We start from the raw sequence: 265880 nt of genomic DNA, 5'->3' as shown, positions 1-265880 counted from the left end.
TCCCATGTTCATAGCATTTAAATTATTTTTTTTTCTTGAAAGTAGAAAATAGATTTTTTTTTCTTCACTTTTTAAATAGTTCAGTATTATTAACGGTTTCAAGAGGGCTTTTGTTTAGATTTGCACAGATAATGGAGCACCTTTTTAAGATGACTAGATGGGGAAAGATAACTTCATAGTTAAATGTTTTAACCATGATGGCTAATGGAAATTTTAAAGAGCAACTGGACAAAGTTCGGAGTCTTGTGCCTTTTTTCGATTTGCAGATATTCCTGTTTTGTCAGCATGGTTATTTTATTGGATTCTTAAGAGTAGACTTCCTACAATGCTTCAATCACAAATCAACATTTTAGCTCTAATTATATTGGCTTTTTAATGTGTGCAATCATTTTAACACATCTAAGTTGAAAAGAAACAAAAGTATGTTGTCTGCTAAGGAGGGTAATAGAGGATTTAGTCTCATAAGGAACTTTATATTGGACTATTTAAATAAAATGTATAAAACTTTATTCCCCCAACTGTTGGTGGTAAGTGGCAAAATTTGAGGTCTCATCCACCTTATTCCTGCATTGCAATCGCAAGCTGCTTTTTCAACAACAGTCATTCCCCTGATTTTTTACAGATCATGATTTTACAAGAACACATTTATGGTCATAGCTTATTCTTAAGGGGATGAGGCTGTTCTGAAGTGCAGTTTCTAGAACAGAGCAAAGAACATACTAAATGTGATGTAACAGACCTTTGTTATAGATGTCTTTCTATTTTTTGCTGTAGTTAAGAGGGTAGAGTAAACTTCTGAGGTCTTAGGTTGTTTTTTTTCCCTTTTGTAAAAGTAATCCTATAATCTGTCTACACTCAGCAGCAATTGTCACCATAAAACACTACCAGAATACAATTCTGTAATTCCAGTGCAGGAGTTAAAAATGAGACCTTGTCTACTAGAGCTTTCTCTCTCTCCCCCTTCCATTTGAAAATTTTTTAATTTTTTTTTTAATTATAGAATGCAATAATGTTCAGGACCTAGAACAGTAGGTTTAGGGAAATGCACACTGGATGTCTAATGGTCTCTCTTACATGGCTCTACAGTCTTTCTCTAAAGGTTTAATTCACACTGTAATGGTTACAAAAGATGGGGAAACTAGCACATTGTTACATATCTGTCTGGGATTCATAAACCTAGTTCTCATTATTTTGAGTAGGTGAGAAATATGCAGAAACCAGGCCTTTTGTTTCTGGCAGATCAGGTTGCTAATATTTGCACCTTTTTTTCCTTAAGCAGTTAACATAAGGCAGTTGGTTTGGTGGGGTGTTTTTTGTTTTTGTGGTTTTTTTTTTTGCAACTCCGTTGGATTGAACATTGAGGAACAAAAGGAACTTTTTTAAACCGGAAGGAACTACCTTGGATTAGCTAGACGTGCAGCCATCCAATGTTACTTGCTCCAGTATGCAATAGGGTACCAATAAAACACGGAGAGGGGGAATATCCTTTTTTGCTGTTCTGAGCTACTATTGTCAACTGCTGTTGTACATATACTGTTATGTGTAAGGGGGTAAATATATTTATTATGTTTGTAAAATTCATTCTGTACAATTGCAGATCAAGGTTGCTCTTCTGTGATATACAGGATATTATGTTTCGAAGGCCATGCTTGGAATACAATTAGAGAACTTAGTATTTTGATGTACTAAGACCTATTTTAAGTTTAATATTTTGCCTTTGCAAAAACTTTAATTAAAGATGTTATTTAAAAAATAAATTTGCCCTTTTTATTTACTATTGATTTGAGCTGCAGTACTTTGAAAGTACTTTCATATCTTGTAATGAAATATTTCAAGGTAAGGAAAGCATATCATTATTTCCTGCCTAGTTGAGTAAAAAATGAATTTGCTGCATAGTGTCTTCTAATTTAACATGGTTCACAATTTTAACAAAAAAAATGCTTTTTTTTCCTTTTAGGTCTGGAGGTTGAAATTTAGCACAAACCCAAATTTAAATCAATCCCTTAAGCAAAGAAAACATGATCCAGATCTCCAGTCTGAAATCCTTAGTCTGCAAAATGGATCTTCAAGACTATAAGAAACTTGGCAAACATGAGTCCACTGTTTCACTTCATTAATGAAGCCCCTATTTCCACCCTAGTCGGTCCATAACTATTATCGCTTTGTATTTTGTGATCTAATAACCTTGATAGAATTTTCAAGTCTCTTTATAAGATCAATCATTGGCTTTAATCAGCAAACTGTTTTTAGTTGTTAAACAATTCAAAGGTCTTCATAAAGAAACGGGGAGATGCACACTGATGTTTAATGGGTGCTCTTACATGGCTCTACAATTTCTCTCTCAAGGTTTAATTCAGACTTTAATTTTAATAGTTACAAAAGATGAAGAAACTAGCACATTGAGGTTGGGGCGGGTCACAGTGAACCAAGTGACTGTTTATGACCCTCTCAGTGTGACTGTGACAAACAAACAGTACAATAGGATGTGATGACTCAAGCTTTGTTTATCTGTTATATTTGAAGCATTTTGCCTCTTTAGTGTGGTGTGGCATTAAGTGGAGTTCATTTTATGCTGCAATGAAGTTAAAACTTGAGTGTTTCCAGCTATCTTTCAGCAGTATTTGTATTGTCATTTTGTTTCTAGGCAATTTTATTAATCTTCCCCTGTCCAGTTTGTTCCCTAGTGATAATGTAGGGGACTGTATCAGTTGCTGTGCTTTGAGGTTGTAGGAGATGATGTTTAGTTGTCAAGTTCACTCCATGACCAAGCGTAACCAGATACATAGAGGAAGCAGCAGAAAGAAAGTCAAAGAAACCATCTTGCCCAGATGTTTTCTTGCTGCAGGCTCCAAATTAGAGAAAAACCCTTGTTTTAGCCAAAGCTGTAAGTATACCGCTACTACTTAGAAAAAACATCTGTTGCTGTCTCTAACTTTGTCTCTGGTTTATACTTCTTGCACTTTCGCACAGTGTTAATATGGCTGTAATAAGCTGAAAGGCCTGGGATTCTGAGATGGGGAGGGGAGGAAAGTGAAATCCAAATGGTCAGGATTGCTAGAGCTGCAGCGAGGGCTTACACCAAGACTAAAGCCCCTGACTTCACAAGGGCCAACTTCAATTAATTTAGATTAGTGGGGGAGGCACGGAGGGCCCAAAAGGTAGAGGATATGGGAATCCATGAGGGATGGTCGTACCTTTAATAGGACGGTCCTCCAAGCTCAGTTTGTCAGTCCATGAGAGAGAGAAGGGTGGTAAGAGTGCACCGAAACCCCCATGGCTCAGCAAAGGCATTCAAGAATCCCTGAGGGCCAAAAGGGAGGTGTATACTTGGTGGGAGAGAGGGGCCATCACCAAGGAGGAATACTCCTCCTTGTCCCATGAGTGTAGGACCACCATTAGGAAGCTCAAGGTAGGGGTGGAGCTCAGGCTAGTGACCAGGATTAAGGATAACAAAGTCCTTCAAATACATTGGGAGTAAGAAGAGGTCACTGGGCAATGTAGGGCCCCTCTTAGACTCAAGTGGTAATCTTGTGGCTACACCAGATGAGAGCCAAAATTTTTAACAAGTTCTTTGCCTCTGTTTTCTTGGACAGAGACCAGGACAGCTCTCCCACCACAGGTAGGGGCAATCTTGGGGATAGCACTGCCAGGCCTGGGGTCTGTGCAGAAGTAATTGGGGATCTTCTGGAAGGGCTGGATGTTTTTAAATTTGCAGGCCCTGATACCCTCCACCCATGGGTGTTTAGAGAGCTGCTGGGGGTCATTGCTGTGCCCTTGGCCCGGCTGTACAAGTGATTGTGGTCCATGGGTCAGCTGCCTGGAGATTAGAAACTAGCTAATGTCACCATCTATAAGAAAGGGAGAAAGGAGGACCCAGGAAACTATAGGCCCATAAGCTTCACGTCAGTCTTGGGGAAAATCCTTGAAAAAATTATCAAGGAGCATATCTGTGAGGGGCCAGCAGGGGAGATCATGCCCAGGGGAAATCAACATGGGTTCATCAAAGGCAGGTCCTGCCAGACCAACCTGATGGCTATTTATGACCAGGTAACTAAATCCCTGGATGATGGTGTCGCCGTGGACGTAATCCTTCTGGACTTTAAGAAGGTCTTTGACACGGTCTCTCACCCCATTCTCATTAATAAATTGAGCGACTGTGGCATTGATGCCCACACAGTTGGATGGGTCAAAATTGGCTGATGGGGTGCACCCAGAGTGGTGGTGGACAGGTTGTACTCGACCTGGCAGGATGTGAACAGTGGGGTCCCCCAGGGCTCGGTCTTGGGGCCTACATTGTTCAACATCTTCATCAGTGACTTGGACGAGGGGGTGGAAAACACATTGTCCAAGTTTGCCAATGACACCAAGATATGGGGAGAGGTAGGCATGCTCAAAGGGAGAGAGAGGCTGCAACTAGATTTGGACAGACTACAGAAGTGGGCGGATGGTAATAGGATGGGTGTCAATGTAGATAAATGCAGGGTGCTGCACCTGGGGAGAAGAAATCCACAGCATACATACAGGCTGGGGAGCTCCCCCTTGTGAGCACAGAGGTGGAAAGGGATCTTGGAGTCATTGACTGCAAGGTAAACATGAGCCGCCAATGCCAGACAGCAGCCAGCAAAGCCAACCGCACCTTGTCGTGCATCCAAAGTTGCATCTCAAGCTGGTCCAGAGAAGTGATACTCCCCCTCTACACAACATTGGAATACTGCGTCCAGTTCTGGGCACCACACTTTAAGAAGGATGTGGCCTGCCTTGAGAGGGTTCAGAGGAGGGCCACCTGCTTGGTTGGAGGCCACAGGGCAGGCCCTATGAGGAGATGCTGAAGGACCTGAACCTGTTCAGCATCAGCAAGCGGAGGTTGAGGGGGGATTTGGTGGCTGCCTATGAACTCATTAGGGGAGATCAGCAGCAATAGGAAGGGTCCTATTCCCTCCAGCAGCACCTGGGGTAATAAGGAACAATGGCCAGAAGCTGCTGGAGAATAGGTTCATGTTAGAGATTGGGAGACACTATTTTATTGTCAGGGTAGCTAGGATCTGGAACCAACTTCCTAGGGAAGTGGTTCTTGCTCCTACCTGAGTAATTCAAAAAGAGGTTGGATAAACATCTGTCTGGGGTCATGTGATCCAAGCACGTGCTCTGACCAGTGTCAGGGGATTAGACTAGATGATCTAGTCAGGTCTCTTCTGACTCCTAACTACTATGAAACTGCACAGTTTTGGTCCATGAAAAATTGAGGCTTTGTTTTTTGCCCTGAGTGGGTGCACAAGTTTTCTAGGAAACTCAGCTTGGTTTCTTAAAGGATGTGGATTTTCTTATCACCCACTCAGCTCTATTCTTCATATCCTCAAAGAAGAAAAGTTAGGCTTTGCAGTATTATTATTATTTTAATTGTGAGCCGTTCCCTGGCACATGTTCTCTATGTACTGCACCAGGCAGAGCTTGCTGTCAGCCTTTATAATAGCATTAATTCTAGAATGCTATAATGACTGGTGTATCTGTATGGATAGATGGAGCTTTTTATGTAGTCTTCCATCAATATTTCAGTTTTATACAGGCAACCCCCACTTAATGCAGTTTCAGTAGTGCTATTTCATTATAGCGCTATTTAGAATTGATACCCAATTCCACTGAGCACTCAGCCAGTTTCGCTATAGCACTTGGTGGAATCGGGGATTCAGCAGGCAGGTGGGCAGGGAGAAGTGGCGGCAGTGAGTGGGCAGACAGGCATGAGGGCCCAGGGCGGGACAGCAGAAGCATGGGCCCAGTCTGATGCATGGTGCCAGAGCGAGCAGGGGGTGTAGAGACAAGCAGCTGCAAAAAGGGGATGGAGTGTGGGACCCAAGCCAGGGCCAGGGCCAGCAGGAGCATGGGCCTGTGCCGGTGTGTGGGGCCTGTGCCGGGGCTGGTGGAAGCCTGCACCCACAGCAGGGCAGCAGGAGCACCGGTGCCCAGGCTGGAACGGGCAGGCGGGTGGGGAGCAGCAGTGATAATAGAGGCAAATAGCATGAGGCCTGCACCAGTGCCTGGGGCCAGGGCTGGCAGGGGTCTGTGCCCAGAGTGGGGTGGCAGAAGCGCAGGGCTTGCATTGGTGGCCAGCAGTAGAGGCTGGTGTCCAGAGCAGGGCGGCAGTAGTGCCAGTGTCTGGGCTGACAAGTGGGGCTGGAGGGGCCAGTGGGCAGGCAAGGGGGTGGGGAGAGGAGGCAGCAGTGAGAAGCAGCGTGGGGGGGCTGGGCATGGGCATGGGACCTGGCCCAGGGCCAGGGCCGGTGGGGGCCCAGAGCAGGGCAGCAGGAGCACAGCCTTGGGCTGGGATGTGGAGCTGGAGCGCTGGCAGGTGGGTGGGGGAGTGGGGAGAGGCAGTGGCAGGGCAGGCAGTAACCATTTAATCTCTATTTACATTAATTTCTATGGGGAAATGGGTTTCACTTAGCACTCGGTTTTTCTGGAACCAGTTAACAGCGCTAAGTGGGGGTTGCCTGTATTCAAGGATATAATGCTATGGAAGGCATTATCAATTGGATGAGAAATGTCACTATAGCCTCCATCACTGAGGGTAAAAAGACCTCCACATAACAGTAGCTGTGTTAGCTCTGTTCCTCAGTACCATGGGAATTTAAGTTGATAGGATCCACTCTTCTACTTTAATACTTTCATAACCTAATCCTTGCTTGTGCTGTTAACCAGGTGCTGCTACTTTTCATTCCTGGTGGAATGTCCTCAAGAATATTGTAATCCTTTTTAAGATTAACTGTGGCCCCAGAAATACATTAGTGGCATTAGTAAACCTAGGGTATAAATTAAAAATAAATAATTACCTTGAGGATGGGACTGAGAGAACATGTGAAGAAAATGAAGAATACACAGATAGTGTAGCTGGATTTTTTTAGGGGCCCAACTGAAACACTGGCCTGAAAACATTTTAAGCATAAATAGGAGAGAACACTAGGACTTCTGAGGCTGTACAGTCAGCAAGTGCGCTCTTTCCCAGAATCTTCTCCATCCCTTTACATCAGCATTTTCCAAAACCTTGTGGTGGTTTACAACTTCACTGTAGTGAAAGTACATGTTCTCACGTGCTGCCCTGCTTCAACTGCCAGTTTCCTTTCATAGTTTGTAGGGTTGGAAGGGACCTGAGCAGATCAACGAGTCTGACCCCCTGCCATGGCAGGAAAGAGTAGTGGGGTCAAACAACCCCAGCAAGGTGTTCATCTAGCATGCTCTTAAAGACCCCCAGGGTAGGAGCCTGCACCACTTCTCTTGGAAGTTGGTTCCAGATCCTCGCTGTCCTGACGGTGAAGTAGCGCCTCCTGATGTCTGGCCTAAATCTACCCTCTGCCAGCTTGTGACCGTTATTCCTGGTCACTCCTGGTGGTGCTTGGGGGAACAGGGACTTCCCAGTGCCTGCTGGTCCCCTCTGACTACTTCATTAGTGGCAACAGCAGTTATAGTGGGGTACCACAGCTTGCTGCTGTGATTTGCAGCCCTTCTCCGCCACCACACCAGGAACCTTTAGTTCCACCCTCAAGGGAATATACCCCATAGTTGCTAGGCTTGGGGGGTTTCCCTCAAGTTCTTGACGCATTCAACTGAGTATGCTGACCAGAATAAACCCATGCAATGAATCTTAGGGAAGAGAGAGACTTGGGGGGAGGGGGAATGCTGTTATCCTCAGTAATCAAGCTTTTTTGAAATGCTATCAGAGAGCTTTCAGACCTTATCTGCTTCACACCTCCCACCACCCTAGCGTAGTCTGAGACGGTGTCAGAAATGATTCACAAGCCGCCTCTAGATAAGTCAGAGTGCTTTTTAGCTTTCCTCAAAAGCATTGGGTGTTGGCTGCAGCCAAGGCTGGGAATTTTGATTGGAGTATGTCAGTGTTCCTGCTGGGACTTAAAGCCAGAGGCTCCTGCCTGGAAAGCCTGGTCCTCTGCTCAGGGTCAGGCCGATTGCCATGTCTGGGGTTGGTATTTTACCCCATGGTTAGATTTGGTACAGACTGGGGGGGGAGTTTGCCTTTCTCTGTGGCAGGAGGCATGGCCCTCTTCCTAAGATCTCTTGAGCATATATTAACTTTTTACAGAAGTAGGATGTTGGCTGCCATGGTCCCCCTGTTTTATTTATGGCAGGTTAGGGTGTTAGGGCTGAACAAATCTTCACCATCTGTTTTGCTGAAAGCTGGCAGGCTTCCTGGCCTCAGCAGGGGCTACCATCCCTGCAGTTTTCACTCCCCCTGTGCCTTCACACTTACAAGTGACACTAGTCTTGCTTTCAAGAATTTGAGGTGCAGTTTCCCAGAAACCCTGCACCTGTCTCCTTGAAACTTGGCAGGCTTCATGGCCTCAGAATGGGCTGCCATCTCTACAAGTTTCATCAAAATTGGGCAAGAAATGTCAAAGTTATAGGTAGTTTTGTGCTTCTCTGTTATAGCCTATGGGCAAAATGTCAAAACAGTGGAAGTTTTGACAAAACTTGAAATGAAACACTGTCCTGTCAAAATGTTGAAACAGAACAGTGCTGTTTTGCACAGCCCTAGGTGTTATGTCTTGCGTTGTGAGGTTGATGGTAGTTTTACTAAGAATGTTAGGTTATAGATTTTTCTAGGATGTTTTGGATAGGGATGATCCTGACTCAGGACAACTTCTGGAGATCTGTTCCCGCCCGCCTTCTCTCTGATTTTATGCATTATAAAACAGCTCCTGTGATGCTATTGTTTAGCAAAGGAAGTCCAAAACTCGACCTACAGTTATAGGTCAGTAGTCTTACCTGCTGCCTTGGTTGGAAATGTCAGGATACCCAGTGCAGGAATACACTACATGTAATTTTGTAATGATCAGTAGCTTTCCTTGCCAGATATTTTTAATTTCTGGCTATCAATCTTTTATTGATATTTATGAATACCAGTATCTTGTTTGCCCAAGAAAGCTCTGACATCAGTGGTTTGTGGTGTGCTTATAGATTTTTTTTTTTTCCCTCATGCTGCTGATCTGTTAAATTAAAAATAATGCATAAAAAACAAACACTGAAAATAGATGCATCTCTGACTAGCTTTCACCCAGCTAATTACAGCTAACCAGTAGCATTTTAGCTGCAGCAATAGAGGTCTCAGAATAGGATAAATACACCCTAAGAGACTACAGTGTTTCACTGACAGCACATCACTAATGGGTTTAATTGGGTAGAAATCAGCAGGATGATAAAGCAGTCAATCGGTTCATTTCTACAGCTTCCTCTAGGCAGCAGCAACACACAAAGAATCTAGAGTATTCACAGACTGCACTCAGAAAATCAGGAGCAAAGTTGTACAACAGAAACACTAAAGCTCAAGGTTGTTTGGGATTTAAGAGCACTTAAAAAAAAATCTAATTTGCTACTTGACAGCAAAGGTAGAACTAACTAAATCAGACAGTGAGGGAAATGCATAGTGGTTGTGTGTCTTGTTAATGTAGCCAGAATTGCATTATTGTTTTTACTCATTGCCCCTCTGTTCTGAAGGGTAGCATATTCATAGAATCATAGAAAATTAGAGTTGGAAGGGAACTCAGGAGCTCATCTAGTCCAACCCCCTGCTCAAAGCAGGACCAGCCTCATCTAGACCATCCCAGCCAAAGCTTTGTCTAGCCAGGTATTGAAAACCTCCAAGGATGGAGATTCTGCCCCCTCTCTGGGTAACCTGTTCCTGTGCTTTACTACCCTCCTAGTGAGAAACTACTTCCTAATATCTAGCCTAAACTTCCCTTGCTGTCATTTGAGACAGTTACTCCATATTCTGTCATCTGCCACCACTGAGAACTGTCCAGCTCTATCCTTTTTCAAACCCACCTTCAGGTAGTTGAAAGCAACTAGTAAGTCCCCTCTGTCTACTCTTCTCCAAACTAAATAAGCCCATTTCCCTCAGCATCTCCCCATAATCCATGTGCTCCATGCCCCTCACCATTTTTGTCACCCTCTGCTGGACTCTCTCCAATTTGTCCACATCCTTTGCAGTGGGGGCCAAAAACTGAACACAGTACTCCAGGTGTGGCTTCACCAGTGCTGAATAGAGGGGAATAATCGCTTGCCTTGACCTACTGGCAACGCACCTCCCAGTGCAACCCAGTATGCTGTTAGCCTTCTTGGCAACAAGGGCACGCTGCTGACTCATATTCAGCTTATTGTCCACTGTAACCCCCAGGTCCTTTTTTGCAGATCTGCTGCTTAGCCAGCTAGCCCCACACCTGTAGCAGTGCATGGGATTCTTCTGTCCTAAGTGCAGGAGTTTTGCACTTGTCCTTGTTGAACCTCATGAGATTTCTTTTGGCCCAATCCTCCAAGTTGTCAAGGTCACTTTGAATCCTAACCCTACCCTCCAGCCTATCTACTACTCCCCCCAGCTTGGTGTCATCTGCAAACTTTCTGAGGGTGCACTGTCTCCCATATTCCAGGTTATTGATGAAGACATTGAACAGAACTGGCACCAGGACCAACCCCTGAGGCACTCCACTTGATACCAGGCCCTTTTCTTCACAGCTGCTATTTAGCCACTCAGCCCCCAGCCTGTATTTGTGCATGGGATTGTTCCATCCTAAGCGCAGGACTTTGCATTTGTCCTTGTTGAACCTCCTGAGACATATTTTGGCCCAATCCTCCAATTTGTCTAGGTTACTTTGAATCCTAGCTCTATCCTCCAGCATATCTACTATTTCTCCAAGCATGGTGTCATCTGCAAACTTGCTGAGGGTGCACTGTATCCCACTGTCCTGTGGGGCACTTCACTTGATACCTGCTGCCAACCAGACATCGTGCCACTGATATCTTTTAAACCCAATGCTCCACTAAGTTTTCTATCCACCTTACAGTCCATCCATCCAGCCTGTCCTTCCTTAGCTTGCTTGCAAGGACATTGTGGGAGACGGTATCAAAACCCATGCTAAAATCAAGGTACATCACATCCACTCGTCTCCCTGTGTCCACAGAGCCAGTCACCTCATCATAGAAGGCAATCAGGTTGGTCAGGCATGATATGCCCTCGGTGAATCCATGCTGACTGTTCCTAATCACCTTCTTCCCCTCTAATTGCTTAGAAATATATACCTTGAGAATCTGCTCCATTTCCAGGGACTGAGATGAGTCTTACTGGTCTGTAGTTCCCTGGATCCTCCTCTTTTCTGTTTCTTTTAAATATGGGCACAATGTTTGCCCTTCTCCAATCATCCAGGACTTCTGATCACCATGAGTTTTCAAAGACAATCACCAGTGGCTCTGTATTCACATCATCCAACTCCTGCAGCACCCTCGGATGTATCCCATCTGGCCCCAGGGACTTGTACACGTCCAGCTTTTCTAAGTATATCCTAGCCTGTTCTTTCACCACTGTTGGCTGCTCACCTCCTCCCCAAACTGTGCTGCCCAGTGCAGTAGTCTGGGAGCTGACCTTGACCTTGCCTGTGAACACTGAGGCACTGAAATGGGCATTGAACATTTCAGCCTTTTCTGCATCCTCTGTCAAAAGGTTGCCTCCTCCATATGGTAAGGTACCCACAGTTTCCTTAATCCTCCTCTTGCTACCAACATATTTGTAGAAACCCTCCTTGGTACCTTTCACATCCCCTGCTCGCTGCAACTCCAATTGTGCTTTGGCCTTCCTGACTTCATCCCTGCATGCCTGAGCAATGCTCTTATACTCCTGTCTAGTTATTTGTCCAAGTTTCCACTTTTATAAGCTGCTTTTTTGTGATTTAGTTTACTGAAGAGTTCCCTGCTAAGCCAAGCTGGTCTTCTGCCATATTTGCTAGTCTTCCTGTGTATCAGGATGGTTTCCTCCTGCACTCGCAAGTAAGACTTCTTTTAAAGTACAGCCAGTTCTCCTGGACTCCTCTCCCTCTCAGTCTGGCTTCCCAGGGGATCCTGCCCATAAGTTTCCTGAGTGAGTCAAAGTCTGCTTGTCTGAAGTCCAGAGTCCTTACTCTGCTGCTCTCCATCCATTCTTTCCTCAGGATCTTGAACTCAATCATCCAGTGGTTGCTGCTACGCAAGTTGCCATGCACTACTATATTCTCTACCAATCCTTCCTTGTTTGTGAGCAGCAGGTCAAGGAGAGCACGGCCCCTAGATGACCGCTCCAGCATTTGCACCAGGAAGTTGTCCCCAACATCCTCCAAAAACGTCCTTGATTGCCTGCGCACTGCTGTATTGCCTTCCTAGCAGATGTCAGGGTGATTGAAGTCCCCCATGAGAACCAGGGCTTGTGATTAGGAAACTTCTGCTAGCTGTTTGAAGAAAGCCTCATCCACCACTACCTCCTGGTCTGGTGGTCTACAGCAGACCTCTGCTACAATGTGTCACCCTTGTTGCTCTCCCCTCTAACCTTAACCCAGAGACTTTTGACAGGCCTATTTCCAGTTTCATACTGAAGCTCTGAGCAATCACATGGCTCTTTTTACATGAAGTGCAACTCCTCCTCTTCTCCCCTGCCTGTCCTTCCTGAACAGTTTGTACCCACCCATGCCAGTGCTCCAGTCATGTGAGCTCCCACCAAGTCTCTGTTATTCCAATCATCTCCTAGTTCTGCAACTATGCAAGGACTTCCAATTCTTCCTTCTTGTTTCCCAGGCTTTATGCATTTGTGTACAGGCACTTCCATCGCTTTCCCAAGACAAGCCTGGGTTGCAGTTCCTTCCCTGGTTGCTCAACCAGCATTCACTTTTTTCAGTCTCTGTTATCTGCTAAGTTTCTACCTGCTTTGTCCCTAAGTTGGTGTGAATTGGATGCCTCAACTTTTAAAATTCAGCCCCCCACTCCCATTTAGGTGTTTAAATATGGGGTTTCAATGTAACCTAATGTTAAACATTTCTTTTTTTAATTGGCTGAAGCAGTAGTAGTCCACCTTGTGGTCCCATGGGCCAGATGAGAGATGTGGTGCCTGTCTGCAAGCTGGACTGAACCCTGCATGCGGGATCAGGTTTGGACCTGCGCCACCTCCACCTGTTGGGACTGAGCCTTGTACTGCCCCCATCTGGCTCTGTGAACCAGGATTGGGTCCTGAACTGTTCCCACACAGACCTGTGTGCTAGTATTAGGCTCTGCGTACCTGATCTAGTCCCACAGGTTGGATGACATGGTGCTGGGGGTCATAGCTTGCCCATAGGCTGGGGGTTGAACACCCCTGGGCTAAAGTACTCTAGAGATGACTAAAATCCCTGGACACTAGACCTGCAAAGGGGACACAAAAGCTGTAGAATGGAGCATTGCAGCCTAAAACTTTTGATGCCTAACCAAGGATTTTGATGTCTTGGATGCAGAACCTTCAACAGAGGGACCTACCCTCCCTCCACAATGTATGCTATGGCTCAGCTAATGAAGAATAGCTCTTCTACAAGAGAAGTGGGCCAAGTTCTTTGAAAGAAAAGGGCACAGGCACCTCTTTTAGGAATGGGGTGCCAGACTATATATACCCAGAGTACACAGAAGGGCACCTGAGCCCCAAGAAGAGACAGGTTTTTTAGACACGACCTAGCCTTATGCATTTCCTATTGGCTAGTTCTAGGCTTTGCACTTTGAGTGCACTGGCTTCAGGCAAGTCTCTAGCTAAGTATGCTGGTCATTTTGCTGCTTGTTTTGAAACACCTTACTCCGCCCATGTATTATGTGTGTCCTCTGGCCCCTCACTCAAGGTTCTGGGACCTACCCCAAGGCCCTGGAACATTAGGCCTACATTTTAAGTTCCTAGGACTAGAGCTACAAAGTAGCTTAAGTATCACAATGCTCTGGGTTGCAATGCCTAGCTTGCATGTCTATATTCTAGGGTGGAATCTGCAACCTTGAGGAGGCCCTTAAGTTTCCTGTATGAAGTATGTGGAAAGATGGGGATTACAGAATGAGATTCAAAAGTTGATAGTGAGTGGGAAGCCACTTAAGGCAACACTAGAGAGAGCGGCGTACCTTGTTCTGGGATGCAGAGGCATATATTTGGACTGGGACTCAGTCTGGACCATTGTGGAGTTGGTGTTTCATCCACCCCCTTAAAAATGGAGCAGGGAGTCATTCTTTGTTTTTTATGCAGCAGGTTAACAACTAGGCTACTCCCCCAAGAACAGGTAAAATGGGGGAAAATAGTGTCCTCCTCAGCCTTAGGGAATTCAAACCCCTCTCCTTTGGTACTGCCAGGCCCTTCTTGCTGCAGCTGTCTAGACCACATGCCTGAGCTGCCCTGCAGCTCCTCTGCCCTGCCACTGTCCCACTGGCATGGCCCAGAGGTGGTGCTGATGGCAGCTACAAGAGCCCGGCAGCAGTGAGGGGGAGGGGTCGCTTTTCCTTCTATGCTGAGCAGCAGTTTCTGCCCGGCTGCTGTTGCTGCTACCAGTGCCGCTGCTCAGCATGGTGCAGGAGGTCCCAAGAATGCATAGCATGTGAAGGATTTCCATCCCAGCCTCATCCATGTCTCTTTTACCTGGTTTTTTTCCTTTGTCATTGTTGTCTTACCTGTCTATCACTCTGGTTACTAAGCAACCAGCTCTGCCTACCTAACCTGGACTGGTTGAGAGGGGCAGGGGCTTAGAGAGCTGTCACCCTCTGAGTTGACTGGTGATGCTTTTTAAATTGGTTGGTTAGCCTTAAACAACACCTGCCCTGATTGGACCTGGAGGGTGTGGTCAGAAAAAGTTTATTTCAGAGCCCCCTTCTTCCTGGAGGAGAGAGAGCCATTTTGGGGAATGTGGGTAACTGACCAGGCAGAGATGGGGATCTGTCTGGAAGCTCACTGACACACCATGAACTGCCTGCCTCCAGAGGAAAACTTACTCACAAATATCATCCAGAGGCTGATTAACTCACCTGAAACCTACCTAGATATATAGCTTGCTGTGATATAGATGCATGCTTAATGGCCACTTAGCCATAGTTTGCTCTAAGGTTGTTCTTTGATTCTTCTCTAACCTGTACCATTCCCCAATCCTTCCCTCTTTAACCAACAATGTTCTTTACTGTACATAGTGTGGTGGACTGGCTGGGAGAAGGATTGGGTTATGCCTTGGTGTAGCCCCTTGGTCCAGCTGACAAAGGGAGGCTACTTTTTGTGCTTCAGGCTAAAGAAAGCACCCCAAGTTTTTGCAGCGGGTTAAGCACCCTCAAGGTCTACAAACCCTATATAACCCAGGAGGCACAGAGCCAAAGACAGACCAGATTCCCTGGATGGTGGTGACAGTACCTCTGGGAAAGGGGGTTGGCTGGACCTGAGCAGTGCAGAAGCACACCCTACTGGCCCGCCAGGATTGTGCTGGTCTGCTCCAACTGGGGCAAGTCTGGGGCAGGCCAAGATAGGGCTGGGGCTGCTCACTGTTGGTGGTGATGGGGAGGAGCCGCAACATGTGCAGACTCTGGGCTACTGGTGGGATAGGGGTGGGGTGCTGATCAGCCCACAGCAGCTCCCCAGAACTGCCTATGTGGCCCACAGGCCTGCCCCTGATTTAAACTGCCAGATAAAATTGCAAATTCATGTCATATGTGTCAGCTCAATGTAGACAGTTCCATAGTCAGATGCTTGGATTTGTTCTGAAATGTTCCTTTCAGAAGTGACTAATAAATGGAATGGAATAACATGTTTCAACCTGAAAATAGATTTCTTCACTAAAATAGAAACAGGTAAGTACTTTTCAAAATACATGTTTATTCAATTTTTCTGTCATGCCAAAACATCAGCTTTACCTTGGGTGATTCCTTATTTTGTGTGATGGTTTTTCTTCTGCATATAACTCCTTCACATGTATTGTACAGCAAGCCTAGACATCTCATGTGGGGTTGCTTATTCTACTCAACAGGGCATCTAAGAGTTGGGTGTTGTAATGCTGAACCCACATCACTTTTGCAGAAATACTCTGGCCTGTTGTGCACATCAGCCTAGATGACTGCAATGGCCTTAAGCATATTTGAAAACAGATACTTAGCCTAATCAGTCTTCCATTTGCATTAGTCCTAGATACTTTCCAGTAATGCTATCTAACATCCTGAAATACAATACATTAGTACTTCTGAAAAATGTCATAAAATGACAGTCTTGGTAAAAGCAGAACAAGGTAAGCAGCAATGCAAACCTAAGTTCCTTATAAGGGGGAGAGTTGGGTATCTAGGAGTAGGATTCATGATAGTCAGCACATTGAGTGGAGCAGTGTCCAGCCCAACTAGTGGCAGAGGCACATATGCCTGAACTTTGTCTCTCTGCTGGACATGGGCACAGGTTTGGGACTATGACTGACTTCCAGTCTCATGCAGTCACCCAACTCATGCCTTCAGGGAGTCACCTGTTTTCCCTTCATTCACAGAAAATTAGCCCATTTTTCTTTTGGTGGGGGAGATGATGGTGCTGCCAGCCTTTTGCTTAAGAGCGTAGGGGTTAAAGCTGTGGTGGCACAGTAAGGGGTGCTACTACACAGAGCCACCTTCCTCACTGTGTCAGGCCCAAAAACCTCACTTCGGGAGTCTCCCATAGGGTGTCTACTGCCAGCTGTCCGACTTCCTGGAGAACATCTGCAAGCTTGGGGTAACAATGCCACCACCCAGGCACTGGTCTCTGTAAGAGCTCTGCGCAGCCCAGGGCACACAGAACCTGCAAGCCTTGGGGGTGTTTTGCCTAATGATAATATTTCAGGGTGCCTTTTTCAGCATGAAGCATCCCAAGATACCCTCAGGTATGACCAAGGGAACAGAAACAGACAAGCTCTGCTGGCCAGGCCAGAAGCAAAAAGGCTTGCCTCTCCCCTCCACAGTGAAACCAGCCAGACACACTGTAACCGGATACCTTTATTGATTGGGGGAGGGGGAGGGAGGGTAGAACAAGGGAGTAAGAAGAGTTTGAGCAAACATAACCACTCAGAGTCTTACTCGGTCTTGGACGTCATAGTCCTTTTAAAACACATCTGCCTAGACATAAATCTTAGCTCCTGGCTAATTTCCAAGTTTTTACTTATGGGAATTCATACAGGTGGCAGTCTGGAAGTACTTCACTTGTGGCTTTTCCAGAGGAAGAAGAGTGCTCTCCCCTCCTACTAATTTGGCCAGGTCACCTGATTGACCAGCCTGTACCAAGAAGAAAACCAGGAGATAAAAGGGTGGTTTGGCCCAAGTGAGGAGCAGAGAAAGGGGGGTTTCTTCACAAAAGCACTTCCCAGGAAGGATGAGACCTGGCTTCTAGGTCCTCCTCAGCCTGAGGAGATTCAAGTCACCCCTGTCTCAGGGAAGTGCTGTCCTCACCAGCACTTGGAACAGGCTCCCTGCATTGAGAGCATGCTCCACCCCTCCTCTTGAAACTGTTGGGCCACTGTGCAGCACATGCATTTATTCAATGACAATGCAAACTTAATTAGCACAGCCACCAGTGTAAGGGACTGAAACCCTGTTCTGGAAGTGCTTAGGTGAGCACCGTTGTATTCTGGGAGAAGGCCCTTTAAGATGATGAGACTCTCTTTTCTGACTCTGTCCTCCCTGCCTATATAAGGGGTAAGCAGAGGAAGGCAAAACAGTGGTAACTGGGCAGCTCAGAAAGTAAGAGCTCCCGCACCCACCTGTGTTGCTCCCAGGTGAGCCTGCAGGGAGGGTGAGTGCTGGTGGAGGATGAAATGTGAAGGCTGAAGACCAAGAGACTTCAGGCATGGACAGAGGTATGGAAGTGCTCCAGGGGATGGAGCATAGATTCATAGATTCATAGATGCTAGGGTCGGAAGGGACCTCAATAGATCATCGAGTCCGACCCCCTGCATAAGCAGGAAAGAGTGCTGGGCCTACATTACCCCAGCTAGATACACATCCAACCTTCTCTTGAATACCCCCAGGGTAGGGGAGAGCACCACCTCCCTTGGGAGCCCGTTCCAGAGCTTGGCCACTCGAACTGTGAAGAAGTTCCTCCTAATATCTAATCTAAATCTGCTCTCCTCCAGCTTGTGGCCATTATTTCTTGTAACCCCCGGGGGCGCCTTGGTGAATAAATACTCACCAATTCCCTTCTGTGCCCCCCTGACGAACTTATAGGCAGCCACCAGGTCGCCTCTCAACCTTCTCTTGCGGAGGCTGAAAAGGTCCAGTTTCTCTAATCTCTCCTCATAGGGCTTGGCCTGCAGGCCCTTAACCATACGAGTGGCCCTTCTCTGGACCCTCTCCAGGTTATCCGCATCTTTCTTGAAGTGCGGCGCCCAGAATTGCACGCAGTACTCCAGCTGCGGTCTGACCAGCGCCCGATAGAGGGGAAGTATCACCTCCTTGGACTTATTTGTCATGCATCTGCTGATGCACGATAAAGTGCCATTGGCTTTTCTGATGGTTTCGTCACACTGCCGACTCATGTTCATCTTGGAGTCTACTAGGACTCCAAGATCCCTTTCCACTTCCGTGCCACCCAGCAGGTCATTTCCTAGGCTGTAGGTGTGCTGGACATTTTTCCTCCCTAGATGCAGCACTTTGCATTTCTCCTTGTTGAACTGCATTCTGTTGTTTTCTGCCCACTTGTCTAACCTGTCCAGGTCTGCTTGCAGCTGTTCCCTGCCCTCCGGCGTGTCCACTTCGCCCCATAGCTTAGCGTCATCTGCAAACTTGGACAGAGTACATTTCACCCCCTCGTCCAAGTCGCTGATGAAGACATTAAAGAGTATCGGTCCAAGCACCGAGCCCTGCGGGACCCCACTGCCCACACTCTTCCAGGTCGAAACCGACCCATCCACCACGACTCTCTGGGTGCGACCCTCCAGCCAATTCTCCACCCACCGGACTGTGCAGTCATCCAAGTCACAGCCCCTTAACTTGTTCACCAGTATGGGGTGGGATACCGTGTCAAAGGCCTTCCTGAAGTCCAAGTATACGACATCCACCCCTCCTCCTGCGTCGAGGCGTTTTGTGACCTGGTCATAAAAAGAGACTAGATTGGTCAGGCACGATCTACCTGCCACGAACCCGTGCTGGTTTCCCCTCAGCATAATTTGTCCTGCCGGGCTCTCACAGATGTGAGCCTTGATGATTTTCTCAAAGATTTTGCCAAGGATGGAGGTGAGACTGACTGGCCTATAGTTACCCGGGTCCTCCTTCCTCCCCTTCTTGAAAATGGGAACCACATTGGCCCTTTTCCAGTCCTCCGGGACTTGACCCGTGCGCCACGAGCGTTCAAATATTCCCGCCAGTGGCTCTGCAATGATGTCGGCCAGTGCCTTCAGTACCCTCGGATGGAGCTCATCCGGGCCTGCCGACTTAAAGGCATCCAGTTCCTCCAAGTGACCCTGCACCACCTCAGGGTCCACGCATGGAAGTCTGGTGCCTTGCTGCTGCCTCCCTACACTCCCAGGAACCTGTGAACAGTGTGTGGTCTACTGGTTAATGCAGTGTTTAGGGCCCTGATCCTGCGTGGAATAGGATATGCCCAGATTCTTCTATCTCCTCCAATGGGTGTTGCAGGTACCTATGTTGTATGCTGTGGGACACTAGTTACAGATACTGTTGACATGGTGGAAAACTGGTTGGGCGTTTGAACCAGAAGAATGGGCTGCGAGGGCAGCCGTAAGCTAAACAGAGAGGAGTACATACTTCCTGATCTGTCATAGTAGTACCACCTATTACACTATGACTCTCTCCCTCCCAGGGGAATACCCTTCTCATTCAGCTAGAGTCAGACTTCTTGCTTGTTCTTTCTTGGTCAGTAGCTCCTGAATTTCTTCTATCCAGTGGAGCATACCTTCAGTCCAGCCTAGCTCATGGCCTTCCTTCAGGAATTGGAAGGTGTGCATTTGGGATGAGGAGGATCTAGAATGTATTCAAGTTCCCCTACTTTGTGGGGGATCCTACTAACTATTAGACTATAATGCAAAAGGAGGGCGCCAAATGTCTTCATGAAGGGTTTAAGTACCTACATGTTCAGCCAATATGGTGGCAATTATGAACATATCCAGGGACCCAAGTAAGTTTTTGTCTGTAAGATTAAGCACCTGTGTCCTCTCCAGCCCCTAAGCAATTAGACAAGGTTTTTTGTACACTCAGACTTAAGTCCCTTAAAACCAAATCCAAAATGGGACTTATGTGCCTAAACCAGCCCTTTGGCACAAAACACTGCAGACAGGGTGCTTATGCCCCTACTCCTTTACCCAAAAGCATAGTGGGTGGAATACTTACCCTTGTTGAACACAGGTTCAATTCCCTCTTCTAAGGGGACATAAGGCAAACCTCATAGATTTAATAGATCTTTAGGGTCAGAAGGGACCTTGTAGATAATCAAGTCCGACCCACTGCTGTAGGCAGGAAAGAGCGCTGGGGTTAAATAACCCCAGCTAGGTGCCTGTCTAATCTCTTCTTGAACACCTCCAAGGTAGGAGAAAGCACCACCTTGCTTGGAAGCTCATTCCATATTTTGGCAACCCTCACCGTAAAGAATTTCTTCCTGATAGCCAATCTAAATCTACTCTCCTTTCATTTGTGGCCATTATTTCTAGTAACCCGAGGGGTGCCCTGGTAGACACAGTATCCCCTATTCCCTACTGACTCCCCTCTGATAAGTTTGTAGATGGCCACAAGACCACCTCTCAGCCTTCTCTTGCGGAGGCTGAAGAGATTCAGGTCCCTCAGTCTGTCTTCATAGGATCTTACCTGCAGGCTCTCAACCATACGAGTAGTTCTCTGAACCCTCTCAAGGTTATCCACATCCCCCTTGAAGTGCGGCAGCCAAAACTGGATGCAGTACTCCAACTGCAGCTTGACCAGTGCCGCATAAAGGGGAAGTATCACCTCCCTAGAGACCTGCTCGTGATGGACCTACTGATGTATGAAGGAGTGCGGTTAGCCTTACTTATTACCTTGTCACATTGGCAACTCACATTCATTTTTGCATAGACTAAGACTCCTGGAGCTCTTAACCCCTGGACTGCCCATGTGTTAACACCTGAAGCTAGTTTTAAGTACACTTTAGGCAGCTTACAGTTATGGCACTCCAAAGCAGATTTATCTCTGATCTGTGTTACCCAGCTCATGTTCCATTAATGTTTGGTCACTCCTAACAGATAAGCCATCCACATTGTAGTCCTCCAGCATCCCTTCCCCAAGTTTCCTGTTTTATGTGGACAAACTTTCCACCCCCAGAACTGTTCTTCCCAGAGTGCAGTTCTGGCACAAAGCCAGCTCCCCATTTCACCCCTGGGATTGTGACCTTCCCATCCCCAAGGTTGCAACCCATAGCAAACATTCTGCAGAGCACATGCCAACTAGCCAGGATGCAGGCATGGATGTTACCAGGTTTGCCTGCTACTTTGGGGTGTGCTCATTTATTAGGGCTAGGGTCTTGGTAATTCTATTAATGTGCTGCTTGTGTTACTTGTGTTTCTAGAAGGAGCTGTATCTCTCCCTTCTGTAAGCCCTCAGCCCCAGTGGAGCTATCTTGCAGGACTCAGTTTCAGTGGGGCTGGGTTTCTCCAGTCCCCAAATCAGTCATACACACAAACACACACACATTAACGTGACCTGCCTGACCTGACTGGGTTGATCATCATGGACAGGCTGACATATGCCAAGAATCAGTTCATCAGAGCAACAATAACTGCAGTCAGACACAAGCACACAGTTAAACAGAATACCTCTGAATCGGGCTGGGTGTCCAGATGACACACTCATGGGCCAGCATTCAGTTCATTAGGGCACATCTGAGCCAAACTGGGTCAATCAGCCTGTACAAGCTGATCCCCTTATGTGTTTCAAACTCAGCCTGTCCCAACCTTTTAGCCTCTTGATGAGCAGACCCCACAGTATTTTTGGGCTTCTCAGGGATCTTTAGCGTAGGTAAAAGAAGCGTTGCTGCAGAGCAAGTGGGAAAGGAGAAGTAGAGAAGGAAAAATATACCCAGTTACCACCAGTTTGACTTTAAAAGTTATTTATTGCTAAGTAGATGAAATATACAACAGCACTAGCAGTAATAGACATGCAAAGGAAAAACAAACACAAACAGTCACAGTATACCCTGGTTTCACTAAGTATTTGGGGAAACTTAGCTCAAGCTTAATTAATACAGTTCAGCTTGAGAAATCTATGCTTAGAGAGAAAAGAGAGAGAGAGAGCTGAGATCTCACCAGTCCAAGGCACTCGGGTTGCAAAGCTGACAGGTTAGAGTTCTCAGCACGATCCTTGAAGGGAGACAATCTGCCTCTGTCAGCCTCTCGAGAAGAAAGCAGGTGGTGTCAGCACACACTCTGCTGCTTCTTTTACAGATTTTTATATCCTCAGTTCAGCTACTTTCAAGCATTCTCAATAGTGTAAATCAAATTGTCTTTTCTATTGGCAAGGAGTTATCCGGTTGGAATATCTCAGGAAACTGATTGATACTCAGGAAACATACTTAGGAGCCAGCTTGACATTCCTATGGATAGCAGATATACTGATGGGATATGTCCTGGTTTCTTCAGAAATAATAGATAGTTTGCAGCATCAGGGTTTTGGATTTTTACTTGTTGTGAACAAGCCTCAGCTTAGCATGACTTTTCCAGATCTTACTATAGTCTTTTAACAGACTTAAGGCAATTATTGGAGTGTTCATAACCTGTTGTGGAGAGGACTTCCACCAGGCATCCCGGAAAAAATATGACAGCGCTTGTGGTCAGGGCTCCAACGGGCTGGACGTTGTGATGAATCCTTTACCATTGTTCAAATGTTGCCCATACCCCCTCTGACTCAGTCTATTGCCTCAGCATTCCCTAACCCGGCAACCAAGTTTTAGCCAATTAAGTTTAAATAGGCCTCCCATAGTGGGACCGGGGAATGTACGGCCCGAGATGCCCAATAAACTTACTTTTGCTTAGAGGTGTGGGGGGGGGAGGGGGGGGGGGGGAGTCCTTTGTAAATCCAGATTAGAACTGGTCTGATAACTGCTGAGCTGGGTGTGTTGGTTGATTAACATTTGGAGCACAGCTTCCCCATCATGCAGTGCTCCCCTGCTCCTCTGATCCCAGAATTCATTGCAGTCTCTGCTTCAGGCTTTCTGTTCTCCATCTCGCATGTAAATGAATGGTCATCTGGTTCCATCTCGGATACAAATGAGACCTAGGGCAGTTGTTTCACTCTTGTCACCCTTATCTGGAAGTTTTAGGTGCGTCTCTCACTTCATCTTAACATCTTAATCAGTTTCTGTTTAGGTGGGGGGGTGGGATTCTTTGTGAATCAGACAGTCTGTGTCCTGTGTCAGGGTTCCCCAAGAACATGGAGCTGAGTGATAACATGGATGGGTACACGAGTGGAGTCTAGTGGGTGGGTGGAGGGAACAAGGTAGGGGGCTGGCTCGGTCCCCATGAGCTGGGGCTTCCTTCCCAGGTCAGGGGCAGTGCTGCTCTGCCCCCAAATGCCTTTCCTTACTGCTCCCAGCTACCCCAAGAAGCATGACCAGCACCCCCTCACACCCCAGTCCTAAATCCCAATTTATTAAAACTTGAGACCTTCTTTAATTTACTTCCTCTATTTTTAACTGATTTTCTTCTTCTGCTTCTGTTTATTTTATCTTTCAGTGGTTGGCTTCCTTCACTTCACTTCCCTTCCCCCACAACTATTACTTTTCTACCTCCCATTTCATTACCAGGGATCCAGGTTTTCCATTTCCCATGGAAAAACAGAGAAAACTGTGGATTTTACCTTTTACCGGAGGCAAACATGGATTTTTCATTTTACTGGAGAAAGCTGTGGGTTTTGAAGTTTTGCAATGAGCCCTTTTCAGGCTGGGAGAGTTCCAGCCTGCAAGGGGCTTGGAGGGAGCAGGAGGAGGACAGTCAGGAAGGGGGCACCAACAGGGCTGAAGGGCTGTGGAGGGGGAAGTGAAGGGCACTAGGGGGAGTAAGAGGAACCAGCAGGGCTGCTGGGGACCTTTCATTTTAATCACGGATTTGGGGGGTTTTAATGAGACAATTTCCAATTTTTTATCAGAGAATTCATGATTTTTTTTTACCAGGGAAAACCAGGATCCCTGTTCATTACCCACCTTCCACCCATTAACTCTCCACTTTCCACCTTCATATTTCTACCCCCTTTCCCCCATCCTGTCTCTCACATACCCCCACCTAGATCAGGAATAGAAGCCCATCCCGGCTCACTAGCCCTGTAGTGGCAACTCACAACTGTAGCTCCAAGTCAGGTCCCTGCTCACCAGCTCCCTAGTGCTTTGGACCTATATTCTCAGCTACTGTAAATTTGCTTAAAGCCTGTTCAGCTGTGGGGGCATCAGCTGAGAATCTAGCTCTGTGGGTTGATCCCCTTTGTTGCAGTCACTCTGTTCCACTGCTCCAATCTGCTGAGTGAAACAAAAACCCAAACCAGGAAGACTTGGGGAGATGTAACCCAAAACTATCTACTGCTCTGCAACAGTTAAGGCAAAGAAATGACCAGCACTCATATGGATACCCCTTATTGTGTATGGCTACACCAGGGGTGGGCAAAATATGGCCCATGGGCCAGATCTGGCCTGCAGGCCATTTTATTCAGCCCACAGGATGCTGAAAAAATTTAGAAAAATAGTATTTATCTGCCCTGGCTGTCTGTCAAAGATGACAAGGCATCAAGGGCAGTAGGACCCAGGGGGAACCAGCAGAAGGACCTGTGAGCCACAGCAAGGCTGGCCCGGCTCTGTGCCTAGTAGAGGTTTCTGGCCTGGGACCCTGGGGCTGTTTCTGCCTCCCTATCCCAGGAGAGGAAATTCAGATAAGAAAGGAGAGGGGAGGCAGGGGAGGACCATGGGCAATTTCCCCAGTCCTCAGGGCTGGGCCAAGCTGGCTTCTGCGGTCCTGGCACTGTAGCCAGGAACCACGTGGTACCAGAGCGGCAGATGGGGTGAGAGGAAAAGGAGCAGGCAGAAAAGCAGGGAGATGGCAGGGGAGCAGCAGCAAGCAGGCAGGAGCTTGGGGCCCATGCCAGTGTCCATGTGGGGCTAGCAGGTGCTCAAAGGAGCCAGATTGGGCTGCACCAGCAGGGAGAGGGGGGACCCAGCCTGGGTCCAGAGAGCCCCTGCTTGCCTGCACTCCCTGATCCTGCTGTCCTGCTCTGGGGCCTGCCACCGCTGGCCCTGGCACAGCGGCATGGGCCCTGTGCTCTCACTTGCATGCCCACTTGCTACTGCTCCCTTGCTGGCTGCTGCTGCCACTTTTCTGCCTGCCGCTGTTCCTCTTTCCCCCTGCTCCAGCCCCATGTGTTTTCTGGCTGCAGTACCGGGCCACAGGACTCAGCAGGAGCCATCCTGGCCCCCGTGATTTTTGCTGTGCCAGGCCAGCCAGTGTTTGCTGTTGTTGCCTGCCTGAAGCTTGTGGGCTGGGCAGCACAGAGGTGGCAGTGGCAAACACTGCCTGGTGCAGGAAGTGAGGGGGCTGCTTTCCTCCACACCAAGCAGCTGCTGCGGCACAGTCCTGATGGGTGAGCCCAGAGCCAGTGGGGCCCAGGCTGCCAGTGGGGGCAGGTTACAAGCTGGTGCTGAGCATGGGGAAAGTGGCCCCTCCCCTGCCCCACGGCCAGTGCCCCGCGCTGCAGCTGCTTGCAGCCCATGTGGGGCTGCCTGTGCCTGCTCAGGACAGCCCCACGTGGGCTGCGAGTGGCCGCAGCAGGGAGCGCCAGCTATGGGTTGGGGGAGGGACCGTTTTTTCCCCCTGTGCTCAGCTCCAGCTCATTCCTTGCTCAGGATCCTCCCCTGCCCTTCCTCCTCTGCTTACCTGAGTTTCTAGCACCGATGCAGCCACATGGTCCCAGGCCAGAAGTCCCTGCTGGGGGGGCAGGGCTGGGTGGGCTCTGCTGTTGTAGGAGGCCACCGGGACTTACCCTGGGTCCTACTGCCCTTGGTTCCTGTCACTTCTGACAGGAACCAAGGACAGATAAATATGAATTTTCTAAATTTTTTTAGGGATCCCGTGGGCTGTATAGAATGGCCTCGCGGGCTGGATTTGGCCCACAGGCTGTATTTTTCCCACCCCTGTTCTAGTCCCAACATGGCAACCAGGGGGGTGGGGTACCTCTCAAGGGGCGGGGCTACCCATGCAGCCCTTGACAGTTTGCCAAAATTCAGTAAGCAGCCCTCAGCCTAAAATAGTTGCCTGCCCCTGGTCTGTACATAAATATTAATGTGACACAAGAAATTCTGGCGCAGTTCATGCTGGAGTTTATTGCTCCTGGGTACAGTGTTTACGTGTGTGTCTGGGACCGCAGCACATTGAGCTGGGGCAGCACAGTCCTGGCTGGCAGGGAGCCTGGAGGGTCGGCCTGCCAATCCAGGGCTGCTGCTGCCCAGCTCAACATTCTGGCTGGTACAAGGGTGCTACAGTATGGGGCTGCTGGGTAGGCCCATACTATAGCACCCTTGTGCCCCAGCCAGCCCAGTCACTGTCTACATGTGTGTTATGACAGACTAAATAACTCTGCCTCAGAATAGTACTTGTTTTGGGCAGTACTATCCTATGGTGGAATTCATTAGCTTACTTCAGCCTAATAGCACTGCTAGTATAGACCCGTGACACTTTACTGCTGAGCCAATTAGACAACTCTGCAGTATGTGTCTCATGTAGATGCACCCATTGTTAAACACTGCTTACCAATCTAAGAACCTTCGCTTTTTCTTTTCTTTCTTTTTTTTTAAACAACTTGGATTATTCCATTAAATACACCTTCAGATGGTATCAATGTAATAAAGATTATTGCTCCTTGGGGTCAGAGAAAGTGTAAGCTTTCCCTCATGTCACGCTCAAGCTGGACTCTGCCAGCTTTGTCCAGCAACAGATGCCGTCAGCACTCTCCTCACAATCTGGAAAGCCCCTATCTGGCTTACCACATCGCCCTGGCCATGTGCTGGGGAAACCCCGTCCCCTGTGGAAAAACCCCACGCATATCTTGGTGCGAAAATGTGACCAATCGGGGACTTGAAATTGGGGTTGTCATCTGGCCTATAAAAGTCAGGGTGGAGTTTCTACCCAGGGGGGTGTTACCTCTCAGTTCCATGTTCTTGGGGAACCCTGACACAGGATGCAGACCGTCTGACTCACAAAGAATCGCCATCCCCCCCGCCACCTAAACAGAAACTGATTAAGATGCAGTGAGAGACTCACCTAAAACCCTCCAGATAAGGATGACAAAAGTGCAACAACTGCCCTAGGTCTCATTTGCATCTGAGATGGGAACAGATGACCATTAATTTACATGAGAGATGGAGAACAGAAAGCCTGAAGCAGAGACTGCAGTGAATTCTGGGATCAGCGAAGCAGGGAAGCACTGCATGATGGGGAAGCTGTGCTCCAAATGCTAATCAACCCTCACGCCCAGCTCAGCATTTATCAGACCAGTTCTAATCTGGATTTACAAAGGACTTTTCCTTCCCCCTCCCCGCCCACCCCCCCCCCCCAAGCAAAAGTAAGTTTATTGGGCATCTCAGGCCGTACATTCCCCGGTCCCACTATGGGAGGCCTATGTAAACTTGATTGGCTACAACTCGGTTGCCGGGTTAGGGAATGCTGAGGCAATAGACCGAGTCAGAGGGGGTATGGGCAACATCTGAACAATGGTACAGGGTTCATCACAGCGTCCAGCCCGTTGGAGCCCTGACCACAAGCGTTGTCATACTTTTCCCGAGATGCCTGGTGGAAGTCCTCTCCACAACAGGTTATGAACGCTCCAATAATTGCCTTAAGTCTGTTAAAAGACTGGAAAAGTAAGATCTGGAAAAGTCATGCAAAGCTGAGGTTTGTTCACAGCAAGTAAAAATCCAAAAACCCTGATGCTGCAATCTATTGTTTCTGAAGACACCAAGAGAGATCCCATCAAGTATATAATGTCAAGCTGGCTCCCAAGTAGATGTTTCCTGAGTATCAATCAAGTTCCTGAGATGTTCCACCCAGATAACCCCTTGTCAATAGAAAAGACAATTTGATTTACAATATTGAGAATGCTTAAAAGAAACTGAATGGGGGTTATAAAAATCTGTAAAAGAAGCAGCAGTGTGTGTACTGACACCACCCGCTTTCTTCTGGAGAGGCTGCAGGAGGAAGATCATCTCCCTTCAAGGATCCTGCTGAGAACTTTGACCTGTCAGCTTTGCAACCCGAGTGCCTTGGACTGGTGAGATCCCAGCTCCCTCTCTCTTTTCTCTTCTCTCTCTCTAAGCATAGATTTCTGAACTTGAACTGTATTAGTTAAGCTTGAGCTAAGTTTCCCCAAATACTTAGTGAAACCAGGGTATACTGTGACTGTTTGTGTTTGTTTTTCCTTTGCATGTCTATCACTACTAGTGTCAATATATATTTCATCTACTTAGCAATAAATAACTTTTATAGTCAAACTGGTGGTAACTGGGTATATTTTGCCTTCTTTACTTCTCTTTCCCCACTTGCTCTGCAGCAACACCCCTCTTACCTACGCTAAAGATCCCTGTGAAGCCTAGAAATACTGTGGGGTCTGCTCATCAAGAGACTAAAAGCTTGGGACGTGCTGAGTTTGAAACACATAAGGGGATCAGCTTGTACAGGCTGATTGACCCAGTTTGGCTCAGACGTGCCTTAATGAACTGAATGCTGGCCCATGACCGGATTCAGAGGTTTTCTGTTTAACTGTGTGCTTGTGTCTGACTGCGGTTATTGTTGCTCTGATGAACTGATTCTTGGCATATGAGGGTGTCAGCCTGTCCATGCTGATCAACCTGGCCAGGTCAGGCGTGTGTGTTTGTGTGTATGACTGATTTGGGGACTGGAGGAACCCAACCCCACTGAACTGAGTCCTGCAAGATAGCTCCATTGGGGGGTGAGGGCTTGCAGAAGGGAGAGATACAGCTCCGTACAGAAACACAAGTAACACAAGCAGCACATTGATAGAATTACCAAGACCCTAGCCCTAATAAATGAGCACACCCCAAAGTAGCGGGCAAATCTGGTAACAGTGGAGAAGGAGAGAAGCCAGAGCATCCACCGCTCAGTGGATAGGCCTGGCCAGCTGCCCACGGCTTCTCCTGCCTCTGGAACCATAGGCAATTTTTTGTGCACCCGTCCGTATTGGTTTGTTCATTGTTCTGTTCTCGATCTGGGATCCATCGTTCTGTTCCAAGTATAACCGCCTGCGCAGCCACATCAACACCGGTGGTGCGTAAGTAAGAGATCAAATAAAAAATGTTCTGGAACTGTTACGAGTCCACCTCTCCCTCTCGCAAACTAACATCAGGGGATAGGCACAACCTGGCTCGCGCCCCGCTCACCTCAGTGAATTACATTCAGGATGGGAGGATGCTTCATGAAGGATCTCAGCTGCTTACATCTGGCCTGTAGTTTTGCTGATTTAAACAGAGGCTACTTTTCAGCTACTTCATGAAGAAGTTCAGGAAACAGCTTTACATGGATGCCAGGCTCACCCCATGTCAGTTTTTGTAGTTCTCTGTCATCACTGAGCAATTTCTTTGTGGTGAGAGATATTAGAAAATTGGCTCTGAAGAGCAAAGGTTTTTCTCCCAAACCAGGCTTCCCCCAGTGAGGCTCACGGTCCCTCCCTATCTCCAAATCAGAATCTGAAAGAGTTTTAACACACTGACAAGTAAGGTTTTCAGGTTGGGTGTTTTTTTAGACACTCAGTGGAAAGACTTTTTTTGGACCCTCCAATGATGCATCTCCTGGTCTGTTTTCCAAGTCCAGCACTTTGTCCCTCAGGGTCTGCAGCAACTTGCTGTAAGAACCTGTCTGCCTGGCCATTTCTATAGCCTGATCCTCACAGGCAGAAACTTTGTCCTCCATTCCCTGAATCCATTTCACCATGGTGTCCAATAGAGCTGGAACATTCATTACAAATACCTGCATCTTAGCCATTGTAATTTTAATACTTGATATCCTTTTAGCTATATCCTACATCAGACAAGCTAAGACCTCTGTCTTCCTCTAAGATCTTACCTCAAAAGCCTCCATTTTGGAAGACAAGAGGCTCCTGGATCTTCATTTTTTTATGGCCCCCTGACAATGAATGGGATTGAGAGGTTTTTTTTCCTCAGGCACAGAGAAGGATCTAAAGTATAATTTTACAGGGGGTTGAAGAATTTTAACTAAGGGTGCAGACAGAAGTGACAATTTTAGCCAGATCTGGCCACAGAAAGCAGTCTATAGCTGTGACCAAACACAAGTGCATGGCTTAAAAATGGCTGATTAGGTGAAAATCTGACCTCTTATTGCATGAGGTATCAGATAAAGATGTTTCAAAATGTAGCATCTTCTGTAACTTGTGGTTCAGAGCTCCCAGCCTGTTGCTGTTTTCAGACTGGGAGAGAGGAAAGGGAGCAGGGGGAGCTCAGTTTGTGGATTTTTCAGCTCCCTAGAGGATGAGTTGGGTATATTCGAGCCGCCCTGAGGTGAAAGCAGGCTCCAATTCAGTCACCTCACCCGTCAGCACCAGCTGGGGAGCCTCAAGAATGAGCTCTCTCTGTTGCTTTCCCTTCTGCCCTCATTCTGAAAAAAGTGAGCACTGGCAGAGAGCCCTGCAGGCTGCCAGCCCCAGCTAGATTTCCCCCCTGTCCTGGAACCAACAGTGAACTTTTGTTTGGTCTGAGGTAACAAATGTAACTCAAAATGCTTTGCAGAAAATGATCTGCGTTACAGCTGGGAGCTGCACTTCTGTCTGCACCCTAAAAGTGGCAGCAAATGTTGCAAAATAGTAGGAGCCTGTAGACTTAGATCTGCTTCAGCCCACAGTGTCCTCTGGCTCTCTCACGTATGGATTCTTTATCTCATTCTATTTGCAGCATTTCTCTGGTTCTAATTTTCCAGTCTAACAAGGCAATTACTTAAACAGATTGCCAAAAACTCCAATTTCTGGAAGATGCCAGAATTAAAAACACTGGGATATTTTTTTTTTCAGAATCCTTCTAGTCTCCATATGTTTTATAACATAAAACACACAATCTACTTGCTTTTGGATGCTGAGAAAACTAGTAGAGCCTTTAGCAAAGCTAATGCAGCTGTCAGCAAGGGTACTAGAGCTGCTACTGTATCATCCAGACACATCGTCCAAAATGCACGCAAAGCAGTTTTGGGTGTCCATATTGCTTCCACACTCCTTTCTCTATTGTAGATTCCCTATCTCCTTCTCTGTTTGTTACTCCTGGTATTACAAACCATGATACTTGTGGCATGAGATTAGACTTACTTTACCCTAGCAGAAGACTTTGCTATTGCATCAGAGATTCATAGACTGTAAGGGACCTCAGAAGATCATCAGGTCCAGCCCCTACACCAAGCAGGAAAGACAACTGGAGGGTCATGTGACGCTAGCAAGGTGACTGTCTAGTCTCCTCTTGAAGATTTCCAGGATAGGTTATTGCACCACCTCTAGAGGGAGCTTATTCCACAGTCTGGATACCCTGTCAAGAAATTTTTCCTAATGTTGAGCCTAAATCAGTCTTCCAGGGGTTTGTGGCCATTACTCCCAGTTTTCCCTTTGTGCCCTGGTGAACAGTTGCTGGACACCCAGCCTGATTCAGAGGTATTCTGTTCACCGGTGTGCTTGTATCTGAATGCATTTTATTGTTACCTTAATGAACTGATTCCTGGCATATGAGGGTGTCAGCCTTTACATGCTGATCAACCTGGCCGGGTCAGGTGTGTCATGTTAATCTGTGTGTGCGTACATGTATTTGATTGATTTGGTAGCTGGAGAAACCCAGCCCCATTGAAACGGAGTCCTACAAGATAGCTCCATTGGGGTGAGGACTTGCAGAAGGGAGAGACACAGCTTCATATGGAAACACAAGTAACACAAGCAGCACATTAACAGAATTACAAAGACCCTAGAAATGTATCCCTAATAAATGAGCACACTCCAAAGCAATGGGAAAATTTGGTAACAGTACTCCCGTAGTGTAGCCGTAAGCTGCTATCAGGTCCCCTCTCAGCTTTCTTTTCTTCAGGCTGAAGAGTCCCAGATCCCCCAGCCTTTTCTTGTATGGCTTGCTGTGTAAGACTCTGATCATAGGGGTGGCTTTTTTTGGACTCTCTCAAGCTTGTCCACATCCTTGTTAAAGTGTGGTGCCCAGAACTGGACACAATACTCCAGCTGTGGTCTCATGAGTGCTGAGTAGAGTGGAAGAATCATCTCCTTGGTTTTGCTGGAGATGCATCGATGGATGCATGCCAGAGTATTATTTGCCCTACTGGCTGCAGCATTGCACTGCCGGCTCATATTCATACTGTGTTCTATTATTACCCCCAGGTCCCTTTCATTTGTGGTGCTAGTCAGTTTGGTGCTGCCAAGCCTGTAGGTGTGTTGGGGATTGCTCATCCTGAGGTGGAGCACTTTACATTTCTCAGTGTTGAACTTTATCAGGTTTGAATCCACCCAACTTGCTAGCCTGTGTAGGTCCGCCTGTATCTGTAGCCTATCTTCAAGCGTGACCACGCTTCCCCATAACTTAGTGACGTCCGCGAACTTGGCCAGTGAGCCCCGCACCCCTAAACAGAAACAGCTGTGCTGCTTCTAACACCTAATATTTAGCAAAAGCTTAATCCCTCCAACCCTCAAATTTAATCAGTTTTTCACTACAGTAGCATAGGAACATAAAGAGTTTATTTTTCTCTTTCTGGGGCATGCCTCATCCCTCAAGTATGACGTTTAATAGCCCTTACTTTGATTACGGTTTGCCTAGTAAGTGGATTCATGTCCTCCTGTAGGGAGTCTGGCTTTGAGCTGATTGCTTTCCAAATTAGGATGAAAAACAGAGAGCAATTTGGGATGTCCCACTCCAACTAACTTCCTGGAGACCTTGGCAGTGGACTTGCAACGAGTTGTGTGTGCATGTCCCATTTGCTGACTGTAATGAATACAAAAGATCCACTGCTGCTGACAGTAATTTAACGCAACACAGGAGTCCAGAAGAGCATCTACACAATTCAGGTAGTTGTGGTAAATATTAGGATTCACTGGGGTATCACGGTAAAAGCTGTGGCCATGGGAACTTTCTTTCATCTGCCTGTGTACCTGCCACATCCATCCCACTTTTCCACATAACTTTCTCTGTTTTGGTGGCATAAAGCTAGTCCAAAGGCAGGTGTCATCTTAACAAATTCTCCCACCAAGGTTCATGCCACATAAGCCTGTGAAGTTCCAAATTTCATCTGGGGGCAGTTCAAAGACAGTGTATCTGATTTCTAAAGCCCTAAACTATTTGTCTTGTCTACTTGAGAACTGCCTCTTGCCTGATGGAACTACCACAGAAATATGATGAGAGCAGATGCCTGAGGGGACTGGCAGCATAACCCTCTCAGCAGCTCTGTTACCTGGAGTTTGTTCCCCTTATTGGCGAAATACAGCCTCCATTTGTTCACCTTCAGGGTACAAGCCATGGTTTCAGTCCAGGACTTTTCACTGGAAGGCGTAGATTTATGTGAGGCTGACTGGAGGAAAGGGGGACCAAAATATTCCTGACTTCTAGGATTCAATATAAATACTAGACTAATCGGAACTGAGGAGCTATGTAAAGATTCTGCGAAGAGCTCTATCAGTTTGCGTCACTAAATAAAACTACTTAACTGTCTTCTGTTCCAGGTCATGATAATGGCCCTTCAGAGGCTGAGTCCTGCTCCACGAAGTCTACATTGGAATGCAGTATGATGCCCCATGTTTTTAAAGTCATCACTTGACAGGGAAGGGAAAGAGGTACTTAGCAGCTTCTAAGTCAAACTAGGCTCTCCTCTCAAAGTTCAATCTAACTGCAAGCCAACAGCCACTTGATTCCTGAAAGACTTGAGAGTAAAGGAAGGCTGGAAAAACAGAGTTTAGATTATGCAGCTGTTCCTCAACAGATCATAAGAATTACCCCAAACACACAATGAGGAAAGAGGCTTCATTTTAATACTAAAAACGGCACACAGCAGACTGGACTCTCTTTTACCATCTCCAAAAAAATACACATGGCCTTTTTGGAGGAGAAAGGAAGGCATTTTGTATCCAGTCTGGGGACTGCAGGTAGGGGGGTTGTGAGTGTGCGCGCACATGCGTGTATATGTGTATGCATTAAAACCTGACCATATTACATGAAACTCCATCTACTACTGGCCCGTGCAACTTTGGATTTGTCTCTATAGCCTCTGGCCATGCCACAGAGTGCTGCTGTGAAAACATGCCCTGCCCACTTGATCCTGCTCCTATGCAGCAACTGCTGAACAGCCATTGTTAGAGCGGTGCTGGGTATGTGCCAATAAACACACCTGAGGCTGAAGGCAGCACTGTGGGCACCCCACACACATGGCACTTGATGCATGGGGAATGGGAGCGAGTGTGCAGGCTATGTTTTCATAGAGGCAATGCAGGTACACTTTTTCAGGCTTTAGAATTTTATACAAAGTTTTTAAACTTTATTTTCACTATATTTGACCTTTTGAATGCCAAGGTCAATTCAGGGGATAGAGAAGTCTCTAGCTGTCCTTTTAGTGGGAAGTAAAGCTAACAGCATTTTAATTCAGTTTGGGGCAAATGTTTTTAGTCTGCTGCTGTCTCCTCAGAGAAACTATCTGATGGTGCAAGGGCAAAATGTGCTTCTAATAAGAATCAAGATAAAATTTTAAACTGATCTCCTTTCTAAATCCAAAAACACAAAGGGGGATGGGGACTAGGGAAGCAGGTCCAAAGGATCAGCACAAGGAATCATGGATCAGTATAATGCAGGGGTGGGCAAAATGCGGCCCGCCAGGCCATGCTACCCAGCCTGCAGGGCCCTAAAAATTTAGAAAATTAATATTTATCTGCTGGCTGTCTATCATGTGGCCCTTGATGGCTTGCCAAAACTCAGTAAGTGGCCCTCTGCCCAAAATAATTGCCCATGCCTGGTATAACGTATATCAAGGCTGTGTCATTTCTGTTGTAGAATCTATTAATATTTGTTCTCTTCCTTCCAACAAGTGCTTAAGGACATGGAGAGAAGTGACAATTGAAATGTTTCATAAATGTTTGAAACATTTCAAAGGGCATTTGTGGGCATGTTCATGACCTATGAAACATCCCAAAATCAGCTCAAGTGCTCCAAAAAAGTACCTGTTGAAATAAGGTTTTACTTGTTACATCTACAAGGGGACAGAGCTGGGCTGGGACTAGAACCAGAGTACAGTTTACTCTTGCCCCCACCAAACATCTGCTGATTCCCAGGGCTGCTGGTGGAGTTGTGACCTCCCTCCCCCTTCCCTCTGAGGGGAGAGGTAAGGTTTGTAGGATTTGGGGCTGGAGAATTAGGAACTTGGTAGCAGGGAGCACCTGCCCTTTGCCTTAGTTCCCTCCCATCAACAAACAAAACCTCCTTGCATCATCTTACCGGTCTCAGACTTTAAAAAAATTAAACGCTTGGATCTGGCTTGTTCAGTTGTCATCCTTTGTTGACCAGAGACATCAATACCCTCTTCCATGAGGACCATTACACTGTGTCTCACTCTTTTTTCCCCACTGTCAGAAGAATTCAGTAGGATTCTATTTTTCTTAAGTCTCCAGACAAGTTACCTGGGTTGGCAAATACATTTTTCCTGCCCATTTTAGTTAAAATTTGAGGAAGCCTGGCATGCTTGCACTAAGACTCATTGGAAGGCACTTTTTCCACTATTCAGGCTACCCAAAGGGCAGGGAGAGCAGAGACATAAATGAGCAAGCTTCACTTTCTTAAAGGGGCCTCTCACAGGATGCAATGGTGCTTGCCCAAGCACCTCTGGAGTAGGGTTTCAGCCCTTTCTCCCAGGTGTGCATACACATTTTGCATTGCCATTAGATAAAATGCATAAACAGCACTGGGCTGCAACCCAGGACTCCTTCCCCTTCCTTGTGCCTCACGCGGTTATGGAATAAGACTGTTGCTTACTTTCCTTTTGGCCCCACAACTCTTTCTGCAGTGGTGTAGCTTCTCTAAGAGGAGAGGTGGAGAGTACCCTCAGTGTAGTGAGCCTATTGCCTGGTGGTGACAGCACTTTCTTGGGAGGGGAGAGATGTGATTTGAATCTCCTCAGGCTGCGGAGGGCCTACAAGCCAGGTCTTCCACTTCCTTTAACCACTAGGTTCTTAAGCAAAGCACCATGGACAGCACCATAATCACCCCCTGCACCAAAAGAAAAAAGTGATCCAGTGACTGGAAACAAAGGGAATCTTGGTACTATTCTGGTGGAAATAATTCCGGAAACTCCTATTCTGCCAATTCTTCTTTAGCTGCTGTAGCAAGGAGGCAGGGCAGGGCAGGGCAGCAGGACGAGGACCTGGGCTACTTTGTGTGCTCTGGCTGTGAGCCACCTTTTCACCTCACTAGTTCCTGAAATCTCTGCCTATATTACTGTTTATCTGACAGTGCTGCCCAGAGGGTAGAAGCAGGATCAGGGCTCCATTGCCCTAGGCACTGTGCAAACACAAGAGCTTGACCTGAATAGACAAAGGATGTAGAAAACATTATTGGGTTCTGCCCTTCTAAGAGCCTAATTTAGGGGGTTTAACTCTGAAAGCTAAACATGGACATTTTAACTTTCAACAATGAATTAAGCCATTGCTGATGATCACTTCAGTGGAGGTGTTAATCTCATCTCCTCAACAATTTGCCCTCTCAGGTGCCATAAACTCTAGCTGTTCTCCTAACTCAGCTGCCAGAATACCCAGCTGCACACAGGAGCAGAGAAGCTGAGAGTCTCCCCTCACCCAGAGAATGTTTTTACCTGTATATCTCCAACTGTGTTGGACAAGAAGACTGGACACCATTTGGGTTGGAAAGATACATCGATCTAAAGAGGCACCAGGATGTGGAGAATAAGTTTAACTGCCAGCCAGGATGTTGGAAATTGGGGGAGATTTGCTGGTGAGCCATGGAAGGGACAATGGAGTCCAGTCAAGTGGGCTAATCAATCAATCACCTGACTCAGCGCAACTAGCTGAAATAATTACAGTACCAGGAAAGGGAGGTCATGCAGGATAGGGACAGGAGGGTTTATTCAACCCCACACATTTTTCTGATAGGGAAAAACAGAGATTCTTGAAGATCTTATTAGAAAAGATCAATTAGCCCCATGTCACCATGCATGCTATCTTTTACAAACAAAACATTTTATTAGGGAAAAATGCTCTTTTTGTAACAAAAAATAAGCATAAACATAACTATTACAGCAAAGTAGTACAGTGTATGGGAAATATTACAACTCATTATGACTATTTTTAAATAGCAGTTACAAAATTAGAGCATACACTAGACCAATTAGGAGAGGAGGGGAGGAAAAAAAATCTACAACTACTGAGTTTTTACAACAGCCAACACTTTTTGGCAATAGTTATTTAAAAACCATAGTACTGGCATCTCTGTATAACTTTCAAATATATTTTGACAAGTTACACACAATTTATGTAAGGAATGTAAAGCAGAAATACCCAACTTTGCACACTCAATAAGTGTCACAGAACCACTTATACTGGACAAATTATATGGGACAAGATGAGAGAGAACATTCAGGTATCTTTATATATATATATAAAAAGATTTATATAAATCTTATACATCTAGTAGGAAAGAAGTGAGAACCAAAAATGAATCCCATGGTATGGAAATGTATGCTCCATCAATAAGTTCAAAGTATATTAAGCAACAGGACCATGGGCATAAGGCCCACTAACACGTTGCAAATGGATTTCTCCAAAGAAATTATATTTTCCTGAAGAACAAGTTATGTATCATGTATAGAACAGGTGCCAGTTTGAAGTATGCAAACTTTATTGTTATATTTTAAAAACAAAATGTTGACCCTCCCTTTCCTTTCTTATTGAAGATCAGCATGATTTGAATTACTTAATTTTTATATTCATATAAAAGAGACTTTAAAAATCCTTTCATGGTATAAAATGTGGTATTTTTCTTTGGACTTGATTGTCATCTTCTCTACTGAGTTAATAAATAAAGGCATGCTTAACAAAGTCTGGCTGAGGCCCAGCTCCATCCTATTTTGTGATATTTTGTGCTGCAAAGAAGGTAGATAGCTGCCTTAACAGGAGAGCTGGTGATTTCCCCTGACTGAGAGGAACTTCTAGGGGCGCTTAGCCAGCTTTGTGTGTGCTGCTCCACATGGTGTTCCTAGTCCACATGGCAGTTCCTAGCCCCCCAACATCTAACAGTGTTTCTTAAGCAACAGGCTACCTAACTCCCATTCTCACTGAGGCACCAGGCCTTGCAACAAAGCCAAATGCCAGCTGTGTTACCAAATACCAACTATGTAAGCACTAGACCAAATGAATTATAACATCTGAGGTTCATTCACCTGGACCTCTACCAATGTCATTTATGCTATCATTTGCTTACAGTGCCCCTCTGCTGTCTACTTTGGACAGACAGGGTGATCCCTAGTGTAAAAATGAATGAACACCAATCTCACATCAGCACCAGAAAGACACAAAGGCCCGTGGTAGAACACTTTAACTGGCCTTTAACATCCTATTCCTGACCTCAGGGTTGATGTTCCTAGACAACAAAAAATTAAGACACACTTGAACATGAAATTGCAGAACAAGAAATAATCTGGATTGTGTTAAGTGTGGTTTAAACAGGGACTATGGATTCTTATTCCATGATCTGGATTGCTTTTTGTGACCCCTTTGTCTCTATGGGTTTATTGCTTTCATCTGCTTCTCCCATCACTGCTCCCCTTCTCCCTTCTCCTCTCCCTCCTCTTCCCTGTCTTTTGCATTCAAATCATTCTTTCCATTTTATACACAGCTCTGTGCAAGCCCTTTCACACCATTTGATTAAATGAGCTCAGCACCTAAGGCTGGCAACAATTGCCTTCTGCCTGACTCTAGACAAACATGGCTAATTACCTCTCTGTTCCTAGTCTGGTCAGCATGTGCTGTGTTCAGCAAGCTGCAGAGGCAGTTGCCCTACGGGACTTTTCTAACCCATTCAATGTAAAGCAGCTTTTAGGCTAACTTCAGCTAGAATGAGCTGCAGGACTGAGGATTAAGGAAGACTGTCCTTAAAGTATTTCAGGAATGTTAGTTTCCAAGCCTGATTGAAACCAACAGGTATAATAGTGAATAAGAATGAGGAAGAGAAAGAAGGAGTAAGACAAATTGATCCCCACCGTTGATTTTCATAGCATTTTATCAATGAGTCTAGGTTGCCATGTAGCACAGACATCTTTTCTTACAGGAGAACACACCACAAAGCCCATGAATCATGTTATGGTGCCTGCTTATCCATACAACCAAGATGTATGACCAGGATTATGGAATGTAACAAACTGCTGGCTGAGTGTGAGTAAGAAGAATATACATGCACAGTATAGTACTGTATATTTACCAAGTGACTGTACTCCTTGAAATTTAAACATCTGGCTCTAAGGCCTTCCCTTCATCTAGCTGAGTTACCTTGCTATGGCATAGCTCTTGTAAAGAATCCATAGAACAGTGGAGGCCAACCTTTTGGGCATGTGTGCCATAGATTAAGCCCCGTACCTTCCCCGAGTGCCTGCCTGGTCTACTGCTCTGCTCCCTGCTCTGTGCTCCCTGCCTGATTTGCTGCTTTGCTTTTTGCTCCCCTGACCTATCTGCTGCTGTATTGCCTCTCCCCTCCCTTATCTGCCATGCATGAACGACACATGCCCCTGGAGGCTGGGGGGACATGGGGACTGCCTGCAGGAGGTGGCAGTGGGGGCTGGTACCAGCAGCATGTGGGAAGCTGGCTTCAGCCGCATGCTGCTCTGGATGGGACGGGCCTGGGCACCAGCGAGCAGAAGGGGCGCCCGGCACAGGTAGGGGGAAAATGCAGCTGAGCCCCTGCTGCTCCTGCTGGGCTCATCCTGTCCCGAGCAGCACACAGCTTCGCCACCACCTCTCCTCCCTGGTGCTGACTAGGCTGGAGCTGTGGCCCAGCTGCTGCTTCCCCTCCCCAGTGCCAGTGCAGCCTGAGCGATACAGCACGGCTCAGCACGTGGAAAGCCTGCCCAGCAGCCGCTTTCCTGGGCTTACCTGCAGGGCAGGGCCCTTTCCAGTCCCGTGCAGCAAAGCAGAACCCGGCCCAGCCACTGTCCCCTCACCGCGCCACAGGCTCTGGCCCAGCGCCCTGCTCCTCGCAAGCTGCAAATGTGGCCTGAGCCAGGGGCGGGCGAGGCCGGCTGAGGCAGGCTGAGGTCGGGGTTGGCTGCCTCGCAACCAGAACCCAAGGAAGCAGCCTGAGGTGCTGCAGCCGGCAACTCGGGCCGCCAGAGGCTTTTAGAGAGGCAGCCGCCATTACGTGGGTTTTGAAGGGGCTCTGTGGGCCAGAGGGAAGTGCTTGATGGGCTGGATCTGGCCTGCAGGCCATATTTTGCCCACCCCGGTCTAGTTCCATTCTCTTTGGAGAACCACCCTTCAGGTAGTTGAATACTTATTTGATTTCCCATTCAGCCTTCTTTTCTACAGACTAAATAAGCCCAGTTCCCTCTCCTCCTAAGTCATGTTCCCCAGCCCTCTAACCATTTTTGTTGCTCTCTACTGGACTCTCCAATTTGTCCACATCCTTTATGTAGTGGGGGGCCCAAAATGGGACACAGTACTCCAGATGTATGGTCTCACCAGTGCCGAATAGAGGTGAATAATCACTTTCCTCAATCTGCTGGCAGTGCTCCTATTAATGCAGCCCAGTATGCTGTTAGCCTTCTTCACAAGGGCACACTGTTGGCTCATATTCCACTTAATTTTCACAGTACCTCCAGGCCTTTTTCTGCAGAGCTGCTGCTAAGCCAGTCAGTCCCCAGTCTGTACAAGCATGCGCTTGTTCCATTCTAAGTGCAGGACTTTGTACTTGTCCTTATTGAACTTCTTGAGTTTTCTTTTTGTCCCTTCCTCCAATTTATCTAGGTGTCTCTGAATCTTAGCCCTACCCTCCAGCATATCCCCTAAGCTTGGTGTCATCCACAAACTTTCTGAGGGTGTATTCCATCCCATCTTCCAGTTGATGAAGATATAAAACAAAACTGGCCCCAGGACCAACCCCTGGGGCACTCCACTTGACATCAAGCCATTGATTGCCACCCTTGAAGCCTAATGATCCAGCCAGCTTTCTATCTTAGAGTCTATTCATGCAAAACTGTATTTCCTTAGCTTGGTTGTAAGACTATTGTGGGAAACCATATCAAAAGCCTTACTGAAGTCAAGGCGTATCATGCCCAATGCTCTCCCTGCATTTACAGGGCCAGTCATCATCTCAACATAGAAGGCAATCAGATTGGTTAGGTATGACTTGCCTTTGATGAATCCATGCCAACTGTTCCTAATCGCCTTCTCATCCAAGTGCTTAGAAATGGATTCTTTGAGGATCTGCTCCACGAAGCTGACTGGTCTGTATTTCCCTGGATCCTCCTTTCTTAAAGATGGATGCTATATTTGCCATTTTCCAACTGTCCAGGACTTCTGATCTCCATGAGTTTTCAAAGATGATGGTCAGCAGCACTTACAGATGTGTCAGTGCCCCATATCCCTTGTGACATAAAGGGATGAGGTAGCAGAGAAATAGGAGACAATATTGGTTGTTCTCCAAACTACAAACACAGGGCAGGATTGCTCCCTTTCCAAAATAAAAAGGAGAGAGCAGGGGTGAGCAGCTGTGCCAGGGGAACTCCCTTCACCTCAGTCTTTAATGTGAATTTCACCTTGCAGTTGCTGGCTTCAGTGTTCCAGTGTTTCCACGTCTTCCATGTCTCTGTGTCCCAGTACATCCAGTTTCCCCTTATCTACCTGTTACACAGAGTTTCAGCCCGACTCCTTCAGTGCCCCACTGCTTCAATCCCCAATCATCAATACTGTATCACAGAATAAAACCCCCAATACTATTTCAGCCCTCATCAGGACAACTGTTGGAGTCTTTTTGCAGAAGAAAAGCTACTGACCGTCTACCATGCCTGCTGCCTGGCTGGCTGCTGGGATACACAAAAAAACAAAGAAGATGTCACGCTGGGTCAGACTACAGGTCTAGGTGGCCCAGTCCCTTTCCTTTTGCAGCTTCCAGCATTTAGAGGTCTAGAAAATCTTAATATGGAAGTTGCAGCTCTATTATTTTGCTTTATACCCACTGACAAACCTATCCCATGTGAATCTGTCTAAGCCTCATTTGACCCTAGCTAAATTATCAGCCGCTGCAACATCTTGTGGCAGTGAGTTCCATCTCATCACTCTACCATCATTCTTTGGCAGTCTCCATGAGGGTCACTTCCTCAGGGTGGTGAGGCTGGGAGCTCCAGTGCTCAGTTACTCTGTCCTTTCCTCCAGTATAATATGCCTCATTTTGCCACCACTTCTGTCTCACACAGGCACGCCCCAAGAGTCATCTCCTCCTGGGGCTCCCCGATCTGGGCAAAGTGAGAAATGAATATTCTGCTACTATCCCATACTTGCTAGTCCTGGCAAATGCTGGTGCCCTGAAGAACACCTAGAACAAGGACAGCAGCAGAGCAAACAAGAAGGCAATAAGTAACTCCCCTGAGTTACTTATTGGGGGAGTCATTTCAGTCAGTTAAAAGTAAGTTGAGAGAGGGACAGAGGAAGAAAAGGGATGAAGTTGTGTGTCATTCTTTCTGCACCATTCCCCACTAAGGAGAACCAATCACTAACATCCAGCAAGCGGTAGGGGAGCATATAAGAACAGCGATTACTTGTTTCCTGTGAGAAATTTCACACACAGGTCTACACAAAATGTGACATCTATGTATGTCTTTTTTTTACTGCTATATGCTCTGTGGCACAAAGGTGCAAAAATAAAAAAGAAGCCTGCCTCCTCTTTCTCCCTTTGCTCATCCACTTAAAAGTCACTTTGTAATTTTTTTAAGGAAGATTTTTGAAGGGCAGGGCTGCCATCACCCTCCTGGGCCTCCAGCCCTGCTACCTCTGGGCTCACTGTGTCAGCCAGTACTAGTGGCTACACGTTGTCCAGCAGACCTGGGACAACAAGCAGTGGCTGGATGGCTTCTGTATGACCTGGGCCATCTCCTGGGACCAGCTCTAGCAGCTCTGGCCCCACCTGGAGCAGGACACTGGCATATGCCTGGGCCCTCCCCACTGACACCCGGCTGGCCCTCAAGCTTGAGAACAAAGAGAAGGAGCAGCCTGGTCCTGGTGATGGTGACCCACATCCTGGTCACCTGCCTGCCCCACAGAGACCACCCGTATTACAGCTGCAGGCCATGCTGGACCACCACAGCACAGTCACCCATATGAGATGCCCATGCATTTCAGAACTTCAGTCTGGTGGGACTGGTGGAAAGTGGGCGCTTCACACCAGAGGTGCTGGATCTGCAGCTGGGTGCTCATCAGGGACCCTGACTACCCACTCTTACCCTGGCTGATACACCTATATACTGGCCACCTGGACCCCCACTAGGCCCATTTTAACTGTTGCCTGGACCAGACCCATGCCCTTGTCGAGTGTGCCTTCGGTCACCTCAAGGGTCACTGGCACACCCTCACCACCTACCTCAAGGTTACCAAGAAGGAGCAACTTGGTCTCAAGTTGCAGCAAGGGAAGTTTAGGTTAGCTATTAGGAAGAATTTTCTTAGTAGGAGGGTAGTAAAACACTGGCACAAGTTACCCAGAGAGGTAGTGGACTCTTCATTCTTGGAGGTTTTTAATATCTGGCTAGACAAAGCCTTGTCTGGGATGATCTACTTGGGGATTGTCCTGCTTTGAGCAGGGGGTTGCACTAGATCATAGAATCATAGAAATAGGGTCGGAAGTGACCTTGTACATCTTCAAGTCTGACCCCTGGCCTGGGCGGGAGAAAAGACTGGAACGGGCTCCCAAGGGAGGTGGTGCTCTCCCCTACCCTGGGGGTATTCAAGAGAAGGTTGGATGTGTATCTAGCTGGGGTAATGTAGGCCCAGCACTCTTTCCTGCTTATGCAGGGGGTCGGACTCGATGATCTATTGAGGTCCCTTCCGACCCTAGCATCTATGAATCTATGAATCAAATGAGTCCAGCCAGGTAGTCATCAAGCCTCTTCTTAAAGACCCCCAGGGTAGGAGCCAGCACCACTTCCCTTGGAAGTTGTTTCCAGCTCCTAGCCGCCCTAACTGTGAAGTAGTTCTTGCAGATGTCTAATCTAAACCTACTGTCTAATAATTTGTGTCCATTGTTCCTTGTCATGCTAGGGGGCACTAGGGGAAACAGTGTCTCCCCTAAACCCTTCTGGTCCCCCCTAGTGAGTTTATAGACAGTCACCAGGTCTCCCCTCAGCCTTCTCTTGTGAAAGCTGAACAGGTTTAGGTCCCACAGTCTTTCAATGTAGGGTCTGCCCTGTAGTCCCCAGATCATGCAGGTGGCCCTCCTCTGGGCCCTTTCAATGTTGTCCACATCCCTCCTGAAATGGGGCGCACAGAACTGGACACAGTACTCCAGCTGTGGCCTGACTAGCGTCGCATAGAGGGGGAGGATCATCTCCCTGGCTGTACTTGAGATGCACCTGTGGATGCACAACAAGGTGTGGTTAGCCCTGCCAACCATGACCTCACATTGTCGGCCCATGTTCATCTTGGAGTCAATAATGACTCCAAGATCCCTCTCTGCCTCTGTGCTCTCAAGAAGGGAGTTTCCCATTTTATAAGTGTGCTGCTGGTTTCTACTGCCTAAGTGCAGCACCCTGCACTTGTCAGTATTGAAACACATCCTGTTTATGTTAGCCCACTCCTGTAACCTATCCAGATCTTGTTGCAATCTTTCCCTCCCTACTAGTGTGCTCACCTCACCCCAAATAGATGACCTCCTGAGGTCCCTTCCAACCCTAATTTTCTATGATTCTAAGCTGGCTACACTTGCCAGCCTCCTGTATATTGGACACCTGCTCAGCGTGGGCAAGCCCCCCACTGGGAAGGCCATCCTGGAGATATGCAGGTCCCTCCAGGACATGCTGAGCCACACCGTGTTCCATGTACATGAACCCCTGGAGGTGGAGGGTTCCACAGTGTATCAGGGCCCTAGATGGGACCCACATCCTGGTCACCTGCCTGCCCCACAGAGACCACCCGTATTACAGCTGCAGGCCATGCTGGACCACCACAGCACAGTCACCCATATGAGATGCCCATACGTTTCAGAACTTCAGTCTGGTGGGACTGGTGGAAAGTGGGCGCTTCACACCAGAGGTGCTGGATCTGCAGCTGGGTGCTCATCAGGGACCCTGACTACCCACTCTTACCCTGGCTGATACACCTATATACTGGCCACCTGGACCCCCACTAGGCCCATTTTAACTGTCGAGTGCGCCTTCGGTCACCTCAAGGGTCACTGGCACACCCTCACCACCTACCTCAAGGTTACCAAGAACAACCTCCCCTGGGTCACTATTGCAGTCTGTATGCTGCATAACATTTGCTAGGCCATGGGGGAGCTGTTCTGTGAGGCCTGGGTGGAGAAGGCGCAGTGGGCAGATGACACCTGGTGGTGGGAGCACCACCTGCAGCAGTGACCTGCAGCAGCAGTGGTCCCCTTCCCCAGCTGAAGCACCAGGAGGCGCACACCCACCAGTAGGGGACAGGGCACTGGGTGCACGAAGTTCTAGCTGTCCAGCTCTTCCTTCACTTCCCACTCTATCCCCCCTGTCCCGTGGGTACAGAACCCCTACCCAGTACCACTCTCATTGCAGACACATATCCAAACAAGTCTTTATTCCGTTCGCATCACACACCCGGTACCATTCGCCCTCGCCCTCCCTCAACACAGAGCCCTCTTCCCCTTCCCTCGCCAAAAGAGTTCCTCCACCATCCCCCCACCCCAGCAATAAAAAACCCTCTTGCCAGTGAAAACTATTTACAAAGTGGTTTTTTGGTGTCCTGGAGTAGGAGAAGGGGGCGTGGGGGGGGGGGGGCGGCTCAGGGGGGAAGAGCCTGGGGACAGGTGCCCAGCACCCTGGCCTCTGGCTTTTCCTTTGTGGGTGTGCACGCCACAGAGTGTGCAAGGGGCAAATCCCATGGTGATGGCAGCCACTGGTCCCCTGGCATAGCCAACTCTCCCTCTGCCAGGCCCTGTCCGTGGCCAGCAAGGCTGTCATGTGGTCCTGTCCCTGATGCTGGCTGCTCTAGCTCTGTGCCTGCATGGAGCCAGAGTGAGCAGCAGGCCAGGGGAGTTGGGTGGGGGCAGACACAGGGCGGGAGGCAGTGGAGGATCTACTCCCAGACCCAGGTGGGGGCCTGCTGAAGGGTGCTAGATGGCTGTCAGGGGGCTTTTGGGGTTAGGGATAGGGGCCGGACAGCAGTGGGCATGAATGAGAGTGCCAGGCCCAAGATGGTATCCAGCACCTGACAGTCATCATCTATGGCCTGCACTGCCCGGCAGCCCAGGATGGTATTCTTTCACAGGACCTGGATCCACTTTCACTCCAGGGCCAGGAACTCAGCCTGGTCCCACGCCTCCTCCTGGGGAACAACCTCTGCCCGTCACCTCTCCTAGCAGGCCACGTCCTCTGCCTATCAGGCCTGGACATTCTCCTTCTGCTCCTCTACCACTGCCACCAGCTGCTGGAGGAAGAGGATCTGGTCCTGTGTGCACCTCTGGCACAGCTGACGCATCTGGACGGCCCCAGTGGTGGGCAGCACTGACCCTGAGCCAGCATCTCCACTGGCCACTGAGGCCTCTCCCCTGCATCCAGATGCTGGACCTTCAGAGTCATGAGACAGAAACCTTTTGTGAGTTTGCAACATTTCAGAGATAAGATGCTCTGCACCAAAAGCCATGCACTGCCTGGCCTCAGATAGGGGGTCGGCCATGCACGGCTGCTCAGAGACGATGGTAAGTTGGGCTGGGCAGGCCTGGGCCTAGGCAGCCACCAGCCAACCCCCCTGTTCCCATGTGCTCCCCTAGAGCTGGCAGGCCACTGGGTATCGGGTGCTGGCTGCAAGCAGCCTGCCTCCCCTGCCCCGGTTCCCAGGCTGGGACAGGCCAGGCTCCTGGCAATACCTGCTGCCATGGGTCCAGATCCCACTCCCTCTCCTCCCCCTGCAAGCCAACCACTGTGCTGCGCTGTCACATAGCCCATGGTACCCAGGCTGGGGGAGGCCTGGGGTTCCCAGACAACTGGGATGAGGAGCTGGCCATGCCCCCACTCCTCTCTAGGGGCCTGTCTGGGGAAGTGCCCCAGGGCCAGCTCCCCACCATGCTGCCACTGTGCCCCAAGCGTGCCCCTGCTGCATATGGCCTGGGCAGTGCATGATGATCTGTTTGAGTGGGCCAAGGGAGGCCTGATCCACTACACCCTGCTACTGCTGATCCTCATGGTGCCTTGGGTGCACCTGCACTCCTGGTTTGGGACCCTGAGCTATGATGGCACAGGGGCAAGCCCAGGCTGCCCCACAACCTCTGCCACTGCCTGGAGGGCTACCTGTGTCAGCGCTACACATCTCTGCCCCTCACTCCTGAGAAAAACTTGCCCCCAGCATTGATGAGTTCCTCGGGGTGTGATACATCTGTGCTTGCCCAACTGTGGGGGGCACGGGTTGCTCAATACATTTTTTTACTGTCCCACCTCTTTGTGTCCTGTAGGGGGGAACCAGGGGCCAGGTGTAGGTAGGCCAGGCAGGGAAGTGGGGGATGGGGCAGAAGCAGGGGCTGGATTTGGGGGCAGGAGCTTGGGTAGGGACAGCCCTCCCCCAGTGCAGGGCTTACCACTTGTCTGGGGCTGGCATGGCTGGTGGCTCAGTGTGGACCCCCCAGCTGGTGAAGGCGTGCAGCTGTGCCTGGTGTCCCTGGCCCATGGGGCACAGTGTGTAGGCACCTGGCTGGGGGACTCCCACCCCCTAGGGAGGAGTCGGTGCTGCTGGTGGCCAGCAGCATCATGGCTGGCCATTCCTCATGGCTGGCTCTGAGGCTGCACAACTGGTGAAGCAGGCGCTGGCCAGGGCTCCCCAAGCTGCTGGTGGAGGCTGCAGCTGGGGAGCAGGGCAGGATGAGGTGCTGGAGGCTCAAGGGGCCCTTCTCTAGTGACATGTCACGAGAGGTGTCAGGGTGGAGTGGGGGCTTGGGCAGGCTTCCTGTGCTGGTATCAACCGCACAGTTGTGGCCTGGGTCCTGAGGCATCAAAATATTGGTCAGCTGCCGCATAAAGAACATGGTTTGGCAGGCATGGCTGGACCAACAGTTGTGGTTTGTCATGGTAACCTGTTTTGCCTGCAAAGCCTTGACCTTTATGCAGCACTCCTGTGCTAGCTGGTGATGACCTTGCTCCCACATCCCTCCCAACAGGGCCTCAGAAATCTGGGCGTTGGAGCACCTGTCCCACTCAAATGGGAGCAGCACCTCTGCCTCACCCCAGAATGCCATGAGGTAGCTAGTCTCCACCTGGCTCCAGTTGGGGCCCTGGGTGGAGGGCACAGGCATGTGCATGCATGTGATCCCTGGTCTGGACAGGAAGGATGAAGCCTTGCTGGGCCCTGGGCCATCTTTCTGGGCCCCTGCAGGGTTGTCCCAGTGTTGCCGGAGCAGGGCAGCTGCCAGCAGTGCTCAGCACAGGGGCACACTGTGGGACAGTCAACTGCACAGCAGGGGCTATGCCCCACAGCACCTGCAGGTGCAGGGCAGGCTGCTGGAGGCATACTGCAGGCAGGTGGTGCTGGCCCTGCTGCCAGAAAGCAGCCCTACAGGGCTGACAGGGCTGGTAAGGTGACAGCAGCCTGAAGCACCCTTCAGCACACAGGTGGCCCTAATTGTACTACCCTGTCAGCTGCAAGGCAGGTAGCAGTGCTGGGGTGTTGGCAGGCAGGCATAGCAGGGCTGTGGCCTGCCTAGGGGGACACACAGGGCCTGCAGTGCCCGCAGGCTGCATGTGCTGTGTGCCCCAGGGCACAAAATGTCTCCATGCTTTTACTGCCTTCAGGCAAGGGATGACATACAGGCAGCCCAGCCCTGAAGCTGGAGAAGCTCCTAGGCTGCAGCTCTGGGGTTGGCCTCAGGGCAACTCCCTAGTAGCTGGGCAGACCTGGGAGAAAATTTGCTCCCGGGTCACATCTACACGTGTGTTACTGTGCAACAACTAACTGTGATTAAATTTACTTAGATTATTAAGCATATACAGATAACCAGACAGAGGCCAAAAATAGGGCCAATAAAGAATTGTGGGGGCAAATGCTTAATTTTAGACTGTACTAGAATTTTGAGTTTTTCCAGCTACTAAAGCAAATTATTTAAGCCAGGGATCAGAACCCATCAGGTTTGGACAGATTTAGTCTCCAGAAGAAAGTGAAGCAAATTTCCCTTTAAACCCACCATCCAAAAATCAGACTTACTTGAAAATGAGTGACATATTGATCAACATGTGTTGAGCTTACCCTCCTGCTAGCTGACACCATCCCAGACATAGTGGGGCTCACAGAAACGTGGTGGGACCCAATGCACAACTGGGTGGTGAATATCAAGGGCTATAGGCTGTACAGGAGGGACAGGACAGGGAGGAAAGGTGGGGATGTGACGCTCTACATTAAGGAGGAATACACATCCTCATCAAGTAGCCCAGGGTCAGAGGAGGGGCACTCTGAAGTGCTTTGGGTTAGAATACAAGGCAGTCGAGGGGAAAGAGACTTAACGGTGGGGGTCTACTACAGACCACCCAACCAAGGGGAAGAGCTAGACTGGGAATTAGGTAGTTAGGTCAAAAGACATAGTCATCATTCCAGACATCTGCTGAGAAGAGCAGTCAGCCAGGTCTGACCACTCAGGTTCCTAGCCAAAATGCAGGCCCTCCATCTAACCCGGGAGGTACGCAGCCCCACCAGGGGAGACGCCCTGTTGGACCTGGTGCTGGCCACAGGCAACGACCTGGTGAGGGGGCTGCGGGTGCTTGACCACTTGTGTGACAGCGATCATCGCCTGCCGGAATTCACCATTCAGCGCAAGGTGGCAAAGGCCTGTAGCAAGGTAGCAGGCCTAAATTTCAGGAGGGTGGACTTCAATGAGCTAGGGAGAATATTCGGGGAGTCACTGAGGTCCTGAAGGGGAGGGGAGTTGGGTGTCCAAGAAGAGTGGTCACTCCTTAAGGAGACGATCCTCCAAGCCTAAAGGGAGGGAATCCCAACACGGATCAAAAGGGGCAGGAGGGCGCAAAAGCCCCTATGTATCACCAAAAGCCCCTATGTATCACCAAAAGCATCTGGGAATGTACACCCAATGGAAGGGAGGGGCCATCACCAGGGAGGACTATACTGCAGAAGCTCAGGGCTGCAGGGGGGTGGTCAGGAAAGCCAAAGCAGAGATGGAACTGGGACTAGCTTCCCAGAGCAAGGACAACAAGAAGTCCTTCTTTAAATACATAGGGGGGAAAAAGAATGTACCAGGTAATGTGGGGCCCCTGCAAGACCTGCTAGAAAATCTGGTCATCACACCAGATGGCAAAGCTAACCTATTTAACAACTTCTTTGTCTCCATCTTCCTCAGCAGGGACTGGATCAGCCTCCCCACTGGGCCTCCCTCAGGCCCCAGGGGAGGCGCACCTAGGCCAAGGGTCAGTGAGGATCTAGTCAGGGAACTTCTGATATTTAAATCAGCTGGTCCGGACGATCTCCACCCCAGAGTGCTGAAGGAATTAGCTGAGGTCATTGTGGGACCCCTGGCATGGCTTTACGAACACTCGTGGTGCTCTGGTGTGGTGCCAGAGGACTGGAAGAGTGCCAACGTGGTTCCCATCTTCAAAAAAGGGAGGAAGGAGGACCCAGGAAACTATAGGCCAGTTAGTCTTACCTCAATCCTGGGTAAGCTTTTTGAGAGAATTATCCTGGCACATGTCCACAAGGGGCCAATGGGGGAGCTTATGCTTAGAGGCAACCAACACGGGTTCATCAGAGGCAGGTCCTGTCAGACCAACCTGGTGGCCTTCTATGACCAGGTCACCAAATCCTTAAATGCAGGGGTAGCAGTGGATGTAGTCTTTCTGGACTTTAGAAAGGCCTTCGACACTGTCTCTCACCCCATTCTCATTAAGAAACTGGGGGACTGTGGTGTTGACACCCACACAGTCAAATGGGTCGTCAACTGGGTGGAGGGCTGCACCCTGAGAGTGGTGGTGGATGGGTCAATTTCGACCTGGAGGGATATGGGCAGTGGGGTCCCCCAGGGCTCAGTCCTCAGGCCCGCACTGCTCAACATCTTCATCAGTGATGTGGACAAGGGGGTAAAAAGCATCCTGTTCAAATTTGCTGATGACATTAAGATGTGGGGGGATGTGGGCATGCTAGATGGGAGGAAGAGGCTGCAATTGGACCTAGGGAGGTTACAGGGGTGGGTGGATGAGAACAGGATGGGATTCAACACTGACAACTGCAAGGTGATGCACCTGGGGAAGAAGAACCAGCACCATACCTACAGGCTGGGGATCTCCCTTCTCACCAGTGCAGAGGCAGAAAAGGATCTTGGAGTTATTACTGATGCCAATATGAACATGGGCCAGCAGTGTGGGGATGCAGTCAGGTAGGCCAACCATACCTTGTCATGCATCCACAGATGCATCTCAAGCAGGTCCAAGGAGGTGATCCTCCCCCTCTATGTGACACTGGTCAGGCCGCAGTTGGAGTACTGCATCTAGTTCTGGGCGCCGCACTTCAAGAGGAATGTGGACAACATGGAGAGGGTCCAGAGGAGGGCCACTCGCATGATCGGGGGCAGCAGGGCAGGCCCTACGAGGAGAGGCTATGGGACCTGAACCTGTTCAGCCTCCACAAGAGAAGGCTGAGGGGGGATCTAGTGGCCTGTTACAAACTAGTCAGATGGGACCAGCAGGCACTGGGGAAGTCCCTGTTCCCCCGAGCACTACCAGGAGTAACTAGAAATAACGGTCACAAGCTGGCAGAGTGTAGATTCAGACTAGACATCAGGAAGCGCTACTTCACTGTCAGGCCGGCTAGGATCTGGAACCAGCTTCCAAGCAAAGTGGTGCTGGCTCCTACCCTGGGGGGTCTTTAAGAGGAGGCTAGATGTACACCTTGCTGGGGTCGTTTGACCCCAGTACTCTTTCCTGCCATGGCAGGGTGTCGGACTTGATGATCTGCTCAGGTCCCTTCTGACCCTACAAAATATGAAACACATTAGGATAAAGGAAAAGCTCAAATACCTGCTACCAGTTGACATACATATGATGATGACAACAACTTTACTGTTTTGCAGGGGGTTTCTTAGATGTTTTGGGGTTTTTTTGCACTACTGCAGCAACCTGAGTGATGGAAAAACCAACTCAGTTCTATTCTGCCTCCTATATCTTGAACATAACTATGAACTAAGTTCCAATTATACTGTGTCAATTACAGGTGCTGATGGTAGAAGCAGATAGAACCCGTTTGCCTTTTGGGTCCCAAAAGGAGTTCAGGAAGCTGGCAGTTAGAGAAATCAACCTTCTGACATGCCTGTCTGATCCCAGACATGCCAGTTTGATCTGGACTTTGAGAAATTCACAACATAATTTGTGCTTTTCTATCAGAACTCCACTATAATTATACATTTATAAAACCTACCCAAAGTTTCTGCTGAGTCTTCCTTTCCACTTATTTTATATAACCCAGGGGTAGAGGCACCCCTAGGAGTGTGCGGGGCCCAGGGCATATCAGCCCGTGAGGGGCCCGGGGCAGGCGGGTGGTGAGTGGCTTGAGCCTGCAGCACTCAGCGGCAGAACCGGCTATGCTCAGCAGCGGTGGTGCATGGTGGCCATGTTTGGGCCTGTACAGCACTGTCCACGGGGCCCCCCAGAGCACACGGCCTGAGGCAGTTGCCCTGATTTATGTCAGCTAGGGATGGCCCTGTCCAGGGGTATCAACATCATTTGGTCCTGTGGGCTGGATGAGTGGTGCAGGGCTGGATGAATGGTCCATGGCCAGACTGGACCCACAGAACCATCCACCCCTCCAGTGCATGCTGGATCCAGCATATGCGGTGCTATCTCTAGTCAGTCCAGGACTGTACATGGTGCTCATACAAGGCCAGTCCAGGATGCATGCTGTATGCAGTGCTTGATCTGACCAGTGCATACAGTTCCTGGCCCAGAACAGCTGTGGAGGGTGGGGGTGCTGCAAGCAATGCAGAACCTGGACTGGCTGGAAGAGACGCCACATGCATGCATGTGACCTGGACCATCTGGGGCAGGCAGCAGGTGTGGCACCTGTCCAAGAATGGCACATGCCAGGCATTGCACTTTGGGTCAGTCTGGTGTGCACTGCATACAGCATGAGTCAACTCTGGACAACAAGAAGCACCCGGGTCCAGACAATGGGGTTCTCCAGACGGGATCTTTGATGTCCCCTGCATTATAAATGGAGTTTTCACATTAGCTTCTAATTTCATCACCATAATTTGGACTTTGTTTTATGCTGACAGTGGTTTAAGACTGGAGATTCAGGTGAATGACACACTCAAAGGAAAAACCAAAATCATTTCTGAGGTACCTCAAAAACCACCATGGCTAGGAAAGAACTGCCTCTTATTAATGTTTTTATCTTGGTTATGAATATAGCCTCACTGCAGGTGTGATGTTCCAGATGTTATAATTCAGTAAGCTTCCAGTCTTCCATAACAATTTGATCTGGCATTGCCATTGCCAAATGGTAGTCACCCTGTGGGTTGTGGATGTTTGTAAGAACTTGAGCTGTTCCTCGGCTGCCTCTCTGGCCATAAAAACCACTGCTGTTTTTGGCGGAAACTGTCTGACCCCTGTAGATTTGAGCCTGATGCTCACATATGCCAAACTTGCTAAGTAGGATAAAGACATCCCTTTGGAAAGCCTTGGTGAAAATAGCATAGAGGAAAGGGTTGGCACAAGAATTCAGTGGGTAGAAGAGCACCAGCAGGATCTTAGAATTGCTAACTGTTATCAAGGGTTTGTTCATAATGGCAGATAAAGCATAGAATGAGATAGGTGCCATGCACAGGAAGTCAGTGAAAATCAACACTGCCATCCTTTTGGCAATTTTTGTGTCTTTGTCTCCTGACTTGTAGTGAGGGTTTCGCACAGTTATATAGATTTTGATGTAGCATACACAGATGATGATAAAAGCAATAATGTTCAACATCAAAACAAAGACAACATAGGCTTCAGCCAATGGTGTTCCAATATCCATAGGTAGGCAGATGCTGACTTTAGTGTAGCTGCTGACTCCAACCACTGGCAAGAGAGCAAGAAGAAAGCATGAGAGCCAACCACCCAGCATGACAACCAATGCATACCGGAGACGAATTTTCCTATCTGGACGCATGGCAAAAGTGATGGCATACCAGCGCTCCAGGGTGATTACAGTCAGGGTATACACCGAAAGCTCACTGGCAAAGACAGTGAAAAAGCCAGCTGTATTGCATCCAGGCCCTGTCTGCCACTCTATGGCATGGTTGTAGTACTCTGACCGACTGTAGAGATCCACAGAAGCAATCAAAAGAAGATACAGTCCCATGCAGAAATCTGCAAAGGCCAGGTTGCACATCAAAAAACGTGGGACAGTCAACTTGTAATGGCTGGTGAGAAGGATGAACAGGACAAAAATATTACCCAGGATGGCAAGGAGGTTCACAAACCAAACCACAGTCCTTAGAAATGTATACCCCATTATGTCTTCACAGGGATTAAACTCATCAGGCTCTGGGGTACATAGTATTTCTTCACTGCCCCCACAAACAGTATAGTCATAGTGGCTGTCAAATGCCTGGGCATTTTCCTCTTGAGGGTTCTTGATTTCTTGGCCAAATCCAACATCTCCATCCCCCTGCTCTTCAAAAAAGACATAGTAGTGGGAATTGCCATAAAAATCCCTGAATTTGGAGTTTTTGTCATACACTGCTTCAGTGTGCTCTCCTTCTGCATAGTCTTGGTAAAAAGGACCATTAAAGGCACTGACAGATCTTCTTTTACGGACATTATAACTGCTGGTCTGGTTACACATCAGGTATTCTGGAACTCTGAAAAGGAACAGGGGTGAAATCACTACTGGAATCTGCGGTTTAGCTTTAATACAGCTGGCAACATGGGAACAGTTGTGAATAACTTAATCTGGCTTTAAATATGTACAGACCAGAATTCTGTCAGATACATTTTAAACAATAAAAGATACAGAACATGTTTTTTTTTCTTTTTCTTTTTAATCCAAGTAGACAGATATACAACACTGCAATCTTCTGCATTTGAGTTCTTGTTGCTTTTATATAGTTTACCATAAAAATAGATTATTCTTTTTACTCACAAATACCAAGGGCTCAGATTTCTATTACTTCCCATGAGAATCTTCACCGCAAAATCCTCTGATCAGGAGGATTTTACTGCTATATAGGCTGATTTTTTTTCCTTTCCTATTTTCAACCAATTATTTTTAGTGTAACTGTTTTTCACACTGTTAATACTTCCTCTTGCTTCTTTGGGTTTACATTCTTCAAGTATTCACAGATGCATCATATCTGTTGTTTATACCTTCTTAATTAATGCAGACAATGTTGCTTTTTCTTTTTACCCATGAATCAGCCCCTTGATCATTTTGGTGCTCTTCTCTGTACTTCCTCTATTTGGTCTAATGCTTCCTAGAAATACAGTGTCTAAAGCTGGCCTTGTTTTCTGGTCTGACCAGGAACACAATTCAACCTAGCTTCATGACAGTACCACTGTGTTGGTAGCCCCAAATAACATAAGCAGATTTAGGCTAGAATAGCACATTGAAAATTTGGTTTTAAGTTGCCAATCACCGTCACCTGGTTAGTGTTTCAGGTTGTCCTTCACCAGATGTGTTTCCCGCATTTCACAACAGTGAATCTCACTTGGTTCCTTTCTGGCTATATCTGTAGTCTATCTAGGCTACAGTGATTTAATTTTCTGTCCTCAAAGTTGTTTGAAACTCTTCCCTGATCTAATATAATTTGTGAGTCTCACCAAATATACTATCAATCCCATCTCTTATATACTACAGTGAGAACCGCTCTAGAAATATTATGAAAAAATTGATATGATTTTTGTTTCATTTATCAGAGATTGGCTCTGAACACCTTAAATCTATGCATTTGGATCCAAAGTTGAACTCTTCAATAACAGCTTATTACTAATTATAATAAAGATAAAAAAGTATTTGTAACAAGAGAATAATAGCCCTACTAGATCAGATCAGTGATTCCTTTCTTCCAACATCTCTTCAACAATACCCAGATGTTTTAGACTATCAGAGGAGGCAACAAATCCTGCCGAAAGCAATTATGTAATAACCTGTCCACAAGGAAGCATCCTTTTTCCCCTTTGTTAGAAGATGGCTGAGGCTTTGTACCCCTTCCAAAACTTCTGGTTTTCCTTTTTCTATATCCTTTTCTTTTATTCTTCCTGGATGCTGGTCTCTAAGAGATCTTGTAGCAATTAATTTTGTATTCATCAAATGAAAAAAAAAATATTTTGATCAGTTTTAAATCTATAAACAATCAGTTTTACTGAGTGTATTATTATATACATTTAAAAAATGGCCTTGAAACCCTTTAACTAAATTATATGACAATAACATATTAGGCAATCTTCCTTTAATCATTTAATTTTAAAGTTTTAATATAAATTGTTAAAAATCACCCTTTCGTTTTCTTCCAGTTCTTGAAAGCACAGCAGTGGCTTGGGTAGGACAAGTAAGCTCGCATTAGTTGAGAAAATGTTTTCACGAGGGGTAGTTTCTTTAAGGTCCATGTATATTTTGCCATGAGTTCTTTAAGGTTTTCCAATCCTTTTGTTGGAAGAGCAGCAATATCTGTCTGGGAGACGTCACTAGTAAAAGGGGAAAAAAACCCTTCAAGTGAAGTGACTGCAGTGAGACATTTCAGATCTTGAAAATGTTTTAGGAGTTACACAGAAATCCACAGCAAAAATAAAATGTGAGGGAGCTGGGGAGGGCAGTTGGCATGTATTCATTTCCAATGTACCATTTAGAGAACACTCAGTACTCATTATCACAAGAACACTTTGGCCACAGAAAGGATGAGAGAAAGTGCAGCAAATCTGCTAGAGAAATTGCTGTCAGCATCTGCTTTTGTTACTTATTTTATTTTAGGATTGCACAAACAAACTCAATACAACCTGTTTGAAAGTAAAAATCTTAATTTACTCCTTAGTTTAGAAACCTGAAACACTAGCTTTGACCAAGAGATTCAGTATGGCTTTTTTTTGAAGTTACCAAAACAAAAAAATGGTTTTCAATTTCAAGCATACTTCTTAGAAATCACAGAATCATAAAAAAAATTAGGGTTGGAATGGACTTCCAGAGCTCCTCTAGTCCAAAGTTCCTGCTCAAAGCAGGACCATCCCCAACTAGATCATCCCAGCCAAGGCTTTGTCTTGATACTGTAGATGGTGTTGAGATCACAATAGGAACAGGAAGAAATCTACTATACTCCCAGTAGGAGATGGAACAAAAGCAACAACTAACCCTTGAAGCTGAAATTGAAAATAAAGTTTTAAAAGACTTCATCATGCTATAAGAATTTGCCTTTTTGGAAGCAGCTGTGAGCATCTGCTCACCTAATTCATAGGCCCTAATCCTCCAAAGATTGAAGCATATACATAACTTCATGCAGCTGAGCAGTCTTAGGCTCTGGCAGGATTTCTCATGCACAGAGTATTAAGCACACACTGAAGTCTCTCAGGACAGCTATAACCTGAACTGAAGTGGGAGATGACTTGCTCCCCGCAGCTTTTAGTACACCTGTACAACTCAGGATTCCCAAACTGGCTACTTTACTTTCTCTTAACACAAACCAGCGCTTACAAAGAAATACTAAACTCTTTTTACAAAGGTCTTTAAGACCCCTAGTTTTAAACTCTCAGATGGCAGGTTGATAAAAAGTAAATTTAAACACACTTTCAGGTGAACTATTCCTTCTACTTAGCAAGCTGCTTTTTCTCAGGTTTTCAGTAGTTTGTCTTAAGCCATGTTTTAAGAAAAAACCACTGTCATAAAACTACAGCAATGTTCTTAACAACCTCGAAATCAGCTTGTATTACATATGTATTATATTGAGAAAGCTGGCAGTTATACATATTGCTATTGTGTCTTCAAATGTCAAGAGTTGTAGTAATAAAGAGCATGACTGTATGTAAATAAGAGTGTTTTCTGTCCATGGAGTCCGCTTGATTTGCCGGGACTGATGCAGTGCAAAGCATACTAAAATGCTTCTTTTTCCTTTGCCCCAAAACCCCCATGTCCTGAGTTCCCACAGCAAGTTGGTGTAACTGTGCCAGCAGTGTAAATGAAAAAGTATACAAGCACGGGTCAGCGCTGCTCCATTTCTATCTGACAATAACTCTCACACATGTCTCCCCTTTGGGACAAAAAGAGGGACTTTTTATGAGCCTCCTTACTGGCTAAACAGTGGTGCATTTTGAGCAGAAAGTAAAGGAACTGCACTCTTGGCCTAGCCCTGCTCCTCCACGCAAATTTAGAACTTTCCAGAAAGGCGTCACTGGTTCACAAAGACCGGAAGCGCCCTGCGAGCAGTAAAGTAACTGAAATAGCGGAGGCAATCAGGGCAGCACGCCCAGGCACTGCCTTTGTTGCGGGGAGAGTGGGGATTGCAAGAATCGCTGCAGCACTGTGGTAGCCAGCACTGCCTTGGGCATCACGCGGCTACCTCAGGCACAGAGCTGCACTGCTCCCCTCTATGTAAGGGAAAACAGCCCGCACGAATCTTCATTTCCTTCTACTCATTACAGCCCATTTAGCTCCCAAGAAGCAGGGAGGAAGGATAATGTACCTGAAGAATTTGAGACACAGTTTAGTTTAAGATTTCCAGGTATTATCAACAAACATCCTTGGGCATTTATACACATACTTTTCTGTCCCACAATACAATGGGCATCTGCCGCTTCTGAGCAGACTTGAACTAAGTCGAGTCTGCTCCACATGCGAGCTGAGGCAAATTGCGCCGCACCGCGTGCAGTTGTATAAGCAACAAAATGCACATCAGCATGGAGAAAATGGCAGTGACGCGCTTTTGAACTAAATCACGCCCCCCCACTCCCCCGCCCCAAACACTGCACTTCTGTCATGTTTCAGAGTGCTGTAACTTTACAGTGCTATAAAAAGTGCTCTAAATTACAGCACTGTAAAATGTGCATGGGGCATTTCTATACATAGCCAAGAGTCCAGGCCTAAGGAGATTACCTCAGCTGTTACCCTGAAATGGCAGTAAGAGAATAACACTGCATAGATGTGCAGACTGAGCTCTGGTGACAGACTATTGTGTTGTTGTAATGTTTCTGGGTTGCGTGTGTTCATTTAGTAATAATGTTGCATGCCTGAGCTTCCCTGCCTAGCTTGTACATGGGGGAAGAAGGGTTAGCAGGGCACTTGCTCAGAGTGAGAGCTGCCTACAGATTGGCACAGATGAGACAAGATGCACCTCTGGCAACAAGAGAATTGAATAACCTTGTTGAAAAGCCTCGCCGATGTTTACCAAGCCTAGGTGGGCTTGGTAAAAATCCTTTGGAGGTGGCACCCATGAGCCATCAAGGGTGGCAAAGAACAAGGAAGGTGTCAAACAATGGAAGGAGCAGCCTGAAAAATGGTGTTGGTGGAGAGCTGGAGAGTCTGGAACAACTAAGCTTGTTTTGGGGTGCTTGGGGCTGCATGTGTAGCAAGAAACCATTTTTTTGCCTGCCCCCCCTCCAATGTGAAGCCCCTCCATATGGCAAAAGCCCCGTTTACAATATTTGCCCCCTTTTGGGGATGCTTTCTCTTTTCTACCTTTTCTTCTTTCCTCCCTCTTCTTCTTTTATTATTATTATTTTTACAGAATATAAGGTGTACTTGTGATAAAAAATATAGTTTGTAGATGCTTTTATGGGTATAAAATAGTATTCTGCATTAGTATGCCGCCCTCACTCCCCCATTGTATTTGGTCTATTTGTTGTATGTGACATGGCATTTCACCCTTTTATGTTTTATATTCTATGCTTTTTAACTTTGTAACAAATGTACTTTAAGTTTAAAAGTAAGGTGTACCATGTAACAATGTTAGCAAGGGCAGGAATCAAACCAGGGCTTCTCTGTATTGAGCAGGTCCCTGAATGAATCTTGACTGACTGTGCACCACAGTAGCTAGTCAGGATAACAAGTTAACGAGAGGCAATTAACACCTAGGAAACCACAGACTAACCAGAGGGAAGGATAAATACAGAGCCAGGAACCCTCTGAAACTTCACTGTTAAAGGTACAGAACCCCCGGTTTGAACCAATCAACACCAAAAACTGACTCTTGGGACTGAATACTGCCCCCCCCCCCATCAACCGGCCCCAGAGCCCTATGCATCACTGCAGTGAATTAATCAAACTTTATCAACGGACTCCCAAGACTGCATGTACCTGTGGACGTGATCCGTGGGGTTAACAGCTGCCATCCAGCAACCACCAAAGGGGATGTCCCACAAAGTCAATGACCGCTGGATTGGGTAAGCCCAAAAACTGGGGAATCACCAAAGTCTTCTAGAGAGGGATAAAAGGCAGCGAAGAATGACCCCCCAATGGCACCCTCTTCGACCTGACCAGCACCCTGCCTGCCCAGTCAGAAGAACCAGCTGGTGACCCCCTTCTGAAGTAACAGTGCACTAAAAGAAGCCTTGACTGGCCATCGACGGCAAACTCCAGCGCTTGAGGATAGGTATATCTTGACACCAGTGCTTAGTGTTCATAGCTAGCTACTGTGAGTGTGCGTGTGCGCGCGCGTGAATGTATGTGTGTTTCAGGGGATCAGTCCCAAGGTTTATGATCTGACTTTTGCATCCATCTAATAAACTAGAATTTTATGATGATCCTGCGAGTTGGTCCTTTGTAGCCAACACATGGACTAACAAGAGAGTAGCTGAGCTAACTACAGTCAGGTTTGTGTGGGCTGGATTTGAAGGACTGCTTTGGGAAGAGTGAGAATGTGTTGTTGTCTTTACCCCAGTAAATGCCTTAAAAAAGAGTAGTTGTCTGCTTTGCTGCTTGGGATGCTGGGTACACAGTTCTGTCTTTAAAGAGGTGAGGTCCCTTTCTTGGGAAATGAACTGAAAGGTAGCTTCCTGAGGCATAGCTATAATTAGGGAGGGGCAGGGGCAGAACAGCTTGGGGTCAGAGCTGGCTTGGGCTTCCCCTCATTCTAGAAGCAACATGTGGGCTGGCTTCAAAAGTGAAATTATGCTAGTTTGAAAGGTAAATACTTTGAAGAGCTAATCAAGACACTGCCCCTTATTGCAGTGGAAGGGAGGCAGTCATATACCTAATTCAAGGTGATTTTTAAAGAGTGTGTTCTGTCTGATTATTCTCTTAGTGTAGGTGACCAGGTAGTACCAGCATCTAAAACTGTCTTCTTTCATTTGCATCTCATTCGGAACCTTTGTCCACCAACTACATAATTACCTGCTAATAGTGCTGTATAAATTTGTATCCAGACTGGATTATTGTAGTTCACTGATGATTAGAGAACACACAAGCTCTAGGCCCTCCATCATCTCCATCGGGCCTGTGCTCCAGATGCTCTCTTGGTTTCCAGACAGTTTCAGGTGCCAGTTTAAAGCACGGTCTCTTCAAAGTATTAATTGTTGTGGAGATCTGAATTTGGCACATACTTGTAGAGATGAATAGGTAAATCCATGCTCACTCCATTTAAGAAATACTGCAGAAGTTAACTTCTGGAAAGACAAGGTTCTTTGGGTAAATCCAAAGAACCCTGTCTATGTCCTTAGACCAACATGGCTACAACCAACACTTCTGGAAAGACTTCACTCAACCCTGATATTTCCTTTTGTCCATACTCACCTCCTCCTCTTCAAAAATGTGAAATAAATCAACTGAACAGACACAAACGTAAGAAAACAAAAAAACACCATGTTCCCAAGTCAAAGTTTTGAAGACTCCATGAAGTCCACTAAGGAATTTGTAATGCTACTGTTTTTATGTGCAAGGTACTCAAATATTCTCGTGACAGAGGCCGCATCTACACAAGATGCTGACTATGCAGTCATTACTGGGGCCAGAGTGAATAAATCTCTCAGATGTATTGCACTCCCACCTCAAAGAGAGACTGTTACCTCCCTTCTCTGATATGATTGCTATTTCCCCTCCTACAGTATTCCAGCTTGCCAGGTTTCATCATTCCATTGGGTATTTGGTACCAAATTATTTTTCCCCTGTCTATGTTAGTAGCATTTTATCAAAATCACATTTTGATCTTTCCCCTTGTTTATATTCTCTCTAAGCACCTTTTCATTATTTCTGTCAAAGAAACATCTTTGATTTCAGATGCCGATGGCAAAAAGGTTAACATAACATATTTTGTCATCATAGTTCCGTATTCAGCCCTCCCCCAGCTTAAATGTAAAATACATGTGCAGTCATTCTTGCATGAAACCTGAGCAGAAGTAAGAAACACGCAAAGTCTGCTCGCAGTCATAATTGGCAGTCCTGTAATTATTCAAGCCTGGTGTGTTGTGATTGGCTACCTGAAAACCTTTAATTTTGGAAAGATTTCCACCTTCGGTGGAGACCTCCACGCACACCCAGGAGACATAGTCAGCAATCTGGCCAGTCGCTGACCCCTCCCCACCTGCGGCGAAAATTTTCAGGTGTATACGATTTTGTCAACTCGTCCGTCCTAACCAAGAGCTCACGAATGTCTTTGAACCGAAGTTACCTGTATGCTTTGCTGAAAATCTGCACCAAGCAGTTTATGATCTGTGCAACAGAAAAGCATCTGCAAGCTGAACTGAATTTTTTTTTCTTACTGTGTAACCACGACTTCCTTCCTACGCTACAATCTCCTGTAGTGTAAATAAAAATAAACTTTCTGTATAACCAAAACGCATTTAAACTCCTTGACTCCTCTCACTTTTCCACCTGTACGACCACCGTATCGTACCCACATCCAGCCGGTCGTGCCCACCCAGGCTCGCAGGTCAAGGGTGCACCGGTCCTCGGATGTGACATGGCATCACAAACAGGATACAGGAGAGGCGAAATGGAGTCAGAGTTGATCCGCCACTGCCCGTAGCGTGCAGGAGACTGCGATTGTGCAAGCTCAGACGATCTGTGGGCACACATCGCTTACCACCAAGCAGTTGGTCTCGCTAACTCAGTAATCACCGGCTATATGTCTCTTGCCGGAGAAACAGGAGGCAGGGAGTGGGCCATTCAGTTAACTCCCAGCTCGTTCGGATGCATTATGAGCTGGAAAGGAGTCACCTTCCGGCCCAGAGATGAGGTCGGGAACTTGTCTCTGGCGCGAGTGAAACCTGACCGCGCGGTGAACCCGACACCTGCCCAAGAGTTTGCTCGCTGCATCTGGCATGTATGGGAAGGGGGAGAGGACACCCTGCCCGATAAGTTTAACTGTCCAAATTTGTCACCTGATTCACGCGCACACGAACTGTTAACGCAACTCCGTGAAACCTTGGAATTAGAGGGTCGTACGGTGACAAAGTGGGCTGGTTCCAAATGGGACAAGGGGAAAATGATTAATGTCTTGTTCCGTACCGTGTCTATTTTGTTGCGTGAAGTTGCAAACTTTGATTCACAACTAAGTACAGCCAGTAAAAATGCTGAGGAACTGGTGATAAAAGGCAGCACTTCACCACCGCCCAAAGATGGCGCCAAGCAAAAGCAGAAGTCACAACCAGAAAATGGTGCTGAACAAAAGGGGAAGCCAACGCCTGAAAATGGCGTTGACAGTAAACAGCCACGCTCTGAAATTGGTGCCGAGCCAAAGAGGAAGCTGTACCCAAAGCCTGGAGGAACTGACGGCGAACCACGAGACGTCAACGAATAAAGCCACACCTACCTCTGGGCAGGGCTATCCTCCTGTCACTGCCTCACCGATGAAGAGCGATCTGACGTCACCAGATGTGATCACGCCTACCCCTTGGCCAGGTCATCCTCCTACTCTGCCTACCCTAGCAACCGCACCGCCCCCTCTGTATCCAGAGGAACCTGATGGTACATGGTTAATTAAAAGCACAAGTAAAGCTGATGAAAGAGAACTAGTAACTTCAGCTCTCCCTGTCAGCGTAGTCAAGTATACCGCAACAGGGGGTGGATAGCCCCAGGCCACAATAACAGTCCGCACCAGAACTCGAGCAGAAATGAGTGATCTTTGCAAGGAAACGAGGATCCAACCCGACAAAACCCCCATTGTTTGGATGGGCCGCCTTGTAATAGAAGCAACAAACGAACTCATTGATGCAGAGGAAGCTATTCACCTCGTTCAAAACACAGCCTGGAGTAGAGGAATAGTTACAGATCCACAAGCCATAACAGCAAATGACCACTGGCCACTAGCGTTGCCAGCTTTGGTAGTGAACGCAATTATGAGAAAAACGCATGTCTGGCATGATGGTGGTTCCAAACAACCTAATGCTGTCCATTTGATCCATGCCGTGATTGGAGCGTCCTATGCCCAATAAAATCCAGTTATGAATCCTTTGAACTTAACAATATTACAGCAAGCTACAGTGTGGCCCCACCATTACCTAGAAAACCCAAGCCAAGTTGTTCGCCCTGGACAATATCCGAACATGTATTGGGTCATCAAAGATGTTGACGGCCCTACAGGACCCCCGCACCTTTTAGCGCATCACAATTGGTTATCTAGGCACACTAAGCAAAAAGTTATATGAATTATATAATATTCTTGATACTGCTGTTTTTGTTATCTTTTGTAGGTAAACACCATGAGACCCATTGCGACCCTCATCATATGCTGTGTCGTGTATTCCGTCTCATGTATGCTTCAACACAACTCATTTTTAACGCTGTTGGCTGTTTCTACCACCGAATGCCATAACTTTGAAGAAACTGAAACTCAACGATAGACTACCGACTCTGTTTCCCGAAACTCACAGCAGCGACAGACACTGGCATTATCACCCATCTTGGATGACCATCTTTTAGTTTTAATATATCTCACTATCTTAATCTTTCTTGCTGTAATCTTCTTTCAGCAGATCTCTCAGGGTTACCTTTTACTATTAGTACTTTTGCGTTTATCCCCATGCTTAAATGGCCGTATGTGTGTTGGACCACGTTGTCCTGCCGATACCATTAACTGTTCTACCCCCATAATAACAATTCTCAAGGTGCTCAACATTACCCTAACTAATAGCTCCCTTTCCCAAATTGCAGATTGTATCTATGTTTTTCAAGTTAATTGGACTGCTGGCCGAAACCATTTTCTAACAGAGCCGAAAATGCAACACAATATATGCATGTTATGTAGTATTCTTCACGCATTATGGCCTCAATGTCCTACCTGTGACCCGCTAAATCCCAAAGAAAAAAACCGTCCTAACTGTCATAAGACTAACAGTTCGACCCCAGTTTGGCTTATAACACCAAGTTACCTTAAATATGCTCAACGCCGTAACAGTGAATGTAAGTAAGTGCTTTAAACCTAAACCTTGCCCGTTTCCCGTCCCACAGCCAGGAGTCCTTTATACAGACCTAGCCCTCCCTTGTCTTTGAAGTGACTTCAAAAACTCCAACAACTTTACTAAAACGCCCATTATAGAAAACTTACCCCATGCCAAATGGACACTTACCCTCTGATTGGGTTTGGTTTAATCTCAAAACCAATGCTACCAGCATATACCCCATTCTTACTCCTAGTGAAACTTTAACCCCAGTAACCTCCTTATGAAGCCTAAAAGAACTCCAAGTAGGTCGGAAGAAAACCACCACCGCTATTCATACAAAGTCCAGTCTTTCTTGTACAAAGCGAGCCTCCCTCACACACGAACAAGTCGATTATGCCTGGACTCTAATAGATTCTTGGGACAAAGTAGGCATCTATTTTCCCTGGACGTATGGATCAAAAATGAATACGTTCAAAATTGTCCTTTTAACTGAAACTGTTGCTAACCTCACCAACCTAGTTACCGAAAGGTTCCGAAATATTGACGAGTCATTCAAAAAAGTTTAAGCAGCAGTATATTACAATTGATTAGGCTTAGATTACCTTTTACTTGAGCACGGAGGCTTATGTGCTATGTTTAAAAATGACTCACATTGTTGCCTTGAATTTACTCCCCAGGATGGAGGTAATTTGACCCAAGTTTTAAATAGTCTTGAAACACTTTCTGCCCAACTTCAAGAAATGACCACAAATAAAGAAAGCTGGTTAAACAATCTATTCAATTGGTTTGGCTTTGACATCTCTAAATGGTTTTTTCCCATATTTATACCTATTTTAAGTGTTTTTATTTTTATAATAATAATATTATATATCTTTTTTGCCTTTTTAGTGTAATCAAAAAACGCATAACCATGCTTTCTGCTTTTGTATATACATGCTTGCCAATTGTTTATAAACTTGACGAGAAGGACGACCAATTCTAAACAATGTTACCAAAGTTGCCATCGGCAAGGGGGCATGTCAAAGAAAAATCTTTGATTTCAGATGCCGATGGCAAAAAGGTCAAAAGGTTAACATAACATATTTTGTCATCATAGTTCCGTATTCAGCCCTCCCCCAGCTTAAATGTAAAATACATGTGCAGTCATTCTTGCATGAAACCCGAGCAGAAGTAAGAAACACGCAAAGTCTGCTCACAGTCATAATTGGCAGTCCTGTAATTATTCAAGCCTGGTGTGTTGTGATTGGCTACCTGAAAACCTTTAGTTTTGGAAAGATTTCCGCCTTCGGTGGAGACCTCCACACACACCCAGGAGACATAGTCAGCGATCTGGCCAGTCCCTCCCCACCTGCAGCGAAAATTTTCAGGTGTATATGATTTTGTCGACTCATCCGTTCTCACCAAGAGCTCATGAACATCTTTGAACCAAAGTTACCTGTACGCTTTGCTGAAAATCTGCACCAAGCAGTTTATGATCTGTGCAACAGAAAAGCATCTGCAAGCTGAACTGAATTTTTTTTTCTTACTGTGTAACCACGACTTCCTTCCTATGCTACAATCTCCTGTAGTGTAAGTAAAAATAAACTTTCTGTATAACCAAAACGCATTTAAACTCCCTGACTCCTCTCGCTTTTCCACCTGTATGACCACCGTATCGTACCCGCGTCCAGCCGGTCGTGCCGACCCAGGCTTGCAGGTCAAGGGTGCAGTGGTCCTCGGACGCGACAATTTCTAATGACCAAAGTGAAATAAATTAAAGTAGACAGGAAGTACAGCTTGATGCAAGGAAAATGGTATGTGCTTCACATTACCTTGCAATAAGAATATAATTTTGCACAGATAGTATCATTAAGAAATTCTATCAGCTTCAGCACTAAATTCTCATGTCATTTTTCCAAGCAACTTCAAATACAAGAAACATAATCTCATTGGGATTAGTGACTGGCCTGAATAAACCAGCTGACGTAATGTTAAAAGGACACTTAGAGTCTTATTAAGGACTTAAGTAAGACTGAGTTTCCTTAGTAGGAATCTCAGGTTTCATTAATTGAAAATAGTAAGTATCTATCCCTTAGAATTGCAAAGAAAAAGTCCTAAATTTGACCCAAGGCAAGAATGTCTGCCTGAACCTACAGTCATCCTGAAACAGTAACTGAGGCATGAACTTCTGTATTACTTTCTTTGGAGTATTAATTTTGAAGACTAAAGGTGACAAATTAAATGTGAAAGTTAACTTTCACTACTCATCCTGCTAGCAGAAACACACAGATAGTGTAGCCATCCCATAATCTCAAAGTACCTCCCTGTCCTGTACACCCAAAGTTCTATGAGATATGTACCCATCTGAAAATGATTCTAGTATCCTCCCTGGCAACTTCTGTGAAAGTGTTATATACTGTCAATATAGAATCATAGAGAATTAGGGTTGGAAGTGACCTCCTAGTTCAAGTTAAATCATAGTCCCCTAGCATCCCAGGATGCTTTGCAGTCCTGGGCTGTGCTGTGCTGACTGCTCAAGCAGAGCAGGGTTGCCCCACCCCTCTGCTGTCTGGCCAAAGCAATGAAGGCTGGGTCCATAGGCGGAGGGAGAAAAAAATTAGGAGGGGGAAGGGGGCTGAGTGTGTGTATGCATGTGTGCATGCGCCTGCTCCCAGGCAGGAAAGTCTGCAGGTGAAGGGGCAGGGGAGGGAGTGGGGCTGGGATTGGGAGGGATTGGAGTGGATCTGGGCCCAGGATTGGGGCTGGGGCTGGCTGCACCTGTGTGGCCGCCCCTTCCCCTGTGCCTGGGGTCATTGTGTGGTGCTGGTGCCCCCCCATGCCAATGAATCCACCGCTCCTTAGCCCCACACCAGCCCCAGCCCTGGCCCCAGCTGCCTCCCCGCGCTGGTCCTGGCCCCACACTGCCTGGGGGGGAGGGGGTAGAGCAGGGCCAGCCTCAGCTGCGCCACCAGGCCAGAGTGGACAGACCTCCTGGGACCCCTGCACCTGCCCCACCCAAAGTCATTGTTTTGCTGCTGCTGCTGGCCCTGCACAGCTGAGGCAGGGCATGGGGAGGGGGCAGCTCCCACCACTGCGTGCACCCTGGGAAGCATAGGGGGCATGTATGCCCCTGGAACTGCATGGGGCAGGGCAGGCTTTTTTTTTTTTTTTTTTTTTTCTGTTTTTTTGCACCGGTCCTGGAAGCACTGCAATACCAGGTCAATGCATGGGTTGCCACTGCAGGCTGGAGCTGCACTGGGCTGCTTCTGGTGGGTCGTGGGACAATCAGAGCTAGACAGCTCCTCCAGAGGCCTGGTGCTGGTGAGCCAAAGGGGGGCATGTGGTCCCTCCGATCTTTGAATGGGGCAAGGATGGGCTGCAGCTGTGAGCTGGGTTCTGTTCCCTGTCCCTGCGCCTGGCTGCCGCCGCTTTGAAAGTGGTGAGGCATGGTGCCATGTGCCTAGCTGCCTGACCCACTCAGCAGCAGGACTTATATGGCACCATGCCGTGCCGCTTTCAAAGCAGCAGCAGCAAGGTGCAAAGGCCGGAAGCACAGCTCAGCTCACAGCTGCAGCCCATCCTTGCCCTGTGCAAAAATCAGGGGGGCACATGCCCCCTCCTTTGGCTCCTCAGTGCTACGCCTCTGGAGGAGATGCTGGGCTCCGATTTCCTCACAACCCGGCCTGGCTGGGGATCCGTTCATGATGAATGGGGCCCTGGACAGGCCAGGCTATGGGGCAATCCCCACAGTGCAGCAGGGAGCAGGGAAGAGGCAGGGGTGAATGATTCGCCCTTGCCCCTACCCCACTCCTTCCTGCACTGTAGGGGTCTCACTCTGCCTCCTTCCCCCAAGCCCAGGCAGTCATAAAGAAAGCAGACTAAAAGAAATTTACCTGCCTGCTAAGCCAGCTGCAATCCTGGCTGTGCAGGGTATCTGAGTGTGCGTGCCCCTTCCCCCTTGCAGCAGCAGCTTCTGGCCAGGCTGCCCTCTGACCATATCTTCTGCCCTGCATTTGGGGGGATGAGCCCTGTTAGCCCCCACTTCTACCACTTATGGCTGACTGACAAAGGGGTGGGGGAGGGAAACCTAGCTGGGGATGCAGCCCAGTCTGTCTGACTTGACCCACAAAACCCCAGCCTGGGTCTGGGGCGAGGGGTGGGGACTGCCACCCTTCCAGCAGAGAGCAGGAGGTATGGCCACACCTCAGCTGGGATGAGCAGGATGAACCAGGGAAGCGGTGTTTAATTCATCTTCTCCTCTCCCACCAGCACAGGACCCCAGCCAAGGTCTGCCTGGCTTTCCCCCCTTGCTCACCACTCAAGCAGCAGGGGGTATAGCCAGATACTGGCCTGGGCAGTGCCTCAGGTGAAAGTGGGGAGACAGGGGGATTAAACCCCCCTGCCTCCCCTCTCCCACCAGCATGAGACCCCAGCTGGGGTCTGTCTAGCTTTTCCCCCCTGCTCGTTGTTCAAGCGGTGGAGGGCATGTCCAGCTGGTGGCCTGGGCAGCACAGGCTGGCATCTCGACATGCCCCCTGCCACTTGAACGGAGAGCAGGGGGAAAAGCCAGGCAAACCCCAGCTGGTGTCCCATGACAGTGGGGGAAGGGAGGCGGGGGGGTGTTAATCCCCCTCCTTCCCCTGCTCTTCACCTGAGACACTGCCCAGGCTGCTATCTGGACACCTCCCACCGCTCCACTGCTTAGGGGTGCTTTTCCCTTCACCCTCCAGGCACACCCCAACTGAGGTCCCTGCAGGCCAGGGTAGATATTCCACAGCCTCTCCAGGTAGGCTGCTTTACTGCCCTCCTAACAAGAAAATTTTTCTTAATATGTAACTTAAGCTTCCCTTGCTGGTACTTCAAACCATTAAACCATTGCTCCTTCTGCTGTCATTAGTTATCACTGACAACAGTCCAGCTCCATCCTCTTTGGAACCACCCTTCAGATAGTTGAAGGCTGCTACTAAATCCCCCCTCGCTCTTCTCTTCTCAAAACTAAATAAGACCAGTTCCCTCAGTCTCTCCTCAGAAGTCATGTGCCCCCAAACCATTTTTGTTGCCTTCCACTGGACTCTCTCCAATTTGTCCACATCCTTTCTGTAGTGGGGGCCCCAAAACTGAACATGATACTCCAGATATCGCCTCACCAGTGCTGAATAGAAAGGAATAATCACTTCCCTGGATCTGCTGGCAACTCTCCTACTAATGCAGTCCAGTATGTGGTTAACCTTGGCAACAAGGGCACACTGTTGTCTCATATTCAACTTATTGTCCAATGTAACCCTCAGGTCCTTTTCTGGAGAGTTGTTGCTTAGCCAGTCAGTTCCCAGACTGTTCTGTCTTGAGTGGCTTGCACTTGTCCCTATATTGATATTTACAACATATTAGCATACTAAAAATGGAAACATTAAGTAAATTAGGAGCTACTAGTCATGTGCAAATTAGCAAGTAATTAGCAAACTGTAACAAATAAGTAGCAAGTAATTATCAAACTGAGCCTTTTATACTCATGTTCATATATACTTAAAAGCCTTCTGGCTTTTGATATATTTGAAGCTGCTGTAACATTCCCAGCCTGCCACACAAAGCTCTCTCCTCCTTCCTTTTGTCAGCATTCAGCCTGAACTATGGATCATTTTGCTACTCAGCAAAAGATCTTTGCTGCAATGTTTTTTGAATTTTGTGGCTGCTGGAGCCTCTGTCTCCATCACTTGGGCTTTCAAATATCCCTACCCAGTTTTCTCTTTGGTTATTTTTGCAACCATCTAAACAAAGTGCTTTCTGGAGTCAGGTGGACAGATCCTAAAAATAGGCAGGAGACAGAGTTTTTACTGAAATCCAGATCTGAGTTTTGCTAAAAATGAGAGGGTGTCTGGATCTCTAGTTTGTTCTGTTCTCAACTTGGCATTGGTATACTTCATGGCAATAATGAAGTCACACCTGCAGGCTGGTAAAATGCTGCATGCTGCAGGTCTCTAAAGCATGCTGGTGAAATGGACATTCTGCATTGTTGCTTCTCATTTTGTTTTAAAAGTTATACACTTAGAAGATTATTTGACTGCATTCAGTCTAAATGCTGTAAGTTAGAATCCCGTATAGGATTTTCTCCATTCTTCAGGATAGAAAAGGAAACATTTAAAAAAGGACAAGAAAAAACTTCTTTGGACTACATGCAAGGAAACAGCAACTTTAATTCTGACTGTCACAGTCCAAGGGCCATGTATATTTTTCATAGAAATAGTACAGAAAATACTATGTCTTTCACAACTGTAGAGAAAACATTGACCATTTTTAAAGAAACAAAACTAATACAAACATCTGTACTCCCTGGACGCTATAGAAAATAGTATCCAACAAAAAACCCAGAATTCAATGCTTGGGGAACCTCAAAAACTTAGGGGTTTGGGTATATGCAAGAATCCCAAGATCTGAAAGCTGACCTAAATCTTATGTAAATGTAAGCCTGCAGAATTGGTATAGGAAGAAAACAAATTCTTTTGAGTTTTCTGGCATCTATACATTAGTTGAATACTGTGACAGGGGGCAGTCCCAGGGCCAGTCACAATGTCAGCCCACCCACCTATCTAGGACAGTCTGCCCACCTGCCTCACCCACCATGCCTTTGTTGTAACACAGAAGTTGCTTCTAGGCAAGAGGCTGCCCATTTAATGTCCCAATGCTAAAGGCATAATACATGGCTCTGACCTTCCTTTTACTGTGTTCCATGCCTTGCAGATGGCATCCAAAGATCACTTCCAACTCCCCTGGCCCCATTGCTGGGCTGTGCTTGGCCACTGGCTCAAACTTGGCCTCAGGCATCCTCATACATACCTTGGCCTGGCCTCTGGCCCAACTCGGCCTCAGGTGTCCTTAGAGGTGTCTAGGCCACATGCCACCTCACTGGGGGCTCTACTCTGCCCCCTCACTGGGACTTCTTGCCTCTCATTAGGCCCAAAGCCCCTCACACTGTATCTCTGCTCTGGGGTCACTACTCTGCCCCCTCACTGGGACTTCTGGGCCTTGCGCCCCTTGGGCCTCACGTGTCTGTCAGTGTGCCTGGACCCAACTCTTGGCCTGCAACCCACTCAGGCCCCAGGCATCTGCTGACATACCTAGACTTCACTCAGCCTCCCATTAGGCCTCACTCTCATTCAGGCCTCCACTAGGCTTCACTTGTTCGGGCATTGGGCCTCAGGCCCTCCTGGCTCCTGTGTTGTTACCCAAGCCTCACCTTCTCAGGCTTGGGCCCTCCTGGCCCCTGTGCTGTTGCCCAGTCCTGGTGCTTTTCTTGCAGGGTGTGCTTCCCTAGCCTTTCCCCTCCACAGGGTCACCCACAAGGCAGCAGGGGCTGAGGCTTTCTGGTGCCCCATACTCGCCTTTCACTAAGGAGGCAAGGGTGTAGCATTTCCTGGAGACTGCCCTGCCACAGGCAGCCTCACCACACCATCCTCCCCAGCAAGGTGTAGTTTTAGGTCATTCCCCAAGACTAATGCAGGCCTATCTGCCCTGGTCTTATACCTACTTCACTGGGCTCCTGGATGTTCTTCCTTCTGGGCTGCTCATTCATAGGCACTCTGTTACAGCCTCCCCCATCACATCACATAACTCTCACTCATTGGCCCCATCTCTCTGAGACCCCTTATAGGATTCCTCCTACCACATACTGTGGTTCAGTTTCCATCATTCCAGCATGCTGGCTGGCTGACTGCCTGTCCTTTCTTGGCAGTGATGTCCCCCCACATCGAGGAGACCTTCAGCCTCTTTTAGGCTTTGGCCCACCACTAGGCCAGTCAGGGTGCCAGTAGCTCTCTGCAACCCTGGCCTGCCCCTCGTGGTGGTCTTATTTGTCCCCTTGCATTGACCAGTTGAGATTCCATGGCCTCAGTCTAGCAGCAGATGACTTTCCTATTCAGCAGGGCCCCACCTTACAGCAGTTCTCTTACACTGGGCTTGCCTGGTGCCCCATCAATGTTATATCAAGTAGCCCTTCACTCCACTGTTCTCCTCTGAGCCCTGAGTCACCCCCAGTTTTAATCAGGGGCTTATCTAGGCCCTCAGTAAGCTCACAAGCTCTAAGCCTCTTCCTAGGCTGGCCTGTGCCTTCTCTAGGTCTAGGCATTGGCAAGGCGTCGGGGGTGCACGCAGGTGTACGTGCATTCCATGAGCATTGCGGTGCACCTCCTACTAAAAGGTGCTGCCGACACTGTTGGCAGTGCCTGTGGGCAGTCACTGCTCACCCCCGCGACCCTCCAACATCACTGGAAGCATCTGTGGGCAGTCAGCGATTGCCGCTGGCCACTGCTAACTCTGCCAGCAGTGTCTGCGGGTGGTTGCTGACCCCTGGTTGGCACTTGTTATCCTCCCCCCCTGCCACCAACAGTGTTGGTGCTGTCTGTAGGAGCTCCCCGCTTACTGTCGTTGCCAGCACAGCCGTGCCCTCCCCAGCCACTGGGGGCATGTGTTGTTCATGGGCCTAGGTGCACATGGACTCTCCTCAATCCCAGGCCTACAGCCACTTCCTTGGGGCTTGGGACCCCATTGGGTCCCTAGGAACCTCCTCCTTCCCCATAGTTCCTTCCTTTGACCTCCTGAAAGTTCCTGGGAATGGCAGATCTCCAGCTGGCTGATGTTACCTTGGCAGCATCCTTGCAGCAACTGCCAGCTCTGCTCCACAGGGCCTGCTCTTATACTGAGGCTGTTCCACCCTGATCCAATCAGGTTGCTTCTTACCTGTCATGAGACCACCTGATTGGCTCTGCTGTCACCCGCGGGCTGCCTCACAGCCTGCTCAAACCCTTGAAGTGGCAAGCACCCAGAAGTGCTCTGCCATATACCACCTCCCTTAAAATCCTTCTAAGGGGGGCATCTCTCTGCCACTCCCTCCTGCAGGCTTTTTTGTAGCCTGCACTAGCCCTTCAAATGGCAAGCACCCAAAGGTGCTCTGCCACACATATCTCCAAAGATGATATAATGATAAATGGGTAACAAAGTGGGGAGAAAAATGCACTCACACTTTCCAACGTCTCTTAGATTTTGACCCCAAGAAGCAATAGTTTTCTACTATCAAATAAAACTTTCAGACAATATAATGTAATTTTGTTGGGCACTCAGAGACCTAGAATAATAATGAAAGGAATTATGTAACAATAAGTTTATTTTTTATAGACTTATAACAAAGTAAAAAGATTCTCCCTTACCAAACACCATGAACAAGAAAAAATGGGAATATCAGAAGGCAAAAAAGTCAGAGTAAATATAATAGAAAATTAGATTTTTATAAAGTACCAAACATTGTGACTATAACCATGAAAACCAAGATCAAACTTACAAAGCCTCTGGTTTAATAAGCAAGATTAGCCCTTTGTTCTTTATTCCTTAGCCTTTACATCTGCTTTAAGTTAGACTTTGTTTCCCACAGTGACCCTGAGTACACAAGATTTTTACACATGATGAAGCTTAGATAATGTGAAAACATTTTTGTATGCTTAAAACACGGCTGGGATCCACAGATTGCTTTTAATGAAATAAAGAAACATACTCAAGTCAAAATAATTTACATTACTGAAAATGTTATGATTTTCCACAATGCTGCTTTCATTGTAGTACTCAGACTAGTACATTTAGTACTAAGGACTAAGGAATCAGCATAAAACAAAACAGATTTTGTAAGGACTTCATCAGTGCTGTATGTCCTTACAAGTGACAATGTCCTAGAAGTGGTACCTCTAGATCACATAAAAGGGCAAGATATGCGGTGGAAAATTGAATGAATAATGCTTGCCTTTGTAGATAAACAAAGGTCTTCCATCTCCACGGTTGTCAGTCTTTCACCAGGAGTAAATCCATGACAAACACAGACTGGAACTTTATTCTGAAGGCTTAATATGACAGGGCATATCATAGAGGGCAGCAGTGAGTTTGTCCTTAGTTATTACTGGTTCAGTCTTCTTTTTCTAATATTTTAGAAGATGACTACAACTGTGCTGCAGAACATGGTCAGCTGGTAGTGCTTAGGATTTCATGTGGGCTGAGGGAAGATGGAAAGCATTTCTATGATGGTGATTTGGGGAAACCATCTATGTAAAGTTTAGGAATTCTGATACATTTCACTAACTCTGGGTATAACACTATTCTTCTCTGTAGAAGCCTAGGGTCTGAATGAAGTTTCCCCATGAAATGAAACAGAGATAAGAGAGGTTAGTAAATCCCTTTGAAAACACAGAGGCTGGATGGATCAGGAAGACAAAAGGAGCTGGGACAGGAGAAAAGAACACTGAGACAGGCTTTTGGAGGGAGAAGAGACTCTGACTGCAGGATCAGCCAAACTGAACAAAGTCATAGACTGCATAGTTGGGAGAAGAAGCCATGAGCTATGGGAGCAGAGGGGTGGCAAGGGGGAGCCTGGACACCTAAAGGACTTTGGTTAAAACTCAAAGAATCCTCAAGAGTGGAAATGAACCGGATGCAGGGAACGAGCATGTAGGTAACAAGATCTGCGTTAAACTAAGATCTGTATAGCTGTTGTGCTGTCTAAAAGAAAAGAGTACTATTATAGAAATCCCTTTTACAAAACCTCTGTCTTTATGGAAAAACTGTAAGCCACAGCACCTATGAAACTGAAGCAGCTGAAGAGTCTGGAGGAGCTGGTACTTGTCTCAGCCACAGGGAACAAGTGTTTGGGCCCTGGAGTCTTAGCTCCTAGAAGGAAGTTCTATAAAGAGAATCTGTACCCCAAGAGTATGCCTAGAAATCCAGGCCACTATGAACCTTAATTTGTTTTTTGTTTTACTCTGCTGAAACTTATACTCTTCCTCTAGAATCCAGACAGCTGTTCTGGCTGATACAGTTAGGAAATTAAGCCCAATGAGCCTTTGAATCTTAGCCAAGATCTCATTATAGGGTAAAGAAGAGTGTGCTGTCATTCTACTGCTGAAGTGTTCCTGTACAAAAGAGCTGCCCCCTCACTGTACTGCCTGCTTAGTTTTGAAGAGGAATCAGTCACAAGGGAGCTCAGAACAGTGGCATTTCTGTTTCCTTCACCCAGAGAAGCATAGTCTCAACTTTGCTTATATCTGAAAAAAACTTGTGACTTAACATTAAAAATGTAGGTGAATGCCATCTTAAAATAAATATACCAGGGAAAATACTGAATTCCTACCTTTCATTTATTTTATTCCATCTGTTAAAAATAAGAAAAGTAGCAGGCATTTCGACCATGCCTTTTTCTAGGAATCTCATGGTGTTTTATACATGCTAATTATCCCCATTTAATAAAAGGGAAACTGAGTCATTGCCTTGGAGACTTGCAGGGCTAAGAAAAGCCTTAAGCTTCCTGCCTGAGCTTTCAAGCAAGTTGTCTGACATCAAAACTGTGCAAAGAAAAATTTTGTTAATTACAGTGGATAATCCCTTAGGGCCAAATCAAAGTAGTGCATGAGTGGAAATATTCACTTTATGGCTACTCCAGACAACAGGGAGAAACTCATAATAGGAGGATTTTGTTCTAAATTATTGTTGAAAATAAATCTTTCATAAAAAAAAAAAACTCGTAATGAAGCACACTGAGATACTATTCCTAATGGTCTAAGAGTAACAGAAGTCCCTGAAGTTACAGACGAATTGAAACTTGACAGCGCACACTACTATCCTCAGAATGTGTTAGTCTGTGCAACACCAGTAACTCTAGGGATCACAACAAAATAAATTACTGTCACTTTTTAAGCCAAGGAGCTGGTCATGAATAAACAGCTTTTGTTTATCATCATAAATTTATCTCATGGAGTGATCAAATTCATAATAATTGATTAGGGTTCTTCTGCAAAGCAGTTCCTTTCTGTGTAATGCCTGTTGGAATCACATCTGTCTCCAGTTAGGAATTTTATTGTTGTGAACTAAGGACACACAGAGTTTCTAACGGAGATGAATAGCTGGCTGATTCAACTGAAATTCAAAGTGCATGCCAGAAATAAAGAACTAAATACTAAAAGTAGTAGTATGTATTCTTTAAACTGCTACATACTCTGGCTTTTTTCTGTTTAGGTTCTATCTTACTCATTGAACTGATGGCCACAAGCAAGAAACTCTCGGATACAGAATTTAGGCTTGATTTGAAACTGCATAGGTCAACACTTTTACAGTTAAGCAGGCAGGGACTCTTGCTTCTATGCAATCTGATTTGGTGAGTACTAAATCACGGCACAATAACAATGTCGCCATAATGACATATGTAGACGTACCCACAGGGGGTAAATCCACACATGCACTTTATTGCAGAGCTGACTAATTAGCTCCACAGCAAAGTGTCTCTGTCTACATGTATACCTGTATTAGGGCACAGTACAAAGGGTGATCAAAAAGTTCTAAGACTTAGCTTTTATTTTAAAGAATAGTGTACAAACAACATTTTTATGAGCTGTCCCCTTCAAAGTAATCTCCCCCAGATGATATGCACTTGGAACAATGTTCCTGCCACTTTCGGAAGCAATGCTGGAAGTCTCCAGCCGTGAGTTTTTTGAGTTCTGCTTTCACATTCTTATGGATGGTTGGAATGTCATCAAATCCCCTTGTTTTCAGCTTCATTTTGATTTTTGGGAACAGAAAAAAATCACATGGCGCAAGGTCAGGTGAGTATGGAGGGTGTGGTATCATAGGAATGTTTTTTTCAGCCAAAAATTCTTGAATGGAAACAGCAGTGTGTGAAGGAGTGTTGTCATGGTGCAGAAGCCATCGACCATTTTCACACAGCTTCTTCTATCTTTATACCTCAATCGAATCAAAACCTCTTTATAAAAGGCCTGATTGATTGTTTGACCACTCGGCACAAATTCCTGATGAACAATACCCTGAACATCAAGTCTTAGAACTTTTTGATTAAACCACGTAAATTAATTAACTCTGCTGTAGGATAGTACTATCCAGGACAACTACTATCCTACAGCAGAGTACTTATGTGTGCCAAAGTGTACATGTAGATGGTGACTGGGGCTGGCTGGGTGCTACAGTGTGGGGCTGCCAGCCGGCTAGTTCTACACTGTAGCACCCTCGTGCCTCAGCCAGCCCCTACGCAGCATGCTAAGCCAGGGCAGAGCAGCCCTCGGTTGACAGACTAACCCCTCGGCCCCCTGCCAGACAGGGGCTGCTCCATCCTGGCTCAACGTGCTGCGGTCCTGGGCACACATTTAAACACTGTGCCCAGGAGAAATAAACTAACTGCACATGTAGATGCAACCAGGGTGCCTTGCAGAACAGAGCATGAAGCTGACAACTTAATTTAGAGTGAGCAGCATAGCAACACTTCATAGCCTCACCATTGCAACTTAGCTGCTCTGCATTGACGAAGGAATTTCAGAATCTTCTGCAGGTGTATCAGAAGCTACAGGACTGTCTCACTTGCTGTGTTATTCCACACTTCAGTGTGACCCCACACTTCCCAACACCTCCATTTTCCACATGATGGAATTCATCCTTTACATTAAAGATTGGTTAGACTGGCTTTTGAGTCTATCAATCCCTTTCCAAAAAGCCAAGCTATTTTTTTTTGGGGGGGGGGGGGGCACTGGGGGAAGGGGAAAGAGAAAGAACGAGGTTTGTTCCCTTTTTCATATATACAAACCTATACAGGCATTTCTCAAACATTTTTTTTTTTTTACTTTAAAAGGAGAAATATCAAACATTCTCTTCCCTAATTTTAGTGATTTTTATGAAGGACCAAAAAAATAGCTGAATGGAGACCAAATTAAATAGAAGATAACAAAAATAATCAGGAAAAAAATAATTTTTAGCCATTTAACTAAAATGTCTTTCCATCCCAATTTTCATGTCCTTGCTACTTCTGCTATAACCCCACTCACACATAGTCTTTAGGAATAAAGAGGAGAAAGAATCTGAACTTCTACTATAAAATGCAAACCTTCTCTAAAACTTCTTTCAGGCCTCCTTTAACCATTAAAAGCTGCAAAACCCCATTTTTTAAATAAAGCACATATTTTCCCGTTAATAAGTCATCTTTAATTAGTCAAAGGAATCTTTGAACAGTTGGCTCAAAACCCAAGAAGCAAAAGACTGAGAATCCAGTATTGCCAACCCCACCATGTCAAAAATCATGAGACAAACTCTTAAAAATCGAGAAATTTGGAATCTAAATCATGAGATGCTATTTTTCAAGTGTGTGTGTATGTGGGCAGGGGGTGTTATTTGTGAAGGTGTGGGGGGCTGTAGGTGTGTGTGTGTGGGTTGGAGCCTGGGGTTGGGAGGGGGAGAGGGCACACTCCCTGGCTGGATGTGGGGCACTGTGAGTCAGGAGTGAGGGGCAGCAGCAGGGCTGGGGGAGCTGTGGCTTGGGAGTGAGGGGCAGACACACACACACACACACACACACACACACACACACACAGATAAACAGCCACCCATAGCTCTGTTGCATGACTTGCCTTGGCCCTGAGGCCCTATTCACCCCAGCCACTGCCCCACTTCCTAGGGGACTTCAATCTGCCTTGTGATTTTTTCATGAGAGCTGGCATTACTGAGAATCAACCCCGATCCCAAGTCTCTTGAGCACACATTTATCTTAGGTTACAAAGCTCCACAGCAAAACCCTTTTCACTGATATTAGTGTGCAAGTCAGCCATTACTCCTTCCCTTATTTTTTACTGATAATCTGTAGGAGGTCTAATCAATAGAGAGGCCTAATCATAATTATTTTTTAAAACTGTTCCTCCTTTTTTTCCTACTCACAGCAGGGTTGGTCCACTATGCACGCCCAAAAATGCATCTTCGTCAATAACTTTCAGGTATTTGTTCTTATGCAGGTAGCTGCAAGAAGAAAAACAACATGTACAGTTATCCAGTAACACAATCCATATTACACAAAGAGGAAAGAGGATACACGAAGAGGAAAGGGGAATAAGAGCATCTTTCTGAACAAGAACAAGACAAGGTACTACGGGAATACCAAGTTCACATGTGGGCCATGTTCAAAATAAATTTGAACAACAGTCAACAGCTACCTGAGTGAACTGAGTTTGGTGGTTCTCAGTTTAACTGACAGTAGCACAGGTGTTCACAACACAAAAACTATCTCTTCTTGTAGAAACCTTCTTGGCAATCTCAGTAGATGCACCCAGAATTTAATGACATTTATAATGATACTGAGCACCCACTCTAACCCTCAGAGATAGATCCTCCAGAGCAGAGTGGAAGAAGTGCTGGCAAGCACATTCTCTGGGTAGAGGATGTCAGGTAGAGGATGTCAGTATCTAAGAATGGCACCTGTCTCGAACATTTAAAAACTCGGTTTTAAATTAGACTCTTTGTCACTGTCTACTTTATGTAAACTGCATATATATGTATATATATAGAATATATAATTTGAATACACACACACATATACATACAAATACATTCATGCTATGTCATACATCTACACTAGTGTGTGTGTGTGTGTGTGTATAAGTAAAGGCAGGGTATGTGTGTACATACATATACATGCTCTGTCACCTGTTTATATAAATAGTCCCTCTTCAGAACAGAACTACATATTTTCATTGATGTTTTTATTCATACACTTTTATTCATACACTAGCCAATTGCCTGTCATGAATGGCAATTGGCTAGTGCAGGGAGCAGGGCGGGGGGAGGGGTTGAAGCCAACCCTGCTGGCCTTGCCCTGCCCTTCTGTCCACTCTGTCATCACCACTTCCAGGGAGCGGGGGGGGGGGGAAGGGGAGGAGGGGAGGCCAGCATGCTTCTTCATGTTCTGATTGGTTGTTTGTCAGCCAATCAGAGCATAAATAAAGTGTTATGGACAGACAGACAGACACTCGTAGGCTTTTATAATATGAGAATAGTTTAATATTACTTGGTCCTAATTCACAATTAAAGCTATCGTATGTTTCTTCAGTTAAGGTCAGGGAAAGTAAAATGCAAGAGAGAAAAAAGTAAAGGACTGACTTCTGAAAACCACCCACCTCATTTTATTTGGAGAGAGAGTGAGAAAGAAGGCCAATCAGGCCATAGGAAGCTACCATGTGGGGAAAGATGTGACAAACTTCATCTGTCCTATTTTTGTGAGTTAATAATAGGGAAATGTTAACCTCAGCAAGCTCTTCAGTTCAGCGCCCAAGTTACATGTCAAAAGCAGCTTTGCCGTTTGCATGTTCATTTTAAAGCACAGTTATTTTACTTATCATAAGGCCAATTAACAACCCTCAGCAAACAAGAACAAAATCCAAAAAGCTGTCTATATGTGTGCTCAGAGGTGGGGGGGGGAAGGAGGGGGCACATTTTAATTAGAGTAGTTCTTGGATAGCCACTCTAATTAAAATGGCTCACTGTCACATGTATTAAGTCGTTCCCCACCCCCACATACTTCAAAATGGCTGCGGGGGCACTTTAACTAAAGCTCATTCCACAAGGTTTAGTCAAAGCAATGCTGTGGCCATTTTGAAACACAGGGGGAGGCAGGGCTTCATACACATGACACTGAGGCAATGCTGGAGCGGTCTAATTAGAATGTGAATAAGTATGTCTATAGCCATCCAACAAGACTTGCCATTCTGAACATCTTTCAGAAAAAAAAAAGAGACAAAACCTCAGCTCCTCTTAAATACACATACACACCATATACCCCTAAGCAAGTACCTGGCTGTGGTGGGGAGGGAACAGTTTAGATACCCCTAATACAGGGGCTGGCAAATACTTTGGGCAGAGGGCTGCTTACTGAGTTTTGGCAAGCCATCGAGGGCTGCATGATAGGCAGCCCAGGGCAGATAAATATTAATTTTCTAAATTTTTTAGAGGCTCCGCGGACCAGATAGAATGGCCTGGCAGGCTGCATCTGGCTCCCACGCTGTATTTTGCGCACCCCTGGCCTACTATCACATCTGGGGAGGCAAATGACATTTGTGGACATAAATCAGGAGCTCCAGGAAACTGCCTCCTGTCCTTGGTTTGGACACCAGAATACGTTCCAGCTGTCCTAAATTCTTTATTGCCAAAACAGGCTTCCCAAATTTAGGTTAATTAACATGCCTACTGGAAGATAATGTGTAAGGAACGAGAGGGAGGGGAGAAGGGGAAATGAATTTAGAGAAGATAAGAAAAAAGCCATTACTATGTCAACAATAAAATTAAGATCACAAAAGCAATGAGGAAACTCTCTCCTTGCTGTGACAGCCCCAGTGGCAGGGCTGGGCTGGTGCTTATCTGCTCAAGCACCAGCCCAGCCCTGCAAAGGTGCATATGAAAAATTAACCTTTGTTAGAACCTGAACAGAAATTTCCTAAGGTGCTCTCCTCTAGAGAACCTTCAGCTAACAGCTGATTTATCAGGGATTAATTTTTTTCTTGATTGGCCATTTTAAAAGTGCTCTGCAGCCATGAACATGTGTAGTGCTTTCAGGGGCCAGATTGTGCAAAAAATATAACTTATGTAAGTGCCCTGTGCTTCTTTGGCCTACAAAACACAAGCGCACAGTAAGCCCTAGAACATTTCCTACATTATTATTCAGGAGGTCTCAAGCTTGACTACACAGGGACATTCTGGAGTGGCTTCATCAACATATTTCCAGGTTTGGAGCAAGTGCATGGGAAGGGATGGGAAAGATATAATGGAAGAGGTATCCCAGCTGAGGCAGGCTGCTGCCTCATAGTAGATGTGCCCTAAATGTCTTCAGCCACTTCTTCACTCTTTGCTGTTTCCCTCTTCCTTTTCTCCCGGCAAATCTAATATCAAGTATCTGTGATACTTAAAAACCTAACTGTTTGCTTCTCATTTTGGTTGACTAGACAATGCAGGGGAAGCTTACACTACTGCTGATTGTGCTATACCTGTCCATGAATAAAGAAAAGAACCTGATAACTCCACTAGCACAAAACTCATTAAAAAAGCAGGAAGGGTATAAGAAAGAATCACGTCACACAATAACACAGAGCTCTCTTATTAAAAAAATTACCCCTGGGAATTCCTTCCCAGAAGGTTTTAGGATAAAGTTAATGCCATAATTGCATTTCAATATTTTCCTCTGAAAGATCCTTTATGGCAAAACTATTGTTGACATCTAAGTAAAAATGTAACCAGGAGAGGTTTCATGACCTTTCTAGTGAGAATACTTCACTGGATAAGTATGTTTTCTTTTGATGGTATCACAGATTCTTTTTTACCTTCTGATTTTAAATTAAGTCTACAGAGCATATTAAAATAGGAAAAATAGAATGCGTCCCCGTTGTCTACAAATAAAATATAGATATTGAATTATTATTGGTTTAAAACTTCCTATATATCATGCTTTCAACAAAGAGAAAACAATCATCACAGTGATCCAGAACCTTGATGCAAGCTCAGGAGGGAGTGCAAGAAGTAGCTTTTGCATTTCCCAGATTCAGGGCTGGTTTGTTCCAAGCTGGTTCCCTATCATAACTTATAGCCACATTAAGGCTACATGGCATCTGTATATAGCCTTAAAGGCCAATCTGGCAGGCAGGGCTCTGTGGATTATAGGGAAGCCTTAATAATTCCCTCTTTGCTGTAGACACTTCCTATATTAGTAACTGGAACAGAGATGGTACAGAACCTGCTATGTAAGTTTTATTGGAGACTCCTCTATAGCAAAGTGATCCTTTCATGGCTGATCATGTAATTTGCTGCCAGAACCTGACGTCCATGTGGTCCAGTGCAGCTATACTGTTATCCATAATCTCAGCTAATATGTGAATAGGCTACATAATGGAACCACAGAAATAAATTCTTGAAAAAAATGACCAGAGAATGAAATGTGATATTGGTCAGTATTTACATCTGCAATGTAAGTTTGAAAGCAGGCAAAAATACTGCTACAGACCACCACTCCAAGAGGGAAAGCTAGACTTGGGATTCTTGAGGCAGTTCTCAGAGGCTGTACAGTCTAGAGGTGTGGTTGTCATGGGGGACCTAAACTACCCTGACATCTGCTGGGAGGAGAAGTCAGCCAAATCCAACCATTCACGTAGGTTCTTAACCTGTGTGCAGGACCTTCAACTAATGCAGGAGGTATATGGTCCCATTAGGGAGAATGTCTTACTGGACTTGGTGTTGGCTATGGGAGAGGACCTGGTAGGGGAGCTGCAGATTCGTGGTCACCCTGGGGACAGTGACCACCAATCAACTGAATTCACCATATGGCATAGGGTGGGGAAGATAACCAGTAGGGTGGAAGTGCTTGACTTTAGGAAGGCTAACTTCAGTGTGTTTAGGAGAATAGTCAACGACGCACTGCAGGATAAGAGTATTGGTGAGATGGGAGTCCAGGAAGGGTGGTTGTTTCTAAAGGAAGCGACCCTTTGGGCTCAGAGGAAGACTATCCCAGTACAAGGGAAAAGGGGGAAAGGAGACAAAAAACTTCCTTGGCTAAACAGGGAAATCCAGGGGAGCCTAAGGGCAAAAAAGAAGGCATATAAGCGGTGGAAGCAGGGGGAAGCTACCAAAGAAGAGTATACCTACTTGGCCTGCACTTTCAGGGAGGCAGTTAGAAAAGCCAAAGCAACTACAGAGCTGAGGCTGGCAACACAAATTAAAGACAAGAAAAAGTCTTTTTTTAGGTATGTAGGGAGTAAAAGGAAGGTACAGGACAGCATAGGACCCCTACTGAACAAGAAGGAGCAATTAGTGACAGATGGGGGGACAAGGCTGAGCTGTTCAATGAGTTTTTTGCCTCGGTGTTCCTGAACAGGGCTCAAGATAAGTCTCCTAATGGGGTCTTAGATGGGCATCAGAGGGACACAAGCCTGCCAACTGTTGATGACGCTGACTTGGTGCAGAGTCACTTGGATGGACTGGATGTTCAAGTCAGCAGGCCCAGATGAGCTGCATCTGAGTGTATTGAAGGAACTGGCTGGTGTTATAGCAGAACCACAGGCACAGCTGTTGGAGTGCTTGTGGTGCTTGCGTCAGTCCCGGAGGACTGGAAAAGGGCCAATGTGGTCCCTATTTTCAAGAAGGAGAGGAAGGAGGATCCAAGTAATTATAGGCCAGTCAGCCTCACCACCATCCTTGGAAAGGAATTTGAAAAGACTATGAAGGATAATATTTGTGGGAGTCCAGCAGGAAAAATAATGCAGCAGGGAAACCAGCATGGATTCATAGCAGGCAGATCATGCCTGACCAATCTGGTTTCGTTTTATGACAGGGTCACAAAATGCTTAGACGCAGGAGTAGAGGTAGATGTCTTTTTCTTGGATTTTGGCAAGGCCTTCGATACGGTGTCTCATCCCATTCTCATACATAAATTAAAAGGCTGTGACATAGATGTTTACACGGTCTGGTGGGTGGCAAATTGGCTTAGTGGTCACACCCAGAGAGTGGCAATAAACAGGTCGGTATCAACCTGGAAGGATGTGGGTAGTGAGGTCCCGCAGGGTTCAGTCCTTGGACCTGTACTCTTCAGTATCTTCATCAGTGACTTGGATGTGGGTGTGAAATGTACTCTGTCCAAGTTTGCAGCCAGTACTAAATTGTGGGACTATATTGTGCACACTCTGGAGGGTAGGGAATGGTTAAAGGCAGACTTAGACAGGTGTAGAGTGCTGCACCTAGGGTGCAAAAATATCCATCACACCTACTGGCTGGGAAGTGACTCTCAGCAGCACAAAAGGAGAAAGGGATCTTGGAGTCATAGCAGACTCCAAGATGAACATGAGTCATCAGTGTGACAAAATCATTAACAAAGCTAACTGCACTTTATCATGCATCAGCAGATGCATGACAAATAGATCCAAGGAGGTGATACTTCCCCTCTATGCAGCATTGGTCAGACCACAGTTGGAGTACTACATCCAGTTCTGGGTGCCATGCTTCAAGAATGATGTTGATAGACTTGAGAGGGTCCAGAGGAGGGCCACTGTTATGGTTAGGGGCTTACAGGACAAGCCCTATGAGAGACTGAGGGACCTGAACCTCTTCAGCCTCTGCAAGAGAAGACTAAGAGGTGATCTTGTGGCTGCCTACAAATTAATTAGGGGGATGCAGCAAGGGATCGGAGATGCTCTGTTTACCAGGGCACTTCTTGGGGTAACAAGGAACAATGGTCACAAACTGACAGAGAGCAGATTTAGGCTAGGTATCAGGGAAAACTTCTTCATCGTAAAGGTGGCCAAAATTTGGAATGGGCTTCCAAGGGAGGTGGTGTTCTCCCCTACCTTGGGTGTCTTTAAGAGAAGACTGGATAGGCATCTGGCTGGGGTCATCTGACCCCAGCACTCTTTCCTGCCTAGACAGGGGGTTGGACTCGATGATCTGTTCAGGTCCCTTCTGACCCTAGCATCTATGAATCTATGAGTAGCTTTAAAAGGGTTGGATAGATCAGGAGATTGATACTAAAAAAAGGAGAAATATACCTGTAGACAAATCCGGTCCAGGTAATAACTGAACATCAGTTGCTCTCAAACAAACGTAGTGACTTAATCTGAAATGTCTTGGTATTTTTACTGGATGACTATTACTAGTTTATATGACAATAGGATCCAATGTTCCCAGTTAGGTTTGGTACCACATGCTCCACTCTGTAGATAGCCTGATATGGTAACCTTCCCCAAAGAGCATATGATTTAGTTCAGGGGAAAGCAATTATTTTGGCTGGAAGCCTGCTTCACCATTACACTAAGATGTGGGGAGAAGTGGGCATGCAGAAGGGAGGGACAGGCTGCAATTGGATCTGGACAGGTTATGGGGGTGGGCAGATGAGAATAAGATGGGATTCAATACTGACAAGTACAGGGTACAGCACCTAGGGAGAAAGAACCAGCAGCATACCTACAGGCTAAGGAACTGCCTTCTCATCAGCACAGAGGCTGAAAAGGATCTTGGAGTCATTATAGGCTCCAAGATGAATATGGACTGCCGATGTGGGGACGCAGTTAGGAAGGCTAACTGCACCTTGTTATGCACCCACAAATGCACCACAAGCAGGTCCAAGGAGGTGATCCTCCCCTTCTATATGACATTGGTCAGTTGGAGTGCTGCATCCAGTTCTGGGTGCCGCACTTCAGGAGAGATGTGGACAACATCGAGAGGGTCCAGTCACATGATCCGGGGACAGCAGGGCAGACCCTACGAGGAGAGGCTACGAGACCTGAACCTGTTTAGCTTCCACAAGAGAAGGCTGAGAGGGGATCTGGTGGCTGTCTATAAACTGGCCAAGGGAGACCAGCAGGCAATGGGAGAGTCCGTGTTCCCCCAAGAACTATTGGGAGTAATAAGGAATAACAGCCATAAGTTGACTGAGAGTAGATTCAGGCTAGACATCAGGAGGCACTACTTCACAGTCAAGGTGGCTAGGACCTGGAACCAACTTCCAAGGGAAGTGGTGCTTGCTCTTACCCTGGGGGTCTTTAAAAGGAGGCTAGATAGCCACCTACCCGGGGTTGCTCCAGCTTTCTTTCCTGCCCATGGCAGGGGGTTGGACTTGATGATCTGCTCAGGTCGCTTCCGGCCCTACCAAATATGAAACTATGAGGTTTGGTGAGCTTTGGAGGGCTGCATCAGTAGCCTTGGCTTTTGACAGTTGCCCTGCCCCCTGGTTGCAATCTTGGGATGGAAGTCCTGCCCCAAACCCCTGACCTCTGCCACCAGATGTCCCTCCCCTTGCTCCCTGGAAATACTCCTTTTGGAGGGGAGAGTTGCCATCTTTGAACCAGAAAAAAAACCAAACCATACACTAAAAATCAAGCACCCACTATAACATATTTTAATTTTATCACAAAAAGTATTTTTGTCATACTTTGTGTTTGTGTACTGTATATACGTGATTGCACAATAACTCAAAAATAAAATCTTAGTCTTGTATATTGTGTGTGGGGTGTGTGTGTGTGTTTGGTGGGCTGTGGTGTCAGAGTATGGGTGTGTGGCATTTGTGGGGTGTGAGGGACGGTAGGGGGTGTGGGGACCCCCCCCCACTTCCCCATGGCATGCAGCCCCCACAGGTCATGGCAGCAGCAGCAGCAGCAGGCAGAGGCGCTCAGGGTGCTCATACCCAGCACAGGTGCTGCCACCTGGAGATGCATGGCTCTGCCCAGCACTGCACATGGGGGTGAGGAGCCCAGCCCAGCCAGGTCGATTCTATTGCCAGAACTCCCTGCTATGCATGTACAACCCTCACACTCATGTACCACAGGAGGGAAGCTCCATGTACTGGAGCTGTCTGCCTTTGCTGTTCCCTGCTGCACAGGTCCCGGGACTCTGTCAGAAGTGGAGGAGAGCCCCAGCCTCTGCTTCCCCATGGAGTCCTGCGACCTGTGTGGCAGGGAACAGCAAAAGCAGCCAGCTCCAGGGCCACACAAGTACAGGAGTTGTATGTACATGGTGGGGAGCCCCAGTGACAGAGGCAGCCTGTTTGGGTGTGCAGCACTGGCTGGAGCCACGTGCTGCTGGGCACTTGTGCCTGCATCAGGCACGAGCACACCAAGAGCCCTGGCCTGCTGCTGCCACTGCCTGCAGGGGCTGCACACCATGAGGAGAGTATGTGGGGGTTCCCCACACCCCCTAACCCTCCCTCACATCCACACCCTGTCCTCCTGAGCGCCACACTCTGGCCACACCCCTGAGTGCGGGCTTTGCGCTGCCACCAGCCCCAGCCTCATGCTCTGCATTCCCACCAAGCCATAGCTCCCCTGCTGCCCCTGCCCGTTCCCTACCTACTGCCCAGAGTGAGTGGGATACCAGGAAATCAGGCAGGTCCCCTGGTGGCTGCAGCAGTGGTAGCAGCAGCCTTGCTTGGAAGCTGCGTGCTGGCTGGACCAGGCCCTTCTGCCCATGAAGGTGGGAGTGAGGCACAATAGAGTATGTTGGCACAGGAGTACGGTGTAGAGTGGGCACTTTGCTCCCACCCTTGTGGTCAGAAGGGCTGTGTGGGGTACAATTGGTTGGTCGGTGCTGCAAGCCAGATGGAAGTGCCTGCTGGGCTGGATCCGGCCCATGGGCCATATTTTGCCCACCCCTGATTTAGTTTGAAGCAACAAAAAAGTGATTGTAACAGCAGGAAAGCAAGTGAAAGGGAATGCAGGTAACAATTTTGAAATGATATATATCCATGAGTTAATGTCAAACCTTGATTATTTTAAGTAATTTAATTATAATTTTAATATAAATATGGGACAAAAGCAATAGCAGGAGGACATGAATAGGAGCAAGAAAAAGGAAGGAAAAATGAAGGAGAAAGAAAAGGATGGAGAGGCCCATGGAAAGCAGGGAGGAGTGAAGTTCACAGCAGAAGGATAGCCCAAAACAAACAGAGAGTCAGCAGAGAGGGACAAAATAAGTTCATGGTAAATGTGGCTTGCAGAATGTAGTCTGATGACATCACTGGGAAGGGGACTGCATATCCTCTGTGGCATGGCACATAACTGAGCTTGCAAGGGAACATCCTTTGCTCTGCCCATGCTGCACAGAATATGCGAATAAAAACAGAACCAGAGCTTTCATGGCTGTCAATATCCACAATCCACAAGTGCTAAAATACTCATTGTAACCAATGTATTTCTGTTAAGGAAGTTCCCTGCCATTTACCAAGTGCCCTGCAGCTCCCTGAACTTCTACAGCAAATGACTGAGCAACAGGATTTGTGGTACTGTCATTAAATGCTCAATTAACTGTCTTAAAACCTTCATAACATTTTGCTTAAGTAGCTATGTGACCATTTACCTGGTCAAGATCCATGCTGGCTTTGGCAGTAGAAGGAACCTTTAAGCAAGAGGCAGAGATTTCGCTTTCTGTAGTCCATTATCATAATTTGAACTGCAGTGTATCTAACTAGTTTACAAAGAAGGCATATGGGCCTGACTCAAGAACACCCAAGTCAATGAAGGCAAAATACCTACCCAAAGACATACATGTTTTTTCTCATGGTTTAGGACCAACCATATCTCCTATTAAAAGGCCTCCATCATATTTCCAAATATTTAGCTGTGCACCCCTCACTCCTCCTCTACCATGCTGGGTAAAGGATTATTTTGCCTGACACTGTTCATGTGAGCTTTGACTCCCTTTCCAACTTTCCCTTTATTAAAAGTGACCGTTAGCTGCACCTGTTCTGCTAATTTCTGCAAAGTATTGCCTTTTTTGCTTGAACATTTACTTCTGGGGGAAAGATGGTTTAAATGTTTGTTCAAGTGCCTAAATATATCTGAAACGTGCCTTTGCAAAGCTGGCTGAATGATTCAAATGCAGCGTGTACAGTCCCAAAATCCAATTACAACAACAAACACCAAAGGTCTGTTTTCTTTGGTGTGAAGTCACAGGGATCAGCTGTATTGCCGGGCTAAGCTTAGAGCCAAGATAAACAGTAGTGTGATGAAAACAAAATGATTACCTCATGACTGCTTGCTAACCAGCGCATCTCCCACTTTGCTGGCCTTTTCCTTCCTTCCTTCCTCTAACCTTCAACTCATGGACTAGAGTCCAACTGGCACTCCCTAAATGATTAGCTCATGGCCAACAGGCTCCTACCTGGTTGCTCTTCCCCACCATCATGCCTACCATCCCATCTGTTGCTCCCTCCTTCAGCTTCTACTTTCTGCTCTAGCCCCTAGAGAGAGAGGGGTGGGAAAAGGAGGGTGGCACAGCCTGTGGGACCTGGGAAACCCATTTGGGGGTGGGGGGAAGGTCCAGGGGCCTGCAACCCACATGCAGCCCCCAGCCACTCAGAAGTTGGACAACCCTGGACTACAGGATACATGAAAAATGCCACAAATAGATAAAGATTTCAGGCCTTGATCCACAGTCTGTTCAAGTTGCTTTGTACTGACATCAGTGGGCTTTAGCTCAGCCCTTCAGAGCACAAGGATGAGGTCACAGCACTAGATGCTTGTTCACAGAAGGTGAGAGGCTGTATTCATAACAACTAGATCATTAAATTTGAACTTCATAGCCCCATTCTTTCTATTTTCCCCTCAGACCAGCCAAAAAACTTCACCCCATCTGATCAAAAACAGATTTAGCCAGAGTGATCCTGGCATTGGTGCCTGTCAGGATGAATAACAGTAACTCAGCCCACCCTTCTAGACTTCATTAGAAGACAGTGCATTAGTTGCATGCAAGTTTTCCATCAATAACTGTAGTCATAGATTCAGTTTAACATCATAGCTGGACAATGGACAGTGGAAAGCTACTGGAGTTGTTACTCGGAAAAATATTTTTGATATCTAAAACGGGGTCCCTTTGAATACACAGTATGAAATGAAGGTCAAAATTTGCTACCAAAGGCTAGGTGTGCAATGGTCCACATTAAAAAATTAAGGAGGGAGAGATTCATGCAAAATGGCTCATGCAAGTTTACACCACACAAGCACACTCAAAACCCTCACATGCAGTCTCCTCAGCAGAGATGGCAAGGACAGAGCAGGCCAGATATTTGACATGGTTCCTTCGGTAGATTTGTAAGGAAATACAGAGGGAATTTTGATCTCCTGCTACCTGACCTGTACCTGCTCTGTGGCCACATAAACCTTAACGGCCAGTGTGGCAGCCAGGCCTCTGTGGATTATAGTTTTTGTCACTGATGCCTTTTAATAGTACTAAATTTACTGAAGAACAGTTAAAAATAAAAGTTGTTACTTTCACAGTCATTTAGGACTTGCATATACAGTAGTAATGAACTACTGTGCAGTCAGCATCTCATGTAGACATGGCCACTATCTGATAAGGTCAGGGAAGCTGGATCTTTCTGTTAAACTGCTGTAGAGAAAAACGATGTTATATATGGCATACTTAGACTTCAGAGTGAACACTTCATTGATGTTACATCTAAGGCATGTCTATGCTGTTTCTCTGATGCTCTCAGAAGGATGCTCCTGAGCAGACCCTCCCCAACCATTTATGTGTGCTAACCCAGAAATGTGAGTGTGAAGTCACTTGGGATGGGGGGGGAGCTTCTGCAGCTGCTTTTTAGACCTGAGTCTCGAGTATGCTTGAGAACACCCAGGGGGCATCCCCTGAAGTAGTTTTAGCTTTGCAATTCAGTTTTTAAGGATACTGGTACTTTACGGGGATTATACGAAAGTAACCCTGTTGGCTGAAGACAGTAGTTCAGAAGCAAGGGCTCCATGCAGTTGTACCACAGAGTTGTCTTCAGGTTATATCCTGTCCTTTAGTTTATAATATAGTAAAGTTAACTTGTTCCTTTAAACTGACTACAGTTTCTCTATTGAACCCACAGATGATGCATGAACAACTGAAAGCTTGCTTCTTGAAGACAAATGTAAACAACATGGACAGCAGTACTAATACTCATATACTCCATACAGTAGTATGGGAGCCTCCACAAAAAACATGGCAATGAAACAAAGAACAAACCAAACCAAAAAAAGCAAACCAAATGAAGGTTTTGTATGTGCTCTTAATCAGCGGAAAGATAAGTGTTGTAGCTCACAGACTGCACAGATTCAATCAAGACCACTATGTCAGGATTCAGTTCACCACATTTCACTTCTTGAGATTTCTCTGGACAGACACATTATCTGGCGTGCCAACAAGGGAGACAGTACCATAGGCTAATGACAGCCAGTGTGACTCTGACTCAATATAATCCTGTCTACCTAAACTCTCATACTATCTGAGGTATTTACATGCCATATCATCATAAAAATCTTCCCATTTCATGAGAGATGCAAGTGAACCAGTATGAATAAAACAAGACCCATTCCTTAAATCTTCCATAAAATCATAAACTTTTTGGAGATTCAGAAAGTTAGGATTTATTTGACAAAAAGGATGCTGATTTTTTGCACTTCCCAGTTTAGAGCAAGATATGGCTTGAAAATGTTGAGCTAGTATGAGGAATTCTATTATAGAAAATACTGTAACTTGGGCAGAAAAGGAATTACTGGAAATAATCATATGCATCCTAATTTATCTTTCTAATTATCCCAATCTCCCAGTAAAGAAATTTCTGTACTCGTGAGATTTCTAACCAGACTTCTCAGTCAAACCTCGGTTCATAGGAACCTTGGCATGCACTGTTAAAGTGAACAGAACCTCCAAAATCTTTTTAGATTTGCCTACTACTAGAGTAATTCAGGTAAATAATTCAGGTAAATAGAAAAGGTATGGGATGGGGAAATTGGGTACCTGAATATTAAGGAATTGTGCTAATGGGGGAGGGAGCAGTAATTAGACATGAAAAGTGGAAAATGTGGGGATGACCATTTTATTGCATTTTTTGGACCCATCTTTAATTTATATAAGAGAAGACTGCTGCTTCTTTACTGATTTCAATGGCCTACTCCAATCTCTTCCTTCTGGGTAAGCAGTTTGCTTCAATGATTACAAAGCATTCTAGGCTGCTAGCATTACTCTTGTGAAAATAAAGTGTGCTTTCACTGAAACAACTTAATTGTCTTAGAATCTTCTAAAAAAAGCCAAATGATTTGCTTTACTTATATAATGTTGTCATTCATGTCTCTGAGCCAGCAGCTAATCAGAATTTACCCTACATTTACCTAGCTTAACCTTACTTTTAAGTTTTCTATCAAATTATATCTTTGCATGCTACAAAGACTCTGTAAAGCATGCATTGTTTTTATTGGCTAGAACCATCAACCTTTCTCCACTCCTCAAAAATAACTAAAATAAAAAAACTATGCTAGATCTGTAATTTCTGTGTTTGAGAGCAATGGAGAAGCATGAAGTGCTCAGAAGAGTTTATTTTTCTGAAAGGAGAGGGAGGGTGTGATCTTGTACAGTCATTTTACAGCCCTCAAGTGAAATATCTCTTTTCCTAGCTTATTCCCATAAGTCTCTCTTTCTTGGAGAAAATAGTTTCAGACAAAAATAAACAACTAACCAAAGTAAAAAAAAATGCAAAATCAACACTTTATTTAGATTGTCTTAAGTAAATGCTCATTTCCATTCTTCTTCTTTTTTACTGTATTTACCTGAATATAGGATAAGGTCTGTCCCCCCAGTCAGCATGGGGGAAAAAGCATACAAGGGAACCTCAGCAAATACATTGTCTACCATTAAATTACTGCCAAAAACACCGTGTGCTCCATAATAGAAACCAACTATTATGTTGATTAAATGCAGCCAACACTGAGCACGACTGGGACACATGGCCTGTATTGGAAAAATATACTCATGGGAAACTTTTGTTTTAAATTATTTTTAAGGACAATTTTTCATGTCCCAGGTGAAATTGACCAGATCAGGTCCAAATTCCTTTGAATCATGCCATACCCATACGTGGCCCTGATACCAGCAAATATCTTCCACCCCAGCCTGGGGCTTCAAATACTTACAAATCCTTTGGCAGGCATCCTATGTGCAGACCCAAGCCTGGACGCTTGGGATTCAGATGCCCCCGAGTTTTGCTTGCCCTCAGCCATATGGCTGCAGGAGAAAGCTAGGGAGAAGTTTCCCAGGAACCTACCTTTTTTTTTTTTAAAAAGGAATTTTTTTGTCCCCCAAGTCATATCAGCCAAATCACTTCCAAATTTGTGTGAGTCATTCAAGAACCATATGTGGCCCTGCTACCAGCAAGCATCCTCCACCCCCCACTTGGGGCTTCAGATACTTCCAAATCCTTTGGTGGGCATCCTATGTGCAGGCTCAAGCCCAGGAGCTTGGGGTTCAGATGCCTCCAAGTTTTGCTTGCCCTCATCTGTATGGCTGCAGAAGCAAGCTAGGGAGAAGTCTTCCATTTCCATAAATGGGTCAGGGTATAGCCCAGATCTTCCCACCGGAAGTGAATGTGGGAGGCTAACTATGCATTACCTTGGTCAAGGTACTACTCCTTGCCATGTTTGTGGTTTTCCCCTGCCAGTAGAAAAACCACCTTGGTGGTCATGTTATTTCCCCTGCCAGGAACCTGCCTCAAGGATAGACTAATCCAGTCCACCTAAGTACAGTGTCCACTGTACTTAGTCTCTTCAGCACCAACTCTTTTCCAAGTAATGGTGAGCCACTACATTCAATATGTTTTGATTTCCTCTTCATTCCCACACTTGCGCTGTGTCTTTTCCATTTCCAGTGATTCCTGTTTTTTCATTAGGCTTAAATGTCTGGCAAACACCACCATATGGAGCCCCAAGCAGTTCACCCAGAATCTCTCTGTTATCACCTCTCTCCACGTGTTGAATATGATTAGTGTAGCCCCAATCTCCAGTGGAGCTGGACAAGATCGCCCTGCACCTCATCTGCATATACATTTTTGGAGGACCCCATAACTCTTGACAAGAACACCTTGTTCCAGTCATGAGTGAGGGGCTAATTAGCAAATGGCTCCTTTGCGGGGGGATCTGGAGTCCACACACATACTGAGCAGTGCTGAACTGTGGGGTCACATGGCCGTTTGCACTGCTGGCCCAGCCCAATGAACTATATGGTAAATCATGAGCCTTTTGGCTTTGGACTAATATCATGCAGAATTTACATTATATAGATATAAGTAAGGACAAAAGTGCTGCTTAAAAGTGTGCTTATGGAGTATCTGTGTTAAAACTTGCAGCAGTTTCAAAAAATGGTCCAACGCATCAATTCTGGATGAACTAAATGATATGCAAATTACTATGGACTTGTTTATTTCCAAGTCAGTGTTTTCAAATTTACCCCCCACTTCCATGTGTGCAGGGACAGCAGGGTCTGATAAGAGGTGAGGGGAGGCAGGGCGTTGGAAGGAGCTGCAGGGGAAGAAGTTGTGGGGGCGGAGGACAAGGGGACTACCTGATTACTCCAGTTTTATTTTCCCTGCTCTAGCAGTAAGAGGGGGACACATTCAAGGTAAACTTCCAATAACTAGATTTTATACCTGGAAAATTATAACAAATTTATAAATTTCCCATATACAGCATCTAATTATTGGGGGCTCATTTTATATTTGAGTAAATGTGCATGTCATTATTGCTATTCTTTTGCTGTGCCAGATGTAGACTAAAGGCTGTGAACACAAAAGGCTATGAATTCAAAGAACTTCCACTTCACCCTTGTGTCAAATTTAAAGCCACTGAAATACTTAACTGTGGAGATAACCCAAATAATGACAATCAGACAACTGACCCTTTGTGTTTTATTAAAGCTTATTTTCTCCTTGAAGGTGCTTAGATACTTAAAGCCTTATAAATGTGCTGTCAGCATATATAGCTAATACTGTATTTACTTGATTCCAAGATGAGCCCCTCTGCTACACACACACACATTTAACATGGTGGGGAGGGGGGGAGGCCCTGATCTTCGAATTGAGTATGAGGCAGTAAAGGGTCAGGCAGCTGCTGTGTCTCCAACAATGGCTCCAACTCCAGGTCAGGGGCAGAGATGCAGAAGCTGCTTGCTCCCCACTGTTCCTCCTTGCCTTGGGAATCTGCCCTTCCTGCAGTCTCAGGTTTTTGCCTCCCCTTCCCTCCATCCCCCCCGCCCCACCCAAAGCCTCGCTCCTGCAACTTACCTTGTTCCAGTGCCAGTAGGCTCTTTCCCCACTTCAGCCTAGATGCCATCCCACTGCAGCACACAGTATGCCCCCAGCCCAGCCCTGTAGCAGCAGTGGGTGCCTCTGTGCCACTATTATGGGGTTGGGCTGAGGCCAAACTTCATGTCCCAGGCTGCAGTGGGTATGAAGCCTGTTGGCACTGGAGCAAAGATATGGGGTGGAGGGTAAGGAGCAGGTGGGGAATAGAGACTTTGGGATGGAGGGGAGATGAAAGGATAGGGGGTAAGGACCTGAGGTTGCAGGAAGGCAGAAGTGGTGTGTGTGGGAGGTAAGGAGATCTGAGACTAAGGAGGGACAGGTGGCAAACTGCCTGCTCCCCCCACTGTCTCCACAACACCTGCCCCCTACTGCCTGCCACACCAACTACCCTACTGTGTGTCCCCCAATGCATCCCCCACTGCCTGTCTGTCCACTGCTGGCCATGTTACTGCTCCCTCACCACCTCTCCCCTCACTGCCTGCAGTAGCTGGGGGGACATATTTAAGACGATCCTCCAATAATTAATTATATACATGGAAAATGATAACACATTCATATATTTTCCATGTATAGAATGTAATTACTGAGGGAATGATCTTAAATTCAGGGTCTCCTTGGATTTGGGTAAATGTGGTACCTCATAGCATTCAGGAAACTGAAAACAAAAGGACACGCTAAGGATTATCATACTTCAACCTGCTCTGATTTCTTGCTGCAGAATCTTACCTTGTTTGTTAGTAAAAAAAGGCTATAAATACACCTATGTGGGCCAAGCATCATAATAACGTATTAACAACTGGGTTTTCACTGTAGTCATCTATAATATTATGCTGCCTGTTCTATGCTTTCCTCATCACCCTTACTAGGAATACAATTCAAAACAACCACAGATATTATTAGGCTCTTGTTTCTAGTGTATATTTAAACTCTCCCCTCTCCTTTAATGAAATAAAGAATTTTGGGAAGCTAAAAATACTTCATCTTCTGTCAGAGCATTGAATGTTTGCTTCCTGCAGAGGTCAGAAGACACACACACACACACACACACACACACACACACACACGAGATCAGACAACCAGCTTACACTAGCTGAGAATAAAGTTAGTTTTTCAAGAAAACAATAGAATGTTTATATTACTACCTTTGCATACATATATATTCTAGTGAACCTGGCTAGGCAAGGAACTAATGAGCTAGTCAAATTTGATTCAACTGGGGAGTAAACACACTTTTTGTTATGGGTTGGATGTTCAGTGGCTTTTGTAGAATGAGTTGTTGGTCTCAGTTCAGCTGCTGCAGTGGAGGGGAAGGGGCAGGTGGGGAATAGAGACTTTGGGATGGAGGGGAGATGAAAGGAAAGGGGGGTGAGGACTTGAGGTTGCAGGAAGGCAGAAGTGGTGTGTGGGGGAGGTAAGGGGACCTGAGACTAAGGAGGGACAGGTGGCAAGCTCTCCAGTTCTCCAAAAATGCAACTGCTACTGACACAGAGTTCCAAACTGAACTCCCCCTTAGGTAGGTAAATAGTACACAGCTAAAGTTAGTTATATTGGCTGCCTATACATATGCTTGGGGATTTGGGTGGGGCATCTTAATCAGAGCAGTTCCCAAACGGCCACTCTAATTGAAATGGCTCATCATCCCATGTATTAAGCCCCCACACATTTATAGATAGCTGCAGGATGCCTTTTTAAAGCTCATTTGACGAGGTTTAGATAAAGCACCCCCATGGCCATTTTAAAATGTGTGAGGGCTTAATACACATGATGGTGAGATGACAGTGGAGCGTTCTAATTGGAACATGAATGAGTGCATTTATAGGCAGCTATTAAGTGGCATTTCAGGCAACTACAAGGGAGAAGGTTCTGGCTTCTGGCTCCTGCTCTTGCGAGCAAATCCTCTCTCCTTTTGTCTTCCCAACAGCTACATATGACCATATCCCTAAGCAAATGGTGCTAACAGGGTACACCTACATGATGTCTTTACTGCGCAATTACTAATGAACTGTGCAATAAATGTCTCAGTTCTACACGTGCAGTCTTATTAAGGCACACAAAAGTAATACACTCCACAGCAGGGTAGTACTTGTAAATACTTGTAATACTTGTAAACAGGAGTTGTAAATAGGATTTTTTTCATGTGCAGCAGTGCACATGTGTACACTACCCCAGCTGAATGGGGCATGAGGGTGCTTCAGTATGGGGGCTGTCTGCTGGCTAGGCCTGCACTGAAGCGCTCGCATGCCCCAGCCAGACCTTCCACAGCACGCTGAGCCTGGTTGGAACAGCTCTGGACTGGGAGGCTGAACCCTGGGCCCTCAGACAGCCAGGGCTGCTGCAACCCGGCTCAATGTGTTGCAGTCCAGGTGCATGTGTAAACCACATGCTTGAGAGTTTCCCAGGAGCAATAAACTCTGGAGCGATAAGCTCTGCAGTTTATTGCTGTGCATTAATGGCATGTGCAGATGCATCCACAGAGAAGGAAAATGAACTGAAATCAAACTTTTCTCCAGTAAGGACCATGTAGTGTCCTGTAGACGGAAAAAGTGATGGTTTTGGTCCCAGTACTTGTAAACCACTAAATCCACTGATGCTTCAATTTAAACTACATGTGTTAGGATGACACATCTATTATAAAAAGCAAACAGACTATATGATTACTGCTACAGGGACACTTCCTATAACATTTGCAGCTGCAGAAGGCAGATGGAAGGCAGGCAGAGTTGATCAGCTTTCTTTCCTAGTCCTGTTAGGTTTTATTTTGTTTTAGTTTTTTCTTTGTTTGTTTTTTCAATGTTTTGAACAAATTAATTACAGAAAATAAAAAGATTCTTCAGAATTTTTCATTGTAGCCTCTAAGGTACAGCTGCTCTCTCCAGTCCCTGCTGAATTCCTGTCTCTTGGCTTATCCAGGTTTGTACCCTATGTCATATATGATGACAGATATTTTGACTTTGATAGAGTTGCAGGTAAATGAACCTTGGATGTTAATAATCTGTATTATTTGGTACAGCCATAAAATCATAGAAAATTTGGTTTGGAAGGGACCTCAGGAGGTCAGCTAGTCCAACCTCCTGCTCAAAGCAGGACCATTTATATCAATCATCCCAGTCGAGGCTTTGTCTACCTGGGTCTTAAAAACCTCTAAGGATGGAGATTCCACAACCTCGCTGGGTAGCCTGCTCCAGCTTTAGTACCCCCCTGGTGAGAAAGTATCTCCTAATAACTAATCTCAACTTCCCTTTCTGCAACTTGAGATGATTGCTCCTTGTTCTGTTATCTGCAACGACTGATAACAGTCTAAATCTATCCTCTTTGGAACCATCCTTCAGTTAAATCCCTCCTCAGTCTTACCTTCTCCAGACTAAATAAGCCCACTTCCTTCAGCCTCTCCTTATAAGTCATGTGTCCCAGCCCATGTGTTATGTGTTGGAGGGCACAAAACTGGACACAGAACCACAGGACTAACCAGTACCAGATAGAGGGGAAGAATCAGTCCTCAATCTGCTAGCAACACTTCTGCTAGTGGCCCAGGATGCAGTTAGCCTTCTTGACAACAAGGGCACACTGTTGGCACATATTCAGTTTACTGTCCAGTGTAACCCCCAGGTCCTTTTCTGCAGAGATGCCAGTAAGTCCCCAGCCTGTATCTGTGCATGGGATTGTTCCATCCTAAGTACAGGACTTCACACTTCTCCTTATTGAATCTCATGAGATTTATTCTGGTTCAATCCTCCAGTGTGTCTAGGTCTCTCTGAATCCTAGCCCTACCCTTCAGTGTATCTACTACTCCCCGCCCCTTTGGTTTCATCTGCAAACTTGCTGAGGTTGCACTCCATCATATCTTCCAGACTGCTGATGAAGATATTGAACAAAACCAACCCAAGGACCAACCCCTTGGACACTCAACCTGACACTAGCTGCCCGCTAGACATCATACCATTGATTACTATACTTTGAGCTTGATGAGCCAACCAGTTTTCTATCCACCTTACAGTCCTTTCATTCAGCTTGTACTTCCTTAGCTTGCCTGCAAGAATGTTGAGTCAGACCACATCAAAAGCCTTGCTAAAGTCAAGATATATAACATGCACTGCTCTCCCTGCATCCACAGGGCCAGTCATCTCATTGACAAAGGCAATCAGTTTGGTCAGATATGACTTGCCCTTGGTGACTACACATGGACTTTTCCTAATCACCTTCTTCTCCTCTAAGTGCTTAGAAATGGATTCTTTGAGGACCTGTTCAATGATTTTTTCCAGGGACTGAGGCAAGGCTGTCTGGTCTGTAGCTCCCTGGATTCTCCTTCTTCCAGCAGCAATCAATCATCCAGGACCTCTTCCAGTTACCACAAGTTTTCAAATGGCCAGCAGCTCTGCAATCACATCAGCCACCTCCCTCAGCACCCTCAGGTGCACTGTACCTCGCCCCATGTACCTATCCAACCTTTCTAAACAGTCCCTAACCTGTTCTTCACCACTATCAGCTGCTCACCTCCTCCCCAAACTGTGTTGCCAGGTGCAATAGTCTGTGAGCTGTCCTTGCCTGTGAAGATTAAGTTAAAAAAAGCATTGAGTACTTCAGCCTTTTCTTCATCATCTGCCACTAGGTTGTCTTTCACATTCAGTAAGGGACTCACACATTCCTTGACATTCCTCTTGTTGCTAACATACGTGTAAAAACTCTTTTTGTTACCCTTCATGTTCCTTGCTAGCTGCAACTCCAATTGCGCTTTGGCCTTTTTGATTTCATCCCTATATCCCCAAGCAATACTCATACTTTTCCCTATTTGTTTGTCTAACTTTGCACTTCTTGTAAACCTCCTTTTTGTGTTCTAGTGCACTGGAGAGTTCCTTGCTAAGCCAAGCTGATCTTCTGCCATACATGTGATGATCATATATTTCACATAAACCATCACCTGCTTACAACACCCCTCTGTTGCCTATACTGAACAGAGAGGGTGATCCCTAGCATACAAATTAATGAACACTGATCTGACACCAGCTCTAGAAAGACATAAAGGCCTATGGCAGAACACTTTAATGTCCCTGGACATTTTATTGCTGACCTCAGGGTAACTGTTCTTAGGCTGCAAAACTTTGAAAACCAATTTGAATGAGAACTTGTGGAACAGGGAACTATCCACAGACTGGATTGTGCCAAGTATTGTTTAATCGGGGACTGTGGGTTCATATCCAATTACCTGGATTGGCTTTTGTGATGCTTTTGTTCCTATGGGTTTATTGCTTGCTTGTTTGCCCCTACCACATCATGCCACACTCCCTCTCCCATCCCTCCCTCCCAGCGTTTTGTATTCAAATCACTCTCTCCATGTTATACACTGCTCTGTTCATATCTTTTCACAGAATCTGATGAAATGAGCTTGGGCTCACGAAAGCATATCCTACATATGTGAATGATTTAGTAGTTAGTTTATAACAGACATGGGCAAAATACAGTCCGCAGGCCAGATCCAGCCCCTTCCACAGCGAGTCCCTTGGTCCTGCCTGACCCGGGCACTGTCTGGCCATGGCGTGTCCTGCCACACCCTGGGCATGCAATGGGGCTGGAGCGGTTCTGCAGCTGTACTGCCTTTCTAGACAGCCCAGGTGGTGGCAGTTCCTTCTGGCTGCTGCCACTGCTGGCCCCAGTTGCATGGTACTGATGGGGACCCACACACTCCGCTCCAACCCTGTGTGCCCCGCACCTGCTCTAGGTTCACCTGCTCAGGCTCAGCAGCAGCAGCAGCATGAGACAGAAGCTGCTGCTCAGTGCAGGGGAAAAGCAGCCCCTCCCTCTCGCTGTTGCTTCCTGGTGTAGTTACTCGGAGCCTGTGCCAAGCTGCCCTGCATCTATGCAGTGTCACCACAGCCTCTGGGCTGCCCTGTGGGGCAGCAGTGGCACCACAGAGCAGACGCAAGGCAGCCTGGTGCTGCATGGGCTCTAGGAAGCTACACCAGGAAGCACCAGCAGTGGTGAGGGGGAAGGGCTGATTTCCCTCCCATGATGAGCAACAGCTTCAGTCTCGTGCTGCCAATGCTGAGCCTGGGCAGATGAACCCAGAGCAGGTGCTGGGTGTGCAGGATTGCGGCTGTGCAGCACAGGTCCCCATTGGTACCACGGGGCTGGGGCCGTGGCAACAGCAGCCAGAAGGAGCCACCCCTGCCCGGGCTGCCTAGAAAGACAGTCCAACTGTGGAGCCACTCCAGCCCCACTGCATCTCCAGGGGGCAGCAGGACATGCCATGGGCACATCTGGGCTGTGCACATGCATTCCAGCTGATCTGCCCCAATGGGGATGAGTCTGAAGCAGGCATGGGGTGCACTGGGGCTGTGCACTGTTGGCAGTGGCATGGCTCTGGGGTGTTGCAGGGCAGGGGCTGAATGGCTCAGGGGGGGCATGTGCAGGGGGCTCCCATGCACACCCCACCATACCTGCAAACTCCACAACCACACCCTCCCCCACACAGTCACACACCCCACAAACAATACACCCACCCACATCCTCCCCCATATACACACCCGCATGCCTCTGGAGAAAGCCCTGTGCACTGCTATACTCACACTCCCCACCACACACACATGCACCCACACACCCCCAAGCACACCCCACACCCCACCACACACACCCCCAACCACTCTCCCCCTCCACACACACCCACAGTGCCCCACAAACCGCATACCCACCCACCCACAAACACACCTCCCCACAAACCCCTCATACCCACCCACATCTCATACCATCACATCACATACTTCCACAACCCACATAAACATACACACACACACACAAACCTACAAACCCCACAAACCCCATAACCACCCACCTTTACTCCTCTACCCCTCCACACCCCACCACAATATACAAGAGTAAGACTTCATTTTGAACTATTATGGAATCACCTCTATATATACAACAAAAAACACACAAATCAGGACAAAAATATATTTTAAAATAAAATTAAAATATGCTATTGTCAACGTTTGACTTCTAGTATATAGGGGGTTTTTTTCCATTTCCAAGATGGTAAACCCCCTTCCCAAAAGGAGTACTTCTGGGGGTAAGGGGAGAGACTTCCAGTGGCAAAGGTCAGGGGGCAGGACTTCCAGCCCCAAGATGGTGACCAGGGGGCAGGGCACCTGTCAAGGGGCAAGGCTACCCTTGCAGCCCTCAACAGCTCACCAAAACTAGTTAAGCGGTTCTTGAGCCAAAATAATTGCCTGCCCTGTTCTATAAGGTGCAAATTTACCCTGCCTTGTTCCTGACTTCAGATTAACATACCCAACTACTTCTCTTTATCCAGTTTGATATCCCTGGCACAGTTTTGTGCTTCACATATTGTAATCTCCTGTTTTTATTCTTACAGGCTTCTGTCATATCCCACAGTCAAAAAGACAAAAATTGAAGATATGCTGAGGATTTTATGCTCCCTTCATGTGGCTAAATTGATGAATGATTCATAGAATGTACTTACACAGCATCCAGCTTTGTTCCATTAAAAGCATGGGCTTGGACCCTAGTGAAGCCATTATTGTAGAGTTTTCTGCAAAGAAAGAAATTAAATTAGTCTGTAATAAACAGATTCTTGAAGACCTATGTTTTATCTTTTCAAGGGCAGCAGCATATACCTGGATGGAGTAATTTTAATCTTGGTCTATAATGAATACCCAGCAGCATCACCGACTACTGAATGCAGGGCAGTACTTGGAACATGTGCTAGATTTTGCCTTCCCTCCAAAAGACAAAGTAACTATGAATGCTCTAAGGGAGCAGCAGCTGGGCTACAGCACATAATTCACCCACCCTCCTGAGCCAGTGCAGCAAGTCTCCTGACATTTCCTTTTTGAACAAAGGAAAAAAATTGTGCAAAGATCAAAGGATTAAGCTAGACTGAAGGATAGCTTTCTTAAAAAATAAGAAAAAGAAAAGAAAAGATCTGACTGAATTTGCAAAATCTTGATCAGTGCTCTGGTCCCCAGCTAGGAACAGCCCCAAAGCATTACAACACCCCATTGCTTTCCTATCTTTAGGTGTTGTTCTCTGTGGCTCAGACTGGGTCTGTACCATTTAAATTATGCATTTGAGAATAACATAATCATGTTATTCTCAAATGCAGTTCACCCTGGACTGCCATTATTATCTTGCGAAGTAGCTATATCCACAATTACCGCAAAAGGTGGTAGCACTTAGTTCTACCTGTGCTGCAACATTTCAGAAGTACTCATAACAATCTCTTTCCTCTGTGGTTCCTTCCTGTATCATTTCCTAATGTTATTTCTGCCAAACTTCAGTCTGGTCATTTCTGCTATTACAATTATTATTGAAAGAGTTATTTTAGAGGAAGACCCAAGCCACTGTCACTAGGAAAGGAAATATGTAAACCAGGCTATGGATAATGCATGACCACAATGTCTCTCTTAAGAAAACTGCTATGGATGAGGAAGACAAGGTTATTTGGGTGAATCTGATATCTTGTATTAGACCAACTTAAACAGTTGGAAATTGTTTTCTTAGCAAGCTTTCAGGTTTAATACCCTCTGAAAGGGCTAAGGAAGCATCTGCAGTTGATGTGTGCTCTTTCCGGAACTGTTATTTCATAAGTTATAGTGATTAGATAGTGATTAGCTAGGTAAGCACAGGCAATCTGACTGTCACATGACTTAAAAAGGAAAGACTTACAGTGTAAGGGATTCATTGCACAGCCCATGGAAAGCATTTGCAGGCACTGAAGTCAGAAAAGGATTATCTGCAATTTCACTGGAAAAGGAGACAAAAGACTTAACATCACCATAAAACAGCTGTACAGCAGAACAGACCTAGTTTATGTCTTCCATTGTTCAGCAGTTCACTGATAAACAGCACAATAAAATGCAAAAGATGGGTACCTGCAAAATATGGGTATCTTGCATAAAATGCAAGATATATGGGTACCTGAATATTTTTTTGGCCCTTGGAATGTAATCAAGTGCCTTCAGAAAGTATATGTGAGCCAGAAAGTATATGTACCCTTAATACTTCTACTGCTGATTGTTTTTATAAAATAGTTAGGACTTATATTGTTGGCAAAAGTGTGCCTACCCTGTGTGATTCTACTGGATAATAGCACAGCCATATACTTACTTTCATAAGCCAAGGCATTAGCAAATAGCTAAATAAAATAAATCATCATAATCTTAACAAATTTATTGCAAGTTAACTTAAAGCTGAGATTCTATTATTTTATAAACACTATCATAACAAGAGATAAAACTCACAAACAGATTTTAGCCTTCTTGAGATATCTACATTTCACATAGTGCAAAGGAAAAGATTAACTGTTAATCCTGAATTACAGAGTCCTAGCAAGTGAAAAGAACATATTTTGGGTCATCTAGTCCAAAGATTCAACTTGGCCAAATGGTTGTCCCGCAGTCCATCACTTTCCCAAATCCTTTGCACTGGTCATCTCCACAGCTTCTACACAGAGTTGTCTCAGAGCTTCTCATATCACAGACCTAAGCACTATAATGCTAGAAAGATCACAGAGAATGAGGGAAGGGAAACAAATCCACTACCTCTGAGTTTAAAGATAGGAGGAAATAGGTGGTGTCAGTTTCAGGAGGACTAAGAAAGCAAGCTGTTCCATTCATGTCCTCCCGTTCCTCCTGTTGGGTTCTACCTAACAAATGATTCTGCCAACACTGTTCTTTTTAATTAGTAAGTGAGGTGTGATGCAATAAGGATATCTTTTCTGACCACCTTGAGAGCTCCAAAGACTAAGAAACTCTAGCCCTTGGCCCCTTCTGGGGCAGGTTCAGTTTCATTACCCCTTATTGCATGCATACATGCTAACATTTAACTCTGCAACCACACTGATTCTAAACTTTTTCTACTGCTAATAATTTTTTCTCAAATATCATGTTGGGGTGATATATTCTGCTACTACTTCCACTCCCTAAAGTAATTTCAGCTACGTTTCTTTTCAGAAAGTTTGTGTAAATTAGTTTAGCTGCTTTTGAGTTATTTCAGCATGGATCTAAAATATTTTCCCTCTCTAGAGAGGTCTCAATCAGAAAATTTCCTTACCTGCTTTAAAATAGCTATGAAAAACATAAAAAAAAAAAGCTCATTTATAAGCCTTACCAAAATCTAAAATTCAAGGCAACTTTTTGGAGGAAAAAAGATTTTCAGCCCTTTAAAGTTATAGACATTTAAAACTATGAATGAGAAAAATATGCACTAACATGTTCTGTTCTTCTTTCAAGTGTTAGTGAAGTAAAATTATAATCTAGAAAATCATTAAGCAAAAGTGGCATCTTTTTACTAAACACATTCCATCCTCCTAATTCTGTCTTTACTTGAGAATAAATTGCATCGAATATCAATTGTGTCTTCTACGATAACTTTTATACTGAGTTAGCTAATTGGGTCAACTCCCTAGAAAAGATAAATTCTTGGGTGTATTCTCTCTGAATCTGACTATTAACTAAGTAAGTACTTGCTGTATTTTAAACTCCTGTTAAGCTTTCAAGGCTGGTATAGGCACAGAAGGAGATGGATGCAAGCATATCTTTTTCATCATCCACAAAACTGATAAACTTCAAGTGCAGATTATTTTCTTTATACTTGGGAAACCAAAAAGATATCCCTAATTAAGTATGCAGGGCCATTATATACATAAACTTATTTTTATGTAAAAAAATGGCAAATTTTAACTGAAACCACTGGCAAAGAACAAACTGAAAACATATTATTGTCACTTTTAAAGACACCTTTCAGCATAGATCTGCACTTTCAATTACGGTATTTCGGAAAGTTTTGTTTACCTAACAGTACTTCATCTTAGTGACTTGACTAATCCCTCAGGAGTATTAAGAGGTCTGTTAAGAACAGCTGGTATCCTTAGCAGTTGAGGACTGCTGCTACCAGTGGGCATGAAACCAAACTCTTCAACAAGGAATTTACAAGCTCAACTACCTTTCCTAGTTTTCCAGGTTTGCTTCTTGCACTCCTTTCTTCTACTTCCCCCCTTAAATTCAAACATAAATTGTGCAGAGCAACTTGTTTGGATAAAATAAACCTTCCCCTACATGAAAATCTTCACTGAGACTCTGAGCTAAGCCTAAACTGGATTTTTTCTTTTAAGAAAAAGGTTTGAAGGTGTTATGTTAACATTTCCCCTCCATGTTTTCTCTTGCCTTTTTCTTTTTTAGAGATCTGGAAGCAGAAGAGCAGAGATAGCCAGCTAAGAGAGAGAGACTCTTGCCAGATTTCCAAGAGACTTCACTTTGCCAGTTACTTGATACCTCCCTCTAAAAGGGAGATGATCCACTGTGGGATTGTTTGGTATGTAAGTGTAGTGCTGTTTTAACCAACTTTTCAGTGCAGATACTTACAGTAAAAAGTTTACATCAGATGAACAGATTTTGGTGAGGTCAGGAAATACTCTGAGTCCAGTGTTGAAAATCCCACTAACACAGGGGATCAAAAAGAAAAAAATAAGAGAGAAAAATCAACTTTAGCTATGCAATAAACATGGAATGGACAGAGCTTTCAGCAGAGCAGGGTGGCTCTTTCAAGCTCTCCACTGTTAAATGGAAAAACTAAACACACATAGAAACAAGTTATCTGTGGTATCTTGAGGTTTTTGAAGTGGAATCAAGCTTTTATTACACACAGAATGCTGTATACATCTATTTACAGTAAAGAGGTAACAATTTTTACTCTTGCCCCTGCAAGGGTCTTGTGGCTGGCCTGTTCCTGTTTTACTATCTGGTAGTTCCTGCTGGCCTCCTGGAATAACCACACTTCCAGGATACTGTGTGTCCAGAGGGACTTAATCTATATTGCATCTTCCTTTTTTATTAAATCCTAACTAGACTAATAACATTAAGAAAACAGCAATTACAAACTCAAACTAACATGTTTCAATCCATTTCTTTGGCTGTTTCAGAAATCTTCTATATCATAGGCCTTCTTTCTCTATGTCCTTGTATGTATTTGAAAAGTCACTCTCTGGGTCAGGTTCTAGGTCAACTTATAAACAGGTTTCAACTGGTGCCTCTGGGTGCCTATATACATGATCCAATGCAGTCTAATTAGAATGCACAGGGGTAGACTCAAGTAATTGAGTCTGCTCTGTGCACTAGCATTGCCACAGCATGACATGTATAAGCTCTAATGGTTTTAAAAATGGCCTCTTGGACGCTTTAACTAAATGAGCTTTAGTTAAAACAGCCTGTGGCCATTTTTAAACACATGGGGGCTTAATACATATGATGTTGCAGCGTTTTAATAAGAATGGCTCTTCGGGAAGCACTTTAATTAAAACGTCCCTCCGCCCCTGAGCATGTTTACAGGCACCCACTGTTTTTATTTCATTCATATCATCCTCATTGTCAGGAATATTAAACAGATGTTTGTGATTCCTTCTTAAGATTTGGCCTTCATCTGTTATTACAGAATATGATGGAGGTGACTACTCTTTGATTACTTTAGCTTTAACTGGAAATTGTCCATCTTGCCAAATTTGCACTGAATCATTATTTTTTTAACTGTGAAAGTGGTCTTGCCCCTTTGTTGTAATTCTGCATCTGATTTTACTTTCCCAGTCTTTTCTTTAGTGTCACAAACTCATTTGTCACCCTTTGTTTTTGCCCCATCTCTGGTACTTGAGTTTTTGTATGCCTGTTGTAGAGAAATTATGCTGGTGACTTTCCACATTGCAGTGATGTAGCTCTGCAGTTAAGCAGTTTTAAGTACGAATCTTCTCCTTCCTCCTTTGCTTTTTTAAATATGTTCTTCACCTGCATAGTCAAGCATATTCATGCAATACTCTCTTCCCTGCAACGATCTTGCTTGGCCTCTTCAAATTATATATATCATTTGCCCTTCTTTAAAAAATTCCTGTTCAGCTCACCCACAAGTTCCTCATCCATACTGTATCCTGGAATGCCACACTTCCTGGACACTCCACATGTCCAGAAGGGCTTACTTTATGTCACTTTATCCAAACCTGGGGCTGGGAGAACACTATACAAATCAGCATGGGATTCTAGAGATATAAACTGCAAAGATTTTCTTTTGAGGCAAAGCACCCAAACTTGCTTCCACCAGAGTCAACAGAAGTTTTGCATGATTCAGCTCCAACACTGTGGCATGAATCACTGGATCAGAAAAGCAAGGAGAATTTAAGTGAATTAGAGTCCACAAGAGGTGGTGAACTTTGAGCAGTATGAGAGAGTTACACAGGTCTGCAGAGGAAGATATCCTGTGAGTTGAGATAGGAAGACAAGGTAGGGGAGGAAAAGTTCTTAAAGCAGAGAGTAGGCTCTTCCAAGCCTTTGGGATAGTGTGACAGAGAAGTGACACATAGAAGGGACAGAGAGTGACTGTATATGTTCTGGAATTAAGAGGATGGGCCATGTTTGGAATATACAGAAAGGAGAAAGAGGTGGAGAGATGTGTTTTGGGAGAACAGAGTGCCCAATTCTCTGAGATGAACTGCTGCAATGGACTGATACAAGGAAGAAAGGAGAAAAGCAGCTTTTCTTTGCATTTTGGTTTTGGTGGAGGGAACCTCCAGGGAAAGGTACTGGAGTCTGGCTGGCAGGAGCCCTTTAACCCTGCCCCAACATGTCTCCATGCCCAAGTTTGCAAGGGGATTTAGTGTAGAGGCATTCCAGTGTAGAGGCTCTTTGACAGACTAGGGCTCCCCTTGTGGAGATCCAACACCATTAAGGCATTCGTATGCCACGGTGAATCAAGTACTAAGCTCTGCATTCCAAAGACACAGGGCATGCTGAAGTGAAAACTAAAGCCTGAGAGAGTCCTTGAGAGAGCAATGTCACAGGAGCACTGGGGTGCCCTGTTCCTAGAAGTGGAGAAGTGGAGCTGCCAAGCTCCAGAGGCAGCTCAGGTGCCGGTTGCTGTGGCAACCGGGCAGGCCATGTGACCGGAAGGGGGCAGGGCCGGGCCTTTATAAACAGCCCAGGCCCATGCCTAGGGGGCAGTTCCCTTCTGGCAGCTACAGGAGCAGGAGCTCTGTGGGAGAGCAGAGCTGATGGTTGCAGCATGACCACCTGAGTGGCTACGGCATAGTTAGAGAGCCAAGGAAGCGTAGGCCGTATGTTATAAGCCAGAAGGCTTCTTGTTTGTTATGTTGCAGCTGTTTGGCTTATGGTTTAGTTATTGTTATACCGGAGGACCGGGTGAGGCTATAGGGGCGTGAGGAGGCCTCACGGGATCTCCCCAGCTGCGTGGGGGTTCCCGGTGCCCTGTGTGGGCAAACGAGTGGTGCCTGGGACGGCACAGCTGGTTGGTGCCGAGGCGGCACAGCGGGTAGCTCTGCGTGGGCAATAGTGAGAGGCCCAAGCACAGCAGAGGACCCCGCCCAAGGGTCCTAGCACCAGAATGAAGCCTGTAGGGACTCGTGTTGGGCTCCAGGTGTGGGAGCCACACGGGTAAAAGCCTAGAGTAGGTGCTGTAAAGGTGACTAGCCCGGTGAGGGCGAGTCAGTCGCTATAGAGAGCCTGGAGAAGATGCTGAGAAGCCGTGGGAGCGGGCATGTGTGGAAGAGAGGCCCCAGGCGGGGCACGTGTAATAAGAAGCAACCCCAAGAGGGGTGTAGATTATTGACAGTTGCCCCAAGAGGGATGCGGGTCTAGAAGGCGTTCCGGAGGGTTTCCAGGATAACAGGAACCCCGAGAAACTGAAGAGGCCAGATAAGGCTCCGGCCGCCTGAGCCTATCTGGATACTTATTATTGACAGGACCCAGAGGGGCCAGGTAAGGCTTAGGTCGCCTGAGCCTAAGTGGATAAGTAGTATTGACAGGAACCTGGAGGGGCCAGGCAAGGCTTAGGCCGCTGACCCTAGTGAGGTAAAAGACCCAGACGGTGGTCCAGGGGGCCAGGTATGGCTACGGCCACCTGAGTCCCAACCAGGGATAGGATTTGGATAATTATTATTGACAGGAACCCAAAGGGGCCAGGAAAGGCTTAGGCCGACGACCCCGGTGGGAAGAACACCCTTAGTGAGCCCGATTGGGCTAATCAGTAGTAAGGGGCGCTGGTTGCGTGACAAGCCCAAGGGCACCGGAGAGGGGCGCTGGTTGCAAGACACGCCTAGGGGCGCCAGGTAGGGCGCAGAAGGTTAAGGACCGGATAACGTCCAGGAAGAGCTGAGAGGCTTGGGGCATGCTGAAGGGGAGGTAGGAGGCACGCATTGCCCCTAAGGCAGGGGTGCATTGAGGCACCCCAATCGGAATGGGGAATAATATTAGCGTGGTGTCCAGGGCGATAAGAGGCAGCCTCCCAGATTGAACCTTATAACATCAAAGACGTGGCGGGTGAGTAGAGGGTGCTGGATTGTCTGATTCACATGGCAGGGGGCACTACTGAGATCACGGCTGCTCCTAGGTCCCACTCCGTGACAAGCAAACCTGGCAAAGAGAGCCTTACATACAGAGACTGAACTCTTCTGTTTATGTTCATACAATTTAATGTGTCTTCTTTAAGCTAAACACAAATGTTTGGAGCCAGTTTCCATGCAACAATTTATTTTTTTAAATTTTTGGCTGGTTTGGGATATTTCACCACCTTGTATCAGACACGTTCATTATTTAAGATAATTTGAAGCCCAGGCCCTTATTCTTACCCTGGCAAAATACTGAATGGTTTCAAACCTTCCCAACTAAAGTAACTGTCATTTGACTATCCCTAGGTGACATCCCTAATAAGCAATTCATCTTGTTTTATCTTCTGTATGCTCTCTTTCTATCTTCTCTAATCTTTCTCACTCACGTTCTCAGAGTATGAGCTGTTCAGGGCTCTCTATACGTATGAAGCCCAACTGGACTATTAAGGGGACTTCTGCATTGCAAATTTTAAAAAAAGTGGTTTTACTATCCAGAATAGCCAGAGGAAACTATTGTTAAATCATACAAACTTCTTTCATCTGTTGTGGGAAAAATATATCCTCTGTTGCTTCTATTTCTTGAACCATGTAAACGGCTCCAGGCAATAAAATAAAATTCTATACAGCTAAATGCAAAGGGCTACACTTATGGAGGAGAAATCAACTACACAAATCCACAATGCAATACAGCAGAAAAGAATTTGTGTTTTATAGTGAATCACAGACTGAACAGAAGTCAACAATGGGATGCTGTTGCAAAAGAGGCAAATATTTTGGAATGTATTTCCAGCTGGGCTGTAAGACGTAAGTAGTACTTACTCTACAGTGCTGGTGAAACTTCAGCTGAACTACCTCTCCAGTTCTGGATAGTGTGCTTTAAGCAAGATGTAGACAAATTAGATAGAATCCAAAAGAAAGCAACACGAATAAGAGGCTTAAAAAAAACAATAAGCCCAATTTTTTCAATCTTTTGCCATAGCACTACTTAACCTAGAAAAGTGTAGATTGAGTGGGGGACACGAAAATAGTTTTCTGTATTGCAGAAAAAGAATAAGGTATAAAAACAGTGAACAATTGTTCTTCATGATCACCTGGGGGGCAGGGACAAGAAGAAATAAGACTATTTTGCAGCTGAGCAGTTTTAAGTTGAATCTGAGGGAAGCTCTGCTAACTATTAGGGTCATGAAACACTGGACTATGTTATCTAAATCTTTCACTGGAGATTTTTAAGAACAGATTAAATGAACATCTGTCTAGGATGCTATACTTCATCATACCTCAGAGCAGGGGGTTGGACTACATGAATTCTTAAAGTAGCTTTCTGCTTTACATTTCCAAGTAGAGACACATAATATTCTGCTATTCATTATTGCTAAAATTGTTTAAAATATTACTTTGAAAGGACAGAAACCAGATGTCTAGCTCTCCCTCAGTTTTGCAGAAATATTTTCTCTTACTACTGGTCTCCTTCAGAATGAAAGCATTACTCTAAAAGTGACTTGCAATAGAAATAAAGTTGTGCTTGTGTCCAAGTTTATGGTTCCCTAACATATAAAACAAACCTGGAAATTCATTTTCTCCTCTTTCCTGCATTTCAATCCTCCACTCAGAATTGTAAAGTCTGTTTTCTTCTTTTCTTTTCCGCATTAAAAACTTAAATTCTGGTTACCCTTATGTCTTAGAAGATGCCATGGATAAAGGAAGACTTCTAAAGACCCATTATTGTAATGGAACTTACAAGAAACTGTAAGAGTCTAACAATGAAATGGTCTAAGGCCATTCTTAAAAACTGTATGTAAATTCATATACTTAATGGATAAAATTATATTGTATTTTTCTCCCTAATCTTTCCAGTAGATTTATTAAGACCCCATTTTAATCATGTGCATAATATCTCCCGTAGAATTTCATCTGGTAATACCTGCGTCAAGTTTAATAATTTGTGAGTTTAGATTTAACATCCTTGAAACTTCTAAAAGTATACAACAAACAAGAAAAGCAAATGCAATAGTAGAAAAATAAAAATTAAAAAAGGGCATACTAATGTTTGTAAAGCCTCCTTCATGGCACCTTTTAAACTCTTCTACAAATGCTCCCCTCCCAGAATTTAATTGACTAGAAGTCTATAGGAGGTCCTGAATATTAAGTACAGACATTTACCCCTTTTAGCAAGAGCAGGTCAAGCTTATTGATGTAATTACTGTAGTGAAAAACAAACATAGGACATGGAAAAACTTCATGAAATTTTGTGCTAGAGATCACCCTATCCAGTCTCTTATATGAGGGCTTGGACTTCTGGGGTGAAGGGACTCACAGTCCTAGTCTAATTCTAGCCTGACCCACCCCCACTGCTCCAAAGGTGGGTCCTGAGAAGCTGGAACATCCAGGCTAAAACAGATTGCTTCCCTTGTCTTGCCTAGCCCTAGCTTAGCTAGTTATCTATTAAAATAATATGGGGGGGGGGCGGAAATTCCATCCAGTTCTGAAAGGGGGAAAACCCCCACCACATTGTAGTAGTGCACCATCAAGATAGATAATCTGTAGGCATTAAGTGTCAAATACTTACAGGTATTTTAAAAGTGGGAGGTTCTTAAAGGCATCTGGATCTATGTAACTTAGGTTCCTAACATTTCGAATTTCACTGTTAAAGAAATGGAAACAAATTAGCACACTGGCCGTTAATAATTTTTGTTCTTTTTGCTACATTTAACATTTAAAACAGCTGAACATTAATGTAAACTTTCAGAGAAACTAATCCTGCACTGAGCTTTTGCACTGGACTCCATCCCAGTAACATAACAAACTGACATCACACAGTGGAGGTGAGAGTGCTTTCTGCACACTCCTCTATTCCAGCATCACCATCTGGATAGATCTGATGTTGGACACTGAAAAGTTTTTAAGTAATGAAGAGGAAACAAAGATCTTTGGCTTATGTGTCCTCATACAATGTCAAGTTCTCTTTCTAAAATCAAAGCTATGGCATGAGTTTAAGGTTGGATGCAAATAACATTCAGAATCAAAGGTAATGTGGGAGGAGGTCTGTCTCAGAGGACTGGATAATAATTTTTAGTTCTGAAGAAGTTTAGCTCTAAAGAAAAAAAGAGGAACATCAAGATTAAAAATGTGGTTTTATTTTATGAGAGGCCACTGCAGGGGACTGTGAGTACCACAGACATAGTTAATGCTGGCAGTTAAATCCATACCTTCTCCTTTACAGGTAATAAGTACAATGATGTAAGTTAATATATACACAATTTGAAACACCTAGGAACTAATAAATATGTAGGAGGGGGCACCTCGAGTGGGGCCAGATTAGAATCATGGAAACCGGAGTTCTAGTTTTGGTTCTGGCAGTAACATTCTGAAACTTCCTACAAAATTCCCTCAGTTTGCTCTCAGTTTACTTACAGGAAGTAAGTAAACTCAGTTTACTTACAGGAAAATGCAAATAAATACTACTGCCAAGAACAAATTAGCACTTACGGGCACTGACAGATGTGGAAAACAAACAAACAGTGCTTTATCAGAAGGGAAAATGCACTAGTTTGACCCAGCTCCTCAGCATCTGTATAGATAGTGTGGTTAAGAGGGGCTTTTTGGCACTTTTATTTAATAGCTGATTTGATCAGTTATTAGAAAAAATCAGTTATTAGATAAAAGTGCCAAAAAGCCCTGGTGAAGTGCCCGATGTATACGGACATTGGGTGAGCCAGGTCAAACTAACCTGATGCCTCTTTCGGGCATGTGCTGTGCTCAGCACGGGAGCATTCCCAGCTGAAAGTAAAGAGCTATTTTTTTTTCACGTCCATAAGCAGTCTGTATGTTTACATATTCAAAGCACTTTAAAACAATTGGCCTCACAGGACCCTCTGCAGTTACTACCTATCTTGCAAAGACGATGCAAGGTTTAGTTAGGTCAAATCAGGGCTGCTGGAGATCATCTGGTCCAAGACTATCCTTAAACCTGAAGTTCACTGATTCACTAGCCTAGTTATTTTAATGCTATAAGACTAGGGACAATGCCTAAAGTGAAACTGGGTTAAAAGTAAGTAATGATATTGTGATGCATTATATGAAGCAATAGTACTACTATTCCCTGATACTACACACCAAAATGGTTCTTGGATACTCTCTCAATTTATCCCTACTTCTTTCAGTCAAGGGCATATTTTTCCTGTTGCTTATAATTCACAATAAGAATTCTTAGGTCTTGTTCAATATTAATCCTCCATCTTGTTTAGCCAACAAGCAACCCCCTGTGCAGTTACTCCATACATCATAATGATTATGCAAAGAATGCTCATGTAGAAATGTGTTTCCAAGGGATGCTTACCTGGTTTGCTTTCCATCACTCTAGCTACATGCCCCACCCGCTACAGCAGTTGGAATTTCACTGTTCTTACTATACCTGTTTCTTCAGAGACTCCTTCAATTCCCTATTAGATTTTATTCAACAGAAGTTCTCTCAGAATAAAGTAACAGACACTTCTGCTTGTACCCATGCCTTTAATTTCCTTTCTTATCATATTGTGATTGGTAATTAATACTCCCAGTTATTTAAGCTATCTTGCTGACATTTACAATTATTAACTGCAAGGTCTTCTTGGTAACATACAGGGTATGTCTATATGTGCACATTTACTAAGCAGTAACTGAAATTACTGCATGATATGGGTGCCTGTCTACATGTGCACAGTAAATATGGTGACTTACACCCACTTAAGCATAAATTTGATACCTGCATTATGCAGGTATCAAATTTATGCCTGATTAGTTACTGCTTAGTAATGAACATGTAGACAGACATCTTAGTGTGCAATAACACTATGTGTGGACTAACTTTAGTCCCAAGTCAGTTCACGCACAGCATTAATGCGCTTTAATGCCTGTGCGTGTAGACACCAGCCTGTTTCCACTTACTGCGCAGTGCATAACTGTGCAGTAAATTTAAGCCAGGCTGCCTGTAGGGCTTCTTGCAGAGCCACAGAGCTGCACGGAGCCTGGTGCCTCCCTCCACGGCTGTAGGGGCAGCAAACTAAAACTCATAGATTTCATAGATATTAGGGCTGGAAGGCACCTCGGAAGATCATCAAGTCCAGCCCCCCAACTGAAGGGCAGGAAGTCAGCTGGGGTCATAGGATCCCAGCAAGATAAGCATACAATTTACTCTTGAAGGTGTTCAATGTAGGTGCTTGAACTAACTCCGATGGCAGGCTGTTCCAGACCTTGGGGGCCTGGACAATAAAGAAATTCTTCCTTATGTCCAGCATGAAATGGTCTTGCAGTAGTTTATGACTGTTCAACCTTGTCATCCCTTGGGGCGCTCTGGTGAACAAGTGTTCCTCCAGATACTGGTGGTCACTCCTTATAAACTTATAGGTGGCCATTAGATCACCCCTGAGCCTGCGCTTTTCCAGGCTAAAGAGCCCCATAGCTCTCAGCCTGTCACCGTAAGGTCAACTCCTCAAAGGAGTTTTAGTTTGCTGCGCCCCAAGTCATTCAAGATGCGTTACACGGCTGAATTTCCTACAGCAGCTGGAATTAATGTGCAATACATTGCCAAGGCATGCAAACACTGACACCATTAAAGCGGTCCAAAAGCATTTAGCCTGCTTTAATGTGTTGTGCGCACATGCCCCTTGTTTCATCTTGGCCTTAGAAGCCAAGTCATGATAGGCTATCATAACTTTTCTTAAAATTTAAAATATGTACATGTTCTGATTATATTCCAATCCTTTCTCTAATGGCTGACAAATTGGAAATATATGATCCATAGTAGAGCCTAGTTTTCCAGAATTCACTCTGACAGTGTCCTACTTATTTTCTCTGTGTAAGAAGTAAGTATAGATAAATGTATTACAGGTAGACTTTTATATAATGTAACAAGGAGAAAGTCACTACAGTAATGCTAACATTCCTTTTGATCTCCCTTTTTTCTTCAAAATTGGGTATATGACAGGGGTCAGCAACCCCTGGCAAGCAAGCCAGAGCATGGCATGTGAGGCCATTTTACTTGGCATGCCACAGCTGGCTTCAGCTCTGAGCAGCTGCCACCAGCCACAGAGCCCAGACTGCTGGCAGCAGGGGGCTGGGAGGCTGCAAGCCCTGCTGCAAGCAGCCTGGTCTTCATGGCTGGCAGCAGCTGAGAACCCAGGTTGACTGCAGCCAGGAAACTGCAAGCAGCTTCACCACGCTCTGGAGCCCTGGCACTGGCTCCGTGGCGGCAGTGGGTACATGCTCGCCTCTAGGCGCACAGTGGGTCATGGCCCAGGGCTCCCCAACCCCAGCCCCACCCCCACTGTCTGCCTGGAGGTGTGTGTGAATCCACACTGCCACAAAACCTGGACAAGGGCTGTGGAGCCCAGTGCAGCTATTTGCAGTTTGCCAACTGCCTGCTCCAGCTTCCCAGCAACAAGGATCAGGCCCCTCACGGTTCCCTTGTTGTCTGCCAGTGGCTCTTCAGGTCGAGGCATAGCTCAGGGTTTGGGTGTTTATGTCACTGCAGCCAAAAATGCTGCCAACCCCTGGTACATGATCATTTTCTAATCCTTTGGATTTCTTTTTTCAAACCTTAAAACCCAACAAAATTTGTTCATGTGAATCTTTAGGCTTGAAAAAATGCAGTTTTGGGACATTGTCTTTTGGTAACTCTGCAGGGTCTCCATACTGCTGCTGCTAGTATAATATCTCATAATACACAATCAGCTACTTTACCTGTACTGCAGCTCAAGTACATATACTGCACATCCAATTCTCATTTGATTTAAATGGAAGCACCACAGAAAATAAATATGCAGAATGTGCTTATGAGATTAACAGCATTGAAGTGTAAGAGAAATTTCATCCTATGTGGGAAATCTTTTGTCAGTCCATAAGTAAGGCAGTGATTCTCAACCAGGATGCAATGAGATCCTTTGAAGGGAAGTATAAGGAGATAAGCTAGGTGTGAGAAGATAAGTTGATAAGCACAGACTGCCTGCCTGGCCATTCCCCTGATCCACTGCCCAGCAATTCTGCAAGGAAGTAAGCACCATAATAAATAATTTAGTTAATGAAACCAGGGTGCCAACTCTATTGACAGAAGTTAGTGAGGTGTGCCTTTACTCTAAAAGAGTAGAGAACCACTGGAGTGTGGACTTCAATGTAGCATCATTAATGGCTCCATTATGAGTGCAAAACACATGCAAAGAATATGCATGCCCTAACTGGTATCTTCACTGGCAGTCCTGGGGGTGCTTTCTACTCCACAGCTCATAGAGTCATTGGGAAAATACAGAGTGGAAAGGCTAGGGAAAGCAGATCAGACATTACATAGATACATGGGCCAAACATTTAGGATAAGGACAGACATTAAACATAAACTAGTTTAAGTGATCAGAAACTGGTTTAAACCTGTAACAAAACAGATGTTCAGTGCACAAAAGCCAGTTTTAAAATGGCTGAAACCAGTTTGAGATAAACCTGGTCGAATGTAGTATCAGACTTAACTGATTTAGGTCAAACCAGTTTATACAATGTCTGTCCCAGACCCTTGGCTGGTTTAAGATAAACCAGACTCCCCAGCATCCCAGCATGCTCTCTGGGCTGGGTGGGGCTCTCTGCCCTACAGCAGGACTGGCCCCTCCCCTCTGCTCCCTGGCCAGAGTTCCGGTAGAGACTTGCAGGCACAAATCATCTGCCTGGCTTCTCCCTGCTAAGCAGGGATTATTCCCTCCACCCCTCTGCCTTATGCAGACACCTCAGCATTAGCTAGCATACCACGTGCTGGTTACAGCCCATGCTGTGGGAGATGACAAAGGCAGACAGGCTTTTTGGAGGTAATCAACAGGTAGCTTAATGTCCTTCCCTGGAAAAGCTGTTTAAGAAGACCTTGAAGTAATGGAGAGAGGCTTGGTTTTCTTAATGGTTTAATAAACACCGAGTATGGGGTGACAAACATTCTCTGCTGGGCTGCTCAGGAAGGGGGAGGGGGAAACATCAGAGTGTCTTGCCAAGGCCTGGCCATGACCTCTCAGCTCAGCCCTGTTGAAGGGAAGGGAGGGCTGCTCTAGTGCTCCCTGGCTTTTAGCCTGAGCCACTGCAGGTATGTGCCTGAATTTTTTTCAGTCCAGAGGGGAAGTCTGTACTGTTACAAACTGGTTCAGCCTCGCTAGGTTAGATTAACCTGAAAAGATTGAATTAATTCAGGCTCAGGCTTTTTGAATGTCTGTCCCTAGCCTTAGTCCCCCTGGTGGTTACTACAGAATTGAAATGGTTCTGCTTCTATTCCCTTTACTTGTGGAACCTTTTCAAATCCCAGCTGACAGGCTGAGATTTATGTGCTTAAATAGGTCATGTATAGGTTATTAATAACTATGCTGCTAAAATTGGCGTTTCCTATTCAAATATTCTCTGTGCCCTCTAACAGTACTGGTTTTGTGAGAAACATTTCCATTCTTTTAAACACTGCCATTCTCCTTCCTTCCTCTTATTCCTTTTGTTAACTATGTAGCATAGCCATTGGTGGGATTCATTTTCTAAACATTAGATGAATATACCATATGTAAAATCCATATCCAAGATGCTAGGAAAATCATCCCTACGTGCTAGCAGCTGGATCCTTTGAGTAATGTATTTTCTAGTATTGCCTATAATTAAAATACTCAACCCCAGAGCTTCTTGGCTACATGTGTTCTTGTTGTGGACCAAAAATACTTTAGAAATGAAGGGTAGCCACAGATGCACAGTCCTCAGTTTGGAAAATGATTATGAGTTAAGTGCCCCATGGGTCCAATTTCTGGCCTGTTGCTATTCATAACATTTTGTATAAATCATTTGGATGAGGGTATTGAAAACAAGATGGCCAAGGTTACTAATGATTCTAAAATCTGAGGCAAAGGATAATGCAGGAACAGTCAGCTAGATTTTGATCAGTTAGGTAATTAGGCTAAAGGAGGGCAAATGCAGCTCAACAAAGACAAGTGAAAAATCAATTAGTCTGGGAACAAAATATCTAAATTGTCAGATAGGGCAGATTCTGAAAACAACGATCAAGAGAGAGGCTGGGAGAGCTTTGGGGAGAAAATCAGAGCATGCAATGCATTAAATAAGGGAAGAAGTATAGAAATACTGAGGCTACGTTGATTCAGTGCAAGGCAGCCTTGTGCAAAAATAGCCCAAGCTAGCCTCACAATTGTTAGCTCTGAAGTATAGTGATGTTAATATCGCAGTGGTCCTAAGCTTCTAGCCCATGGATAGCATCACACAAACATAACTGTACTGATTTTGGTTTCAGTACATGCAGAATTAACTTGGGGTATCTGTAAAGCACTGCCTTATACAAAACAGATGTAGCTTGAATGCTCTTGCTGGATTGGTGAGTAGTTACCAAGGTTAAAATTAAGATAAAAAGTGTATTTCTAGTGTATAATGTAATTACATATGTAGTTCAGAAGTGTCTAGGTCAGTGATTCCCAAACTTTTCCTTAGCGTGACCCCATTTATGACCCCATTTCCTTAACATGATAAGCGTGGCCCGTCACTCCCAAACCACAGCCCCCCACAACCTCAGGTGCCCCTCACTCCCCACCCACAGCCCCCACCCCCTCCAGGTATTCCAGGGCCAGAGCCCACAGCCCCCTGCTCCCCTCCTGCAGCAGTGCCCAAGCCCTGGTTGCCACCCATGAGAGGTGGCAGCTGCTATGGCTGGAACAGCATGCAGAGCCAGGCTCCCCCTCCCCACTCCACCCCATCCCTCCCTTGCAGGCAGCACCGCTGGAGTGGAGCCTGTGGTGGGGGAAGGATGTGGGCTTCCTGCTGCAGGCTTGGGGCTCCCCACCCTGCTGCCCTCTCCCAGTGGGCAGGACCAGGTGTGGGAGGGAGGGAGCGCCATGTTGCCATGGCTGTCAAGCTGAGGTGTCTCTTGCACACCCGGCAGCAGAGTGGGCACAAATCTGTGCCACTGCTGTGCCTCACCATGGTGGCCACGGTGGTGCAGCACTCCCTCCCATAATGGGTTCTACCTGCTGGGCCGCAGAGGCGGCTCCTGCCCCAAGTTGGTCCAGCCTGGCTGCAGCACCGGGCACAGAAATCTCATGGGGCACATTTATTGCAATCCCATCCTCTGATGGTGCAACCCTATTTGGGGAGTTTGGGAAGCACTGGTCTAGGGCCTCAAAGGAGATCAAGGTCCCCATAAACAAGGCACCATACACATTATAGATAGAGATACTGCCTGTTCTAAAGGAGCTTATACTCTTTGTGGACCAGGTGGACAAAAGGTGGCGAAGTAAAAGCAGTGTAGAAAGTCAGTGATTTACCCGAAGTCATGCAGCAGATTCAAGAGGAAACCTGAATTTCCTAATTCTCAATTGAGTCAGATGGACTGCTATACTTTTTCATGTAACTGAGAGAGACACAAATACAGATCCACCTAGAAACTGTGTATTGTTATACCGCTATAATCCGGGTCACAAAGAACTTTATTTGATTTAAAGGAAATCTGTACCTCTACCAAATAGTACCTGTGAAACACATTTAAGTATTTCTGATCTCATCATTTACAGGGCAACAGGACACACTCTGACCCACATCTTACATTAGCCTGGTAATCAGTGAACTCTCCTGGGTGGTGGGAGCTGTATGTCTGAACTTCCTCAGCCTGATAATCGTATGTAATATATCCATATGTCTTTTTTCCCAGATGAGTACTCTGATTGTTACATTACTATACAATCAATGGGTACTAGCACCAATATCACAAGCCATGTTTTTAAACTAAATAATTGTGACTGTTGTGCTGCGTTCTAAATTCAAAGCTGGCAGTGTGTGTTAATCCTCTGAGCACACACACAAAATTAGGTCCTTTGATGGGACTTAAACACAGAGATGTTCAGCTTAGCTAAGATAATACCAGTTCTCAACATACAAGGTAACAGAGCTTCAGATCCCCAACTGACAATTTTCCTGACAAAACCTTAAACACTTCTGGACTCCCAGACCCCCAAGGGATTAAGCGTGGCTTTTAGATGTCAGTGCATAAATTCTGTGTAGGTTCCACTCCAGGAGCCTAGGTGCATATTTTTAGATCTGAACATGAACTAGATGCTTCTTAAAACCTGAACTGACACAGCTAGACACTCAGGTAATTAAAGAAGCAACATATTTTCTTCCTGACCCATTTGTCTCCTGAGTGTGGGATACATAACTCCCACAGCTTGAGCCAAAACATAACCTTCACCTCCTTTTAGTATTTTAGTGACTCTGAGGACCATGGCAGAGAAGGAGGAAAGGCAGATCACAAGCACCCAGCATGGACTTACTAAGAACAAATCAGGTCAAACAAATGCATTCTCCTTCTTTGAAAAAGTAATTATTTGGGTGGATGAAAGGAATGCTGTGGATATAGATATCTGAATTTCAGCAAGGCTTTTTGACAATGTCACACATGATCTTCTCATAAATAAATTGAATAAATGTGAGATAGATGGAACTACTGTAAGGTAGATAGACAACTGGCTCAATAGTTGCAAACAAAAGGTAATTTTGAATGGATCCATGTCAGGATTGCAGGAGATTTCAAATGGAGTTCCACAAGGGTCTGTCCTGAGCCCAGTATTATTCAATGTGTTTATTAATGATTTGGGTGCTAGCACAGAAAACCTTCTGAGCAAGTCTGCAGATCACACCTTGGAAAGAATAATCAAAAATACAAAATGGGTAACCCCTGGTTTGATAGAAGCACTACAGAAAAGGATCTGGGAGACTTGGTAGATCACAGACATAATATGAGAATGTGGTTTTGGGATGCATCAATAAAAGTATTAGGTAAATGCCTATTTTCTTCAAACTCTCTAGGAGGCATGAGTTAGGCCACATTTAGAGTACTGGGCTTCACACTTTAAAAAAGAAGTAGAGAAGTTAAACAGGATTCAGAGGTGGGCAAAAGTAATTTTTTTTTCCCTTTTCTGCTACTCCGTGTGTCAGGATTTTTTATGCCTTCCTCAGAAACACTGGTTGTTGGCTGCAGCCAAGGCTGGGAATTTTGACTAGGGTGTGCCAATGCTCCTGCCGGGACAAAACCCAAAGGTCCCTGGATAAAGGGTCTGGCCCCTCCACTTATCCCACAGCCAGATTGGTACGGACTGTGGGAATTTTTGCCCTCCTCTGTAGTGGGGGGTATGACCCTCTTCCTGGGATCTCTTGAACATATTTTAACAACCTTAGCAGCAGCAGGATGTTGGCCACCATGGTCCCACTGCTTTACTTGTAGCAGATTAAGGTGTTATGCCTTATGTTGTATCTTGGTTGCCTGTAGTTTTACTAGGAGGTTAGACCATGTATAGGATGGTTTGGATAAGGATGATCCTGCCTAAGGCAGGGGCTGGCAGCCCTTCTGTATGATGGTATGATATACAGCATGGCAGTTTGGATATCATTCAGTAAAAGAACATAAGAATTACTATAATAGGTTAGACTAAAGGCCCATTTAGTCTCATATCCTGCCTTCAACTACAGAAATTATGGATGCTTTAAAACAGGCAGGGCTGTCCCTGGGGGCGGGGAAGGGGGCAAATCAAGGTGACTGCCCAGGGCCCTGTACTTTGGGGGGCCCCACAGAGCCAGGTGGAGCAGCAGCAGTGCGGAACTGGGTGGAGAGGCGGCTCTGCGTCTAGCCACTTGCTACCCCTCTCCCAATGGTGGTGGCAGCTTCTTCAGGTCCAGGCCCGTGGGATCAGAGCAGGGTGGGGCCCCCCATATGCAGATTTGTCCCGGGCCCTGCACCCTGCTTGGGTCGCCTCTGAAAACAGGGCTGGTGGCCCATGGGCCACATACAGCCTCTGGGAGGTTAAGCTGTGGCCCCTAGTCCCAGTGCTGCTTCCTGCATTGCTTTCCTGCTGCTGCCACTGGAGTGTGTGTATGGTCTCCCTCCCTCCCTCATCCTCCTTCCACTGCTTGCGCCCCACTCCTGTGGGGAAGGAGACTGTGGCCTGATGTTTGGGAGCTCAGGAGGACCCTGTATGGTTTGGGGGTGCCAGTGGAGTACAGCGGGGTCACCCACCATGCAGCACAGCACAAGGGGCCCCCAGGGCACTGCAGAGTGCTGCGTGTAGTACAGTGTGCAGCCCATGCAGCATGCATCCTAGGAGGTGTGTGGCCTGTGTGCCATGTGGCTGGGGAGGCTGCTGCCCCCACTGCTCAAAAGTTGGATAGCCATGCTTTAAAGAAAGAGAAAGAAACAGGGCTTGTATAGAGGAATCTGTCCCCTGTCATGCCCTTCCAGTCCTCAGGCTTATGAACCTACTGGTGAGGCATTAGGGATGTCCTGAGCCTGAGGTTACATCCTTGATTGTTGCCCGGATGGACCTGCCCAACACGTTTATATAATTTATTTTTAAACCCAGTTATACTGTTGCTGTCCGCAACACCCTGGAGAAATAAGTTCTACAAGATAATCACCATATTCCCCTCTTCAATAATCTCTTTTCCAAGCTGAAGATTCATAGTCTTTTCAGTTTCTCTTTATGTGGAAGCCACTTCACATGTTTGAACAGCATTGTGGTTTTGTAATTTGACTGCATCCTTTGTGAAACACGGGCCATAAACAAACATTCAAAACACCAGAGGAGGAATTATTTCAAGTTAAGTGGTTTTCTCTAAATGACCTAGTTTAGACTGGGAGTGAACAGTATACATCTTTGCTCTTGTGGGGTGGGCCTGGGAAAGGGTACACAGGCAGCCTGTGCTGGTTGAGGCCCACAGGTGTGGGGCCACTTCTGCATACTTCCCATTGTGCCCTGCAGGCTTCTTGGGTTGTTGGAGACTGCTGAGCACAGCCAAGCATCCAAGCCATCCCTGACTGGCTGCTGGGCACAAGCAACTATGCTCCCAACCCCCACTCCCTCACCACAGATCCTCTCATGTGCCATATCCAGAGGCTTCCAGAACAGCCCCAGAGTGTGTCCTCTCTTAATTGCATGTGCCTCTTATTTCAGCCTGCCCTTACCCTGCTGGGGCACCCCACTGCCTGCATCCAAGCAGGGAGACCCAAGAGCTGCAGCATGTCCTGCTTTTCACCCTGCACAACTCTGGCTGGAGTTTGTGGGACAACACTCACACCCATCTGAACATGATCTGGCAGCTGGTCACAATAGAACATGGCTTCTTGCCCCTGAGCCAGCAGCCAGTTGTCCCATGCAGGGTCAGCTACTGCAGCCTGCACCTGACAGCTGTCCTGGACTGAGACACCAAATTCTAAGTGGCTGATAAGGATGAAGCCACCCAGGATGCCATGGATGCTGTGGTGCTCTGACATCATCTTCAGACTGTTGATTGTCAGTTCTGGGCCTGCACTACCAGTAGCTACTGATGGGAGTGGATTGTCCTGGACACCTAGAATGACAACCAGTGGGTCCAGACTTTCTGCATGTGCTGGACACTATCGCCCAGGTGGCCCCCACATCTTGCACCAGGACATCAGCATGGACATCAGCATGTGGCTGCCTCTAACTCCAGAGAAGTGGGTGGTCATCTCCATCATGAAGCTGGCCATCCCAAACAGTCTCTATTATGCTGTCAACAAGTTCACTGTGGGCAAGTTCATGGCTGGAGAGGTCATCCAGGAGGTATGCCTAGTCATCTAAAAAATCCTAGCCAACTCCTCCAGGCAGCAGAGCATTGTTGTTTGATGCAAGAGTCTTCACCAGAACTTGGGGGAGAGCTGGGCACAGGTGCCGTGGGGGTGCTGCAGCAGCAGCTGCTGCACTAGTAGTCAGGAGACTGGGAGGCACTTTGTGCATCAAGAAGCTGGGCAGTGAAGAGGTGTTGGAGGAGTGGGAGCAATACACCCATGGCAACTGTGTTGGAAATGGTGTCCCAAGGGCCATGGTCCACAGAGTCGAGGACCAGGTGGGGAATCCTCCTGCGAGGTGGAGGACACGATGTCAGGGTGTAGTCCTGGGTCACAACAACTGTGGCATTGAAGCTTTCCCTCTGGTTCTGTGCACTGTGGTTCATGAGCTCAACCATGCCTAAGATGTCAAGGAGCTGTATGCCTACAGGTCCAGCTGTAGGTATACCTATGCTCCTAGATCCTGTGATGATCCAGGGACTAGCACCAATGGGCTGAAGAACTTGAGAACCATCACCAGCATCATACCTTATGGCCCACTGCCCCTAGGGACCTGCTCCTGGGCACCCAGTTGCCCTGTTATCCCAGGGCCTTCTTATGCCTTCTCCTGCAGTACTTTCCAGCAACTCCTCCTCTCCCCTGGTGGTGTCATATATGTGTGGGGTGGCAATGGCCCTGTCCATGGTGAAGAAACAAGATGGCTTCTCATAGGACATGCTTTGCCTCCTGCCCCTCAAATTTTTATTGGCATTGTGCATGTGCTTGTATTGGATCTTCATCAATTTCATCTTGACGCAGCATTGCACTCAGTCCCTGTTATGGCCATGCACTTGCATCTGCTGGGCAATTCACTTGAACAAACACATCCCTGTTGTGGTGCCCTTTGCAGGGCTCGTCCTGGGTCTCCTGCTTGCCCCGGACGGTGACAAGATCCATCATCTCCCTGTGCCTCGTTGTGTGACCAGGATTGGATACTATAGGACTGGATGGGGTCTTCTATGGTCTGTGGTGGTGCCTGTGGGGTCATGGTGTCCATAGGTGGGCAAGCATCTGGCTGCAAAGAAGTGGATGGATGGATCAATCAGTTGCTGTGCACAGGTGCAGGTCCTGGAGCATGGCTCTCTCTCACTTCAGTTGAGTGCAGTCCTTGTTCCACAGTGACCAGGGCTCCACTGGCCAGGCCACCCCCATGAACTCAAACTTTCTAGGGGCTTCCAGCAATGTTCCTGTGATGCTGCAAATGCCCCACCCCTGGCCTGGAAATTTCCAGTAATTTCTTCCTGCAACACCGAGGCAGCTGGCCATGCCTCACCTGCTCCTGAAGTTTCCAGTGGCATCTGCTTGTTTACCCCATCTTGGACGCTCAATGCCCCTCTCTCCCCAGTAGTTCAGGACCCTGTAGCTGCAAACCAAAAAATCCTTGCAGCATGCCAAGTGCACATGGCTAGGTACCTGCCAGTAATGGATGAGCCATAGGGGTCACAGAGTTGTCTCCATGCAGGCCCATTCCTGATGTTCTGCCCCTCACCACCCTGACCCACCAGAGGTAAGCTGCCTGCAATGGCTTCTGCTCAGAAAACAGGGGTGTCAGGGTCCAAGGAGCTGTGCCCAAGGACAGGGGTTCTTTTGGGCTCACTGTCGGGGTCTGTATGTTGTGGGATGCTTTGTGATAAGGTGTTGTGGATACAGCGGCATGGGCCTGGGAACTCAGGTACTCAGAAGCACCACTAGTACTCAGGTTCCAGGGCTCATGCTAGGGACACAGATGCCTCACTTCCCCCCACTGATTGCCTGCAACTGACAGGTGGCTGGAGGTGGGGCTGGGGGAGAGGGGCTCTGTTTGCTCAACAATGAGAAAGCCTGGTGGGGGGTGTTAAGTGCTACTGTGTCCACCTGCCAGGGAGAGGTAGGGAGGCCTGCAAAGCAGCTTGGAATGTCTGAGGACAGCAATCTAACTTGAACTGATAGGGAAACAGTACAGAAGTGCAATACATCAGTCTAACCTGAATCAATCTCGATTGAAGGTGTTGCACATGGGGAGGAAGAACCGGCACCACACTTACAGGTTGGGGAACTCCCCTCTTGCCAGCACGGAGACGGAAAAGGATCTTGGAGTCGTCATTGACTCCACGATGAACATGGGCCGGCAGTGTGGGGAGGCAGTCAAGAAGGCCAACCGTACCCTGTCATGCATCCACAGATGCATCTCGAGCAGGTCCAGGGAGGTGATCCTCCCCCTCTATGCGGCACTGGTCAGGCCGCAGCTGGAGTACTGCGTCCAGTTCTGGGCGCCACACTTCAGGAGGGACGTGGACAATATGGAAAGAGTTCAGAGGAGGGCCACTCGTATGATCAGGGGTCAGCAGGGCAGGCCTTATGAGGAGAGGCTACGGGACCTGAACCTGTTTAGCCTCCACAAGAGAAGGTTAAGGGGGGACCTTGTGGCCTGCTACAAACTGGTCAGGGGGGATCAGCAGGTATTGGGGGAGTCCCTGTTCCCCCGTGCGCTGCCAGGAGTGACCAGGAATAACGGTCACAAACTGGCGGAGGGTAAGTTTAGATTAGATATTAGGAGGCGCTACTTCACAGTCAGGGCGGCTAGGGCCTGGAACCAGCTTCCAGGGGAAGTGGTGCAGGCTCCTAGCCTGGGGATTTTTAAAAGGAAGTTAGATGAGCACCTTGCCGGGGTCATCTGACCCCGGTGCTCTTTCCTGATAAGGCAGGGGGTCGGACTAGATGATCTACCTAGGTCCCTTCCGACTCTAGCAACTATGAAACTATGAGTATACCTCTCACTAGATCTATCTTATGTTGCTTGCACCATTTTTTAGACCCATCTATTAAGGGTAGACAAAGCTTCAGTCGCTGATTTGATTCCGAGAAGATTCGGCCCAATTCAGAGGCCAAATTACTGAATCCAAATCGAATCAGGAGGAAAAAAAGCCCTCCGAATCGATTCAGAGCCTCCAGAAAAGATTTGGAAAAGATTCAGAAGACCGTCTTTCAGGGAAACAGAAACTGAGAAGGGGGGTTGGGGAAGCAGGGGGCGAAGACTGACATCTTTAGCTGGCCAGTGACTGATCTTTCCCAGAGTCCCCTTCCAATCGCAGTGCTCTGGGGGAGGGACATAGAAACAGCATATAAGCCTCTGTCTGCAGGCTTTCTGTGTCTTTTGTGAGTTGTTTCTGCCTTGGAAAGGATTGGATACAGCTTACTAACTAGAATCCCTCTACTTATCCCTATCGAATCCATTTCTTTCAACTTATATTTGTGTTCTTTGTTTTTTCCCCATAGACACCCACTTTTAAAAAAGAAAGTGGTGTTTTCCCTGGCAGTGTGATCCATCACTGTGCAGGAAAGCACATACATTACACACACACACACACCATAGAAGAATAAGTCAGAGATTATTAAACACAGCACAGAAGAAGTCAGTCATAGAAAACGAAGAAGGTAAAGAGATTATATATAGTTATTACTGTTATAGTTATACACACAAAGAGGCTAAACACAACACAGAAGAAATCAGATACAGATTATTGAACGCAACACAGAAGTCAGTTAGAGATTATGAAACGCAACACAGAAGTCAGACAGTCAGACATCAGAAGAGAAGAAGAGATATTATTAGTTATTTACACACACAGACACATTTTCCAGCACAGGAAAGATTAATATGAAGCATGCTGGAAGGGCAGGTGCCAGGTCTTCTGGCAGGGCAGAGAAAGGGACTAGATGGGATAGGGGGAGAGCTAGAGCTGCAAGTCCCCTCCCCCCCTCCTCAAACATAGGTGCATCCTCTTTCCTGGCAGCCATGAATCTTCTACTGCCAGTGGGAGCAAGGAGGTGGGAGCAGTACCTGCCCCTGCACCTGCACCACCAGAAATAGCCAGGATCTGGCCGTGGTTGCCTGGGAACGCCTGTTCTGTCCACCGACCAGTGTTCCAAGCAAGAGGGTGTTCAGCATTGCTGAGAATGTTGTGACATCCCACTGCACCTCCTTGGATCTTGGATTGGTGGAGCAGCTGGTGTTCTTGAAGGTGAACCTCCCGCTGCTGGGATTCTGCAAGCTCTACCTGCAGATGGAGTAAATGCCACCCTCCTCAATCTATCCACATCTATTTCCATTTTTTTTAAACCAGTTCACGCCCCACTCTCTGAGATAGAGTTAGCACTTACTGCATCACCAGCCATCAGGGGAAGAACATGTCCCTGCTGAGCTCCTGTGCCAGGACAAACTTGGAGGTATGGGATGGAGGTGTGGGGAAGAAGGAGGCCCCAGGTCCTGGGCATGACCACTAAAACTGCACTCTGCCACGGTCAGGAGGCCTGGTGGAACTGCTGGCAGTGCCGCAGCCCCAGAAAATGCCAGGACCTAGGATTCCCCTGGTGAAAGGTGGGTAGGAGCCACCATAACCTCCAGTCACCATACACACGCACACAGTCCTTGCTGGGAAAAGCCCAGACCTATGATGTCTTTGACAGGCCCGAGGCTTGCTGGTTGCAGTGGAGTTGTGAGGCTCCAGGTGAGCTCAGCTTAGCTGCCGAGGATGCTGGCTTTTGGGTTGAAAAACCCTTTGTCAGGCTGAGGAAGCACCTGCAGTTTGTGTGTGTGCTGTTCCTGGATGGAAGAAGTAATAAAGAAGCCAGAGGCTGCCATGCAATACAGGCAAAAAGCCAGTCAGTGAAAATGGAAATGGAGGCAGCAGAGGCTGAGAGAGATAAGCTGGGGTAGGGGGAAGGGGGATTCTTGCATGGCTTTCTTGCCTGAATTTCATGTCAGCCTCTGGCTTCTTTACTATTCCTTCCATCCAGGAACAGTACACACACCAACTGCAGGTGTTTCCTCAGCCTGACAAAGGGTTTTTCAACCCTTTTTTGCATACTTTTGACTGATCATAGTCATCTTTTGCAGATCCCTTAGCCATAGTCTGCAGACCCTCCAGTAGTCTGTGGATCACAGGTTGAAAACTACTGATCTATACTGCAGCAGTTTGTGAAAGGAAACAGGCTATTTCCTATTCCCAAGGCTCTCAGCATAGCAAGATGCAATTACAGTTGCCTACTGTGCATCTCAGGATAGTTACAAGTATGTCCATTATTGATCCCAGTGTAATTTGAATTGGCACAGAAAATGATTTGACTAATAATGACTGTATAAGACCCAAAGATATTCATATGCAGATTTGGCGGATAATCTCATGGTATTCAATGTCTGAAAAAGTAAATGGGAAATTAATACCTTGTAGGATTTGGAAGCTATTGGCAAACTAGTGTATGTGGAAGCACAGTGTGAAGAAATAAAGGATTTAGTCTGATTTCAGGTACAATCAAACGGTATCCAGGTAAAATTCACTTCCCAGTGCCATGTACTCAAAGACACAAAGTAGTTTACATTGGCCGTGTCTGCATGAGATGTTTACTGCAGAGCTGCTTAATTAGCTCTGCAGTAAAGTCTCAGTGTCTATACATGCAGCCCTATAAGGCCACAGTAAACTAATAAAAGCTGCCATAGGATAGTATTTATAAACACAAGTACTATTCTATGGCAACATTATTTAGTGTGCTGCAACACATGTGGGGCTGGCTGGGGCATGAAGGTGCTTCAGTGTAGGAGCTGCCAGCCAGCTAGCCTCACATTGGAGCAACCTCATGCCTCGGCCAGCCACTCCACAGCATGGTAAGCCAGGTCAGAGAAGCCCTGGGCCAGTAGACTGACCCCTGGGGTCCTCAGGCAGCTGGGTCTACTCTGGGTTAGATTACTATGCTGTGGTTCCAGGCACAAGTGTGAATGGGGTGGCTGGGAACAATAAACTCTGATGCAAACTGCACTGGAGTTTATTGTGTCACAGGAATTGCATGTATAGATGCTCTCATTGAGCTTTAACAAATATCAGAATCCGGATCTAGCTAATTCATCATATAAATGTATAAGAACAATTTTGTAGACTGAGGGTATCTATAATTAGCTTTCCTCCCTAGTGATTTCAATTAAGGCTACAAGCAGTTTAGCTCCACCAGTAGTAGGGTAGTCTCTATTTTACAATGCTATAGAACGAAAAACAAAGCAGGTGCCATTGTACAAAGGATACTACTTAATCTCTAACATCTTGCATGCTTGTATAAGACATTGATCCAAAAAACAGCTATATCAGAAACAATATGGAAAAAACAGCTATACTGGAAACATAATTTTAAAACTACACAGAAAACAAATCAGTCCTATGAAACCCTGACTCTGTTCCCAGTAAAGAAATTGAGAATTTTTCGATTTATTTTAATTGAAACTGAATCTTATCCATGATAATACAACAGAGGATAAGCATGCATCACTTGTAGACATCACTTAGGACTCACAGGCTCAGACTCAAAAATAAAATGTATACTCCAGACAGGATTCCTAGGGATAATGGCCGGCCTGTATATGGGAGCCCCAGAACTGCAGCGAAAGCTGTAAGTCAGAACTAAGGCACATAAGAAGAATGAAAGAAGGGACCAGAAAATTGAATGCAATGGGTCAAGAGAAAGGAATTCTGCCAGAACATTGAGGGTGGGCAGGATGTCTCTATAGAGGTATCTATCTATCCATTTGAGAGTCAACTTGGGCCAAAGCAATTAGTTTCTCCCTTCCATGAACACTGAATTCTCACATAAGGTTTTCTAAGAAAACAAATGTATTTTTAAAATTACACTATATATAAAGTTCAAACAGGAGCAGGAAGATCATTAAACAAAACAGAGTAGTCTATGAAATGGCTCCTTTTTAAACTGCTATGGTAACTTCAGCCTGCTATAACACACACTATAATAATTACCCAGTGTTATTTTAGCAGCAATACTTTCAAAATATTATGTAAAGGGAGAACATAAAATAAATGCACAGGACAAAAGATGCATTTACATCTTGACTAATCTTGCACTTTTGAAAGTAATTAAAGACAAACCAACAGCTGTTAGTAAAAATTAACAACTCTGAGAACTTTTGGAGGGAATTCAAGAAAATACTCACTTATAAATGGCTTTCCGTTACAGATGATATGAAACTGCCTAATTCTCTAGCTGTCTGTCTGGACATTCTGTGATTAAATTAGGGGTGTGCCATTGCTCTTACCTGCTTTAAAGAAACATGGTAATGAAACCCTATGGCACTAGAAAGCCATTTTTAATAATGCTAAGAGAAAGTGCTCCTTCCATTTTACAAATGGGGAATTTGGGCGTAGAGAATTTAAATGCTTGGTCCAAAGGCTGCACTATGAATTGCTGTCACAGATGAGATGAACGCTCTGGGTCTCATTGCTCCTAATCCTATGCTCATTTTCCTTTAGTATCTGATGGAGATCACTCTGGAACAGCCTGCCATCGGATGTGGTTCAAGCACCTACATTGAACACCTTCAAGAGAAAACTGGATGCTTATCTTGCTGGGATCCTATGACCCCAGCTGACTTCCTGCCCTTTGGGTGGGGGGCTGGACTTGATGATCTTCCGAGGTCCCTTCCAGCCCTAATGTCTATGAAATCTATGAAAATGAACTCAGAATAGGGCTGCATGTGGTACAGATCCCTTGGGCTTCCCCTTTACATGGCTAGGGACAGACATTCAAAAAGCCTGAGCCTGAACTGATTCAACCTTTGCAGCTTAGTCTAACCTGCCTAGGCTGAACTTGTTTCCAACCATTCAGACAATCACTCTGAATTGAGGAAATTCAGGCACATGCCTGCAGTGGCTCAGGTTGGAAGCTGGGGGGGCATGAGAGCAGCCCTCCCTACTCTTCCACAGAGCTAGACTGAGGGGGTTGCAGCCAGGCCCCAGCAGAGCTCTGATTAGGGAGGGGTGTGAACTCCCACCCTGCCTGCAGTTTCAAGCTTTTTCCCACTCCCTGCTCAAGGTGCAGGGGTGTTGTCAGCCTGCAGCCCTGGCCTAGCACTCTGAGGCAAGGAGGGGATGTACACTGTATGCAACTATTGATGATATAGAACCTATTCTCTCTCCCCGTTTCTGTATACCATCTCCAGCAAACAGACAGGCAGGCAAGCTGTGGGGGGAGCTGATAACAGTGTTTATCACCCTTATCTCTGTGTTTATTGCCCCATTAAGAGAACAACAGAAACATTACCAGCTATCTGATTATTCAGCACAGACCCACCATGTGGTCTTCTGGCTAATACACAGACACCTCAGCAAAGGAAAGGGGGAATTTGTGCTTAACAGAGTGGTGAGGAGGAGGGAGGGGAGCAAACAGCTCTTCTCAAATGTTTCCAAAGAAGGACATTAAGATACCTGTTGATTAGCTCCAAAAAACTGTCTGCCTTTATCTCTCCCACAGCATGGACTGTAGCCAGCATGTGGTCTGCTAGTTAATCCGGAAATGTTTGCTAAAGCAGAGGGATGGGGTGGGGATAATCCCTGTTTAACACGGAGAAGCCAGGCAGACACAGAGGGGAGGAGCTAGCCCTGATGTGGAGCAGAGAGCCCCACTCAGCCCAGAGAACATGCTGGGGTGCTGGGGGCATCTGCTTTATCTTAAACCAGTAAGGGGTCTAGGACAGACACTGCATAAATCGGTTTGAGCCAAATCAGTTAACTCTGGTACTACATTGAACCAGGTTTATCTCAAACCTTTTTCAGCCATTTTCAAACTCGTTTATGTGCACTGAACATCTGTTCTGTTACAGGTTTAAACTAGTTTCTGATCATTTAACTGGTTTATGTGTAATGTCTGTTCCTAGCCCACAGGCTGCAGGCTCCCCAGGCTCTGCGGGCTGTGCTGTTCCATCCTCTGGGACAGGAGTGGGAAGCAGATGTTGAAGAAGGAAGCTAAAGTCTGGAGGTCCTAGCTGCAGCAGAAATAATGTGAGGAAATTACTGCTCAAGAGCCACTGGTGGACAGTCCAGACTTTGAATGTAAATAGCTCTCTCAGAAAACATATTACAATAATATTTTCCATTTATTCTAAGCTTTGCATTACATTACTTTCTGTGGAAAGAGAATTTTTTTTGTGTCAAGAACCAAAATTCCCAAAAGGACCCTCTTTCTAATGAATATTTCTTGGGACTCAATAATGACCAGTCAGGTTCCCAAATTGAAGCAACTTGAAAGCAACATCAGAAAATAACCTCAGTTTCTCCATCAAACTTTTTATTCCCTGTCCCCACTTGATGGAAGCAGTGTAAGTCTGATTGACTATATCACTAGACATTGCACTAGGACTAGACATTGTACTGAAGAATACATTGGATGAAGCAATCCTGCAATGGCCGAGGTGGTGAAGGTGGATTAGATGGACACAGAGATCTTTTCTATTCCTAGTTTCTTGGAAGGTTAACCACAGCTCTATCTTGTGGTTCACTTCGTCACCTCCAAGCAGCATGTGAAAGGCCTGGGGTGCTCGGAGATGACAGCTCTATTCACTACTTAGAAAATGTATTGTCTAGAAACACTGTTATTAAACAGGCATCTTCATTAAACAAAAAAAGAACTGCGGAATGGAAGTTGAGGGCTGGGGAAAGTAGGGCCTTGATATGTTACCTGCAACATTATGAACTGTATTTCAAATGAAGGAAGCTCTGTTATGGAAGCAGTGTGGCTTACAGTAACAGTGGTCAAGGACTTGGGAAACACTGGTTCTGTTCACAGGTCATCTTAGGAAAATCAGCATACCCAAAAGGAAGGATTTTATTGTTGAAATAGGAAAATGACTATATAAACAAAGCAGGTATTTAAATATTTCCTCTAACTATATAAAAGAAAAGTGCAAGGGAAAAGGAGAAGAGGGACTGACTATACATCCCAAATGTGAAAAGCTGAAAATCAGAAAGAAAGGAGCAGGAAAAAGAGTGTATACAAAAGATGAACTGTGCAAGACACAGCATCCAGAGACTCTTGCTTGCAAAAGGGAAAAAAAAAAAAACAGGAAAAAAAATGAAGTGAGGAAATGAAAAAAATAAATGTAAGGAAAAAATGCATAGCCATAAAATGGAGGTTGGAAAAGAATACAACTGAAAGGTGGTGTCAGCGATAGAAGAAATACAGAAGAAGAAATTAAAGCTTTAGCACAAAAAGGGGGAAAATAATTTGTAAGTTATTCTGTATTTTACTTGGGGAAATAAGCTTGATTTTCACTGTACTTACATATGAGTGACTTTACTTAAACTGTAGAAGGAATGAGCCTCCAACCTGTGAAGTGTTGCATCTATGGAGATATAGCTAAACATCAGAAAAACAGAAAGGGAAACAAGTCATATGGCTGTACAGGTGTTATGCCGTAACAACTAAAGCTCACTGTCTTTTTCTTTATCATTTCTTCTCTTTTGCTCAGCTCCCAAGTTTATTCCCCCTTGTTTTGTTTATTTTTACTTGTAATCTATACTGTATTTCTGCAGTATCTTGCACAATGAGTCCCCAGGCCTGTTCGGGTCTCTCACTTGCATATGAAACAAAACCTAAGAGTAGAGGTAAAGCAGAGAGATACTAAAAATATCAGGAAAGTAGCAAGAGTTAACAATGATGAGGGCACTAAATTTCACTTCAGCTTTCACTCCATCATTCACACACAGCAGATCTCAGAGGATAAGAAAAGAATCCTCTTGAGAGTTCTGGCACATGCTTAAACCAAGCATTTTTTGCAGGTCTGGTGGAAAAACAAGTAAGAAGGAAAAAAAGACAGTTTATTGACTGTGCCTGTAATAAATCCTCTACACATGGAAAGCCAGATTGTAAAGGCAGTCCCTTTCAGAGCAGTATGGAGAATAAATAACTTCCTTGTATAAATTTAAAGAGAAATGCTTTGGTTTCCATTTTTTGTGCCCAATAATGTGATAAAAGAAAATGAGCTCTGGCAGCAGAGTACCAAACCAGAAACACAAATTCCTGAATTTTGTTCTTATTTTTGCAGCTGCAAGACCTAGGCCCTAGGCAGACATTGCACTTAAGACATGATTAAATGGTTAATCATGTTTTACCATGTAAATTGGCCACATGTTCAGGGGATTAATGGCCCAATGAAACAGGAAACCAACTACAAAGTTATTACACAAAATATGTGGAATAACTTTGTAAATGGTTTCTATTGCACCTGAAATTGAACCATGGGGCAGGGGCTACCTCAGGGCTTGAGCCCAGGAGCAGTCCCAACTGACTGACTATCAGCTGACAGGCCACCTGATGTCAGATTGGGAGGTCCCCAGGGCTGGAGCCCTGGGGCTGTCCCTGCCAACCGACAATCAGATGACTGGGACCTCTCCAGGACTGTACCCTTGCTCGTTGTCTGGCAAGGATCAGCCAGGGCTCAAGCTCTGAGGCAGTCCCTGCTAGGTGATGTCAGATTAGGATGACCCTGGAGTTCAAACCCCCGTGGCTGTCCCAGTCAGCTGATTGTACCCTGGGCTCGAATACCTGGGGTACAAGCCCTGGGTCTGTTCCACTCTGCAATCATCTGGCAGGGACAGCCCCAGGCTTCTAACCTCAAGGCTGTCCTCATCAGCTGATGGCAGACTGGAACAGCCCTGGTGCATCCCTGCCGATCAACTGCAAATTGGGACTGTGCTGGGGCTTAAGCCCTGAGGACGGTCCTGATCCTGCTAACAATCCACTGATTGCCAGCTGGCTCTGGAGACCACAGAGGGATTCCAACTGGCCCTGTGGGTTCCCAGAGCCAGCCAGTGTTGGGGAAGCCCAGGATCACAGTCTCACCCTGCACTGGCAATATATTGCAATTTGGACCTGATCCCCAATCCAAAAATTGCTCCTCCTGCCAAAAGGCACAACTGTTGGGACTGATTGGATCCCATTATGCATTCAAGTGAACATCTGTCAGGAGCCTTAGACAAATACCTTTCTTTGCTTGTCTCCACCTCACCCCCTGCAAGGCTCTAACTACTTTGTAAATGTATGAATAAAACTGCAACATAAGAATTAGGCAGAGAAGGTTATTTGAGTCAATCTGATATCTTTTATTAGACCAACTCAAATAGTTGGAAAAATTCTTCTTTGCAAGATTTCAGGTATACATACCCTACACATCAGGCTGAGGAAGCACCTGCAGTTGATCTGTGGTCTTTCTGAATGGAATGAATAGTAAAGAAGCCGGAGGCTGGTATGCATGCAAAAAACCTAGTCAGTGACAATGTAAATTGTGGGGTCAATGGATGAAAGATAGTGAAAGACAGGTTGGGGTGGGGAGGGGAATTAACGTAGCTGGTAAAGAGTGGAGAGGTACCTGGAAAGTTAGATGTTAGGCAGGTTATGATGTGTCATAAATCCATGTAGGAGAAACCAAACAACGTAAATCTATGTAGGCGAAATCAAAAAACAACTGCATACCAGAATGAATGCACACCGAGAAGCTATCAAAGACAAAAATACCCAATTACCCCAGGTGCACACTTCTCACAAGACAACCACTCTCTCTCCAATCTCTCAGTTCTAATCCTCAAAGGGAATTTACAAAACATTTTTCATAGATGAGCTTATGAACTTCACTTCATAAATCTACTGGATACAAAAAACCACGGACTAAATATAGACATTGGATTTATGGCACATTATAAACTGTCTGCCACCTGATAACCCCAGGTAAGCTGTCTGCATTTTACCAACTACATTCTATCACCAGTTCAACACTCCCCCTTCCCCCCTTACCTGTCTCACACCTATTGTCTCCCATTCCCTCTAATCCTCACTGCTATGTATCTGCATTTTTACAGACCTGCATTTTGCATTTTGGCTTCTGTTCCACCCACGAAAGTACACAAAACACCAGCAGTATCACATCTAACCAAAGAACCTTGTTTGCCTATGTCCTTAGACCAACACAACTACAACCAACAACCCTGGTTTATTATGGGACATTTAATCTGGGGTGGGGAAAGTAATCGCCATAATATCCACAATACTATTTATCTGGAGAAGCTAAAAGGGTTATATAACTAGCACATTTGGTTGAATGTTGGCTAGTAAGCCTTTAAGCAATGAGTGCCAGATCCTGGGCTGAGGATTATTTAGGGAGTTTGGAGGCCAAGTATGTGTGTATAACTATACTTTTTTGTGATTTCTTAGTTGGTCTAATAAAAGGTATTGTCTCTGAATCAAGAGTTCTAGAGGTTTGTATTTCAAGTTATACAAATGACTTATGATACATCTTAGTATCCTCCTGATGCTTGTGTAGGCTAGTTTCCAGTGTGCTCAGCTGGAACAACCTGAAAGGGTCTTTAAGGCCCGTGGCAGATATTTCATTTTAAGAGCAATTATTTTAATTGAGCAATACATTGTAACATGCCACAACTTCAAGCAATTTAAGCCTGATAACAAGCAACAAAAATGGTGAGCAAGACACAAAAGATGTTACTTATTAAATGTAGAATATAGTTGCAGGTCATTTGTATTGTGTTTTAATTTGAACATGTGGCATGTTACACATAGGCTGATGCAAAAATCTAGAACTCCTGGTTCAGAAATTATACCTTTTATTAGACCAACTGACAAATTGCAAAAAAATATATATTTTTGACAGAAAAAGATTTGTTTTTGCAATTTTTTTTCAATTTCTCAGTTGGTCTAATAAAAGGTATTACTGAACCAAGAGTTCTAGATTTTTTCATTTCTTTTGTCTCAGACCAACATGGCTACCAAATACATCCCTGAAGCACAGAATGATAATGTTTGGCTGCATCTTCCAGCATTCCAGGGTGGACTGTTCTCTTCCCCCCTACTCCTTCCTGCAAGTGGACTATCTGATTTACCCAAGTGGACTATCTGATTTACCTCTTCCTGTGTTAGGCACAGCGAATGATGTGTTGGGTAGAGGAAAAGCCCATACACAAAAGCACCTCATAAGGTGCTTGGGAGAGTTTGATCCCTCTTGCTCCTACCCTCCCTGACCCTTAGCACTGGAAGAACTCTGTGCAAGGGTCAGAAGAGCAGATCCTTCACCCAGGGGGAGCTCAAGTAGTGAGGTCAGAGCTCACTTTTCATTAGCTGCAGCCCTTGCCAGCAGCTCTCTAGTTCCCCTTGCTGGTGAATGTTGGCAGAACAAGTACCCGTGGTGCTTTTTCCTCTCAGGATAGCTTGTCCTATGAATTTAAAGCAAGTCACACATAGCAACTGTTTCTATATCAATCAGTATGGCCTGTAGTCTGATGGCAACAACACCTGTCAGAGGCTAAATTATAACATGCCATGTGTGCAAGCAATTTATGGTGGGATAAAATGTCAAACCAATCACAAAAGATGTTTCACATGTTTGTGCCTGTTGTGTATACTGCTTTAAACTGAATGCATGGCATATGTCCCTCCCCAGTTGTATTATATTAAGGTCTCCCAGGGGCCTAATTTTCACAGATTGCAAATAGGTCCAGGAAGCTGGAAAACAGCTCAAAGTAACAGGAAGAAGGATGGTTATGATGGATGGAACTACCTTTTACTAGCAAGCTGTAACGGTAAATAATGCCATAAACTCATGCATTTACTATTATTACTCTATGTACTTGAACCTAAGATGAAGTTATTTTCCCCATTCAGCATGGGAAAAACAACAAGCTGGGGATTGGGCTTGAAGTTAGAGCCTCAGCCCCTGTCCCCCTTAACCCCCCTCCTACCATCTGTACACTACTTTCTGCTCCTCCTGGTCTTTGCTTCAGGCACTACTTAATTTCCCTTTCCAGCTCCAGCTTCAATTGAGACCCCCCCCCGCCCCACCAGCTAGGGGCAGGAAGCACAGAGTATGTGTTGCCTCTAACCCCAGCCTGGTGATACAGCGGCAGTGGCAGCTCTCATCCTGGCTCCAGGCACTAGGGGGGAGGGAGGGGTAGACAGCAAGAGAGGAGGTCCAGCTATTTGACTCCTTTTCTTCCTTCTCCCTTTGCTGCTGCTTGCCCTGCTGCAGTGGTTGGGGGGATGAATTTACGAAACTCTTCAAAAATGATATCTAGACATGGAAAATCATAACAAATTTATAAATTTGCCAGGCCTAGAGTCTAATTATTGGGGGGTCGTCATAAATTCAGAGTCATCTTGGATTCAGGCAAAGATGACAATTGGTAACGGCTGATGTGTTTAACCACAAGCAGTGCAGGTTAAAAGTCAAAGAAAGACTTGACTACAACTCTTTCACTATAAATTGAGGTCTAATGAGGGTCACAGATTTGTGTTTTATGGACTCTTTCATGTGCAAATAAAGAGTACAGTTCTCACCCTTAATTACTAATACAGGAGTCTTATGTAAATACAGCTTTTGCAGCTTGATAGGTTGAGAGACTGTTACACATGAGGAGAGTTTTGGGATGATGTAAAGAAATTATGATTTTCTGATCATTTTAGTAAAATGTAAATAATCTAAAACTTACATTCTGGAGATATTGGGGAGATCCGAAAACGCTTCACTTGGAATTGTTCTTAGATGAGTCTCCATAAGTCTCCTACAGAAAAAGTTTGTCAGTTAATATTCTTCAATAAGAATTGCAGTTTAACATAAATTCAACCTGAATGTACATAGGGAGTAGAGATGTGAAGAAAAGGTGTTGTTATCTGATGTAGTTACTTGGAGAAATGAGAACAATTTTTAAAAGACCTTTCAAATGCAGACAAAAGGTATGGCATTCAGTTTGGTTAAACACTTTTATACCAGGTTGTATGCTTTTTCTTTGCTCAGTGTTTGAAAAAACAAACAAACCAAGAGCTGGAAGTTAAGACACTCAGTATAAAAACCATGTTATTGTGTAGGGGTAAATTACAAGTCTCTTTTGTTAAAAAAGGTTGCTTGGCAGGATTAAACCTACATGAGGAGAGTGTACTGAATATCTGGCAGACCATAAAGCACCATCAACATGTTTTATTCTTGCATTTTACAGTAAAGTGTTCTCAAAAAATCTAATCAAATTAGAATTAAAAACAAAAGCCTACAAAAAAAAAAAAGCCTTCTCTTCCTTCCTGGCTTTCTGCTTACAAGATTTCAGATTTCCACAGTATGAAAACTAAACTTTTATTTGCCTATTGTACTGTATGCAACATGGAGTAGATTCCATAAGTTTCTCCAACAATGTACAGCATAGGGAAACATATTTGACTTCTTCCAGCACTGGAACACAAGGTGACAAAGCCAGCACCAATGGAAGAGTTTTTCTGAAGTAAGACATTCTATTAACTTTACACTTGCAAAATACTAGTGTAAATGGGGCATTTCCAAATGCACTGGGGAAATACTTGTGTGTTCCCCAGTGCATTTGGAAATGCCCCATTTACACTAGTAACAACTTCAAATATACAACTTCAAATATAATTTAGAACATAGCTCATACAACTTTCCCCACATATCCTATTTATCTTTTTTAAAACAATGTACCTGCAAAGAGCTGGGCAAATAAAAATGAATGTTAATTGTTTAGTGCTTTCTGATTTGTGTAACTGAAATCCCCTACAAAGATCTGATTTATACAAACTAGTAAGACAGTGTTTAAAAGTATCCCGAAAAGTTCCTCATGGTCATGCATCTGCTTTCCTGAAGGAATGCACAGCATAGTAAAGACTGCCACTCTTCTATCAAAGACTCTTCCTCCCCACACCTGCTACGGATAAAGCAAGGTTGTGTTCTTAGACAAATTTTGTTCACTCTGTTCTATGCAGCGCGTTTGAGGAAAGTGGTTAGGGACATTCCACTGATGATCAAGTTAATATTGATGAGGAAGTTGTTTCCCTCATCCTAAGAGCAAATGCAGCCTTTGACAATCTGAAAAGGTGAGACTAGAAATAATGAGGAATAAGGTCTCCACAAAGACTAAGGTTAATAAAGCTGTAGCGGTTCTTTATGAGGGTGAAACTTAGACATTCTATAGGTGATGCTTCCCATAGCTGGACAAAGTCCACCTATGTTTCTTGCTCTTGCTGAATTAGGTGGTTAGACTGAGTTTCTGAAACCAGTTATTACAGTACTAAAGCACTAATAATGAAGATACAGGTCTATTGAGCTGGCTATTGTGCATAAATAAGTGATGTGCGGTATGGAAAGCCTGAAAGCAGTCAATGAAAGTGAGACTGGTCAAAAAAGGTGTCTTGAAGACTACTAAACTGTCTTCTTGTTCAGAACAGACATGGTATGCAAGGATCAAGGCCTCTTGAGCAATGATGCTTAATTTATGCAAGAGGCGTGCACTGGACTTAAACAGCAGCATCAGAAATCACAGGTGACATCAGTCACAGGATCACACAAGGCAATGCAAGGATTGTGGTCAGATTTTAATTTTTTTTTTTTTTTTTTACTTATTGGCTTGTCAGATGTATGGATTCTGTGAGTCTTGGTCTTGTTAAGATTCCTCAGTGACTGGCTCTATAGAGTGGGGTGGCGAAATTGTTTGGCCTTAGATTCTGGGATAAACCTTTGGGACTGCTGAACAGCATCTCAGGCCCTTTCAGAAGAGATCTCAGCAAAACTCAAATGTCCAAAAACTAGGAAATGTCAAGGTACATGCCCCAACAGCTTTATCCTGCTCCTCTGGAGATGACAGCAGACTACGTAGCGGGCAGTAGGTAACAGTAGGTCACGACAGACTGATGGGGGTCCAGGAATCTGACAATATCCAGACACACCTGGAGCTGTCAAGTGACCAGCTATTTGACTTTCCTGAAAAAGGGAAGGTTGGAGGCATGGCAGTAGCTGGGTCAGAGTCAAGAGATTTCATAGACATTCAAGCTGGAAGAGACCTCGGAGGATCATCAAGTCCAGCCCCCTGCACAGGGGCAGGAAGTCAGCAGGGATAGGCAAGATAAATATCCAAATGTCTCTTGAAGGCATTAAAAGTGGGTGCTTGAACCACCACCGGCAGCAGTCTATTTCAAACCTTGGGGGCTCAGACAGTAAAGAAGTTCTTCCTTATGTCCAGCCTGACACGCTTGCAAAGGAGTTTGTGACTATTCAATCTTGTCATCCCTTGGGTGCTCTGGTGAACAGACATTCCCCCAGGTCCTGGAGAACACCCCGATAAACTTCTATGTGGCCACCAGATCGCCCCTGAGCCTGCACTTTTTCAGGCTGAGGAGTCCCATGGCTCTCGGCCTCTCTTCATATGGTCTGTTTTCCTGACCTCTGATCATGCGCGTGGCTCTCCTCTGCAGTCTCTCAAGCTTCTCCGTATCCTTTTTGAATTGTGGAGCCCAAAACTGGACGCAGTACTCCAGCTGAGGCCTCACAAAGGCCAAGTACAACGGGAGAATGACGTCCCGGGATTTGCTCGAGAAGCATCTATGGATGCAAGCCAGCGTTTTGCTCACTTTACTAGCCGCAGCATCACACTGAAGGCTCATGTTCATCTTTTGGTCAATCATGACCCCCAAGTCCCTTTCATCTGTAGTGCTAACCAGCGTAGCACTACCAAGCCTATAAGCATGCTGCAGGTTTTTCCTCCAAAGGTGAAGAACCTTGCATTTTTCGGTGTTGAACACCATCAGGTTCTCATCCACCCATTTCATGAGCCTGTCAAGATCTGCCTGGCTCACCCTCTATCCTCAGGTGTGGATGCTTTACCCCAGAGTGTGGTGTCATCAGCAAACTTGGCCAGCCCGCTTCTGAAACCAATGTCCACATCACTGATGAAGATGTTAAACAGTATAGGCCCTAGGACAGAGCCTTGAGGGACCCCACTGATGACCGCGCATCAAGACAATTGGCTTCTGTCAACCACCACCCTCTGGATCCTGCCGTGGAGCCAATTCCCCAGCCAGCGAATCGTGGTGAGGTTGAGGCCACAGTTAACCAGTTTTGTGAAGAGGTGATCATGGGATACCAGATTGAAGGCTTTTTTGAAGTCAAGATATACAAAATCAATCTCTTCCCCCTTGTCCAGGTGCTAGGTCACCTGGTCATAAAAGGAAATGAGATTGGTCAAGCAAAACCCAGCTACAACAAACCCATTCTGGGTATCCCTCAGGATATTGCCATCAGCTAGTCTGTTAAGGATGGCCTCTTTGATAATCTTTTCCAAGACCTTCCCCAGGATAGAAGTCAGGCTGAGTTTGCTGGATCTACTTTCCCCCCTTTCTTGAAGATTGGCACCACATTGGCCTTCTTCCAATCTTCGGGCACTTCACCAGAGCGCCAAGAGTTCTCAAAGATCTGTGCCAGGGACTGAGCTATGATGCTTGCCAGCTCCTTGAGTAGCCTAGGATGTAAACTGTCAGGGTCAGCTGACTTGAAGGTGTTCAGCCTGTCAAGGTTTTCCTTCACGAGGTCAGCTTCAATGGAGGGTAAGGAATCTCCCTCACTTGGGCCTCCCTGACCCACAGTGAGCAGGGGCGTCCCATGGGACTGATGAAAAACTGATGCAAAGTACTCATTTAGCAAGTTTGCTTTTTCCTGGGCATCGGCTGTCAGTTGTCCCATGTGGTTTAGCAGGGGTCCAATGTTGCCCTTGCTTTGCCTCTGGCTCCCCACATATCTAAAAAAAGACTTTTTATTGTCCTTGATATTTGTAGCTAGCTGGAGTTCCGTCACAGCCTTGGCTTTCCTCGTTTGCTCTCTGCAGGTCTGGACCAGAGCAGAGTATTCCTCCTTGGTGGTGGTTCCAGTCATCCATCCTTTGTAGGTCTTCCTTTTAAGATGCAGGATGTCCACTAGTTCCCTGGAGAGCCAAGGGGGCTGCTGTGCCCTTTTGCTGCCTTTGCCCCAAGATGGGATAGACTTCGCTTGTGCATCCAGACTTACTCCCTTGAGGAGCAACCACTCATCCTGAACTCCCCTCCCCTTTGGGTTATGGCCCTTTAGGGTCTCACTGAGAAGCCTCCTGAGCTTGTCAAAGTCAGCTTTCCTGAAGTCAAGGACTTCTGTATTACTGACTGACTTGCAGCTCTCTCTGCTGGAGAGGAGGCTCTTCTTAGCCAGACTGGCTGACCTGCTCCACCAGGCTTAAACTAAGCTTGCCAGAAGATTGGGGGGACTACTGCCACTGCTGGCCCACTGACCAACCCTTGCAAAGCCAGCAGGTCAAGGCATTTAAGGGATCCCACCCCTGCCCCAACCCTGGAACAATCTGTAGACAAGGCAAGTGCCAGGAGCTTGGGGAATGAACAGGAGGAACTTGTCCTCCTCCTAAACATAAATAACTATGATGTCATTGGGATAACAGAGACCTGGTGGGACTCCACCCATGACTGGATGATGGGTATAGACAGCTATACCCTGTACAGGAGGGATCGAGTGGACAAAAGGGGCGGAGGTGTATCTCTCTATGTTAAGGAAAGCTACGCGTCCCTGCAAGCTGACATTGGCACCCACAGTGGGTCAAGGAGAGGACCTCTAGCCACTGCTTGTGTCTGCATCTGCATGAGGAGAGGGCTTGCAGATGAAGCCCCCAACCACCGAAGTGCATGTCCAGGATCAGATCCAAAGGTTCCATAGGCTGGATATGGCCTACAGGCCATAGGTTGCCAACCCCTGGTCTAGAAGAAACAAACTCTTTCTAACCCTCAGAGTGCTTATGTCTACGCTTATCCCTACAATACTGTACATTTAAAAACTCCTTTGTACCTTCATGTTTCAAATGGCTTCCCAGCTCTTAATCGCTGTATCCAATGCTTTCATGCAACTGTCCCCACCACAGAACATCTCTGCAGGTACAGCATGAATTCCAAAAAATAAGGAAAACAGAGCTGGGAAACTATGTGGTTCCTTTCTTCTTCAGAAAGAGAACAAAAGACCCTAGCCTTTTACATACAAATACTCTTGTGTTTAGTAGGTTCACTTAATTGATGCTCTTCTAAATTAGAGCAAGAATAACACTCAGGGAATGCTCAGTCCCAATAGATAAGGGTGCTCTTCTCATGGCATGAGTAATATAATTTGTCTCAAGAGACTGATTACATTTTCTCTTCTTTGAAAATCTTCCAAATAACTGAAAAACCGTGTGCATATGGGGGTGGAGGTAGGAGGGTGGAAAAACACATTTCAAACATATTACCGAAAGGTTTAATGTCAATTTCTTTATAACATGCACTAAAAAGAGCCCTGCAGATTAAACTCACTATGAAAACAAAACTAATAGCAAATTAAGTTTTAAAACTGCAAACTAGCTTTCACCTTGTTTGTAGCTTAAAAGAATAAGTGGGGGCATAGTCCTGGGTCACAACAACCATGGCATTGAAGCTTTTGCACTATGGTTCATGAGCTCAACCATGCCTAATATTTCAAGGGAGCTGCATGCCTACAGGTCCAGTTGTAGGCATACCTATGCTCCTAAATCCTGTGATTATCCAGGGACTAGCACCAATGGGCTGAAGAACTTGAGAACCATCACCAGCATCATACCTTATGGCCCATTGCCCCTAGGGACCTGCTCTCCATAAGTCTCCTACAGAAAAAGTTTGTCAGTTAATATTCTTCAATAAGAACTGCAGTTTAACATAAATTCTACCTGAGTGTACATAGGGAGTAGAGATGTGAAGAAAAGGTGTTGTTATCTGATGTAGTTACTTGGAGAAATTAGAACAATTTTTAAAAGACCTTTCAAATGCAGACGAAAGGTGTGGCATTCAGTTTGGTTAAACACTTTTACACCAGGTTGTATTCCTTTTCTTTGCTCAGTGTTTGAAAAAACAAAACAAACCAAGAGCTGGAAGTTAAGACAAGCAGTATAAAAACCATGTTATTGTGTAGGGGTAAATTACAAGTCTCTTTTGTTAAAAAAGGTTTCTTGGCAGGATTAAACCTACATGAGGAGAATGTACTAACTTTCACCTTGTGTTTGTAGCTTAAAAGAACAAGCTTGCACCCTTACTGCTTCCTTATGATGTGTCAAAGAAGTTTTGAAAGGGGGTTGGGATTTGGGATTTTCCCTTTGTTTTGGTATTTGTATTAGAAATTCAGATCTATTTCTACTAGGTCTAATCCACACTGTATTCTACAAACCACTGAAGACACAGTAGGGTGACATCACACAACTAAGGACGTGACACCTGACAATGAAGAACACTTTGCAGCATCTGTCTAAAACTGTGCTTTTTGGCTACAAACAGAGGTTGCACTTGTACTGGGAGAAACCAGTTTATCCCAAAACAGAATGCAATTGTTCATGTCTCTTGTCTCAGGATAAATCCTAAACCATTCATGGGATAAAAAGTACTAACAGAACATCACAAACTGCATCTAAACATTTATCCCAGGACTGCATAATTGAATCGATGGCAGGGAAACAGCAGTGCATTCAGCTACTTACAAAAGCCTTGATTAGAAAGGTGATGTGTATATCCAAATCTCAGGCCATTTCTGTTCCAGGACCAACACAGGTACAATTTGTCGGGGGACAACAGCAACATCTGGTCTTATCCTCTCTCTAGCACAGACCAAACAGTTGCAAGTAAACAGCTCTTTGTTAAAGATTTAGTACTGCATCCATTCAAATAAGGTTTGAATAAGGTCCCATACTAATTGATTGGTCATCACAGGAAACCCTAGGCAAAACTTTATTTTCCTAAAGTAAAACACAAATACGTTTTCTTCAATGGGGACAGCAGCTCATTTTTAATGAATCATAAAATAACGAAAGGGAGGGGAAAGCATGATTCAGTCACTTCTCTGCAGGTCAATTATAAACATTTACTCTTATGAGGGAGAAACTCCTTGTAGCTGATCAAAAAAAAAAAATTACAAGTAGATAGTGAATGGGCATTAAAGTATTCAGGCTTAACTTGAAATTTCCTAACATTGAGAGCATAATGCCTCAGCCACAGCACTATCATGTAATTTTACCAAGACTTCGTGCATGCAAATCCAGGGTGAAGTTTGACTGAGAATTGCAGTTAAGAGGATGTGAAGAAACTCTTACAGCTTTTATCCAAAGCAAATAAAACTGTTTTCCTTCACATATATTTAATATTCTGTGGTAATTGGGATAGTATAATTTATTTCCTTTCTGAAGCGGATGAAAGGTATTTTATGTTATAACTAAACCTCAAAATTTAAGAGCACCATTGTTATAAGCTATTCATCTTAACTGGCCTCAGGCCTGCATTGCAAGAGTTTCTATTTTTCCAGGCCTTGTGTTATTTTAGCTCACACTTGAACTCTCTGTTGTATGCCATTATTTTCATGCATACAACTTGCCCCCAATCCCCCCCCAAAACCCCCCTCCCCCCAAAAAAATAAAACACACCTTGTTATGGGAAGGCAGAATATAAAAGAAAAGTTTTTTCCAGAGTCATGGCTGACTGCGTGACACAGTAAATATAGGGACCAGGACACAGGCAGTAAGTGAAGGTCACCTGACACTTAGGTGAAGTCCAGGGATGAGGTTCCCATAAGCCCAGGAGCCACGGCCACAGTGAACCAGAAGATGAACCCAGGGTAAGCCAAGAATCAAAGCCAATGCTGGGGTATGCCAGGATCCAGAGCCAGCTTCAGGGTATGCCAGGAGTCAGAGCCAAAAGTCAGAGACTAAATTACCAGATCCAAAGGCATTTTCCAAACAGCTAGAATCAATAAAACATTGCTGAGCAGTGTCAGGAGTACAGGTTAACCAGAACAGACCATCATAAAGAACTGGCTTGTTGCCACATATGAAAACTAAATGGGGAGGCTGCTCTGCCTAGCACCCAGCCAGGAGGCCCGAACAGTGATCAGCAAGATCATTAGCTGGGGTAGGGCTGTCAGTCACAGCCTTGAGCCAGTGTGGCCAACTAGGATATTAGCCCAGGCCAGGCTACCTTTTAGGACCCCTGACAGTAAGTTCTCCTGGGAACACAGAGTGTCTAGAAACTTCCTGGTGTGTCAGACTGTCCTGTGCAATGCTGCTCTTCCTGGACATTACCTTTCCAGGAGGAATTACTCTGTGTCACTTAAAGTTAGGTCCCAGACCCTGACAAAAGGAAGTATCAAGACAGTTACTTCTTTATATAAGTTCCTGTAAATAAAATGATTCACCAAGGGCAAGTCATGCCTGACCAACTTGATTGTCTTCTATGACAAGATGACCAGGTCTGTGGATGCAGGGAGAACAGTGGATGTTATATACCTTGACCTTAGCAAGACTTTTAATACCATCTCCCACAACATTTATTCAAGAAAGCTAAGGAAGGACAGGTTAAATGAATGGACTATAAGGTGGATAGAAAACTGTCTGGACTGTTGGGCTCAAAGGGCAGTAACTAAAGGGCCTTGGTAAGGCCACAGCTGGAGTACTGCATCCAGTTTTGGGCTCCACAATTCAAAAAGGATGTGGAGAAACTTGAGAGAGTCCAGAGGAGAGCCACGCGCATGATCAGAGGTCAGGAAAACAGATCTTACGATGACAGGCTGAGAGCCATGGGACTCTTTAGCCTGGAAAAGCGTAGGCTCAGGGGTGATCTGATGGCCACCTATAAGTTTATCAGGGGTGACCACCAGGATCTGGGGGACCACCAGAGCGCCCCAAGGGATGACAAGGTCAAACGGTCACAAACTCCTGCAAGACCGTTTCAGGCTGGACATAAGGAAGAATTTCTTTACTGTCTGAGCCCCCAAGGTCTGGAACAGTCTGCCAGCGGAGGTGGTTCAAGCACCTACATTGAACACCTTCAAGAGTAAATTGGATGCTTATCTTGCTGGGATCCTATGACCCCAGCTGACTTCCTGCCCTTTGGGCAGGGGGCTGGACTCGATGATCTCCCGAGGTCCCTTCCAGCCCCGATGTCTATGAAATCTATGATGTCTATGAAATAATTGTAAAATATCTAGCTGGCAGCCAGTATCAAGTAGAATGTGCCAGGGATCAGTCCTCGGGCCAGTTTTGTTCAATATCTTCATCAACTATCTGGAAGATGGCATAGAGTGCACCCTCAGCAAGTTTGTAGATGACACCAAGCTGGGAGGTATAGTAGATACGCTGGAGGGAGGGCTAGGATTCAGAGAGACCTAGACACATTGGAGGACTGGACCAAAAGAAATCTCATGAGGTTCAACAGAGACAAGTAAAAAGTCATGCACGTAGGATGGAACAAACCCATGTACCAGTGGGGGCTGACTGGCTGGGCAGCAGCTCTGCAGAAAAGGATCTGGGGGTTACAGTGAACAATCAGCTGAATATGAGCCAACAGTCTGCCCTCGCTGCAAAGAAGGCTAATGAGATACTGGGCTGCACTGGTAGCAGTCTTGCCAAAAGATCGATGGAAGTTATTATTTCCCTCTATTCAGCACTGGTGAGGCCACATCTGGAGTCCAATGTTCAGCATTGGGCCCTCCACTACAGAAAGGATATGGACAAATTGGAGAGAGTCCAACAGACAGCAATAAAAACAGCTGGGGGGCTAGGACATGATTTCTGAGGAGAGGCTGAGGGAATTGCACTTATTTAGTCTGCAGAAGAGAAGACCAAGGGAGGATTTAATAGCAGCCTTCAACTTCCTGAAGGGTGGTTCCAAAGAGGATGGAGCTGGGCTGTGTTCAGTGGTGGCAGATGACAGAACAAGGAGCAATTTCCTCAAGTTGCAGCAAGAGAAGTTTAGGTTAGATATTAGGAAAAACTCTCTCACTAGAAGGCAGTGAAGCTCTGGAACAGGTTACTCAAAGAGGTTGTGGAATCTCCATCTTTGGAGGTTTTTAAGGCCCAGCTTGACAAAGCCCTTGCTAGGATCATCCAGTTGGGGCTGGTCCTGATTTGAGGAGGGGATTGGACTAGAGGGGACCTCCTGAGGTCCCTTCCATCCCTAATTTTGTAAGATTCTATGGTGTTTCCACATTATACACCTTATTAAGATACTATCATTTGCTGCTTCTGACACAAGTTACAGTACTCAGTCAATAGCTACAGCTGTGAGATGATAAACACAAGACTCCTCCTCTTTAGTTTGTTAAGCAGATTCAGGTAGCAGCCCTCATGCACAACATCTCCAGGAGTGCTCCTCTTTCAGCAAAGAAAACAGCTTTTCTTCTTAAAACACGCATCCCAACTTTGTGGGGCTCATTTTTGGATGAAAGTTGCATGTTGTATATGAGAAAATGTGGTATCATTTAGTTTATATATGCCCCAAACGTTGCAACTAAATCCTCACTGAGAAAAGATGGAAACAAAACTTCCTCTTTCCATCTAAGTTTAATGGCTTTTAACATTCCTAAAATTCAACATTCGCCATGAGGGAGTTTATTGGATTTCTTTCAATCTAAGTAACTAGTATAAAAAAGTTTACTGTACATTTTTGTCACACTTTCTCTGTCAAACACATTTATTTTGCTAGAATAGTCTCTATGGTTTATCCATATCAGATGGAAATTAATTTCATAAAAGAACCACAATATGATGATTAACAGGAAGCTTTGATCTTAAACATGCATGTCACAATACTAACTTTATTTATTGTTCAGAAAATAAACAGATCTATTGAATAGCACTGTGTATGCATGTCTACACTACAGACTTACTGTGTCAGGAAGCCATAAGTTCAAAGACATTATCTCACACTAAAGATTTCCTCCTGAATCAGAAGCAGCACAAATGCATTTGCACAGCACCATACTAACGGTTGTTGCTTTTCTCTTGGCAGTGTTAATTAGGCTGTCTGCAGCACTGTGCAAATATGGCTATGCTGCTTTTAGTTGGGGGCAGCATGTGTGCAGGACCGTGGCATGTTTAAGTCTGCTGTTGCCTGGCATCAGAGGCAGATTAATGTGTACTGGGGCCCTGGGCAAGCACAAAATTGGAGGCCTCCTTCCCCCATGGGAGCTGGGCTATGGGGGGAGGAAGAAGAGGGGCCCCTTCCCTTCCTAGTGCTGGATGGATCCCACCAGGCTGTGGGACACATGCCTGCCTCTTTTCCCTGCTCCCCTCCCCTGCTACAGCCGAATGTACACACACACATGCACACACATGGGTGCACATGGACACAGACATGCACACTCTACTCTCCTTCTCTGCACATGGATAAAGGCACACAGACAGACACACACACACACATGCACTTTCCCCGTCACAGGACCTCCTCCCTCCCCCACATGGAGGCAGTGCTCTGACCCCCCCCCGCTGTGAGCCACCCACAGTTCAGTCTTGATCCCCGCCCGGCTCCTGTTACACTTATGTGCAGGGAGCCATTGCCTGTCCCATGCAGCTCTGCAGATGCAGAGGGCCAGGCCAGGCTGGGAACACTGCAGTGTCTCTGTGGGCAGTTGATGGTACTGGGAGGGGTGCCTGCGGGCAGCTAAGATGAATTTGGTGGACTAGAGCCCCCGAGGCCCTCCCAGTGCCACTGCCCACAAAGGCACAGCGCAGCATAGCACTCCCTGTTCCCCACCAGGTGGGGCACAGCTCTCCCTGTCGGGCTCGGGCTGCCTCCCCACCAGACACAGCACCACCTGGCCTGCCTCTCTCCTGCAAGCACAGCATGGCTCTCCCAGCCTGACTCCACCCCATTGGTGGAGGGGCCCCGCTTTCAGCTCCCAGGGAAGCAAAGGTGAAAGCCACCATTTTAAACTTGGCGCCAAAAATGGGTGCCGAGGTTAAAACTGCAGCTTTCACTTCCCTGCTGATGAGGATCCTGGGGACAGGGCCCCACACTGCTAGGGGTCCCTGGGCTTGTGCCCAGCCTGCCCATTCATTAATCTGCCTATACCTAGCATAGTAAATGTGTGGTATAAACATGCCCTATTTGTATTCCCTTGCCACAAAAATGAGGTAACAATATTATACCGCTGAATCGCATTCAGCTTGTGATCCACTATTGCTTCTTTAGATTTGCTTCTTGGTTACTGGCCCAGTACTCATCAATTCCTCTCCCCTCCATTCCTTTAGTTTCCATACCAAGAGTTCCCTGCAGTGACTGAGCTTCCCTCTGGCTGTCCATGTCAGATTTCATAGACATTAAGGGCTGGCAGCGACCTCATGAGAACATCGAGTCCAGCCCCCCCTGCCAGAGGCAGGAAGTCTCGTTCCAGGGCCAAACCCCAAACTGAAGCTTCTGCCATTGGTGAGCCTTCTTTTTATTCTCTTCCAGAGGCTGAGTCTGATCCTTTATAGATAAAGTACAGATAGTCAAAAAGTCCAAGGCTGAGTCAATTCAATCTTTGCAGGTTTCTGTACACTGCCTAGATTGAACTAATAAGAAAGTGAACTAACATTCACTTTTCAAACCTGAAAGACAGACAGATGTCAAGAGGCGATAGGCACTAGAGCACTCCTCCCAGCCTGCCAGACACTGCAGAGAGCAGGGAGCTGGGTGATTCCCCCAGTCATGCTCCCTCTTCAGCCTCCAGCCAGCTGAGAAGGAGGCGTGGGGAGCAAGGCCCCACTCCAGGTTCCCAGCCAAGGTCTCCCGGGTGCCAGCAAAAGGGGAGGCCCCAGTGGGGCTTTTCTCTTTCTCCCACATGCCCAGAGCTGATTCTCTTAGCTATGCCACCTTTTCAGTACAGGTGGACTGAGGAGGGAGTATGTGGGGAACCCCTCCCATCCGACCCCTAGCCAGGGTCTCCCTGGTGTGTGAGGGAAAGAGAGGAAGGGGGAAGCCCCAAGTGGGGCATTTCTCCCTCTGTTCCCCCAAACCCCCCTCACACTGAGCCGGGCCAATCACAAGGCCATGCCCACACCGTGGCCAACTGGCCAGCTGAGGAGGGAGTGGGGGGTATGCCCCACGCCCTGGCTCTGGACCCCTAGCCAGACCGTGCTGTGTACAGGGGGCAGGAAGACCACAGTGGAGGCTGCTTTTCTGCCTTCACTCCCTCCTCGGCTGGACTGCCAGGTGAGGAGGGGGAGTGCCCGGGTGATCACCCCAGCTCCCAGCTTGGGCAGGGGGAGTAAAGCCAGGAGCCAAGGCAATCACCCAGCCATGCCCCCTCCTTGACCAGCAGGCCCCTGAGGAGGGACTTCCACCCAGCTCTGGACCCCCAGCCTGTAGTGGAGGTCGTTTCCCCCTTTGCCCCCCACTCAGCTGGCCTGCCGGCTGGAGAGAAAACATGGCCAGGTCCTGGACCCTGCTCCTGGCTTGGGTGGGGGCAGTAAAGCCCCAACTGCGAGCTTCCTCACAGCTGGGAGCCAGGGCAATCACCAGGCTGCGGCCCCTCTTTAGCCAGGAGGCTGGCTGAGGAAGGGGTGAGGGGTAAAACGGCCCCCATTGCAGACTGTACCAGGCACAGTTTGGCTGGGGGTCCAGAGCTGGGTGTGGCTCCCCCCGACATTTCCTCCTCAACTGGCCTGCCAACCTCGGAGGGGGCATGGCAGGGTGATCCCCACAGCTGCTGGCTACATGGAAACCTGCAGTGGGGGTTTTACTCCCCCCACCCAATATGGGAGCTGACGCAATCACCTAGCCCTACCCCATCCCTGGCTGGTGGGCCTGTCTGAGGGAGTGGGGAGGGAAAATGGCCACTCTCCACCTGTCTCTGGACCCCCAGCTGGGCTCTGCCTAGCACAGGATTGGGGGAGCCCAAAGTGGGGACTTTACTTCTGACCTGGAAACTAGGAGTCAGGGCGATAACCCAGCCATGCCCCCTCTGCAACCGGCAGGCAGGCTGAGGAGGGAGTTGTGGGGGGGAAGAACGGCCACCCCCTCCCTCCCTTTCCCCCTATTCCAGAACCCCAGCTAGGCTGTGCCTAGAGGCAGAGGAGAGGTGTGGAGCCCACAGGGGGGTCTTTACTCCTTCCACCTGAGCTGGGAGTCAGAGCCATCACCCAGCCACACCCATGGCCCTCTCAGCTCAGGACCCCCAGCCAGCCTGTGCCCAGCATGCAGGGAAGGCTGCAGTAGGGTCTTTACTCCCCCTACCCCAGCTGGGAGCCGGGCCAATTCCCCCGGCAGACAAGGTGGCAGGGCCAGAGGAATCCACTGGACTCTGGGCTGCTGGGGATCTTACAGCTGGGGGTGGAGCTGCTCTGCTAGAGCACAGCCCAGGGCTGCACAGCATCCTGGGATGCTGGAGGACTGTAAGTTAAGTTGAATCAGGGGGGTCTGGGTCAGAAGTTCCATAAACTGGTTTGACCTAAATCAGTTAAGTCTATTACTATATCCATCTAGGTTTATTTTAAACCAGTTTCAGCCATTTTGAAAGCGATTTAAGTGCACTTAACTTCTGTTTTGTTACAGGTTTAAACCAGTTCCTGGTCACTTAAACTGGTTTATGTCTAAACTTCTGTCCCTAGCAATTTGTTCCCTTGGCAACTCTAGCTTCCATAGGGTTCTAATTTCCTTACTGCTCCAGGTAACCTTTTCTCTGCTATATAAGAATTATAAACCTCATCATATACCTGTCACCCTGAAAGAAAGGGTAACATCATTTGTGGAAGATATACCCTTCCCTCGTCCTGTGGGACAAAATAATCTGCATTTGTGTGTTTTCCAGTTGACACTGTATGGAGAAGGAGAAAAGCTGAGAAATCACTATGTAAGTTGGTCTTTATTGTTTTTTTATTTCATTCTACCACTGCTTATCCATAACCAAACCTAAACACACATTTCCTTTAACAGCCCATCAGACCAAGGAAGGACTAGACCTGTTGCCACAAACTGGGGGTTTGTGGAGTGTCATGTATGTTTTCTTGAGCGCACTGCTAATATGGCATGTGTAGTCTCTGTGTATAGGTAATGTCAAGCTGTATTTAGCATTATTGCACTTATGTTCAAGTATATGCACTGCAGTACTTGATATAAAATGTATTTCTTGTATGTTATAACAGAGCCAGATTTGCACAAGATGATAATGACTTTCATGTGATAAACAATTAGTTTCTTTGGCGCCCAATAAAAGATGGAAAAACAGTAATCAGCATCTGACATGAGTGTGTTTACTCATGGGGAGACCTTCCCAAACCATGACTAATTTACATTTTAAAAGAAAAAATCCTAGCACCTAGAAACGGGGAGAACATTTCCCACTGAGGAAAAATTAGGAGAAAGACAGTATATTGGATTAGCAAATCTCCATGTCTGAAAGGATGTACTTAATCCCCTGATTTTAATAGGATCAGGAAAATCTCACAGCCTGGTAAACATTAATGCTGTGTGAAGCTTTGGTAGCTGATTTAATTCAGAGGAGATTCAGCCCCATTTGGGGACTGAATCTCCAAATCTGAACTGAAAATTGGGAGACCAATTAAAAGCTCCAAATCGATTAGAAGCATCCAAATCAATTCGGAAAAAGATTCAGAAAAGATTTGGTGATTTGGCCATAGAATAAACAGGCAGCTGACACAGCTACCTCCAGCTGGTAAGTTTGTTGGGGTTGGGGGATGGAGGAATTGGGGCTGGGACAAGCTGCCCAGCCAGGGCGGAGGGCATGGGACACAGGGAGGCACGGGATGTGGGCATGGCAGTGCTCAGAGTGAGTGCTCTATATTGCTGCCACTTGCCAGCTGGCATGGGGGAAGAGGGGAGAATGCAGGGCAGCTCTGGGAGGAAGTGGGCAAGCAGCAGCAGGACACAGCACTGTTCCCAGCACTGCTGCACCCACATCAGTACTGGAAGTGGAGACTCTGCCCTGCTGGCACTTGCCAGCTGGTGTGGGGGGCATTGGATACAGGCACTGCAGCACTGGGAGTAGGGTCTACGCCGTCTTGCCACTTTTCCCCTTCTGCGCACCTGCATTGTGCCCTCCCCTCTGCACCAGCTGGGCAAGTGGCAGCAAGGCAGAGCCCTCACTCGGAGCCCTGTTATGCCCGCATCTCATGACCCCCTCCCCAAGTAAAGCACCCCCCACCCCTCCCCAGCTGGCATCTTGTCCCCACCCCAATCCCTCCCTCCCCCATGCCCGTTCCCTTTCCCCTCACCCGACCCCAACAAACTTACCAGTTGGTGGCAGCCATGTCATTGGTCTGCTTAGTCTATGGCCAAATCTCTGAAGCAGTGCCAAATCTTTCAGATCCAATTCGGCCAAATTGAATCGGGACAGCGATTCAAATCTCCGAATCGAATCACTATCCTCCAAATCAGCCGAATCCAAAGTGAATACTTGCCGCTTCACACAGGCCTAGTAAACATGCACTTTTGGAAGAGAGGGCAGGAAGTTATTGGCATAGCGTAAGCCCTCCTAGAATCAAAGAGGTGATGTATGGGAATAACTAGATAGGCAACCTAAGTGTGCTTCAAGAGACCAGATTTGTCTTCAGTCTTGTTGGGTACAGGGGAGACTGGAGTCCTTTAACCTAAGGTTTTTTAAAATTATTATTATTAAAATTTCATGTCTCAGGCTAAATTAGCCAAAATTGTTCCAAATCCCATCAACTGCACAGAACTCAGTTGTTCAAATCTATTTGGCAATATCACCAGCAAGCATCTTCCTCCCCAGACTATTCAGCCTTGGACTCCAGATACTCCCAATTCCATGCAAGGCATCCTATGTGCAGACCCAAGGCCAGAGGTCTTGAGGTTTGGATGCTGCAAAGTAAAGCAGGATAAATAAAAAAGATGATGGGAGAAATTGCAGGAGGCTCTAGCATTGAGGTCAGAGGAAGAAGCTGCTTTTTAACCTGTTAAAGCTGACTAGGAACTGCACCTCTGGATTGAATGTGCAGGGTAAAAACAGACTGTTCTGATATTTTCTTTTGTTTGTTTACTTTTATAACTCTGTGTTTCTGGTTTATAGTAAATCTTTTTTGTTATTGTTTTACCTGCCGGTCAGCAGTACTTGCGATTCCAGAACATTTAACCATATAGACATGCTCATTCTATGAAAGGATAATCCATCTTTTCTGAGAGCATAATGGAGGCAGAATGTGATCCTTCTATATCAGAGGTGGGCAATTATTTTGGGTGGAGGGCCGCTTACCCAGTTTTGCCAAGCTGCCAAGGGCCACATGGGTATCCCAGCCCCTTTACAGGTGCCCTATCCCCTGGTCACCATCTTGGGACCAATATCCCAATGTCTTGGGACCAATGCCCCAGGGCCAGCACTGGTGGGGCCCAGAGTGGGATGCAGGCTGGCAGGAGTCTGTGGAGCTGGGCTGGGCTGCACCAGCAGGGAGAGGGGGGAACTGGGCCGGATCCATAGAGCCCCTGCTGGCCTGGACCCTGTACTCCTGCCACCCTGCTCTGAGCCCTGCTGGCACTGGCCCTGGGACACTGGTGTGGGCCCCATGGAGCCCCTCACTCCCAGTGGCCCCCAGCCCCACAGTACAGGTGGGAGGCAGCGTGCAGCCCTGACCCCCTTCTACCTGGCAGGAAATGAGCTGGTGCTGAGCACGGGGAAAAGCAGCCCCTTGCCCACCTTGTGGCCAGTGCTCCCTGCTGCAGCCGCTCGCAGCCCACGCAGGGCTGTCCTGAGCAGGCATAGGCAACCCCAGAAGGGCTGAGTGGCTGCAGTGTGGGGCACCATCCACAGGGTGGGGGAGGGAATGCTTTTCCACGTGCTCAGCACCAGTTTGTAAGCCACCCCTGCTGCCAGCCTGGGCCCTGCATGGGCTCCCAGCTTGCCTGTTGGGGCAGCTCTGCAGCAGAAGCAGTTGCAGCTCCCCCGTTCGCCATGCTGGGCAGTGTTTGCCACCACTGCCTCTGGGCTGCTGAACACACAAGCTCCAGGCAGGCAGCAGCAGCAAACACCACCTGGTGTGGCAACTAGGGTGGGGAATAGGGCCAGGCGGGCCCTGATGTTCTGGGAGCCCACCAGGATGCCCCTGGGTCCTACTGCCCCTGGTTCAGGACCCAAGGACAGATAAATATTAATTTTCTGAATTTAAGGGCCCTGTGGGCCAGCTAGAATGGCCTCATGGGCTGAATCCAGCCCGCGGGTCGTATTTTGCCCACCCCTGTTCTATAGCAAAATTCACCCTGGTAAGGTCTGGCAAACTCCGAGCAAGATAGGTTGGGCTGAGGCACCAGAGGCCATGACGTTGGCCTCTGGGACATCTCATCTGGCTTTCAGTAGTCAAGTATCAGACAGCAGAGAGAGCTTTGAACTTTGGGGCAGAAAGTTACCCCAAAGGTGTGGAAACAACCCAGGAGTGTCTCAAAGCTGCACTCAGGCTGCATCTGAGGCCTGGATGTCTCCCACCTATTTCTTACCTGTGGGAGTAATGCAGTTCTGTGGGGCTTGTACTTGTTTATCTGAGATAGCCTGCCACATGGAAGACTGCAACCTGGTAGTGGATTTCTCCTTCCTAATGACACACTTTACAGGACTTGCAATCTATTTGGCAACCCTCATGGAGTATAGGCTAGCACTATGGAATTGATTTACTATTTAAAATATTCAGATAGTCTTTGTGAAGTTGAAGGATTATATACATAACATGCTGGAATCGCACTGTAGAATCAAAAGGCATGGGCCTGAGAGGTTCCACATAGTGGAGAAAATAATTCATGCTAACAGAATTTGCCAGTATCCCTTTGTGACCCCGCCATGTGATTACTAACTTGGCCTACCTTAATTGTTTTATCAGGTATGCAACAAAATTTTAACACAAAATTTACCTTTCTAAAATATATGCTGAATCTTACAAACTTAGGAATCGGCTCTATAGGTTTGTGCCATTTGCTTAATTCCATCACAAGTCCCAGCCTCTTCACTTCTCCAGAGGTTCCTAGACAAGGCCTTGCAATTTCTCAGATGAAGGTCATATGCTTTTCCAAACCACTTTGCCAGACTTTGTCTCTATTTGATATAACAGAATTTAACTCTGCCCTTACTGTTCAGCCCTAAATTGCATCACAACTGTACCAGCTCCCAGGAATAACAGAGAAGCTGTACTGGCAGAAACGGCCCTCAACTGGCATGGCTGAATGTGCACCAGGTATTTGGTCCACAGAGCTTTGTAATGCAAGAGAGTGCTCAGTCTCAGTGCTTAAACACTACAGTTAACCCATTCTCTATGTAGATTTTATAAACCCTATAACAAGGCTTACATGTTTTTTTTCCCTAGAAATGCTAAGTAAAATTAGAAGAGGAAAAGTACTAACATTCTATAGAGAAATTGTAATCCAGTCAAAATAACTGGCTCGTAATATCAGTGTTTAGGATGCTACTTAAAATGCTAAATTGGAAACATTGCTAGAAATTTGCTTTAGTTCTCTTATGTAATATTTTGGTATCCTCAGTGTAGCATACATATATGTGTACACACTAAGTCATGCTTCAATCTTCACATTTTTGGCAATGAAGCAGAAGAAGAATGGACTTGTTTTCACAATCAAGATGCACTGGCAGACTGCATGTATAATTTAACTTCCTTGTTACTTGCCTATCTGGACCAAACTGATTTTAGAATGCCAAAATATATTCCTTTTTAAAAAAATTCTCCAAGGTGAAAACCACAAAAATGTTAGTTAAACAGTGTTCAGATCACAGTAAGTTTTTCCATATCTATCACTAATTAGATGCATGCCGTATAGTGCAAATACTAGCAAAGCAAAGAAAAAGTTAGTCCTTAAATCTTGCCTACAGACTTAAAGTGGTTCAACAGAATCTTGGAAGATTAGACAAAAACATGTCTAGAGCCTTCCACTTCAGTGATTAATTCAAAGGTTGGCTTTTCTTCCATGATGAATTATTACTCAGGGTTGACGTTCTTATTCATATACTGAAGTCAATTTAATACATTACAGAACAGGACCTTGACAATAAAGCCATTTATGATCATTCACAAAGATTTGCTGTAATCAACTATACAATAAGACAGGGTTCTTCAACCTTTTTTAACAAGTGTACTCCTTCTGCCTCAGTTTCAAATCATGTACTCTTTTATATTAAAATTGTTTGGGGAGGCTGAGTGCATACACTCATGCGTGTGTGCACATCCCCCACCCCCTTTTCCCAGCAGGTAAGTCTGTGGGGGAGAGGAAAGGGCCATGGGGGGGCAGACAGACATCCCCACAATGAGGGAGGAAGTGGGGCACAGACAGGAGCAGGGGCTGGAGTGAATGGGGCCTCAGCTGGACCAGTTCACAGGACAAGCAGAGCCTGGGCAGCTCATCCAGGGGCACAGGGGGGCTCCTGCTGCTGCACACAACCCAGCAGAGGCCTGGGGGGCACGTGCCCCCACAATTTGTGCGTGGGGTGGGGACAGATGCCACTGTGCGCTGGGCTTTGCCACTGCAACACCGTGTGTGTTCCACTGCCAGGCGGGGATGGGTCATGGTGCAGGCCCAGCAGCAGCAGGCAGGTGGTGTCATATTGCTCCTGCAGCAGCTGCAGCTGCACACAAAGGCCGGCATGCAGCGGCATCCACCTCTGCCCCACGCACAAATCAGGGAGGCATATGGTTCCAGGGCCACCGCCGAGGTGCGTGCGGAGCAGAAGCCCACCCATACCCCTACAACCTTTTTAAGTACACCTAGGGGTACACATACCCTTAGCTGACAACCACTGCAATAAGATATTTCTCAATCATCTACAAAGTTCTGTATTAAAGAATTCTCATCAATTCAGAGATGAGTATAATAAGTCCACTTAAATTTACAGCAGCTAAACATGGGACAGAACACTTTCTGGTGCAAAACTCCTTTAGTTATCCCAATGCCTTCCTTATCCCCAGGTCACCAGATCATCCAGTCACATGGTTTCAACTACTGTCTTTACGAAGTCATATGGTGAATCCACCTCCCAACTTCCAATTTATTCTCTTTGATTCAATTCCACATCTCACCCCAACTCCCTGTTACTTTGCCACCCACTTAACACAGGCAAAACTGAACTACTAATGTGACATCCTCACCTCAGTTGGTACCAGTGGAATTCTCACTCAAAGGCAACTCAGCAATTGTTTTCCCTTCTAACCCTCTATTATATCAGTGTGAGCAATATTATCCTCCTGTCATTCAGACTCATAATTACCATGCCCTTGCCTCCTTTCCCCACCTCTCTGTCTCCTCCCTAACATGCTCTAGTTAAACACATTGGGTATTTAGAGACATGCTCCAGGAGGTGGGGGGAAGGAGGGTGCTTTAATTAGCACAGCTCTGAGACCTGTGCTAATTAAAAGTGCCCTCAGCATCACATGTATCAGCATCCCTGCACTGAAAAATAGCGGCAGGGTGCCTTGAACTAAAGGTCATCAAACAAACTTTAGTTTAAAGCGCCCTGCCACTATATTTCAACATAGGGATGCTGATACACATAATGCTGGAGTCTGCTAGAGTGTGGTAATTACCATGTTCCAGTAGACTTGATTAATTGAGGCTGCTCCAATGCTCTGTAATTACAGCACATCAGAGCAGCCTCCCTGTATGTGTATAGGAGCCCCTTGTGGTCTTTGTTACATAGTAATTTTGGGCTGCTCCTGAAGCTCTTAATACCTGGATTGTCTAAACAATAACACCTGAAACTAGTTTCAACCACTTATTAGGCAACTCAAAGTGACCACTCAAGGGCAGGATTATCTCTAATCCCTGTTACCCAGCTCACTCTGTACTAAGATACTGCTACTCTAGACTGCATCTTAGTGTTAAACACCCCACCTGCTCCCTCTTCACTGCTGGGCCAGACTCCGTCCACTGCCTTTACAAATAGAGTGAAAGAACTGGCTTAATATCAGCAAAAAATTCAAAAACAATTTTCATTCCAGTAGATTTTTTTAAACAAATACTTTTTGTTTAAATATTCTATGGTATATTTATTTTTTCAATTTCTGAAGTCAGAATTTCAACGTTAAAATTATTCTGGAAAAACTGATTTCTAAATCTCCAATTAAGGCATTAGTCAACTAATCCAACAATCAGAAAAAACAGAAGAAAATCAAATGAAAACATGTGAGTATTTTCATGAAGAATAACTTTTCAGAAAGCAAAATGTTTTTACAACATTTTTCACATTCAGAAATGGACTGTTTAATAGAAATTAATCAAGACCACAGAGAAAGTAAGATTACTCCTATTACCATCTCTCCTACTATAACAAGGGTATACTTAAAATTGCTGCACATCTTATACAGTACCATGATTAGACATTATTGTCTTTTGCTTATTAGACTACAAAGTCATAAATGTGGATACCTTTTCTGATTGCTATTCAGTGGTAGCTGAAGACATTGTCAGTACTCAAATTACTATTTTTTTTTCTAGATAACTTGTATTTATTATATATGCATGTATTGTGTAGTTGTAGATCTGAACAGACTTCCCTAAATCAGTGTTGGGGAGACATAGGCAACTCCTAGAACATTTGGTTCAGAGGAGTATTTGCCATGTGAAGCCTGCATTACATTTTGGTAGGAAATGGCATGTAACCACCACAATCAAATTAACAATGTATTCCATGCTTAATCCAAGCAGTCCGTTTGATGATTTGCAACTTGGAGGTTGCTGTTATTGAGGAAGAGAGGATGAGCCTCCTCTCCTCCCACCACCTCGTCAATAAAGGCTATTTCTGCATCAAAACATTTTTGGTGATAAGTGACCTGATTAACTGCTCCACTAAGCAGAGAGAGCCTTTTTATACTTAATTACAGCAGATCTGCATTACATCATAGGAAATGTATTGGGTCTATTGAAGGAAACAAGTGATTGCAGGCATGGCCACACAAAGAACCATGGAACCTCACTTTCTAGAAGCAGATGAAAAGTTAAATTACCTTTTGATTTTAACACAGACATGGTCTTAGATGTTTACAGATGGAGATATTCATATGTCACTAAGTTCATTAAGTTATGCAGGGGATAGTGAAAAATATTTCACATGCTCAACTCTCTTAGGCTAGAAATACATATCACCAAATGAAGAAGATCAGCTGTGCTGCTTCACTGCACAAAATGCATTAATCCTGCTGTCCCATTCACTGATCCTGTGGGACAGCAGGAGATGCGTTTGGGGAAGGCTGGTTATGGTGCAGTCTGGGGGCTGAAAATGCCAGTCAGTTGACTGGCAGTCCCAAGACCACATGAGAGTGCTGAACCAGTGCATTTCTGTAATTGGAGAAAGCCAGGCAGGTGCTCCTGGAGCTCAAGGGGCCTGACTGCACAGGAATTTCTATGGCACCCAGGATTGGGCCCCTCAAACCCCTGTGGAGTACCCAGGGAGGCTGGAGGGCATGGGCAGCTCCAAGCTGCCCATGCTTTCATGTCTTAAAGCAAACGTTTCCATAGCTAAATAGCAGCACAAACTAATACCACAAATTTTGGGCACTTATGACATGACCAGAGGCGTAGCTGTCTGTTTGCTTGGCAAACTTTGTGCCACTGTAAATATTCTTAGGGTGGCAAAAAGCTGATGTCTGTTTCCACCCTTATTTCACAGAGCTGAGACTTCATTTTAAAACTTTTTCTTTAAAGCTGGCAAATGCACATGATCAATTTTTAAAAAAACTGTATGGGTCAAATCTGGCATTCAAAACAAAGGCAAAAATACTATTTATTTTATTTTTAAGTATAATTTTATTTTATCCAAAATATGACATAAATGAGATACCTGAAAACACTGTGGTCTGGGTGATTCAAACAACAGCAAAAACTGTTAACTATCCACAAAAAAAAAGAAAGAAAAATGGCCACACATTTAAACAAGCCTGAACAACTTCCACTGCAAAGGCCTTCACTTTAGTAGGCGCACACAAGGAACCATGAACCTGCACTTTGTAGCAGAAATTAAAAATATTGAAAGACACTAAGGGTAGGGACAGACATTACACACAAACCAGTTTAAGTGATCAGAAACTGGTTTAAACGTGTAATAGAGCAGATGTTCAGTGCACATAAACCAGTTTAAAAATGGCAGGTTTGAGATGTACCTGGTTGAATGTAGTATCAGACTTAACTGATTTGGCTCAAACTGGCTTATGCAATGTCTGTCCCAGACACCTTGCTAGTTTAACATAAACTAGTGTCCCCCAACATCCTGGCATGCTGTCAGGGCTGGGCAGGACTCTGTTCCACAGCAGGGCTGGCTCCATCCCACTGCTCCTTGGCTACAGCTCCAGCAGACTGCAGGCACAGCAGGGTCTGCCTGGCTTCCCCCTGCCCTATCTCCCCCCCCTCCCACTTCCTAGATAAGCAGGGATCCCTCCTATCTCCTACAGCATGGACCCCAGCCTCATGGACCCTAGGCATATGGTATGCTAGCTAATGCTGAGAGGAATCTCTCTGTGTGAGTGTCTCTTACTTCACTGGGACAGGCAGAGAGAACAGTGACCATTTATGGCTGTTTGGAGCCAATCAACAGGTCAGCTGGTAAACTGTTTAAGAAGAGTTTGAATTAATGGAGAGAGAGGCCATTGTTTTGCTGATGAGGTGATAAACACTGTTATCAGCCGCCTGCTGGCTTGCTTGCCTGTTAGCTTGCTGCAGACAAAGATAAAGAAGCAGAGAGAAAGACTGAAAAGCTCTGTATCATCAACAGATGCATGCACTGCACACACATCCTCTGCCTCAGAGGGCTATCTTGGGGCTGGCAACACTCCTGCCCCTTGAGCTGCCAGCGGAGAAAAGCCTGGGATGGTGCAAGCTGACCTCCCTAATTAGAGTCCTGCTGGAGCCTGGCCATGCCCCTCTCAGCTCAGCACTGTGGAATGGAGGCAGGGTTGCTCTAGTGCCCCGTCTTCTACACGGAGACACTGCAGGCATATACCTGAATTTCCAGTCCAGACAGAATGTCTGTCCAGTTACAAACTAGTTCAGCCTAGCCAGATTAGATTAACCTGCAAAGATTGAATCAATTCAGGCTCAGGCTTTTTGAATGTCTGTCCCTAGCTTAAGGGCGTTTTTACACGTGCTCCATGGGTGGGGCACTTTAAATAGAGAGGCTCCGAGAGCCACTCTAATTAAAGCACCCGCAGCATATCATGCATCAGCATCCCCATGCTTCAAAATGGTGGTCGGGGCACTTGAACAAGAGCTCATCAAATTAGATTTAATTAAAGTGCCCCTATTGCCATTTTGAAGCATGGGGATGATGATACATGAGATGCAGAGACTGACTACAGCGTGCTAATTAGCAGACTCCAGCAGACTCAATTAATCAAGTAATGTAATTACAGTGCATCAGATCAGCCTTCCGGCATGTCTAATGGCACTCTAAGATGCCACAGGTAAGATAACGGTCAAAGTCTGTAAGTAATAACAGACTGACATCTACCTTAATGAACTGTATTAAAGACTCTTATATGAACAAGACATAATTAGGAACTTAATTTTCTTTTGATTATACAGAACTGATCTATTTCAATTTTTAAGAAAATTTTGAATAAAAAAGTTAGCAGTCCACTTAGTAAATCATGCCTTTACTGCTTTTTTCACACAGCAGTTTCAGAAGACTGCTGCCACCTACTGTCTCCAGTCAGTATGATGCAAACTACCACATTCATAGTGTAAAAGCTCTCAGAGCAAAGAAAACGTTTTCACAAAACAAATCCAACATTCATCTTCATCTGACTACATCTAGGTTAAAAACAATGCATCTTGAATAAGTTACTGTAGCTGCTACATTCAGAATAAGAAAGTCACATGGAAACTGGTTTTGGTATTCAAATCTGAAGAGGCTTGACTGGTTATACATACCACATTTGTAGTTGGTCCAACTTCACAATTTAACATGAACAATTTAAAGGCAAAGTTTTTAAAAAGAAACAGCACCTTTTCCTAAAATTTTGGCATTCATTATTAATTTCCAAACTAACATTTTGGGCAATTCTATTTTAAGTACTTAAACAGAAAATTATTCTTAATGATTTTGGTGCTGACCCATAATGTGGTTCATAACCTGTAAATAAAATATATCACTATACAATCCACTTATACAATATTACTTACACTCTATCCATAACATCGCTAGAAAGCCTATCAGACTGGTATGTGCCACTAAATCAGGGGTGGGCAAAATACGGCCTGTCTAGTCATTCTACCCAGCCCACAGGGCCCCTAAAAAATTTGGTAAATTAATATTCTTTTGCTCCTGGCTGCCTGTCAAAGATGACAGGAGCCAGGCACAGTAGGGCCCAGGGGGAGCCGGCAGGACCAAGCAGCTCAGGCCCGCCCCACCCCCCAGCCATTTCCCTGAATTCCTGCCCCCAAGCTGCTCCGGCATCACATGGCTCCCGGCTGCATCACCAGACAGGGGAGCACGGGGCCACGCCAGTACCCTGGGGAAGGGGTGTGGGTAGGGAAGGGCCGTGTGTGTGTGTAGGGAGGGGCAGTGTGCATGTGTGTGTGTTCATAGGGTGAGTTCCACATGCACACCCCACCATACACATGCACCAACACCCCCCTTGCACTACCATACATGCAGACACCCCACACCCCCTCACACACCCCAGCTACCCTCTTCCCACACATATCCCCACAAACCCCCTACCCACCCATACCCCACATATCCACACACATCCACATGCTCCCTCACCCAACCCCCACCCCCACACACCTACCCACCCTCAGCCTCCGACAAACCTACATCTCCCCCCCACCCTCCCACAATATACAAGAGTAAGTCTTCAGTTTAAGCTATCATATTCAATCACCTCTATGTACACTACACAAAAACATGTAAACCAGGAAAAAATATTTTTTTAAATCAATTAATGAATGTTGTAGATGTTCACCTTTTAGATTATAATTTAGTATTTTTGTGTGTCCAAGATGGCAAAACTCCTTGCTAAAAGGAGTACTTCTGTGGGGAAGGGAAGGGACTTCCGGTAGCAAAGGTCACGTTAGAGGGCGGGACTTCTAGTTACAAGATGGCAACCAGAGGGTAGGGCACCCATCAAGGGATGGCCCTTGACAGCTTGCCAAAATTCGGTAAAATTGCACCCAAAATAATTGCCCAACCCTGCACTAGACTAACAAAAACATAAAGCATAGCTTGTTTTTTTAATGAAATATGCACTAGGATTGGGTCCCAGAGGCCCACTGCCACCCCCTTCCAACACCAGCATGGCAGGATTGGGCCCTAAGGCCTAATGCCACCCTTGCATGGCCCTGCATGCTGGGGTTGGTTACTGAATACAAGCATGGCCTGAGGCTCCCCATGGGTCTGGAGACTGGACAGCAGGAGAGCAGTAGTAATACTCTCTTGCTATCTAATTTCCAGATCTATCGGGGCCCCTGTAGGCCAAATTATATGATGCTGTGGGCCAATGTTTGAGCACCTCTGATGTACACCGTTCAACAGCAGTTTAATCACCTTGACATCTAATTTGATTCAGAACAGGAGAAGATGCCTAGGTGATTAAAATACCAGTTGCTCTCTGAACCTTACTAACAGTTTTGCTAGTGGAGCTGGACTGATGGTAGAGACAGGGCAAAATATTACCAAAATAATTAGCACAGACTAAGTCAAAGAACACAAGTTACCAAATCAAGAAGACAACTAGCCTCCCCCCGTCCTCTCCCCCCAGCTGTGTTTGCCTTCCAGTGGCCTCCCCACCAGGTGCCTAACTCCCATGTCTGTGCCCTCTGGCACCTGCCTCCCTGCAGTGTCTGCGCTACCCCAGTGCCTGCCCCCTCTGCCACCTGCCTCTGTACTTGGCCCTCCCTGCTGCCTTTCCCTCTCACCTCACCACCACTTCCTTCCATGATGGCTCCAGCTCTGGCTGCAGCCCTGGTCCAACCCAGGGCATGAAGCACATGCTGGTTCTGTCCCCTGCCCAGCCAGACAGCAGCCATAGTCCTGGTCCTGGTCTCAGCCCCAGCCTCGGTAAGAGTCAGAGCTGGGACTGGGACCAAAGTTGCCACCACTTGTTGCTAGGCAAGGTAGGACCACAGCCAGCATGTGCTCTATACCCCAAGCCAGAGCAAGGGTGGAGCCAGAGATGGAGCCACAATGGAGGGTAAGCAGTAGGGAAGGGGTGAAGAGGTGGTAAGTGGAGAGGCAGGGAACGAAAGCAGTGCAGGGCAGGTGAGGGGGGAAGCAACTGTGGTTTTGACTCCAACCCCAAGTCCAGGCCAGGAATGGACCTGGAGCCAAAGCAACTGCCTGCCCTCTGCCTTGTACTTAAATCTAAGACGAGACAAGAGGCTTCCCTCCTTATGTTGAATGGGAGAAAAAACTTATCTTGGATTCAAGTTAATATGGTAGTTTGATCGAGGGTCCTGTCTCTGACTACAGAACAGGTTTACCCTTTCTTATTTTTAATGCTTCTACTCTAATCAAACCTTTAACAAATTTCCTGTCAACAGAACTGCTGAGCAGTCTCTACATTCAGTCAGCTACTTCCCTTTCCTTCATTCTCATTGTTGCCCTCTTGCTATTTATATCTTATTGTTCAACCAAAAGCATTTAGCATTAACCAATAATTGCTTTTCTCTCTAAGTATACAGCACAAAAGGGAACAGCATTCCAAATACCAATAAAATACGTCACCTTTCATCTTATGCTGAGAAAATAAAAATGGTTAATGTGTCAATTAATTACACTGCTTTGAGGTTTATTTTTTAATAAACAGTATTGTAATATTTCAAAGTTGAAACCATAGGGGACTTAGATCGCACAGGGAACTGGCAATGATTTATAGATCCTTTCACCATTAAGTCACCTAGAGAGACAATGGTAACACATTAAAGTCCCTGGAAGGACAGGGTCCCCTAGTTAGAGGGAAAATAGTTATTAAATCATATAAAAATGTAATGTCAGATCTACAGGAGATCCTTAAATAATTACGTGAACAGTGACATCTTCAGTAAAACTTTGTGTTTCTTGCTTGTTTCCATGGCAAAGGTCTTTTATCAGATTCTTGGAAAATCTGATGAATAATTGAGTTTGTTATGAAATGTATATAGTCAGACAAAAATGAGAGATGATTCAACTGAGAGATGTGAGTGTTCATTCACACTGGGAGACTAATAACACAGATAGATATGTCATGCCCCATGTTTGATGTATACAACAAATGTTTACTCTACCATGAAGAATGAGTGTATGTATGATGCTGTTTGCCCCAGAACTGTCAAGTACAATCTTAACTTATTAAAAATCCATTTTGGAACAATGATATGTGCCAGGGTTTCAAATAATTACTGAGTGTGCAATGAGGAGTACTATGTATGTTTTTCATAGATTTCATAGACATTAGGGCTGGAAGGGACCTCGGGAGATCATCCAGTCCAGCCCCCTGCCCAAAGGGCAGGAAGTCAGCTGGGGTCATAGGATCCCAGCAAGATAAGCATCCAATTTACTCTTGAAGGTGTTCAATGTAGGTGCTTGAACCACCTCCGCTGGCAGACTGTTCCAGACCTTGGGGGCTCGGACAGGAAAGAAATTCTTCCTTATGTCCAGCCTGAAACGGTCTTGCAGGAGTTTGTGACCATTCGACCTTGTCATCCCTTGGGGCGCTCTGGTGAACAGACGTTCCCCCAGATCCTGGTGGTCACCCCTGAGAAACTTACAGGTGGCCATCAGATCACCCCTGAGCCTGCGCTTTTCCAGGCTAAAGAGTCCCATGGCTCTCAGCCTGTCATCGTAAGATCTGTTTTCCTGACCTCTGATCATGTGCATGGCTCTCCTCTGGATTCTCTCAAGCTTCTCCACATCCTTTTTGAATTGTGGAGCCCAAAACTGGATGCAGTACTCCAGCTGTGGCCTCACCAAGGCTGAGTACAAGGGGAGAATGACGTCCCGGGATTTGCTCGAGAAGCATCTATGGATGCACGCCAGCATTTTGGTCGCTTTACTAGCCGCAGCATCGCATTGGAGGCTCATGTTCATCTTGTGGTCAATGATGACCCCCAAGTCTTTTTCTTCTGTAGTGCTAACCAACGTAGCACTGCTGAGCCTATAAGGGTGCTGCAGGTTTTTCCTCCCAAGGTGGAGAACCTTGCATTTTTTGGTGTTAAACACCATGAGGTTCTCGTCTGCCCATTTGCTGAGCCTGTCCAGGTCAGCCTGGATCACCCGCCTATCTTCTGGCGTGGATGCTTTGCCCCAAAGTTTGGTGTCATCGGTGAACTTGGCCAGTCCACTCCTAACTCCAATGTCCACATCATTAATGAAGATGTTGAACAGTATGGGTCCCAGGACAGAGCCTTGAGGGACCCCACTGGTCACAGGGCACCATGATGAGTGACTGCCATCAATCACAACCCTCTGGGTCCGACCACAAAGCCAATTTCCCAGCCAGCGGATCGTGGTGGAGCCAAGGCCACAACTGGGCAGTTTGGCCAAGAGGTGATCATGGGATACCAGATCAAAAGCTTTTTTGAAGTCAAGATATATGACATCAATCTCTTCTCCCTTGTCCAGGTGATAGGTCACCTGGTCATAGAAGGAAATGAGATTGGTCAAACAAGACCTACCCGCAACAAACCCGTGCTGGCTGTCCCTTAGGATGTTGTTAGCCTGGGCCAGTCCTTCAAGGATGGCCTCCTTAATAAACTTTTCTAAGATCTTCCCCAGGATAGAAGTCAGGCTAATGGGCCTGTAGTTAGCCGGATCCACTCTCCTCCCTTTCTTGAAGATCGGCACCACATTGGCCTTCTTCCAGTCTTCGGGCACTACACCAGAGCGCCAGGAGTTTTCAAAGATCCGTGCCAGGGGTTGGGGTATGACGCTCGCCAGCTCCTTGAGTACCCTGGGGTGCAGGTTGTCAGGGCCAGCTGACTTGAAGGTATCCAGCTTCTCAAGGTGTTCCTTCACGAGGTCAGCATTGATGGAGGGTAGGGGATCCCCCTCACCCAGATTTCCCTGTCCCATAGCAGGCATTGAATTGTTTTGCTTTATCGTTAGATCATTTACATTTCTATGCCTGGTTGTACTGTCTGCCTATTTAGCTGGTAAACTGAATTAGGGGCTTCAACTTTCTGGATGTTCCAGACAAAGATATATTATCTGAGTTCAGGACATTCTATAAGCCATCAAGATACAGCTGCCACAAGAGAAAAGGCCCTGAATACAACTGGTATTCGTAATTCTTTGTAACATGTATTTGTATGAAGTTTACAGGAAAACATTGACAAATTAATTGATATTAAAGTTTAAAAGTGCCCTGGATACAAACTTGTAGTATAGTTGCAGCAATACCTTGTTCCTGAAAACCTGTGTAAATAGTGGATTTTTCAGAGCTTGAAGTTCTTCTACAGCAGTTTATAACAACTAGAAAGGCTGCTTTCACAAATAAGCATAAGAAAACACAGGTTCAAAAGATAGCTGTAAGTGCTGTGAGGCCCGGGGTTAGGTTCTAAGGAGGGACAGGATCTTTAACCAGAAGGAAAACTCTTTATCAAACCCTTCAAAGCCCTCAGAACTGTTGGATGTGAGAAAAGTAAATGTCTTTTCAGTGGAGAAAATTGTTTCTGAATGCTTCCTTATAGAATTACTTGAGAAACCTATTTTGAAAAACAAAAGGTAATCCAAAATTGTCTCTACTGCTGACTAAAGGAGAGAAACATGCCTATCAGACACCCAGTTGGCAAGAGAATGAAAGCATTTGCACTTTGCAGATGTATGTGTTGAACTTGCTAAGAATATTCTTGCCAGACATGGTAACCCATGTAATCCCCAAGTGACAAGATGAAGACTCTGCAGGCTGGAGTTTGGTGATAACTGAGATCTGGAGACACTAACTTGCGAATGTGAGAAGCAGTTGAACCAACCATGTCTGAAGGTCATGATTATGTTGAGGCTATTACAGTAAACTCTCTGGTAACCGCTCTGTTCACCAGGATGCCAGCTTGTAAGGAAAAGTGAAACTGGAAGTGCCCACCATGGTCCCTCCAAACCCCCATGGCCTGGGGCAAAGCAGCCTGTGCTCCTGAGCCCCCATGCCCCAGGGGCATAACAGGCTGCACAGGGCTCTGCGGGGCCCGGCTTCCTGTCCTGTGGGGCCCACAGAGCCCACAGGAGGGGCAGCAATGCCGGGGGAGGGGTGGAGGGATGCCCCAGACATGGTGGGAGAAGCGGCAGCTGGGGCTGCTCAATTAACCGGCATATTTTGTTATCCAGCCTCCCTCATTCTCGGGGGATGCCAGATAACAGAGCTTTTACTGTAAAATGATTCTGCCATGATCCTATTTTATTTCTGAAAGACAATAGGAATAATGGGAATATATACAGAAGTTCATTAGAGAACTCAGCAGCAAAACCTGTGGCATATTTTTTTTCTTTGTATATGTTTGGCTAGCCCCATTTCTAAAAATGACTTTTATTGCATAACAGCTTTCAAGCACCATTTGTGATTCTCCATGAACCTCCTGCTAAGGTGGCCTGCAAGATCACAATGTACAGGTGGGAAGGTAAGAAACTTATCAACTATTGTTCCAGATCAAAAAAAAAAAAAAAAGTGGGAAAAAAACCCGAAGCACCTTGTGCTCGGGTAGCATGAGCTACTAAAGCATGGAGACAGGCTGCTAAGAGCTGTGCTGCAGCTGCCGGCCAGGCTCTACCTAGCAGGATTGCCATAGCTGCAGCGCTGGGAGGCCCCCAAGGCCCCAGGTAAGGCTGCTGGGGCCAGCCTCCCCTACACCACTCGCTGCAACTTTCTGTCCACCAAAGCGCATGTGATATGGGTGTTCCCCAGGGACAAAAAGCCATGGGGCAAGGTGCACCATTGCTATTTGTCCCTGAAGAACCAAACGTCCACACACATTTGGATGCACCCCTGATTGTCAAAACATGTCCTCCTAGCCCCCAATGGGGGTCAGCCACCGAATTTGCCCTCCAGCTGGATCCCAGGTGCCAGCACTGAGCAGGCTCCTCTGCCTGGGTCCTGCCACTTGCTTCATTAGCAGGAATCCTGGTCTTCCATATTTAAAAACTGCATAGTCTCCGATAAAAAAAATCCCCAAATCACTCTTTAAAATATCCCAAAATCCATGTTCTTCCACAATTAAAACAAAAGACCACTGTATATATATATATAGTGGGGGCTGTGCGCCACTGGGGAGGGGCTTATGGTGGCCCACCTCAAAGCCCACATGCCCCGCACACCCACCCACACCACCTTCACATCCTCCCACAGCCATCCACACACCCCTGTCCTGTCCAACCTAGCCACACCTGTCCTGTCCAAAGGCATATTAGTGGGGTGGGCCAGGCATGTTCTCCACGCAGAGACCACAGGTGAGGCCACAGCCCATCTGGCTGCTGCCAGCACCAGCGTTTCTGTGCCACAGGGGTTGAGGGAGGCCAGGCATGTAGTGGCCCCCCTCAAACCCTCTCAGAAACCCCACACCCACCCACATATCCCACATCTCCCACCACTCTCCACATACCCTACATCTACCTACATACCCCACATACCCTACCACCACTCTCCACCCACCCACACACCCCACACCCACAATGCCCCCCAAGAAACCACACAGTCCCTCCCCCCGACACACTCCCAGTGCCTGCTTACCTGGGACAGCACCTGGGGCTGGGTCATGCCGCAGCCTTGTCCTGGTCATTTGCTCCGCACACAGATGCAGCATCCTAAGGCAGCAGGAGCACACAGAGATGCCATGACCCAGATACCAGTGCATCCCTGGAGGACTCTGCTCTGGCCTGCCTCACAGTATGCTGCAGAACTGTGCCCTGTGCTGCTTTCTTCCCCAGGTGGGATTCTTAGTTGTTTGTTTGTTGATACCTGGAAATCCAGGTATCAAATTTAGAGCCCGTGCAGCAAATATACAGTGCAAGAAACAATTTTCTTTTTATTCTCAGGATGCCTCTCACGGCATTTCAAACCACAACACTGCAGTTGACACTGCAACAGGCACATGTGTGCTCATCTGGACACACTGTATGTGTGGAAGAAGAGGACGTTTTGGATTGGAGGGCATGAATACCTTAGATGAAGGTCCAGATGAAGGAAATGATGTCTTTGTGACCTCTGATTTTTCTCTTTTTTGAGGAAGCAGAGAGGGAAGGAATACTAGTATATGGAGTAAAGTGCTGCCTTTCAACCCCTTAACGACAAGAGGTGGATGCAGAGCACATAGATTTTTTTCCCACTAAACTGTCTTTCAGAAATGACTCCTGTGATTGTTTGGTTCTCCTTTTAAAAGATGCAATTTTGTTAAAATATCCTTCATCAGAGTATATTCCAAGCCTATAGCAACAGACAACAGTGATGTAGTGCCCACAGGCAAGAACTGTGATGCCAAAGCTATGCTGCAGTAGCGATGCAATATATTGTACACATTGCTATGGTAATGTAGTGCCTAAAAATCACCATGTGTGGTGTGCATGGTGCAGTAACAACAGCACCATAGTGACAAGTGGATACACCCTGTTTCTAGTTCTGGCATTCACAAAATCAGCTCATCATGTCTAGTAATGGTGCTGCTTGGTATCATGTAGACTTATGAATATATAGAGGGTAAGGAGAAGATCGAAAAAGGAACATAGGCATGGGGATATGATGCATCTGAACAGCTTTTAGATGCCTAGATTCAGAAATGGAATCCACAGAGCCAAATTATGTACCTAAATTCCCTATACTTTAAATGGAAAGACTTGGATGTCTAGGATTGAGATGCAAAGTACTTGTCACTTTAAGCAGAGGCATAGGCTAGCCAATAAAAATGAAAATGCAGAAGAGGGGCACATACCTGAAACTTCAGACCTTAAGACCCAGGTGCCTAAGTGCAGAAGAGAGGCACATACCTGCCCTGAGTTAAGTGATTACATGAGACTGGGATTCACAGCATGAAATTTGTATCTAGACATAGAAGAGCTAAGTCATGGTTCACTCTGTGAAGCATAAAAGCTTCCAGAGCTGCTGGCAGATTTAACTGTGTTTTTTAAGCAATGGCCATCTAATGTATATGCCTAAACAGTGTGCCAACACAGATTAGTACTCAGGTTTCCTCACTCACAGGGAAACATCTGAAATCACCAGGCTACACACTCTCTCTTTCTTGCTGTCCTTCTGATCCCATGACTCTTGTTCTCTTGGCTGCTCCATGACTCAGCTTCAACAAGTGTCCAGTTTCCTGGGCGTGAACTTTATCAGCTAAGCCAGGGGTTTTCAACTGGGGGTACACGTACCCCTGGGCATACTTGGGAAAGCCTCAGAGGGTACACTTCTGCCGCCGCCGTGCTGCCAGTACTGCCAGCTGGGGGTCCCCTGGGAACAGTCCCCCTCTCAACTCATCAACCGACTGCTGGAGGACTCCTTCCTTCTTGACTGCCTGCCAGGAGTACACTGACCCAAAAAAGCTGAAAACCCCTGAACTAAGCTATTGTGGAAAAGACACTGAACTCAGTGGTGCCAGTATGCCTTAGGTGTCCTTGGAACTCCTTTGGAGTCTTAAGACACAAAACCACGTAATTTGTGAATCCCAGATGGCCTTAAGAAGGGTTTAGATGCTGAACTGTTTGGCTTAGCCAAGATAGCAAAGAACAAATTTTAGGAACTGACTCTCCAATTTCTCTTTGTATCTTTGAAAATCTCCCACTGCACCTGGAGCATCGCATGTGTGCTCTTCAGACTTAAACTATATTCTCTTATTTGTTCTGTTGGATTCAGTTTCTCTGGAGACAAACCAGAGCAATGGCGCTAGTTTACTGTTGGGAAAAGTAAAAAAAAAAAAAATTCTTACAACACCAGAAGAATATTGTTCTCCTGTATGGTTCAGGAGTTGTCACGCTAAAAAGCATGACACTGCACTTAATGGCATGTTGAGATTTACGATAGGTTCAACAATGTACACACAGATTACTTCCTGTACTCTCAGGCATTAGACTAAATGATATAAGAAGACAGGCTCTAATATCAGTAACGGCAATAGGGGCAAGAGATGACGAAAATCACCTGAACAGGAGGCTTAAGAAGCTTTAAAGTCATAAACCATTTATACATGAAGCCTGAAATAGACTCTGGATTCTGGACCAAACCTATGGGCAACAACAGAATGGGTTGACCACTGGGAAAGGTCAGACCTATTCCTACATCATTTTATACCAACAGCAAATGAGTACCCCATTGGGCATGACCTTGACAGAGAAGCATGGATCAAGCTGAACAGACAGATCTGGATATAGACAGTTCATAATAGCATTTCACGAGATGAACATTTTGGACAGCCCTGTGTGAATGCAGTGTCCAATAAACAGCATAACACTTCATCAAAAGCTGCAACCTTTACAAATGCCCAGATGGGGCACATAGAATCTGCACATTGAGTGATAATACCAGGCAGTGGCTCATAGATTTGGAAGTTGATAACTGATGCCATATGAGAGAGAAAAACTACATTCCTGGCATAAGAGAGTAATATTACAAGGATTCATGCTTTTACATTGCTTTTCATCTGCAGAATCCAAAATACTTTAAAAACATGGGCAAGAATTATGTAGTTAGTGCAGCATGTGAGGTCTCCTGCAGCTCAGAGGCAACCCCTGCAGGCATTAGCCTTTGTGGGTCCCAAAATTAATTCCTGCAGAAAACTAAAGTTATTAGGATATTTAACTGAGGCTTACAAGAAAGGGAAAGGTTCCAAAAAGAGCAAAAGGTTCTAAAAGTACAATGGCTTAAACAACTACAACTCAAAGGGTAAAAGCAGTCTGAATTGGGCCCCTGGTGCGAGGTAATCAAGAAAGGGTAGTCATAATCTTTCAGGCCTACTGCATGGAACGCCTCCTCTAATCCAGTCTTCTATTAAAAGCATACAAGAGTTCAGCAGTCTCCAACCTTTTTAAGATGAAGATCACTTTTTGAATCATAAAATCAATGAGTTGGAAGGGACCTAAACAGATCATCTAGTCCGACCCCCTGCCACAGGCAGGAAGGAGCACTGGGGGTAGCAGGGGTCATAAGACCCCAGCCAGGTGCCTATCCAGTCTCCTCTTGAAGATTTCCGGGGAAGGTGAGAGCACCACCTCCCTGGGAAGCCTATTCCAGGCTCTGGCCACCCTTACAGTGAAGTAGTTCTTTCTAATATCTAACCTAAACCTGTCCTCCCTCAGTTTGTGGCCATTGTTCCTTGTGACTCCAAGGGGGGCCCTGGTGAACAGACTTTCCCCGAGTCCCTGCTGCTGGCCTCTGATAAGGTTGTAGGCAGCCACAAGATCCCCCCTCAGTCTCCTCTTGCGAACACTGGAGAGATTCAGGTCCCTCAGCCTCTCCTCATAGGGCTGGCCATGGAGGCCCTCAACCATACAAGCAGCCCTCCTCTGGACCCTCTCCAGGTTCTCCACGTCCCTCTTGAAATGCGGCGCCAAGAACTGGACACAGTACTCCAGCTGCGGCCTGACCAGCGCTGCATAGAGGGGGAAGCAAGAGCTCTCTGGACCTGTTAGCGATGCCCCTGTTGATGCATGACAGGGTGCGGTTGGCTCTGCCTATTGCTTCATCACACTGGCAACTCATATTCATCCTGGAGTCAATCCCGACTCCAAGATCCCTCTCTGCCTCTGTGCTGCTGAGATGGTCAGTCCCTAACCTATAACCATAATGCTGGTTCCCTCTCCACAGGTGCAGCACTCTGCACTTGTCCTTGTTGAACCACATCCTGTTCAGATCCACCCACTTCTCTAACCTATCCAGGTCTGCCTGGATGTGGTCCCTGCCTGCTTGTGACACCACAGCTTGGTGTCATCAGCAAACTTGAACAGGGTGCTCTCCACACCCTCGTCCAGGTCGCTAATGAAGATGTTGAACAGCACTGGCCCAAGGACCAAGCCCTGGGGGACTCCGCTGCCCACACCCTCCCAGGTCAACATCGACCCGTCCACCACCACCCTCTGGGTTCACCCCTGGAGCCAGTTTGCCACCCATGTGACTGTGCATTCATCAATGCTGCAGTCCCTCAGTTTGCCCACCAGAATTGGGTGGTACACTGTGTCGAAGGCCTTCTGGAAGTCCAAGAAGATGACATTGACTTCCTTCTTCCCATCTAAGCTCTTCGTTACCTGGTCATAGAAAGAGACCAGGTTAGTCAGGCAGGATCAGCCTTGCACGAACCCATGCTGGTTACCCCTCAACATCACTTCCCCTGCAGGGCTCTCACAAATGTGGTCCTTGATTTTTTTTTCAGAGACCTTCCCCAGGACAGAACTGATGCTGACTGGCTTGTAGTTGCCAGGCTCTTCCTTCCTCCCCTTCTTGAAAATAGGGACATTGGCCCCTTTCCAGTCTTCAGGGACTTGGCCCAAGCACCAGGAGTCCTCGAACAGCCGTGCTAATGGCTCCGCAATGACACCAGCCAAGGAAAGAGCAATCCAGGAGCTACTGTGTCCGCCCAGCAGATCAGTTGGGGTGGGAGGCAGATCGAGGCCCGCATGGTGAGGGAGGGAGGGAGTGGGGTGGGGCGAGTGAGACCCTGGCTGGGCTCGTCCAGGGGCAGGGGAGGCTCCCGCCAATGCAAGCACCCTGGCAGAGCCCCAGGGGCCTGTGTGTGGGGTTAGGCAGCTGGCGCTGTGCACTGGGCTTTGCATCCCAAGCCGCAAGGCCCCACTCACCTGGTGGCAGGGAGTGCAGAGGGGGATCATCTCACTCACCCAGCCCAGGCCTGGCAGCAGGGGGCATGGCTTAGCCCAGCCATTTGTCCTGCCACTCCTACATCCTGCCGCTCCTGGACTGCATCCCAGCCACTCCCCACGTGCATCCCACTGCTTACAATCATGGAGCCTCTGACAGTAGATCTCAGTCTGGTGGGGATAGCCCTGCCAGACTAAGGTCAACTGTCAGGTGCTCCCCAACCGACTGGTTGATCAGGATCAACTGGTTGGTGACCACTGGTTTAGAGATTTCAAAGCCAGGATTAGTTACTCATATCTCCCTCACTGAGGCCATTATGCACCAGCAATCTTTTCCTGCTCTGCTCCCTCTTCCAAAGCCCTGTGTACATCTTAACCTGGCCTCAATATTAGACTGTTTTACACTGATAAACACCTCCCTACATAATTCCCTAAGGGCTCCTCCCCACATCTGGCTACCCTTACACTCTTGGTTTGCTATGGTACTGCTGTTTCCCAAGTTGCAGATCATTTCTTGGGTTGGGATTTTTCTACAGAATTTCTCCCCCTCCCTCTCTATCTATTCAAAGTGGGGCATACAGTGGAAAGGGGCTTGAAAGAAAAGGTATTTGTCAATAATTGGTGTTCTTTAAGATGTGCTGTCCATATACACTTTCCTATTACGAGTATGCTAGCATAACCTTTAAACACTCAAGCTTAGAGACTTCTTGCCCTAGCAGTACTTCTTGCCCTACACCGCATACCAGACCCTGCCTCTCCTTATACTCTGGACTGAGGCATGTCACTCCTCCTCTTCAGCTTCCACCCAAGCACAGAATCCTGGAATTGCAGGAAATCAAGAAAAAAAGGAAAGAATGGGAGGGCATATAATGGCACAAATTATTACGAGCCTGGGAAACAAGATTTATGAGGAAAGGCTGAAAAAGTTAGGTTTATTTAGTCTGGAGAGAAGAAGAGAAGACTGAGGGGGGGATTTGATAACTGTTTTCAAATACCTGAAGGATGATTACAGAGAGGATGGAGATAAGTTTTCTCCATGGTAGTAGGGAATAAAACTAGGAGAAATGGCTTCAAACCTCAGCAGGGGAAATTTAGATTAAAGATTAGGAGGAACTTTCTGACTATGAGAGCAGTCAAACATTGGAACAGGCTACTTAAGAGAAATTGTGCAATTTCTGTCCTTGAAGTCTTTGAGAGCAAGTCAGATGAACACTTGACTGGGATGGTTTAATTAGGGATGATCCTGCATGAGCAGGGGCCTGGACTAGATGACCTTGTGAGGTGCCTTTTAGCCCAGATTTCCTATGATTATACAATGTGTGGACAGAGCATTTTGATGAGTTTCAGCTACCAGTTTCAGCTGGACAGATGGCAGGGTAGTCTCAAAGGGAAAAGTTCTCTGTCTCTCAAAACATCAGTCTGAAAACCGAGTTCTCTTAATTAGGAAAGTCTGTAGATTCCTATTTAAATTTGTCTAAATTTCCCAGGCACAAATCCTCATTGCTGGACAGTAGCCGATGCATACAAATGTGCCAGATAAATCCTACACGACAAAGCAAGTCTCAGCTGAGCAGGGGAGCCATTTGAATTGGGGCCAGGTAGAAAGAAATTTATGGTACTGCACACCAATACAAACCAATTCATTGTGGACTGTGGACATCAGTAGGCAGGTAATTAAAACAAAAAATTCCCTTTTCTTTGAGAATAAACACTGAAATGTATGACAGTGATGGCTTAATCCTGCTCCCAATGTAGTCAGTGAGAATTATTAAATGGATTTCAGTGGCTACAGAATTAGCCCCTGGATTTGATGTGTTGGCAACTGTTCTACTTGGCATCTGGGAGCATTTATAGTAGATCTGACAGCTTTGACTTAAAAAAAAAATCTGTTTATGATAGCATATGAAATAACAAGAGTTTTCTGCAAAATAATTGCTAGCACCCCCTTCCACCTTAAAGGAATTCCACTGGACAACATAAGGCACTGCATGGTTTGTTTGTTTTTTGCAAAGTCAAACAATTTTTGACTATCAACTGTTAAGCATTAATTTGTGTTTAAGCAAGTGCTCAGAAATTTCAAGGGCCAATGAGTTAAAAACAAACATTGCCACAGCACTCAATGGACCTATTTAAAAACAATAACATTTTGTCACAATAAAATATTAGGGTGTCAGAGAAAATCTGCTTTTAATTAAGCTGAGCTCAGTTCCTACATGTTTTTGATTTTTCCTGTTCCACATTCTCAGTTCTCTTTTTCTCTTGCCTTTGTAGCATACTTCCTTTACCACTAAGGGTGTGTCTATGTAGTGAAATAACAGTATGATTAATAGCACATGCTAGCATATCCATCCATGCTAGTTAACTAGCTAGCACAGGTAACAGCAGCAGCAAAGACAAAGAAGTATGGGCTATTTAGTTAGTGCTATCATTCAAGGGTACACACCCTCCAGGGACCCTTGTGTTTAAATCCAGGTTGTCACATCTTCACTAATACTTTTAGTGTCTGTGTTGTCTAGATTAAAGCTAGCATGGGGATACTAGCACATGTAATTGGGGCTTCTTTTTGCTGCACAGACATCTCCAAAGTTTTTCTCATTTCTTTTCAGCTATTCTAGCCTTAGCTATGCTGCAAGTGCAACATGTATTTTACTGGTGGGCTAAGCAAGAGACAATAGAACATTAAAAAGAAACAGAGCCCAACTCTTACAAAACTTAGGCGGTGAACAGATGTCACTTTTGCCACAGCAGAAAGTGTCTTGGTGAGGGACAAAGTGGGAGTATATTGGCTTTTTTCACTATTTATTGTGGGACAAATCCCACAAAATGTTTCCACAATAAGACCTACTACCAGTTTGTCCCATGTTATCACAATGAACAGTTAGTCCTCCACGTACCTCACGGTGCACCACTTCAGCTCCAGTCTTGGCCCTCTTGAACTGTCAAGCCACTCTGGGCCTGGCCTCAGAACTCTACTGCCCAAGGGTGTCAGGCCTCATTTGACTATCCCACCTATTTATTTTCCTACATGGTGATTTTCCAGCCATTTTGTGCTCCACACCCACCCGAGACTATTGTTGGAGCCTGCATTTTCTATGTCCTCTGAATGCCAGTTGCCAGGAACCTCCAGGATCCATTGGACCTGTTCAGAACCTACATTCCCCCACACTTCCAGAACCCTTCCAACTCATCCGGGACCTCATATCCCCCATCCTTCATCCACCATGGCCCCTCAGTCTGATGAGGGAGTAAACAAGTGCAGAGGCAACTGGACCAAGGAGGAAGTAGTTGATCTCACTGCTAAACAGTGTGAGATAGAGAATCAGTAGTTGCTCCAGTAAAGCCACTGAAACAAATTAGCATATCAGGGATTGCCAAGGAAATGACAGCCCTAGACTATGACAGTGACTGGACACAGGGTCACGTGCTCCCACTACGAAGCACTCTCCCATGTCTTTGTTGTGACACCACAGTCAGGTCTGAAAACACATTCGACACAGCAAGCAACCCATGCAGTGTGGCAATGATATTGACACAAGCATAACTGAGGATGCACAGCCCTCCCAGGCCAATACTGCAATCTGGGCAACAAGCCAAACTCTCAGCCCACCCTTCTGTGGCTGGCCAGCTACCACAGCCATGTGGACTCTGAACTGGACCTGAGTTCAGACAACAAGGGTCTACAGCTTCCTGCTGCCCCCCATCCTTCTACCCCCATGTTTCCCAGGGCTTCTCCCACCATGACCTGGTGCCTTAGAAGACCCAGATCCCAGCAGGAGGAGATCCTAGAGATGTTAAGTTGCACACCAGACCTAGGGATCTGTTAGGGCAGTGATTCTTAACCATAGGTCGTGACCCAAAATTGGGTCACAAGAATATATGAAACGGTTGCAAGCAAACTTTAAAAATGGATCAACAAACTTTAAAAATGGATTCTTCTTTAAAGGAGAAAAATGTGGGGAAACTGGCTTTTCCCTTGCAGGCTGGCAGAGTTCCAGGCTGCAAGTGGATGCTTGGGGCCCCCCATGCCCCACACCTACCCCCTGCCCCACACACTGGGGTACTCCAGTTGTGTCTTCTGTTACCTCTCAGCTCCGTGTTCTTGGGGAACCCTGGCACAGGATGCAGTCTGTCTGATTCACAAAGAATTCCACCCACTGCTCCCCTACCTAAACAAAACTGATTAAGATGCAGTGGGAGACGCACCTAAAACCATCCAGATAAGGGTGATAAGAGTGAAACAACTACCCTAGGTCTCATTTGCATGCAAGATGGAACCAAATGACAATTCATTTATATGGAAGGTAGAGAACAGAACACCCGAAGCAGAGATCGCAGTGAATTCTGGGATCAGAGAAGCAGGGAAGCACTGCATAATGTGGAATCTGTGCTCTAAATGCTAATCAACCCACATTTACACACACCCAGCTCAGCATTTATCAGACCAGTTCTAATCTGGATTTACAAAGGACCTCCCCCCCCCGCCACCCCCATCTAACCAGAACTAAGCAGAAATAAAGTTTAATAGGCATCTCAGGCCATACATTCCCTGGTCCCACTATGGGAGGCCTATTTAAACTTGATTGACTAAAACTTGGTTGCCAGGTTAGGGAATGGTGAGGCAAAGAGACCAAGTCAGACGGGGTATGGGCAACATTTGAACAATGGTAAAGGGTTCATCACAGCATCCAGCCCATTGGAACCCTGACCACAAGTGTTGTCACAATTTTCGCAGGATGACTGGTGAAAGTCCTCCCCACAAAAGGTTATGAACACTCCAATAATTGCTTTAAGTCTGTTAAAAGACTATAGTAAGATCTGGAAAAGTCATGCTAAGCTGAAGCTTGTTCACAACAAGTAAAATCCAAAACCCTGATGCTCCAAGCTATCTATTGTTTCTGAAGAAACAACGAGTTATTCCCAATCAGTATATCTGCTATCCATAGGAATTTCAAGCTAAGTGTCTGATTACTCCTTAACCTTACGTTTTTCCTGATTATCAATTAATTTATTGAGATGTTCCAAACTGGATAACTGCTTGTCAAGAGAAAAGACAACTATTTACACTATTAAGTTTGCTTTGAAGCTGAACTGAGGGTATAAAAATCTGTAAAAAAGCAGCAAAGTGTGTGTGTGCTTCAAGAGGAGAAGTCTCTCTGACACCATCTGCTGTTGTTCTTGAGAAGCTGAAAGAAACAGATCTTCTCCCTTCAAGGACTGTGCTAAGAACTTTACCTGTCGGCACTGCAACCCGAGTGCCTTGGACTGGTAAGATCCCAGCTCTCCCTCTCTCTCTTTTCTCTCTAGGCATAGATTTCTGAACCTGAACTGTATTAGTTAAGCTGGAGCTAAGTTTCCCCAAATACTTAGTGAAACCAGTAGTACTGTAATTGTTTGGGTTTATTTTTCCTTTGCATGTCTATTGCTATTAGTACCATTATATATTTAATAGACTTAGCAATAAATAACTTTTATAGTCAAAGTAGTAGTAAATGGGTATATTTTTCATTCTCTACTTCTCCTTTCCCACTTGCTCTGCAGCAACACTTCTTTAACCCAAGCTAAAGATCCCTGTGAAGCCCAAAAATACTGTGGGATCTTCTCATCGAGAGGCTAAAGATTGGTATGTGCTGAGTTTGAAACACATAAGGGGATCAGCTTGTACAGGCTGATTGTCTCAGTTTGGCTCAGAGGTGCCCTAATGAACTGAATGCTGGCAACTGGATTCAGAGGTATTCTGTTTACCTGTGTGCTTGTGTCTGACTGCAGTTTATTGTTGCTCTGATGAACTGATTCTCTGCATATGAGGGTGTCAGCCTGTCCATGCTGATCAACCTGGCTGGGTCAGGCATGTCATGTTAATCTGTGTGTGTTTGTGTGTATGACTAATTTGAGGACTGGAGGAACCCAGCCCCACTGAAACTGAGTCCTGCAAGACAGCTCCACTGGGGTTGAGGACTTGCAGAAGGGAGTTATACAGCTCTGTATAGAAACACAAGTAACACAAGCAGCACATTGATAGAATTACAAAGACCCTAGAAACGTATCCCTAATAAATGAGCACACCCCAAGGTGATAGTCAAATCTGGTAACAAAATTGGTGGAGAATGCGGGCAACACATGACCCTAATTACGTGGTAATTGTTGAGTAGTTGCCGCAGAGTGGTAAACTGAGGCACCAATCTGAAAGCTTTATTTTCCTTTTGCTTTTCCTTTTTTCTCTTTTCTTTCTTATCAGACCAAGCTCCTTCAGCAAGGTCCCTCTCTAATAGAACCTCCTGTAACATATGTTAAGAACTGTGCTGGAATAACTTCAAGACTGTGCTATAGAGTTAAGGGTTGTACTTTAGAACTAAGATTGTGGAGTAATACTGTGTCAGTGTGAAATCTAAGAGACTGTGTAAGAGAGGCTTTTTGATAGTGATCATTAGTGAGATAAGGGAAATGGAGATGTCTGGAAAAAACCCTTTAGCTGCTCGTTTGAAGCAGGAAAAACCCTGCAGGTTAGAGAGATGGGTAATGAAGAAGGGAGAAAGTCCCTAGGAAAAAGGGTGCTTCAAGGGTGAGAATCCCCTGACTGAGGCAGGTTTGAATTTTGAACAGTATTGCACCACTCTTAAGCCACGAAGTAGTGCAAAAGATGCAGCTGCTGCCTGGGCATTGTTTTATGCATGTTTGGAAATTACTGAAATATTAAAAGGCAACTAGGAATTGGAGCTTGAAAAAGAACAGTTACAACAGCGTCCAAAAGATTGTGAGATAAGTGTGTGAGATTTTATAGCAGAAAAGCTTAAACTGGTAACTTTACTTAGAGATAGACAAGAAGACAGAGACAAGGCAAGCAAGACTTTAGAGCTGTATAAGAAAGAATTAACACACACAAAAGTGTTGCTAGAAGAAGCAAGAGCAGCAACTTGTTTCCTGGCAGAGGAAAACAAGGCAGCAAAGACAGCAGCAAGCCATCAGAAGTGTGAGGCAGAGATCAGTAAATTGCATGCCCAACTTAGTGCCCATAAGAGGGTCGTAGCAGCTGTAAGGTTGAGAGAGGATTGTGACTTTGAGTCCCCTGGGAAAATAGAGATACTCCCTGATACAGTCCCTAGAAGCCCATTCAACCCCAGTTGGCCGCACATACACAATGTTGTCCCTGTTATGACAAAGGAGGTTAAACGCCTAGTTCCAGGAGATGATCTTCCCACAACGGAGATAGTCACTGACATAGTGAGATGGTCTCCCAGTCAAGCTAAGGCTATTGCTGAGAAACTGGAGCCACTGAACCAAGACACTGCCATTGCGTGACTAGCTCGTGTTTGGCAAATGTACCCCTCTGCTGATGGCATAGACTTAACTCAATTAGCTCAGTTATGTACCTCTGCTTGTGATGCAGATGCTCTAGACATGGGCATAGGGTCTTGGGAGCGAACTGCTCCTGGACCCCGGGAATGGATGATAAGCACTCTTAAATTATTACTGCCTGCTTCTTCCCTTAAAAATCTGTAAGTAATGGAAAAGCAGAAGCCAGGAAAAGCCCCAGAATCTTACCTGATCTGAAAGAAAAAGCTAGCTGCTCTCTCTGATTCATTACCCCAGACAGAAGAGAATGGAGTTATCATTCTCCATTATCAGGGACCTGAAGTAATACAGAGCACCTATGCAGGGTTAAATTCCCAGACAAAAATGACCATAGGGGTTGTGGATTTAGAAAACACAACCTGAAATGAACTAGTGGCAAAAATCAAACAGACAGGAGATTTGCTATGAGAGACTGGTGTTTTAAAGAGAGAAGCAGGCAAAAAGATTACAACAGAGCCTGTGCAGGTCATCACCTTTGCAAATAATGGTCCTCACTCTGCCAGTCACCCTCCCAATTCTCATCCCCCTTTGCCTCACAACCCTGGGCAATGACAACCCAAGGAGACCCTTAGGAGAATGATTTGGAAAGAGCTAGTGAATTTAGGGGAAGATATGGGAAAATATGATCGCCAGCCCATTAGTGTCCTGATTAATGCTTTGTTTCAAGCCATGCGGAGAGCAGAGTTAATGCAGGGAGCACATTCTCAGCCCACCGCCCCAGTACAGAGTGCATCCCATGCGCCTGCTCCCTGTCAGTGCCAGACCCCTGCCTCTTCTCCTGAGTGGAGGCTCCAGAGGGAGTCTGCTGATCAACAGGGGTGCCCGAATCTCCTCAGGCCTCCCCAGCTGGTCATAAGACTTCAGTGTGATGTATGGGGGAGGCCCACTGTGAGGGCTACAGTGGGAAACCCAGGGATGTTAGCCCAATTGCTAGTGGATACTGGATCCCTGGTAAATATTCTAAGTCCCCAGTGGATATCTGGAGGGAGACCCACCATGAAACATGTTCAGCTCAGCGGATATGGGGGAGAAATTCAGGAAGCTCCTATCTGGCAGGATGTTCCCTTGCAAATTGACAGATTGCAAAGAAAAGTAGAGTGCTGTGCTCATGAGGGAAATGAGATGGGAATCCTAGGAGTTCCTTTCCTCCAGGCATTTCATCTAACTGTAGATCTAGCTAATGGAGTGTTATGGAAGTTAAAAGGAGGACCTGCAGAAGTCTCTGCTGTGCATTGCTGTGCTGCCACCTACTGCCACCCTAACCTCCATTAGTGATCCCTGGGTACAGGAACTTCCCAGTGTGTGGACTAAACATAAGGTGAAGTGTGGAAAAAGAAATGCTGAACTTTTGATTCAAGAAAAAGATCCCCCTCTTTAAAGGCAGTATTGTCACAGGACGGGGACCCAGGAGCGGCTGCAATTTCTCCTGGCATCCCTACCGTGCCAAGTTGCCCTTTTAGCACCCTTGTTCTTGCCCACCACGACTTTGATGGTTCTATAATATTAATGGGAGGCTGCCTTTGCTTTTGGACCCGGTACTCTTACCCTTCTGGTCCCTGCTCTATATGGATAGATTCTGGTGCACCCAACCCTATGGGCGTCACGTGGCTCCTTCCACCCCTTATACCATGCCCCAAGCCTCTCAGTTGTCCCGGACGTTATCTCGTCTGTGCTCTTTCCTTAGTGGCCCTTATCTCGTCTGTGCTCTTTCCTTAGTGGCCCTCTCCGAGGCCTTTGACTGTATGCTCACCCTCACCGGGCTCCTTATCCCGTACTTGCCCTCCCCGGGCATCTAGTCGTACGTTCACCCTCACCGGGCTCTCTAATCTTGTACTTGCCCTCACCAGGCTCTTTAAATATGCTCACCTCAGAGCACACGCCCCTATTGGGGCTGTCCCATGCTCACCCCCCACAGGGGCCTGTCTCGTATTCCCTGTGCTCACGTTGCCCGCACCGGGGCTTCGTCTCCCGCGACCGGGTTGCCCGCACCGGGGCTTCGTCTCCCGCGCTTCCCACAGTCAGGGCTCAGGTGGCCATAGCTGTGCCTGGCCCCCCCAACCCTCCTCAGGGGTCTTACACCCAACTTGGGCACCTCACAATCAGGGTCAGGCAGCCTCCACCCTCCCTGGCCCTCAAGACCCCTTTCATGGGACTGGGGTCAGTACCACCTTGAACACTGTGCCCTCACTGGCCTTCTTGCTTGCCGCCCCTCCCTAGGGCTCTACTCGTGCTCACACCCACACTGAGGCTTGCCTCATGCTGCACAACTCTGCCCCACTGGGGCCAGGGTCTGTACAAACCCCCAAACACAGCACCCTCTCTGTTGCCAGGAACCCTCACACTACTGGGAAGCTCCCCTGAGGCCTCCTCCAACCCCTACAGCCTCGCCCAGTCCTCCAGTGTTACTCAAACTATCAAACAGAAAATACAAAGCCATAAGCCAACCAGCTGTAACATAAAATAAGCCTCCTGGCTATAACATAAATTCCATGCCACCCTGGCTCTCCTTCATACCTCCCTGTCAGGGTTCTCTCCACCCTGTACCATCATGCAGATGCTCAGGCTGCGCTGCAGCAGAGCTCCCACTACTCAGGCTGCCAGAGGGGAACTGCCTTCTGGCCTCAGGCTGGCTGCTTATAAAGGCCAGGCCCTGCTCCCTTCTGGTCATCTGACCAACTGTGGTTTCCCTGGCAACTGGCACCTGTATCTCTTCCTAGGAGCAGGGCACCAAAGTGCCCCTGTGACAAGTATAAATACCCAGCTGCAGCAGAGGAAGGCATTAAAAATACTATAGACTGTCTCTTAGAACAAGGAGTGATTGTGCCTATGCAAATTATTTCTAGTTCACCAGTATGGCCAGTCCTTAAAGCAGATGGGATCACTTATAGAATAACAATAAGATAGATTACATAGGTCCATGCCTTAAATGCAGCCACCCCTGCCGCTGATCCTGTGGTAGCTAAATACAATGAAATCTTAGCATCAGTAGCAGCTGGCTCCAAATGGTTCTCTGTAATTGATTTGACTAATGCTTTCATGGCTATATCCCTCCATCTTTCATGTTGAGATAAGTTTGCTTTTACCTATAGGGGACAGCAATATGCCTTCAGCTGAACTCCCCAAGGTTTCCATTCTTCCCCTAGTATTTGTCACAGTTTCATAGTTTCTAGGGTCGGAAAGGACCTGAGTAGATCATCTAGTCCGACCCCCTGCCATGGCAGGAAACAGTACTGGGGTCAAACGACCCCAGCAAGGTGTTCGTCTAACCTCCTCTTAAAGACCCCCAGGGTAGGAGCCAGCACCACTTCTCTTGGAAGTTGGTTCCAGATCCTAGCTGCCCTGACCGTGAAGTAGCACCTCCTGATATCTAGCCTAAATCTACCCTCTGCCAGCTTGTGACCGTTATTCTTGGTCACCCCTGGCAGTGCTCAGGGGAACAGTGACTTCCCCAGTGCCTGCTGATCCCCCCTGACTAGTTTGTAACAGGCCACTAGATCCCCCCTCAGCCCTCTCTTGTGGAGGCTGAACAGGTTCAGGTCCCTGCTGCCCCCTAATCATGCGAGTGGCCCTCCTCTGGACCCTCTCCATGTTGTCCACATCCCTCTTGAAGTGCAGCGCCCAGAACTGCCCATGTCACTAAAATATGGAACCATTTGAGCCCTAAACACCACTCACATGTAATTTCATATGTGGATGACATTTTGATACACACCCTCACTTCAGAAATGAACAGAAAAATCACTAATTATAGTACAGGTAAATAGCGAAAAGGCTCAGTTAGTGCAGCAACAAGTGCAATACGTGAGTGTAGGTCTTGGAGAGGATGGCAAGACTCCGGATCAGCAAATGGTAGAAACAGTAGGAAAGCTGCCTGCTTCCACAGACACATTACTCTTTGCAAGCTCTTTTGGGAACTTTTAACTTCTCCAGAGAATTCACTGAAATGTTCTCGGACAAAGCTAAGCCTCTGTACAAATTATTAAAGAAAAACAGGATTTGGGAATGGGGAGCAGACCAACAAACTGCCCTGGCTACCTTAAAACAAGATTTAGCTTGTGCTCTGGCATATCTGGACCCTGTCCTTCCTTTTGTGATTCAGTTGGCCTCTTCAGAGACAAGCATTGGAACCAGTCTTAGTCAAAAGCAATGGGATAAGCTCCGAGTCATTGCGTATGCCTCCAGGCTCCTAAATCAAACACAGCAAGGCTTTACCCCCTGTGAAAAGGAGTGTCTTGCCCTGGTCTGAAGCCTCGCAAATTGGAAATTTATTATTGGAGGATCAAAGGTCATTGTTCATACTGTGCATTCCCCGCTTGAGTACATCATATCAGGGAAAATACAAGATGGCCAGGTTTCTAACCCATGCATTGTTCAGTGGACCCTCATCCTAGTAAACCAAGGAGTAGAGTTTAAAAAAGAGCAAGCTGTTTCACCAGCCCCATATGGATTAAATCGTAGAAGGAAAGAAGAATACCTGCCCCCTCCCTCTTCTAAAACACCTTGAATGGCCTGACAAGGGAGGCAAGAGACTTGCAGATGCACAACAGAAGGGGTTTGTAATTTGGTTTACAGATGGATCAAGTTTCTACCATAAAGGACATCCCCAAACAGGGTATGGAACCATCCGCATAAATGACGGAGAGGTGCTCCAAAGACCAGCTCGCCCCCATTCTGCCGAAGCAGCTGAAGTAGAGGCAGTTAAAGCTGTCCTAGCTTATAAATCTTAGGACACTTCTGTTGCTATTTTTACTGACTCTGACTGGACAGCCACAGCAATCATCATGTGGCTCCCACTTTGGTTAGAGAAATGGTAGCTGCAGATGGGTGTCTCATTTCTCACTCAAACAAATGGAGACAAATTGCTAACCTGATCAAAGAAAGAACTGGGGACACCTGGGTGACTCACACAAAGGTGCATCAGAAAAATCACTCAGAAGCACACTGCAACAATAATGCTGATGCCTTAGCCAAGGCTGCTGCTACTAGTAACCACACTGAAGACACAGACCAGGTAAAGAAAACAGACGCAGTAACTACCTGGAGACAAACTTTAGGGAAAGGAATGGATACCTTAGACTTAAGTACCCTTCAGGATGGGGATACAGAAATCCAGTCCTTAGCCAAAGCAGGAAAAGATCTTACTGACAAGATTAATACAAGACTGAGCAGTTTGATAATGTCTGGTGGGCAGTAACTACAGATGGTCAAAGGCACTGGATTATCCCCAGCCAGGTACAGGGGGACCTGATTCAGTTAGTGCATGACAAAGGGCATAAAGGGAAACAGGATACTTTGAATAGGATTAAAGATACAGGCTGGTGGCCAGGCCTGAAAGCAGATGTAGATCAATGGTGTGATAACTGCTTACAGTGTGTAATGGTTAATGCTGATTGCCAAGTTCAAAAGAACGCATCAAAGAATAGAGGATCCTTGGTCCTGGATTCAGATAGATTATGTAGGTCCTTTGCCCACCACTAGTAGAGGGAATAAATACTGTCTGGTAATAGTAGACCCCTTCTCCAAATGGGTGGAAGCCATCCCTACTAAAACCAACACTGCCTCTGTCACTGCTAAACAGCTATTCAACATAGTTTTCTCAAGAATGGGAATTCTCAGAGTAATTGATTCAGATTTAGGATCTCACTTTGTGGGAGATGTTATGCAAGAGCTATGTAAGGCTCTAGGCATTAAGCAACATTTCCACATAGCACTCTGAAGGAAGCTTTGAGAAAACAGGTAAAAAGCTCAGGAAAAGATTGGGATGAAAAGTTACCAATCATCTTGATGGCCCTAAGAGGCTCTAAGGCAGGCTTGTCCAACATCTGGCCCGCGGGCCACCATGTGGCCCACTGAAGCATTTTCTGTGGCCCGCGGTACTGTGACAGGAAATGGAAGTAAACACGGTTTTGCTTCCTAATGACTGCTGAAGAGCTGGGGAAGGGACAAGGTTCTCACACACACCGCGTCAGTGTGGCGCGGCCCAGCCAGGTCCCTCGTGGGGTTGAACCCCTCCCCGGCCGAGGGTGGTGCTGGCTGCCGCTGCTGAGCGGCCCCGCCTGCCTGCACACCCCAAGGAGCCAGTGCCCACCCAGGCGGTCACAGCCAATGCCATGGGGTCATGGCAGGTGCAGGACAGAGACTTCAAGGGAGAACTTTGCCGCTGGGTGGTGGAGCGGCTCCGCTCGTGGGCCCGGGACACGCCAGTCAGAACTGTGGCTGTGATGTTTAAAGAAAGTGGGTAGGGAAAATATGTGGCAGGGAGGAGCTGTTCACACATGGTGTTCCTTGTACTGTATACCTCCCTCTCCCCTCCCCACAGGAACTGGCGTAACATTTTGGGAGGAATGTCTGTAGCTTTCATTCACTATGTCTGTAGCTTTCGTTGTGGCATGTCTCCCACTTCAGTTAAGTGGCAATTGATACTGCTCAAGTTAATTGCCCATAATGACTTGGCCATCCCCCTCCATCTAGAAATGCAACAGTAGCATTAAAGAAAGGGATAGGGGACCCACCACCACGGGCTAGAAGCCATATGCAGAGGGAAGCGGGAGCCTGCCCAGCCCTATGGCATGCGACTCTGTGCCTCCATGTGTGGCTTCCAGTCCAATGGCATGTGGACTGGGAGTTGCGTGCCATCAGGGAAGGCGGAAAGCCATACATGGCAGAGTCATGTGCCATGGGGCTAGGTGGGGTCCTGCCTGCCTCCACACATGGCTTTCTGCTGGAGTGCTGGAAACCCCACATGGAGGCTCAGAAACCTCCCAGCCCAATGGCGCATGGCTCCTTTTCATGCACCATTGGGCTGGGCCGCTTAACTCCATGTGGGGTTTCAGCACTCCCGTAAGAAGCTGCATATGGAGACACAGAGCCTGTCCAATCTGTTGGTGTGTAGCTCCTGCCTGCAATGTCATGATTTGCAAGGCTGGCATGTGCCAGGAGGCTGAGCTATCTTCATGTCAGCATGTGCAGGCCCTCGGACTTGGCCAAATGCACATGCCACCAGGGGCTCTGCCTGCTACAGCCATGAGCAACCCAAAAGCCCACCACCTGCTGCTACTGAGCTAGCGGTGGAGGGAGCAGTGCACCATAAGCCCCACACTCCTCCCTCGCTGTTCTGGTGCACAGCAGGGTGGGGCAACGGAGGGGCAGCAAAGCTGCTGCTGATGGGAGGCTGTGGCTTGAGTAAGAGGGGCAACAGCGTATCAGGGCTGCTCAGCAACACAAAGCGGGGCAGGGTGGGAAAGAGGACGACAGCTGGTTCAACATTCTGGTAAGCGACAGGGGCAGTAGAAGCTCTGATTTTCCAAGATGAACTCCTCCGCCCTCCCCAGTAATAATAAAATAAAACAAAAAAAAGCAGCCCAAAAGCCATAATATATAGATATTTAGAATTTATTTTATTATTATAGCAAACTGAGGCACTGATAGGCTTCCAATCCTGCAGGTGCTAAACATGTAGTTGAACAGCTCCTTCCACACATCTTCAGCTAGTGAACAGCTGCTCATTTACCTGGCCTGAAATAATGTTCCACTGTTTGGAGCCACTCCCATATCTGCCCAGTTACAGTGAGGGCTCAAGGCCATAAATCTTCAGGGTAGCAGCTACAATCACAGACTAAAGTCCAGACATAGCCACAGACTTTCCACTCTTTGGCACAAGCACAAGCAGCGCTCCATCATTCTTGGTGCCAATAGAACTATTTGTTCACCTTTAAAAGAATCTGTGGGCTCAGCTGACCAAGTCACTCATTGTCTTCCCTTAGGTGAGAAGGCCACAGGAAAAGGGGACGACAGACGGGAATGCAGGGGACAGACAGGGATGGGAGTACAGGTCAGATGTTAAAAAGAAGTGTGCCAAGTGGGGACATCAAGCAGACCACACCAGACAGCACCCACTGGCCCTCAAACTATTCCAAGCAGTCAGTGGACATTGCCCAGTGATACTCCACTCAGGGATGAGAGCTTGGTGCTAACAGAAGTAGTCATGGAAGTATCATTCCACCTAGGAGTGATAATCATGGACCAGGACCTCATTGTACCAAGAATGGTCCAAATACAGAACAAAAGAGATGGTCTCTGCCACAATGAAGGAAAGTGGCATTAATTCCACATGGTTTAGACATAACAATGTGACAGAACTGAAGAGCCAACAGGTGCTTCTTTGCAGTCCCTAAACAAAGCATTGTGCATAGCTACTGAGATAGCAGTGGCAAAGCAATAGAAACACATTTCAAAGCATACAGAAATTGCTACCTTTGATCATGTTAACAACATCTTATTTCAGGTGAAGGAGAAAAACAATTGTGAAATAACTTCCCCAGTGGTTTTAACAGATTGATCCTATAAGCATTTTGGTTGACTAAATCTCAAAATTGCTATTGCAGTCAGTTTGATTGTACTATTTACTTTTGACAAAGTTGTCATCAAATTACAGATCAGAAGTACACATTAGCCTTCTATTAAAGCTGAGCTTATTGATAGAACTGCAACGGGAAAGAAAAAGCTAAAGGGATTACAAAATACTGTAACTGCTGAGCAGCTGCATGTGTTTAGGATTTTATGCAAAAACCCAAGGAAAAAAATCCTCCTGTATTGACACAGCAGTTGAAAAATGGGCTGATTTCCCACAGATTCTATTGGCACAGGCTTTTCATACATTTATAAAAACTTAGGAAGTGCATGACATTTAGAACTGCAAAACAATCTAAAAAACAAAGATTGTTAAAACTGGGCCAGTTCCAAAACGGTTTTTATATAAATCGAAATAATGTGTCTCCATCAGATCATAGGAAGATGCCTTTCCCCAGGTAATTAAGATAAGAAACTATTAAAGCTCAATATGCTAAAGACAAGGTTCTGAAACAAATTTGAATCAGGTTGAGAATTTTTGTCCTGATTTAGTTTAGAAGACACTTAAGAAATAATCCATAGGATTTCAAAGTAACATTTAGTAGGGATAGAAGGTTGTTTTTAAAATCGATAGTGTGACTTTATTAATATCAATAAAACAACATAGACAGATACACTCTTAAGTACTAACTAGAGAGTCTTGGAGAGTAAGAAAAAAAAATTATACCCGCCATCCTAAAAGGCACTAGAAATTGACTAGGAAGTTGTAAGTCAATGAGCTGGACTTCAACATACAATTTTGGCTAACTGATTTTAAGTAAAAATAATCATAAGAGACATTTAGATTAAGTTGCATAATCATAAGAGACACTTAAGTGGACTTGATGTGATGGAGACAAACAGCATTAAATTTCTGTAAAGACCCATCATGCCCCTTCAATAATATTTGTTGACTACGTCAACAAAACAATGGATAAAATAGTAATATTGGACGGCTAAAAAGAATTTGAGATGTCTATCAGCATTTTCTTTAACAAGCTAAGGAACTGAAGACTAGATTAAAATACTGCAAGGTGAATACATAAATGGTTGGATCATCACATGCAGTGAGTAGTCATCAGTGGTTCAATGTGTCAGTAGGAGGAAGTATCAAGTGGAGGTCCCGAGGTGTCCAATTCGAGTTCCATATTGTTTAACATCATTAATGATTTGGATAATGGGATTGACTACATGCTTAGCAAATCTGAGGATGATACCAAGCTGGGTAGAGTTCCAGATACTCTCAAGGATAGGTCTACAATCCAGAATAACTGGGATACACTGGAAAAACTGGTCTGTAATCAATTGAATGGAATGCAACAGAATCAAGTGGAGTCTTGCACTTGAGACAGAATATTTGCATGCATAAGTACAGACAGACAAATGATTGGCTAGGCTGTAATATTTCAGAGATGAACCTGAGGCATATATTCACACTCACCCTGGTCATCCTGCATCGTGTTAGGCAGAGTGCTCCCTTTGAGCTGGTGAAAGACAGACGTAAATTAATTATTAAGTAGATTGGCTTTTTCCTGGGTGTCGGCAATCCGCTGTCCCAACTGGTTTAGCAGAAGCCCAGTGTTGCCCTTGTTTATCTTTCAACTCCCCGTATATCTGAAGAAGGACTGTTTATGCCTTGATTTGTGTAGCCAGTTTGAGTTCAGTTGCAGTCTTGGCTTTCCTAGTTCACTCCCTACAGGTGTGGACCAGTGCAGAATACTCCTCCTTAGTGGTGTTTCCTTCCTTCCATCCTTTATAAGCCTCTTTTTAGACATAGGAGGTCCATGAGTTCCCTGTTCAGACAAGGGGGTTGCTGAGACCTTTTACCACCTTTCCTATGGGTTGGAATTGACTTCCCTTGTGCTTCTAGGATCACTGCCTTAAGGAGCAACCACTCATCATGAACTCCCCTCCCTGTGAAATCATGGCTTCTCAGGGCCTCAGGAACAAGCCTCCTGAGGTTACGTAAGTCGGCTTTCCTAAAGTCAAGGACTACTGCATTGCTGGTTGACTTGCCAGCTTTGTGATGTTTAGTGAAACTGATCAACTCATACAGATAATGAGACAATGGTTGCATGGTAAGACAATCCAGTGCACCACGCAATGACTTCATTTTCTGGCTAGTTTTATGGCACTCTGTTGTAATGAAAGGGGCCCAAAAGACCCCATGAGCAACCCCAGGAACCCCAGACAGGCTGAGCAAGCCCCCAACAATACCCAAGAATTACCCCCTAAATTAGAAGCAGCAGAGCTGTGACAATGCACAGCACCGCAGTTGCAATTTTAAAACATGTCAATCAAGGTAGGCAGCATCTGGCTGATTACGTAAGCCACTGGCACCACTGTGGGGAATTTAAAAGGCTCCCAGAGAGCCAGGAGGGGAGAAGGAGAGCCTGCCTCTGGGCTAGCTGTACCCGAGGCAGAGGCATTTTGGAGCGACCCTGGCAGAGGGGGGTCAGAGCCACAGGGGCTCAAGTCCTATGGAACTGCACAGGCTCAGAGAATTTGAGGCAAGAAAACCAAGCCTCAATACAGATACTGACCGAGCATTCCTAAGGAGTTAGGAGAGTGGCATCCTGGCTAACAAGGGCATTAGCCAGGATAGGAGCAACTCTAGTGGGAATAGGGTCCTCTTCACTTCTTTCCTTTTTTTTCCCCCTTTATTTGTGGGAGGAAGGATTGGGATCCAGACACCCTGAGTCCTTCCATTGGGGTTTAACTCAAAGGTTAAACCTTAATATACCAGAGGCTATTTAGCAAACCTGATAATTTGAGGCAGTGCTGTCCAGATTGCCTCTGACAGAACCCAGATCAGACCAGACTCCAGCAATATAATTCATTGTCTTGACACCGAGAGTTGGCGTGTAGCTGGGGGCGTAGGGGAGGTGGAGCAACCTTCATCAACCACTCTCAGATCCATGAGTAACCCCAAGTGGGACCTCTGTATTAACAACCACTGAACCTCTCCTATCTAATTTATTACCAACAAAGCAGGGTAGGCAAGGTAAGGGGAGGCCTAACTTGGCAGGGATCCATAAAAAGCCTAGCATCGGATAAGTGGGAGCACTACATCCATAAATTGCTCCTTGAAGTTAATACCCTCTTGAGTTCCCTTCATGTAAGTGATCAGGACTCCTGGTAGAGGTGTATTAGACCAACTAGTTTTTTGCAAAATACATTTCTTTAACTGCAAGCATTCTGGTGCAAACATCTAGGCATCAGAGAAAAGGTTGTAAAAGTTCATGCAAGTTCATATTTCATAGGAGAGCTGAAGGTGGTAATATCTCCTGTTTGGAAAAGTTTGTTTTATATGCCGATTAGGTTCAGACAAAAGTTGGAATAGTCTCTTTACCTCAAAGTTGTTTGTTGGTAAGCAGGATGTATTCATATTTCCTTCTGGTTATGGTGTTTCATATTTCACAGAGGAGTCAGTAGATAGGATGTTTCTCTGGGCAGGAATTTCTTATCTGGTGAGGCCTCCTCGTGATGTTCTAGTTGCAATTCATCCTCCAACTTTTTGGTTTTGGTCACCCCATCCACGGCCCGACCAAGTCCCGGGACCTCCTGGTCAACCTCCTCCTGGCCCTGGCTAAGTGGGCCATACTTAATCAGAAAGGAGGCTCTGGCTGGGAAAGTGCCTGGAGACTGCAGGGCCACTTTCCTCTCACTTGACTCACCATGTTAATATGGAAGATACAAATAGACAGGACCTTCTGGGACCCAGCTATTTGGTATCTGAGGACACTAGCCCTCTGTGCCTGCTGGACTGGTGAAGCAGCCCTAACCTAGCATTCCCAGCACCCTCTACCCACAGCATCAGTTTGGCAGTGGGAGCTGCGGCCTGGCTATGACCTGCTGCCACCTGCAACAGCATGCAGCCCCAAGGCTGTGTGCGTGCCAGACCTGGACAGGCACCACACTGCTGCCTGGGCTGTGGCATGGGTACTGCAGCAGAGGCATCTGCAGCTCTGGGCAGCTGCTAGTGGGCGATGGCTGCATAGTTGGCCTTTGTGCGGCACTGCTGCCATGTGTTCCCCTGCCCTACCACTTGGGCAGCTATTGCCCGGAAGATGTTCTCAGTGTGGTGGCCTGCTTTGAACTGTCAAACCATGTCCTCCTGGACCCAAATGGTCAAGAGGTCAGCTCCCTCATTTCCCTCCAGTGGGTCCCAGGTGTCAACACTGAGCAGGCTCCTCTGCCTGGATCCTGCCACTTGCCTCACTAGCAGGAATCTTGTTGTTCCCTATTTAAAAAGTGCAAATTCTCTGATAAATAAATAAATAAATATTTATAAAAATAAATAGATAAATAAATATAAATAAATATATATATAAATATATATATATATATATAGAGAGAGAGAGACAGATATATAAAGAGAAAGAGAGAGAGAGATCAGTTGGGCAATGTTTTATTTGCTTTATTTATATATTTACAATTTTAAAGCAACTTGGAAGCCTACCAGTGTCTCCATCATCATAATAAAATAAATTCTAAATATCTATATGCTTTGATGTTTGCTTCTGCTTTTCTTATATAAAAATTAGAGCTCCCCCTGACCCCTTCACTAACTAGGATGTGGGGACAGCTGCTTCTGCAGCCAAAGCTCTTGCCAGCAGGTTTCATCCTGCCTGGCAGCTGGGCGTGTGATATGAGGTTTGCGGGGGGGAGGTGGAAAGGGGTGTGGGGGTGGTGTGGGGGTGGTGTGTAGGGATGTGGGGTTTATGGGGGAGCCACCACATGCCCACCCCCTCACTTCTTGTGGAGCACAGCCCCCGGTGGCAGCAGCAGCAGCCAGCCATGCAGTACCCACTCTATGTAGGAAGAATGGACCCAGCCCAACCCAACCCAACCTGACCTGGCATGCCACAGCCCGCTAGCATGCCTTTGAACAGGACCAGGACATGCAGCTCCTGTCCAAAAGCACGTGCTAGCTGGGTGAGCCAGGCTGGGTTGCATTGGGCTGGGCCCGTTCTCCATGAGGTTCAGGCGGTGATGTGTGTGGATCCAGGGCCGTGCCATGGGAGGAGAGGGGTGTTGTGTGGTGGCCCCCCTCAAATCTTATCACAAACTCCACATCCCTCCCACACACTCCACACCACCACCACTCCCCAAATCCCCCCACCACTTCCCACATCCCCCCATATACACAACCCCCCTCCCCCCAAGAGACCACACAGCCTCACCACCCCCAGTTCCTGCTTCCCTGGGACAGCGTCCAGGACTGGGTCATGCTGCAGCCTTGCCCTGCTTCTCTTTGCCCCACATGAAGAGGGAACATGCTGGGGCAGCTGGAGCACCAGAGAGACACTCTGGCCAGATGCCTCAGGGCACGCTACAAAACCATGCCCTGCACTGATTTTTTTCCCAGGTGTTTTTTTTTTTTTGAATACTTGGAAATCCAGGTATCAAATTTAGAACCCACACTGCATATTTGCAGCATGGGGAACATTGTTTCATTTTTAGCGTGCCTCTTGTGGAGTCTCAAACTGGTGTGAGATGCCACAAGAGGCATGTGTGCATTTGTCTGGATGTGTCTCATGTGTCCTCAGTTGATCCCGCTGACCATGGTAGAGAGAACCACCAGCCTAAAGGCACCAATTACCTAACCTGATACAAACACAGAGGAGGCAAAAGAATACTCATGCTTCTGACACAGTTAAGGTTCCTTCTTCAAAGTCTGGCCTATGTTATGGATCAAGTCTGCCACCAGGTGAACGCTCTTTACCATTTTGCCAATCAAATTTCCTTGTTACTATCTTCAGTGATATCAGCTCTGATGAAAATTCAATATCTACACTGCAAGTTTGCAAAGTAGCTACTAGGAAGGTCCTATCACCGAGGCTCATAGCTGTTTAGATCTTTTTGTTCCAGCTTCCTGGCTGGCTGGTAGAGTGGTCTCTAGAAGGTTCCCTGGTCCTGGAGCAGGTCAGTAGGCAGACAATTGTGCAGCCAAAGTTCTCAGCATGTTTGCACAGATAATATTTGCAACAAACATTGAAAACTCTGTTTTCTTAACAGAGTGAAAATATCAGTCTTCATTCAGGTCTACATGGTTCTAAAGAAGAGTTACTGTTGTTTTTATTTGTGACTACATACATGAAAAAATGGCAAGTGCTGCTCAAATGAGGAAAGCACCAACAGGTAAGATTCTTTGCCCTTTCCCCAGCCCCCTATACTCTACAGTGGATGCTAATGTGCACAGTTGATGGCCATGATTGGAAGTTCAAGGCCACAGCAGAATCACACAATGCCATCTGTCAGATTCCAACAAAATTTGTGAATTCTACTAAATATCTTGTCAGAAGGACATGAAAAAATAAAGGAAACCATAGTTCTCCCCACCTTACCTGGGGTGCTGAAAGTCCTTGCTACAGCTCTGAACTGTTGATAAAACAAACAGAAAAGTCACAAAAGATGGACAATTTAACAAGAAGCTAAGCAGTGCACAGTCAGAATTCACCTAGTGAATGAAGCCAGTGCAAAATATTTCTGTAGACAGCAGGCCAATATTTACTTTAATACCGCAAAATTTCTGCAGGTAGTGCACTTTAATGCAAAAACATGTAGGTTTTTTAAATATATATTTTTACTGCATAGAATTATCTGTAAGAGTCCTAATTATAAAGCAACTGGTAGAATTCATGATGGCTAAAAAGAAAAGTTAGCTATCAAACATAATTTCCCTATTGAGAGCAAATACAATTTTTATTAACTTCATATATGATTTATCTAAATAATGATTCTAAATATAGATTAAGTGCTCTTCTAGTCTCCACTCTTTATAAGCTGAAGTGGAAAATAGTAGGCAACAACTATTTTTGAGAGAAATGTTGTACACGAAGAAATAAAGTGTTATAGCTATGGTGACTAATGTGTGAACTTCAACAAGCCAAATGAAAAGGGTTACTAACCATATTACAGTCATTGTTCTTCAAGATGTGTTGTGAATACAAACTCTATTCTTGGTACACCCACACCCACACAAACACAACCTATTTCCCAGAGATTGGAGATTGGAAGTAGTATCCATTTTCACACCTGTAACATTCCTGTCCTTACCTGCTATTCTAAGGGCAAAAGAGTTCTTCTGTTTGTACTGAAAACAAACCTCTTCTATGGCATTGAGAAATCACAGAATGAATCTCGAGGTAAATCTCTTACAATGGGGATGGGAAAGGTAGGTGGGAGTTGGGGGAGCATGCAACTTAAATCACTTACTCAACCCTTATAATCTTCAGGGCGGTAACTATATTTCAGGAATCCAAAAACAAATCAGGTGATTAGAAATGAGATAGGGAAAAAAGGTAAATCCACAATGCTGGTTTTAGGCAACTTCTTACGAAAACAAAATTGCCATGTCTTGGAAGACATGCATTACTTCTTTATGGATGATTTAATTAATCCTGGATATGTGCACAAGCAGAATGGTGGAATACATATAGAGAATGACTGCTGTTTATATTGCTTCCTTTTCAAAGAGTATAAAATCAAGAAATCTTAAGGTGGAAAAGATTATTTAAGAAAAATTAAGGTGTCACCAGCCTTAGAACCAAAAGGTTGCATCTTTTTACAAAGCAAATTCTCTACATTATTTTACCCTCACAAAACATATGAATAATTCCAGAAAAACTCATGTCTCATACTTGCAGTTGCCATTAACTATGTTGCAAAATTCAGTGCATATGCCACTGCAGAGACAGGCTATCCTTCCATAATCAGAAATTAAAGTTCCTCCCTGACTTCTTACAGAAAAGTATCTTTCCACCAGCTGAGAGAGTCAGATTTCAAAGTGAGAAATAGCACTTCCTTCCCAATAGCCAAAAATTGTTCCTGTTCCAGATGCCAATTCCTGTTCCATTGGTAAAGACTCAGAGGTCTTCTATTTTGTGTGCTCTTGAACTGCCAGAACCCCAAAGGAGCCAGGTACAGAGTAAAACACAGCACACCTGAAGCTCTATTGCTCCTGGTAACCAAGCTAGCTAGTTATAGCTGCAGTGCACAACTCTAAAATGCACAGGTCAACTCTGTAGATAAAAATAGTGTTCATCTTCCATAGAGCATTCACTTCTAGGTGAATCCATGACAATAAAGGAAACAGTAAGCGCTTACAGTGAGGATGGTTTCTCACATGCTGTCACATTTCCACTAGGAATACCTGGGAAGACAGGAAAATAAGACTGGAAGGGCATCCTGGACCAACAAGTCCAGTCCCTTACAATCCCAGGCAGCCAGCCACAAAGGATTCCTAAAAAACACCTACTTGAAACCTCACACAACTGGCAAGCACAAAACAACAAAACGTCAAAAGAAAGCTACAGCATGTCACCAGTGAAAGCAGGACCAACAAGACCACTTCCAGTCCCCTGCTACTGCACTGGAAGAAATCAAATTCTGGAATAGAGATTCACTAATATGTTTTCAGAAAATTCTAGGAAGAAACACTTGCCCACACTGCAGAGGATAGCTAAATAACTCCAAAGTCCTTGATAATAAGACTTGGAGGAAAATTCCTGCCTGACACCAAATTTGACAGCTGATTCAACTCTGAGCAGAAGAAAAAAATCCTCTAACCAGGAACTTACTATGTACCAGCAAATACACATCACTGCAGAACCAAATAAAGCATTCATGAAGGGGGAAATGATATATTTTTTTGCCCCTAAGGGCAACCATCAAAACTCAGAGGCAGGAGGTTACCAGACAGCTTTCACACTACAAGAGAGAGTTACCTTTATGACCCAACCTGAAGACTGCAAACACATGACTTGACATAGCACACCTACTGATTATCAGGCCAGCACTCTCTCGCCTAACATGCTACCCCTTGCATAAAATTATCAAGTTCAATCTTAAAACAATTCAGGTTCTTTCTTCCCACTATTCAGAAGACCATTCCAAAACTTCACTCCTCTGACAGTTAAAAATGTCCTGTCTACATTTTTTCATAGTCAGTTGGGGGACATTTGCTCTTGTGCCATTATTGTTCTTTAAGCTAAGATACCCTTCCCCATCTCTAATAGTCACCCTATGAATGTATTTATAAAAAGTAGTAATATCCCCTCTCATTCCTTATTTTACTCAACTTTAAAAGGCATGTTTCTTTTATCTCCTTTCATAAAATAAGCTCTCAACAGTTTTACTATCCCATCTTTGTATCTGTTCCACTTTTCTGAATATCAGCAATCAGAATATAGTATTCTAAAAGGGTTCTTACTAAAGCTTTGTATAGTTGAACTAGTACTTCCTTGTCTCTACTGAATATATCCCATCAAGGACTACATTAACCTTTTCTTGGTTGCCTCACACTAGCACCTCATGGTCAGCTTATGATCAACCAAATTATCCTGGTCCTTCTTTCTCAGTTGTGTCCAATTTATAAGCCCAGTTTTACAGTCAAAGTCATCCTGATCAGTCACTAAGTCCACAACTTTACACTTCATACTATTTTTGTCATTAGCATTGTTGATACAGACAATTCTTGCAATAGGTTATGTTGGTTAATGTGTCCACTCTCTGCTGGTCATTTTTCAGTAGAAGCTGCCACAATGTATAGTGTCTCAGGGACATGCACCTTAAACAATACATACTACAGATTAATTTTCTTGCGGAGGCTCTGTGTACACTGGAAATCCCATCTTTTATTCAAAGGGAATCATAGGGATATATACAAGCTGGAAAAAAGAGAGATGGATCTGTGAAGCAGGAAGAATACCAAGGCTATCAGTAACACCCCCACGCCAAGATCCAGATAGATTTTCATACATCCGAAGGTTGGAGGACCATTCCCAACCCCTTAAGGAGCAAACTCCTTTTCCTCATAAAGGAATTCAGAGTGCTTTCTCAGAAGTTGTCTTCCCTATAAAATGTTACTGTGTTTGAACATGCTTGTGCAGTGTCAAGTTAGGTTGACCCAATACTGGCTACAATTTTGAACTTAAATGCAGGCCAGGAGAACAAATTAACTGTTGACACAATGCTAAATGTGATTTATCCTGGACAATACAGACTACAAAGTCACAGGCATCTTCCTATCAATTAACATAATTTTTTACCACTGTGTTTAGACATGGATCCATGGATCTGGGGAATTACAGACCTATCTGCCTGACCTAGATACCTGGAAAGATCATGGAACAGGTCCTCAAGGAATCTACTGTGAAACAGCTGAAGGAAAACAAAGCCATTGGGAACAGCCAATATGGATACACCAAGAGCAAGTCATGCCTGACCACCCTGATTTCCTTGTATGATAGGGAGACAGGCTAGGGTGATATGATAGGGTGGATACAGGGAGAGCCATGGATGTGACGTATCTTAACTATAGCAAGGTGGACTTTTGACTCCTTGACTGTAGAGCACAGAGACTTTTGATTTGGTCTCCCACGATCTTTTCAGTAACAAGCTAAAGAAATATAGACTAAATGAAAGTACTGTAAGGTGGATACATAACTGTTTGAATTACTGTGTTCGACAAATAGCTGTGAACGGTTCAATATCTAGTTGGGAAGAGCTGTCAACTGGGGTTCCCCAAGGGTGTGCCCTGGGTCTGGTACTTATAACACCTTTATGAACAATGTGGAGGATTGGATCGAGTGCACACTTAGAACATTTGAGGATGACAAACTTGAGAGAAGTTACAAACACTTTGGAAGGTGGGTCTAGGATCCAGAATGACCTGGATAGATTGGAAAAAGTCCATAATGAACCAGATTAAATTAAAAAAGGACAAGAGCAAAGTACTGCACTTGGGACAGAATAAATGCATGCACAAATACAGACTAATAAATAACTGGCTAGGCTGTGGTACTGCAGATGGACCAAGTGTGCTCATGTTGCAAAAAAGGCTAACAGCATGCTGGGTTATATCAACAGAAATGTCTGTTGCAAACCAAGGGAAGTGATTCTTCACCCTTGCCCCAGCCCTGGTACAATCTGTGGGCAAGGCAAGAGCCCCCAAGGGGACACTTGCCTGCCTATACACAAATGCCAGGAGCTTGGAGCTCGTCCTCCTGCTCAATGCAAAGAATTATGATGTCACTGATATAACAGAGACCTGGTGGGACTCCACCCATGACTGGACCATGGGTATAGATGGCTATACCCTGTACAGGAGGGATCATGTAGATAAAAGGGGTGGGGGTGTAGCTCTCTATGTTAAGGAAAGCTACATGTCCCAGCAAGCTGATATTGGTGACCAGAGTGGACAACTAGAGTCCCTCTGGGTTAAAATTCATGGAGAACATGACACAGGGGACACAACGGTGGGAGTCTACTACAGATCTCCCACCCAAAGTCCTGAGCTTGACCAGGAGTTCGCCCGGGAACTGGCTGAGGCCACATGCTCCAGGACCATGATTGTCATGGGTGATTTCAATTACCCGGACATCTTGTGGGAGGATCACTCAGCAAAATCCGAGCAGTCGCAAAGCTTCCTCTCATGCATGGATGACCTCTACCTGACTCAAGAAGTCTATGGGCCAACGAGAGGCAAAGTGCTGCTCGACCTGGCTACAGGGGATGACCTAATCGGCAACCTAGTGATCGATGGGAAGCTGGGTGTCAGCAACCATGAGGTGATCACCTTCACCATCTGCCATAAAGCTGGCAAGTCAGTCAGCAACACGGAAATCCTTGACTTCAGAAAAGCCGACTTTGACAAGCTCAGGAGGTTTGTCAGTCAGGCGCTAAGGGACCATGACCCCAAGGAGAGGGGAGTTCAAGAAGGGTGGTTGCTCCTCAAGGGAGCAATTCTCAATGCACAAGCTAAGTCTATTCCATCTCGAAGAAAAGGCAGCAAGAGGGCACAGCAGCTCCCCTGGCTTTCCAGGGACCTAGCAGACCTCCTAAGGCTAAAAAGAAAAGCATACAAAGGATGGAGGATGGGATTAATCTCCAAGGAGGATTATTCTGCACTGGTCCAGTCCTGCAGGGAGCAAACCAGGAAAGCCAAAGCTGCAACTGAACTCCAACTAGCTTCCAGCATCAAGGACAATAAAAAGTCCTTTTTCAGATATGTGGGGAGCCGGAGGAAAAGCAAGGTCAACATTGGACACCTGCCTAACCAGATGGGACAACTGACAACTGACACCCAGAAAAAAGCCATACGATTAAATGGGTACTTTGTGTCTGTCTTTCATCAGTCACATGGGACGCCCATGCCCACCACGGGACACGGAGGTCCGGGTGGGGGAGATTCCCTGCCCTCCATAAATGCTGTCCTCATGAAGGAACATCTTGAGAAGCTGGATACCTTCAAGTCAGCCAGCCCTGACAATCTGCACCCCAGGGTACTCAAGGAGCTGGCGAGCATCATAGCCCAGCCCCTGGCACAGATCTTTGAAAACTCCTGGCACTCTGCTGTAGTGCCCAAAGACTGGAAGAAGGCCAATGTGGTGCCTATCTTCAAGAAAGGGAGGAAAGTGGATCCGGCTAACTATAGGCCCATCAGCCTGACTTCTATCCTGGGGAAGATCTTAGAAAAGTTTATTAAAGAGGCCATCCTTAATGGACTGGCTGACGCCAACATCCTAAGGGATAGCCAGCACGGGTTTGTTGTGGGTAGGTCTTGCTTGACCAATCTCATTTCCTTCTATGACCAGGTGACCTATCACCTGGACAAGGGAGAAGAGATTGATGTCATATATCTTGACTTCAAAAAAGCCTTCGATCTGATATCCCATGATCACCTCTTGGCAAAACTGGCCAAATGTGGCCTTGGCTCCACCATGATCCGCTGGCTGGGAAATTGGCTCCATGGTCGGAGGTCCAGGGGGTTGTGATTGATGGCAGTCACTCATCATAGTGCCCTGTGATCAGTGGGGTCCCCCAAGGCTCTGTCCTGGGACCCATATTGTTCAACATCTTCATTAATGATGTAGACATTGGAATCAGGAGCGGACTGGCCAAGTTCGCCGATGACACCAAACTTTGGGGCAAAGCATCCACGCCAGAAGACAGGCGGGCGATCCAGACTGACCTGGACAGGCTCAGCAAATGGGCGGATGAGAACCTGATGGTATTTAACACCCAAAAATGCAAGGTTCTCCACCTTGGGAAGAAAAACCTGTAGCACCCTTATAGGCTTGACAGTACTACGCTGGCTAGCACTACAGAAGAAAGAAACTTGGGGGTCATCATTGACGACAAAATGAACATGAGCCTGCAATGTGATGCTGCAGCTAGTAAAGCGACCAAAACGCTGGCTTGCATCCATAGATGCTTCTCGAGCAAATCCCGGGACGTCATTCTCCCCTTGTACTCGGCCTTGGTGAGGCCGCAGCTGGAGTACTGCGTCCAGTTTTGGGCTCCACAATTCAAAAAGGATGTGGAGAAGCTTGAGAGAGTCCAAAGAAGAGCGACACGCATGATCAGAGGTCAGGAAAACAGACCTTACGATGACAGGCTGAGAGCCATGGGGCTCTTTAGCCTGGAAAAGCACAGGCACAGGGGTGATCTGACAGTCACCTATAAGTTTATCAGGGGTGACCACCAGGATCTGGGGGAACATTTGTTCACCAGAGCGCCCCAAGGGATGACGAGGTCAAACGGTCACAAACTACTGCAAGACTGTTTCAGGCTGGACATAAGGAAGAATTTCTTTACTGTCCGAGCCCCCAAGGTCTGGAACAGCCTGCCATCGGAGGTGGTTCAAGCCATTGAACACCTTCAAGAGCAAATTGGATGCTAATCTTGCTGGGATCCTATGACCCCAGCTGACTTCCTGCCCTTTGGGTGGGGGGCTGGACTCAATGATCTTCCGAGGTCCCTTCCAGCCCTAATGTCTATGAAATCTATGATAGTGGTTTAGTCAGAGATAACTGACAGACTAAAGAGGCTAGGCATATTCAGTTTAGAAAAGTCATGCTTGAGAAGGGACATGATAACTGCAAAAGGGAAGGGGTGGGCAGGAGGCTGCTGTGAGTTTGACTCTGGGCCAAACCCATGCTCAGGCAGCTGTTTGCTCTTCTTTCTGCTTCCTATGCCAATGTAAGACAAGAGGCTTCCCCCCCACTCATGCTGACTAGGGAAAAATAATCCTCGTTTTACATTCAAGTAAATACAGTCCTTAAGGTGTTTCAGGGGTGTACTTGCTAGCCGTGTTGGTCTGAGACAAGAAGACATACAAAAAACTAGAATTCTCGATTCCAAAATGATACCTTGTAATAGATCAACTGGGAAATTGCAAGAAAATTGTTCTTTTCTGCACGCTTTTGGGATCAAAGTCCCTTCATCAGGCTCTGAGAAAAGCATAGATGGTACAAGATGGTAAAAAGTCCCCATAGGTAGGAAATAAACTTCATTTTTGCACAGAGGGAGCTGAAGATGGAAGACTGTCCCTCTGGGTCCATGAGCATCACTCATGGCTTACAGAAAAGGACAATTTGCTTGTGATTTCCCAATTGGTCTAATAAAAGGTATAATTTTGGAACCAAAAGTTCTAGTTTTTTGTATATGTACTTAAGGTGTGGAACTTATTGCCAGCAGATGTTGTGGAAACTGAAGCATCCCTTTAAAACCATGTGCATTTGTTTCCGTGTACTAAGGCAATCTAATTTGTTTAGTATACCACACTGGAGGGCATCTCTACATAGGCAACGTGTGGAGGGATTACAGGGTGGAGTTACAGGGGGGGCACATGCCCCTTCCCCCCCGAGGGCGCTGGAGCCCCGCTGATAGTGAGCACTCCGGCTGGTAGGGGTGCCCACCCTGAAACTGGCTCTGCCAGTGGCACTTCTGCTGCTGCCATGGGACCCACCCCCTAGTCACTGGCTGGCTACTGGGGGACCTCCCCCCCCAAGTTGTGCCCCACTGGTGCCTCCTCAGCTGCCATGCATATACACATACTCCGGGGGGAGGGGAGGAGAGCACATAAGAGCTACTCTAATTAAAGCATCTGCAGCATCTTGTGTGCCCCTGTGAGTGAAAATGGCAGAGGTGATGCTTGAAATAAAGCTCGTCCAACGATTAATCAAGTCTGCTGTGATGTGTGCTAATTAGCATGTGTTGGAGCAGATAGCCGGAACATGCATAGGTGCCCAATGGTACTAAATTTAATGAGCATTAGGAAAATCACTTTAATGCATGTGTAGTAACTACTGAGCACAGGAGTTAGGGAGACTGTCTCCCAATCTGAACTTCCTAGATCTTAACGCAAGAGGCTGCAATTAAGAGAAGAGCTGTGGAAAAATCCCTGATCCTACTCAGTTCACTCTCCCTTTCAGCATCTGCTCTCTGCCACTGTGACACAGGATACTGGGCAAGATGAACCTATGGTCTGACCCAGTATGTGGCAGTTCTTATGTTCTTCTGATCCTGTCATGAGCAGGGGGCTGAACTAGACAACCTTGTCAGGTTTTTTCCAGCCTTACTTATCGATGATCCTACAACATGGTAATATTTTCTATGATAGATGTCCTCCAAAAAAGGGAAAACTTGTTGATTTTTCATTGTACTACCAATACCTGATGGCCTTCTGTCCCTGTCCCTTTTATTTCTTCATTTTTTTAAAATTTGTATTAGACTGGTAGGTTAAAAACATAATTTATAATCTAAAAGCTAGTTCTTCCACATTTTTAAAATGCTAGGGTATGCCAAATTTGGGGTACAGGCCATTTGGACTGTATTTCTTTAAAGAAATCTTTCAGAAAGAAAGGGTTTTTTTAAAAGAGTAATTTAACTACGTTTGTTTCAGAATAGGAAGAGAATTCCATTGGAATTTGACTGGTGGAGCAAGGATTAGGGAGCTGCATGCTTTAGTTAATAGGTTTCTTTACATTTCTAATGTAATTTTTTAAATGCCTTTTAAATTCTTTATGAACAAAAAAGTAGCAACATCTGGTTTTCTGAGACAAGAAAGGCATTCTGGGCTGGGATCACCAACGAGAGAAAGGAACCAGGATTTAATAAATAAAGAGTCTTTTAAAAACAGAAAGAAAAACTTAAAACTTGAGAAAAATCTCTTTTTTTAATATAAAGACAAATACTAAAAGAATAGGGGGAATGTAACAGAAAACAGTTACTGCAACAGTTATGCTGCGGTCTGTTAAAGAAGGTTTATTAAGAATAAAAGTAAGCAAAGGAATTTACTTCAGGGCAAAATGATTTTCTATATAGAACAGATACCAATATAAGATTCAGTGCTATATGAACCTAGTGATACCTGGAATCTTTTATATGATTAAAATGATGGTGGAGTTCTACTTTAAAAATAAATACATACATACCTACAAGCTTCTGGAATATGGATTTTTTGTTGTTTGTTTGGTTATTTGGGGGGGTTTTTTGTTTTGTTTTTTAAATGACAGCATTAAACTGCCCTTCACTCTTGGGAAAAGTGCAAAGCAATTTCACTGTTCTTCATCTTCTTCTTCAAAATTCTCTTGTGCTATCACAGCTTTAAAAAACCCTTGATTACAGTTAGACTACAGATATGCTGGGACTGCTGTCTATTAGTGCTGTCCTTTACTGTCCCTTTAAGGACAAAGCCCTCATGTTCAGCACTGCAGGATTCACTTTATTTTGTGGCAGATTTGCAACATGGGGGACTCTATGCTCTCTGCCGTGAGGGGACAGACACATTCTTGGCTCCTCTCCCGCCACAGTACTAGACTGGGTCAAGTCAGAAGCAGAGCAAGTATAAGATCTGTATGCATATACTGATGCAACTGTGAAGATCCACCCTGGATATGATTCCAGAGAATTGTAATAATAAATAACTATTAGTTCTGGGTTGGGCAATTATTTCGGGCAGAAGGCTACTTACTGAGTTTTTGCAAGCCATCGAGGGTCGCATGACAGGCAGCCAGGGGCAGATATATATTACTTTTCTAAATATTTTAGGGGCCCTACGGGCAGGATAGAATGGCCTGGCGGGCCACATCCGGCCCCTGGGCTGCATTTTGCCCACCCCGTGTTAGTTCAACACAGCAGTGTCCAGAACTCACAACATATCAGTCACATAGGTGAAAATTGTCTTATTGTCTCTCCATATTCTCATTTGTCTATATCTATCAGACATCCCATCTTACATGTAAACTACGAGCTCTTTGGGACTGGGACCAGCTATATTTCTTCAGTGCCTGTCTCAAAATGGTTCTAGTCTGTAGACCAAGTCTAGACACAATGATAATACACAACATTATTTTATTAGTAGTAAATTCATTTTAAAACACCTGTCATGTAATTTAACATGTGATTTCTCTTTTTGGGCCACCATTCTGTGAAAAGCTGTTCAAAATCAAAATTAATGGGGGCAAACATCTACATTTTTACTGATTTTTTAAAGCTTCATGAAAATATTTCTATAAGCTTTTTCAAGTAAAGACTGCCTTTGCTACCTAGTATATTTGTAGGCCTTAATTGTAATAGTTTGTCTCACACACATACACACACACACACACACACACACACACTGATTACCAGGGATTACCAGGGATCCAGGTTTTCCGTTTTCCATTTCCCACAGAAAAATGGAAAAAAATGTGAATTTGCCCTTTTAACTCAGAAAAACATGGATTTTTCATTTGAATGGAAAAAACACATGGATTTTCCACTTTTGCAAAGAGCTCTCTGCAGGCTGGCAGAGTTCCAGCCTGCAAGGGGCTGGAGGGAGAGGGAGGAGGGTGGTCAGGCAGGAGGCGCCATGTGCATGTGCACATGGCCACCAAGCAGTGTGGAGAGCAGCTCCCAAAGGTAACTGTGGCAGGGGGAGAGGGGGGATTGAGGCCCCCATAGGGAGGGAAGGAGGGAATTGGGCAGGGCTGGGGCTGCTGGAGGCTGAATAGATTCAGGCTCCTTTCAGCCTTCTCTTCTGGAGGCTGAATAGGTTCAGGCCCCTTAGCCTCTCTTCGCAGGGCCTGCCCTGCTGCCCCTTGACCATGCGAGGTCCTCTGGACCCTCCCAATGCCAGCCACATCCCTCTTGAAGTGCAGCACCCAGTACTCCAACTGCAGCCAGACCAATGCTGCATAGAGGGGAAGGATCACCTCCCTGGACCTGCTTGTGATACGTCTGTAGATGCACGACAAGGTGCGGTGAGCCCTACTGACTGCTTCCTTGCATTGGTGGCTCATGTTTATCCTGGAGTCAACAATGACTCCAAGATCCCTTTCTGGCACTGTGTTGACAAGAAGGGAGTTCCCCAGCCTATAGGTGTGTTGCTGGTTCCTTCTCCCTAGATGCAGCACCTTGTACTTGTCTGCATTGAATTCCATCCTATTCTCATCTGCCCACCTCTGTAATTTGCCTAGATCTAGCTGGATTCTGTTCCTCCCCTCTAGAGTGCCCACCTCCCCCTACATCTTGGTGTCATCAGAGAATTTGGACAGTGTGCCTTCCACACCCACATCCAGCTCGCTGATAAAGATGTTGAACAGTACAGACCCCAGGACCGAGCCCTGGGGGACTCCACTGCCCACATCCTTCCAGGTCAAAAATGACCCATGCACCACCACTCTCTGAGTGTGACCATGTAGCCAATTTGCCACCCATCTGACTGCGTAGACATCAATGCCACAGTCACCTAGCTTTTTTTAAGAGAATGTCGTAAGAAACTGTGACAAAGACCTTCTTAAAGTCCAGGAAGATGACATCCTCAAACCTGACACCCTCATCCAGGGACTTTGTGACCTGATCATAAAAGGAAACCAGGTTAGTCAGGTAGCATCTGCCCTCACCAGTGTTCTGGTCTCTAAACATTTAGTGAAAGCCTACTGCATTTCCAGAGCAGTGAAGTGTGGCCAAAACTGAACTCTTAGAAGGTCACCTTATTTTTCAAGTAATTCCAATACTTGCTGAATGACTCGCAATGGATGTTTTGAAAGATGTACTCCCATTTTCCAGAGGTTTCTGGAAATAGTTTCATGTGTTTTCAAGGAGAAAACATTCCTGAGCTTGATGTCCTTTGCTGTATTTTTTTTTTTTTTTGCTTCTGGTCAGCGTTTGCTGAGTGTTGCAATAGACCAACCTATTTACACAGGGTTGTAACAAACAGAATGACCATATGTACCAGTTTAGCTAGGAGAGTCCTAAATTTCATAGGCTGTCTCAGCCTCCCAGCTGGCTGGTGAAAATTCAAAAAGGACTGAACAAAAAGTCCTGGATCAATGCCACTCCACCCATATGTGCTTAGCCCAGCTCCTCCTGAGCAGGCTGGAGGCAGGGACAGGCTGAGCTAACTACTGCTTCTCCTACCTGGGGTGGGGATCAGCTGAAGCAGGGCAGGTTCTGGGAGCAGGCCAAAGCCAGGGCTTCGGTAATATGCACAGCAAGCCAAGAGGGCAGAACAAGGCGGGACAGCAAGGAGGCCTACATCTGGGCTCCATCCTCCATTTGCAGAGGATGGACCTGGCTGGGAATAGCCCCTGTACAGCACCCCCTGGCTCTACCAGTCATGCAGCATGGCTATGCAGCACATCCCTCCCACCACTGGCAGTCACCTGGGGCTGCAAGGTGCAGCATAGGCCTTGACAATGGCCACAGTGACAGGGAATGAGGCTGCCAGTGGCAGGGGAGGTGCTGTGTGGCCATGCAGCACAAACTGGTGGACCCTGGTGGGGCAATGCACAGAGGCTGCTCCCAGCCAGGCCTAGCTTCTGCATGCTGGGAATGGAGCCCAGCCGCGGGCCTCCATGCTGTTTTCCGACCAGCGTGACACCAGGCAGTCAAACTGCACCCTGGCCACCTAGGCTTAGGTGAACACAAAACAGCTGGGAACATGTACCCTGAAGCATGGACACATGCTTTTCTTCTTCCCTGGGTTTGTGCCAACCACCAGCTATCCAGTAAGCCAGCAGTTTGGGGATGACCCTGTCACAGTCACTTTATATCAAAAGGTTATAAAGGAAAGAATTGCCCTCCTTTGGCAGGAATGACCTCTTCCTCCATCAGAAGACCTCTCATTGTTGAGTCCAGTTGTAACACAGTGGTCTGGCCCTCTAGGAGGGAGCAGATGGCTTGTGGTAAAGGCCCAGCTGCCAGGGGTGTTAGGTGCTCAAGAACTATCTGAAGGCCATTAAAAAACCCAGAAGGAGAGAAAAAAGATCAGAAGCTAAGGGGAAGAAAAAGTTCATAAGCATAAAGCACACAGCCAATAACCACAGAGCCAGTGAACGGGGGCTGCAAACAGGGACAGCACTTTGCAGTCAGTTGACTGGGAGCAAGAGGAGGAAGGGGAAGAGAAGCCATGCACCAGATCCTGCCTAAGGAAAGTCCAGACCTGCCTGTGCTTTTAGTTTGCTTTGTGTTTGTTTGGTGGGCTATGTGAGTTTGGGTCACGTGCTCTGATAAGCTGGGAGTTTAGCACTGTGGGGACTGCAGCTTGCAGATTCCTTCTAGTGACAGCCAGGTCGGGGGGGCACCTGTGGCGTGGGTGGTACCTTCTGGTGGTGTCTCTCAGCGAACAGGCAAGTGAGCTACAGGAAGAGGTGGTGGGGCTCTGAAGCATCCTCTGCCAGGAGGAGTTCATCAATACACTGCTGGAAGAGACCTCCAGGGCTGCGAGGAAGAACTGCCAGAAGCAGCACTAGAGAAGGGAGGGGACATAGACTCCCAGGAAGGTAGAAGCTGGAAGCTTGTGACCTCTGGCAGGAAGCAGAAATCTTCATCTCCACCTGCAGCAGTTCGTCTGGAGAACAGATATGGAGCCCTAGCAACAGAGAGGGAGGAGCATGTGGTGGGAAAGATCAAGACAACCACCACCATAAAGCGACAGGTGGTGGTAGTTGAAGACTCCTTTCTGTAGGAGATGGAGGAAGCCATCTGCTAACCTCACCTGTTGTCTCGGGAAGTCTGCTGCTTGCCCAGAGTCCAGATGTTATGGAGGGAACAAGACCAGTCAGCCTCATCTCAGTTCCTGGAAAAATCATGGAGTAGATCCACAAAGAATCCATTTGTAAGCACTTGGAGAAGAAAAGGGTGATTAGGAACAGTCAGCATGGATTGATTAAGGGCAAGTCTTTCCTGACCAATCTGACTGCCTTCTATGATGACTGGCTCTGTGGACATAGGGAGACCAGTGGATGTGGTGTACCTTGATTTTAGTAAGTATTTTAATACAGTCTCCCACAACATTCTTGCAGGCAAGCTAAGGAAGTATGGGCTGGATGAACGGACCATAAGGTGGATAGAAAACTGGCTGGAGCATTGGGCTCAAAGAGTAGTAATCAATGGCTTGATGTCTAGTTGGCAGCTGGTATCAAGTGGAGTCCCCCAGGGTCAAACCTGGAGCCGGTTTTGTTCAATGTCTTCATCATCTGGAAGATGGCACACGAGTGCACCCTCAGCAAGTCTGCAGATGACACCAAGCTGGGGGAAGTAGTACATACACTGGAGGGTAGGGTTAGGATTTAGAGTGACCTAGACAAATTGTAGGATTGGGCCAAAAGGAATCTCATGAGGTTCAAAAAGGACAAGTGCAAAGTCCTGAATGTAGGATGGAACAATCCCATAGGGACCTGACTGGCTGGGCAGCAGCTCTGTAGAAAAGGACCTGGGGGTTACAGTAGAAAATATGCTGAATATGAGCCAACAGTGTGCCCTTGTTGTAATGGCAAGCTGGGCTGCATTGGTAGGAATGTTGCCAATAGGTCAAGGGAAGTGAATATTCCCCTCTGTTCAGCACTGGTGAGCCCACATCTGGAGTTATGTGTTCAGTTCCCCTCTCCCCCCCCCGCCACACACACACTATAGAAGGGATATGGACTAACTGGAGAGTCCAGCAGAGGGCAGCAAAAATGGTTCAGGAGCTGAGGCACATGACTTGTGAGGAGAGACTGAGGGAACTGGGAATTTAGTCTAGAGAAGAGCAGACAAAGGGGATTTAATAGCAGCCTTCAACTACCTGAAAGGAGGTTTGAAAGAGGATGGATCTAGATGAGGGGTTGTCAACTGGGGGTATGCATACCCCCAGGGGTACTTGGGAAAGCCCTAGGGTGTATGTGCAGGCGGGCAAGGACAGAGCGCCACCACCCACCATTCTGTGCCACTGCCTCCCAGAAGCAGGGCCAGGGCAGGGCAAGAGCAGCGGTGCCCCTCTGCAGGCTGCACAGGGGGCAGGAAGTTTGCATGTGGCAGCTCCCCCCACTCCACATCTAGCTGCCAGAGGTACATTTATTTTAGAAAGCTGAAAACCCCTGATCTAAACTGTTCTCAGTGGTGGCAGATGAGAAAACAAGGAGCAATGGTCTCAAGCTGCAGCAAGAGAAGTTTAAGTTAGATATTACATAAAAAATTTCTCACTAGGAGGGTAGTAAAACACTGGAACAGGTTGCCCAGAGAGGCTGTGGCTTTGAGCAGGGGGTTGGACTAGATGACCTCCTGAGTTTCCTTCCAACCCTTATTTTCTATGATTCTATACTGGGATCCAGACAAGCTTGACATTAGGAAAGGGTCAGAGCAAAAGGGTCTCTTCTGCTGCCTGGAGAAGTGCCATCAGTTTTGGTTTCTTGATTTGCTTGCTTTGTGAGCAAGGACTGTGTCTGTATTTTAGAAGATCCCACTCAGGGCAAAACCAGGCTGGAAAAAAGGCAGCAAGCTCCCTAAGGGGCGAAATGCTTACAAAAGTGGGGCCTGATGACAAGCCTAAAGTGTTTTTAGAGGTTTTGAGCAAATGTCTGAAATGCATCGATGGCCCCAGTATCAGTGGGCTTCTACACTCTACCTGAGGGCTAAGGCTTCACACAATAATAACAGATCCTGATACTCAGCTAAACATAGCTATCTAGCATGGGGCAGCCCCAGGGAGTGGGAAAAGAACCAAACCCTACCTGACCATGCAGTCTCCTCATGTATATGAATACAGCAAAAGCTCTGTTATCTGGCGTTCCCCGGTGCACTCCCTGGCATCAGTGTGCCAGGGGACAGGGCGGGGGTACCCACGCAGGCTGCTTCACCCCTGGGCCATGGGCCGAAGAAGTTAAGAAGTGAAGTAAAGAAAAAGAAGAACTCGGCCCATGGCAATACCAGAAGTGGCACTTCCGGTTTCACTTTTGCCACGTCCCTCAGATACCGGTTAGTGGAGCTTTCCAATTGGTAAAGTGGTGTTTTATATAAATAGATGTTGGAAAGCCATCAAGTCCTTTTTGTAACTCTGAAGTGACACTAGTAGGAGAGATATTAATGAATTGCACACCATTTTTTCCCAGGAAGTGCAGAGACAACATTTAATAAATACAAGCATCTTAATTGGATGTTATGGAGACAGTGTCCAAAGGATAATAGCAAAAAATAGTAGTTTTATCAATCCCTATGATACTAATACAATGAATTCTGAGGTTTATTTTTTCCTATAGTCTATGTGTATAATTCCCACTCACAGTAATGGGAAGCAGATTAGCAAAAAAAAGACAAATAATATGATTCTACTCACCTTCAAAAAAACTTGGTGGCAGGCCTCCAAGGAAGGGCAGCAGAAGTCTTTCATCTTATTACCCTTAACCATCTACATATATAAACACACTGTGAGGAATGAGAGATTATATCCCAGAAACTTACTCTTTGAGAGTTATCTCTTCATACTTACTCTTGTGGAATATCAGGCAGAAGAATTTTTCAGCCTGGTATCAAGCAGAAGATTTTTTTTTTCCCAGCAAACAAAGGTTCACTTGCACCACTCGTCCTGATTCTTAGCAAAGGAATCCAATAGTGTAAAGGGGAAATGGCCCCAACTGCCCTTCAGGTCATTTCTAAGTTGGGAATCCTTACCCAAGACTTCAAAGAAGAGAGCAAGGAAAACAGGGAATATGAACACAGAGGCATAGCACCTGCCCCACAGTGCCCCAGCTCCTATAGCCAGGTTACACCCACCATGGCAATGACTCCTATGGAAGGGGGCCACACTGGTGCCCACTCTAAGTCAGCACCCAGAGCTAGTGCCTCATACCCCCACCCTAGTTAAGCTACTGTGTGAATTCGAAAAGTTGACACGCTCAAAGAACTGTAATTGGCAAATGGGCTCCGTGTATTCTCACCTGTGGGTGATTAGCAAGCAATGTAATCCCCAAAAAGGTGAACAGAAGTTCTCATCGCAGACTTAACTGATTTGGATCAAACTGGTTTATGAAACTTCTGTCCCCCACTTCCTGGTTCAAATTAAATTACAGTCCCTCAGCATCCAAGCATGCTTTCCAGTTCTGGACTGGGCTGTGCTGTCTGCTTCAGCAGGGCTGGCCCCACCCTCTGCTCCCTAGCTGGAGCAATGAGGGCTGACTAACAATGGAGCATAGAGGGGGTACAAGCCCAACTGGGGATGCATCCCAGGCTGCCCCCCCAGCCAAACTCCAGCTAGAGTCTGGGGCCAGGGTAGGGGTTAAACACCCCTTTCCCTGCTCAAACTTACTGTTGGCTGCTACTGTAAATCCCAGAGGCACCTGGAAGCAGGAGAAGGAAGTGATAAGCAACCCTGCAAAGTCCTGCTGCTATGATTCTGGGCTGCAAATCCCAGAGAACTCTGGGCAGCAAGAACAAGTAGTGAACACACAGCCAGAGAACTGTACTCTAGAACCCTGTGGCTTCTAGCCTGAGCCACTGCAGGCATGTGGCTGCATTTCCTGAATCAAAGGTAAATGTCTGTTCATTTCTGTTTCAATTTAATCTGTGCTTCTTAGACTAACCTGCAAAGACTGAATTGATTCAACCTTGGGATTTTTGACTGTCCGTACCTAGTCCTAAACTGCATTTCCCCTATGATTTAGTGTTTATAGAACATTAGCCATGGTGTCTGTGCCTTCTCGGGTGAATGGTACACATGATATCCTGACCACTAGCAGACCAGAGATGCTAAGTGCTTTGAGAAAAAGTCTCCAACCTGAAAGCAAGACAGATGCATGCACTAAAGGAAATAGCCCAATGGCAAGTAAATGAATGCATCTGCCCCATGGCACTCACAGCACAGCCAAGCATACTTCTATAAAAGCTCTCCAGATTCCTTTGGCACAATGGCAAAGCAGCCAGCTTGCATAACTCAAACAATACATGCAGTATTTATTCAAAAAAAATAAACAAGTGAGGAAAATTGTTGCAGGTATGAGGATGAAAGTACAACTCATAGTTTTTGAGCTCTCAGAACATGATTCTGAATGTCTGGGACAAAATACAAGTACTTGAGGAGTACTAGCATCAGTAAGTCTGATTTCTTTGTAGTCAGTTTTACAGAGAGCATAGCCGACACAGCCAGGATATGGACAGGCAGTTCCATTATTAAGGAACTTGGCTGTGAGCATAAATCCATATACAGAAATGCAAGCTCTAACTTTTGAGAGGTCAAAATAGCAGGTACCTTATCTTTACTTTTGTTTGCTTGAAATGAAAGCAGCTTATATAGATTTAGGTGGGTACAGCTTTGTAACAAAGCTAGAGTTTGTCCAGTCAAAAAGGGCAATATGATGAGAATAACTTATATATAACAGCTCTCATGTGCTGTGGCTGAGGAACAGCATTACATGTTCACCAGTGCTGAGATTCAAGCTCTTGATCTCATTGCAGAACCCAGATTTACAAGTGTTTGTGCTTTTTTGAAGAGACACTGTTGGCTCAGGTTAACTCTGAGAACAACTGAGGCACCTAAGTCTGAAGACTGCCTGTTATGCCCAAACAAAAGATGAAAAACTAAGGTTTCCATTGCCCTGCAATAGAATGTGTTCAGGGATTAAAGCAATAGTTGGTGCAGCACCAGAGGGATCAAAACCCAAACCTTTGAAGCAGCAAGGTTTCTAGTGTGGCTACTAGATCTTACTTATATCACTATTGTTCCTTAGAAGTACAAGGGATGTCATTGTGAAGTTGACTTCACATAGACAGAATAAGGCTAAAGATCCAGTAATCCAACATTGGCAGATTGTAGCATAGCCAACACCAGGGAAGCTCTTTCTGTCATCAGACTCAAAGCACTGCTGTTATAGAGGCCTTAAAGCAATCAGCCTTTGACTTCATGTTTTAAATAAAATCAGGGATTTAATCTTAGGTTAGAAAATTCAGTCATTTTACAAGCCATTAAGTGGTGCAATACTGAAACTCTGTCAACACCACCGGTACTATTTCAGTCTCAGGCTAAGAACAGGTTTCTGAGGTTTTGGTATGAAGAATAGCTCAGCACTCAGGACATGCTGAGTAGAGAATTAAAGGCATTCTGAGTCCTGATAGAACCCCAGCCTAGAAATATAGGAATGCCTAAAGCAGATTTCCCCCCTGCGGGTTCCAGGAGTAAATTATAAGCAGATATCACCTTTTAATTTAAGAGTATTCGACAGAGACAACAGTAGGACCAGAGTTTAGAGGTGCCAGTAGATTCCAAAGGAACAGTTTTGTGTGCCATGTACCCAGAGCAAAATTATCAGTGCAGCTCTAAGAGTTAGACGCAGTCAACGTAAACAAGATTTATGCTAGAGCACAAAGTATGATTAATCTCAAATTTGTGACAAATCAGGAAATCTTGGAGACACTGGTGTAAGGTGGAATACTTATTTGGCCAAAGGCATGTCAGGAACAGTGAACATTGTCAGCACTGGAGCCAGCTTTTCTGGCTCCATAGAATAAACCCGACAATTTTAATATTGTTGTTGTTAGCCATGAGTCCTGGTTATCTCAGTTTAAAAAATCCAAAATTCTCCGATAAAAATCCCAAATTCTGATTAAAACCCCCAAAATCTGTGTTTTCCATTATTAAAATGAAACACCACTATATATAGGTATCAGTCGGACACAACATTTTATTGGTATATTTACAACTTTAAAGCAATTTGGAAGCCTACCCATGCCTCACTCATTAAAATAAATTCTAAATACATACATAGACGCGTGTTTGATTTTTGGGGGGGGGGGGCTTTTTACCATGGAAAATCAAAGCTTTCCCTGCCCCCTTTGCTCATGGGGGCGGGGGGGGGGGGGCAGCTGTGGCTGTCCTGCCCCCTTCTGCTTTGTGGCATTAAGCAGCCCTGATATGCTGGTGCCCTGCCCATGCTGTTGCTCCTCACTCCCATGCTACAGCCCTCCCCAGCCCTGCTAGTGCCCCTCACTCCTGACCTGCTGCCCCCCAGGCCCCAAGCCCCCAGTGTGAAAGGAAGGGGGCGGGTGTGTGGGGAAGGAGGGGTTTGGGCACCGGCTGCCAGGTGCATGTGTGCAGGCACATGGCACCCCATGTTCTGCTCCCCAGCCTGCAAAGGGAAATCCACAATTTCCTGCATTTTTCTCCTTTAAAGAATAAAGTCCACATTTTTCCACAGCAAACAGAAAACCCAGATCCCTGGTCATCAAAGATCTACCTATTAAAAATGCCAGTTCTTGCCACTGAATTATGGTTGGTCAGTTATTAATTTGATTTCTGTTCTACACTTTGAGGTCCCTATTGCCACTTGACTTGGACACAAAGGCACTTCACTTAAAATCAGTCCTAGTGCCACATATCCTGTTCATTAGCACAGTTCAAGTGAGGTGCGAACTTGCTAATTGTGCTGGATCCTTGGAATTAGTCCCATAAGTCTAGAATAACCTGAGGATTCAAAACTAGTATTGGCACTGGGCTGTTTCAGGCAAGTAAAACACCAGCTAGCTGTGCTTAAACCTCAGCATCAGAATCAAATGACTGAAACCATGGGGACTTCGATGTTGCATATAACTGGCAAAATCAAGTGGCTCAACAAGGTTCATAATGCTATTTCCTAAGGACTGGACATGGCCAGTACATTGCTCTAAGGATATTGGCACTGGCTAATGTCAAGCTGGAAGGGCCTAGAGACAGAGGGCCTGAATCAATGGTACCAAGATGATACAAAATTTACAATCCATCAAATTAGTGAGACCTGAAGACCTCATTGCCATGTTAACAGGGCTGAAATATTATTGCTGAATTAGATCTCATGACTTTGGTACCACATTGATTGTACCATAACCCCTTTGCCAGATGTGGTCAACCATGAGATACCAACTTTGAGATGATAGTGCCAAACCTTGATGCTGAAATGTGGTCAGCCTGGAGGCACTGGGAGACTGCAGCAGCAAATCAGGTTAATATGGAGGGAATGAGATGACCTCAGGAACAAGTTTATTTGGAGGTTGCTTACAATATAAACAAAATCATTTAAGCTAGTAGCTGTTACAAGTCAATTTTGGACATATGCACTGTCAGACTTGAAGAGCCTGCCTTTGCCAGTAGGAAAGCACAAGAAAGCCCTCCTACAGGTAATCCAAGGAGAAAAAAAACCAAACCATATCAGGTTCCATGCTATCTTTCTTCATTCTTCAAACCAAAAAAACCTCTATTAATCGTTCATCTAATCAAAGAAAATCTGCAAAGGACACATAATTTAAACTAAAATCAGAGTACAAAAGCCTGGAAGGTGCTGTGTGTGACTTCTGTTTAGTGCATCATTGAGGATTAAATAGAAACTGAAGGCAACACTGAAGATGTTCCCCTTGGCTAGGGACTGAAATTACACATACACTAGCATAAGGGCACTTATATACATACATTTGTCTGCTCCACTGTGCCGGAAATCCAGTGCGTCGGAGCAGATGCATCCGGCACTGCAGCATATGCATTTGTATAAATGGTGAAATGCACGTCCACACTGAGCAAATGGCGGTGGTGCACTTTTGAACTAAAACACCCTTGTGTTTTAGTTCAAAAGTACACCACCGCCATTTTCTCAGAGCTGATGTGTATTTCACCATTTATACAAATGCATGCTCCACAGCGCTGAGCACCTGCAGTGCAAGCATATGTACAAATGCCCTAAGCGATCAGAAACCAGTTCAAATCTGTAAGACAACAGAAGTTCAGTGCGCATAAACTACTTTCACAGTCAGGGTGGCTAGGGCCTGGAACCAGCTTCCAGGGGAAGTGGTGCAGGCTCCTAGCCTGGGGATTTTTAAAAGGAAGTTAGATGAGCACCTTGCCGGGGTCATCTGACCCCGGTGCTCTTTCCTGCTAAGGCAGGGGGTCGGACTAGATGATCTACCTAGGTCCCTTCCGACTCTAGCTACTATGAAACTATGAAACTTTCAAAATGCCCAAAAACAGTTTAAGATAAACCTGGATGGATGTGGTATCAGATTTAACTGATTCAGGTTAAATTGGTTTATTGAACTTCTGTCCCAGATCCTCTCCAGATTCAAATCAATTCACATTCCCCCAGCATCCCAGGATATTTTGTACCTCACCTGCAAACCACCCCCTCATGTAGTGGGCAGGCTAGTCTTGGCCCGAGTTATCTGCTCCAGCAAACAGGGAGGCTCACTCTAGCACCCCTGGACTTCTAGCCTGAGCCACTGTAGGCATGTGGCTGAATTTCCAGAATCAAAAGTGAATGTCTGTTCACTTGCTTATTGGTTCAATCTACACAGTTCAGATTAACCTGGGAATATTGAATTGACTCAGCTTTGCGCTTTTTGACTGTCTGTACTTAGTCCTTGTCATGCTTGCAGGATCTGCCACTAACAAACGGAAGGATGGGTAGCTTAAAGGGACACCCTTGCTACCCTCCCTTCCTATTTTAGCACCTCAGAAAAGCAAATCAGCCTCAGCTCATGAACTCTATGTCATGTCCAGAAGCACAGCTGCCAAAACTGCAAGTGAAGGAGGACTGGTAAAAAAAAAAAGGAGGACCGGTAAAAAAGCAACATGTTCCATTTAGCACCAAAAAACGATAGTACTTCTGATCTCAACCGTATTGCACCAAAGAGGCAATTATATCCCAGTATAAGGACTCAAGTCTCTTGAAACTTAGAGGAAAATCTTCCCCTTAAAACCAAATTGGATACCAGGTTTGACACTTTACCAGTCTGAGAGGAAAGTGAAACCTACTGAAAGACCTCTTAAAAGAGCTATAGAAAAGGGAAATAGGAAAATGAGTGGTATGGACTCACTTCAGAGATATGTGCTAGCAGCCTTTTTTCTGTAGATGGTAGTCATGGATTTTTATTGTCATTGGGGGGGGAGCTGTAATTATTGTTAAGAGGGATGATATATACTGATCTAATTTAGAGACACTCCCTAATTTAAAAGTTGGGAATTGGAATAGTCCCTCAGTTAGGAGGTAGCCAGTTACAGAGCCTAAAGGAGTGCAGAAGCTTTTCTGCTGCTCCACAATAAAACTTGTTGTTTAATTCATCTAATTTGTGCCTCGCTCTGGGCATGCCTACATGAGATGCTTTACTGCACAGAGTAATTTACTACACAGTAAAGCATCACTTTTCTACACATGTGTGGCATTTACTGCACAGAAATGTGATAGGCTAGCTGGCAGTGACTTAGCCCAGGGATTTTGAAAGGGCAAAAGATGATTGGAGGACTTGGGATTCCCTTTCCTCACCAATCTGGTAATGATTTGGCCCCTTGGGTCACCTGAAGGGGGATAAAAGGGGCAGTGCGGCTCACTCAAGGGAGACCAGCAAGGGACCACAAGGAAGGAGATTCAAAGAGCTGGCAAGAACTGGGCCAGCGGGGTGGGAGCAGTTGCCCCAGAAGAGCCTGAAGGAGTGGGACCTGCAGGCAGCAGTTGGACCCTCAGCAGCGCGGCATACAGCCAGCAGGAGAGGCTCCCTGCTGGGCTCCAGGATCCCCAACGAGAGGCTGCAGCCAGCACGAGAGGCTCCCCTGCTCCAGCAAGGATCCGAGTAGCAACCTGAGAGGTTCCCAGCTCTGCTTCCAGCTCCTCCATAAGAGGCCAGAAAGCTTGATGTGAGGCCAGGGCTGTGGAAAGGTCAAAATCCTTACCAGCTAGGAGCAACACCAGCACTGGGGGCTGTGTGGTAGAGTTTCTGCCTAGCATATGGAAAAGATGAGTTTAAGTCCCAGGTAGGGTGACTTGGGGTGAGTGAGCAAGCAGGGAGAAATTCTTGTTGCAGTGGAAAGGGGCCATTGTGTTTTTCCCCCTTTCTCCCCCTCCAGGTACCTAGGCCCTATATTCCTTGTCATTTGGCATTTTGTATTTTGTGCCTTTTATATTTCACCAACCAGTATTGTTTGTTCTGCTGTTTGTGTTTTACATTTTGGTTAACTGTCTTTTGTCAACTGGATGAATATGTCTATGATTGTAAACGTCTAACCTTTGTTGAATCCTGTCCCCTCAGGGCAGTGTAGTGTCCCCTATGCCCCCTGGTTTATACTGGTTATGTTCCCAGTACTATTCTCTCATTAAAAGGTATATGGTTAAGTGCCCATTGGTGGTCTGGCTCTGCTCTATAGGGGGAGGAGAGTCCCTACAGCTCCCACAGTGCTTGTGCACCTGCTTTGATCCCTTCAATTGGAGACGGGGTACTTCTTGGAGTTCTGCCCGGGTTACAATAATTTAGTCTACTGTGCAGTTAGTTAGGACCTGTAAATACAGGTATTAGATTAACTGTGCAGCAGATACTATGCAGTAGCGCTCATGTAGACAATGACTGGGAGTAAATTTACCAGTCTGCCACACCAGTGACTAGTCAGTCACACCAATACCATCCACACTAGCCTAGAGCTACAGGGGACAGGGGAGTCCCTCTGTCCCCTGTCCTGGCACTGCTCAGCTCCCAGGTCATCCTCCCCACCCCCCAAGGAGCCAGGAACAGATCAGTACTAGGACTGGGGAGCTCTCCACTTAGCTGGGGGCTCATGGGCAGCTGTCTCACTTGTGGGGCAGCTGCCAATAAGCCCTCTGCCAAGCACGGATTCCCTGCCCAACAGAGGGCTCGCTGGTACATGTCCCACTCCGGGCAGCTGCCAGTGAGCCCCCAAGTGGGCAGGGAAACCCTGCTCACACTGTGTGTCCTTATGTGTACAGGGCCAGGAGAGCACTGCCAGCTGCAGTGGCAGCTGTCTCCTAGCCCTGTACACATCAGGACCCCTCCCAATACCAGAAGACGGTAGAGATCTCCTGGCCCTATGTGCATCAGGGCTGGGCCCTGTGTACCCTGCTCGTTGGCGGAGCCTGGAGCTGCTGCAGGGGGGCTGACCTGGCAGAAGTAGCCCTATATTGGGCTGCTGCTGTTGGGAGCAGATATGCTCCCAACAGGGTGCATGTGTAGACAGGCTCCCAGGGAAGCCTTACTGCACAGTAAGCCTATATTGCATTAGTAGCATGTGTAGATGTGCCCTCTGTTCTTTGAACCCAGTGATCACTACAAGCTTCTTCAGGAATGTGCTATAAAACTAAGCCATGTATATATCCTTTATTCTCTCAGGGTGCATCTATGAGACAATGTGCATTAAACTAATTCTACTGTGCATTAGTGCTACTGGCAAAAAACATGCTAATGCGCTAATGCATAGCAGCTTTAGTTCAACGTGCATTAAATGTCACACAAACGGCATTCATCCGCACTAATCCTCAGCAGCGCTGATTACAGCACATTTAGTACCTGTTATTACAGGAACTAAACTTAATGTTCTCTAATTACAGCATATTAATGAACACGTAGACACACACTCAGGGTTAAATACTGAGGACTGACTTGGAAAAGTGATAGGTACTGAAAAATGATGAGCAAGAAACTGCTGAGAACATGTAACATGAAATAATACGCTAAATGCTTCTAAAACAAAGAGGCCCTAGGAGTTTCAAATTGGGAAATAAACATTGGTGTATATCTTAATGATGATCTCCCCATGCTTCCATCCCTCTCCTGTAAAATAAAGATATTAATACCACTGTTCTTCATAAACATGTTTATTAACATAAAATAATTATTTGAAACACTGTAATAATACAGTGACAAGTACAATGAAGAACTTAATAAGTGTACTCTAAGCAGGGCCTGAAAGTGGTAAAGAAAAAACACAGGGCTACACACAAAATGAAGATAAAATGCAATATTGAATGTCTGCTCATTATGCTTGTTCGTCTGAGCCCTGCACTGAATGATTCAGTAGTCCTGTTGTAAAAATAGCACATAGCCATGCAATTAAAGACTACCATTACTCACAGGCTTAAAGGGGCAGAGTTAAGGTTGCACAGATAACAATCTCTCTTCCATTTCCTAACTTCTGAGTGCTTGACTCTGTAACTTTAACATTCTTTTAATATATTATTATGCACTTTAAAAGGCTGTAAAAAGCAAGAAGCCTTCCAGAAATGTCAGTGTGTGATGTCACATTGCTACCCAAGGTTGTAATCTTTTTAGACCCACAGTACATGCATTTGTCAGTTGAAGTAAGGGTGTAATGGATAGTAGCAGCAGTCATCTTCTAGTATCAGAATCAACTACTAGAAAGGAGTGAGACACTATGCAAGAAGTTTCACAGAACTCTGCAAACAAAAAAGAATCTTTAAAGCTCAAGAATCTTGGATCCCATTACAGCACAGATGTCAAACTCATTTGGCCCCACAGGCCGGATGAGTGTTGTGGGGCTGATCCATGGGCTGGTTCAGGCCCATGGGCTACCTCCCCCAGCATACAAAATCCAGTTCACACTCCAGCTGGTCTGGGACTTGGGCCGCTCGGGGATTTGTGGCACATGTAGCACAAATGGGCACTGCATATGGGGCAGTCCGGCTGGGGGAGTGTAGCGCTGATCCCAAATCAGCTGAAGCAAGTTCTGTGCTGCATGTACTGTCTGTCCCAGCCAGACTGCACCACACATGACACCCACTCCGGGAACCACACAGCACCCACTCCAAATGGAGCTGCTGTGGTATGCAGTTTGGTATGCACTCTGGCTGGTCTGAGATCTGCACCACATGACCCTGGTCAGACTGTGCTGCACGCAGTGCCCATTCCAGTCACTCCAGGATCCATGCCACACATGCATGCTCGCATGGTGTAGCAGCCAGGGTGGATGCCGCTTGCATGCATGTCCCAGGCCCAACCCATGGGGCAGGTCTGACACGTGCTCCCATGTGGGCCTTCTCAGCTCCACGGACAGCACCAGAGGCCAGATGGCAGGACATCCTGCATTACAGGTATTGAAGAGGAATAACTATTGTCTTCCACATACCCTTATGTCATCACATTCCTATTTCTCTCCACCACCCTTTTCTCCTCATCACTGTCCTAGTCTCCCTCTTTGAGATGCCCACTGGGGTCAAAGTCCTTCCTCCATTCCCATTTCCAGTTCCAGTTTCTCAGCCCAGCTCATAGTCCAAGCTTTCAGCCAACATAACATGGGCTTTTTAACAAATTTTATTCTATATCTACCTCAGGTTTCTCAGTTTTTCCCCACCCCCCATCTTAGAACCCTTGCCTAACCAGTTCTAGTCCACCCCAAATTTAGCTCCTTGCATGCATGACCTTACCATTTCACTTGCTCCCATCTACTTCTCCCCATTCTTGATTTGTTCTTAGTCTCCTTTCCCACCACTGTGAGCTCTCAAACTCAGTTTCACGCCTCTACTCCAGCTCCTTATCCCAGTTTATACTCTCTACTTTCCCTCACTAGATTCCATGCTTCCTGGGAGACAGTGAGGAGACTGAAAGCACCACACGCAGTTCTAATACCCAGAAATACAGCAGTGGGCAGCAGCAACAACAAGAACTCACAACCCAGGCACAAGATGGAGCATAGCCTCAGAGTTGTAACAAAGAGGATTTTCCCCCCAGGCAAAACTCGGCTAGAGTGCGAGTGTGCATCACTGAGCACTGAAAGGGAGGCAGCGCCAAGCTTGGCGGCGGAGGGGGCACAGGAGTCTTTCCTGTTCCCGGCTGCTGCTGCCATGGTATGGTCTGCCCACTCCCACTGATGCTGCAGCTGCAAGGTGCTCCAGCTGCTGCTGTTGCCATGGCACGGACTCCCCAGTATACCATCATTCTGGCAGCCCCACTCAGTTGTCACTCAGGGCTGGCACCCCATTCATCTGCTCCACGTTACACTACTGCATGGTCTCTACATTTGATCTCCAGGGAATCTGGCTGCTTGACTAACACATTTTCTACTGACCAGGTGTGAACTGTTAATTCAGAAAATGTGGCTAAATGTGGGTGGATATTCACAGAGGCAGCACCTCCTGTAATAAATAACACCCCCCCCCTTGTCAAACTGCAGGTCCCTTCACCAAAGTATGAAGACAGTGGAGCTGAAATGCTTCCAAACATTATTTAAACAAAAACAAAACAACATATTCTTCCATTATCTCACTGTCAGAAATACCGGGGTGCCTCCTTCTGAAGTTTTTAATAGAATTTAGCCTAAGGCACTAAGCATGAAAAAAACTCAACATAGACAGTTAAAGTCTGGCAAAGTAAAAGCAACTGAAAACTGGGTCTTATCATGGTAAATGTTGGGCAACCTCAGCTTTAGACAGACCTACAGCTTTGACTGCACAAGCGGATACTGAACAAGCCAGTGTTTCACTCTAATTATCTACTCCAGAAGAGTTGAAAACAAAGCCCTTACATGAAAAATAAGCTACTCCAAGCAGAACCTCTGTACAGTGGTCCATTCTGGAAAGCACCTGCACTTGTCATCTTTGGATAAATATAGTAAGAGCACTCAAAGACAAACAGGCTTTGCTGGCTGAATTTCATGAGGCTGTTCTACCAGTTGAGCTTTGTAATAAATATATTTTATACTTTTGTAAAAGTATATACTTCATTTAAAACACAAGCAGAAAAGAAGACCTATGCCACCACTCTTTAAAGGTGGAGGAGAAAAATGAGAACAGTCCAGACTGAATAACTGAACAAAATTTCAATTAAGGTTTCAAGATTCTACATGCTAAAAAGAACTTGCTGTCCTCCAAATCAAGCAGTCTGTTCCCCGATTCACCACGGTCATTTAGCTTTGAACATTCTTCAACAGTGGCTAACCATATACAAAATTTTAAAAGGCTCCAGTCTACAAATTCATGCTAAGCAGCAGAGAATTGAGGCATTTTTAACAAATGCAATACCTGGACTTGGGCAAATTTTTACAGGGTTTTTACTATTACATACGCACACACTATAGATTTCAAAAAGGAAAATGGCTTTCACTTTGCTTTAAATTAACAACACCTGAAACTATACTGAAGTAGAATTTACTCTCTGCACTGCAGAAGCTATTTCCATTTGTAAGCCAGAAAAATGCAATATAGAGAGACAGACAGCCTTTGTGAGACAGCACAAGCTATTTTTCTTGTAGATTATCCCTTAAAATACAAGTAATTCATATTTAAATGTTATGGATGCTCTGTGAATGTAAATCTGAAATGTAAATAAGTGTTATAATTCCCATTTTATAAAGAAAAAAAAATTAAGACACTTGCCCAAAAATCACAGAGCAGGAGCGCAATACAATTAGAGCCCCAATTATTAATTAATAACCCTGTCCGCCACTGTCTACAGGGCTGGGTTATCTATGCAATTACACAGTTATAAAAGGTGAAAATGTATGTGCCTTACCCAGTAGGGAAAACTGCAACTGGAGACAATTTTTTGTGACGGGGGAAAAAAAACAGTGGTTTCCTTTTTTCCTTACCCCCACTTTGTTTTAAAACAAAATAGAACTTAGAAAGAATGTTCTAAGTTGTAAAATCACATTTTTCACTTGCTAAATTCTTTTCTCATTGTTTGAAGATCAAACAAATAAAATATTTATATTGAGAAGTTTGCAAAAGCCCTTCTCCTTGATACAAATTAGTAGACTACATTAAAGATGAGAACATTTTTAATGCTTGTTTTTGTATTTTAAGAGAATTTCGAATTTTGGCTTTCTTGTTTCATTTCATTGTTAAGTCCTCCTCATTTTCTTCAGTATGCCATAAGAAACATATCTGAGACTATTTCAGATTCCCAAATGATACCTAGTGCTTCCTTTAGGAGTTTGGATTTAGTGTTTATTTGTCATGCCACCCTTTTTCAAAGAGTGGCTATGATTTCTGTCAAGGATCTCAGATATTTCTGCGACTTGGTTTAAATTTCCATCTAAAGAGGGTGATATTTTTGCTACAAGTTAAAATTGTTTATTATCATTTCCTTTTCAATTTAGCAGTATACATAATGATCCCAAAGGCATGTTGCATGCATTCTCTCTGTACAATATCGTTACGCTTGCAAGACACATCACATAAAGCCTCGAGAACAGTATCTCTGAGAACAAGGGTGTCTAGTTTGAAACCTAACCAAAACTTTTATTTAACAAGTGGACTACTGGCAGTACTACAACCTGGTAAGTAGAAACAGACAGGACACATACGCATAGTCAATGGAAAGCGTGCAAGAATTTTTCTACCTGTATTTGCAGAAAATAAATTGTTTTTTCATCCCCCATGTCTTTAAGGTGCTTAAAAACATTCTTGAGATGCTCACTGTTAAGCCAACTTGATAGTTTTAACTTTTTAGTTAAAATATGGAGAATCTTAAAACTTTAACTTGAAATTGTTTTAACTCCCAATTAACTGAACCAGAATGAGCTTGAGAAGTTATTTAACCAGAACATTAACGACAACAACGTCTCTTTTTTAGTTAGAAATACTGTGCCCAGAGAAACAAACTGAGACACATTACCTGTTGCTCTCACAAGCCCGCAAAGCTTGCTGCTTTTTCAGGTGCTGCATGCTTTGATTGCTATGGCTGTGAAGTGCTGCTACCGCAACCCCAAAGAACCAGCTCAGAGTCTGAATAGAGCACGCACATGGGAGAACATAAATGCCTTCCTGTTGCTCCACGTTAGCCGGCAGCCTGGAAGTGGACACCGCGAGGTTTTGTGGAAGAAGCACTGTGCGTTTTCAGGGTGCACCGCCTCTAGACGCCGAGCTTTGGCTCGGCTTGCTTGAAAAGCGTCCCAGTGCTCGACTTGCCCACTTCCCAGCCCGGGGCATCACGCCCTGGCAGGCTGCGGGGCCCGAGGCTCTCCGCTCTCCACCAGGTAACGGTGACGTCCGGGTTAGAGACGAACTTTTCCCCAAGCCCGCGCGCTTGGAGGCGCGAGCGCCCGCCCGGCCCCTCCTGCCCCAGCCTACTCACAGGGTCTGGGTGTCCCGCGGGAGGCTGGGCATGGAGCGCGTCTCCTTGCAGGTCACCTTGTGGCGGTCCCAGTCCGAGCACTCGCACGCGGCGGGCGGGCAGCGCTCCGTGCCCAGGCCGCACAGCCCCAGCGCCAGCAGCGCACCCAACACCGCCGGCAGCCCGCGCATCTCCGCAGCCCCCGGCCGGCTCTCGTGCCCTTCGGCGCGCCAGGCAGCGGACACTGCAGCCACCGCCACCGCCACCGCCTCCGCCCTGTCAGCGGGGCGCCTCCAGCCCCCGCCCGCTCCCGGCCCCGCCTGCCCGCAGCGCCCCCCGCCGCATCTGCCCCGCTCCCGCTCCCGCTCCCGCCTCGCCGGCAGAGCGACCGCCGCGTCCCCGGCTCCGGCCCGACACCTAGCGGCAGTCCCGGGCGGAGGGAGCCGGGGCGCTGCCGGGCCCGCTCAGCGCTCCAGCGAGCGACCGGGGAGCCCAGGATAACTCCGGGCAGGCCGGCCGGCCGGGCGTCCACACGTGCTTCAGGCGCACCTGCATTTACTGGGCAGTAGCTGCGTCTGCATTAAGGCGATTTAGGCTCGCTTCCGGGCTGTCGCGGGACTCAAGTTTGTCCCAAATCCGTCCATCCTCAGCCTCAACGCTTAAACGAAACAAGCAAGCCTTATTAATTTAAGCAACTCAAATCGTTAAATAAAAAGCTTTTTTTATTTTGTTTAAAAAATTCAGCCACTTAAACAATTGTTTAATTGTCACATCACCTGCTTCTAGAGATGTGTACAGCTTGTGTTTTCGGGATGTGTCTGGTAGCCGAGTTGGTCCGAGACCAGAAGAAATGCAAACAAACCTCTACAGCTCTTGGCTCAGAGATGATACCTTGTATCAGACCACCTGAGAAAACACACGAAAAAATTGATCTTTTTAAAGCTTGCAGAAAAAGTTTCGGTTTTTTTGTGATTTCTAAATTGGTCTAATTCAAGGTATCATCTCTGAATCAAGAGCTCTAGAGGTTTGCATTAGTTAATGTGTTTTAGTTATTCGTGTGCAAATTTGATGCCTGCTTTTGCAAGTATCAGATTTAGGCATGATAGCCTAAAATCACCATTTTTAAGGTGCATTAATGGTATGCACATGTAGATGCGCACCCTTAATGCACCTTTAATCGGGCTAAAGTGCCTTAAATTGACACGTGTAGATGTGCCCTCTGTTCACAGTGAAGCTGTGCTGGCAGCAGTTGCTTTAAGGCTCTTCCTTGTGCAGCCCTGACTTGTAGTTATGGACTGGCCAGCAGGGGCCTGGCTAGGAGCCCCCACACCTGGGCTCTAGCCTAGCTCTGGAGCAAGGAGGGGGAGCTCAGAGCAAGGCATCCTGGGATGCTGGAGGACCACTCATTTTATCTCCCTAGAGTGGAGGGTAGTTACAGCTAAGGTGAGCTGGGTACTACTGCCTACACTTATCTCTGGCCTGAAGTGGCATAACTTTGTTTGGAGGGCACTTAGCAACCAGCTTGAACTGGAGAATGCTTGGGTTTTCAGCTGCTTTAGTCGAACAAGTGTCCCTTTATGTGGTATGAGGACAAGCAGATTAATGGATGGGCCTCCTGGGCCCGGGCCCAGGGGCCACTGCCAAATCAGGGGCCTCCAGGACATGCTTCCCTCCCCCCTTGCAAAGGACAAAGTGAAACCCCTACCAATTTGCCAAAGTTCATAACCAAACAGTCTCAGAAGAGGTCCTATAGCAATGGATGAGCTTTGGTTCCCTCAGAGCAGATGTCAGTGCTGCCCACAAATTTCAGGAAGATAGTACTAGAGCACTGAAATTGTTATTTGTCTGTATAAAACACTAGAAGATTACACAAGATTAATGAAAGATGCAGTGCTTCCCTCCCTACAAAAGCTGTGTTTGCTTTAGTGTGAGATTTTTTCCATTGCTAAATATTGATACAAAAAAGTCTGATGCTAATTTCTATCCACTCTTTTCTCTGTCTCCACAACTTCATTAAATATGCCTTGTTCATTCTAGGTCTTAGCCCCCCTTATATCCCCTTTTACAAAAGCATTTGTTTTACGATGGCTTCCATTGCCTGCTCTGGATGGCATCTTGGAGTAGAAAACGAGTTTTACAGGGAATATGGTGTGCATTGGAATAATTCCCTTGTTGAGATAGCTTGACATACATGTTTTGAGATCCATGAACACGTCCAACTGTACTTACTACAGTTTCAGTGATGGTGTGAGAAAGTAAGGAGGCACCTAAAGCTGCAAAACTTTTTTTGATCCAAAACAGCAAGAACAGCAACAAAATATAGGGCTACAATACACGCACAAAAAAGTGTTTTCTACTTTAGGAGTGTGCTCATTTTTCTGTAAATCACTATCAATTTATTTACCACTTTCCTGGTAGCTTAGTGTTCTTCATCCTGAATGGCATACGGAACCTCCCCACCTTTCTCTGATACCTACTGTTCCAATATTGACTATTCTATTCCCAGTTAAGGACTAGGTAAGGATTTTTTTTAATCAGATGTCAAAGGTAGAGTCATGTCCAGGAAGAGAAAAGAACTGTGTCTTCAATCACAAGAAAATGGATGTTAATTTTTACCCCTATTTTGTTCCAGCTGTCCCTGATATAATAAATCAACCTTTCCCCGGTTGTTCCTGGTGCTGCTATCTTTTTTTCTTTGAAAAATGCTTTAACTCTGAGGCAACCACAGTGGTCACAACCGTGTTCCAAATGGGAACATGATGACAAGCATTACAGTTTTCTTAAGGAAAACAAAAGAAAACTTAGAAATAAGTGCTGCCTCTATTGCTTTCCTTGGTTACCAGATCATTTGACCAGTAGTAGGGGGCTGAGTTACTTTCTGTCTTAGGAAAATAATTCCCTTACTTTACCTGTAAAGTTTTTTTTAAGTGGCTCTAGTCACAACTTGACCTCATGATGTTAATGGAGACATTAATTCATAATTGGTACTTGTTAACAACATCCTGCCATTTGGTCTCTTCATGCTGCACTTGGGCAAGAATTACTCTCTTCCTCAGGAAATAGAAAGCTTAATTTCATGTGTAGTTTAAAACTGTCTCTAAAATGGAAACTGATAATTTTTCTGTTTTCCTCTACTTGGTTTTGTCAACATCAACTTGAAAATCTCCACACAAAAAAAGGAGTTGGCCGGAGTCATGAATGTCAAGTAGTTGGGGGGTTTCATTTCTTGGTGCTACTAAGGTAGATGCCTTATGGGGAGCCAGTGATCATTCTGTGGAGAGGTTTACAGGTATGTTTCCCAGAAGGGGCTGCTTTTGGGCATTAAGGACATAGCCACACCCAATTCTGCTGCAAGAAACTCAGTGAAATAAGTCATTGTTCAGTTAATGGAGATTCTTTCCCTGAAGAAGCATAATATTGTTGTTGCACCCTTCCTGAATCACAGGGAGACACACCGCACCCTGGTGCACCTCATTCTGGGTAGGGTGACATGACAATGCTAGGATCTTAGGGGAGAGGGGCATTCCCAGATCCCCAAGGTTCATGGAGTCATTGTCATCCATGGTTCCGGATCTGGATCTGATCAGGGGCAGGAGAGGGAGGCAGGATTTTTCTCATAGAATCATAAAAAAGGAGGGCTGGAAGGGACCTCAGATCATCTAGTCCAAACCCCAGCTCAAGGCAGAGTCATTTTTATCTAAACAATCTAAGACAAGTGATTATCATTGTTCGTTCTGTATCATGTAGTAAAAGCGAAGTGTGAGTAGTGGTTGTGTTCAGGGATTTTAAAACTAGAATAGGCAGTGGTGCAGAGACAGGAGGAGGGACAGGACATGGTGTGTAGCCAGAGATATATATTACAAGAAGATGTAATGGTTACAAGTTACAACCATGTTCTGGAAGAAGTTGAACTTTTGACCTGCTGCCCCAGTTAGCAGTTGGGTATGTGCAGACCAGATGGAAAGTTTGGCAGGAGTCTGTGGTGTACGTTCTGAGGTAAAGGTGACTGGGGTGCTTGGTCCATGTTTGATGGACAGTGATTAACCAGCCCTTTACCCAGAACCATTGGATGGGAGAAAGTGGTGTGATTTTTAGAAATAAAAACCCACTGTCTGAAGCATCTGCACATGAGTGGTTTTGTGCGAGTGGATTCATGTATCTGTGGTGGTCCCTGGTGGTGATAGTTGGTGGTTTGTATCTGTGAGGCTTGGTGTTTGTAGATTGCTATACTTGGCCATGTCTAGAACTGTGCACTGTGAGGGTGGCCAACTCTGGCTGAAGCTATTCCAGGAGATTTTTTTTCCCAACCATAGATTTTTTTTCCCCGACATGACATAATGTCATTAATTGTACTGTTCAACCCATTCACAATATCAGTCTCCCAGATTGCTTTCAATAGCCACTGGGAGATCGTTGCCGAAACTCCTGTCCAATCCGGGAGGGTTCGCAACCCTAGCGTAGTATTCAAATTCCGTATGGAGAGTTGAGGCAGTGTTACTACTGCAAACACCCCATTCCAGTGGTAACCTCCTATCCAATTGGATATTCTGCTCAGTTCAACTGGTTCTGACCTTGGCTTGCCACCCTTTGGCCTGACCTGTTCTCCTGGATTTGGATTGCTCCTGATTACTATTTGCAGTTCATTGGGTTCTTCCATGTCACATTTGGTAAAGTATAATCCTATTCTGTATTACTGTGTGCATTTCAAGTTGTTTACTCCATACGTTATTATTGTTACCATTATTTTATTTTCCTTCCCTTGATTCCCTGGTGTTTAATACACCCTCCATTATTTTGCACCCTCAACCTTGTCCTTGGTGGGCACATCTATATGTTCATTAATGAGCTATTATTACGGCACATTAAGTTTAGTACCTGTAATATGCACCCTTCCTGAATTGCAGGTACTAAACTTAATGCACCATAATTGATGCTAGCGCAGATGAACAGTCTTTTAGCGCTGCTACTGTAGATTTAGTTTAATGCACTGCACATTGGAACATTAGCACGCTGCACTAATGTGCAGTAGAATTAGTCTTCTGCGCATTAAGCATCTCATATAGACATGAGTGTCAAATGCAGTAATGAAACTCAGGCTGGGCTAGCAGCCAGCAGTGTTGTGAAGGCCTCATTGCTGATCAGCTTGATTTGACATAACTCTCTTGCTTCACTCTACTGAGACAAATTTACCTTAGTGGGTTCAAGTCTCTCAGATTTGGCTCTTGCATCAAGTGCACCAAAGTAATGTTTTAGTTTCAGCAAGGGAGCATGGTTTTGGTCTTGTAGGGGAACAAGGGTTCAGGTAGGAGAGAATTGCCTTCCCAACCAAGAAGCACAAGATGAAGAGGGAGAGTATATTTTCCCAGTGTCTTAAGGAGCTTTGGCTCTACTGGATGGGACTTTAGTAGATGATTTCCAGAAGCCAGGTTTGAAGAAATGTCTAGGAGGGGTAGGGAGCTGAGTGAGGGTAGGTTTTGTAGGGAGCAAAAATGAGATTGGTCATTAGTGCTCAGGTAAACTGTCTATTTTACCTATCAACGACATCGCATGGTGGAAGGAATTACAAGGATGCTGGCCGTTTGGAAGTGGATTTTATAAAGGTTATACTTTTCACTTGGGTACAAATAGCCTCCTTCCTTTTGCTCCATTATATTGTAAAGTATATGCTGATCAGAAAAAGCATAAATAGAGGTTTGAATGTGTATTAGGATTGTATATTAAGGATGTGATAGACTTTAAAGAAATAAGAAGGGATAGCATAGATAGAACACACTCGAGCAAGCATGGTAAATGCAGTTTTACTAAGGTAGGTTTAGGCATCTGCCACAGAGCCTCAAAGGCTGATTTGGCTATTTCTGTAATATTGTTAGAGCAATAAAGGCTATGTAGAATGATTATCATCAGAGACTAATTTCTCAGATAAAGACGGGGAGAATTAACTCTACTAATAAAGGGAAGGCCTAATAATTCTGGAATAAAATAGCTGGTGGATTTCTTCATTAAATACTAACTGAACAAACATGCAGCAATGCTATTTTATTTTGGGTTTTGGTAAGTAGAGAGGATATTAACAACTGGTTGTAGAAAATGGTCTTAAATCCTATGACAAGCTGATTAATTTTAATTAAAATTAACGATAAAAACAACTTGGTAATTTAGTTTCTGAGTTTCAAAATGGAAAAATGAAAAATTAGGGGAAATATTTATGGAAGCTCACTGGATTGAGGAGGATCAAGGACTAGAATGTAGAAGCAGCTTGGAATTTCAAGTCAAAAGGGAAAAAAAACCAATCTGGAATTAGCTTTCCAAACATGGAGAAAAAACTTCTAGGAAAAGGCTCCAGATATAGCCAGATTAAGGACTACCCCAAAAGGGACAGGAGTAAGCAGATCCCAAATAAAATGGAAAAAGGAATTGATTAGAAAAGAAGAGAGGTCTTATATGACTACAAAGGTCTGCTCAACCCTTTTAAACAGAAAATGAGATCTTACTGGGATCACTCTCAAGACAGAACTCTGCAAGGCCATTTTTGAAGGGAATGTTTATTTCAGATGAATCATACTAGATTTACAAATAAAAATATCTCTATTTTTCTCTTCTTTTTTCTGGCTGTCCTGATCACTCAGCTTCACATCTGAGAGTCAAAACCAATTATCTCTGTCTGCTCATGAAGGCTCTGGGAATGAGAAAAGATTATCTGAGTAAGTATGCAAGAGTCAGGAGCACAACAGGTATTTTGTTTCCCTTCTGGGTTGAGGTTAAAGGTCTACCCATAGCCAGGGAATACTGGAGGCATAGATGGTGTCAAAAGGAAAGATTTAGCTACCTCAGCCATGGGATGGTATCCCCATGGAGGCTAAGGGTAGCAGGTGAGTAAAATGATAGTGATGTAGTGAATAGGAAAGAATCTGGCAGTGGGTGGGGTAATAATAAATTTCAATATGGTTATGGAAGAGCTGAGGAAGCATAACAGGGTAACTTGATGAATATCAGGTTATGGGAAGACAAAAAGCAGAACCCTGTTTCACTTTATGTACCCAGATGACACTTACTACATAATTGTTGGTTTGGGCACTTCCTCACAGTAGGCTTTGCTTTGGTCAGGCAGGTCTGTGGCTCCATATTCACATACTTGGTCAAGTGTAAATCTTGAAATTGTAGCTAGGTAACAATTCATGAGCAGTGGGTATTAGAAGAAAGAGACCCAGGTTTTACCCATTCTTACCCAGGGAGGGTTTAAACCTGTAGAGCTCTAACTGTTTAAGACCAATGTTTTAACTACCAAGACACAGCTGTATTATCTAGTAATCCCCCCCTCCCCAACCTCCTTCCACATAACTTCTACTTGAAACTGGCCCTTAGGGAAGCCAAGAGCAGAAGATATGTGAGGCTGTGTGGAAGACAATATAGTAGGAGCACGTGTCATTCAATGAGATGGCTGCTAGCATTGATGGGAGTAGGCCCTGAGTTCTGCTTTGAACCCCTGCTCCCAATGGGGCAGAAACTTGTATATGGCTCTCTATCCATTTTATGCAATAAAATAAATACAGATGAAGTTTTAGCTTCAAGAAGGTTGGAGGGGAGACCAGGTAATGTCTAATCTGTGTCCTGGTGGTCAGAGCACTGTGCTGAGAAGAGAGTAACCAGGAGTTCGCCCGGGAACTGACCGAGGCCGCTTGCTCCAGGACCTTGGTTGTCATGGGTGACTTCAATTACCCGGACATCTTGTGGGAAGATCACTCAGCAAAATCCGAGCGGTCGCAAAGCTTTCCCTCGTGCGTGGATGACCTCTACCTGACTCAAGAAGTCTATGGGCCAACGAGAGGCAAAGTGCTGCTCGACCTGGTACTGGCTACGGGGGATGACCTAATCGGCGACCTAGTGATTGATGGGAAGCTGGGTGACAGCGACCACGAGCTGATCACCTTCACCATCTGCCGTAAAGCTGGCAAGTCAGTCAGCAACACAGAAGTCCTTGACTTCAGAAAAGCCGACTCTGACAAGCTCAAGAGGCTTGTCGGTCAGGCCCTTAGGGACCATGACCCCAGGGAGATGGGAGTTCAAGAAGAGTGGTTGCTTCTCAAAGAAGCGATCCTCAATGCACAAGCTAAATCTATTCCAACACGGAGGAAAGGCAGCAAGAAGGCACAGCAGCCCTCCTGGCTCTCCAGGGACCTAGTGGACCTCCTAAGGCTAAAGAGGAAAGCCTACAAAGGATGGAGGATAGGATTCACCTCCAAGGAGGATTATTCTGCGCTAGTCTGGTCCTGCAGGGAGCAAACCAGGAAAGCCAAGGCTGCAACTGAACTCCAACTAGCTTCAAGCATCAAGGACAACAAAAAGTCCTTTTTCAGATATGTGGGGAGCCAGAGGAAAAGCAAGGGCAACGTTGGACCCCTGCTAAACCAGATGGGGCAACTGACAACTGACACCTAGGAAAAAGCCAACCTATTAAATACGTACTTTGCGTCAGTCTTTCATCAGTCCCATGGGACGCCCATGCCGGCTATGGGACAGGGAGATCCGGGTGATGGGGATCGCCTACCCTCTGTAAATGCTGACCTCGTGAAGGAACATCTTGAGAAGCTGGATACCTTCAAGTCATCCAGCCCTGACAATCTGCACCCCAGGGTACTCAAGGAGCTGGCGAGCGTCATAGCCCAGCCCCTGGCACGGATCTTTGAAAACTCCTGGTGCTCTGGTGTAGTGCCCGAAGACTGGAAGAAGGCCAATGTGGTGCCGATCTTCAAGAAAGGGAGGAGAGTGGATCCGGCTAACTACAGGCCCATTAGCCTGACTTCTATCCTGGGGAAGATCTTAGAAAAGTTTATTAAGGAGGCCATCCTTGATGGACTGGCCCAGGCTAACAACATCCTAAGGGATAGCCAGCACGGGTTTGTTGCGGGTAGGTCTTGCTTGACCAATCTCATTTCCTTCTACGACCAGGTGACCTATCACCTGGACGAGGGAGAAGAGATTGATGTCATATATCTTGACTTCAAAAAAGCCTTCGATCTGGTATCCCATGATCACCTCTTGGCAAAACTGCCCAAATGTGGCCTTGGGTCCACCATGATCCACTGGCTGGGAAATTGGCTCCATAGTCAGAGGTCCAGAGGGTTGTAATTGATGGCAGTCACTCATCGTGGTGCCCTGTGACCAGTGGGGTCCCTCAAGGCTCTATCCTTGGACCCATACTGTTCAACATCTTCATTAATGATGTGGACATTGGATTCAGGAGTGGACTGGCCAAGTTCGCCGATGACACTAAACTTTGGGGCAAAGCATCCACGCCAGAAGATAGGCGGGTGATCCAGGCTGACCTGGACAAGCTCAGCAAATGGGCAGACGAAAAACCTGCAGCATCCTTATAGGCTCGGCAGTGCTACGTTGGATAGCACTACAGAAGAAAGAGACTTGGGGGTCATCATTGACCACAAGATGAACATGAGCCTGCAATGCGATGCTGCGGCTAATAAAGCGACCAAAATGCTGGCTTGCATCCATAGATGCTTCTTCAGCAAATCCCGGGACGTCATTCTCCCCTTGTACTCGGCTGTGGTGAGGCCGCAGCTGGAGTACTGCGTCCAGTTTTGGGCTCCACAATTCAAAAAGGATGTGGAGAAGCTTGAGAGAGTCCAGAGGAGAGCCACGCACATGAGCAGAGGTCAGGAAAACAAATTTTATGATGACAGGCTGAGAGCCATGGGACTCTTTAGCCTGGAAAAGCACAGGCTCAGGGGTGATCTGATGGCCACCTATAAGTTTATCAAGGGTGACCACCAGGATCTGGGGGAACGTTTGTTCACCAGAGCGCCCCAAGGGATGACTAGGTTGAACAGTCACAAACTCCTGCAAGACCGTTTCAGGCTGGACATAAGGAAGAATTTCTTTCCTGTCCGAGCCCCCAAGGTCTGGAACAGTCTGCCAGCGGAGGTGGTTCAAGCACCTACACTGAACACCTTCAAGAGTAAATTGGATGCTTATCTTGCTGGGATCCTATGACCCCAGCTGACTTCCTGCCCTTTGGGCAGGGGGCTGGACTCGATGATCTCCCGAGGTCCCTTCCAGCCCTTATGTCTATGAAATCTATGATGAGGGGTTTAGAAACTTATTCTGCCACTTCCTGAGCGAGTACCCTTACTAAGAGACTTTTGGGATAAAACATGGCCCCTACCTGCCTCTGTTTATGGAGTTTTGCTGGTTATCATGTTATGCTTAGGTATGTGCACACACAATCATGTTGCGTGCTCGGGAACCACGCAGACACTTGTGCAGCGCCACTTTACGTGGAATAGGATCACAAACCATGCATAAGTACCAAAACTGACAGTTATGTGAGTGATACATGTCATTTGGCTACACAATGTGAAACAGGATTCTGCCAAAAGCATTTACTGCAAGGTAAAGGAGGACAGCATTTTATTGTACATCAGCTGCTCCACAGTAACTGCTCACATACACGCTCTGATTCAGTACTAAAAATCTAGCCCACAGCAATTTAGCCCTTTCACCAATAAATGAATGATAAAGTCATAGGAAAGAGAAGAGGTATTGGATAAAAGCATACACACTGGCAGTTACTGTAGCAGATGAGGCATGTTAAACTGCTGTTCTCCTTTACTTTATAGTAAATGATTTGTGTATTCATTCCCCAAAATATGTATACACATGAGAAATGAAAAGGAAGAAATAGAAGTCATAGTACTTGACCAACATTTTTATTTCATTGGTATCACAGAAACTTGTTGATATAACTGGAATATTGGTATGTGAGATTTTAATTTGTTCAGGAACAATAGCCAGGAAAGAAGGCGGGAGATGAAGAAAACATCCAAAGGATAAATAACGGGGGACTGCAATTATCTGAGTTCTTGGAAAAGAAATATGGCAAACAGTTCATCAAATTCTTGGAATGTCCCAGTAAAAGACAAAAATGGCAAGAAGAAAAAAATTCTACAAGTACATTGAAAGAGGAGGACAAAGGGAAAGTATAGGTCAATTCATGTCAAAACAATTTTATTTTCTTCTTTGACAAGATAATTAGTCTTGTGGGTAAAGGAGAAAGCACTAGATGTGAGTCTAGTAATGCTTTTGACATTGTTCCAGATTACGTTCTCAAAAGGAAACTAAGGAAATATGGTCTACATGAAATCACTTTATGCACAACTGGCTGAAAACATTATAGTCAGAGAGTAGTGATGTGTTGTATTGTCAAGCTGAAAGCAATTTCAGATGAGATCCCACAGCTCTCTATCATGGGGATGGTTCTATTCAATATTTTTTTAACAATCTGGGTGAAATAGGAAGTGCATTTATAATATTTGTGATGATGACATCAGCCAGGATGCGACAATAAGCAACTTGGAGGAATGGATCAGAATTTAGATTGATCTTGTTCTATCATCAACAAGGTTAATTTAAATGAAGATGAGCATGTGTACACATGTGCATTTACTTCATAGTAACAGAAGTTGTGCAGTACAGGCACACATCTACACATGCACATACATACTGCCCAGTAAATACAGTGACTTCTGCCAACTTGGGCAAAAATTTGATACCTGCATCATGCAGATAGCAGGTTTCAAATTTTTGCCCGTTAGTTACTGCGCAGTAACACTATGTGTGTGGACCGATTTTGGACTAGGTTTAGTCCCAAGTCAGTCCACACACAGCATTAATGTGCTTTAACGCCAGCACATGTAGACACTGGCCTATTCTCACTCAGTAGCTTACTGCGTAGTAGCTTTAAGCCAGCGTAAATGCATGTGTAGACATGCCCTATACGTGTAAAAAACTGCACTTGAGGAAAGAGAAATCAGACACAAAAATGGCACCTTATTCTTCTTTCCAGGCAAGTAAAGAGCATCAGCCACATGATATAGTGTTGGCAAAACCCTAGCTGCAGTTGGGACTGGCCAGCAGGGACTATCTGTCAAGCCCTCGCTGGGCCAAACGTGGTGCTGATGGCCTGCATAGAGTGTTAAGCCTTGATGGTCATCTGGGCTGGCAGTGCATTAAGGCTCTGGAGCCACTACAGCCTTCCTTTAAGTCCATCAGGAAGCCCCAAGCTGGGGGGATGGTGCTGTCCAGCTGTTATGGCCATTAAGCACTGATGGTCATGTGGGATGGCAACAGTTGAGGGCCCTAGGTCTCCACCACTGTCCCTTAAGGCCTTCAGTCTGAAACGGATTTGATGGATGCCTGAGCTGACAGTAGTATCATCCAGCTCTTCTTGGGTGTTAAGCACTACTGTCATTTGAGAGGGGTATGCTCCCTTCTTAGGGCCATCCATGTAATGTGTCTCTGTACCCAAGCTGCAGGAGTGCTGCCCCAGCTCATTGCATAGGATCAGCACATTGGCCATTCAAGGGATTCATGGCCTGCATAGGCCATAGTTCCCCTCTTACGGCCCACGGGAGGGATAGATCTGCCCAAAATTGAGCTAGGAGTGGTGCTGACGGACCATGAATTGTTAAGCACCTTGCTTGCCTTCCTTGGTGTCAGGTTTCACATCCCAATTTCACTATCCCCCACTGCACTGTTTTTTTCCAACCTGTCACTTCATGTCCAAGTTGCCCCCTCCCAGGGTGCTACTATTCTCAACAGCTGGGTAATCTTGTAATGACTAAAACAACCATGCAGTTGGCAAATGGCTGTAAAGGGATTCGTGGCAGTCATCACTGGACTTCTGTCTCAGGTTGAACGGGTCACCTGGAGTGGGGTAGGCAAAATATGGCATGCGAGCCAGATCCAGCCTGCCAGGCTATTCTGTTCTCAGGGCTCCCTCCCTTCCAACGGGGGAAGCTGAATAACCCACAAGTCACACGCCAGAGTCAAAGCAACAAGTATGACTTTTATTGTGAGTAACAGCAAAATTGTCTAATGGCAACCCAATATAAGGGTTTACAAAACCACTAGCACGTCGGGCTGGAGAAAAGGCTCTCCCCAACCTGTCTTAAGTCATTACCTGACTTGTCTCGGGAACCCTACCCTGCATCCAGGGTGACGGGACAGTTTCCTTTATTTGGTCCTTATCCTTGTTCTTCCCCAAAGTGATTCCACTAGGGGCCTAGTTCTCATGACTTTTATACTTTCACTCCTGCTCCCTATCTTTTTGGGTTCTCCAGTCAAAGTAGCTTCTAGCCTTATTATCTTTTATGGATTAAAGCAAAGCTTATCACCTTTCATGGGATTAGAACAAAGCTATTGTTTCATGCTGCAAAGTTGTCATTTCAAAGTTCCTCTTTCCAGAGCTGTTGGGTCAGGCAAGAGCAGTTCCTCTTTTTAATCTTACCCAAAGAACAGCAGATGCATTAGGTCATTACCCCATGGGTCCTGGGTTCAGCAAAGCTGACCCCCACTCCAGGATGCCAACTTAGCCTCCTCCCAGAACCCTTTTCGGGGTGGGCCTTACATCTATCCAGCCCACAGGGCCCCTAAAAATTTAGAAAATTATTATTTATCTGCCCCTGGCTGCCTGTCAAAGATGACAGGAACCAGCAACAGTAAGACCCAGGGGAAGCCAGCAGCAGGATTAAGCAGCTGCACTAGCAAGGCCTGCCTGGCTCCGCCCCCTCAGGCAGAAGCCTCTGCCTGGCACAAACTTCTGGCCTGGGACTATGGGGCTGTTCCTGCCTCCCTGTACTGGAAGGAAATTCAGATAAGGACAGGGGAGGGAAGCAGGGCAGGGCAGGACCACAGGTGATCACCCCAGTCCTCAGGGCTGAGCTGGCTCCTGTGGTCCCAGTGCTACAACTGAGAACCACATGGTGCCAGAGTGGCCAGCAGATGGGTGGGGGAGCAGCGGGGAAGTGGCTATAGAAGGCAGAGGGAAGAGGCAGTGAGTGGGCACATGGAGCACAGCAACAGCCCCAGGGTGGGGCGGCAGGAGCACGGGGCCTGGGCTGGCAGGGCTTTATGGAGTTGAGCTGGCTCCCCACTCTCCCTAATGGCACAGCCCAGCCCAGTTCCATAGAGCTCTGCTGGCCCACACCTGACCCTGGGCCCCCACCAGCTCTGGCCCCAGCATACCAGCTGGTCCTGCACTCCTGCCCAGCTATTGCTGTGATCTGCAAGCCCACTTTCTGCCTCTTCCCCCCTGTGCCTGCCATAGCCATTTCCCTGCTTTCCTACCTGCCACTGCCACTGCTCCCCTCCACCCACCACTCTGGCATCACATGGTTCCCAGCTGCAGCTCTGGGTCTCAGGATTCAATAGGAGCCAGCTTGGTCCCTGAGATTCTCAGCTAGCTCTGTGCGGTGCCATCAAGGTTGGTCTGGTTCCTTCTGTGTCCTGCGGTCTCGGTCATGCACCTGGGATGTGATAGGAGCAGAGGGGGAAAGCAACATGAGAAGGGCAGCAGTGGCAGACAGGAGGGGGAAGTGGGAGTGAGCAGGAGCAGGGGACCTATGTTGGTGCCCTGGAGCCAGGAGCGCGGAGCCCGGCCTTGGAGGAGCATTGGCAGGGGCTCTGCCTGCTGCAGAGGGGCTGTAGGCAAGCCTTCCCCCTCCACACATGCCACAACCCCTCCCCCCCTCCATGGCCACACACATACTCCCCTACCCCACATATATACACATCCCCCCACACCTACCCACACCCTCCCACAATATACAAGAGTAAGACTTCATTTTAAGCTATTATACTATCACCTCTATGTACACTACACAAACACATGTAAATCAGGACAAAAATATTTTTTGAAATCAAATTAATGGATGTTATAGTACATTTGCTTTTTAGACTATATTTTGGTATTTTTCTGGTTCAAAGTTGGCAAACTCTCTTGTTGAAAGGAGTATTTCTGGGGGCAAGGAGTATTTCTGGGGTAGGGGTCCAGTTACACCCACCTTTTGAAATACTGGCCTAGATATACTTGTTCCTGCTTTAGCTTATAGTAATGAAGTAGCAGTCTTCCTATCATTTTTGCAGGGGTCTGGAGCTAGTATTGTTTGACACAGAGAAAAACCCTCCTGGAAACATAAGGTGTTGACAGAAGTGATATTTGTTCCATGAACGGACCTTTGAAAGTGCTCTACATCTGTGCCCTAACAGAACTGCATGGCTGCAGAGTGTTTAAAAGTGTCTCATTGTGTGGCAAATTAGCTCTCATTTAAGGAGGGTTCAGATGAGGTGAAGGCATTCTAAAGTGGAGCACCTTCACCTACTGCTTGTCTGCCTGCGGGAGCAGAGTTGAGCTCATGCAGCCCAGCCCTGCCCAAATGGATGGGAGGAGGAGAAGGGAGAGGAGGGAGCTCTATTCTGGGGTGTGCCCAGCCTGCACTGGGGAAGGAAGGGTGTGGATTGGAGTCCTGTCCCCCACCTCTCCCAGGTGGGGGCCTCAATCCATGCTGCCACCCTTCAGCACAGGCAATCCCCAGAATGGAGCTGCTTCCCCTCCCTTCTCCTCCCATCCTGTAGACAGCATTGGAGCTGCTGGGGGGCGGGGGGTGCGGCTTGGCTGGGTAGGACACAGAGGATGCAGACACAAAGCCTCTCCCTGCTGGATCGGTTCCAAAGTAGAGCCCCGACCCCCCAAGCCAAACAGTGAACGTCTGGGGGCAACAGGGGGAGGGGCTGCTGTAACTCATGGCACTTTCTGTGAAATGCCACAAGTATAGTGGGGAGCTGCATGTATGTTAGCGCACATAGTGTCTGGGAAAAGTAACATTTCAAGAGTCAGACTGTCACACCAGGAGGTTCCTGATGCTACATTTCCTGGACACACTATCTTTCCAGGAGAACTTGATCTGTCACAATCTGCCATAAGTCTGGAATTTTGGTCCTCTCCTCTACACTCTGCCTTCCAAAAACAAGATGCATGTTTTACTTGGTGGTGTGTTGTATGTGAGAAAATACAGTGTGCTCTAGCTTTTCTGCCAAATAAACAACCAAAAATACTTTTCCAGTATTGGCAGATACTACAGACATTGTTATAAAAATATTCCCGAGAAGAGACATCCAATATCATGCATGCCCTAGACAGCAGTTAAGACGGGAGTTAGAAGTGGTTTATCAAATAAGCATTGCTTATTCTCCAAGCTTAGTGAATATATGGGAGAGGGAAATGTACCTCTCTCAATTCTCAGAACTGATAATTATATTACCATCTTTTTTTTCCCAATATCTTTTCAGATTTGTTCCCAGTTTCAATGTTCATTGTAATAGAACAAAAGCTGACAGGTATTTTTTCACAGCTCCATGAATTGCTCCCCCTACTGGTAGTTACTGTATTTTTCTCAGCTAAGACAATGTCATTATTTGTAGTTAGGGTGATTCTTTTTTTCCATGTCACATTTTCTTAATACTTGCTCTTCTCTCTTGACAACAATAGTGAAAGCACAGAACAAAACTAAAAAAAAAATCAAGCATTTAACACTAAAGCTATGTGCCTCTACAGTTATATTCTTGACAATGCTTTACGTTTGCCAAGTGCTATGCACAAATTCATCCTCAAAGCTCCTATCTAATAGTAATATACTAGAAATGAAAAAATAACCACTATTTTCTAAATGGGAAGGCAATGAGAGTTTGCTGAAGCAACACAATACCTCACAAAGGCAAGAATGTGGCGTATAAATCCTCTTTTAGGAGCCACACTTACTTCCAAAAAAGTCTAAGGGGGTCTTTGTATTGACTTTAAAGATGGGAGCAGCAAAATGTCTGAACCAGGTACAGCAAGATATTGAATGTTTTCAACTTTAAGTGCTTGAGAAAGAGAGCTATTCCCTGGCAGAAATACTCAGCAGACTGCAGGAGGTTTTAATATCTTCTTTCTAACTGTCAAATAGTAACACTTTGGAAAAAAAAACAACTATTATATTTATCTTCTTGGTTTAGGTTAAGGATTTTCTCTTCTTCTTTAAAAGATAACACAGAAAATATTCAAATCCTGTTGCTACATTCTTATGTTAATGGACTAAGATTAGGAGATCTTTGTATAGATTTTGCTGATTTATTAATGCCAGTTCTTGCCTGCTTTTATATTCCAGGATGTACTATGTAGATAGCCTCACCCACTTGATTTCCTCTTTGGAGCATGAATAGTGAAGCCGATATGCACTAATCTTGCTCATCCTTTTCATAATATCACAAGAATTTGAAGTGAAACATTAAAAAGGGTTGTTAGAACTGTGTTACTTGTAGATCCTCATAACTTTAGCAATATTTAGAAGTAGGGCACGCAGCTTAGATATGTGGCCATATTGAGGCTTTTGTATATTTAAAGGCAGGGGTAAGCAGACCAGGGGCTTAGTAGTAAGAGAGTTAACAAGAGAGTGAGGTACAAACACACAAATGCAACCTGAGATTGCTGGTTTATATAACAAGGTTGGTTTCTCCAAAATAATGCAGACTTGGCAAAAGTCTCTAGCTACTAAATCGATGCCAAATAGCTTTGTAGTCAGGAAACTCCATAATACAAACAACATAAAACAAGACACCCCTTATATATTCTCTTCGATTCTAGAATTGAAGTAAATGGCTTCAGATGTTTTGGTTTTAATTAATTTTACTCTGGGAATATAGACCACTGCCATCTGAGTAGTTCAGAATCCAACCATCTCAAGTGTACGTCAGTTTATTAGGTTTAACTATAAACCTTGCCCATGTTTTAATTTTTAAATACACTTTACAAATGAGATTGTGCATTTTTCATGCTATATTTTCAGTGTTAACCTGTTACTTTATATATTCTTGACTGCCACTGTGCTCGATGACTATGAGCCCAACTCTTGTCTCCATAACTTGTATTAGTCCCAGGGGGTGGTCTGTGAAAATCTCTAATGAAAAAGCTGGTTCTGAAATGTCTGTGTGAAGAAGTGTCCAAGTAGGAAAAGTCATTCAGTAAAGAGTAGAATTCCCTCTGAATAATCATCAGATTCAGCTATTTCAGACTTTTATAAAATGCATGTTAACATAGAGCCTCTTATCCCAATAGTGGTTTATGGGTCAGTTATTCTAATGGCTAACTAGTCTCACTTCTTTCATAGGGTCACTTATTCAACTGTTTTAACCCTTCAGCAATCCTAATTAAACTGTGTGAGACTGAGAAGTCTATGATTTGTTGTTAGGGAGACCTTGGTAAGAGTCACTCTTTCACAGATTCACAGAAGTTTAGAACTGGAAGGGACCTCATGAGATCATTGGGTCCAACCCTCCCTGCTTTGGGAAGGAAAGACTTCTGGGGTCAAATAACTCCTGCAAGGTGTGCTCTCCTTCCTGCTCAGCTTTTCAGGCCTAATTGGTACTATATAGCCATTATCTCATATAGGAAGTATGTATCTCACCAGCTTTTGAGCTAATTACTGTATGCTATCAAAAATATTTTACAGCCAAGATGCTGACAATAACAGTTTGCTATATGGAAGTGATTGACTTGATGAAAGAGCTAATCTCTTTGCTACTCTGATTCCTTAAAAGTCTTTTACATGATTACATGATTGCTCTAAGTTTTAAGTAGACTTCCATCTTGTATGCACACTGTGATGGTGGAGCTTATGATGCCTCTCTGTATCCTCTTATAAGCTCCCAAAGAACTATAAGTACCCCGACTTTCCCACCTGCCATGTCTTGGATGTTGTTATAATATGTTCTAATTTATGATGTCACTTGTTGGGATGGTTATTATATATATTTCTGGGATTTTTTGTTGTTGTTATTTTATATATTTATTTGTGTCTCTATTAGGAGTCCCGGTATTATAGAGGAAAACTTTGCATGCCTTCTCAACTATCCACATGCACTTGCTGATATGTGTATATATATATTCACAGTCGGATGCAGATTAACACTTTATTTTTATTCTTTATCACGCTATACAAACTTTCTTTACTTTTAAACAGAAGTGGTCCATTTATATCAATTTTTTTTAAACCTTATCAGTTATATCAACTTTGTAATTCTGTCTGTATACTGTTCTTACATAACTACTATAAGTTCGGTCGGCCTGAACTTGGTATTAGAAAATGAAGTCTCTTTATCCCTGGTTCATCTGTTTATTTCTTTTTGGGGCAGCATATTCTCTTCAAACCCCACCGTATACTTTCTCTTTATTTCTGTTACTATAAGTGGAGCTGAGGATGGCATCCCAAGTTAAGGATAACACAAAAATGTTTTCCAGCTCTATAGGGAGTAAAAGGAAGGCCCAGGGTGGAATAGGACCACTACTGAATGGGCAAAAGCAATTGGTGACAGACAAGGAGGACAAGGCTGAACTCCTCAATGAGTTCTTTGCCTCAGTCTTCTTAAACAAGGAACAAGACAAGTCTCACATTGTAGAGAGGCAACAGCTGGGCACCAGACTACCAAGCATTGACCCTGAGATGTTGCAGAGTCACTTGGAAGGACTGGATGTGTTTAAGTCGGCAGGCCCGGATGAGCTCCAACCAAGGGTACTGAAGGCACTGGCCGATGTCATTGCACAGCCACTGGCAAGAATATTTGAGCACTTGTGGCACACAGGACAGGTCCTGGAGGACTGGAAAAAGGCCAATGTGATCCCTATTTTCAAGAAGGGGAGGAAGGAGGATCTAGGCAACTATAGGCCAGTCAGTCTCACCTCCGTCCTTGGCAAAGTCTTTGAAAAGTTTATTAAGGCTCATATATGTGAGAACCCAACAGGAAAAATTATGCTGAGGGGAAACCAGCATGGGTTAATAGCGGGTAGATCATGCCTGACTAATCTAGTCTCTTGTTATGACCAGGTTAAAAAACACCTGGACACAGGCCAGCCAGATGTCTATCTAACCTCCTCTTGAAGATCCCCAGGGTAGGGAAGAGCACCACCTCCCTTGGGAGCCCATTCCAGATTTTGGGCACTCTAACTGTGAAGAAGTTCTTCCTAATGTCCAGTCTAAATCTGCTCTCTGCTACCTTATGGCCATTATTTCTTGTGACCCCCAGGGGTGCCTTGGTGAGTAGAGCCTCGCCAATTCCCGTCTGTGCCCCCATGATGAATTTATAGGCAGCCACAAGGTCACCTCTCAACCTTCTCTTGTGGAGGCTGGAGAGGCCCAAGTGCCCTAGTCTCTCTTCATAGGGTTTGGCCTGAAAGCCCTTAACCATATGAGTGGCCCTTCCCTGGACCCTCTCCAAGTTATCCACATCCCTCTTAAAGTGTGGTGCCCAAAACTGCACGCAGTATTCCAACTGCGGCTACACTCATCATTAGTGATTTTTTCTCGGGCAGTACCTTAATTTCACCTCATGATGCTTTCAAGGGGTGTTGACCAGTGCCCAATAGAGGGGAAGCATCACCTCCTTGGTTCTGTTTGTCATGCATCTGCTGATGCATGATAAAGTGCAGTTAGCTTTGCTGATGACTTTGTCACACTGATGACTCATGTTCATCTTGGAGTCCACTAGGACTCCAAGATCCCTTTCCGCTTCCATGCTACTGAGCAGGTCATTTCCTAGGCAGTAGGTGTACTGGACATTTTTCCTCCTTAGGTGCAGCACTTGGCATTTCTCCTTGTTTAATCACATTCTATTGTTTTCTGCCCATTTGTTCAACCTGTCCAGGTCTGCTTGCAATTGTTCTCTGCCCTCTAGTGTGTCTACTTCTCCCCACAGTTTTGTATCATCTGCAAACTTGGACAGAGTACACTTCACTCCCTCGTCCAAGTCACTGAGGAAGACAGTGAAGAGTATCGGTCGAAGAACCGAGCCCTGCGGGACCCCACTGCCCACGTCCTTCCAGGTCGATACCAACCTGTCCACCACCACTCTCTGGGTACGACCCGCTAGCCAATTTGCCTCCCACCGGACTGTGTAATCATCCAAGTCACAGCCTCTTAATTTGTTCACCAGTATGGGGTGTGATACCATATCAAAGGCTTTCCTGAAGTCTAAGTAAATGATATCTACCCCTACTCCTGCATCCAGGTGTTTTGTAATCTGGTCATAAAAAGAAACTAAATTAGTCAGGCATGATCTACCTGCTACAAACCTGTGCTGGTTTCCCCTAAGCATAATTTTTCCTGCTGGGCTCTCATATGTATGACATATTCTCCTTCCTCCCCTTCTTGAAAATAGGGATCACATTGTCCCTTTTCCAGTCCTCTGGGACCTGACCCGTGCGACGAGTGCTCAAATATTCTTGCCAGTGGCTGTGCAATGACATCGGCCAGTGCCTTCCTACCCTCTGATGCAGCTCATCTGGGCCTGCCGACTTAAACGCATCCAGTCCTTCCAGGTGACTATGCACCATCTGCATCCGGCCTGGGTGTGGCTGTAAGGGAATCTTTCCTGTCAGCAGCTAGAGGTGCAGGGCCCCAGAAGCCCTGCACCTATCTACTTGACAGCTGGCAGGCTTCATGGCCTCAGCAGGGGCTAGTGTGCCTGCAGCTTTCACCCTGCTGCGCCTTAACACAGTGTCACCCATGTCACGAGTTTTGCTTCTCCACAGCTTGAGGTGCAGTTTTCCCCAAATCCTTGCACCTATTTCCTTGAAACTTGGCAGGCTTTGTGGACTCACAAGGGGCTACCGCCCCTGCAAGTTTCATCCAAATCAGACTAAAACAACAAAGTTATAGATATGTAATCGATTCCCCATTATAACCTATGGCCGGATCTCTGAAGCGGCTCCAAAGCTTTTCTGAAGCAGTTTGGAAGCTCTAAACCGCTTCAGAAAGCCTAAAGAAGCCAGTGTTTTGATCTGGACATGCTGCTTTGGTGTTTGAAGCCTCCAAATCTCCAGATCTAAAGCACGGTCCAAAGTCTTGCAGGCAGCTCTCAATGGGTCTCTCGGCTCAGCTCCTTTTAGGCAGAGAGCTCTGTCTCTGGTAGCTTGTTGTCACTGGGGCAAACAACTCCCAGCCAGTCTCTTGGACAGAGCTCTTCTCAGGACAGTCTGCAGAGACAGACTACCTCCTGGGCTTTTATACCTCCTAATTCCCACCCTTGCAGGTCACATGACTCTCCACACCACCAGCAGGGCTGATTCATCAGGACCTGCCAAGTAGTTGACATGGGAGCTGACAAATACAGCTGCAGCTGCTTCCTTGTTGCCCAGCTAGGGTTGGCTCTACTGTCTTACTGCAGCAGACCCACACCTGCACTAGGACCCCCTAGTCTATGGCATCTGATTGCCTACCTCTCTGCAGCTAGCTCACTCCATGCAGTGTTCCCCTGGCTGGCAGCATGTGTTCACCTCTTTCTTAATGGCCAGCCCTCTGCCTGGGTAAGAGGACTTCCATGGTGCCTACTCCTGTATGGCTACCTTCTATTCAGCTGCCTGGACTCTATCTGCTACAAGTTTTTCCCTTAAAATAATGGAATCGTTGGTCTCCCGGCTACACTCATCATTAGTGATTTTTTCTCGGGCAGTACCTTAATTTCACCTCATGCTGCTTTCAAGGGGTGTGATCAGACTGCACATCCAAAGTTAAAATAATGGAAACATTTCATTCAAAAAACAGCTTTATCAATATCTTCTCTATCTATACCTGTCTGGTTTTGCCCTGTGTTGTAAGATTGTAGGATTTAGAACTGGGGCCACAGTTATGGCCTTATCTGTTCTTTCACTTGGCTATTTTTTGGGTGGGGGGGGAGGTTGAACATTTCTATGTTATAGAATTTCATATCTTTTTGGAGGATTTACTGGCTTCTCAAAAGTATGCACAGAATCTGAGAAGATAGTTGCCCATCCCTACAAATTGCAGCTGAACTCCTTTCATATCTTTGGCTTGGACATTTTCTTAACGGATTTCAATTTTTCAGGGTCTGACTGGAATCAATAGATGCAAGGGATCTCAGTTCCCCACAGCTTTTGTTTATTTGTATTCAACTTAATACTCCACTGTCCGTACTAGGATTGTCATACCTATGTCTATTCCAACCATGGAGTTGGTCTAATAAAAGATATCCACAGGTATTCTTGCCTCTCACATTGCTCAGCTGTAACTTTTATACTTATGAGTCCCTCTAGTGTCTGATTCAGTGAACACAGAAATATTTCTAGGGCTAAGCATGATGGTCATAAGCATTTGTTCAGCAGCATCTGCTAAAACAGTGCACACCAGCCTTTTTGGTAGGCATGCCACAAATTAACCCTGCACCCTCTCCAAGTGTCACTCTGATCCCCTCCCCCGCCTGATCTTCTGCTCTGTTTCCTGCCCCAGTATGCTGTTCTGATTTCTGTCTCCTGCCCTATCTGCCTCTTCCATCCCTGATCTGTCATGTGTTACACTAGCTGCCTGTGCCACCCCTGGGCTAAAATAGACCTGGCTGTCAGTGGCCAAAATAATCCCAGGTGCTTCCAGCTTCTTATGAGCAGCAGCTTTTTCAGCAGTCAAGTGCTCAACAGGACAAATACCTGTTAGCTAGCAATGGACTTCTTAGAGAGTGGGGGCCTTCTGGTGGATGGTAGGTAAGGGCTGAACCTAAATCCATGGTAATGGCAACTGCAGCAGTGGCAGAGGAGACAGCAGCTGTGGCAGTGAAGATGATAATTCTGCCCTCCCTGTTGGAGGAGGGACAGCAGAAAGGAAGATGAATTGTGATAGATGGACCAACAAGAATTCATGACATCTGCCTGTGAAGAGAAGCACAACAACAGAATTTTGCTCTGATGCCAGGAAATGGGAGATTCAGTTTGGAATTCAGTTTAAGTGTGCTTTGGAAGGTACTGAAGGTCTGCCTAGCAGACCTAAGCTGTTTGATTGTTAAGTCTATGGGACTACACTGGAAACTAAGTTTTAGGGACCCATATAGTCATCAGAAATTTCTAGACAGCTTTCAAGAGGCCAAGAATGAGCTATTAGTAAAGTATTTTGTTTTGAGAGTGGCTCTGAATAACAGAATCATAGGCAAGTAGGGCTGGAAGGGACATCAAGAGGTCAGCTAGTCCAACTCCCTGTGCAAACCAGGATTTACCAGACTAAAATATGTCAGTTAAGTGTCCTGTGTCACTAATGAGTCGTAATAATTAAATAGGGAGCAATCTAATCTAAAATAGGGAATGAGTTGTAGTAAATAAAATGTATCCAGAAGCAGTAGCTGAAACAGACTTGTGAACATGGTTAAAGGCACTGGGAGAAGCTGGGGGAGATTAATAAAGAAAGGAATCAAGATGGGATATGGATGGATACTTGGAGGGCATGAATCCACCCTTCAGCGCAGGACGTACTTATCACCTCTGCTAGCAATAGGCAATAATTATGCTGTTATATATTGTTATGGAATGTCCACAGCTTGATGGAAATGTGGCCATGGCCTCCTTTGGTGAGGGATGGTTAGCAGCAGTCTGCACTTGGAATACTGGTGCATTCAGATGGGGCATAAAGCACACATATTGCAAGAGTTGTGGCAATGTAACCTTTGCAGAGAGTGTAACAGGGAGCATGTTGGCCAGATTGGATGCTTAGTGGACTCCATTTCCCAGCAACCCCTGCACACTGTTGCTGTGGCTGGTTTCCATGAAGATCCCAAGAGAGGAGGGGTAGTGACAGGGTGGGGCCAGGGTTTCCATTGAGACTGGCAACAACAGCACTGGCAGGGTGGGCAGCTGCTCTGGGGCCAGGACCTTGTGGTGGTGACAGCATGGTCTGGAGCTGGGGCAGAGCTGTGATCTGCTGCCCGGACTCTTTCCCTCGATGATTCTGCTGCCCCTGCTATTTAGAGGTGCTTCTCTAAGAATATATCATTTGGTTCTCTGAAATAATCTTTTCTGTAAACTTTAGTTTTTCTCTCTCAAAAAACCCACCAAAACCATTTTCAATTGGCGAATCTCCAAATTGTGTGCGAAAGGTGCAGTGCTTTAGCCCTCTAACCCAAGTGTCTATTCCATCTCTGCCGGTTTGGAGTAAAGAGCAATCTCTCTCTAGAGTTTCATTCAGTTTGGGGCTATGGTACTCGATTCTTAATTTTTTTTTTAAATAATCTATTTCAGTGCTTTAGGCATTACTTCTGGCAGGCACAGATGACGACTCCACTCTCTTCCTTTCTTCTTTCTCAACCTTCCACCTCCCCTCACCATCCAACTTCTTTTTTTCTTTTAATCCAGCTCTGTATTTTGCTGTGGGTTTCTTTAGAGCAACCACTCTCACAGTTTTGTGTAACATGAGAACTACATAATTCTACAATGCATCAAACTGTTAATAAAGGGAGCTATTTAGATATGCTTCAGTTAATATTCCAGTTATGTGTATACAGACTGGCTTCTTGGTGCTCTTACCAAGCTCTTTCCTTCTGGAACTTATACTGCCTCCAAGCATCGGACAGATTTGGAGAACAGTTGCTCAGGATGAGCAGACAGATATGTCAAAGCAGTTATGCTGATATCCTTTATAAAGGAGGTGTTGCATCCTAAGAGAAAGGGAGGCTAAGTTTTGGATTTGTGGAGCATCAGTAAACTTGAGAGTGGCCTGGAGAAGTCTTTGACGGGGGAAAAGAGTTGCTTGAACAGTGACAAAAAGATAAATCAGCCACTGCAGGAAGTAATCTTTGGTGGGGAGATGAGAGAAAGCAAACATAGAAACCAACAGGAACAAGTGTTTCACCTATTTGGAATGCAGTTTATCATGCAAAGAGCAACCCCTGATATTGGCTTTGTCGCCAAAAAATCTTGAGTGCAAGCATGAGGTGATGTGGTGTTTTTTTTAAATTTTTGAGTCTCTTTTTGCAATATGAGTCTTTGAAGCCCTGTATTGGGGTAGGAGTGGCTCTAGAACTCTTTCTTCCCCCTTTCCCACACTGGGTGGGAGTGCGGGAGGGGATCAGGAAACAGGCTGCTAAACACAGAGGAGGGAAGATTGTTTCCCCCCCACCCATGAAGTCCCTTGCTGCTGCTCCCATGGTGCTGTCTGCCTGCTTGGGGTGTGGGGAGGAGGTTTCTGGGAACAGGGGAGCAGCCACCACAGTGCAGGTCTCTGCTCCCACATTCCTCTCTAAAATCTTGGATCCATTCATAGTAAGGGAGAACCATGGAGCAGGCACTGCATGGTCACCAGACCCGGAGAGGGCTGTATAGGGACTGCAGCCACCTTTTACCGACAACTACTTTTTCTGTCTGCTTCCTGTGCACTGCAGTAGCTCCCAGTGGGTGGGGTGGAAAGTTTTGGGATACTCTGTTTTGTTATACTACGTCTTCTTACTATATTTTGTTTTTAGAAGCTATTTTGTCTTTTATTATTAAGCTTTCCCACTTGCCACCCTATGAAAATTAAAAATCAAGCAAGCATATAAAGCCAAGAAAGAAAATAATATAAAGGTTCAGAAAATAAATATAATATAGAACATATTGAGTTCTTTTAATTTGACTGGGGGAGGGTACTTGTGCTTATGGCTTGTAGCACAATTAAAGGTTGTGTTCAAATCAAAATCCAAAGCGACTAGCTTTGTAAACCATAGGACAATGAAAAGACAGTTCCCCACCACAATTCACTCCAAACATTTTAACTGAAACAAATAATTTCTGTACCAGTAATCTTTTATAACTTCTCACCTTTACTGCTTGGAACTTGTTAGTCCTTGGGTGTGTCTACACAAGACAAACGCACAGTAGACCAATTCTACTGAGCAGTAGCACAGCTTGCAAAAACCGTGCTGTAGTGCAGTAGGATTAGTCTACTGCATGTTGGGGTCACAAAAAACTGTGTGCTGTACAGTAGTGCCAATTATAGTACATTAAGTTAGTACTTGTAACTTCAGGTACTAAACTTAATGCACCATAATTATGGAATCTGCAGCTGACTGTCTTAGGTTTTGATTCATCAAAACAGGTTGCAACCATCCCTTGTACAGGTAGCTTGAATAGCAATTAACTTGAAAACACCTTGATTGTCCATGGGCAAGGTGTTAATTTGGATACTTCCCAGGTCCTAGAACATAAGAAGCTGGCAGCCCAGCAGGTTTGGGGCTGAGCATGAACAATAAGGCTTGCATGTGTAGTAAGGCCCCTGCCATAGGCTACATCTATTACAGTTAACTGGTAAATCACACAGTAAGTTTAGCCTAGCCACACATACAAGTCATTATCATGCTGGAAAAATGTCCAGCTGAGCTGGCTATAAAAAAAAAGAGCCAACCAGCTCTAAAGTTGGAGCTTGAAAATGTGCAACAACTTCATAGCTGGTTTCTATCCAGCTTTATGCTAAGTGCAGCAGGGCCCTTGTGGGATCAATCTTGTTTCTAGTCCATTTTGGGGTGGTCTGCAAGGCAATTAGTTGCAATGAGTAATGAGCCACAGCCGTTCAGAGGCAAAGTGTGAATTTGGATCCTCCGCAGATCCTTATTGCCCGACAAAGGCTCCCGCATCTCCGCGGTCCCGGGAGAAAAGGTTGCTCCAGCCCCCGCGGGGTTTGAGTCATGTGGGGTTTGCAAAAAAAAAAAAATTAAACTGGCTCATCGATTAACAAGTACACCTAAGTGCAGGAGCAATGGCATCGGAGACCCCCAGGGTAGGATTTTCAGCACAGCCGGGCTCAGGGACAAGCAAGATTAGCTACCCAGTACATATGGGCTAAACTCTCCTTTTACCCCACCCCAGACGCACTGAGCGCGGCAGTCACCCCGCCCCTGCAGCGGGGTACTAGGAAGAGCAGAACACGCGCCCTTTGCTTCAACGTGCCTGGCCTTTTAAGGAGGGGCGAGGCTTAGAGCGGGAGCTTCCGCTTTGGGGCTTCGGGCGCGTCGCAGGCCGGTTGTCACGGGGAAGCGCAGGGCCTCCTGGGAGGTGTAGTCCGTGGGCTCCTGTCGTCGGGCGCTCTTGAGGCTGGCGGACTACACGTCCCATGGGGCTGAGTGCCGCGCAGCCTGGAGCCTGGGACACCGCGCTCTGCCTTTGGCAGGGCGGCTAGTTCAAGTTGCCATAGCGGCGGGGCGGGGCGCGGTGCGGTGTGTCGGGCGGTTGGTCGGTCGAAGTCGTGGGCTGGGGTCGCCGCGCCGAGGTGAAGACGGGGCGACTCCTTTCCCTGTGAGCATTAGCTTCTCCCCCTCCTCTCCCCTCCGGCTGACGTCATTCTTTAGCGACCCCCCCGGGGGCTTCAGGTGTGGGCGTGGGCGTTGCGCGTGTAGTTGTGCGCAAGGGGTGGGGGATACGAGTGGCTGGGGCGTGTATCGAGGTAGGGCTTGGTTGCAGGGATAGAAGCAGGAGTGTGTGCGGGGCAGGGGGTGCGCTTTGCAGGGGTGTGTGTAGTTGTGTGTAGGGGTGGGGGGTAGGGCGTGTGTGTGCAGGGGCTGGGGGTGCCTATGTGTGGGCGTGGTGGTAGGGCGTGCAGGGATACGGGGTGTGTTGTGCAGGTGTGTGTCTATGGGAGTGGGTGTGCATATGCAGTGGCAGGGGGTGCACTTTGGGGAAATGGGTGTGTCCATGTGGTGTGTGAGCTTCTTCAAGAAGAGGCCTCACAAACGAGACACCCAGACACAAAACTTCCTTCTTCAGTTCTGACCATTGACTCGGCTTCCTGCTGTGTTGGCTCTGGCACAGGGGCAGTTCTCTTCAGCTGCTGCCGCCATTCGTGCTGGTGCCTTCTGCTCCTGGGTTGGCTGTAAGGCTGAAGCTGCAGCGACAGTGAGGACTGTTTTTTATTAAGTCTCTCTTTTAAGGTCCATTTCCCAGGAAATTGCAGCCAGTGCCATTTTTTGCAGCAAACTTGGAGGTTGATGTTTTTTGTGCTTTCTGCAAAAATCTTGAAACTGTGATTTAAGTAGGATGCTCTGCACAGCATCTTTAAGCTTCACTGTCCACTTTGTAACTTAATTTTATTCTGGTTAACATTACAGTTACTAATTGCAACTATTTTTCACTTCTTGACACAGCTAAAAAAGGTACAGTAAAGGAGAAGCAGCTGTCGAACTGCTGAAGTTAGGAGCGTTGAAACCAACTAACTTCATATATTCTCAAGACTTCTCTCGTTGTTTTTAAGATTTCTAATAGGGGGGCATCAACTGACTATTGGATGCCTTGAAAATGCTAATCAGTAGTGGGGCTACTAATATGGCAACACTGATGGTTTTACGTATACTTACATTGTTTGCATAAGTGTGTACTCTAAACGCATAGCATAGCTTCAGGATTGAAATATACACTTAAGTGGAGTACTGTATAGTAATGAAGGGACTGATTTCCTTATTTTCAGCACTGTTAATTGAAAAATCTGCTTCCTTTTAAGCTATTTTTGCTTTTGTCTTTTCCCATGCTACTTTCTGTTTATTTCTCCTTTCTGTATTTTTTTTTTTCTGCAAGAGCTCCCAGTTTCCATTTCCACTTCCTTTCCCTTTCCCACTCCTGTTATAATGACCATCTGTGGCCTAGCTAATATTGCCTGTGAAGAGCCATTGTTAGACATTAAGTTCATGTTCCAATGGGCAGGACAGCTCACAATCATTAGACGTCTGCAAATGTCTACTGCTATCTATAGATGCAGGTAGATATACTTATGTAGGCTTACGTTCACTTTATATTAGGAACTGACTTTACATCTCAGCCCACTTTGAGCCAAAACCACCCTAACTTCAATCACTGAGCTCCAGTATGCTGATGAGGCTGTAGTGTGTGCTCGCTTGGAAGCAGACGTTCAGGCAGTTGCTGACATCTTTACCAAGGCATATAAAAAATGAGATTGAAGCTTAACACTCAGAAGACAAAGGTCCTCCATCAACAAGCTCTTAATGATCAGTCCCCAGCTCCAAAAACTCAGACTCATGGTGAGACTCTGGAGAAGGTTGAGTATCTCCCATACCTTGGAAGCCGCCTCTCGCAGAAGGTTGACATTGATGAAGAGCTCTAACGTTGCTTTAAGAGTGCTAGTACAGCCTTCAGATGCCTGAGAAAACAGGTGTTTTAAGATCACATCAGATCTGAAACCATGCTCATGGTCTATCAAGCAGTTGCGATCTCCACCTTATTATGTGGAGCTGAGATGTGGACAACATCTAGGAGATAACATAAGTCACTGGAGAAGTACCATAGACACTGCCTGTGGAAGATTCTTTGAATCCAGCAGGTAGACAGACACACCAACAGTAGTATCCTCTCGCAAGCAAACAACACGAGCATTAAGATGATGATCATCCAACATCAGCTGCACTGGGCCAGCCACATCATCCAGATGTTTGACTCCAGACTCCCAAAGCAAGTCTTTTTTTCCCAGCTCAGTCAAGGCATCTGATCTAGAGGAGTGCAGAGAAAGCACTTTGAGGACAACCTTTAAGCCCAACTTGAAAAAATGCTACGTAGATATCGACTTTTGGGAGACGATTGCCCAGGTCTGCCTCACATGGAGGAAGAGTCTGCTGCAAGCATCTCAGTACTTTGAAACCTTATGACCACAACAGGAGATGGGGTGGGGGGTGGGGGGTGGAAATGGGAGTTGCAGAAACTGCGTTACAGACTGGGCCAAAAACCCAGAGCCTTCCATGTGCTTGAGTTGCAGCACAGCCCGTCAATACCGGATTGGTTTTGTCAGCCATCTCTGGACCGACAGAAAAGATGGTCGTGGAAGATAATCATTCTCAACTGCAAGGGACTGCTAATAATGATAGGAGTGCTTTATTTGGAACCTAGTAGGGGTTCCCAATCTGGGGCACAGGTACCACCAGTGATATGCAGACAACCTGTTAGTGGTACGCATTAACAGATTTATTATAATTACTTTATATGACAGAAATTTGCTGGTGGTACTTAAGGTTGTATCAATTTAAATTGGTGGTACTTAACCTGTCAGAGCTTGGGAACCGCTGACCTAGAGGGATTTAAACTTGCATTTTTTTTTTTTTTTTTTAATGGAAGCTGATGTCTTGGACAATTGATACATCATGTAGGCCTTGTAAAATGTGTTTGAATTGATAGTTCAAGTTTGTACTTAAAAGTTCTCAAGTTTTGAATTGTACCCGCTAATAAAACAAGAATATAATACATACTCATTTTAATTTAACTAAATAACTATGGAGAGAATGCTATAGAGGCATCTCTTTTAGAAAGCATATATGCATTTTGGAAGCACTGTTTAATTTTTAGCAAACTGAGTCGAGATCTGTGTTTAAACCCCTGATTTTTGCACCAGATTTGCTCTTTATCCAGTTTTGCTTTTGTCTCAGTTTTTGTACATGTAAAATAGGAATAGTGATTCATTAATAAACACCATCCTTGTTACAAAGCTTCTGTACAAATGCAAAATATCGTTACTGGTTTAAAATTAAAACCCTTTGTCTGTAAAACTTACCATGAAATTAAATGGAGAAAAAGGTACTCTTCTGTGAAGAGAGCCTTTGAAAAATTAAGGTATTTTTATTAGTGCATCTATAATTATGGCTTTTATTTCAAACCTTGTAATAGTTTAGTTTTGTTCTCAGTTCAAAAGGTAGATTTACAGCTACTAAGAATTACATAGTACAACAACATAGCAACTTTTTTATAGTTTACAGAACTGCTAGATTTTGCATGGAAGTTGTAAAAAGACACATTTCCTGCTTGCAAGAACATAATCTAAATTTAAGATATGACAAACAACAGTGGAAGATGA

At 45.8% G+C, this 265880-nt stretch overlaps 2 protein-coding genes across 11 annotated transcripts in view; one reads left to right on the top strand and one right to left on the bottom strand.

The window, feature by feature from the left end:
* Positions 1-37036: 37036 nt before the first annotated feature.
* TSHR (thyroid stimulating hormone receptor) lies at positions 37037-234727 on the bottom strand. 9 transcript variants are annotated; one of them, XM_090033826.1, is made up of 11 exons: positions 199934-200412; positions 198023-198065; positions 142010-142081; positions 136800-136874; positions 114624-114698; positions 108039-108113; positions 105343-105420; positions 104138-104206; positions 79980-80057; positions 56466-56654; positions 37037-54832 (listed from the first exon to the last, which is right to left on the bottom strand). In XM_090033826.1, the coding sequence occupies exons 3-11, from the start codon at positions 142072-142074 to the stop codon at positions 53428-53430; spliced, it is 2109 nt and encodes a 702-aa protein (XP_089889952.1). In that variant the 5' UTR covers positions 142075-142081; positions 198023-198065; positions 199934-200412; the 3' UTR covers positions 37037-53427. The 9 variants fall into 9 exon arrangements, with proteins under 9 accessions (XP_089889952.1, XP_089889946.1, XP_089889949.1 ...); XM_090033820.1 differs by lacking the exons at positions 198023-198065; positions 199934-200412 and adding an exon at positions 234433-234727; XM_090033823.1 differs by lacking the exons at positions 198023-198065; positions 199934-200412 and adding an exon at positions 233974-234364.
* A 27357-nt stretch (positions 234728-262084) lies between these two features.
* CEP128 (centrosomal protein 128) overlaps positions 262085-265880 on the top strand; it is a 382053-nt gene continuing 378257 nt past the window's right edge. For both annotated transcript variants that reach the window (XM_090033819.1, XM_090033818.1), the window contains exon 1: positions 262085-262330. The gene's annotated coding sequence lies outside the window, so the exon portion shown is untranslated. The remainder of the gene's footprint in view (positions 262331-265880) is intronic.

Source organism: Crocodylus siamensis, chromosome 2, assembly GCF_052110815.1.
Source record: "Crocodylus siamensis isolate JL-2025a chromosome 2, ASM5211081v1, whole genome shotgun sequence".
Taxonomy (NCBI): Eukaryota; Metazoa; Chordata; order Crocodylia; family Crocodylidae; genus Crocodylus; species Crocodylus siamensis.
The sequence above is the reverse complement of the archived record's forward strand: the minus strand, read 5'-3'. Positions and strand labels throughout refer to the sequence as shown.

Excerpts from the sequence above, each read along its gene's own strand:
- TSHR (XM_090033820.1), bottom strand. The coding sequence starts at position 234,602 with ATGCGCGGGCTGCCGGCGGTGTTGGGTGCGCTGCTGGCGCTGGGGCTG. Across the intron at positions 105,421-108,038 it reads TCTGATGTAAACTTTTTACT|TGAAATTGCAGATAATCCTT; the intron begins GTAAGTATCTGC and ends CTCCTTTTCCAG. Across the intron at positions 56,655-79,979 it reads CATAGTGGACCAACCCTGCT|TGACGTCTCCCAGACAGATA; the intron begins GTGAGTAGGAAA and ends CCCTTTTACTAG.